Source organism: Artibeus jamaicensis, unplaced genomic scaffold, assembly GCF_021234435.1.
Source record: "Artibeus jamaicensis isolate MK-2021 breed Jamaican fruit bat unplaced genomic scaffold, CSHL_Jam_final contig_519, whole genome shotgun sequence".
Classification (NCBI taxonomy): Eukaryota; Metazoa; Chordata; class Mammalia; order Chiroptera; family Phyllostomidae; genus Artibeus; species Artibeus jamaicensis.
The window spans coordinates 45,737,416-46,025,773 of record NW_026521871.1 but is presented as its reverse complement, the minus strand read 5'-3'; positions in this window follow the sequence as shown (position 1 = coordinate 46,025,773).

The window sequence follows — 288,358 nt, the reverse complement described above, 5'->3', positions numbered from 1 at the left end:
TAGTTTCCATTTTGTCATGGGTCCATGACTTAAGTTTTGAATTACTCTGTTGAAGTCCTAGCCAGCTGGAAGCCTCTCTCTCCGATTTTGAGTAAATGCATTGCAAGTCTTCAACACATCAACAATTACAAAAACAATTTAGTGCTGAATTTCCCCCGGCTGCAGCTCAGAGGACACCTCAGGTGGCATGAAAGAAATTAGACTGTCAAATTGCTTTGTGCCTGGGTCAGGGCAACCTTTAAATGGTCAAATTGCTAAAGTCAGAATGCCAAAAGTTAAGCAAACCACACAGGGCACCGGAAACTATAGTAAACAGCTTGAGAGCTAATAAAAAACCTGAAGTTGAGACTTAATATGAAATCTGTACGTGGTTGCCCCCACAGCCACTTTATTATCAGGGGCATCTTCACCAGCAGCTCCACCCACCTGTCAAGCATGTTTGAGGTCTGGTTCTGAGATATTATTTAGTGAATCAAGGAAACCTCTACACTGGCCAACAGATGTAAGTGAAATGGAAACAAAAAATAAGTGCTGGGTTTTGAGGTCGAAGATACTCTGGGAAAGGAACAGAGTGATTAAATTCATAAATTATATTGTGTGGACCAAAATTCAAGATAATATCTCTTGTGGATGGTGTGATCCAACTTCAAACACTCCTTGGAACAAATCTATTGGAATTAATCAGAGGGTTGGGTCATAAAGCAGGGTAATAGTTTCTATATCTACCCTTAGGCAGCTTGGTCTGTGAGCAAGGAGCATACTCATATTAAATAGTTTGTATGGACTGAATGTCTGTGTCTCCCCAAATTCATATGTTGAAACCCTAAACACTATGTGGTGCTATTTAGAAATGGAGCCTTTGGGAGCTAAGTGGGTTGAGGATAAAGCAGGAAAGCAGGCACCTGCAGTCCAGGAAAAGAGCCCATAAAAGAAACAGAATCAGCTAGCACCCTGATCTTGGACTTACCAGCCTGCAGAACTAAAATACATTTTCATTGTGTGAGTCACCCAGTATATTGTATGTTGTTATGGCATCCTGAGCACAGTAAAACAGCTTTTGGTACTAAGAGGCGAGTACTGCTCTAACAAATACCTAAAAGTATGGAAGTGACTTAGAGTGCCGGTAAGGGAAGTGCTTTAAGGTTCCTGCTAGAAATATGAAAGCTAAAGGAGATTAGGGTAAAATCTTGGCTGGAAAAGAGGAGCATGTTATTGAAAACTGAAAGAAAGGAGATCCTTATAAAGTCATAAAGGACTTGGTTGAAATGTGTTCTAGTGTTTTATGGAAGATCAAAACTGTGAGCAATGAAATTGGATATTTAACAGAGGAGACTTCTGAGCAAAGTATTGAAGGTGTGGCATGGGCCCTCCTTACCACTTACAGACAAATGCAAAAGGAAAGAGATCAACTGAAGACAAAATAGTTAAGCAAAAAGGAATCAGAACTTGAAGATTTAAAAAAATTATTAGCTTATCTGTATTGCTAGGTTTTGGACTTTCTTGGGACCTGTCACACTTTACCTATTTCCTATTTCTCCCTGGTGAAGGGGGGAAGTCCACTCTGTGCCTACTCCATCACTGTGTTTTGGAAGCATATAAACTTGTCTTGTTTGAGATTCCCAGCAGGAGAGAAATTTTGCCTCAGAGTGAATTATACGTTCAGTCTCACTCATATCTTGAGATGTAGATGAGATTTTAGACTTTCGATTTTGGAGGTGATTGGAGGCTGTTGGGATGGAATTAATGCATTTTGGATGCAGGAAAGATAAATTTTTAGAGTCCAGGAACATAATATTGTGAACTGAATATTTGTCCCATTCCACCCACCTCCAAGCCAAATCATATATTGAAGCCTTAATCTCAAATGTAATAGTAACTAGATATGGGTCTTTGAGTGGTGATTAGGGTTGGATTAGGTCCTGAAGGTGGGATCCTCATTATGTCATTGGTGGCCTGATAAGAAGAGGAAGATGGACAGCTAGCTCCTCTTCCATGCACGTGTACTATGTGACAACACAGTGAAAAAGTGACCATATGCAAGCCAGGAAGAGAGATTTCACCAGAAATCAATCAATTGATACACTGACCTTGAACTTCCCAGGCACCAGAACTGTTAAGAAATTAAAATGTGGTGTTTATGGCACCCAGTCTGTGGTATTTTGTTACAGCAGCCTGAGCAGAACAAGACAGCAGGCATGACTTTGTGTAACCAGTTTTGAAGTAAGATAGACACCTATGGTAATTCTTGATATCATGCCCAAACCATAAGCTAAAATAAAAGCAAGGGGGTTTCTGGAAGAAAGAGTCACAGTTGATAGAAAGGATCTATTGAAGCTGAAGAGAGTGAGGAGGTCTGGATTCCTCACTCTCCATTAGCAGTGGAGAGCTAGCTCACAGCTCACTGGAATATTTCTGCCAAGAATCTAGTGTTGGAGACACAGAAAAATGTCCATTAGCTGGTAAGATTAGGAGCCGGAAGTTAGGTAGGAAGGATAAAATCCTGAGGATAAACATTTCTTTCTCTAGGTCCATCAAGCATAGAAAAACTATCAACTAGACTGCCTCCAGAATTAATTTCTACAGGGAATGAAAACAAAGAAAATTGCTTTTTTCCCCCCATTTTATTTATTTTGCCCTGATAGGGCCTGGATTGAGAGAATCCTGTACCATTGTAGGCCACAGAGACAAAATGGCTTTTTAGGAAATTCAATGCATGGATCATACTCAAGAGTGAAATAACTCAGAATGAAATTTCATAAAATGAGACCTGAAAATGGAGATGTTAAAGCTAATTAGAAGGAGCATGAAAGAATAAACTCATCACATGCTTGCTTTGGCAGGAATGATGCATAATAAATTCATCATCGCAGCTAGGATCCCATCTGACCCTCACGGTCATGTTACGCTGCACCAAATTTGTATTCCACTTACCTCTTCTCAGGTGTAGACTTGGAGCATGAGCTTCTGCAGATCAGAGATGGATTTACCAGTCTGACTGTGCTGGGCAAGCTCTTTCTATATACTTATTGGTTGGTTGGGGTCCAGTCTTCACATCAGTCTTCTCAGTCTTCTCTCAAGCCCATGAACCTTGTGTCCAGCTGGGCTTGCCTTGTTATGATCTGTGTCCTCATTACACTAAGAGGGTAGCCCTTCAGCATCTGTGCAAAAGCTCTTCAGCTGGTCAGCTGTCCATCCTCAGCTTATACATACAGCTGGATGTCCCTGATTCTCAACACTTCACTTAAAAATGAACTTTAATTACAGTAACCTGGGCATCTCTACCTCGTTTCCCCTAAATCTCATATGAGAGCTCCTTCTTGAATCTAATTTCAATTTCTGCCTGTGTGACAAACAGCCAGACTGGACAATGTACAGGAACACTCTCCCAGAGGCACTCCAATAGGCTGTATCTGCATGTACATTTGTTATTCTTCAGAATGTGTTAGAAACCCTGTTTGAATCTATGGGACATGAAGCCTGATTTTTCTTATTTTGACTGCATTGAATAATTGTTTGGAAGATCTAACTTAATTCAGCCAGGGACTGAGATTGCCAGACAAAAATCACTGGGCTTGTGTATTAGACAATACAAATGATTCTGTGGGTAAACATTTCTGTAAGTCCGGCTAAACACATGGAGAAAAGCAATGATGGTCTGAATTGTGTCTGAAGTGTTGTTTCCCAGCATCCCTCTATTAAAAAGTACATATTTCTGATAAGTTTATTTTCTGCTCTAATTCCAAACCCATAAAGCACAGAGAAATTGATTTTATTTAAAAATAAAAAACACAAACGTAGCCCAAAATAATAGACGCAGACAAGTATTAACTCCTCGTGTGTCTGTTGAGTACCCCTTACTCATTGCCCCGCTTCACAGAGACAAAAGCTTTAACCTTTACTCCTCACGGATGACTTTGTTTGTTTATGCTTAGATTGTTCTTTAATGTGCCCATTTTGGGGATATTATCTATAACCCCTCTGCTCGATATAAATTTAGCATTATTATACTTATTCCATCTTGTCTTTCTTGTCCTGCCCCCAACCTCCTAATTTTTATGGTCCTATAAATATTTTAACTTCAATTTCAGCTGTCTTCATAAATATTTTAAAATACACCCCAATGTCATCTTTTCATCAATTGGAGCATTATATCTGGAATACCCACATATCACAAGACGATGATGTGAGTGCATCCCTCCTCCTCTCCCACTACAGGCTCTGACACCTCCTGCTCTGCTTTGTCATGGCCCAGGCGGCTGCCCTCCTGCCCTAACCTTACTTATGTTCTGTGCTTCATCTCTTGATTTACTGCAGCATTTGAAAACCAGTAAATATCCCTGCAACTGAGCTCAAGTCCTGAGCAATCAGGTGAGTTCTTCCCCTTAGAAGCTGTGTCACACTGGGCACATCACAAGAACTTTCCAGACCTCCACTCTCCTCTATGCATATGTGACTATTTGAATTTAAATTAAAGTTAAATAAAATTTAGAGTTAAGTTCCTCTGTCACACTAACTGCATTTCATATGCACATTTACTACACGTGGTTTGTGGCTACCATGTCAGACAGTACGGATAGGGAAAATGTCCATTACCACAGACATTTCCATCTCTGCATTGCAGGACTGTGGGTTGTCAGTAGGTGAGATGAACTGGATGATCTCTAAGCTGCCTCCTGCCTCTAAACTTCTAAGGCTTTGTAACTGAATGAAACCTTTCCCAGAGATGCTGAGAACACCCTACCGAAAGCCAACGTTGGTTATAGGTGCAGAAAACAAGTATAAGAAAGAAGAAGAACAAAGAACGAAGAAGGAAGAATAAGGAGGAGGAAGAGAAAGAGGAGGAGGAGGATGTGTTTGCAAGGAAAGAAGGCTCAGGCTAGGAAAAAAAAAAAGAATAGCATCCTATCAGAGATCTGCTTCAGAATAATGGAAGGGGCAAAGATACCAAGTGTTCAGGCACAGTTTGCGTGCTGCCCGGGTATCACCGTTCACGGTGTTCATGAAACTCACTCAAGGCTGGTCTAGCACTTATCATGTCATGTCTCATTTTACCTCTTCAAGAGCTTTCTCCCTACTTAACCATTTTTACTTAATACCAGACTCATACTTTGGTACTTTAAAATAAATGAGAACTGTGTGGACCAGAGCAGACTGTGACTAGTGCCATCAAAGTTGAAAATCAGGATGACTCAATTTTTGCTAGTTTCATTGTATTGGTCATTTTGGTAGCAGTGGCAAGTATAAGCAAAGAAAAAAATGATGTGTGCAAATAAATCCCACAAATAAGAACAAGTTAAAGGAAATTGGTTATGTATGTAATGTGCTTGTTCCCATGTCAGATATGTGGAGATGCTTGGTAGAACCAGCTATCTCAAGTTATACCCAGAGGACCGATTCATCACAGAGCGAAAGGGTGCATTAATCCCTGTGTCAGGAGCAACCTTCACCTGTGCCATCATCCTCCAGTGGGGCAGTGCTGACCCTCCAGCTCTTGGCTCTCACATACGTGGGAAGGCAGACGGGTGGGGACAGGAAGGAAGACATGGAGAAAGAGAAGGAATTAAAAGGATATTGTAGAAGAATTAATATATAGAAGGAAGAGGACTACTGATGAAATGAATAACCTCTAGTTTTTCCACTATGGCAAAAATAGGCAAAATGCCATTGTTGGCATGGCAGCAGTATGCCTGTGGTAGGCACTTCAAGCAGGTCTCTAGAAAGATTGATATTTCTATTTCATGATGCATTATTTGACATTGTATCCCTCCTAAGCATCCAGCACAGCACATGTTAGGTGGCCAGTATACGTGGAATGTAATCAGTCCCACGGCATTCACTGAGTTTAATGTAAGCACAGAGGTGCGTTGATGGTCAGGAAGTTCCATAACCTCAGCATCAGACCTCGCTGTGCTCCCACTCCAGCCACACGGACTGGTCTCAGCCTCTGCAGGCTCTTGGAGCTTCCCTTTCAACAAAATGCAGATCCTATCACATTTCAGTACACACAGATTTGGTTTTGGGTTTTTGTTTTTGCTTTCTCTTTTAGCAATGCAAACAATGAATCTCTAAGATCTACACTGAGAAATTATTAAAATGCTATGAATATATTTATGAAATGTTTTACCTCTACTGCCTCAGCTTTGATAAGTAGGAGATAGTTAAAGGCAATGAGGGTAATTTATTTGAAAAACAAAATTCAGAAGTAACAGACCAAACAATTTTCTGTGGTCTTGATCATGTCAGACATCTTTGCATTATTCTTCACTTGTGCTCATTCACAGTCATCCCTACCTTCTCCGCCAGGCTCTCGGCCCCCCAAGGTCTAACTCAGGGTTCCCTTACCCTCGGAGTTCTCACTGGGTCCACCAAGGGGAAATCCCAGCAGGAGCTTGGGACAGAGACAGGTCAAGGCATTTATCTCCTGGTTCTCTCCCCTTCCCATTGTCTTAGTTGTAGTGGAAACCCTACACCTTCACAACCACATTTCTGCCAGCTGGTCTCAGTTTCTCAGCCCCAGTTCCCACTAACCTTCTTTTCATTTCCTTGCCCCTTTGGGCCTACGAGTGGTAATGATTTTCCACTTCCGCTAATCCCTGTGAGTTTCGGCATCACCTCTGCCCCCCAACTTCATCTCTAGAGTCAATTAAATTCTCTTTAAAACCCCAGCTTTCTGTTTTATTTCCAGGCTCTGTTAGATATACACGCAGTTCTCGGGTTGGAAATAGGATCAGAGATCAGGTCTTAGTTTGGTCTCAATACTAGGAGTTAATGTGCTAGATGGTCTCTACCAGAGATGGACATGGGCCAATGAGAAGTCCCGTGTGTGCAGAGCTATTTCTGCCCAATGAATGCGTGCGGTAGGGTTGGATGCGTGCAACTCAGCATCAAAACAGAATGACAGGGTGATGACATGGGTAATCCAGTTTTAACCTTCCATCCCTGGTCTGGTGCATGTGTTTTGGCCTGGTTTTGGAGCCAGGTCCCAATCTTGTCCCCCAGTATATGTCCACCCTTTCACTGTATATCTCTGTGAATCTGCAGATGCCCCATTCCTACTTCCCATTACAACCCCCTACCCCTAGTAATTGAGGCACAGGGATACCTCCTGAATTACTTTCCTAAGGTCCTAGATGGGTGGGGTGGCTCAGTCGCTCTGTGAGCCATACCCTCTGCTCTCTGCTACTGGCCTTCCTCCAGCACATCCAGAGTCACACACTGAAAGTATATGTGAACCTACTCCCACACCTAAACTTTAGGAGAACAACTCCAGGTTTAACCAGGTCGCAAGATGCTCTAGCTAGTCTCACGAAAGATGCATGAAACTTCTGAGTCTTTCTGACCATCTTTTGAACATTTACAATGACAGAAGCTGTCACTGATGGATTCCAGAAGGGTTTGTGACATTTTCACTGGGGTTAGACACAGAGATCCAGAGAATGACTGTCCTCCAAAAGCAACAGAAGAGGCTGTTCTGAGCCGGAAGCTAGTAAAGGCAGTCTTGTGTCCAAGAAAAGACTCCATCCTACAGTTATACATCCAAACATCGAAAGGAGATGGGGACAGACGGCAGCATCCAGAAGAAGCTGTCACCTAGTATTTGCCGACCAAGATCTGATTCCTCCACTGATGAAATATTGCCATTGAAAGGCAGGTTAAATTAACACTTATACTCAAAACTCTCCAAAGATTTGAACATTTTAATTCTGAGCAGAATGTAATGAGTCCTTACATGTTAATACAGTCATTTGTTGCTTTTTTTCTGTGCATGAAATTTTTCTGGGAAATGGACTTTAGAAGTAGGACCAATAAGAACCTTGGATTCTCAAATTAGGCAAACCACATTTGTACCTCCTGGAAAATAATTGCTGTATAGCCTTGTTATAGAGTGGCATACAAGGGCCTAAAATGAAATACAACCGTACAGAACCTTATAACTGAGTCTCCCAGTCTCAGGAAGAAGCCCCTTGAATATCAGAGGAGAAGATTTCAGAAATGGACACTCTGAAGGGGACGAATGGGTGAGTGAGCGGGTGGGGCCGTGTAGGAAGAAGGCTGAAGCAATGTGGAGCCCTGGGCTGGCTACTTTTCATCTGCATATTGGGGACTTTCACATGCTTTTCCTCTTTCAATTCGCATGACACCATGTGGTAGGAAAAATGCAATTTAACAAGAGAGGAAATTAAGACTCAGATTATAAAGAAATGACCAGTTTCACACCACTAGTGGGAGGTGTGGAATTTTAAATGTGGCTCTTCATCCTCTCTGCTGTCACCCCTCTGGCCACTAGCAGTGCAGTGTTCTCCCATTGTGGAGGACAGGGAACACCTATTGGGGGTTCTCCGGGAGAACCCACTTGGCGAGTAGAACTCAGTGGGGTTGGGGGTGTGAGAGTCCCAACCCTGCCCTCAACAGGCTTGTGTGTTGCTACATGTGACTGGCAGCCCAGCCACTGTGATGAACGTGGCCAGGGTGGTCCACTAGACCCAGGAGGAGGGCGAGGAGAGAAACAGGAGCAGACAGACAGTGTCCCCAGCCAAGTTCAGCCTAGAACTCAGACAGCGTCAGACACATAAGTCTACCCAAGACCACTCAAGCCTACATCAGTTAAACTACACAGTCACAGATATCGTTGTATGTCACTGAAGTTTTATGGTGGCCCATTTTGCACTAAAAGCTGGCTTATGCATTGTCTCGGAGCTAGATGACTGGTCTACAATAGTTTATAAACAGAATCCATTCATCAGATCAGTGTTTACTAAGAAGCCTGAAATGAGAAGCATATAAAAGTAAGACAGTTGCTGTTCTAGTTGTGACCCATGGAGGCGTTATTCCTTTCACCCAGTGAAATGTGCTCCACCACCGCCCCCTTCCTTTGGGTTGGTACAATGGACAGCATCGGGAACCCTCAACACAGCAGATGGTTAAAGACATTCATTTCTCTCATACCCTAGGAGAGAACTCTGGGGATTAGAGGATGCTGAGGAAGTCAGTCTCTGATAGACCTTCCTGCCGTCGGCAATTCTACTGAAAAATTGTTTCACACTATATTGATCATGATTTTTTTGTGTGAGCCACATTGGTGAGACCCACCGAGGCTTGGGAATTTAGTTACAGGCATGTTCATAGCCTCTACAGTCTCTCATCTGAAATAGAACCAACACATTTTCCCAGGAGAGAAAGAATGCAGATTAGCGAGTAAGGTCACGGGCATCTGAGCTGAGATTGAGTCCTCCAGCTTCCCTAAGCCACGTGCCTCTGGACAAAGCATTTACAATCTCTACACCTTGATTTTCTCACCTGTAAAATGGAGGCGATAATCGTACCCTACCTCAACTCACATGAGGGAACATGAGGAGAGTAATTCCCATGGTTCCTGACACACAGTAAAAGCTCAGGAGTGCAGCAAAAACGGGAGATGACGGTGTGCCAGCTTAGGGCCTGGGGTGGCAAGGGGGACCCACAGTCCCGACCCCTCCCCAGCTGGGCCTCCTGCTGCCATCAGCTCGTGAGGTCTGGCTCTGAGGACTCTTTATCCAGGCTGAATCTCAGCAGACTTTTGTCACTTTTGTCTGTCCATGCCACCTCCCCAGTTACCAAAGAGACAACCATGCTTAAAATATGCATGCTTAGTTAACTGTGGACTCAGTGTATTTAGGAGTGGTGAACATGCTGCTTTAACTTGAAAATGGAGAGCATGTATGGCAGGGCAAAAGTAGGTTCACAGTTGTGCGTCTGGAAAATACAGCAATTAATAAATGATAATACAAGAATAAACTGTTTCACATACTCACAACTATAAACCTACTTTTGCCCATCCCTGTATTTGTACTTCACAAATCAATTAAAATTATATTTTGATTATATTCAGGTTCTAGATTTTTTTTGGTAATGCTTGTATTCATTGGCTGGGATTAAGGAAACATCTGCATAAATGATCTTATTTGTGTGTTCCCTACTTATCTCTCTCCTTTTATGTCTTCTCCACCCCCCCACCCCAATCTCTCTCTCTCTTTCTCTCTCTCACACAACTGTAGAGCTAAGTGTGACCAGGAACCTGAAATTAAATGAAATTGACATAAAATTCCACTACAGGCTACAAGGAAAAAACATCCCTATGCATGTCATGCTTTCCATTTAAAGCTAGAAGCTGAAATATAGTCTAATAACCAAGAAACCAAAAGAAAATGCTCAGCACTTTCTCACATCACATGCCTCCCTCCATTATTTCTGGCCTTACACATCGGGGAAGCAGTTAGAGTTACAAGGAAGACACACAAGAGTTAAGTAAAGAACAAGGTAACAGAGCTAATAAATTCATTCCATTTAGTAGATTTCCAGCTGGCAGGTCCTTTTTAATGGAAAGAGGGAAGTAGGAGAAAAGTCAGACTGAGTGACTCATCAGATCCCGCAATGTGGGAGAATTAGATTTAAGTGAAAAAGGATGTTTCCTAGGAAACTACATGATCTGCTTGTGGAACACCAAACAAGGGCAATTTCCTAACAACACCCATGACTAAATTGATCTACCTCAGACAGCTTTATCAGGAGGGGGGAGATTAGCCGCCTTTTGTGTTTTCTTAGTTACTATCATCAAATTGTCCATCACGTGACAGCTTCAGCTGCTGCATTCCTGACCTTCTGTAAAGACGGCTGTGGTATTGGCTGTTACGTAATTGGAAAACAATTTTCCCTATTTCCCATCTCTCCCCCATGTCCCCCCAAACCCTTGCGACATATACTTCTGCATCACCCCTATTCTAACTTTAATAGAAGCTTCTAATACTGTCTTTGCAGAAAAGCACAAGATTCAGTCATTAGAGCCACTAAAAATATCCTTCCAGTGTGAGTCATCCAGGGATCTAAATTGACTTACTCCCCTTTAACCACGACAGTGAAGAATCTGTAATTCACACTAATAGGACAGAGGGGGTTGATCTGGATTAGAAATGGTCTGAAAATAGGTGGAAAAACATTTTTTAAAATAGAGTTTATTACCCCAATTTGAGTATTTAACTCAAATATGTTAACTATACAGAGTCTATTCAAAATCTTTAATTTAAAAAGGTTTATAATTAGCATGCTAAGTGGTCAAAAAGCAGAGCTACATCATTCAACGAGGTGAACTGTTTAATTCTAAATATTTTCTGGGGTCACAGATTTGAATCCTGTGGCTTGGAGAAGGGACTGCACCCTCCTCACCTCACCTCCCCACAGCTGTAAACCGCACCAAGACAGAGTCCTGACAATCCCTGCCCCTTGTAGGATAAGGATTGTTACTGTTACAACAACAGCTGCTGAAATGTAACCCAGGTATTTATTCAACTAAAATGTATTTAGCCTCTAGTATATGTTGGACCCTGATCTAATTGTTGATACTAAGAGAGGTAAGAGTTCCCCTCCAAAAGATTACCTTCTAGCAGAAGGAGACAATATAGACAATAAAAATTCAACAAAGATGTCAATTCCAGATAGTGGTAATTTCTACACACAGAACAAAGTGGGGCAATCTGATGGAATGATTGGAGGACAGACTTCCTTTGCTTCTCCAGCCCTGTGCGGCCAATCAATGATAAGGAACCACTACTCTCTCCCCACCTCCAATCCACTATGGACAAAAACTTCTGTAGAATACATACAAATAATTTACAAGAAAAATAAGATTAAAATGCAAGTCTAACTTTTGTCATTATTACATTCAATAGACAAAATCACTCCCTCAAATTGTCGTAAAACTTTCTGAATGTTAACTCTCAATTACTGTTCTTATCTACTCACCAACCAGAGACAACAGACTGTAGAGACCCCCGTCCCCATGTCACACCTGGAGAGTAACTTACACAGGGGCAGGTCTGGGGGCCCTACTCTGGAGCTCCAAACTGTCTCATATGGAAAATTAGAGGCACCTGCTATAGAGCATAGCAGGTCCTTAACAAAATGCTAGTCGATTGGCAATGGTTAACTTAGGGAATCTAATTTTATACTTCCGATGATTTACAGGTCTAAATTGTCTTTTGTATCTAGCCTAGTTATCTAGCCATTCCATTTTTAATATTGTTTCTTAGGCAGAAATTTTGTTTAGAATTCTAACTAACCATCTTCAGAATAAATTTTTGCAGCCAATTTATTTAATGTAGCTACTATATATTGAGTATTTCACCCTACACCAGGTGTTGCAGTGAGCATCTTACATACATAAACTCATTATGATTTCATATGATTATATACATATGGATATGTATACATATAACCACAACTTCTTTACCCATCCATCCATTAGTGAACAATTAGGTTGTTTCTACATCTTGACTATCATAAATAATACTGCCATAAACAAGAAGGTGCATATATTTTTTTGAGTTAGTATTTTCATTACCTTTGGATATAATCCCAGAAGTAGAAATGCTGGACCATATGGTCGCTCTATTTTTAATTTCTCAAGGATCTGTCATACTGCTCTCTATAGTGGCTGCACCAATTTACAACCTCGCCAACATGTACAAGGGTATTTTTATTTTTTAGGTTTCCTCCTGCCTTCTGCATTATCTCTATATCCTCTTTCTTATTTTCATTGTTTGTTTTGGTCTCTAACTGTGATATTTTCCTCAACTGTGTGGCAGTTCTTGCCGTAGTGTTTACATATTTTAAGAAATTGTTTGACCACCCATGTATGAAGACAGATTCCCAGGGGTTGCTTCACTGGATGGTAGTTTGGCTCCTCCACTTTGGGGGGAAATCCACAAGTTTCTGTAACTCTTTACTTGTTTTCGTGCACTTGGTTCCTCCAGAGAGAACTCTTAGGTCTAAAGGCACTCAAACAGTTAGTTGGGAATAGAAGAGAACAAGCCCAAACAGAACTGTTGCCAATGACGCAACTAGACAAAAGCCAGAAAGACGTCCAGGGGCTGATGTGCACAAGGTGAAAGGCAAGTGTGCTGCTGCACATCACGTGGGAACATGGAACGTAAGACACGCGGGACATTGAAGCACTGCAGTGCTTGGTGCTGAGGAACCAAGATGCACTGGAACTGAACATTTCAGTTGGGCAACTATAAAATGTGCCACTCTAGAGATGACAAAGGAAATGATGTGGCTTTACTACTGCAGCAAGATGTAGCACAGGCAGTTGGGGACTGCAATGCAAGGCCTAATTCAATATCAAAACACTTCTAGGAAGACCTCAACATAACCATCATTCAGGTCTGTGTTCCAACTACAGAGGCTGAAGGAGATGAAATTGAAAGCAAGTATCCAAGAAGAAACCAATCACACACCCAAACAAGGCATGCTGATAATCACAAGTGACTGGAACACGAAAGTAGGAAATAAAGCAGACTCAAATGCCGATGAAAAATTTGAACTTGGGGTCAGAAATGAAGCAACAATAGGCCTGTGGACTTCTGCAAAATCAACAACTTGTCCATCACAAGCATAAGCTTCAAACAATCAGATGACTGTATGTATGGATATCACCAGATGGCCACCATAGAAATCAAATACACTGTGTAACTGGAAGCAGGAGATAGAGAAACTTTATTCTCTCCACCGAAACAAGACCAGGAGCAGATCACAGTACTGACCGTGCATTGTTAATATGAAACATGGGCATAAAAGCTGAGAAGTATACTAAAAAAACCTTACTGCTAAAATATAATGTCACATTCCTGATGGATTTGAACCCCACATAAAAAAACAGATTTGCACTGTGAAACTAAATTGACTGAGAACCAGAAGAATGGTAGATGTAAACTAGAAATCTTATTAGAGAAGAATGCAAAAAGAGAATGCCAGCAGTAAAAAGAAAAGAAAAACCAAAATGCGTGATGAGAGGTAAAAGTAAATGGTGACTAAAGCAGCAATAGAGTCCTGAATGCGGTTTCCAATGCTGTCACGGGCAGATAAAGAGAACTACTGCAATAATCAATAAAGGGGGATCGAAGAGAACAAGGATGGGGAAAAACAAAATATGTCTATCCAAAGATCCAAGAAATAAAGGGAAAACCAAACCTAGACTCATATCTGGACATATGTGACCAGGAGAAAACAAAGGGAAGGTGGAAACTATACTGAAAATGAATACAGGAGACAAAAGAATAACAGGTAACTTTGAAGATGATGCCTATGAGAAAAGCCTGAACCTCTAGAAAGTAAAGTAAAAGCTACCCTGAAAATACTGGAGAGGGAAAAAATCACCAGGAATAGGTAGGATATCGATAGAATTATTTCAAGCCACCAAGACTAAATCTTTCAAAATCATAACAAGAGTGTGTCAACAAATCTGAAAGCCCAAACAATGGCCTATAGACTGGAAACATTCAATAGATACACCAGTTTCCAAGAAAAAAAGATGCCAAGGAGTTCAGTAACAACAGCACCATTGATCTCATTTCTCACTCAAGTAAACTGATACCCAGGTGGTGTGGCTAAGGCCTCATGTAGAGCAAGAAATGCTGGATGCTGCAGCTGAATCCAAAAAAAAAAAGGAAGAGGCACTTGAAAGTTCATTGTGAACATCTGTTGGATACTGGCGTGCTCTGAAGAATTTCAGGAGATTTAGGGGATCAGTCTGTATTTCATGGACTACGGTAACTCTGCTGTGTAGATCATGAAAAACTACGAGAAAATCTGAAAGAAATGGGTATGCCTTTGTACTTGACTATGTTGATAAGTAACCTGTGTACTAGACAGGAAGCCATTGTCAGAATAGAATATGGAGAGACAGAATGGTTTCGGCAGGCAAAGGTGTCAGACAAGGGTGCATTTTATCTCCCTATTTAGTCATTCAGTATGCAGAATATAGCATACAAAAAAATTGGACTAGGCCCAGAGGAAGAAGTGAAAATTGGTGGAAGAAATATCAGTAACCTAAGATATGCACATGACACCATCTTACTGGCAGAAAATAGCAACGATTTGAAACACCACCTGATGAAAGTGAGAGAAGAAAGTGCCAAAGCAGGATGGCAATTGAACGTCAAGGAGACAAAATTCATGACCACAGAAGAAATCTATAACTTTAACATAGATAATGAAAACAACAAAACCAGAACTGGTGCCCTTAAATAAAAGCCACAGGGAGAATGCCATGGGAAGGGAGGCAGAGACTGGAATGATGCACCTACAAGCAAAAGAACACCAAGAACTGGGAGGCACCATCGATAGAGAGAAGAAAGGCACAGAACAGGTTCTTCCTGCAACCCCTCCGAAGGAATCAGCCCTACTGACACTGATTTTGGACTTCTAGCTTCCAAAATTGTGAGCCGATACATTTCTGTTGTTCAAAGGCACATTAAACAAATAGTCTGTGGTACTCTTTTAGGGCAGCCCTAGGAAATGCCCCTGCTCAACCCATTTATTCTGTTTAGCAAGAAAAGACAAAACTGTTGTTCTTACTTTTTCTATTGATTTTAGAACATAACCTTAGATATAGTTGAAAGTCAGTGTGCATGCACTTTCTTCTCCATACACTGTTTTTGTACGTTGAAAAAATATGTAGTGATAAAAAATACATCTTACTCTTCTTCAAAACAGTACTCATGAGGGATAGAATGTTTTTTCTCATAATCCATACTAAAATTAAAATGGCTATTAGTATTAGACACATGTCATAGAATTTAATATATAGGTCTAAAGAAAAAGGAAAAATAAGACTGATGGGAATAAAATAGAAAGGAGAAATTTTCTACACCTCTTTGTGGGTTCTTTCGTATATATTTATTCAGGTTTACTGAGGAATAATTAAGATATAACACTGTGTAAGCCCAAGAGATACAATGTATTGATTTGATACACTTACATGTTGCAGAATGATTACCACCATAGCACTGGCTAACTCCTGCATAATACCACATAATTGCTATTTCTCTTACATGGTGAGAATATTTAAGATTTACTCTCTTAGCAACTCTCAAGTATATAATGCGGTATTATTAACTATAATCACTGCACCATATATTAGATTCTCACGTCCTCTCCACATATTTGTGACTTGTCCAGTTATCTTCTAATTGATTTCTAATTCAGTACCATTATGTTTGGAAAAGATGCTTGATATGACTTGAATATCCTTAATCTTATTTTGTGGCCTAACTATTTATCCTAGAGAATTTTTTCACTTGTACTTGGGAAGAATAGTATCCTGCTGCTGTTGGATAGAACATTCTGTAAATGTCTGTGAAGCCCATCTGATCCAACATGGAGTTCAAGTCCAATATTTCCATATTGATTTTCTATCTGGATGATCTATCCATTGTTGAAAGCGGAACATTGAAGTCCCCAACTATTATTTATTGCTGCTTATTTCTATTTTCAGTCTTTCCTAGTGTTTATAGCACATTTATAAAACTTTTCATATATTAGGCAAGAGAAAATTTTCTTCCATATGCAGCAAAGCATACTGTTACCTGAAATCATTTTATCTGAACATGTATCAGTGACCTATTTCCACAATGATACAGCATAACGACCAACCATAACATTTCAGTGCTGTGCAACCATAAAAATTTGCTTAGGTCATGTGGTTCTTGTTCTGCTGGGATTGGCTGATATAGGCTGGACTCCTTAATGCTTCTCCTAATGCAGCCAGATAACAGATGTATTTGCAGATTGGGGGGCAGATGATTGACTTTGGAGGGTCCAAAGAGGGAGACTCATCTGATCCAGCTTTGTTTTGTGTCTAACTCTTTTTCCTGCTTGTACGCATACGGGCCCGAGCATGCGCTTTGCGTAGCAGTAACAGAAATACGAGAAGGCATGGAGAAATATACAAGGCCTCTTTAGGCCTGGGCACAAACTTCCAGTTATAAAATAAATAACAAGGCTATAATGTCCAGCAAGGTGACTACAGTTGATAATACTGCATTGCAGAGTTGAAAGTTGCTGAGTTTCATTAAAAGATGCCTTAAAGAGATGTCATCCCAAGAAAAAAGCTATAATTCTGCATGTAACCTAGAAGGCTTTGCAGCGCATATGAACATTCGATCATTTTGTTGTACACCTGAAACAACATGATATGCCAACTTTACCCCAATATAATATTAGTGACAGATAATAAGCCGACCCTAACAAACCCAGCCACACCGTTCACTGTGTCAGTTCACAGGGCCGGCCAGCCACCCACCACACCCCCCACCAAATGACAGAGACTTCATCTAAACTCAGCTAAAAATTGCTTAGTAAACAAAAAGCAAAGCAGCACTTTTAATAAACTACAAGGAAAAGGATTTTCCCACATCCCAATATAGAATAGCTAAGCCAAATTAATAACCAACATTATACCAATGAAACACTAGAAGCAGCTGATGAAAATATTGATACATCTTGATATTTCCAAGATTTCCTAAATGATCAAATAGTATTTTAAAATCCAAAAAAATCCCAAAACACTAAATAAGATAACAGAGTTGCCCCTTCTCGATAATACCCAGAATTTATTTATAAAAATTGTGTATTTATTGTTACATGTGTACACTTTAGTCACCTTCAAAACACTCTCCATTTGACACAATGCATCTATCAAACCATGTTTCCCTCTGCTCAAAACAGTTTTTGAACTCATCGATTTTGATGCCTTTCCGTGCTTCTGCCATTTTTTTGTTTCACCGCTTTCACATCCACAAAATGTTTCCTTCCCTTTGAGGCCTTTTTTTCATTGGAGAAACAAAAAAAAAGTTGCTTGGGGCAAGATCAGGTGAGTAGGGAGGTGAGGTACAAAGTCAAAAACTGCTGAGCGCTCAGCACAGTGTGGGCAGGTGAGGTGCGCTTGTAAATCACCCATCTTGAAATGGGCAAAAGTGTTGAAAGAGTCTCAAAAAAGTTCACTGAAGCCAAATGCAGCCTCTCACAGGAACACCAACACTGATGCAGACGGGTTCCTAGAATGCTCACCTAGCAAGGGAAGCCTGCACAACAGGGGCCTGCCCTCCAAAAGATAATTCCATGGCCAGGGGGTGGGGCCGGGGGTCCTGTCTTGTATTTAAAATACCTAAAAAATGTTTTTAAATGTGCACATGCCTGCTTTCACTTAAACAGAAAAAAAAAGTGTAGCGAAGATTTTCTTTGTTTTGCACTGAATATATTTTCATTTTTATAATGTTTTCCTTGATTTAAATTGATGGGTAATAACACTTATGAGGGGTTCAGGTGTATGCATAATATGATAAAAAATGCTTTGAAGAAAGATTTTTCAGAACATGCTTTCATAATGTTTTGCTAGTAGTTATAAAAATCATTTTTCAATTGTTATGATAATATCTAGGGTATTCTTCCCCTCAGTTTTTTTCCCCAGCTGTCTCTCTTACCGCTTAGGAATAATTTTCACAAGGTTACCCATTCTAAGTGTGCCAATAAATGTAATTATATTTACTTCAGAAGGCATGGTTAAATTGATGGCAGCAAAAACACTATTTTTATTTATGACCACGGTAAATTTTAATAGAGAGTTTACTGGAGCAGGGCATAACGCGATGGCTGATGGATTTCACACAATTATGAATCAGTGTAAACCCCAGGGAATTCCTCAGGACCCCTCTCCCCTCCAGTGTTTCTGACTGTACTTTAGGGAGCACTGAGTTAGAAATCAAAGGACTTAGGCAAATTCTTAGCCAGGAGGCGATGCCTCCCCTGGGCATCTCTTGTCCCTGTGATTGACCTTTGTCACAGCACTTCCCAGGCTATTTCACATCCTCCACACTATTTTTCAGGCTTCCCACTGAACAGTTAGCACCTTAAACGGAGAGCTCAGCTTATTTATCTTCATAACAATGGCACCTAGCAATGTGCACAATAGCTTTTTGTTAAATGAGTGAGTGAGAAAACAATGTGTGAGATGCTGAACAATGCTATAGGTTTGTTTTCTCAGTGGGAAGAGGTACCTTGGAACTACCGATTCAGTTACATTGTCTTATATATTTATCTATGTTTTCTACACCATGGGACAAAAGGGGCTGCTCCATTCACCTGGTTTGGCTCACTTACCATCACAATCTGCTCTTTCTATCACTTTCATGACAATAGAGAAGGCACAGAATAACTGTCATTAGTCTCGGTATCTCTAACCCCTGAAACAGTGTTCGCTTCAATAAATGAATAACAGAATAAATGAATGCCTAGAAGTAACAGATGCTGGCATCACACTACTCAGGTCTTCCTGTATCTGGTGGGTGCACCAACCCCTAGTGCTGTTAGTGCCAGTTTCTAATTGCTCACAGCCAACCTGTCTCCAGGTAATTGTCCTTGGTATCGGCAGGCCACCTGGCCAAAGAGGCGGTCCTTGCTCAAGGACAACTGAATGTAATGAATGACTGGCCTGTCTCAGGAAGGGGCCAGATCCGTGGAGAAAACCATGTTCTGGGGCTCTCATGGGGTCAAACAGAAGCTGGCTCCCAGCTGAGACCGAGGCTTTGTTTAGCGCCTTCACCCGCCCCTTCTCCTCTCTTCCCTCCTCTTCTCCTTACAACCCCCTCCAAGGAATAGCTTGCAAAGAATGAATATAAGATACCATTTTGATGCATGCGTTCCTTTTTATTAAACTTAAAAAAACTGAGTAACTGTAGTTGTAAGAAATGATACAGAGAAGAGTCCCACTTTGGGCAGGATGACATAAGAAGCTGTGCTGAGCCTCTACCCACTGAAACTGATAGCAAATGTATTTTCTTAAATTAAGTGTCTTATAATGGCCCTACAGGATAATGAAGAAAACATTTATTTAAGCAAATATACTGAAACTCAAAACTGTGACAGTCTGTGAAATCAGAAGCCAGATCTGTTCACCCTCCCTGCTCCCAGACCAGTGGGACAGAAACTCCACTCAGCCTGCCACGGCCCAGAGCCCAGGGACCCCTCTGTCCATCCTGGTCCGAATGCTACCTGCCTGCAGAGGGTGGAAGGTGAGCGTTTCTTATGCTGCTCCAGCTACCTGTTGCTGGGGTTAAGTTCTAGGTAAGTGCTACAGCTTAGGGACAGGCTACAGCTCCCTCCTGCCCACCTGCTGGCATGGGCAGGAGAGAGAACCACACTTTTTCCTGTGTTGTTTGTCTGCAATGGAAAGATTACCATCAATATTTAGCTAATTAGTAGTAAAGGAAAAGCAAGTAAAGGGGATTAGATGTTGAGTTTAATAAACTGGGAGCATAAGCTTGTTTGCCTCGCCAGGAGGCTGCAGCTTCACACTCCAGGGGATTTTAGCGCAGCTCCACCAAGGGGATTAATGCTCCTCCCTTGTGCCCTCTGGTGCAGGGCTGGTGGCATCCATTGAGGCCTGTCAGTCTAATTAGAGGGTGTGAACCTATCAAAACCCCACCAAGGCTGTTCCCATATCTGTGAAATGGGAATAATAACTGTCTCATAAATTTATTAGGAAGATTAAATCAATTTACACAATGTGAAAGAGTTTTAGAATCGACGGTATACGTGCAACTGTAGGAGATGGTTACCAACAGAGTGAGGGCATTTCCCACAGCCCATCAGCAGGCCCTGCAGTTGGAGGTACTTGTCCGGCCATGGCACCCGGTATGCAGTAGAGCCCTGGAGTTTAAAACATGCATGTGAACTGCAGCAGATCGCCTGGACTCTGACTCTGGCTGCAATTTACTGGATGTTTGCCCTTGGACAAACCATGTACATTCTTAGAGACTCGGTGTCCTTATCCGTAAAATAAAGGTAATATATTATCCACGTCATCTGGGTGTTATAAAGATTAAATTGGTTAATACATCTAGTACAGTACTGCTTCATGACCGGTGCTTACTAAATTAGCTACTTGTGTTAATTAATCATCTAACCAGTTTGTTTTGCTCATCAACCCCTTTAGGAATAATGACTCCAGTTTTTAAGTCATCCTACAAGGGTCAGAGGGCAGCCAGGGTCTGAGGACAGAGTATGAACAAGCTCCTAGAGCCATCATCCATCTGGAAGGAAATAACTAGAAAGAGTTCCAAACTCAGTTAAAATCCAGTAAAGGGCGAGGAAGTATTAAGCCTTTGCATAATCCTTTAGCGCTGCTTACTTTGGAGCGGCTGATTTAAATACTGTGGAGAAGATATCTTTGGAACGGTTTTCACAGCATTCCATTCGATTCACCACTTCTGCCACATGGAGCTACAATGCAATTGGCTTCCAAAGAAGCATATCTGCCTTCTATGTCTTATGCCCATCATGTTCTTTTATTAAGATGCTCTTGCAGGGTTAATAAAGTGTTTGTATTTAAATTGTTATATGTCAATCAAATGTACACTCCAATCAATCACGTTTCTAGCTTCAGATGGAAGAGGGGCAAGAAAACAGCTAAAATGACTTGGCTGACACAAATGCATGAAATCTACGCAGGGAACAGGTTAAAAATATATTTGTTCTACTCGATTAAGTTTGGAACAGAAAGTCTGTCCCCTTAAACCACCTCCAGCTAACTCTGATAACTTCGCCATTTTTCCTCTTCCCTTTAGGACTTATATAAACACATATATTATGACACCTCTCCCCCTCAGGTCAGTGTAGTAGGAGAGTGCAAATATAAAGTGTCCATACTATAAAACAACAGTATTCTATTATCACCTTCAGTATCATCAAAGGCACTTATGATGTGAGTTTACAACAGGCAATTTGAGAAATTATCAGGTGGATACAACCGTGTTAAAGATGTATTAGGATGCAGGGTTGTTTACGCCATGTTTGCCTTTTAATACCTGACTTGAGTAAATGACATCAGTCCTCTGAGTCTCACTTTCTTCATCTGGAATGTGGTTTCTCTGACCTCATGCTTCTCTTCTTCCAGCCCGCATTCATCGCACGACCACCGGTGTGATTTTTGCAAATATGCATCCGGTCATCCCACCCACGTGACTTAAAATCCTTCAGGAACTCCTCATCACCACTAAAATGAAGTTGCAATTCCCTAGATTAATCTCACAGTAATACTTTGTGATCTGTAATCTGCCATTTCATGGCCCATATTCTCCACACCGTAGTCCAGTTGTAATAAACGGAGGTTTCTAACTGTGCCATTCTTTTTCTTTATGGGAGCATTTGCAAATGAACCATATTTCTCAACATGTCACTTAAAAATCTTTCTCATCCTTCCTTTCCAAACCCTACCTACCCTGTGTTTTGATACTTTCCTGAACATACTTGTATACACTTCCATTGTGACACATCATTGTACACAGTCCATATGCTACACTTTCCCATTAAATTCTGAGCCTTTTTAGGACAAAAAGTGTTCCATCCATTTGAATTGCACCTGATGTCAGCAATAATAGATTATTCACTATGTTCTGTGAGTCATTCATGATTAAGAAATGGCTATTATAAGTTGAATCCCAACCACTGAGTTAAACATTAAAAAAATAATAAAAGTTAGCCCAAAGGAAGACAGGAATGAAGCAGGAAAAAAAAATGGTGATGAGATTGGTTATTCCTCACCTGAAGTTGACCTCTTTGGAAATATTTATGCTGCACGCTGAACTAAGAACACACCATTTGGAAAAAAGGATAAATCAGCAAGACACAGAAGAGTTTGAGGTTTGCTTTTAAGAGGAAAGTTGCAAGAAATCTCAAACTTTACCTCTAATTATTCTCAGTAATTGACAGGCATAACATGCGAAAATTTGGACTACAAGTGGAAAAAAATTAGATCCCAGAAACTTAAAAAACACCAGAGTTCTTTATAAAAGTCCATGAAATTAACTCTCATTCCATGTACTCTGCAACTCTGGAAGCAGTGAAACATTTTCATCATGCTACATAATAAGGAACTGAGAAAAACCATAAGAAGTCCTTTAGCCAAACCATCTTCTATGTGCCCATGTTCTTCTCATCATCCACATGAAACTACGTGTTCATTCTGACACCGCCATGCCTTTCATTGCTTGTTATACACTTTCTTATTACCCAGCTGTGTAGTAAGGTAACTGTTACTGGTTGGGATATTTTTTTCTTGACAACTATGTTATCGTTCCTAATGGCCTTGTTAGATGCTTTCTCTCTCCCCTTTCTCCCTCCCTACCTCTCCTTTTATTGATAAAAGGCTGTTTCAATATTCAAAGATTAATGTAATCCCCATATTAACAGACTGAAGAAAAAAATAATCACATGATCCTGTGACTGATAAAGAAAAGCACTTGACAAAAAGACAATACTAATTCATAAAAACAAAAAAACTCAGAGAAAATTAGGAATACAAAAATGTCCTCAACGTGATAAAAGACATGTACAAACAATACAACATGTTTAGTGGTGAAAGACTGAATGTTATTTCCCTAAGATTAGGAACAAGGCAAGGATGTATAGCCTCACCACCTTTATTCAACATAGTTCTAGATGTTTTAGCCAGTGCAATAAAGCAAGAAAAGGACATAAAAGATAAAGGAGAAAGGAAGAAATAAAACTGTCTGTCTATATTTGCAGATAACATGATTATCTAAACAGGAAACCTCAAGGAATCTACAGGGAAAAAAAGCCTCCTAGGGTGAGTAAGTTGGTTGAGTGAGTTCAGTAAGGTCATATTGCAGCATATAAATGTTCAGGAATCAACTGTATTTCTGTTTATAGTCAAACCTCAGTCTGTGAATGTCTTGGTTCTCTACCGATTCAGTTCTCAACCTATTGTTCATGAAAAAAATGTTTCAGTTGTCTATGAAAACTTCTGGTACTGATTCTCTGTGCAACAACCCTTTCATGCTGATTAGTCATGCATCTCTCATGACGACAAACAAAAGAGATTCAGTTTACAAACAAATTGCTTCTCGAACAGTTTTCTAGAATGAATTAAATTCAAGAACTGTGGTTTCACTGTACTAGGAACAAACACTTAGACAATGAAATTACAAACACAACACCATTTTAATTGCTCATAAAATGAATTATCGCAGTGTAAATCTAATAAAACACGTTCTGAGCATGTATACATAAAATGATGAAATGTCGATGAGAAAATCAAAGAAGATCTGGACAAATAAATAATCATATGGTGTTTATAGATTAGAAGATTTAACAAAGTAAAAATATTAATTCTTCCCAAATTGTTATATAGTTTTAACACAATTACTATAAAAACCCCAGCAAGAATTCCTGTAGAATAATAGCTATTCTAAAATATATATAATTGTATACAGAGAAGCAAAGAAAATATAAAAGTTAAAACAATTCTGAAAAAGTATAATGAAGTTAGAAGAATGAGTTTCCCAGACTGTAAGGGCCACTTTGTAACTACAGTAATAGAGACCGTGTGGTATCGGCGGTGGGACAGACATCTATCCATGAAGTAAAATAGAGAACCCAGAAATGACCCAACACGGGTATGGCCAACAGCTTTTCACAAAGAAAGGGCACAAAGTCAATTCAATATGGGAAGAATTATCTCATCAACAAATGGTGCTTGAGCAACTGGATGTTCATAGACCAAAACAAAACAAAACAAATAAATAAGAGCATGAACCTTGACCTAAATTTCACAAGGAGCACAGAAATTACTCAAAAATGGATCATACATTTTAACATAAAACTATAGTCCTTTTTTTTTTTAGTAGAAGACAAACTAGAAAAAAAACACAAGAAAATCTTCAGGAGCTAGCACATGGTGATGAATTTCTAGATATGACATCGAAAGCATGATATGATGATTCATTTAAAAATGACCAACTGGACTTCCTCAACATTAAACATGTTCACTGTGAAAGACCTTGTGGAGAGGAGGGAAGATGAGCCGAGGACTGAGAGGGTCTGCTCATCCTGCAGCTGACGAAGACCGGGATGCAGACTGCATCAAGAACTCTCAAAACTAAACAGGTAAAAAACATCCAATTCCAACAGAATATTTGAAAAAGACAATGTGACATTTTGCCAAAGAAGATGTACAAATGGAAGACAAGCAATGAAAAGATGTCTGAAATAATTAGTCATTAGGGAAATGCAAATAATGTATCACTCCACACCGAGCAGACAACACTAAATGCTGATGAGGAGGTGAAGAACCTGAATCACTTATGTACATTGTTGGGTGAACTATAAAATAGTACGTTCACTCCAGAAAACATTTTGAAACGTTCTTTATACCACCAACTATACTCCTCAGCATATACTCCAGAGAAATGAAGACAATGTCCATTGAAACCTGTTCACAAATCAACCCAGAGTTCTTTCAATGGGTAAATGATTAAACAAACTACAATTTCATTAATACTACTCAGCATTAAAAAGGAAATATCTACTGACACTTGCAACAGCCTGAATAAATCTCCAGTAAAGACTATATATTCTCTGATTACACTTATGTAACATTCTTCAAATGACAAAATTACAGAAATGGAAAACAGACCAGTAATTGCCATGAGCTTACGAAAGGCTGGAGCAGGAGACAAGTGGGTGTGGATATAAAAAGGCAATTAAAGTGCTGTGTCTTGATTGTATCAATGTTGATATCTTGGTTGTGATATTATACTGTTGTTTGGCAAGATGTCATCATTGGAGGGAACCTTGTCCATTGCGACTTGCCCTCTCCTGCTGCTCCTGGTACCCTACCACTCTCATCTGGAGAAGTATCCTACCAAAAAAGGAAGAACACAAGGCGCTATCACCTCGTCATCCTGGATGAGAGCTGGCCAGTTGCCACACATGTGAATAAAGCTATCCTGAATTATTCAGCAGCTAGCTCGCTTGCCAAGTGATGGCAAATGCTTGAGGATTTCCAGTAAAAAATAAATAAATAAATAAGTTCATTCAACCTCATCCTGAAAAACCATCCAACGAACTGATCCACAGAATTTTGAGCTAAATAAAGGCTGGTCGTTTAAACTCTTAAGTTTTGTGATCATTTCTAATGCAGCATAACTGTCTAACATAGAGGTTGAGCAAGTTCCCTGGTCACCCACACTCCCTGAGCACCAGCACCCCTCTGGGCTTCAAGCCCAGGACACAGGGATGGTCTGTGTGTCTGGAGAATGGGGAGACCTCTTGCTGTCTGGGGACACCAGGTCTGATACCACACCATCCTCCTAGAACTCTGGTCACACAGATCTCCAGCCTCTGTCACTCTTAGCTCCATGCCAGGGAGAGCCTCTGATATCTCCTTTGATGGGAATTAATTTTAGGACACTCATTTCTTCTCCTGAATGGATCCTGAGTCTGAGGAAAACAGAAACACTCCATTCCTTCTCATTGGACTCAAAGTTGCCTGTTAATTTCCAGGAAGTAGAACAAAAATTCGTGCTGGGGCATTTCTCCCCTTCCCCCTCTGCTTTTGAGCAGGACAATGTTGTTATAAAATCATGGCTTTCAGATCAGATATTGAGAGGCTTCTATTTAGATATTGGCAGACTGCATTTAGATATTTGGGCAAGTCACATAATGGACCTCTCTGTGCTCCATTATGGTCATCACTAAATTTAAGGGCAAATATATAATATAATGTATGAGGTCAGTCTGGAAAAAGTCCAGCCATTGTTAATATAACAAGAATGGCTTGCATGACATTGATGTAACCCGGCAGCCAAGAACAGTGGATTGGAATGTGCATGTGTGAACAGCAATGACTTTACTGTACTAGTCAGTACAGTAGACACTGTTGAGTGAGCATGTGTTACTATCTGGTCATTGCATTCAAAATGATTGAGCAAGAAGAGCAATAAATCTACATCAAATTTTGTGTTAAGCTTGAACATTCCTCCCCAGACACTCTTCAAATGATTCAGAAAGCCAGCAGCTATGGGCAGCTGGTGATTGGCAGCTTCATCACAAGAATGCGCCTGCTCACGCATCACGTCTCATGCAGAGTTTTTTGCTGAAATATCAAATCATCCAGGTGACTCAGCTCCCCTACAGCCCAGATTTGGCGCCCTGCTAAAAACTAAAGTCACCTCTGAAAGAGAAGAGATTTCAGACCATCATTGAGATTTAGGAAAATAGGACAGGGCAGTTGATGGAGACTGGGAGAACCATGTGAGGTCCCAGGGTACCTACATCAAAGGGGACTGAAGTATCACTGTCCTATGTACAATGTTTCTTCTATCTTGTATCTTCTTCAGTAAATGTCTATATGTTTCACAGTACATGGCAGGATACCTTCTGGACAGACCCGAATATGAAAGAATCTGAAGCTTTGCATGATGTAAGATAGGTGCTTAAGAAACATTAATTCTGCCCTGAATGGCGTAGCTCAGTGGATTGAGCATGGGCCTGCGAACCACACGATCGCGGTTCAATTCCCAGCAGTGCACATGCCTGGGTTGCAGGCCAGTTCCCAGCAGGGGACTCACGAGAGGCAACCACACATTGATATTTCTATCTCCCTCTCCTTCCCTTTCCCTCTAAAGATAAATAAATAAAATCTTTAAAATAAAAGAAACATTAATTCTCTTACTCAGAACTTCATTTTTGTCATGTGCCTGTGCTTAACTCTAATCATTGACAATGAAACTATTGTTCCCAAAATCTCTTTAAGTAATTAATATCTTGGAGACCCACTCATTCCCTTCTCTCATAGAGTACTTTTCTCATATCGTGGTGTTCTATACTGATCTCAGGATCCACTGATGAGAAATAAGATTACCAGTGATGACCATGGAGGCTCGTTACCCAGAGAAAAAGGGAACACAGAACATCAGGGGCCCTCTGGCCCAGCCCACCATTATTAGATCACAGAGAGTGGCTACCAGAGCTTGGCCAAAGATGCAAACGCTCTGTGATTTAAGTTAAAACTGGAAAGAGTTGCCTTGCTTAGTCTATTGTGCTTGCTAATGAATAAGAGGTGGGTGAAATTGCATTGCTTGCTTGCCTTGCTAGCAACGGCTGTGCCCCCATCAGCCCAATGACCTGAGCCCTTGCTACTGAAATGAGATGACAAAGAGACATAAATCTGTGACTTTTTCCTCACGGTGTGTGAAAAAGGCAAGACCTGAATTCATCTTCTGGCTGACAGAAAATGCAAATTAAAAATCAGAGTTGGCATATCCCCTACCACTATTCAAGTCAATGCCGCAATAAGCAGCAAAAACCAGAACTATTATTTATATAAAAGGGCACTAGAGATGGTCTAATCTCCATTTAAGTAGTATCTGCTGTCTTCGTTTAAGTTCTTCCAGAAACAACTACTGAGATCATAGTGGGCGCATCATTCAATCAGTTACCACAGTGGGCAACAGCAGCTTAATCACATGGTCAGGGGGCAAGGGAGCTATGGTGTTTATACCCCACACTTAGCAGTCACTGCCTAAGACCTTGCCCTGGAAGATATTACCCTCAGGCCTCTCTAACCTGCCAAGCACATGGGGAAAGTAGGTTCTACAAACCCAGGGCAGCCCTTCAACAAAAAATTCAGGGATGACTATTAGAATGTGGACCGGTTGGTATACATGGATCAGAGGGGATGTGGGCAAAACACAGGCTATTTCTGCTGTGCCCTCTAAACATTTCTCAGGTGATTTTCCTTGGATTACCTTTGTTCATTAGGGTTTTGGGTCTAAAGCTGCAAACTGAAATGCAATATCCGTTAAACTTTATGACTTACATTAAAATATTTTACAATAAAATAAACATTAAAATTACATAAAATACAAAATTAAAACTAGACCCAAGTCACTACATCCAGGCCAATTTTAAGTTAGTTGCTGCCTAATCATTAAGTTCTAGCTAGTAAGTATGTGAGTTTAAATGACAGAAGACGTGAGTTCTATTCCTGCTGATGACCCTGCGGTTAACTGTGAGACCTTAGACAATTGATTTAAACATCAAGTCTCAGTTTCTGTACTCTTACAATTTCCAAAAATGTTTCATGTTCAAAACGTTTATCACTCACTATGTGGTTGTGAAATTGTCATGAGCCCTTTAGAAAACAGGGAAATATGTACTCAAGATTTTACCATTAACAACCACAAATGACTTCCCATTGCCCATAAAATAAAGTCCGAACTCATCAAGATCTATTAGCCCTCTGCAGTATAGCCCTAACCTTCTTTTTGAACGTCACTTGCTTTTGTAAAGAAATAATAATAAAATTATCCACTCTAGTCAAACTAGTCTAGATATTGTTTATCAGCCTGCTCAAGTCTTTTCTTAACCTCATGCCTTTACCTATGAAAAGTGGAGCAGGATGAAGCCATTAAGAAGATGTATTCTGGAGTCATATTGCCCAATATATAAAATTTGTGTCATCTCAAGCAAAAATCCCACCATAGTCTGTTTCCTTACCTGTAACAAGGAACAATTAATATTATCTGTAGCATAGATTTTTAAGAAGATTATATTTATAAATATTTAATACATATATATTCTTTAAAAAATGGTGCCTGGCACTTGAAAGTATTTTTCAGCATTTGCTAACAATGAGTATTTCTCCTGTTAAACTCTTTCCTCTTCCCCAATTATGGCCCCCTCCTAAATCAGATTCTCTCCATAAAACTTCCTCCACTTCTTTCTAACCCTAACAATCACTCTTTCTTATGAACTCCTGTGGAACACATGATGAATGCCAGTTGTTGACTTGTATGATGGGTGCATATACACAACCCTTGGTCTTCCTCTTTCCATGTGAAACACTTTCTTTATTTGAATGCCATGACACTACCCTCTCTCCTAACTTTGTCCCATGTCCATCTTCTTTCAAGTCTTCTTTACTAATTCAGTCTCATGTTCCCAATCCCTTAATATCACTGAGTCCCAGAATTCACCAATGACCCATTTTCCACTCTACTAATGCACTCATTGGACAATCTCATCTTTTGGTGGCCAAAAAACTTTTTAAAAAAAACACCTTTATTTCAGTATCTCCCAAGTGTACATATAAACCATGGATCTCTCTGCTGGCCTAGATTAATATATGGCATCTGAAACTTATCATGTCAATAACCAAGCTCATAATGCCACCCCACACCTGCTCCACTCCCAGTTTTCACAGGCTCAGTAAATGTCAACTCTATACTTGTTCAGGCCCCAACCCTTTGAGTCACTCTTAAATTCTCTTTTCCCTTCAAAGCCTACCATGAATGATTCCATCAACAAATCCTATTGTCTCTATCTTTAAAGTGCATCTAAAATATGGCCTCTTCCCTTATTATCATCCTAGTCCTATCCACCAGCATCTCTTGCCTGGATTATTCCGATTTCTTATCTGGTCTCTCTGCTTATCTACCACCACCCCACCATTTAGTCTTCAAAAAGATCTAGTGTAAACGTCCTCACATTTAAGCCAGATGAGGTCACAGCTCTGCTGAATCCCTCCAATACTTTTCGAAGCATTCAGAGTACCATCGAAGGACCCAATGGTACCCGATGGTACTCCCGATGCTTCCAAACCCTGCTTGATCTGGCCTCTCTGCCCCAGTACACTCTTCTCTTTGCTCTCATTGTTCACTGCCCTCTAGCCACACCCAGTCCTTACTGAACCTTAACCCGTAGAACACTCTTCCTTCATTTCTTGTTCATTTGCTTTCTCTGCCTAAAACACCTTTTACCTCAGAGCCAAGTGGCTTCCTCCTTACTTCCCTTCGGAGTCTCAAATGTCTTTAACCGAGAGGTCTTTCTTGACCATTCAACTTAATATAAAATAATGCTCTCAACCTCATACTCCACGATTTGTATATTTCTCTTTCCATTTTATTTTTCTTTATACTATCACATACTGGCTTCTATCACACTACAGATTTTATGTGTTTATTGGTCTACAGTCAAATATCTTCATTAGAAATTGAACAGCGACTGCTCTTTTACATTCAGTAGTGATCCTACCTTAAAGAATTTAGCTAATCAATAAATATTGGTTGAGTGAATAAATAAATACAAAACACTCTCTATATCACAGAAATTTCTCATTAGGCTGCAAGACCCCCCAAAAGAGTATCGCTTTCCTGACATTTATAGTTCTTGGCCCAGAGTAGATTATTAAATGTGGGCATTAGGGGTTAGAGTTCAACAATTGATAAAGTTGCTTGAAGCTGAGCTACACAATTTCTGGAAATGGCCTGATTCAGTGGCAGGATCTTGCAGGGAGGCAAATGAATTATGCTTCCTACTGTGTATTTGCTTTGACATTATGTGGCAACATGGAGCAGTGTTTATTTTTCTTAATAACCGTAAGCAAAAGATACCCTGTGAATGACAACAGACTGTCAGGCAGCCTTTCATTTGGCTAAATCATTTTTATCAGTTCAAACTATTCTTATTCTCCCTTTAATCAGAATGCCAGCCCCTTTCCTATTCCTGAGTAACTCTCTCAGGAGGGAGTGGAGACTTAAAGGATGTCTTGCTTGGGTTAAACAATACTGACCAGTCAACCTGGCAACTCTCCAAGGGAAGTGAGCCACAACTATGATTTGCTTCGAATCTGTGACCTTTCTGCCTCCAAGGAGATATTTGTGGCAAAAGATGACACACTACAGCCCATTTCCAGTGGGCAGCCCCCAGCCTCCAAAGGAGAGCCTGGGTATTTATTCCACTCTTCAGCTTCTTCAACTGCCTGAGATGAGAGCTGGTTTACCCAGCTCAAATCAGAGAGCTGGTTTTTCAAATGCAAATCAGAGAGCTGGTTTACCCAAATCAGAGAGCTGGTTTTTCAAATGCAACATTACTGTTTTCTCTCTTGAGAGAAGGATCCAGATTGTGGACTTATCTATGCATCAGAAGACTTTGCTCCTAGATCACCAAGGAAAATAATGTGTTAGAAATCTGTGCTTTGACATTAGGGTACAATAAAATCCAAACTCTAATTAGGATTATAAAAAATCTCTTATGATGCTTTGGGAAAAAAGTATTTGGTCCATTAGTAGATTCTCAAAGGGTCAACCCCAGTGCTTTCATTTAGACTCAGAAACCAAAATTACTAGCTGTACTGTTGATGAAAAAACAAAAGAAAACAAAAACTGTGCTAAGTGGAAATAGCTCTGTGCTGACAGTCAAGAAATGAAACTCTAAGTTCAGCTTCAGCTTACAAAACAATAGTCTGAAGGAGAGGAAGGAGTAGCTTTGGACTTACTTTGGATCTGAGTTTACTCTCAACTTCATGAACTTGAGAAGTAGAGTCAGGCCTCTGTACTCAAGGCCTATGTGGGATTCCTCTCCCAGGGCCTCAGTGAGCATGCAGTGAGCACCCTAATCTGTCTGTGATTGACCACCGCAGCCGCCGTTCAGCCCTCTTTCCTAAACAGGGTTGTGAGAGACCTGAGGGAAGAGCTGTTGTCGTGTTCATCTTGGCTCAGTGGAGAACTTAACAGATAATACATGAGCAGTAAACAGTTGCAATTTTTTAAGTCTGTAGTTGGCAGAATACTAACTATATTTCTGTGAGTGATCTCATTTACTTTTCGCAATAACCCTGAAAAATGGGCATTGTTGTATCCTTCCTGCAGAAGAGGAAAGAGGATGTTAATATTTGCTTAAAATCTGACAACTAATAAATGGTCTCATTAATAAGATTCATATTTGTTCTTCTACCTCCAAATCCAATATTCTTCCGGTAGTGGCAGAGGCCTGCAGGCAGACTGAGGCTAAGGCTTGGAGAAGGACCGAACCAACCAAGAAATGATCTCACCCCTGCATTCAGGTCCCTTCACGGTGTCTGACCCTGCCACGTTCTGCGGCATCTACCAACCCTGGAGGCCTGAGGGCCCTAACCCCCACATTTCTGGTTCTGCCTGCAAAACTGCACTGTGTTGTATGGGTCTCAGGCTAAGAAGCGTGGGTCTGAAACATACAGCACTGTGCCTGTGTTGACCAGAACAAACTTTTAAAAATTGTTTACAGAGCATATGAGAAATTTTATCTGTGAGCTCCTTTGCACACACATATCAAACTCTTCCTTTCCTTCTCCCAGGTGTTGGGCTAAGTGGCTGCATCCGAAGCACCAGCTGACCGAGGCAGAGTAAGGCCTCTTCATCAGGCTTGTACTGACCTGTCTCTGGGCATGTAGGGTTCTCGCAGGTTTGTCTGCACTTACCCACTAATAAGCTCTAGACTCCATCTAAAGAGCTGTTCCTGGGGTGATGCTGGGCCTCCCATCGGTTTTGGTCCATCCAGCAGGCCCCTGATAGGTACCTAAAACTTGTCAGCCAGCTTGGTCAAGAGCTTCTTAGTCTGAGGCTCTAGGCCTAGGTGTGAGAAGTACCTACAGGTTCAGGGACTCAGCACTGCAGGTTAAGGGAAGCTCTTTCATCCCAGGTTTACGTATCCCCTCCGGTAGGGACTTCCACCACTACTCCATACAGCAGATTAGGAATTCAGGTCTCTGTTCAGGCCTGCAAACAAGGTTCCCTGCTCTTGACTGTGCACACCCTCTGCATGTGCCTCTGCACAGCCACCTGGCATGTGCAGACTCTCTCAGAGCACGGTGGGACTCGGGAACATGCTAGCTGTTGCCCACTGGTCTGAGGGCCCCGGCTCTGGAACCTGTGGGCCTGACTTTCCCTCAGCAGTCTGCTCACGGAGCCCAGCTGCAGCAGATCTCGTGTCTCAGAACTTCAGAGGCCTGGAGGATTCTCCATGGGGTGTTAGCAAGACACCCTGGCACCTTAGCAATTTTACAGCCAGCTCTGCAGTGGATAACATCCTTATTTGTTTATATGGTTTGTTGATGTGACTGTGCAGAGAATTCGGCAAAGATGCTTGATGTTCATGAGGATGGCCTGAAGCTATCCCCCATCTTCAGCCTTGTTTGGGGACATGCTGGGTTCCCATGATCATCTCAGTTTCCTTCTAACACTATACCCCTTTATGAGACAGAGTCTTGGAGACACTACGTCTAGACAGACCTAGTGTAATGGCTGTTACACTAGGAGTTCCTGCCACCCTCAGGCAGTGCGAAGTAGGCAGTGGGTGGAGAGTGTAGTGCCCTCGCAGACAGGAAGCAGTGCAAAGAAAACGCCACAGTTGGGTACAGAACATTTCCTTGACTCATCTTCTCTAGCTGTGGCAAGCTAGGGCATTTAGAGGGCACTCAATAAAAGTTAGAGCCAACTTCATGATGCACTGTGATATGTCAATGAGAGCGCCCAACGCAAACACCAGGCAAGCCGGCGTGAAGGAGGCTGGGTCAGCACAGGACTCAGGGAGAGGAGGGCCTAGCAGGAAGCACTTGCTGAGACAGGAACATGAGGACTGAGCCCTAAAGCATGAATAGAGTGCTCAGGAAGAGAACGGCTTCTTGAGCATGGAGAATGGCCCAGTTTACTAAGCTCTGGCTGTATTCTGGCTGATCCAATCACTGAGTGCCTTTTGTAGGGTGTAGTACAAGAGATGCTACTTCCCACATTAGAGATTCTGTTTCCCCATTAGGCTGGCAGAGCAAGTGTCCAACTTACTGTCCCGACTCAGTTGGGTTTCTAAAAGGTCCTGAGATGGAGAGTCTCATTAAATGATTTATTGAGGGGGGATGCTGAGGCAAAACATGTCAAGCAGTAATAATAGCACAATGGGCCAGGGAAAGGAGCTGAGCACAGGTGTGGTTTCAGCTGAACGTGAACTTCAGCCTGATCCCATAGGGAGCTCTGGAGCAGGAGTCACACCACAGGGTCAGTCTCACATTGAGGCAAAGGGGCTGTCATTCCGTACCCCATGTTAGTTAACCATGGATCAAGTCCTGATTCAAGGAGTAGGTAACCTGTCAGGCAAGGCAGCTTCTTCTAGGCCAAGGGCAATTCTTTGCAGAAAAGGAGTGCCTGTGGGATGCTAACAGCCAGCACTCTCTCAGTAGCTGGCTGTACATTCTGGTAACGTGGATACGAACGGGGCCCTGAGAGCATCCATATACTTTTTCTGCCTCAGCAAGACACGGAAGAGAGTTAGAGGTGCCCAGTTATCCCATTAAACCTGCCAGACTCATCTACATACCTGTATGCCCCCAAGAATAATATTCAAAAATATGAACTGATTTGAAACAATGCTCACAACTTGCTCTTTGGCGAGCCTTTTTTTTTTCCTATTTTTTCCTAATCTTTTCTCCTGCACTTGCCATGCTTTGCCTCTTTCAACCCAAGCTTGGTCCTCATTTCTAAATGGGCTCTAAGCTGACCCCTCTGGGCTGTGACTGGGCTCGTTCCTTAAGCTCCCAGTGCCCACGGTAAAGACTGGCAACCTCAGCTGCAGGCCCTCAAGACCTCTCTCAAGAAACGGTGACAGATCAGATTACTCATCTGAAGTTTACAAGAAGAATTTCTTACAACATTCTTTGCTGTCACACCTGTGAATTAGTACTTTACAATCTTTTATTTTGTGGACACTGAACAGAATGTATTGTTTTTACATGAAAAAGGAAAACTATTTTTAGCTTGCAGAGGGAACAAGATGATATACACTGCCGCAGTTGTCAACTGTCTTTAAAATGTATGTAGCACGCTGGAACTCATAAATATTTAAAAGGCCTAAATAATTGTCTAAAGCTGCCCTAGTCTGCTTTTTAAAATCATCATTTCCACAGGGAGCGAGGGAGCATTTGTCCTTTGCCAACTGTCCAGACAGCATTATCGTATTTGACAACTTGTCCCTCCTGCTTGTTGCTGTTTCTGTCATTTTTGACTCACTATCCAGCCCTCCCTTCTTCGTCTCCCCACTGGCTTCAATGCCACAAATTTGGCATGTGTGCCAAATGACCTCCTTCACAGGCTCCTCCAGAGAGAGGATCGAACCATCCTGAGAACCTGCTAGAAAGAGGTCATAAACCAGGGACAAAGGATAGACACTAAATGCCTGCTGTCTCTTGCAGAACTGTCTGGGACGTGCCTGCCAAGGAGGCGTGACGATGCTTCAGAAATGCAGGGCATTCTTGGAGCGTGTCTATAGGGTGAGAGTTTTTTCAGGATGGAGAAGAATGGCATTGTGGTGAGATACAAATAACAGAGAAATGTTAATTCTGTCCTGGCCACTTAATAATAATGTAACTCAAATGTACTTATTATAAGGCAAAGCTCATAATAGTTATCCTGCAATTTTGTTCTTGGAATTAAGTTAATGTTTTAAGAATTAGGTAAAATGCAGGGCCCAATAGCAGATACCTATTTGGAACTCAATAATTGGTAATAATTATAATTTTTATCTTATTGTTATCTACTCTAAAAGAGTAACATAACATTTAAAATCATTTCAGGAAAAAATATTTTACAATATATTTTATATAGTGCTCCCATCTTCAACATGGTGAATATCTTTCAAATATTGCATTTCCTCGATGTCAACATCATTAACATTAATTATAATTTAGGTCTAGGACATGGGTGCCCCTCAGGTTTATTGAAATATGTAGAGATGATTGTCCCCACGGTATTACTGGACTGCAATGCATACTATTTTGATCTATATCTATTTTTTTCTGCATTTTCTTATTCCTTGTTATTTCCCCGGAAAGGCATGCATTTGCCAGCAGTAAACTCTTCTCCTGAATTGCTGCTTTCAAGTTGATGTGCTTTTAGAAACCAGATCACCGAGCCTGGCAAAACTGCAAACATCCAGCACCTCTGTTTCTGGGAATATGGCAGATAATACAACATAAAAGTTCTAGCACTAAAAACGTCTAGGAAATTTGGATGAGAAAGAATAAACATACTTTTAATGCAGAGTAGAGCTCTAAAGAATATAAGAGAAATATCGAAGGACCAAAAGTGAAGAAGAATCTGAAATCAGACAGGACTAGGCCCTGAGGTTTCAGCCACTTTGAGGGAAATTGAGCTCAATAACAGAGTTAAAATTTTAGCAGCCATACATGGTCAGGAGAAAAGTAGTTGGGCAAATTCTAAGATCCCATAGAAATCTGTGATGCTGAAAATGTTTCATCTTCAGTGATAAGATAGACAGGTTTTTTGTTATTGTTGTTGTTTACTGACACTTCCGAGATAAAAGAAAGGGGAAAAAACTTTTTCTACTTTGCTGTGAATTCTGAATAAGGGAAAAGAAACAAAATATCCCCTAAGAATTAATCAGCATGATGCTCTGCTCCTATGAACTTAAGTTTGAAATTTGCAATGCCTGGTGGTCCAGGAAACCCCCAGGTTTCTAGACAAAAGGTGGTCTCAGGCTGTTAATATTATGGGAGCATCAGGCAGAAACAGTTAAATTAGTCTGGATTCCTTAGTAGGAAGAGCCTGTGGTAAAGCACTTATGGGTTAAACATAGTAATTATTTTAAGATGAGCGAGAGACAAAAGAAGCCCAGCTGGGAATAAAGGAGTGAATACGAGGAATTCTCCAATACAAGGAGTCCATAGAGACTGTCCTTCAAGTAATCACTAACTACATCTCAGCAGTCTTTCCAGATAGAGTGAGGAGTGAATTTTATATCTGGGCTCTAATATTTCACTTGTCAAACATTTGCCCCATGAGGCATTAATTTCCCCAATGTTCCAGTGTTTACTGATCCAGGTCTTTGAGGTTCCAAAGTTTGGCATCAAAGGTAAGCCATGGGCAAGAGGCAAAAGGTAAGTGGTGAGAGCATGAGGCTAGGTGATGTGGGCTTGTGCCCACGTGTAGTCAGAGGAACCCAGGAAGAGCTGGTAATTACAACGGCAATGGGAACAAGAAGCAATTTAGGCCGAGAGGCTCTGAAGTGGAGCATAAGTGGTGTCCTTTATGCCAGGCTATATATAATTATCAGCGATAAAATTCCATTCTCAGTGCACTTGTAATATAAAGTTACAAAAACACACAAAGAAGCAAAACACCATGAGTGAAGCAAATCAATCAACACAAAACCCAAGAATATTTATAAAATTACTACATAGAGTGAGAAGAAGGGAAACAATCCTAAAAGTAGACTTTCAAATAATTTATGTATGTAGTACTCTCTCTAGATCAATGCACTTCTTCCATCCTTAACTGTGAACTGGGATTAGTGATCTGTCTTTCAGACAGCCTGAGGAGGAAAGGGGTGGAGAAGCAACTTCACAGTAGAGAACCCTGGCACACAGCACCATGGTCAGTAGATCAAGACTAACGCCATCAGTGATGGATCATGTCAGGAGGATGTGCCTTGACATGATGTGATGAGAATGGCTCTTTACCTCTGTCATGTCCTTCCCAAGGCCTGTAATCCCAGTCCAACCTTGAGAAAGCCATCAGACAAACCCAAAATAAGGGAGATTCTAAAAATACACCTTTCCAGTGTTCTTCAAAATTGTCACAGTCATCAAAAACTGTCACAGTCTAGAGAATACCAATGAAACATAACAACTACATGTAATGTGGTCTCCTGAATGGTACCCTAGAACAGCAGAAGGACATTAGATGAAAGATAAAAACAAAAAACAACTGTGGAACCCAAAAGAAGTGTGGCATTCACTTAATAATAATTTACCAGCATTGGTTCCATTGTTGTGGCAAATACACTATGAGTGGAAAAACATTGTAATATGTGACACTGGTTAGTGCCTTCAGAAGATTATTGCTTAGGTAGTGGAATTGAGTTAGCCCTAGGATGAAGAAGGGACTCATAACATCAGCTTCAAAGCCAGCCTGGAAATAAATACACCCTAAGTAATGACCTGACAGAACAAAGGCCAACAGAATTTCAAAAAATACAAAAATTTTCAGCACCCCAAAAATATAAAATTCAAAATGTCCAGAACTCAATAAAAAATTATCAGACATATATCAGTAAATAAGTGAGTCAAAAAACTGTGGTACATTTACACAATGGAATTCTATGCAGCAGAAAGAAAGAAGGAGCTCCTACCCTTTGCCACAGCTTGAATGGAACTGGAAAGCATTATGCTAAGTGAAATAAGCCAGGTGGTGAAAGACAAATACCGTATGATATTACTTTTAATAGGAACCTAAACAAAAAATAAACAAGCAAGCAAAATATAACCAAAGACACTGAAATACAGAACAGGCTGACAGTGCCCAGAGGGGAGAGGGGAGGGAATTTCAGGGGAAAAGGGGAAGGATTTACAGGAACAAGTATAAAGGACACATGGACAAACACTAGTGGGGGTGGAAACGGGAGGGGCATGGGGAGGGCAGGAGGGTTGGCTGCGATGGGGGTAAAAGACAGAAAACTGTACTTGAACAACAATTAAATTAAAAAAAGATAAAATTATCAGGCATATAAATTACCAATATATGTCTATATCTGGGGGGAAATTAATCAAAGAAATGTGCCTAGAATTGACAGAGATTATAGAATTAGAATGTATATATTAATAAAACAGTTATTATAAATGGGCATGATATGTTCAGGAAGATCAAGAAAAGCATTAAGATACTGAGTATTGATTAGATGAAATTAACTGATTCCTGGAAAATGCAACTTATTAAAGTTAACACAAAAAATCATGAAATATACAATAGTTCTATGACTAGTAAAGAAAATCAATTCTGAGATTAAAAAAATAGTTTCCCACAAAATATACCTGGTGCAGATTGTTTTATAGTAAATTCCACCAACTATATCAAAAACAAACAAAAACCAATCATATGGATGCACATCCAAGTAGAGAGACAAATAAGAACTATTTCCCAGGCATTTGTATGAGGACTGTGTGAATTTGACATGACAGCCTTACAAAGGCATTAAGAGAAAGGACAATTCTCTTTTTACAAATGTGGCTACAAAGAACATTAAAACATAATTTAATGAGGGCAAAAAAAGCCCTTATCAATTTATCTCTGTCTCTATATTTATATCTCCATCTATGGATATATCATGACCAAATTTAAAATATTCTAGGAATAAAAGTTTGCCTTAACACACAAAAATATGTCACTGTAATTTTTCATGTTAACAAATAAGTTCGAAGTATTATATAAGTAATCAAAAGATGCAGAAAAAGTACTATAAAAGCCATCTTAGCAAGGTGAAAATAGAAGGAAACTTGTAACGCATACATATTATGAAATAATAACTTGGAAAAAAACTTTAGGTGTAAAGGTCACTTGTATAGAACATTTTTTTAATATCACAGAAAATAAGGCATCTACGTCCACCCACCCACATCGCCTTTATTCAACATTCTATTGGGCCAGAAGAACCGAGATATTGTATGGAAGAAGTACAAGTGGAACAAAGATGAAAGTGAAAGGACTTGACCTTCTAATTTCCAAGAGGTATTATATAATAACTCTTGTCAGAAAAATAGTTATTATAAAATAAATATTTGACAGAAAAATAGACCCCATAGAAAGAAAGAGAGTACAGAAACAGACACGCAAGCACGACCACTTGATTTCCCAATGGCAGCACTCAACCATGAGGGGAAGGGCGGCCTTCGACAGGGGTGCTCGGAGAATTGAATACCCACGTGGAGACAAAGAAGTCTTGTTCCCTATTCCTCCATAATATCAAGTGGATCTTAGCTCTAAATGCAAAATATAAAAAGGAAACTGGAAATATAACTGTGAAAACAGAGACCAACCATAGGAAAAAATTTGATATTTGAACTGTCAACTTTCATTCCTCATGAGATTCCAGTCAAACAAATAAAAAAATAATCCACAAAGTAGGAAAAGGTGTTTGAAATATACATAAAGAAGGGCTCCTGTAAAGGTACACAAAGAATGATTTCAAATCAATAAGAAATTTAAGTTTTAATCAATTACAAACAGTGAGATGATTGAATAAAAATATAAAAAAACTGAAATGATACTTCACAAAGTAATAATTATATGAACTTATATTCATATCAGTAAAATGAAAAAATAATTAGAAGATACCACTTCACATTCACCAAAATGCCTAAAAATAAAAATTTTGATAGGTTTGGTAAGAATGTAATCAATGGCATCCTTTTTAATCCTGAGCATTTGCTTCAAATTTTATAAAATAAAATTTTATATATGTATTTATATATGTATTTTATAAAATACATTGGCATTACCACTTAAATTTGAACATATTATCTGGTGATATCTAACAGAAATTCATTAGTGTATATGAGGATATGTACAAGGATGTTATAGCATTATTAATCACAATAGCCACATACTAGTAACCAAACATCAATCAACTCCAAACAATTAGTTGATGTAACACTGTACAACAATAAGAATGTTAAACTACAACTACTTGTTAAAAAAACAAATGAGCCCAACAATCTGGATCAAATAACATACACATGCAACTATTTACAGGGTTATTCCATTTGTGTAAGGTTTAAACTAGAAGAACTAATATGAAATGTTAGAAATCATAATACTTATAAACTTCAGAGAAAAGAAAGAAATGCTTGGGAGGGAATATGAGGGAAAACTTCCAAGATTCTCAATATTCTGTTCCTTGAACTATTTACCTAGTTAATAACTTATTGAATTCCATATATATTAATGTACTTTTGTGTATATGATCCCTTATTGACACAATGAAATATTTAAAAGGATGTTTGATGCAGTTTAGAATAAAAACTCAGACACATGTAAATGACCTTCAGTATGTTGGCAATGGTTAAATTTATGGTGCTAATTTAACCATAAATTTAATAGCTAATTCCTAGCTAATATGGTATAATATCCGGTCATTTAGAACACTGTGATGACTGAGTCAGGGCACTGAACTCCAACAAAGAAAAAGGAATAAACTGTTTATTATGTACTTCCTCCTCCCACCCCACCCCCCACTAAAAGTGTAAAATTATTGCTCCTTCTCAAATTACTTTGGGATAAATAAAGGTAACTTCTTTCCCTACCTCAAGTAGCTTCTGTTGGTTTGCAAACTTGAAAATACCCAGAAGGGACCCTGAAACTGTCCCGGTACCACGGGGGAGGGTACCAAGGGAGACCAGGGTCACCCCAGATTGGTAGGTGACAGGTTTAAAAGGCAGGGGATTTACGAGATTTTTGTCTCCTGGGCGCCCAGCAGGAACAAGTCTTTGCACCACCCACCAGAATCTTCAGAGTCCATACAGAGGCCTTGATGTGGTTCAGTCACCTATTCGGTCCAGATGGTCTCAGCAACACCCTCCCAAGGTTCCAACATTAAAAATGGTTCCCACCGTGAGAATGGTGGGTGCAATCTCCATTCCAAGGAAGGGGGAGAAAATGTAGAGGCCTCTGATTGAGGGGGTCCAGCTCCAAGTAGACCAGTGGTCACATCTTCTAAGTGACCTCCTCCAATAGCCTCCTCAGAAAGGAGTCAGCTGTGCCAGCCAGCTCAGAATTACCTCTCACCTTGTTTTCCGTAAGTTGCTTCTGTGAAAAAAACTAATGACCTTTTCAGCCAGAAAAGTTGCCCTTTATTTAATCTGGGCAACTGGTCTAAGTAGCAGAATAACTATAACATTCTGTAGCATCCCTGTGATTTAAGATACTTTTAAAATCTTCTTTTATTTATCTGATTTTATAACACAGATGAAACATAGACCAAAGAATCTGATCTCAGATGTACCCTGGTGGTTGATTCTTATAATACTTTTCAAAATATTTTATTTATTTATTTTTAAAGAGAGGGGAAAAGAAGGAGAAAGAGGGAGAGAAACATCAGTGTGTGGTTGCCTCTCATGTGTCCCCCACTGGGGACCTGGCCCACAACCCAGGCATGTGCCCTGACTGGAAATCGAACCAGTGACCCTTTGCTTCACAGGCCCATGCTCAATCCACTGAGCTACACCAGCCAGGGCTGATTCTTATAATATTATACAAATAAAACCTTTGTTCAGACTGATTATCAGTATTTCCTGGTCAGATTCTGTTTTATTTTAGTGGAGATCATGGAGGTTTCTCTTAAGTATTATTAAGAGGAGAAAGAAACTTGCAAAAATATTAAAAGATTATACAGTATATAATAATCTTTTCATAAAATAAAATTATATAGCTAAATACATGCATGCACTTTCATGTATGTGAGTACAAATATGCAGTGAAATCGCTCTAAACTCTGGTACAGGCCAATGCACGTCACTGCTTGGAAATCAGATGGAAGAGGAGGGGGAGTCTGGATTATATAGTCACCTGGCTCCCTTCCTGTAGCTCTGGAGTTTGGTATCAGCAGTGTTCCTACACCATCAAAGTCTACGGCTACAGCTCTCCCTTCTGGTAACCACTTTCTCCCCAGCCTTTGTTTACCCTTACCCAATGACAGAGAACCTGCTAAGATGAAAAAGGCAAGCCTGAGCCCCAGAGTGATTTTGAAAGACTCCAAGTTTGTAGAGCAGTAGACAAGCAACTCCCCACATCAATTTCCCTTTCTTGTGTGATCACAGCCACTTCACAACTACGATGATCCTACTGAAGGACAAATAATAGTGGATTACGTGTGTGTTCTCTATGAAGTGTACAATATAGAGAAATAGAGTTTAACTAAAGGCTGAAGGTGATTTCCATGTTGACCTAAGTCAATACAAATGAATAAAGTTTTAAGAATACTCTGTGGGTTACTTTTGAGAGAATATGAGAAAAAGAGGAAAAGAGAGGATTAGTATGTATTGTTTGTAGATAGCAATTAACCTGTAGTTCACAAGAGCCAGACTAACGGCTTGAGTTCCTCCAGAGAGAAGGAAGGCAGAAGAACATAGATCAGTAAAGGAAGGCATTCCATGTATCTTTGAACCCTTATGTTTCCATTTCCCAGGTCACAGAGCCACAGAATCAGAGCTCATTGACAAGCAAAGGGATGAAAGAAAAGACAGGGATCAATGGGATATAGAAGCAAGTTCTGCTTTTTTTCTTCTCCCATGAACACCCCATCTCATCAAAAAATGTCTCATCATAAAACAATTCCTATTATACTTCTGATTTTATGTCTTGTTTTTTATTTAATAATTTGTTTATTTAAATTTTCTGCATTTTTTATCAGCATCCATCCCTGTTGGCCTGGGCTATTTGGTGCCTGGTCCTTCGAGTCTTGGAGAGTGAGTTGGGCCAAGAACTCCCAAAGTTTGAATTTGGACAGAGCACCTCTCTCTGTCCTGGTCTCCCAGAGGCTGTTCTATATCACTAACAGTTTTTCTTAGTATTCCAAATCGGTTTCAACGCTGTGTTACTCTAAATAGTGCCTCCTAGCCCCAGGCTTCCCAGTGAGAATGGACCAAATTGCCTGTGAGGCTGCAACATTCAGGGGGCTCCAGCCTGCCAATCAATTCGGCAGTGAGGGATCTAAACTGTTCTCGATGGGACTGCCAAGAAATACCTTGGGAAGCAGAGACAGCAGAACCAAAAACCTGGTTGTTCTAATCTGTTCTCTAAAAAATTCCATTATGCACTTACTTGCCTTCCACTTTTCGAAAACAAGTTGAAAAGAAAACAGTTAAATAATTTTTCCTGCTGTTAAAATATAACATGTTGATCATAGAAAACTGAGTAAATAAAGGTTTATATAAGAAAATAAACATTGCCTATAAACCTAACACCCAGATAGATCTACTGTTTATGCATTAACATATTTATTTTGGTCTTTCATCTATTTCATCTATTTCTCTCTACATATATTTTAAAGTTGCTGCTATCTGTCTGATATAAGCTATGACTATTTAAAGAAATCAGCCTTCCTGTCTTCTCTATTTCCATTGCATATGTTCATATGCGTGTCTGTGTGTGCTTGTGAGTTATTCATGACTCTGTTATTTTATCCTTGTGAATTTTTAAATACCGCTGCTATAGTTACCTCTTTTTGAAATTTATTTATTTTTAGACAGAGGGTAAGGGAGAAAGAAAGAGAGGGAGAGAAACATTAATATGTGGTTGCCTCTTGCATGCCCCACAGAGGGGACCTAGCCCACAACCCAAGCATGTGCCCTGACTGGGAATCAAACCTGCAACCCTTTGCTTTGCAGGGCCACACTCAGTCCACTGAGCTACACCAGCCAGGGCTACAGTTCCCTCTTTGTAGCTCTTTTATAGGTGCCCCACACCTTGCTATTATTTATTTACTTAAGTTTTGAAATCTTTCTCAAAAGACTACATGACTTAAAAATAAAATCAGCCCCATTTTCAAATATCCTTCTCCTGGGCCTTCCTTTTCTGGTCTTAGTTCTGGGAGAATAATTCTCCATTTAAGGTCACATTAAAGGTAGCAGTCCTACCAGATACCATGGATCTCTGGTCCTTGTGCAGGAATGGGGGCTTCCCATGACACTACCCCCTCACGGTACTACACACATCTTGACTAACCCAGTTTTACAATCCAAATAATACCGTCATTCACCTTACTACCCGAAATAGAGATCTGTGAGTCACCGAAGACTGCGCCCTCGCTTTCATCCTCAACATAGAACCAGCTCCATCTCCTGAATCACTCTGAATTCATCTCTCCCTACCCTCCCACTTTCGACATCACCCTCCTTCAAACCCTGCTCCTGGCTCCCTTGAATTACAACAAAAGCCTGCTCTTTGGATGGCTTCCCTCTGGCCCAACTCCTCGCTTACAGCCTCTAGTCTCTTTCAAAACACAATTTGGCTTCATCCTCACTGCCTCTGGGACCTATAATTCTATCCTTTAGAAATCCCCAATAACTATCTCTTCCTCTTTCAGGTTTTCTTTCAACCTGCATCCTTTAGGTGCCCGAGAACATATGAAAGCTGTTATTTCTCAAAGTGTGGTCATCAGACCTATAGACCAAAAGCATCCCCTAAGAACAGGTAAGAGATGAAAACGTCCAGACCTCAGCCAAGACCTCTAGGGGTGAAACCTAGAACTTTATATTTCTACACATCTTCCTGGTGACTCTGAAGCCCACTAAAGTTCCCTGTTCAAATATATATTTCACTGGTTCTTAAGATAATGGAATTTTAAATCTATTAAGAACACTTGAGTGTTCTCGCTTTCTCAAATGAGGACGCTAAAGCTCACAAAAGATACATGGAATGGCCAAGATGATGAACTGATTAAAGGAAATCCTGGACCCAGTAGCCCGAACAGTGAGAGTTTTCACCATTGCATGCTGCTTAATGTGCAATCCTTCTGCCGAGTCCAGGGGAACACCTCTGACTCCATGGGGGTCACGCAGATCCCCAGGAGACAACTCGTTTCCGCAGACCTGAGGGCCAGAGGACAGAGGCCCCAACGAAGGTCAGAGAGTCACCAAAATCTTTATGACCCTTACCCTCTTTTTTGTTGTTCTTCTGGAAAGTTTATCAATGTCTTTACTTCTTAACTACCTCTTTATATTCCTGTCAATGACTGAGATGTTGGTTGAAAGCTCCTGTAGAACAAGAGTCATGTCTTCTATGCATCAGTAATAATAGAAATGATAATACAATTACTAGGTAAGAAAATCACAGACTCAAAACAAAGCATTATACAATCAGGTATTTGTGAAGTGCGTCAGGCACTTGTGTATGTTGCTTATCAGTGTCAAGATCGGTTCAACCATGTTTGAGGTAAGTTTTAAGACATATAATTATTTTAGTTTTAAATATGATCTAGTAAGTTTATTTCTTAGAATTGTTCTGAGAAAAAACTACAAACATACACTCAGAGGCATAGATCAAGGCTACTCCATGCTGGCATTTTTATAATAGCAGCAAATAAGTAGGATAAGAGTTAAGTAAACTAAAGCACATTTATCTTAAGGAATGCTGTCCAGCTAATACAATTGAATGACATTTGTTTATTTAAGAGGAAAAACTCCCCAATACATACTATTGCATGAAAAAAGAAAGCTATAGACTTCTTAAAATTGATCAATTTTGAGTTGACATAACTACCAAAATAGTTATGTCTATATGACATGTTATATACAATATCTGTAGATAGATCCACATATATGTGAATGCACAGCACATAGTAGGGATACATATCAAAAATAAAAATAATGGTCACCTCACTGGAGAGCTCTTGGATTTGCCAGGGGACTTTGTTTTATTAGTAATATTTTTCTGGCTTGATGTTTTTATGCTATATTTAGAGAAATAGAATAAGTTTTAAAAATAATGCCCCTCAAGAAAACTATGTTATATCAACCTTAGAGAGAAAGAGAGCAAAGGAAATGTCCAAACTTGTTATCGCAGACGTCAGGTTGTTTCTCTATATCTAACAGGAAAGTCCCCGTGTTCCAGCTGAGCATCTCTTATATGCAAATACCTCTGTATATTCCTTGCACACTTGTACCGATTCTTCAGGTGAGCAGACAACTTTCTACATAATCTTAAATGGGGAGGACGTAGTCCGCCTTTGTCAAAGTGGGATGGAATGTTCATGCAGTGCTGGAAGTGGCCCTGTGCTCAAGGAACTTGGATCTTCACATTAAATGAATTACAGAAAACATAGGTAGACACATGCATTGCCAATCCCTCCAATCTTCCTTTTGAATATTAACTACCGACAACTTTTCCTCTCTTCCACTTTCAGGCCTCCACAGGCGGGCTTGTCCCACCTCACTTTAGGACCTCAGGGGACAAATGCAGCACACTGCAAAACATCTGGACTTTGGAACCCAAAAAGCAAAGCTCCAATCATGATCAGCTTATGACCCAGGGCAAGTCAGCTTCTCTGAGCTTCCGTCCAATCATCTAGCAAATGATGAAAATGCCAGCCGGGCACACAGTGAGGCCCTTAACGTTTTCATTTCCTTCAGTCTACCTTCTTCCAGCCCAGACCTCATAACCACTAACACATCTCCCTCCTGAGACATCACTTATTCACCCCTGTCAAGACCTCACCCAAACCCGGAAGTCTTTCAGACCACAGAGTACCCCACTGCTACATTCCTCCTTTTAATTCCCACTGCCAGTAACAACAATGGCGTCTGTTTAGAACTATTGCAACCCTGAGTCACATGCTGTGTTTAGCTCTGTGTTTCCTGAGACGGAGCTGCCCAAACCAGATGGAAAGCTAGAACAAAGGTTTTTCTTATGTCTCCCTACATACACTATCACTTTGAGTATTGCATAACTGGTATTTGTTAAATATATTAATTTCAACTTCACATAAGCTTCATAATTGCTCAATAACATCATTATGTTCGCACATTTCATCAACAACAACTCATGTACTGTGAGTCAGATGCTCACACCTGAATTCCATTGCCAGCTCTACCTCTAAATATTTAGGTTTATTGGACATGTTACGTGGTTACTCAAAGTCTCAGTTGCAGCATCTGTAAAATGAGAACATTCGTTCTCATTTATATGCAGTTTATTTAAGGCATACTGTTTTGCATACTGCCAGGAAACCAGAACATGCTTAAAAAATATCAGTCATTATTATTTCATTTACTGCTCATTAATTTCACTAAATTTCACTTAATTCCACAGGTTTGGCAGCATCTCCAACCTCATCCTCTGTCCTGTTCATTATACCACTATTAGCACATGGCAGCCAACTTGCTTGTTTTCTGCCTTTTCACACTAATACGCAAACTCCATGGGGGCAAGGACTATGCCTCTGTTGTGAACTATTCTATTCCCATCCCTAGAAGAAATGCCTCGCATACAGTGGATTCCCAATAAGTATTTATTGAATATGTAAATGTGTAAATATTGTACCCACCATTTCAGGGGTGAGGAACTGAATCTTATGAGATTAGCAAGTCTCACAACTCTGAAGTAGACCCTCCTTTCACCTCCCCATAAGCCACCTCTCTGTCTGAATTTGACTGGCGGTGGAGATCCCACTACTCCATCACACAGTCTATCTGATGACTGGTAGTTCCGATTTGGGGAAAGCTCTTTTTCATCTTGAGCTGATAGCCCTCTCCCTGTGCAAAATCTGGTGTCTCTGAGTTGAACAGGACCTCAGGTAAAGATCCTAATGCCTGAGCACCCGGCAGTTCCTGTTTGCCTGAGACGTCATGCTAGAGGCAGCATCTAATTCAAATGAGAAGTGACACCCACGTCCCGATGCCTCAGCTGCCTGCAAAGGGCTGGTGACAACTTCCATTACACAGAAGGGTGAGCCAGGTGTCCTAGAAAAACTCCAGCTCCTCAAATCTCATCTACCTAATTAGATTCTCTCTGCAGAGTTAGCTGGATCCTGTCCTGTGTCAAGTCCTAAATTCTGTTTTAAAATGTGTGCTACTTCATTGCCGCAGTCCTATAAAGAAAGGGGCACAGCTGGAGACTGGAGGGTGGGGGGAGGGAACAGGAGCTGAGTGACAAGAAGGACAAAAGGAAGGGAGTTGGGGAAAGGAAAAAATATTGAATTATACCCATTTTCACTTTTAGTGCAAGATATTTGTTTTATGGTATTGATCTGTGGGAATTGTTCAGCCTCATTAAGTTCACAGTTTTGGGGTTGGGGATAAAAATTCTCTTCATCCTATCTTGGGTTCTATAAGATGCTCAGATACTTGACTTCAGAAAACCTTTAAATGAAACTGTTATTATTAATTGTAGTCACTTTCGCCTTCTTTCTTTTTCTGGTTCTCAGAAGTATATGCCAGGCATTGGAAAGGTTTGTTCCCTACGTACGTGAGACATGCGTTAGAGAAAGAACTACAGCCCTCTGGATGAGAAGTAATGACAACAAAGGAGCTTTGAGATGGTCAAGGGAGAAGCTGGGTTTATTTCAAAGTCTTTTTCACAGAAGATACAACACTGACATCAACGTTGTGTTTTTACACATTTGTGTGTTTCCATACATGTGAGTTGTAGTGACTACAAATCAGGAACGATCCAGGAGATGGATCACATTGTATTGAGTAGAAATCATAACCTCATGTTGGCATTCACATTTCACATCAAGAGAAATGGAACACACTAATGTCACTATATTTTTAATCCAGAAATCAAGACATGTGATGTGACAATGAGACATCATTTTTGAAATTGAGAAAAGTCTCCAAAAATGCGGCTTATATGAATGTCTTCTGTATGCAGAAGTCCATGATATGGCCCTCAGTAAACACAAGGAGCTTCTGTATTTCCTATCAGTCACTTCCAAGGAACAAATATTTTCTTTAGCCATGCACAAGGCCCTGGTAGAAGGGGAGTAGAATTTGCACATGAACCAGATAGGAACTTGCAGTGTGTTAGAAGAGAAATGATACTTGGCAGTGACCGTGGGACATGGTCTATAGTGACAGACGCATAGTGAACCACCAGGGAGAAACTGGACTGCAGCATCCCAAAGGGAGAGGTTCAATATTATCATCAAGTGGTAGCTGAAGATTCATGTAGATTTATAGAGTCAATTTAATGTAACTAATTTAGGAGGAAGAAAATAGAAGGAGCCCTGAGGGATGAGTGAATTACCTGATACAGGAGGCATTTCTATGCACTTGGGTGTTAGAGGGTTCAGCATGATGTGTGAGGATGAGACAGCATGTTAGAGGGACCTGGTGCTAAAGGGCCAAGGAAGGCCTAACTGGAGAGGGCCTCTATTGTCAAGTTGAGGAATCTAGCCTAGACCTAGGAGGTGTTGTAGAAGGCACTGCAGGCTTTTGAGCAAGAGGGAATAGGAAAAGCCCTGTGTCTGGAAGGTCACTGGAATAGTAATCTACAGAGAACAGCTCCCAATCCCTCTTCCTGATTCTGCCAAGTGAGGCAGGGGCCTCTTGGAAGAGGTGGCATTAGATGATACTGTAGTAGACAGAAGAGAAGATAAAGATGAGACTGAGGGGCACAGAGACAAGTAGGGCAAGAAATATCTAGTCTGTCTGATGATTCATGACATTGAGCATCTTTACATATGTCTATTGGCCACCTGTATGTGGTCTTTTTTTTTTAGATTTTATTTATTTATTTTTAGAGAGGGGAAGGGAGAGAGAAAGAGAAGAAAAGAAACATCAATGTGTGCTTGCCTCTTGTGCACCCCCTACTGGGGACCTGGCCTGCATCCCAGGCATGTGCTCTAGTCTGGGACTCGAACCAGCTACCCTTTGATTCGCAGGCCTGCATTCAACCACTGAGCCACACCAGCCAGGGCTATGTGTGCTCTTTGTTAAACTGTCTGTTTAGGTCCTTTGCCCATTTTATAATTGGATTGTTTGCTTTCTTGGGGTTGAGTTGTATGAGTTCTTCATAAACTTTGACTATTTACCTCTTATCAGATGTATCATTGGTGAATATCATCTTCCATTCAGTAGGTTGCCTTTTCATTTGGTTGATGGTTTCCTTTGCTGTGAAAAAATGTTTTAGTTTGATGTAGTCCCACGTTTATTTTTTCCTTTTCTTTGTTTCTTCACCCAAAGAGATGTATCAGAAAAAACACTGCAAAGAGAACTGTCCAAGATTTTACTGCCTAGATTTTCTTCTAGGAGTTTTTTGGTTTCAAGTCTGGCAGTGAAGTCTATAATTCATTTTGAGTTTATTCCTGAATACAAAATAATATTGAATGCAAACTGCAATTTAAGTTTTTTTAAATTATTTTTAAAAAGAACTATCTGGTCTCCACCCTCTTTCATAGTCTTTCAGTCAAGCCTGGTTTTATACCCCAATATCTATACTGGGGCTACAATAAGATAGAAGTGAAAACAATTGCTCATTAGACAGAAGCAACCTGTAGAGCCTCATGGCCTCAGCTCACACGGGGGCCTTGGCTCCAGGTCCAAGTAAGGACTCCTCATCCTCACCCTTTTCCTCACCCTTTTGATGGGGGAGAAGAGAGTGTTCTAAAATACAAATAAACCCTTCCACAAAATTCTAATGTAGGCTTAAGTGAAATCATCACTCTAATCCTACACACAGGAGTTGCTAATCACTCTGGTCCTACCTTGACCACTGCCCCTTGCAAAGACTGGGCAAGTAGAGACATTATTGAAAAAGAAACAGAGAGATAGGGAAGGGTCCTTGGAAAGGGAAGAAGAAAAGCAGATGATAAAGTCAGAGGGATGTTAACTTTTCCTTCAGACCAGGATCAATCCTCTATTTCTATTTTTGGAAAATAAAGCTCTTCAAACCTTCAGGAAGCTGTAATAGGCGACAATGCAAGGTCTTCTCTTTTCTGTTTTCTCTGTATAAAGTGCCAAGTTCATCTTCCTGAACTTATGCATAGCGAGTTGTTGACCAGGAGACATCACACACCTCCTCATGCTGTACCAGTGGAGAATTGTTCTTTCTGGTTGATGCGTTGTCCTTTTAGGCATGTTACCTGTCATTCTTATTCATGGACAAAAATTAACCATTCATCCTTTCTTGGAATTGAAATACCTCTTAACATTAGGAATGTATTGTTTATTGTTTAAAGTAAATGTATTTTTATAGATAATAGGAAGTGAAAGTGGAAGGACTACAACATGAGAATAGAATGTGTGTGTTGAAACCTTTCCTCCTTCTCGGACTTTGTGGGTCACATTAACAAAGCACCGCTGGCCTTTCTGTTTGGGAGTCTTCACATATACAGTGGCGGCATCAGTCTTACATGAGTCACATTGCTGTGGCACAGGTTAAAGACAGAGGTCTCGGAAAACTGTTTGATGATTGCCTGCAAAGGTTGGATGCTTCTGGCCCTCTGCGCACATTAACAAGACTCTTTAAGCTATGTGTAAAATAAAAAAGAGGGCAAAAATGCCTGTAAATCTCACATTTCATATAATCATTGTGGATAAATTTTCTAAAGAAAACTTGTCATGGTCAAGATTGAAAAATTCAGATAATATAGAAAAATAAAAGTAGTGAAACAGTGTCCTTCCCATATTTCAAGTCCTCTAGTCCAAAGTCACCAAGATAACAGGCTCATGTAATTCCTTCAAGAGAATTTTTTGTGTGTATCAGTTTATACTTGTTTATGAATATATAATTACTCATATTTATGTAAGAGATAATAGTGTTTAATGACCTTTGTTTATTGCACTTTATAACATGTTAGAGATCTTTCCCTAACAACATATATATGTACACAAATCTCCCCTTTGTAGATTTTAATAGTAATAAAAAGGCTATTATAATATTTACTGACATTCTAAAATATATTGCTTGTTCTCTGTTATTATATCATAAACAAAACTGTGGTGAGCATTCTAGTTCCAATAACTTGGCCAACTTTTCCAGGTATAAATCAAAAGATTGGAATTGCTGACTCACAGCCTGAGCTTTTTTATTTTCCTCTGAAGAGAAGTAATATATTATGCATCTTTTTAGTATGGGTATCACCAAATACAAGATTTTTGCCATTTGAGTAGGTGAAAAGTTTATCTCATTTTTACTTTAATTTAAATGTCTTTAATTAGGAGTATGTTTTTAGCATATTTTCATTTACTTTTTCTTTTTTATTTATTTAGTTGTAAAGCAGTTAAGATGCTTTTGGGTTTATTAATTATACTAGATTTTTTAGTAGTATTGTATAATCTAAATAAAATGTTATCAATATTTACCCTCCAGTTTCTCATTTACATTTTAATCTTGTGATGTTTTTAGCATGAGCGCAAAGTTTTTACAATATATGCTCACTTTTACTATTATTTTAATTTACATCTTACCAACTTTGCCTCCTATAATAGGCTATATTGTCTATTTCAAAATAATATGTAAATTCAAGATAATATATAAATTATAATTTTAACACTTTGGTGGTTTATTTTTTGGAGGGTTAAAATGTGACCATACTGGAAGTTATTTAGTATAAAAAACAAAACAGAAACCCAACTTTAACATATAATCAGAAAACTCAGGAGAACTTTTAGGGAAACATTAATGAATAATGATCATTCTTATGCAGGTGCAATCATTTTCTATTTATGTAAAACTGTGGGCATAAGTGTGTGCACCAGTATGTCTGCGTATTTACTTCAGCAGCATTTTAAACTTTTCTTCATATAAATACTTTTTGTTCATTGTATACAAAAGCATTGTTTATATACTTGACTGCTAAATCCATAATTTGTGTTTATTTTCTCTGCCTGATTATTGCTCACACATAGAAATTTTTAAACAAAATGCTCTTTTAGCATTTTGTAGACAATATGTTCTTTTCTCTTATGATACATAAATATGGTGAATTATATCTATTTGTGTCTTCACCAGAATAGAGCTGCAGATAACAGAAACCAATGTCATGATTTTAAGAGGAAAGTCATCAAAACCAGGAGTCCAGTTCCAGGTTGGACCTCCATATCCTTCCAGAACAATTGTGAGGAACTGACCCTCTGAAGGAGCTTTTACCTTAGGCGTCCTAGGAAGCAGGGCAACAGGGGAAATTCTGAGTCTGTCAGTGGCTTCCCAATTACACTCAGGAAGCTCCTGAGCAGGCTGTGGAAATGACTGCACTCCTGAAGACCTGAGGAAATTACCATTTAAACTGAAGTCTGAATACAAGGCCAGCACCTTCATAATTGTTCATCTGACCAGCTAACATCCAGTGTTAGTCATGCTCTCTCTCTGCAATGGGGAATGTGTACGTGTATTACACGTTAGCTGTTCAGCCCCTTCAGTGCAGACAAGCTCACTCTGAGGAAGCCAGCATACATCTTGAATGAACCAACCTGCCATATTTGTTATTATTCTAACAGCAAACTACAGGTGCACCCTTACCATTTGGATCATGGTGTGTTGTATTTATAAAATACACTATACTGTCTTAAATGTAATAGTTGTAACTTAATATTCATAAGTAAGGTTGGTCTATGCCTTCCCATAATTGTTGCACTCTTTCTAAACTTTTAAGTATAGTTAAAACAATTGTAGAAGTATCATCTAATATGAATGACTTAAAGACTCCCCCTATCCTTAGGTTGATGTCAGTTTCTCTTATCATCCTCTTACTTTTGCTATGTCATTATAGGTTCTTGTGTATGTTTTTATATTTAACCTTCTGAGTCACACTGTTTTAGTTATGTTTCTTGTATGTAATACATATTGGACATTAAAAATGCAATTTGAACCTTCGGTGTTTTCAGTAGATTAAAATTTACACCATTTTTTCTATTGAACTAACAGAATTGGTCTCTCTGGTGTCTTCTCATATAACTTTCTCAATGTTTTCTGTCTTTTTGCTCTGTGGATATGCAACTTTTAGGACGTTTGGGGTATGTGTGTGATTTTATATCCTTTTTATATGGTAGTAGATCTATAGTCTCCTGATGATTTCTCAGTGTTTAAATTTACTTTTCACTGTACAATAAACTAAGTCATCTTTGTGCAACTTACAAGTGCAGGTAAAAAAATAAGAACTTTACATCTCCTATTATGTCCCTATTTCTTATTGCTTTTTGTATTTATTATTGTTGCCATTATCACCATATTCTTCTTATTACTTTCCTACTGATACACTCTGTACCTTGGCTTTTCCCTTTTTAGGTGTATCTAAATGAAGCAGAAGCTATTAGCTGACTATTTAAAAATATATAAGGATATTTGCATAGTCTTTCCCATATTCCCTTTATCATCCACATCCAGGTTTTGTTTTTATCACATTTCTTTTTATGTTGTCAGAGTTCCTGATATTTACTTTCTTTGAGCATATCCCCAAAAGGTATTCAGACTTTGTTCTACTTTTGAATACATTCGGTGCTCACCATCAGTCCTGGTTCTGTGCATTCATCTTTCATAACCATTTTTGTTGTCAAGTTCTCTTCACAAGAGTATTTCATGTTCCTTTCCAATAAAATAAATGGCCAAGAGACATGTTTGAGCAATCCACAAAAGAAATTCAGATGTTCACCAAATGGGGGGTGGGGAGGGAAGCTTCACATCACTAATAATCCAGTGACTATCAGATAACACACTGCAATAACATTATTTTATCTCCTCTCTTGACAGAATCAGCTAGTTGTCTAACCTGAGTCTATTCTCCTCCTCATCTAGTCCAGCAAAGTCTTGCTTTTTACTTGAGCATATTGCCATTGAGAAAAAAATTGCAATTCCCAATCTCACTTGCAACTAACTATATTTGTGTGGTGCTCTTGCCAATGAGATGTGCGTGTTTAACATGGAATTTCTGGATGGGGATGGGGGGAGTAGTGGGAGGAAAATGGAGACAACTATACTTGAACAATAAAAAATAATGTAAAAACAATAAAAAATAAAAATTTAAAAAATAAAATCAAATAAAAGAAGGTGAAATTATCTAGAAAGGGCTCTTTTTCTGCCTCTCTGTTTTCCCTTTTTCCATTTCTCATTGCCAAGGTGATGGCTGGCGAAGACTGTTTTGTACGACACTTTCCCTTGGAGGAGAAAAGCCACGTACTAGAATTGTGAAGATGAACACTAGGAGTTGTGGACCACTAAACAGTCTACACATAGTGGACCATTTCCAAATTTCTTTGCTAGAGAGATAAATACAACTTTATACTGTTTTAACCATATTAGTTGGCTATTTCTGTTATGTGCAACTGAATGTAATTGACAGGCTTATTATGTTAAAAAAAAAGATCTTTTAAATGTGTAGGCAAGAGTGTTGGGAAATAGGTAACTCCTACGTGGTGAGTAATAGTGAGAAATACTGTGCTACACATAAAAATCTCACAGATGCAATGGTTTTTTACTCCTGGGAAAATGATGTGGTAAATTATGATATTTCCATACAATTAAATAATCTGAGGACATGTTTAGTGTATACCAGTTTTTAAAAATACCCTGGAATGAACATTCCAAACAGTATTTTATATGGTAGATAATGACTCTGCTTTAAAAAATAATGAATTAAGAATGAGAGAGAAAGATCATAAAGTAAAATATAAGAAAAAAGTCTAAGGGGAAAATGACAAAAGCTATGAATGACAGAACACAGGAAATAGTGAGGAACGCTGAGAACCAACTAATATAGTCATCAGGAACAAGATCCCAGTTACCTGGCTTCAGATGCCAAGTTTCTTAACACCAGGGAATGCCTCCCTTCCAACAGGAAGTGGTCCACAGCATCCACATCACTCATTCTTTCCTTTCCTCACTCTGAACACTGACATCTACCCTGAGTACAAAAGCAGGTGCTGGCTGGACACTGGCAAGTCATCAGTGTTGTGAAAATCCATGAAGGTTGTTCTCTGACATTTTCACACCGGTGGCAACACTAAAAAAAGGCCACAGTGTATATCCTAAGACAGAGTCATGGCTGAAAGAAATGTAACCTGAATTCAGACACAGAAAAGCAGCATAAAACAGAGGTGGTTTCTGACAGGAGGCTTCAAGAAGCTGTGTTCCACATTTGTTCTGCTTTTCAGCATGGCTGTTGTATGGGTGAAGGAAATGTTAAGGAGCCTAGGACCTAGTGTCTGGGCCATGGCCAAGGCCATAATTTCTAAAGAATGTGCATTAGATGAAGGAGAACATTAAACTGTAGAGAAGATGGAATCTAATTCCATGACTTCCCGGTTTCTAGTTATCTTTGTGAGAGAACAGAGGAGCACAGGCTCATGATTAACTCCATGAGAAAAGAGTTATTCATACTCAAAGGGTTAAAGTTCAAATACAGGCCAGGTGCCCACATAGTAAATCACAAATCCCAAGGATCCTCACACCACTATCTCTGGCAGTGACTCAAGAATCAATGCACCCCTTCCCACTACCCCACTACACCCTTTTCCTTCTCTCTTCTATAATATGTGATTTTAACTTACTTGACCTCTTTCTTCATGGCTAGCACCTATTTGTAGACACAAGGCTATTTCCTGCCAGCTTCAATGGAACAAACACCAAATAAACATCATCTTCCTGATGTTAAGCACAAACTTCAAACATATAACTTTAATGTCTTCCTAGGAGTATGAAGGACATAAAAAATGACATTTGATATATATTCCAAAATTACTACCTAGGAATAATATATACATTGAAAACTCTCTCTCCATATGTTTATATTTAATAGATTAAATATAGTATTTATTACATATATGTAATATAGTATAGGTACTATATGTATGTGACACATTGTATATAATACACTATTATATGTATTATATATACTATACTTACATTCCCACTGAATCTACATAAATGTGTAAGTTTACTTTCAGCAATAGAAGTTAGGCTTATTTTAAAAATTTTACCAGTGTGACAAGACAAGAGCCTATGATATACATTTATTTAGTTAGAAATGAAGTTTAAATTTTTATCATCAATCATTTATAGTTTTTCTCTTGTGATTTATTTCATGTCTTTAAAACGTTTTTTACTTTTGCATTTATTTCTTCTTAATTTATCTGCAATTGCACTTTGAATAGAAAACATATTAACTCTGGATCATAGTTGATAATAGAACATAATTTATCAGGTCTTATTTTAAAGTTCTTCTTAAGCCAGTTGTAATAAAGCTTTAGGATCTCTCCCATATCAATTACAGGCAGTCTCTGATTGGATGTGGGAGTGTGGTCTTTTATGGGAAGATTCCCTACAATATTCTAGGCACCCTGTAGCAATACCAGCAGTTTGGAGGAGGTAGAATGTAATTCAAGGGGTTAAAGTTAATGATTCTGGTTGTGCCAAAAATGAAAGTCAGAGATGACATTGTCCAAATTTGTGTATATGTGGATGCATACTCTTTCTCATTTACGCAAAATTCTCACTCATTTCTTGACTTTGCTTTAAGATTATGTATGTTTAAATAAAATATTTAAATGCATGAAGAAATAAAATAAGTCAATAAGTAGGTATTAAATCTTTCTCTCTGATAACTTCTAAGGAAGTATGATCATTTCCTTCCTAAGTATTTTTGCCTACTCTGATAGAAAAATTGAATGCTGCATTAAAAAAAATTGTCCTCACAGTTTTGGTAAAATAATTTGGATCCTAGAAAGATGAAATCCTTACTTTTGTGAGAAAAGTATTTGCATTATTAAAAGCATTGTCATTTTATTGTTCACTTACCATACGTTTGTAGGACATATAAATACACAGTAATCTGACTCCATTGCCTGACTCTAAAATGCAAGCAAAAATAATAATTCCCTCAGAAAAAATACGATTATCTTACTGAGTATAAACTTTACCAAAGGGTAATTTTCAGTGTCAATGTTAATGCATGTAGCATGTATGGTACCAATGGGGGGAAAGACATTTGTAGGTTTTCAGGATGGCGCCAGTGGGACACATGAATAACATTGTGATAGAATCAGAATGGGGCAGGCAGAAGAACCATGCTGGGCTGAGATGAGCTGGGATAGGATGTGAGGAACCCCAGATATTTAGTAGTGCACCTCATGAACCAAAGAGTTACAAATACAAGCAGGGAGCTGATGGCAAGAAGGGTCAGCGGGAGAGAGCACATCACTGCATCCGAGGCAAAGTTTATTGAACTAAGGGACAATCTGTGTGATGACACTGAAAACGCAGTCTCTGCATCTGACATATGCAGATTACATTCCTAACTGTCATACCCTGGGTGACCGTAAGTGGCTTACTTATCTTCTAGGATCCTCAACTTTCTTATTTCTGAAATTATAATAATGAAGCAAATCTCATAAAATTGTTTAAAAGCTCAACAAGACACCTTTGTGAGGTACAGTGACCGATTCCAGGGCAAGTATGATTTATTCACCTCCACAGGCCAACATTCAGGCAGGTGTCCGGAAAGTGATAGCCATCAAAATGCCATGTTGACTTGACATCAGGTGTTTCATAGATGCTCTCTTGAAGTTCTTCCACTTAAGTGTGCATCCTTCCACTTACCTTCTTAATGGTTCACATCACATATAAAATGATCTTTCAAAAATGTACATCTACTTATAATTATCTTCCTGCTTAAAATTCTTCAATGGTCCCCAGGATAAAATTTAAATCCTTTAACATGGTTTATGGTATTTATTCTAATATAGCCGTTGAATGCCTTAACATCTTCAACTCCTGCTGTTTCTCCCCAAACCCTCTCTCTGTGTCAAACACAGAACTACCTCATAAAAGTACTATCAGAGTAGCTATTGTTATCTTTTCTGAAACAGGAGTGGGTGTGGTCACTTACATAAGATAATAATAGAACAGAATACAGGAAGGGAAGATTATACTGGTCAGGCCCTTTGAAGGAAATTCTGATGTTAAGCCAACAGGCAGAGAAAGCCACAATAGGCTCTAGAAAAAAAGAACAAGATCTAAAGTTCTCAGCAACAATGGCCCTGGAAAAGGTGGTGGCCCGGAGCTCTATGTTTAGATCCAATGGGCACTGTGGAAGGATTGAGAGAATGTGGAGACAGTTTGCGTTGGGAACAACTGGTTGGTCAGTGAATGACAATTTACCATAGTTCCAGGTAGTTTCGAAGATAGGAGTAATACTACTTCACAACATCAGCGAGTGTTTGTGTGTGCCTACCCAGTGTCAGGGCAATTCTAAAAACTTGGGAAATGAATAATAAGATAGAGCCCTTATTAGTGAGAAGAGCTTTGGATTTCTCTGAGCCACAATTCTCTCCTTATGCACTAGATGTTTTCTGTGTGTTGATTCCCTTCAGTTTACTAAACATGCTGTTAATTGAACAGTATTTGTTTTGTCCTAATTTGTGAGCTCCCTTTTAAGGAGTTTAGTTTTAAATGTCAGAGCAAGCAGTCGACGTGAGCAACGTAATCACAGGAGCAGATACCTGGGAACCATTCCGAATGGATGGCTTTGCCCACCCACTGTCCTTCACCTCAAATGTCCTATACAACCTAGGTTGTCTTTCAGGCCTTATCCCAGTCCCTCCTGATTATACCAAAGCAACCGAGGGTCTCCTTTGGAAGTCCATTGCTCAGTTATCTGTCTCATGTGTTATAATGTTTTTTTCAATTTTGGTTACTTGTAAGTTTGAGTACCTATCTGAGAGTTAATAAGTTCCTTGGAAGAGCTCTGTATTCCTCAGCATAACCTGACTTTGCATCTTGCATTAAGTTTTCAGGGAGGTGGGGATGGCTGGAGTGGGCAGAAAATAGAGACAATTATACTTGAACAACAATAAAAAATATGAAAAGTAAAACATTTTTTAAAAAGAAGGTTTTCAGATAATAAGTGATAAACTGAATGGAATGGAACTTTTCCACACCAGACTACTGAAGGTGTGGCAACATCTATTTACTTTTATTCATTTTATTAAAGTTTGATAATAAAGATAATAGCATCTTTCCAAGAAGTACATTTTTCAGTGGCAGAAGTATACTGCATGAAACTTAACAATTAGCAGCTCAGCTTCAGTTTACAATGCTAACTGCACTGTTGATGGTGACAGCAGATGAAACAGCATCAAACCCTGTATATTTAGTTGCATCATGCTCGCTATTTCCAGTGTGAATGCAAACCAAATATCAGTGACACATTTGTTAGAGGTGCAATGATTTTTTTTTTCACCCAATAGCACATCACAGATTTTAGAATCTGGCTGGTATTATGTTCCTTTTATTCAGAGGTGTGTTCAGCATATATCTCGTAGAATCGGACAGAATGGGAAAATGTTCAAAAGATTAACATATCTTTAGCAGTTGTGACCCAATCCATTTCACCACTTTTCCTTTATTTAAGGGACCAAACAATTTTTGAGATAGAAAGAAAAAATGTTGTTCTGTTCAAAGCCTTATAATGACCTACAGTGCAACATGTTGTTTGAATGATTTGGGGACTGTTTTAGTAAGCCCACCAATCCAGCAGAAAGCATCCCCTGGTTCATTTCATAGCACAGTATAAAGCACTTTCCTTCTTTTGAGTGTTTCAGTGTAAACTACTACAAAGAATCTACACAGCAAGAATTAAGGAAGCCTCCCCCAGACCCCGGGGCAGTCAGTAGGGATGCCTGCTGCCAATCTTTCTACCCAATATGGTGGGGACACAACAAATGCCCATCTGCCACAATAGAATGGTCTCACGCCTGGGACACAAGTACAGCTAATTTTTTTTGTTACCTTTCCATGTGTTTTTACCCTTCTTCCTTTCTCAAATTCTTTTTTTCTTCTTTTTTCTCTATCTTTCAATTTTCAACCTAACTTTTCTCTTTTCTATTTCCTACCTCCTACTCTAAGTCTGTTCCCAATTATAAATTTCATTATTAATCTTCCCATTTCTTTCTTTTCCTTGATGCTTTCTTCTAGCCAATGAGATGTTCCTGGTCTAACAGAAATGACTTGAACGAGCTCACACAAGAGGAGCCATCTTTATGGCCTGTAGACTGGCAGCTGCCTGAGAGCATAGACTAAGCAGTATTGTCTCATTGTTTCTATATTTTGAAAGTAGACTGGCAAGAAGCATATTAGGAAAGTCTCATAAATGCTAGGAAAGCCAGTGAATTTGGTTTAAACAGTCTGGTGGCATGATCAAATGCATATTTAGAAGTTCCATTACATTAGCAATGTCCAAAAAATTAGAGGTGTTACAGTGACAAACAGGGAGATATATGAGCACTTAAATTATTTTTTTGACTTGTCACTTTATTTATTTTTTTTAGATTTTTATTTTATTGATTATGCCATTACAGTTGTCCTATCCCCTCTTCATTCCCCTCCACCCAGCACACCCCATCCCCACCATTCCCCCCCTTTAGTTTATGACCATGTGTCTCAAGTTCTTAGATTCTATATTTCCCATACTATTCTTGCCCTCCCCCTATCTATTTTCTACCTACCATCTATGCTACTTATTTTCTGTACCTTCTCCCCCCTTCTCCTCCTCCCACTCCCCTGTTGCTAACCCTCCTTGAGATCTTCATTTCTATGTTTCTACTCCTAATCTAGCTGTCCTTTTAGTTTGCTTTTGTTTTAGGTGTGGTTGTTAATAACTGTGAGTTTGCTGTCCTTTCACTGTTCATGTTTTTATCTTCTTTTTCTTAGATAAGTCCCTTTAACATTTCATATAATAAGGGCTTGGTGATGATGAACTCCTTTAACTTGACCTTATCTGAGAAGCACTTTCTCTGCACTCCCATTCTAAATGAAAGCTTTGCTGGCTAGAGCAATCTTGGATGTAGGTCTTTGGATTTCATGACTTGGAATACTTCTTTCCAGCCCCTTCTTGCCTGTAAGGTCTCTTTTGAGAAATCCACTGACAGTCTGATGGGAACTCCTTTGTAGGTGACTGTCCGTCCCCTTATCTCTTGCTGCTTCTAGGAGTCTCTCCATTTTAATCTTGGCTAATGTAATGATGATGTGCCTTGTTGTGTTTCTTCTTGGGTCCAACTTTTTGGGGACTCTCTGAGCTTCCTGGATTTCCTGGAAGTCTATTTCCTTTGCCAGATTGGGGAAATTCTCCTTAATTATTTGTTCGAATAAGTTTTCCACTGGTGGCTGTTCCTTTCCCCCTTCTGGTACCCCTATAATTCGGATGTTGGAGCATTTAAAGATGTTCTGGAGGTTCCTAAGTCTCTCCTTATTTTTCTGAATTCTTGTTTCTTCATATTTTCCTGTTTGGTCATTTTCTCCTTCCTTCTGGTTCACTCCTTTGATTTGAGTCCCAGTTTCCTTTCCATTACTATTGGTTTCCTGTGCATTTCCCTTCATTTCAATTAGTTTAGCCTTCACTAGTTCCTCTAATTTGTGACTATAATCAACCAGTTCTGTGAGCATCCTGATCACCAGTGTTTTGAACTGTGCATCTGAAAGTTTTGCTATTTATTCATCGCTTAGAGTTTTGGGCTCTGGGATTTTGAGATCTTCTTGAGCCATTTTTGGTCTGTTCATGACAGTTAAGTATGAGGAGCGGAGCCTTAGGGGCAGGGCGGGCCACCACGGCGGGGTCGCTGGGTTGTGACCCTCTATGTGGGGGCAGGGTCAGAGCCAGGAAATGGCGGCCCTCTCTGCTGTCTCTTGTTGCTGGGGCCCGCTTGGGGCCCGCTCGGTCCCATCTCACTGCCCACTCCCTCGCCAGTCTATCTGCGCAGGAATGTGCCACCACAGTCAACCCACTGCCCTGCGCCATCACCAGATCCACTGGTCACTCACTGGGTTGCTCACAAGGTCACTCATTGAGTCCGCCCTTTGCAACCCCACGCCTGGGATCCGAGGGCCTGAGTCTGAGTTTTTCTGACCGAGTTTTCCTGTGCAACCATGCTCCGCCAGCTGCTGGTTTCGCCCCTCTTACCGGTCAGGCTGAAGCATTCGTTGTTATCAGACTTCCGAAAAGTTCAATTTTCTATGTTCTGGCTATGTTTTCTGTTGCTAACATTTTGTTGTCTCTAAACTTGGTTGTGTGAGAAAGCACAGCGTCTTCACCTATGCCTCCATCTTGGTGGAAGTCTGGGGAAATTATTTTTATATTAAAGAAGTAGGAAAAGTCAACTTTCTAAACTGAGGCAATAGTGGTTAGGAGGTGGAGGCAGGAGGCTCAGTTTGCCATTTGTTGGTTTGGATGGGTGGGAATGAAAGAGAGAGCTGGAGACTCGAAAGTAGAGGTTTTACTTTGCCATGGAATCAATGATGAAACAAACACCTAAGCCATAATTCCCCAACCAAGCATATACTATGCTCACACCATATAAACAATCATTAGACAAAACCACTCTGGGACCATGTCTAAGACAAGGTAAAGTCAAGGTTATTCTACCACCATAAAAACACTAAACACCCCCTGTTGGGGGCTGGGATAAGCCTGAAACAGGCTGATACAATCCGACCTGAAGGTTGCGCCTGAATAACAGGACGCTGCGGTTAGGAGCCATAGAACTCCCCCTCCTGGACATGCGGGTGGCACACCAATCAGTGCCTTGATCACGTGCCCGCCATGCACCCCCCCGGCCAATCGCAGGCTAGAGCACGCCTTGAAGCCACCTATCCACTGCACTTCCTCCACTGCCCTCCTCTATATAACTCCCTCCATTTTGAAATAAAATTTGCAGCTTGATCAGAATCCTTTGTCTTGCTGCCATTCTTCGCGCCTCCTGTCCCATCCCCCTTCATCCGTTACAGGTATATCGGCGGACCCCGTTGACTGCCTCGCAGGCCGAGGCAACCCCCCACTCCCAAGTAATGGGAAGGCCTGCTCTTTACCAATGGTGACTTGAACTTCTCTTTAATTATCCTGCTTCCCAGGTAAAAATTTCCAGGATACATCATCTCTGACTCACTTTCTGACAGCATCAAATCCAGATATGTCTCTCTCAAAGACTATGTTTAGCCTCACATCTAGATTAAGTTCTGATTCCCGAGGCTAAAGCTCTGAGTACCCAAAGAGCCAGGGTTCCCAGAGACCCTGTGCTTTCTGTCCCTTGCAGAGACATTATAACTTCCCACAGGAGACCAATCATAATGTAATTGAATGGTAATGTCAGATAGTAAAACTTGGAATCTGCCTGCGGCAGCTAAGAGAAGTCCCTATCTCAGGATATTTACAGTCTAGTAGCAAAGGCAGTTGTGCAAATAAAGGACAGACCGATAGTAATTATAAACATAACATCATAGTAATAATAACAGTTAATATGTGCAAAATATTTATAGTGTCCTAGGTACTCTTAAAATTGCTATGCATGTTTTATCTTATTTAGTATTTGTACCCTAACCTCATGAGGCTGGGGCTGTATCACCTCTACCTTATTAATAAATAAACCAAAACACAGAGTGATGAATGAGTTTGTCCAAGATTGCACAGCCTGTAAGTAGGAGAGCTGACATCCACTCTTGGGCAATGGGACTCCATAGGCTGCCCATTCTGCCACCTCTCTGAGGTGCCTCCCACGGTGAGGAGAGCAACAAGACAGACAGCCTGCAGATGTTTGCAGAACACATGGGAGAGACACCTAATCCAGACTGGCACCAACCTGCATGAAAGGCAGATAGGCAGGGGAAGCACTGGGCTGCCCTCCTATTATCCTTTTACACATTAAAAAGACCACGATTTCTTATGACACTAAAAGTCTTCCCTGTAATGAAGAACTTGGCTTGGTCAACTTTTCTTATTTAAATGACAGGTCAAAACCTTTCCATGCCAGCTAATGGAGGCAGATTCAGCAGACCCAAGGGTTTCTGGAGGATAATGATGAGGCACTGGGCTCCATTCACCAGAGTCCCCGCCTGGAGATTTTAACTGCCAAGCCATCATTTAATAACTGGGACAGCAGGAGCATTTCAGTTATTTTTAACTTGCCATCTTGACTCACTTGAAACCATTTTAATCAGGAGAAGTTTCCCTAAGTGTTCTGGCCCTCTAAAAGTGCGAGGAGGGAGGCTGGGGTGGGGGTGGGCTAGGGCATCAGTGGACAGACTTTCTAGCAGAGAAATAAACAGACCCAAGTGAGGGCAACGAGCAGTTAGAACTTGCAGACTTGAAAGAGGCAAAAGTACCAGCGAGGAGCCGCTTTGCTTCCCCATGATCTCTGCAGGTTTTATGAGAGGGAAAAAGAGAAGGACCTTGCAGATGTTTGCAGGTGGATGTTGAAACGGACAGTGTGAGCTGGCATCCCTGAGTCTTTCCAGAGAAATCCTTTTACATCTACTTCTTTTGGATGGGAAGACAGATGACTATATGTTTCTAGCTTTCTGGGCTTTTACCTCCAATCAGTCTCAATAACAGGCAAAGCATTTTCCCACACACAAAACACAAAGAAGATTCTCTAGAAAGGGACGTGTATAAAACAATGCAGGCAAAGACCTCCATCAGTGACTCATTCATTTGTTCACTCACGAATTCATTTGCATATTTAGTGAATCTATACTGTACAGAGCACTGGAACGTAGGGATCTGTGAACCGTCCAACCCTGTCTCTTTACTAAGGAAGTAAACAGTCAGATGAGGAAGAATAATATACAAACAGGTTATTACAAGCCGAGGGCGGTAGAAAGTGCAGGTAGAAGGTGCAGGGAATAGGAGAACACAAAGCAGGGGTCACGAAAGCAGCCCTGCTATGTTAGCTCTCCCCAGAGAAAGGAGGTTTTCCATTACAGTTCAGATTGGAAACAGTTGGCTGAAGAAAGGGAGAAACTATCCCAGAAAGAGAAATGTACAGAAAGACACTTTCAGGGAAATTCCAGTAGTTTGGTAGAATGCAAGGATGGAAGATGGGAGATTTTTTTTCCTTACCAAGAGTCATACTAGTGAGTAATTACCCTAAATGAATTGCCTCAGTATCATTCACTTCACCTTTGGTGGCCTTTGTGCATCTAGTCTGCTGCTCCTTCCCTTGGAAATTATCTTTTACCCACTTTCCCTAAAGCAAGCGTTTCTCAAGGATATTGTTTAGGCTTTTCTACAACATTGTATGTGTGTGTTTAACTAAAACACTGACTTTAAGAAAAAAGAAACTTGAAAAACAGAGACTAACATTTATTGTGCACTCAATGTGGACTATGACCCTGAAGATTTATACAATTATCAAATACCCATGGCTCTATTAATTAATTTGCTCATGTGCCACACTTACCACTATCTAGATGCAGAGTGCAAAATGGGTATATATAAAACCAATCGGATTTATCATAATAAACATAACAATAGAAATATGTTTGCACTATAAAGATTATTCAAAGGAATGAGGGGTGGTTAAGAAGAGGAGATATTTAAATTGGATTTCATAGAGGAATATAAAGTAATGAAAATTTAAAAATGCCAACTTGAAGAATAAGGAAATGCCACATAGAATTTTTAGGCCTAGGGATATGCATGTACAAAACAATTAGTTCAATTTGACAAGGTTAGAATTAAATGAACATAAATAGATAAAAAATCAGAGTTGCAAGCAATAGCCAGATTGTGCAAAAGTTTGCATATCATAACAAGCCACCTAGACTTTATTGTAAGTTTTATAGTTACAGTGAGGGGGTAGGAAACACATCAGACATGCAGGTGGGAAGAATACAGTCTTGAATAGGTGTGAAACAAATTGGAAAGAAGTGTGAGACCAGCTGAAAGGAAACCAACCAGAAGGTCATTCCAATTTTTCAAGTGAAATATAGTGAGAGTCTGGTCTAAGGTAATGGTATAAAAAAATGAGCAAATCACAGCCTCCAAAGAAATTCAGTGGATAGAACTGCAAAAGTCTTACTGACCAATTAGATGTGAGGGATGGAAAACAGGATGGTGTCAAGGATGACTTCTGAGTTTTGGGCTTCGGAGACAAAGTGGAACTGAGTAGAACAACCACTTCTCACCCCCTCTCCTTTTTATCACAAAAACAGGGAGATTCGGAGAAGGTCAATTAGTTCACCTAATGCAGGAGCATCAAACTCATTTTCACCCCAGGCCACATCAGCCCCGCAGTTGCCTTCAAAGGGCCAAAATAATCTCAGGACTGTATAAATGTAACTACTCTTAACTGTTAGGGAGTTGAAATTACATTCGGCCCTTTGAAGGCAACCTGGAGGCTAATGTGTCCCCCGGTGAAAATGAGTTTGACCCGGTGTCCCGTAACTATTTAGTGACCAATTTGGGATTCGAACTAGATCTCGCTGACTAAAATCACACTTCCCCCAAAGTGTTCAATGACATAGATGTTCTAGAGTGAGGGAGTAGGCACAGAGTGAGGGAAGAAATGCTAAACCACCAACCACATCAGACCATCTGAAGAATAAAGGGCAGAACAAAAAAAATAAGTGTCACGGGAAGAGAAGAGTACCTGAAGCTGGCCCACTACTTTCATTGCCTGTAGTTACAGTCTAGATTCCTCTGAATTACCCACTAGCAGTCTAACAAAGCCCCTCTAATAAAGAGAGTTTTGACCCTCCTTATTCTTAGTCTCTCAACACAGCATTAATCCACTCTACCTGGAATTTAAAATATAATTAGAAGTAACACACTAATTACAACTGCCTCAAATATGTTGACTAATGCAAGCGGTACCATCTTTTCCCTGCTATGCTAACCATCTGTTCTCTCCTATTCTCCCCCCACCTTCTCCTGTCCAGAAATTTTCAGCCCATCACAGAAGCCTTGTTGCTTAGCTAAAAGTCATTTGAGAATTCTTTCTATCAAAATAAGAAAATGAGATAAGAGGAAAGTGTAAGTTATAAATGAAGACCCTTTAAAGCTCACACATATTTCTAGGTAACAAAATGAAGTCATTAATCCACGAGGACTTCATCCATTTATCTCTCTCTTCCACTCTCATTTCATAAACACAAATTTTCTGTTACACTCCCAATACATTTGTTGGAAGGAGGAGGTGAGAGATGAATTAAAAGAACACTCACTCGATAGTTCCTGACCTTTCCTTTAGCATGACAGTTTTATCAGTCAAGCAGAGAGGTAATATGATGAGGATAAAAAGCTAATATTCTCTCCCAGTGAAAAAGAATCAATGACACTTTCACCCACAGCTTTATTGAAAAATAGATGATAATGGCGTGAGCACATCTACCAGAGTGAGCTGCTTGAAGCTACATTTAGCAAACTTCTTAGAAGATGAAATATAACTGAAACTGTTGGGAAGCCCACAAAAGTGGTATGGGGATATTTCTTTAAATGAATGCAATAAACCCATTTCCCCCCAGCCCAAAGAGGAGCAATGAAGTGCCGTTTATGGAAAGGGAGAATGAAAGCTGTAAATTGCTTCAGCTCACTGCATTTCACAGCAAACGCTCTGGTTTGGTGATCTGCACACTTTTAGCCCCTGGGGAGACTAGCTCCAACTCCTGGACTACACCTATTAAACCAGGGAGAGAAGAGAAATGCAGTCACCTATGAAAATTTTATTATTGATAACAACTGGAGCTTTTAAAGATGATGGATATTAGAATAGAATATTCTGGTCTCCATGGGAGAGATTCGAAAACATTCTTCCCTTGAGGTGCCTAATTAATTTACCTCATTCTCATTGGTCAGAATGCAAAATAGTGTTCGGGCTACATTCTTGAATAAGTTTTAAATAAAACTGCTTTGGCATATTTCTTTTGATACTGACAAGTCTGTAAGTACTCCAAAGCGAAACATTCAGGTGAGTCTGGGTTTCAAGGAGGGAAATTGTTAATCAGAACTTGTGCTATTCCAGATTGATAGATATCTGCATTGCAGTCTGGTCTAAAGATTCGGTAATATTAGACATTTAGACTAATCTCACTGTTTTCTTATGCATTCTCAGAGACATGATGGACCAAAGAGGATTCAAGAGTCTTACCTTAGGATTTCTGAAGTGTTCTCATTTTATTTTTTTAATTTTTAAAAAGATTTTATTGTGTTTGTTTGTTTGTTTGGAGAGAGAAGGGAAGGGAAGGAGAAAAAGAAGGAGAGAAACATTGATATGTGGTTGCCTCTCACACACCCCCTGCTGGGGATCTGGTTCACAACCCAGGCATGTGCTCTGGCTGGGAATCAAACCTGTGACCCTTTGGTTCACAGGCCAGCACTCAATCCACTGAGCCATGCCAGCCAGGACAGGTTCTCATTTTCTGATCAGTTGTAAGCCTGGTCTGTCCTGTCTCTCTTCCTGGGTTTGTCTTCCCTTCCTATTGGATTTCTCTATCTTGAAGAAGGGCCCCTGGCCTCTTTCATCATCCCAAGTTCATGAGAATAGGAAAAACCCAAAAGCCTGATCTTCAATAAAGAATATATAAAAAGAAGGGTCAAAAAAGGCTCAAGAATTTTTCATTCCCCTAAGCACATAAAGGAAGTGCACTGGTAACATCACAGTTAGTACCAGGCACATAATTTTCAGGGTCCAGTGCAAAATGGACACGCAATTTACCTTGTTCAAAAATGATTAATTAAGAGTTTCAAGATAGTGATAGCAGAGCATTAAACCAAGTTCTCATATGTCACATACCCATGAAGCATGGCTTAATAACACCTGACCTTCACCAACCAGTCCCTGCGGAGTGTGGGCTAAGGGATGGAAGAACTTTGCACACATCATCAAATTTGGAACAGGTCACTTAACAACCCACTGCCCTGGGTTCTCTTTTCTGATGAACGAGAGCTCTACCAGTGACCATCCAGGATGGAGGCTATTTGGGAAACGAGGAGTATCAGCAGGTTATCATAATAAGTGAGAATCTTCATTAAATGGATTCTCACATCCTTCACCCTGTTCCTATGTATCTGTCTGCCACTGATGATCCCCACAGCGCAAATCCTCAACAACTTCATGAATATCACTTTGATGCTGACTCCTGATACTTGTGAAATGAATTGCCATGTTTCTATCAGATTTGGTACATAGTCACACTATAAGTCAAAAATCACCTTTTATTCCATTTTTGTCTCAGATTTGATTTATGTTGTGAAGTCATATTCTTTATGCTATTATTTACATACTCAAAGCACACGGGCTACCACTAAAATAAAATGCCATGCTTTTTTTGTTATATTATAATATTTACTACAGTAAGGGCCAGCGTGGTATCATTTCAATCAATTATTTAATAGAAAAAAATAGCACTGTACTCTATGTTCAGACCACCCCATTCTGTTCACTTTATCCAAGCCAGTCCTGCAGCCACCCACGTTCTTGCTCAGATCACATGCCTCGTCTTCGGAAAGTACCATTGAAGGCTCCTCCCTCTGAAACTAATGCTGCTCCTCCAGCCTCACCCAGAGTGCTCTGCTGCCCTGTTTCCATATTCCTCGTGCTTCCAAAGATCCAGTGAGTTATAACGCCAATCTTCATTCACCCATCCATACCTTACCACTGGTGTCCAACCTTTCAGCATCTCTGGACCACACTGGAAGAAGAAGAGCTTTCTTGGGCCACCCATTAAATACACAAACACTAAGGAAAACTGATGAGCAAAAAAGCTTTTAAGAAAATTTATGATTTTGTGTTAGGCTACATTCATGGCCATCCTGGGCCTCATGGGGCCCGCAGGTCGCAGGTTGGACACCCCTGTACCTAAACCAAAGCCCCAAACAAATGAGATTATTGCAGGACCCAACAATCTAAATACAGATTTTTAAGTATAATTGACACTTCCTGAGCCCTAATAGTGTTTCCAGAACATAAATTATAATCTAGACCAGTACTTCCTTAAATGTCCACCGGAGTTCTAACATTCCTTAATTTCCTCCATGAAAAAATTAGCTGCTGCAAAGTCATCCTGAAATACATGTCTCTTCACTGCAGACATGTTGTCAGGGACACGTGTAATGGACACACGGACAAGGTCAAAGGGGGGTAAGACCAAGGTGGGAAGTAGGGATGGCTGGGGTAGGAGGGTTGGTAGGGGGGAAATGAAGACAACTGTACTTGAACAACAATAAAAAAAAGTGGGGGAAAAAAGAATTGTCAACATGTTCATGTTCATTTTGAACCTCAAGGAAAGGACTCCTGTAGATCATATTTCCAAGGCATTTTTTAACCAGCTCCCCCAATCTTCCCCCTTATACACAACAACATACCTGATTACATTCCTCAAAACCTACCTTGGAAATGCTGACTGGGACGTACATTAGTGTCCTTAGCTACCAATCAGATCCCGAGGGAAAAAAGGATGTAAAAAACAAAACAAAACACATATTTCTTTTTTTTTTTTACATCATTCCATGTTTCTAGTTGCACAGCAGTCTGTTACCTAGAAACTTAAAATCCATTTGGGAGACATCCCCTGGCAAGAGTTTGTGACACCCTGAAGCAGACTGTCTTATATTTTGAAATGGGGTGTCTGAACAATGCTTGTCTTTCTACCATAGACATCTGCAATGCAATGATGGCGTACCCATGCTTCCTGAAAACTCCAGTCTATCCTTCGGGTCCATTTTAAGCCCTCTACATTTTCACCAGCTATCATTTTTTACCCCCCATTCCTAGCATCATCATTCAGCAGCAAGCCTCCGACCTTGCTACTTTATGGTCATAACAGGCTCCTGAGCAGCTGTCATAGACTTGTTCTTGCTCCAGCCTCACATTCGCTCATCTGTTTCTCTTCAACCAGAGGGTAACTTCAAAGAACATTTGGCCTTTTGTTGATTTAAAAAAAATATTTCCACAGCCATCCCCTCAGAAACCCAAAGAGAATAAAACATCCTTTGTCATGTGTCTCTTCTAACTTTGCTTTCTTTAGCTTTTTATTCCCCTGGGTTGAAGAGAATTGTTATACCTCCATTAGTAGGAGCCATTTCTATCACTTATTTTCTGTTGATTCTGTTTAGGAAACTTCCACACATGGCACAGGAAAATTAATCTTTTGTGAATTTCTGCTGCTTTGAACACATAACATTTATGAATTTTCTTCTATGTTTTGCTCATAAGCAATGTACCTGTTTTAAGTAAATTATTTGCTTTTCACAATAAATTTTAGAAGTTCTTTTAATATCGAGGATACTAAATAATACTTTTGGTTATATGTGCTACAAAGACCCTGTATACTTTGTGAATTCCTACTTAACCTTATTTTATGATGTCTTTTTGAGACAAATTTAAGGCAATAGTAATAGGATACACCATCCTTTTCCTTTGTGGTGGCAGTGTAAGAGAGAGAGAGAGAGAGAGAGAGAGTGTGTGTGTGTGTGTGTGTGGTGTGTGTGTGTCCTGTTGAAGAAATGTTTTCCACCTCAGGACCATCCCAATATCCTCCTGTTGGGAACTGCTCTGCCTGGTTTCAGGAGTTGTAACTGTCCCCCATGGCTAAGGCTGAGTGAGCAACCTCTGGACTGCGAGCCACTAAGGAGACAAAGCTTGTCTCTGGCAGCAGCACTGCTTCTGCTTCATCCCCTGCCCCCAACACTTGGTCAGTTAGTCAGAGATGAGTATGACCCCCTCAGAGGGGGGGGCAACCTAAACCAGACACATCACTTGGAAGGCCCTCAAGGAAGGACTTTGGGGGCTGCAACAAAGAAGGTGTGATGGACCCTTGCCCCCCGTCTATTCTGACATAGCCTGAGTCCCCATTTCCATCTGGGAGAAGCACTTCCTGGCTCTAACCCACTTAAGCCTGAAAACCTCTGACTGGGAAGGCAGTGCAGCCCTTTGCCAGTTAGAGCAGATTCTGGGGTGATTGGGCATAAGAAAGAGTTCCTAAAGTCCTGTGAAGCCTGCTTTGCTAAGAGTGATTTCATTCATATGATAAGGGTCCGAGCAGGAAATGAGTATGTCTCCCAAAGTTTCTACAACCCCCTTACTTGACAGACACTGACTCAGACTAAGCCCTCAGATTTCTTTGAAATGTCATCTACTGTTTGATCCTTGCTACCTGACATTGATTGATGAGCTTTTCCTGTATTCGTATGTGTTCTGAACCTAATAAAATCTGTTGCAGAAGAGGTTCTAGGTCTTTCTCCTCTGAGAGATTGACCACCCCTCCTCCCCAAGCAGATCATATCTTGGTAGTTTCACTTTCATCCGTGGTGGACGGGGGGACTTGCTGGCAAAGTTGCCCTCACATTCTCCTATAGTTTCTGCAAACAATTGAACCTATATTTTGCTGGAATTTATTTGGGCATAGAACATAAAGCAAGGATGCATATGTGAACTACAGAGATAGCCAGCATTGCAGACAATGTTTGGAGCAGTATATTCTGCATAAGGTACCATCTGTCACACACCAAACTTTCATGTCTGAGTCTGTTTCTGGGTGCTCTGTGCTATTGCCCTTTAAGCAATACCCACTGCATTAATTAATATGCAATGAAATCTATTCTTAATATCTAGCAGAAGTAAGTCCTATCTTTTTATGGTGTTTTTTTTTTTAGTTCAAAATGTGAAAGCTACTGATCTGTCTTTGTTTTTCATATTATTCTTTTTTTATCTTTAGAAGGAAGGGAAGGAGAGAGGGAGAGAAATATCAGTGTATGGTTGCCTCTCATGGGTCCCCTGCTGGGAACTGGCCTGCAACCCAGGCATGTGCCCTGACTGGGAATTGAACCTCGATCCTTTAGTTGACGGGCCCAAGCTCAATCCACTGAGCCACACCAGCCAGGGCTGTTTTTCATATTATTCTTAATATGATTTTTCCAAGGGCCAGATAACAGAAACCCTTCAGGTTTTATAGATGACTCTTCAGAAGAACCTATGAACTAAAAGTTCCAGCACACATTTTAAAAGAGAGAGTCAAACATGTCAACAATCTAAACATAAATTAAGTTAGAATAAACCTAGTTTTGTTGAAATATCTGGTAAAGTTTAATATAAGTGTATCCTGGTGCTTGCAGAAAAGTGAATAAATGTTTTTATTAGAAAATAAAAAAGGATAACAAGTCCAGATAAATATGAAAAAGGTTTAATAAAAAAGCTAGATGTATAAAATATTACCACAGAAAAAGTTAAAAGTTAAAATTCCCAACATATAAAAATTTTAGCCAGGAATCAATAATAATTTATTATAGTGAAAAAAATGTAACTGAGAAGTACATACAAAATGTACTATAGGAAAACAGATTTAGAAAATACGAAAGTGAAGAGTTGAAATAGATAAGCCAGGCATCTCCAGTCTATAAGTAATTGGAATTCTAGAAGAATTAAAAAAAAAAGAAGTAAAAAAATGTTTCAAATGTCCTATAATTGAATAAGGTATATGTTCTTAAATAAAAAGTGCCCTATTAGTATACATGGGGATGGGCGGGGTCGGGGAGAGTGGTGGAGAGAAACAAAGACAACTGTTCTTGAACAACAATAAAAAAAAAACAGTCCATACGCAAAACATCTTAGTGAAACTGTATAATATCATCTCACAGAGAAAATCTTAAGCATTCAAATTGAGGAGGACATGTTAAAAGCACATAAATGATTTAGCTGGAGTAAAAGCAGATCACTCATCAGCAACAACAGATGTCAGGAGCAACTGTCCTAAGGAAAAATAACTCTTACAGGAGAATCTTACATTCAGTTAAACTGTTGTTCAAGTGCAAAATAAAGAAATAAAACTAACACAGAGATTTTCCACCCATAATGGGAAAACATATTGAAAGCTATAGTCCTTTGACAAAAAGACGGGATCCAGAAGGAGGTGTGGGGGGTTTGTGGCACGCACCCCAGTCCTGGGTTCTGAGCTCCTCTGGCCTTGACTCCCCCGTGTTTAGTTGCCAGGAGACAAACAATACCACAGTTACACAGAACTAGCAATTAACCATAAAATCCCCAGACTTTTATTACTTTTTCCCCTGCCTCTCTCTAGAGTTTTAGACATTTGATCATTTTCTCCTAATATAAACTCCCTCCTATCTTGGAATAGCCTTATCCAAAGTGACAATGTAGCATAACAGAGAAAGCATACATTTTGAACTCAAACAGACCTACCTTCAAATGCTAAATACCAGTTACTGGTCACTTCATAACAACGTTAATTAAACGTCTTTAGACTCAGCCCTATATAAGGTTCTAGTTCAACGCTCGGTTCATAGTAATTATTTAATAAACTTCACATATTGTGCTCCTTCCCAGTCCTCTTTCAACTATGAATTTTCCCAATGTTCAGTACAACTTTTGGAGACGCTCTCTCTGTATATTCTACCTGAAAGGTCTTAACTCTCATTTCTATACTAAGTGACTCTGTCTTGTATCCAAGTTTTAGACCACATTTATATTTACCTACTACAAATATCCACATAGATGATTACTTAATACATGGAATTCAAATTCCTGAAATACAAATCTCTCTCTCGGAGAAGTATATTACGTAAACTATCTATGCAGTGCCTGAAAAAATAGGAACCTGAATTATGTTCATTCCATTCATTGGTATTACTTTATTTTTTATCATCTGCACCAAAAGTCACACTTAGTTTCCATATCTGTCATCAGCACCACTGTCATTGAGGTATAACTTGGAGTCATAAGTGAGGTCCTTTCCCTTTCTCCATGAGCATCAGTCACCAGGATCTACTACTTCCTCTGTTGACACCAGACTCCCCTGAATTCATAATCTTCTCTATGATTTGAACTGGCAGCTTCATGTGAGACTTAATGAATTTACCCCTTGACTTGCTCTTCTTTCAGCTTATTTCCCTCCCTCTCCATCCTGCATACTGCAATCACTTTAATTTTTCCAAACATCTACTTTTTACCATGTGAATCCCTTGCTCAAACTCATTCATATTTCATCAACCAGTCAAGTCCATTTCCAACTCCTTAGCCTGCCTGATACTCATGCCCTTCTGTGAATTGTCCACATCTGAACTTCCCAGTATTATATTGCAACCACTCCCTAAACAAGAACTCTAATTGTCATTAATATTTTTCTATTCCTCACTCTTTAAGTATCCTACTATGACCTCTACCCTGCAGGACTGACTCTGTCTCCTTATGTGTGCAAATTGCCAGGAATGTAATGATGAATAAGCCACTTGATAAATTCACATACTTTGGTAGAGGACACAAAACATAAAAATAATCAGATAAATCATTATAAAGTTGAAAATATGTTAAAACAATGTATAATCCAAGTGTTATAAAACTCTATAACCAATGGAAAAGACAAATTCTAATATATATATATATATATATATATATATATATATATATGCTATGTATTGCTTATTTCTACCAATTACACAGGACAAAACAGACACATCCAAGTAAAATTATCAAGGTGGGACCTCACTAACAGGTCAGTATTAATTAATAAAAAGTCCTAGTGATAGAATACAGGGTAGTGCAAAAGGAGGTTTACCCTTCTGAGTTTGCAAAACACACTTTATTCTTGTATTATTATTCATTAACTATTGTACTATTTTCCATACACAGAGCTGTAAACGTATTTTCGCCCCACTCTGTATTCTTAAAGACAAGGTAACTTAAAATTCTTCAGTTTTCATTGTGTCAAAAGTAACATAATATAGATGCAGAATTATTCAGCGGGCAATGTATTCCACAGCACAACTGCAGCTGTAGAAATACTTTTGTTTAGCTCTTTCCTATACTGTCTGTACAAAAGCCGACAGCAAAGCACTAGCACCTTTTACTGAACACTCAATCCACATCACTTTTCATATAAAATCGTGTCAGTTGAGAACCACTGCTCCAGGTGAAAAAACTATTCATCAGAATTTTATCTGAGCAAAGTCACAGAACCAGTGGATGTTTGAGATACGATGTGCATCAGAGTACATGCCCAAGTTTTTATTGTGTTCAGCACCCTTTCAAAAGTTATGGAACACTGCTAAAAAAGCATGTAAAGAAAAATGTTTAGCTTTAAGTAGGTTTAGCTAAAGCCAAAAAACATGAAAGACAAATAAGCTAAGCCTTCAACTCAAGAAGTTGTAAAGTTAATAAAACCAAATTAAAAAGACAGTTGGAAGGATAAGATAAAATTAAAGGAGAGAAATCTGTGAAATATAGATCAAACAAACAAAACAGTAGAGGAAGTTAAGCAAATCAAAGATAGTTTTGCAAGAACAGAACATAGATATAGATATAGATGATATAGATAGATATAGATATAGATATAGATATAGATATAGATATAGATATAGATATAGATATAGATATAGATATAGATAGATGCATATATAGTCTTTCCAGAAGGTATACAGCCATGTACTATGAAAAATAGAGACATTTATTGAAGAAGAGACAAGATACAAGAAACATTGTGCATAAGACAGTGATGCCTCAGTCCCCTTCAAAGTAGGCACCTTGGGTCCTCACACAGTTCTCCCAATTGCCATCAGCTGCCCTGTTGTATTTTCCTGAATCTCACCAATGGTCTGAAATCTTCCCCCTTTCAAAGGTGATTTTCATTCCGGGAAAAGTCGAGCTGCAAAGTGCCAAATCTGGGCTATAGGGGGCTGTGTCACTTGGTCAATTTGATGTTTTGCTAAAAAAAAAACTCTTCAGGAGAAGTGATGCGTGAGCAGGTACATTGCTGTTGCCCGTAGCTGTGGCCTCCTAAATTATCCAAATAGTTTCCATGGAGGAATGTTCAAGTTTAATGCAAAATGTGATGGAGATTCATTGCTCTACTTGCTCAGTCATTTTGAGTGTGATGGCCACAGAGTACACATGCTCACTCATTGGCATCTACCACCCCCACTAACTAGTACAGTTAAGTCATCATTGATCATTCATGTGCATTCCAGTCCACTTTCCTTGGCGACCAGACTACATTAATGTGATGCAAACCATTCTTGTTATATTAACAATGGCTGAACTATTTCCAGACAGACATATGTGTGTGTACGTGTGTGTATGCATAATGATATGTGTATATATAGAAATATATATTTATATACATATCTATGTATATATATATATATCTATACAAATCCTAAATAGAATATTAGTTAACTGAATCTAGTAGTGGATTAAACATATAATACATTTTGATCAAGTAGTCTTATTTCAGAATTACAAAGATAGTTCCATCTTAAAAGGCAAGTTAAAAAATCTAATACCTGTTTATGGTATATAAACAAACTATCGGAGAACTAATCATATAAATGAAAATATTTAACTTAATAGTGATTAAAAACCCCACCCTACATCAAGCAAAATAACTAGCAAATAAATTTCAGATGCATTCCACTTAAAATGACAAAACAAGAATGAACCCACACACTGCTGTGGTTTAACATAATATCAGATGTCTAAGTCAATGCTAAAAAACTGAAAATGTGACAAGAAAGTCAAATTTGAAAGAAAGAAGTAAAATCCCCCATCAGTGGATGATTTCATCTTCTACATGGAAAACTCAATAGAAAAAAACACAGTCTCAAAGTAACAGAAGAGTTAATTACTGTTGCCAGATGTAAGATCAACTTAGAATAAATATTGTCCAACACCAACAAAACTCAACCAGAAAATATGATATTATTTAACATAGAAGCTATAATCATCAAGAGATATTATAATAATGTGAAAAGATATAGAAACCCATTAAAATCATGAAAATTCAAATAAAAACATAAGAAAGGGAATCAAGAGGAATATTTGCAATGATGGAAATGCTACATATCTTGATTTGGTTGGTAGAACACAGGTTTATCCCTTTGTCAAACTCTGAGCTGCACATTTGAAATCTGTGCTTTATGTTGAAGGCAAATATACCTCAATTTTTTTTAAATGAGGAAAAAACAACAGATACAATATTAAATCTGTGAGTTTATGAAAGATTAAAAAGGTTGATAATATTCAGACCTAGCAAATGTGTGAACAAGAACTCTCATGTACTACTAGAAGTAATGTGAACTAATCTAGCTATCCTAAAAATAATTCTGAAAGAATCAAGTGAATTTAAGTGTGCATATATCCTACCAGAAATCCCTCACCCGAATGTACGAGTATATTCTAAATAAACAGTTTCAGAGATCTATAAAGATGCACACAGATGAATATTTATTCTAATATTGTTTTTTTATAGCAAAACACTGAAGACACCAAGTTACCATCACTTATGAAAAAATAAAATGTGATAGATTTATATTATAGAAAACCACTATTTAGAAGTAAAGACTAGATATACAAACAGTAAGATAAATAGATCTAAACTTTTGTTTTAATCCTCACTCAAGGACATGTTTACTGATTTTAGAGAGGGAAGAAGGGAGTAAAGAGTGAGAGAGAAACATCAGTGTGAGAAACATTATTTAGCTGCCTCTGTACGCGCCCCTGCTCATGATCAAACCTGCAACCTAGGCACATGCCCTGAACAGGAATCAAACCCACACCATTTTGGTGTATGAGATGATACTCCAACCAACCAAGCAACCCAGCGGGGCCTGAGTATTTTTTAAAAAAAGAAGAGGAATGTGAATCATAGCACAATGTCAATACATACTTTTAAAACAAATGCAAAACAATACTCATCTTACTTAAGAAGTGTGCATATTTACAGACCCATCAAACACATCCGTTAATGCTCAGAGTGGGCTTACAGATCAGGAAAGAAGAGGAAAGAAGGGAAATAAAATAGAAGAGGAACCTTGACTAGACAAATATAATAATGTGCTAAAAACTAAGGAGAATGAGAAACACCCCCTTTGTATCTGAATGCCAAAAACAGAAATATAACAGAAAAGAATGTGGCCAAGAGAAGGGACATGTGCCCAGTTTGTACAGGATTTCAAGCCCACAATCTTTTCCATCTTGACAAGCCAATTTGCTCAAATATTTACAATTGTACCATGGTTTCTACAACTATGTCCAAATGACATTTCTTTGGCTTGGGAATTAGTATCCTATTTATCTACAACATTTGTGTGTAGCCACATTTTATAACACAGTAGCAACAGAGTCAGACTACCACAGAAAATATGCTGTAACCATCTTTTTTAGCTTTGAGCAAGTAATGGAAGTTCTGGAAAGTGACTGGCTTGACAGAGGTGCTCTATCACTTTTTCTCTTCTAAAATATCTCTATATCCACAGACAGAACTCTGGGAAAATCCAGGAAAACCACTCTTAGCATTCATACACACACTAATGAAGGAACATGCAGCTTGACCAACAGTCGAGAAGCTCTTTTATGACAAGAAAATGCATGTGATTTCATCCTAACAAGCTAAGAAATCCAGTATAAGAGAATGCTAGAAGGGCATTTTTTACATATAAATAAGATTAATCTTGAAATCTTGTCAAAGTAACTGCTGCTATATATCAATAAAATAATTCTAAGATCACAAAACTTCTTGCTGGTATTAACTTCTTTAGCCAAATATTCGTTAATTCTCTCATTTAATAATCAGAACCTCCCAATTCCAGGTGCCGGTGTGGGTACTGGGGAATCCAGCATCACACAGACTTTGCCTTTGTGGGTTTTACAGTCCACCAGAGAAGAAGTACCAACCCAATTATTGTACAAGTAACAAACATAGTTAGTTACACTGTGATGCATGCTGTGGACAGAGCATTAAAAAATATGAAACAGCAGGTTCTTACCTAGCTTGAGTGACATCAGAGAAAATTTCCCCTATGGTTGAAGCCAGAAGGGTAAGTATTAAGTGGCTGGCTGAAAAGATTGTACGCAATGGAGGGAAATGTTTCAAAGACAGACAGTTACTGAAGGCTGTGCAGGTAAGGATGTTACAAAACAACATAAAGACAATGGACAACAATTAAGGACCTTTCAAAAGGAATGTGATACGATTAAATTTGCATTGTTTATTGAATTTCCCTTGCTGCTGTATGGAGAATAAATGTTATCTAGAGAGTGTTTTGTAGAAGAAAAGAATAAATATGAGAGAGTTACATAAATCCAGTTAAGAAATAACAGGATATACCAGAGTGGTAGCAATGGAGGAGGCAAGGGGTTCCTGGATTTAAATACTTACAGGAAATGGGATTTACCAGATTTGGTTTTGACTGGTTATCCAAGAGAAAGCAACAGAGAAATTAGGAATGATATCTTGGTTTCTATCTTGGACTTGGGTGGATTCATTCAAGGAGATGGACAAGACTGGAAGAAGACAAGTTGAATGCAAAGAGTAAACTAGCTCCAGAACAGAAACATCCAATCTACAATCTATCTTAAATGCAGATTATAGAAACAAATAATTAGTAAGGTAGCCACCCACCTACCTACAATGAAACCTAATATTAAAACAGTGCTCCATTCTCGTGTGAAAAATGGTGCTTCACTACCATATTCTGGGACCCCCCGTCTAGGTTTTCTGAGTGGGTCAGCCTGGTTTCTCTTTGCTTTCTTTCTCTAGACTCTCACTGCGTACTAGTCATCATCTCAGCCTAGTCAGGTTTGCCTCCCCAGTTTGTTAACTTCTGCATTCCTGCCCACTCCTGCACTTTTTCTTCCTATCCGGTACTATTCAATCATGTTAGTTTTGCTAAGGATGCTCCTCCTTTCTTCACATTTTACTCATCTCTATGAGAAGATGTCTACTCTCCTACAGATCTAAATTCCCAGAGACCTGAAGGAAAAAAAGAAGTCAGCAAAGACCAATAAAAGTAGTGCTTGACTATTGAAGTAGGTGAGTCAGACACTTCTTAAACCAAAATACTTTTAAAAACGGCAGTCTCATACTGAAAAGGAGACAAGATCATTTATATATGATGTTGCTACTTTGGGAAAATCACAATTATTACTGACATTCTCTGAAAAATGGCTTCTCTTGGGCAAGATATTAACTCTAGTGGAACAGATCTTCAACAGCAGTAAGTTCTTTTTTATAATGAGATCCCAACTTCAACTTTTGGCTAAGTCTCCTGGCTGGCAATTATACCTGAACCACTGAGCTAGTTCCAGCTTTGCCCATAAGCCAGCCACCAATTCACGCAGCAGCACTTTCACAAACTTTCAAAAGGTAATTTCTTTTGAAATCTTTTCATTTTTTTGCACAGTGGAAGAATTTCTTTCATTAAAAAATGCTTCTTATTGCAATAAAGTTCTCTGCTAAACAAAATATCCTATAGATGGTGCATGATTCAATGACATTGCAGGTTGCATCTTCTCATTCTCCTGGGTAGATAGAAATCCTCATTGTGGTTCATCTGACTGTATCTTACCAGTTTCAGTTCTGACCTCTTCCTCAAATGTAGTACAGTTAACACTGATTATTCAGCAACATACTGTAGATTAGTGATTCTTTGCTCCTATACTATGAACTGTGTAGACTTAGAGACTTCTAAGGGCATAAATATATACACAGAGACTAAATAGTGATTATGTTCCCCAAGAGAGTAGAAAAACGTGTATTTATTAATAAACAGCCCTTTATTTATACCTCAGGTATTAAATAAAACATGTTAACAGTATAGCCCATGATTTGATTATAGAGATTAGGATGTAAAAATAATGACAAAGCATCTGAACACACGTTGAAGCTGAGGAAGTCACAAACACTTGCAGGCCCACAGAGATGTTGCCTTTGCTAAAATACAGACCTGTATTTCAGGAGATGCCACTCATAATGCAGGTACACCACCTGCAATATCTGTGACCCTGGGTGGTAAAGTGAGAGCCAGTGACTAACACAGCAGATGGACAACTGCCATTTACCCCATCTTGCCTCAGTTAGAACCTAACTGTTAGAAACTCTCTTCATTACGGAAAAAGTCTAACATTTCTCCCTATCTACAGTTTTCTTTCCCCTCAGCACCAAAGATGCTCAGGTTCTTCCTAACTTGAAAAGAAAATCAACAAACAACAAAATTTCCTCCATTGATTCCTCAGCTAACTACTTTGACCCTTTCTATTCACAGTTAGCTTATTAAAAGCGACTCTCCTTCCTCACTTTCTCACCCTTGAACTCCTCAGCCTACAGCAAACTCACTTCACTACCACAAAAACTATTCTTAGCAAAGATTCTTATGGCTAATGCGACCATATAGCTTATTATCCAAACCAGGGTGCTTTTGAGAGTGAAAAAAACACCATTGATAAACAAACGAGCAAAATATAAACTGAGATAGTGAAATTAAGAACAAACTGATAGTAACCAGAGGGGAGATGGGAGGGGATAATGGGGAGAAAAGGGAGAAGGGTTTTTAGGAACATCTATAAAGGACACATGGACAAAACCAAAGGGGGGTAGGATCAAGGGTGGGAAGTAGTGATGGCTGGGGTGGGGGGAGTGGTAGGAGGAAAATGGAGACAATTGTACTTGAACAACAATTTAATTTTTTTAAATTTAAAACACTTAAATTAAAAAAAATGAAGCATCAGGAGACTTCTGCCAAGATGGAGGCATAGGTGAATAAGCTGTGCCTTCTCACACAACCAAGTTTAGAGACAACTAAATATTAGCAACAGAAAACACAGCCAGAACAAAGAAAATTGAACTTTTCGGAAGTCTGTTAACAACAAACTCTTCAGCCTGACCGGTAAGGGGTGAAACCAGCAGCTGGTGGAGCGGGGTTGCACAGGAGGTCTCGGTCAGACAGACTCAGGTGCGCCTGGAATCCAGGCGCAGGGTTGGACCTAGTGAGCGACTGAGCGAGCGAACAAGCGAGCAACCAACCGTGGGGAAACAGCGAGGGAGCAGGGCTGCGGGTTGACTGTGGTCGTGCATTGGTGCGTGGATAGACAAGCGAGGGAGTGGGCGATTGGACTGGGACCCAGCCTTTCCCCGCGGCTAGGCTAGCGGCAGGGAGGGCGCCGCCATTTCCCTGCTCTGACCCCACCTCCACATACAGCGTCACAACCCAGCGACCTGGGAGTCCAAGTCTCCGCTCCTCACACTTAAAGGGCGCGAACAGACCAAAAATGGCTCAAGAAGATCTCAAAGCCCCAGAGCCTATAAATCTAAGCAATGAAGAAATGGCAAAACTCTCAGACGCACAGTTTAAAACACTGGTGATCAGGATCCTCACAGAACTGGTTGATTATAGCCACAAATTAGACAAATATATGAAGGCAAAACTAATTGAAATGAATGGAATTGCACAGGACACCAATAGCAATGAAAAGGAAACTGGGACTCAAATCAATGGAGTGGACCAGAAGAAAGCAAATAATGGCCAAACAGAAAAGAGTCAAGAAGCAAGAATTCAAAGAAATGAGGAGAGGCTTAGGAACCTCCAGGACATCTTTAAATGCTCCAACATCCGAATTATACGGGTACCAGAAGCGGGAAAGGCACAGCCACCAGTGGAAACCTTATTTGAACAAATAATAAAGGAGAATTTCCCCAATCTGGCAAAGGAAATAGACTTCCAGGAAATCCTGGAAGCTCAGAGAGTCCCAAAGAAGTTGGACCCAAGAAGGAACACACCAAGGCACATCATCATTACATTAGCCAAGATTAAAATAAAGGAGAGAATTCTAGAAGCAGCAAGAGATAAGGGGACAGTCACCTACAAAGGAGTCCCCATCAGACTGTCAGTGGATTTCTCAAAAGAGACCTTACAGGCAAGAAGGGGCTGGAAAGAAGTATTCCAAGTCATGAAATCCAAAGACCTACATCCAAGATGGCTCTATCCAGCAAAACTTTCATTTAGAATGGAAGGACAGATAAAGTGCTTCTCAGATAAGATCAAATTCAAGGAGTTCATCATCACCAAGCCCTTATTATATGAAATGTTAAAGGGACTTATCTAAGAAAAAGAAGTTAAAAAAACTTGAACAGTGAAAGGACAGCAAACTCACAGTTATTAACAACCACACCTAAAACAAAGCAAACTAAAAGGACAGCTAGATCAGGAGTGGAAACATAGAAATGAAGATCTCAAGGAGGGTTAGCAACAGGGGAGTGGGAGGAGGAGAAGGGGGGAGAAGGTACAGAAAATAAGTAGCATAGACAGTAGATAGAAAATAGATGGGGGGGGGCAAGAATAGCATGGGAAATATAGAATCTAAAGAACTTGAGACACATGGACATAAACTAAAGGGGGGGTAATGGTGGGGACGGGGGTAGGGTGGAGGGGAATGAAGGGGGAATAGAACAACTGTAACAGCATAATCAATAAAAAAATTAAAAATAATAATAAAATTAAATTTAAAAAAAATGAAGCATCAACTTGGACTACCCTGAACAAACAGGGTACACAGCCAAGACACGAGACCTCCTAGCAGTAAAATCTGATGGACTGATTAGTCCTGGGTCTTTCTGCAAACACTGATTCTGTTGTCTGTTAACTCTTGTGTGCAGCTCTTCCCTTATATAATATTCATTTTCCTGGATTTCCTCCTAACCACTCTGTTGTTCTGTTGTCCCCTCTATTAACTTTTTGCAGGGTCTTCTTGTTGCTGTTATTTCTTCACTGTTCGTGTTTCTAAGGTATCGGCCCTGGACAGTACTTCTCTTCTCATAACATGCCAACTCTTAGATATCATTATTCACTCTCTCACAGCTGCAGCTTTAATCTATGCCAATAACTCCTACAATTGTGCTTCCAGCTTTATCTTTTCCTCTGAGCTCCAGCATCATATCCAAACTTCGCATTAGCATATACTTTTTGATTAACCACAGTCATCTCAAAATTAGTTGATTAAATCTAAAGTCCTCTCCTACCCTAAAAACTCATCTGTCTGTGTTCTATAGTTTGGTGAAAATATTATTCATCTGCCCATATCCTCGAGCCATAAAAGTGAATGACAATTGTATTAACCAGGGTAATTCTAGCTGCTATAAAAAATACAACTCAGAACCTCAATGACTACACACACACACCTATGCTATTTCTCATTTGGACTAGGCTCAGTATAGATTAGTAGGGTCTGTGTTTCATTCAGTCATTTGAAGATTTGAGGTACTTTCATCTATGGATCTGCCATCTTCTAAATATGGCTCTAAGGTCGTCCTGACCTCATTCAGTCCTCTTCACTTCTCTGCCCACAGTCACTTCTGTTTACATTCCATTGGAAAGAACTTTTCATGTGGCTCCACCCAACTGCAAAATGAAACATTGATGAACTCTGTACAAAGGAAGAAGAACTGGTTTGACGGACATCTAGCCAGCGTCCGGTTCATCCTCTCACTCTCCCTTTCTTCTTCACTTCATATCTAATCATTCACCTAGTCTTATGCATTCTTCCTTTTTAACACCTTAGACATAGGGCTATTTTCTTATTCTATATTGCCAATTGTTTATTTAGCATTCTTGAAATTATTACCATGATTCTGCAGCTGCCCACTCTTTGCTCTTTACTGGTACAATGCTGAAGTTTCAAAGTTTGAATTAACCATATCATTATGTAGCTGGAATCCTGAGACCTCAAAATACAATTTAAATTCTCCAGTCTGGACTAAAAGACTCTTCATATTATAGGTACTGACCACATATCTCATCAAACTTCTCATAACACGTTGCACAAAAGTACTCAAGCTGATTGTAGACATCAATGATGTTAAATCCTTATATTTTGCTTACAGCTTTATCTGGAGACTCTTGTTGGTTTGCAGTTCTAGACTTAAAAGATGGGGCTTTTATTGCATACCCCTAAGTCCTGAGTCCAAGGAACTGTTTGCTTGTGAATGGAATGACCCAGAGACTAATATCTTCCCTGTTTATATAAGTATCTTTAAGTTTTATATGCTACCATGTTTATAAAAGTTCTCATTGTGTATTTTCTGGTTTTATCTTGTTTACTGCTCTCCCTGCCTTCTTTTGCCTCAGGTGGTCTAATGCCTGTATTGTAACCTACTAGAACTCTCCAAGACATCACTTGACTGTTGTCATTGTCACCCCCACCCCAACCAGAAATCATTATTGTTTATCTGAAGGACATAATAGTATGAGGAATAAAACTCCTGTCTTCTACATTAGGTATTTAAGAACTTTCAAAATTTGACCTTGTCCATCTCTTATAGCTATATATACTAATAGCTCCCCAAATGGAGGTGACTCTTGAGCACGTGAAGAACATTCTTGCTTTCTGTGCCAATGTAGAGTGTTTTCTTTCCCCGCTACTCAACTCCATCACTTGCATAATCCATGAAATATACCATGCATTGCCTTCTAACTTACTTCATTAAAGTCTGTTGCATTTAAGAAGGTTAGAGTAGAAAATTCTTATTCTTTTTTATGCAACACATTCACAGAGCAAACATGGTGTCACTACAAAAACAAGCAAAAAGTCAAAACAAAATGCTTTATTATTTTTAAAGCCTGGCACTGATTATTTTACCGAGTCATAAAAACATGGATGGCACTGAATACACATTAGCTTTATTCAGTTTAATGAGAACAATTCACATAAGAGTTGCTAAATTAAAAACAAAAAGCTAGCTGAATTACAATGCACACGCTGTAATTAGCTATCTGAGAACATCAAGAGCCCAAAAAACAGGATCAGACTTTTCGTCAGCTTTCTACTGACCCACCAATTCCATGCTTCTGCTCACCTCAAACTGAAGGAATGTTTTAGTTTGTCATTGATATGATATTCTCATTTTGATTCAAAATATGCACATTTATTTCAGAAATATTTATCAAGCACCTACTATATGCCAAATATACATCACAGAAAAATGATTTCTTGAGGAACTAGTGTTTGTGGTAATGAACAATGGCTGGAAATAACACAAGTGTAGAAATAATAAACTTGTGCTGTATGCTTCCTTGTTCCATACATCATTCTAAGGATGTTTGCTCAACAAAGTTTTATCCATCTAGCAAGACTCAGTGTATATTGTGTATATCTCTACACAAACTCGAATTACCTCTGCTGAAAACACTCCCTGAAATACTGAGCCTTATGGATATGGTCCCTCCAATGTACCTATGTATCTCGTGTCTACCCCTACATAATGCAGGCTTCATGAGATAATGGCTATAATCAGAAGCATAAGGAAGTTCCTAGTTCATAATAGTCCCTCACAGTGCTTATGTAATCAGTGCGTGCATCCTTTCGGGAGGGTGTATTGTGGTATTCCATTTACATCCTTCTTCAGGGTGATGCACCCTTCCTCCACTTTCTGTGACTTTCAGCTGTTCATCACAGCCACGTCCCTCGCCCTAATCACATATTACTCTGAATATCCACCCAGAGCTTCCTGCACTATCATTTGAGACTTCACTGTAATTCAGATTAATACTCTCTTTACTTTAGTAGTATTCAAAAATGTTGCTCCAAGAAATCAATAAACTTTTACAGTTTGTGTGTGAATTCTTACACACATTTTTCTTTAAAAATATACCAAGGTACATAACACGTGTTTTATTAAAACTGTCTCAGTAGTTTTGTTAAAAACCATCCACAAGTTAAAGGCAGTTATGTCACCTGGGCAAAGCATTCAGTTTAGACAGTGGAGCAGAGTAGATGAAGGAATTCCCCTTAATCTTTATATCCCATTAGTACCAGGCCCCTGACAACATATCTTTGGGTCAGTGCTCTTTCAGTCACATGGCATAATGACTTTCTTTGTGGTATTTTAGCTCAAAAATACATTTTTACAGAGATGTATCAGGAATGACCTCAAAATTCTACTGATCCAAATATACAAGAGATTCAAATATGAGCCTCTAACTCCCTATCACTCTTTTTATTCAAATAAACATTAGCTTATTCACTATGTGTAGAAAAGACCCTACCCCCCAGGGAAATGAGGATTTTCAAATTTTCTTTCAGTCCATATGAGAATTGAAGTACAAAAGTAAAAAAAACAACAACAAAAAAGACAATAAAATGTCAGGCTCAGAACTTGAGCTACCTTCACTTTTTATATCTCTTCCTCAGGTTGAACAAGTGAACTTATTGCCTACTTTATCTCAAAATCCTCAATCCCTTACCATGTATTCACATGTGTTATTACTGCACTGATCTAACTACAAAATATATAGTATTGGAATGGAAAAAATCCTAGAAATAGAGAAAAGTCTCCTTCCTGCAGACACCAGAGGTTATTAGAATAAATGAAAAGAGTCATTTGATTGCAGAAAGCACATCTTTCATTGCAGAGGACTCTTTAAATGAGGGCTGTTCGTATACTAGAGATAGCACTCGGGTCTGGGCACCTGATGATAGGATGAACTCCAAAAATATCAGCTCTTGTCCTGTTACGTGGCTTAACCAACACACCCAGGGGCAAACCTTTGTGTTTTCTCTATAATTTGTGAACCTCATGTCAACTGCATCACTTCATGGCCAGTTCCTGTTGTACCAGCTTCCAGCTGAGCCCTCTACAGAATATCACTGATGAAAATCAGTTAGTATCCCTGGTTTCATTTCTCAAATATTGAAAGAGAGTCCATTTTGTATCAGTCAGCTTAAGTCAAGTTAGTATGTGAAAATAAATGCTACTAAAAACAGTGAGTTAAAACAATAAAAGGTTACTTTTCCTTTACATTAAATATTGATTATGAATATGCTCAGTGCTACTCCATGTCACCTTCACTTAAGGAGCCAGGAACAGCTTCATTTTCAAACACAGTTGACATCACTACTGAGGGAAAAATCTCATGGCAAAGCACACATGGGCTATTAAAGTTTCCTCTTAGAAGGTACACACTTTGCTTATGTCTATCATTTGATGAGCAAAGCAAGTCATAGGGTCAAACTTCGTGGCAGTGGGTCAAAGGTATATGTAATTTTGTTGCTAGGAACAGCACTCTATGTAGGGAACCCCAGGAATAAACATGCAATTGAAGGACCATGAAAATTAATATAATCTACCACAACGTTTATTCAGGGAAATCTTCCCTAGGAAATCAAGGCTTTAAGGAGGTGCTACCCAAAGAACTTTCGCTGATGATGGGAATATTCTACATCTGCAGTGTTTAATATTATAGGCACTAGCCACATTCATTGTAGCAAGTGAACTGAGAAAATGAATTTTTAATTTTATATAGCTTTGTAAAGTTAAATGTAAGTGGCCCTATGTGGATAGCCATTAATCTATTGGGCAGCCCTACTTCAAAACTTAGATTTAGAACAAAGGAATGAGTCTGATTATCAAGGCTCTGAGTGAAATAAGCATGGTGATGATGTGCGAGGGAGGACTGAATGGGGAGGTTGGTGGGAAATCCTCTGAAAAAGTCCCCACGTGGATGATGAGAGCTCAGTGACCAAGCAGAGTTTGTTCTTGACAAGTACCTCTACAAAGAGGCTGTTTCCTGAACATGGCAAAAATGTTAAAGTGGCATTGCAAAATGTTAACATAACCCTGGTAAACAAACAAGTTTTTTAAAAAATGAAACATGACTCTGTGTTCCTGGAATGAAGACCAAGAACAATCTCCCCAAAAGCATGCATGAGGACAAAGGATATTTTGGAATTTCTGGTGACTACCTACTATCGCGAAATGGATTTCTTAGCTTCCAAGAGAGAAGCAACGTGGCCCTATGGCTTTAGCAATGTCAAGGCTGAATGCGTGCCCTTGTTGAAACGGCTTTCCCAGTCCACGCTGATGATGGGATACACACTGCTTTCAGTTCCATAGTGTGAAGCCCTTGCCATTTTGCATATTTGGTAGAAACACGGCCCTGTCACAGCGCTCCCCCCAACTTAGTCCTACCTTAGCTCCCTTTACTGGCCTACGCTCACTCATAACACCCGAAAAAACTAGTCTTGGAATCTGAGTTTGTGTTACAGATGATCAAGGATGTGGCTCTGGAATCAGAGACCTGGTTCAAGTTCAGCTTTACCAACTTTAGAGTTATGTGACCTAGAGTAAGTTTCTAATCTTCTCTGGGTCCCATTCATAGATAATAGCACCTACATCATTTCTTCTGAGGAATTTATCAATTAAAACAGGTAAAGAGCTTACCTTATTTTTCAAGCCCACAAAAAAGAACAACTATAAAGGACACATGGACAAAAACAAGGGGAGGTGGAAACAGAGAAGGGAGGCGGGGAGGGCTGGGTGGTGGGAAGGGGGAGGGGAAGGGCAGAAAACTGTACTCGAACAACAATAAAATTCAAAATTATTTAATAAAAAATAATAAATAGCAAATTTATGGTCATAAGTTATTCTTACTCCTCTATTTTTTATGGGAATTAGCAAAAGGGAGAATATTTATTTTAAATTCATTACATCTAAACATTACCACAATTAATATATCAAAAATGCCTCATTGTACTTCAAACATTTCTTGTAGGTTTTTGGATTGAAAAGGATGCCAGGAAAACCTGGACATAAATCCCAACTCCAGCATTCTCTGTCCGGATGCATACATGCACACTACCCTCCAGGTTAGTCCCTGATTTTTGGAATGGAGATCATTATATCTAACTGGCCCTGTTGGTATGAGGATTAAAGGATTAACCATGTGTAAAGAGCCTGCTGGGTGTTGCTCTGCAAGACGGATGAATTTCTTTGGGTTCTCACTCCATTGCTATATTTAGAGAGAGAAATTTCAGATAGATGAAAGACATTCAATATTCTCTAGTCAACTTCTCCCTTGTCAAGTATTAATGACCATATCTCTCATTTAAAACAAAATTTAAATGAGTGTAACTTAATAGTATGGAAAGAAGCCCTACACAAGCCTAAGCATTTATTCTACTGGAGCACAAAAAAAAATGCAAAGTTTAATTGTACATTACAGTCTCATAATGAAAGAAGGGGAGCTTGATTTATGTTGATGTCTCAGGCCTAATATAATTTGCAACTAGCATGGCAATACTATTCTGGATGCATGAAACCTAATTGTTTCCCTTGACAGCATCTTGAAAGCTTTCTGTTTAACATAAAGAGAGACACAGAGAGACAAAGACAAATGACAGAAAGTCAGTGAGAGAAGCCCCCTGGAACTGTTATTTATTTCAGGTATGATAAACATCCTTTAAATCTTTTAGGGGAATATGAGGTCTAGAACTAATAGGAACTTTGCCTGGTTGACTGAATCGTTTGACATGAGGTCAGTACTAAACAAATAACAAAATTTATTATTTGAACATGGACAAAATATATAAATTACCCAGCCTTTGACAAGTTAATTTGCAGGGTTTTTATAATCAAGGCTGTTTCAGCATAAACATTGGGGGTAGTAGGATCCATAGTAAGCACTAGGTCACAGTGACTTAACCCAATTATTGAAACTGAACACACCAGACTTCTTGCTGTATCTGTTTCACAGAGGTAACATACTTTGAAGTGTCACTATGATATTTAATTGAGGAACGAGTCATTCATTTATTCACTTGGTTACTCAGATACGTATCAGAAATCTCCTGTATGCTAGGTACCAAAATAGGTCTGTGGATACTAAAATAAAAGGAACATATTTCGGGCTCTAAAAGGGTTTTAAGTGTATTCAACTATGTTTTTTTTCCCCATAGGGGTGGTAGTGGATACATAAATAAGTTAAAAATAATTAGTCCAAAGTAAAATTTATTTAAATGTATTAGTGAATCCTAGGAGGATTCAGTCTGACTATACTACACACACTATGACTATAAATCACAGTTAATTTCTCATACGTGGTCAGGCAGGAGGATGAGGGACTTCCCAGCACAAGAGAAAAGCCTGTAGTCTGGCCAGGTTTGCAACCACCACGGATTGCACGGGTCTCCTCATTCCTGCTTGATGTATGTGATTACAAACCAAGGCTGAAGAACAAGCCAATCCACACATCCAGATGGTCATTTTTTTTTCATTTCCATTTGCTTTCTAAACCAAATTTTCACAATAGTTTCTACTGAGAGGAAGAATTGGTCCAAAATTACTAAAATGTGTGTATTTATCTGCTAAGGCCACTATAACAAAACTCAGATTGAGTGATTAGACAACAGGTGAGAAGTACAAGACTTAGGTTGCCTTCTCACACTGTTCTGACATGGCCTTGCCTCTGGTTGTGCTTGAAGAAAGAGAAAAAGATCTGGTCCCTCTTCATCTCCTTAAAGGCCATTGGTACAATAGGTTAGGGCTCCACCCTTATGACATTTAACCTTAATTATCCCCCTAAAAACCCCACCTCCAAATATATTCACACTGGGGGTTAGGGCTTCAATATATGGATTTTGGAGGGTGAACACAATTCCATCCCTAACAGTGGCACTGTTGAAAGATAAAACTTTGCAATTGCATTATTCATAGACACACAAGGAGCAGAATATTAACTGGATGCCCACTTCAGACCCTTTATACAATAAAGACTTTGTAATTACTTAACTGAAACACAAGTTACTTTTTAAGTAAGTTATAAGTAATACACTCCTCACTGGGGTACAGGAAGTAACATTTGCTTTCCATACCCGCAGCTCATATTTGATTATACTGGCAGGAAGTCAAGACTCACAGAGCCACCTCCTGTCTAATCAAAATTAATATACAGCAATAATTGGAGAGACACTGGCACATAACATTGAATGGTGCCAGTTAGAAGCAACTATCACATTGAGCTCAATGTGTATAATTTTAAAAAAAGAAAAAGGCTAAAGGAAGCAACTTTAATCTCTATGTGAAAATGAAGGAATTCTACTTTCTGAAAGTAGAGAAATAAGAATTACTGAAAATCATCCCTCATTAGTGTATTTTTATAGAGATTTCCAAGGCCAAGCTATCTCAGGGTCCCCAAGGTATCCCCAAAATGCAAACATTTGTGTAACATGTATTATTAAGGGTGTAAAAGCCAACAGTCTTGAAACTGTGCATATTTTTTGGAAAGGGCTTCAAGAGAAGAACCTGATTAGAGATCCATGCATGGGTTTGGGAAAATGCCATCAGAAGCATTTCTCCCAGTCCCATGAGAGAAACCAGGAAGTAGTCAACAAAAACCTACATAAGCTGAGTCAGCCATCTTGCGGCTTCTTTGTGGATTATTTAAAAATTTAAATCACTTTTCTTCAACTTATACTCAAAAGCTGGACTCACATATAGGAATGGTGATTTCACTGACACATACCCTGTGCCCTGTGCCCAGAAGGGCCCCATGTAAAGTTAAACGATCTGTTATAACTGTCACATAATTCTTAATTTTAAACAAGGAGGTCCATGTTTTCATTTTTGCATTGGTCCTTGCAATACTGCATCACTGACTTATCCATAAAAGAAGAATGGACTCGCCAGCAGAATTTCTGTGAGACGACAGGGGTCAGAGACTTGCGTGTGAGATGAATCCACTATCAGCAACTCCAGCGCCACCCAGAGGTTGGGTTCAGCTGGACTTCTAACCCTAGACCAGCAGGACTTCACAGTCATAAAGAAAGGCCCCTATCTAGGCAATGGTGCTCATATATTCAGTACCTACGCAATCCATTTATGTTCATGAAATGAGTCCGAAAAGGCTATTTGGGACAATTGCTAAATCCTTTCATTAGTTACTTTTTAACTGGTCCTTAACCGTGATTACATCTTCCAACTCAGGTACCAACAGGCTGGTGGCATACGTCTCTTGAGGTCTCTCGGCTCCAATTCTGATTAGCAGTAGTGATCTGACTAGGGAAAAATAATATATTCTATTCAGCCACTACCACCTGGGGTCTCCTAATCACAATCCATCCTTGCTTATGTTGAAACCAAGGTTACTGGATGGAATCGGGTATTTTATTTTTGAAAATAGCTGTTTCTAGCCCGAATTACTTAACAGTCACATAAATATTTTCTCTGAGAAGGCAAATTGGTAGCAAAATTAATTCTGTTTCATGTAAAAAACAAAAAATAAAAACAATAATTATTACTGAATTAAAAGAGCAGACAGTTATTATTTCCATTTTGTTCTTCAATAAAGATTTTGAAAACACGAATCTGGAAAGAGTTGATGATGCATACTAATAATTCTATTAATTTCAAAAAATATTCTTACTTAAATGCAATGAGCTCTATATTTCTTTGCTTAATAACATATTAACACAGTGAGTTCGGGGTCAAATTTTAATGATAATGACAAAAATGTCAGGAAAAGCTTATACAGTAACAACCTTAACTACAATATGAAAGCAGGAAGCTCAGTGTTAAAGAAATAGTAGTACTGTTTATTTCTACTAGAGTATCTAACCTTTTTTATTTTCCAAGTACCATTTAGAGTATTGGCATTCTCTAAATTCATCATAAAATAGGTGTTTCCACCAAAAAAAAATAACAACCTTTTGTTTTTAAATAAGAAAAAAGCAGAATTAGATGTCAGACTTTTCATTAAGTGCAACCCAATGTTATTGGAAATAAACAGAAAGTGATCTCTGGTTTCACTGAATCAGACTGGCAACATGGAGTGATACAGGAGAAAGGGCCAGAATATGTTATCAAACCTACTCAGGTTGACAAAATAGCGTCATGTGGGTCAGAAAAGACAGAATCTATCAATTATGGTTCAAACAAATGCAAAGTAGGTGCAAGTAAATGGGGAGACAGGGAAGTGCCAAGAAGTAAATGGGGTGCCAAGGAGGTGCCAAGAAGTGAATTCATGAATGCAAACCATGCGTCAGAAACAGACCCAATGCACAGAAGGGAGGAGAACACGAAGGCCCAGATGTCCCAGCCTCTCACAGCACATAGGCAGCCTCATGATGACCTGGGCATGTGGGAGAGATACAGAGCCATAGGCCTGACCCAAGAGCTACTGAACCAGAATCCACATTTACAACGCCCCCAGTGATGCATACCTACTCCTTTAAGAAGCACCTGAAAAGTTTAAGAAGCTCTGCTCTAAATTTTTGGTCCTGCCCATCCTCACTTGCCAGGCTGCCTTGGTCCTCTGCCACTACAATATTCTTGATCTTGGATAATCTTGTCTCTAATCTACTCTCCTCCAACTTTTCCTTTTCTTCACCTTTACGCTAATGATATACATTCCTTATTCTCTTCGTCAGTATAGTAAAATTCGTATTGAAAAATTAAAACACACACTCATGTATATTTATGATTTGGGCATCTTTTATAGTCAAATGATAAATTAAGGAAATTCTTATTTAATCATTACTATGGGATTAAATAATTCCCTATTTGGAAAAAAAATAACGAGTTTGTCTTTCCATCTTATGTGGTATGAGAAACAATTTCCAGGTAGATTAAAAGTTCAGTGTAAACAAAAAAGCTATTACAACCAGGAAATGATGTTGTCTCATTTAGAACAAAATAACAATTTTGCAAACATAAAAATGCATTCCTCATATAAGAGACAAAAACAAAAAGCATATTAATTTTATGATATAAAAGTTGAAGACCACCTTATGTTGAAATATAATAAACAGAAATAAAAAGGAACCTCAAACTGTGCACATAATTTATAATATAGTAACCAAAAGAATAACATTTATTCAATCATAAGTTTTTACAGTCTAGTCATAAATATAAACACTATAATAGAAAACTAGAAAATGAAATAAATAAGTGACTCATTGAGAGTCAATTGCCCATTTTGAAAAACTCTTTAACACTGTTAGTTTAAAAATACATAAATTTCAAAAATAATGAAGCACACTATCAAGACCCATCGAGTATATAGAGTAATTATGTACATGGGGGTGGTGTAAGGATACAGAAATGGGCTCTTCCAACCACACTTTGGTGGGCAAATGATTTATGACAAAAGGGATGCTGTAGCACAGGGGGGCAAGTGTGGTCTTTTCCAGTAAATGATATTGGGTAAATTGGATATTTTTGTTGAAAAAAATGCATCTCGATCCCTCCTTCATACCATAAGCAAAAGCTATTTCAGACACATTGCAGATCTAAATGTGAGAGGTTTAGAAATAAAAATTTGAAGAGAAAGCATAGAAGAGCATCTTTGTATCTTTGGAAGAGGCAAAGGTTTTTAAATATAACAAATTATAAAAATTGATATATTGGATTTTATTAAGATTAATATAGTTCAATAATCATTAAGAAAGAGGTAATCTTCAGATGGAAAGAAAATATTTGAGTACATCTCTCTGAAAAAATACTCTTATTCATATATAGAAAGAATTTTATAATTCAGTTCAAACAGAAGTTAACCAGAAAAAAATGACCAAAACTTTTAAATACAAACCTTATAAAGATATTCAAATGCCCAATAAACATATAAAAATATGCTGAAATCTCTTATTAAAACTACAGTGAAATATTATTAATCCTCCAACCAAAAGGCTACAAAAGTTGTGAAGTTCTTTTATATTAAGTTCTTTTATATTAAGATATTTTTATTAAATATATTCTTGCATGAGTCATACATGTATATGTGTGTATATATAAAATATTTTTTTCTGTAATAGGATCACATGGAGTTCAACAATGACACCCTTCCAGAATCTCAGGCCCTTGGATCCTCTGTAACAGACCAGCTGCCCACATAACATGGCAATGGATAAAACCCCAACTCCAATCTTACTTCACAGGTGTTTCAGCCTTTCGAGTTCTGTGTTCTTATCTTTCAGATCAAATTAATGACATACAGATCTCAGAGTGTTATATAGAGGGAAAAATAACCAATGTAGAGACTTCAGCACAATATATATGAGCACTCAGACATTAACATTGTTTTTAATGCTCTTCTAGAGATTGTAGATCAACTTGTGATGAAAATTCCAAACATTCTGATGACTCTAAGAACTTAGAATATTACATTTGGCACTGAAATCACTGACAATCAGAAGATAATATAACTTTTTTACTCTTGCTGACTTCCATTCTAATTTGCTTGTACAAATTGTGTGTGTGTGTTTGTATATTCTGCAAGGAACCACAGTGATGAGATACGTGTGTGTGTGTGTGTGTGTGTAACACACATCTGTATTTTCAGACCATATTCAGAAGTTTTCTCATTTACATATAGAGTATATTTCTATCTGCAGGGCCAGATGGACCTGTCTGAATTTGGAAAACCATTTCTGGAAACTCTAAGTCAGCTTAAATGTCAAAAATTTCTTTCTGTGTTGATGTGATTACAGACTCTTTTTTAAAAAGTTCTTTTTTGTACTTTTTTTTTGTATTCTCTTCTTTAATGAACATGTAACATGTCTAAAATATAAAAAGTTACTTATTTTAAAATTTAAAAAAAGCTCAAAATGATAGCATTTGCTAGTGTTTAGTTGTTCCCAATATACATTAATATAATTAAAGAAAATTTTATTAGTACTTGAAGTATTACTGGGACATGTTTGGCTTTGAAAATCTGACCAAAGGGTCCTGAGATGCAGACCGAGGTTCTCCTTGAGTAGAAAGGGATGCAAACTCCATCCAGCACATCTACGTGGAATCGTACAGAAGTGAATCTGCATTTTTCATTGAAAGTGCAACTTACCTGGGCTACTCTTCAGAGCAAGTGTTTTAACTAACCTTGCTCAAAAGATGATACTTTAAATCCTGTATCATTTAGCTGTTTCTGTGTAATAAACCACTCCCAACTCAGCAATTTAAAACAACAGGGATGTGCTTAGCTTGTAAAAATGTGGGTTAGCTGGTGGTTCTTTTGGTCTGGGCCAAACCAAGTAGGTCGGTTGGTCTAGAATGGCCTCATTCCCATATCCAGTGATTGGCTGGCTATGAGAGGTTCCCTGTCGGTCCTCCTCCAGGAGGCTAACCTAGAAATGCTCATATGGTGAGTACAAGAGTCCCGAGCAAGGGGCCCGGGCTTAGAATTGGCACTCATCACTTCTAGTCCATTCTTTTTTGTTCAAAGTTGTGCTGCAAGACCAGATTTAAGATATGAAGACAAGAACTCTGCCTCTTGATGGCTGGAGACCCAAGTCATAACACAAATGGCACAGATACAAGAAGTAAACATGGATACAAGAAGGTAATTATTAAAATTGATCAACTATATACCTTGCTCAGGTTCATAAGTATGGAACACCAGTGAGCTCGTGAAAAGCTTCCAATTTATTCACATAAAAGACAAAGTTTTATTCTAGTATAACCCTTTTTGAGGTTTATACTAGAAGAAGCAAGGTAAACTGGTTAAAAATTACAGATTTACAAATGAGAGCTGTGTGAATTTAAGCAAATAACTTAAGTCTTCAACACCTGAATTTCCTTATCTGTGTGTGGAGATGTTACCTACTTCAAAGGTTATTGAGACAATCATTGTATTAATATATTTATAATGCTCAGAAATACCAGAAACAAAGCCCAATAGAATTGTTATTACCCCAAAATATTATTGTTATTACCCAAGATATATAAAGAATTCCTACATATCAATAGGAAAAATAGAAATAATCTCCACATGGCCAAAGGATATGAAAATGCAATTCATAGAAGACAAAAACCAAGTGGTCAATATACCTAAAAATATACTCAAACCTTCATAATCAGATAAATACAAGTTGAAAGAACATTGAATTTCCAGTTCACAGCACTCAGATTGAATTAAAAAATTAGGTCTGAAAATACCGAGTGCTGGCCCTGTATATATTGACAGAGGAGGTGTAAATTAACTCAATGTCTTTGGAGATCACTTTGAAAATATATAATAAAGTTAAAAGTGTACCTTACTTACAGCCCAGAAATTCCACGTCTAGGTCCATAACTTAGAAAACCTCACGATGTACCTGAAGAAGATATATACAAAAACACAAACTCAGTCTGGAGACGACATCACGAGAATAATAGATAAATAAATTTTATAATATTCAATATTATAAAATAGAATAATAGCATGCTAAATCATGATGAAAATAAATGAAATATGGTGCAGCCACTTTGGAAAACACACTGGAAGTTCCTTAAGACACAAAACATATTCTTTTTTTTTTTAGATTTTATTTACTTATCTTTAGAGGGGAAGGGAAGGAGAGAGGGAGAGAAATATCAATGTATGGTTGCCTCTCATGGGTCCCCTGCTGGGAACTGGCCTGCAACCCACACATGTGCCCTGACTGGAAATTGAACCACAATCCTCTGGTTCGCAGGCCCACACTCAATCCACTGAGCTAGATGAGCCAGGGCTACAAAACATATTCTTACCATGCAATCTAGGAATTACACTCCTGGTATTTACCCAAATATGTTGAAAACCTTTTCTAGACAAAATCTGCATGCCAAACCTTGGAAAGCCAAGATGTTCTTCAGTAAGCAAATAGATAAATAACAAATAGTACATCCAGACAATGGAGCATTAATCAGTACTAAAAAGACACGAGGAAGGAAAAGACATGGAGGAACCCAAGTGAAAGAACCAATATTGCCTTGTCATACTGTTCTATATCATACTGCGTAATTCCAACTCTATGACTTTCTGGAAAAGGCAAACATTATAGAGAGAGTAAAACAAAAAATAAGTAGTTGCCATGAGTTTGGGGCAGGGGGAAGGAGGAATGAACAGATCCAGCAAAGAATATTTTTATGGCACTGATGCCATAGTGCCGAATACATGACATTACATGTCTGTCAAAAGACTAAATCTAATATAAACCATGGACTTGAGTTAAAACTAATACACCAATACCAGTTCATCAACGAGTTACGACAAAGGCCCCGCTCTGTTACAGGATGATGGTCAGGCAGTGTACAGGAACCCTCTGGACTTTCTGCTCGTTTTTCTGTGAAGCTCAATTGCTCTAAGAAGTAAAGGTCTACTTAAAAAGAGCAAAAATAAATAAAATCTAATTCATGCATGGATTTGGATGAATGTCAAAAACAGTTTTGAGAGAGGAAAAATGTTATTGCAGAAGTCTACATTGAGAGTAGGATTATTATAAAATTTTGAAAATTGAAAGATGATATTATTTGATGTTTTAAAGTATAGTTATAAAATATAATAATGTAAAATCATTCAGGGGCTAAAGAAATATCAAGTTCAAAATGGCAGTTATTTTTCTGGAAAAGGAAGTTATGTGGAATTGAAGATGGGTATCCAAGAGTTCTCAATTAATATGTCACATTTTTATTCTTGGGAAAAAAACAGAAGGTATAGAATCATAAAGCCTTGTATAAGTGGTTGTTATGAAGACAAAATAAGACAATGAAAGTAGAAATTCTGGAATTGTGCCTGACACAATGCAGGAATTGTGCCTCTTACTACACGCTCTGCCCTAGTGTCCCGCGCCCAGTCCTGTTTCCTCAAGGTCCTGCTCCCTCTCTCTGAGGTCTGGAGTCTGCCTGAAGCAAAGTGGAAAGTTGATTTAATGGAAGCAGGAGAGGACTAGGAGGCAGCCAATCCAGACTCAAGCCTCAGGTCTGCCACCCACTCTCTGTGTACCTTTAAGCAAGCCACTTAACCCCACAAACGACTTTGAAATGAGAAAGCTGAATCAGGTCACGGCTAACACTGCTTCCATCTTTAACAGTCTGCAGCTCTGAGGTTAAAGAGTGCCACAGGTGCACACAGGGGTCCGCATTTTAGTAGGTTACAGTCATGCTGAGAATATGTGATTATGTTTCGAAATAGTTTCTGTTAGCTCATGCCACACCTAGGCGCGTTCCCTACAGTAAAGTAAAAACTCTAGTTCAAGTTGGGGCTGCAATCAGGACGCGGCATCTGCACTGTGGTGAGAACCAACAGCTTAGAAGTGCGTATTATGGTCACCTGACATGATGGGATCTGCAGGATCTACGCAGGGATGCGCCAGCATCACCCACCCCCGATCCCCTGTCTCGCTTCCCAGCTTGGTCCATTTTTCTCTTTAGCACTTCGCGTCATCTAATATATTTTGTTAATCTTATTTATTGTCTGTTTTTTCTACTGTAATAATAGTTGCATGGAAACGGGCTTTCTTTGTCTACGATATTCTCCCACAATCACTAGAAAAGTATCTGGCATTGTAGATGCTCAGTAAATATTTGTTGCAGTAATGATTAGTGAACATATTTGTGGCCAACTTCAACTTGACAGAGGTCTCTGTTCTAAACAACTGATCTATACTGCCAAAGTCACCGTAAATTCTACACATGATCTCCTGCCCCTCTCTTATCACTCATAATGCTACCCCATAGACTAAACATTAATCCTTGCTCAATTGTGTTCCCAAAACATCAGGTATGTACCTCTTATGACACTTATCACATCCCGAATAATATTGTAGTTACAAAATCTCTCCCCTAGTAGGCAGTAAGTTAGACTCAGTTAGTCATCTTGTTTTCCCGCCAGCTTACAGTTCACAATAAATCTTTTTAACTATGGTATTACCGTGGGCATCCCATTCTCCCTATTTTCTTTCTCTTGTCTTTGAGCTCTCATTCTTTCTTTTCTTACATATACTCAAATGCATCTCATCTTAAATTAACTCAATCACCCTCTCTTTTAAATTTTAGGTATACTAAATAAAATATTATGAGCATCTAGAGAGTGCCCATTAAACAGGTCTACTCACCAATAAAGTGACAATTTCTTTACAAGCCCTTGATCATAGCTTGACCCATCCTAAAATTGCTTTTTAAATTTTTACACCTTTTATCAAGGTTAAATTGGTAAAGGATAAGAGTTTAAATGTAGATATTGTTGGCGAAGAAAATGGTAACAGATTCTCACAATTGTTTTGAATAAAATTAAGAACTAATATTTATCCAATGCTTTTTATGTCATTAAACAGGGTCCAAAGTGCCTTACTGTATGAATTCCTTTTGTCCTCATAATAGATCCCTTTGGTTATCAATGCCACTTTACCAATGAGAAAAATGAAGCATAGAAAAGTTAACTAACTTTTCCATCATCACATAGGATGAGAGGAAGCCAGGATTCATAATCAATCCAGTTGCAGAACCCATGTTCTTTGTGTGTTTGTTTGTGTGTATGTGTATCACACACACATTCTTATACATCTAGAACATTCTCAGAGCCGTCCATAATAACTTGTTATTACCGGTTGGGGAAAAGTAGGTTCACAGTTGTCAGTACATGAAACAGAGTTTACTCTTATTATTTAAGAGTTATTATTATGTATTATTAATAACTGTTATGCTAACAAGAGTTATTAATTTATTTATTTAACTCATAACAATGAGAGTTATTAATTTATTATTTATTATCTATGTTATTATTTATTAACTGTTGCATTCTTTCCCATATGAACAGCTGTAAACCTAGTTTTGCCTCATTCTGTATTTGTGACCTCTACAAATTGAGACTGGGGGCGTTGAGAATGGAGAAAAGGACTATTACTGTTTACTATTAATGAACAAGTGTGACTTTAAAAATTAAGTTATTTTGTCTTATTCAATTAAAATCATGATACATACAACTGTATTTTACATGCTGGCACATATCCTGAAATACTGAACAAAATTTAAACTCCAATATCTCATTATGTTTATAGGTACATATTTATATCTATGCATATCTACTCAACAGATGATAAGAGATATTACTATAACAACGACAAACACCAAAATGGCCCTTTAACCTGATTAGTCCCCCGCAGTTCTTTCCTCCCACAGTTGCTACCAAAGCATCATTACTTAAGCACATATTAGATCATTCCCTCTTAGAGCTCAGTAGTCCTCATCATCTATAGGATGCGACACAAGGTCCTCCCTTGTCTAACTCCCAAGAAACCATCTCCTCTCTGTTTGTACTTCATGCACTCAGCAGCTCCCAGATCCACCATGTTCTTTCCCCTCCAAACCTCTAATGTTACTGATTCCTTCACAAGAATTCATGACCTTCCTCATGTCCTGTGTGGACACCAATTCTTCTCTTTCCTCTCACTGTAATGGGGCTACAGCTCAGGTTCCAAGCAGCACCCACAAATCTCCTTATAAATGCCCAATTCTCCCTCCTACTCGCTCTTGTTTTTACCTTTCTATTCTGTTCCGATCATTCAATTTAGTCTTATTTTATGATTATCTATAATATTAATTTTAAAATTCTTCAATTGATATACAGATTATAGGAAACAAATGTTGTATATATAAAAATGAAGACATTTTAAATCTCCAAATCAGGGAAATATGAAAAGGAAATAGAATAGATATGCAAGTCAAAGTTACAACATAGTTTGCAGTAAGTTACCTTTAACTTTGTCACTAAGCTTCCTGTGGACTAAAGACAAATTAAAGACTTCATAATGTTTTAGTTTTCTTTCTCCATGAGGTAAAAAGTCACTGGGATTCCTTGTGAAAGTAAAGCCTGAAATTTGTCAAGTCTTTTCTGGAGACTTGTCTGCCTTTATCCTCTCTTCTTCTTTCAGGCCCCCTTGTTTGACCTCTGCTCCAGCTCCATGTTGTGGGGTATTTTAGTTTTAAGTCGTGCATGTGATTCAGCTGGTCTGTGCGCATGTGCTTCTCTGGCTTGGAGAACGTGTTCACCCATGGCCCCTATTCACGCCCTGCCTCAAGGAAATCTTCATTGTCCCTCAACACCACAGTGTCTGGGGCCATCGGGAGTTAATCAGTCACTGAGTCTCCATGTTGCAATCCCTTCTTTCACCAGATATTTCTTTGTTCTGTATGTTAAGTGCATGAAAAGGTAACTTTACTGGTGTTTTTATTCCAAGAAAGAAGGTGGAATTATCCATTTTAGGGTTAAGTACTTAAAAGTTGAGGTGGTGAAACCTATAGAGGAAATTTGGAAAGAGAGGAAGCTAGGCTTAGTTTCACATCTACAAAGGGACAATGCCTGAGTCTATCACCACACTCTCTAGGCCAGGTGGAACCACACAATCCCCGAGATACCTGATGTCCAAATGGACAAAGAGAAAATTCTGTGTGTTCTGAAACTGCAAAGCACTACTTATACATTCTCACATCCATATCCTTTCCCCTCAAAATTGCAATGAAGAATTTCTTAGTAGTATTGACTTTTCCATGGGTCTGGAGTTGGGCTAGAAGTGAAATATCATTGAAATTATTTCAGCTATTTTAATCTCACTTTTCAAATTCTGATTGATTTTTTACAGTGTCAGGAGGCCCCTGGTAATCAGAAAATATGAGTTTCTCCAAAAACAGAGACTTTACCACATTTCCTTGGACATCAATTTTCTTTTCTCCAGGTGACTGAAAACCCAATCATAAATTAAAATGTATGCTATTGATACTGGCTGAGCAGAATAGGCATATAGGTGACAGAGAGACACCTGGATCATCTTTGAGAAGAATCACTGTGAGACAAAAAAAAGAATAAATACCAGGAAGAGGAGACTTGTATGGCTTTCATTTAAATAACAGGCTATTAGATAGAACATTTGAAATGACTTTGAACCTGGACCAAAAACACCTGCCTGAAAACATCTGAACATTTTCACATGATAGTACAGAATTACACAATTTAGATTGTGGTACCTAAGTTTCTTCTGGGGGCATTTGCCAATTCTGAAAAAGGCAATTTAGATGACAAAATTGTGATTATAAAGGGCACTAAGAGGGCTTCTGGGGTATGGACAAGTTTCTGTGTCTTAACTTGCATCGTGATGCATGGGTGTGGAAATATAGTAATTCATTCATCTGTGTGTTTATGCTTTGTGCATTATTCCCTATGTGTGCTGTTTCTTAACCTCACTAGCTATAGGGAAATAGAAATCAAAACCACAATGAGATACCACTTCAAGCCTGTTCAAATAGTTATTATAAATATGGGAGAAAATAGCAAGTGTGGGAGAGGATGTGGAGAAAAGGGAACCCTGGTAAACTGCTGATGGGAATGTAAATTGGTGCAGCCTCCATGGAAAACAGTATGGAGTTTCCTCAAAAAAATTAAAAACAGACCTACCATATGACCCAGAAATCCCTCTTCTGGGTGTCTCCCTAAAATGTTTTAAAATATTTACTTTTAAAGATATATGTACCCCTATGCTCAGTGCAACATTATTCACAATAGCCAGGACATGAAAACAACTTTAAGCGTCCTTCAGTCGCTGAATGGATAAAGAAAACGTGGTGCATAAATACAGAGGAATACTACTCAGCCATAAAAATGATGAAGTAATGCCCTTTGAGACAACATGAATGGATCTTGAGAATATCACGCCAAGTGAAATAAATATGATGGAAAAGAACAAGCATATGATTTCACTCATATGTGGGATATCAAACAGAAAGCAACAAGCAAACAAAATAAACTAAACAAATTCACAGAGCACAGTATAGTGCTTATCCGGGGAGAAGGGAGTAGGGAGAAGATGAGGAGGATAAAGGGGGTCAAATATATGATGATGGAAGAAGACTAGACTTTGGGTGATGAACACACAATGTAATATACAGATGATGTGTTATAGAATGGTACATATGAAACTTATATAATGTTATTAACCAAGGTTACTACAATTGATTTAAATAAATTTAAAAATTTTAAATAGTCTTTGACTTTTAAGTAGTCAAAAAAAAACTTTTTAAAGCAACTGAACTCCATGGAGGAGGGAATGGGGAATAATTCGGTTTTCGAGTTACACATGAGAAAATAAGATACCAAGTAAGCTCCCAATCAATCTTTCTCCTTCAGACTTTTTATGTGATGAATATTAAGTCTTTTAAAGGGTAAATTTGTTTTTTTTTCTTTCCTGAGAAGGAAGACAATATTGTTTATTATAAGGTTAAGGACTTAAAAGTAGAGGTGATTGAACCTTAAAGGGGGAACTTGAAAGAGCAGAAGCTAGGCTTGATTTTCCATCTGTAAAACAATAGTGCCTAAACCCATCACACCCTGTCTCTAGGTTAGATGGAGCCAACCTGTCTGTTGCCAAATGGACATGGAGCTCTATTGCAGCTCCTAAAGCAGAAGAACCAGCCAGCACTAATCTAGGCAAAGCCTGCCTTGGTCATTGCCAATATTATCAGTGTTCTACCATCCCTCCTACTAGTCATCTGGGCCACCTTTTCAATTTCAGAACTGCCTTTTGCTTGTTGTCCCTGCTTTTCTGAATGGGGACTTTAGTTCTGAACTCAGGGATGTTCAATACCCCCCGATGGACCCCAAGTTTGGGGTTGGGTGGGTGGGAGCTCAAAGAGAACTGACCATTTCTAATATGTGCACAGTGGTCCCCACTTATCTGCGGTTTCACTTTCCACTGCTTCAGTTACCAGAAGTCAATCATGCCTCAAAAATATGTGTAAAATCCCAGAAATAAACAATCCGTATATTTTTAATTGAATATCATTCTGAATAGCATGATGAAATCTTATGGCACCCCAGGCCATCAAACTGAGGACATGAATCATCCCTTTGTCTGTCATATCCACATTTCTGTGCTACCTGCCCACTGGTCACCTAGTAGCCACCTGGGTTTTCAGATCTCCATGATATCACAGTGGTTGTGTCCATCTAACCCTTATTTCACTTAAATAAAATAAACAGCCCAAAGCCATTCACATAGCTTTTATTATAGTATATTGTTATAATTGTTCTATTTCATTATGAGTTGTTGTTGTTAATCTCTTAGTGTGCCCAACTTATAAATTATTTATCATAACTGTTTATATATAGGGAAGAATATAGTATATATGGGGTTCAGTAGTCTCTGGGGTTCCAGGCATCCACTGTGGATCTTGGCACATATTCCTTCACTATGAGAGAACTACTATATAATGTAGGGATGAACTAGACGTTCTCTAAATTCTCTTCTTGTTTTCAACTGTGTGACCTTCACAGTCCTGGCTCCTTCCACCACTGTTTCTTCCCTGTCATCACTTTCCTTTTTCATTTTAACTTCCTATACCTCCTATAAGGTTAAGGTTGGAGATCCTCATTTAGAATTAATGGTGTTGATTTATTAACATATATTTAGTATTTCATCTCCACTTCAGTTTCTATTACTCTACATTTAAGAAACTACTCACAAGACATATTCAGGGACTGATTTAGTCCCTGAGAAATGTCAAATAATCCATTTTCATGTGGTAACCTTTCCAAATAATAAAGCTCATTGAACTGTAATCATCACAGGTAGATTATTTGTGGATAAATCTTTATTAATTTAAAGTTAGCCCTTGAAAAATAGCAATATTTTAGGGGGATGAGAGCACATGCCTACTGTTTACCATTGAAAGTAATTCTAATGTTATTCCGTTTTCCTGCCTTGATCCGGCTTGTATTCAGAAGATACATACACTGGGCTCTGATGATTAATGGTAATGCTATGAGCCGATCTGAGTTTAATCAGCACTGTTGTGTGGGTGTGGAGAGTAAATAACAAGGATCCATCCAGTACCTGCTATGGCACTATTCCAGGCACTGCCACAAAGATAAATGAAGCAGAGAAATATACATATAATTAACAATAAAATGAAGTGATAAGCATTTGCTATATAAGCTATCTATGAAGAAAATGTTAAAAGACCCAGAAGAAGGAGAAAATTGAGCCTTGCTCAGAACATATGTTGCAGAAGGCATGCATTAGCCTCAAAGCTGGTTGTGAATATATAGATCATTGGAAGACAAACTAAGTTTTGGTTAAATAAATATTAAATATAAGATAACTATATGACAATAAAAAGAGCACTGAATTAAGGGTCAAAGCACATTGGCTTCCATAATATAATTAACATATTATATATATATTAATATTTTGGCTTTCTAATGTTGAAGGAAATCGTAGCTTTTATTGTCATATGGTAAGAAAATTGCATTATAAGTTCCATTATCAGTCAAAACAGCTCACATTTTTAAAAAGAGAGAGAGGAGAGAGAAAAGAGAAAGGAAAAAAGAAGTTCTACAGCTGACAAGAAAATGAATGGATTACTTTTTGTTGAAAATTAAAGACAAAAATGTCCACAGGTGATTATTCTATTGGGGGCGGGGGTGCTTAAACATGAAATTTATTTTTCACAGCAGGGAACTGGAAGTCTGAGATCAGGGTAACAGCTTGTCACGTTCTGGTGAGATCTGTCCTCCTGGCTGGTGATAGCCAGGCCACCTTCACCCTGTGTCCTTACATGGTTGGGAGTGTGGGTGGGGGCTGGGGTGAGAAAGAGAGAGAGAAAACTGTCTTGTGTCTCTTTTTTATAAGGGCTATACTCTAATGACCTTGTCCAAACCTAATTACCTCCCAAAGGTGCTATCTCTCCTTGGAAATTAAGACTTCAACATAAATTTGGGGAGGAGCCCATAATATCTGAATGTACAAATAGAAGTACAAGATCTCCTTATAGTGGGCCATGGTGTAGACCCACACTCCCTGTGTTTCTTGAGAAGGCCTTTGAAAAGCTGGAATAAGATCCTCTTCACTGACTATGTGACTACGGACTATGTCCAAATAATTCTGAAACTGCCTCACTGATTTAAGTATGGCTTCCTTAATGTCCCAGTACTTCCTGAGATGAGTATTGGCCATGGTGGTGGCTGCCATGGAAGGGCATCCTTGGAGAATGACTCTGAGCATAGCACTGGGCATCGCTGGTGCACCCTGGGGGCTACAAAGCCATGAAACCCTGTGGCATTAATTCCAGGGGTAAGACAAATCCAGAAATCTAGCCTAGGATGTTGCTAGCCTTTCAAGAACAGCAAAGTAATCCATGAAGAAGAATGGTAAAGCTTGCTGACTTTTGATCTTTAGGGGCTATTTTTCTCCTAGCAGAGTAAAGTAATCCCAGGGAGGTATGAATTCCTTTGTGCCTTCAGACCAGCAATCCCTTTAGCTTAAGAAACTAGGCAGCAAGTGACCTTGGCCTTATCAGTACAGCTGATTATTGATACAATGTAGATACAGTTAACTATAAATTGCAACTTTGGATAATTTTAGAACAAATTATTTTGTATGTATTTACAGGATAAAATATTATTTCAATTTAAAAATACTAAAAAAAGTCATAAAAATATTGGCTGAGTTCTTATTTGCCAACTAATTACTTAATTTTTATGAACCTCAGTTTCCTCTTGTGAAAACAAGAATGATAATAATAATAATAATGTTATGATTCAGAATTACTGATAAAATAAAGTCAAATAATATGTCCTATAACAGTCTAGTAAGTAATGATAAACATTAAAAATAAGTTTCAATATTAAATTTAATTAAAACCTAATTATCTAATATTAATATTGACTTACCATTTGCTCATTACTAAAATCCAGAATCAGAATTTTAAAGTTTCTAATTGAGATTCCAGGGTGATAAAATCTGGCTTATCAAATTTTCATGTGAAAAATCAGAGCTATTTACTTCTAATTTCCCTATAATGCTTCTGTGAATCTGCTCGAAACTGGACTTTCCTTTTCCAGCAGCTACATCCTAGTATCCATTGAAATACTCAGACACGAAGTGATAGTGTATTTTTTCCACCTTCTCCCTCTAAATTTATGCATAGAAGCTTCCATCATCCATTGATTATCATAGTGACTCTAATTTCTTGAGCCTTCCATGTCCATGCCTTTTAGAAGAGTGCCTTCCCCACCCCACCATTTACTCTGGGCATGACATGTGGCTTTATATGGCCCATACAATGACACTTGAACAGCCCTTGTTTATTGTGGTTCACTCTCTTCCTTCCAATTGGAACTCTGTGACCACTCTGTGAGTAAGAGTGGACCAGACTGCTGAAAGATGATAGACCCCATGGAGACAGGACCCAGTCATCCGACCATCTCAGCCAAGGCCATCATACAATGGTGGATCCATGCACTGATCATGCATGTACAAGGAAGCCCAGCCAAGGTCAAACATGTCCTGTCAATACCAGAAGAACCACTCAGCTGAGCTCAGCCCAACTGCCAACCTATGGGCTCATAAACTAAATAAACAGCTGTTCTTTCAAGTCACTAAATTTTGTTACCCAGCCATAAATAATATACAACTGCTATTGGGCAGCAAGGGGAGTATATTTTCAGTTATGTCTCTACCTCCTAAACATCAGAATGCATCTTAGAGGTGAAAGAGAGAAGGAAAAAATTAATGTAAATAATCCCTAAATTGTATAACCAATGCTTAGATTAAGAGTCTTTCTTTTCTCTGTCTTAACATTAAGATCCAGGCCACCTTCCCAAATCATGCTTTGCTCAGCTGGTCTGTAGTTAGATAAGGAAACGAACACTCGAATAAGCAAAGGATGCCAGCAGAGAACACTGTGAAGTCTACCTCTGAAGTACAACTTTTCTGTGTCTACATATTACTTTAGTTTGATCACCATCTAAATGAAAGCTAGTATCGCATATCCATAGTTATTATGTTAATCACCAAGATAACTACCTGGGAACCAAATATCAAAGGAAGCTGGCAATTTGACTGAAGTACCTTACTTCTGTGTTCGTTCCAGCTCTCATTAGGGAATCTATGAAGAGTACTCATATTAATACACAAATACATTAATACGCAAAAGTTAAATAGCCCCCCAACATAAGACCATAACCCTCATTTATGCTTCTCAAAAATTACCAACATTTGCTAGTATATTGATAAAAGACATATAGCATAAACACAAATATATATATAAATGTTAAAAATCAGATAAAAATCAATACCAATAGAAATTTAATATTTTCTCAGTGTGTCCTACCAGAGAATCTCACAAGCCCTCCAGGGAGCAGGATCTTCCCCTGGTATCTGCTACTAGAAAAAATTTACATGAAATGACCCTCCAACTATAGTGTAAGTTTCTTGAGGTGCTGAGTGTCTTATTCTGGGTTTCTCTACATCTCTTGAAATAATCTGACACAGGTTCTTCTGCCTCACGGGCACTCAGTTTCATTGAGAAGAGATTTCAAGTGCATATTTACTTTGCAGTGATGGACAACAGGATGAATGGTGGAGAAAAGGTCTTAAAGCCTGTACAGTTCATTTGGGCTTGGCCTTTTACACAGACACATGGAGTTAGATGTTAGATGCCAAGGGAGTGAATGGTTTTACTTTCAGAAATCTGCAGGTATGCGCTGCAATTTGCTTAACCCAGAAAAGTCCTAACCATAATTTCTTTTTAATTTGCTTTAACTTCAAAAAGCAAATTTGCTTTAATTTGCTTTAACTTCAAGAAAACTTCACGGTCAGTCTAGGAGATAAAGAATGCCATTAAATCCACCATATTTTTTTTTACTCTCTTGCTCTCTAAAAAACACAGAAGAGTAATACAGTAAAGATACTTCAAACCGACAATAACTCATAAGGTCTTTCTTCACCAGGAAATAATTTTGTAACTTCTAGATTATGTTTAGTCATATAAATAATTTCTCTTTTTAGTAAGGCAGACATTTATTTTAGTCATCTGTGACAAACCGTGAGATGTCTGCCTCATCAGCCCATAAAAACAGGCTTCTTTGCTCCATCCTGGAGGTAACAAAGGTAGGTATATATCTTCAAAAAATAAAACTTTAAAAAAGAGGTCCAAACCTAATGTTTGCATTACTCCTACATTAGGCTAGTCAATGACATGGATTCATAATTTTGAGGGCCAACTGCCAATTACGTGTCAAACCATGGGCTACTTTCCAATTCGCCACTAGCCCTCAGCATGAGAATATGTACAATGTAGCTTTAATAGAAACAATTTACATAAGGAAAATGCACACAGTGACTTTAACCTTCTCTCTGTTTGTGCCAGGTGTGTGTGTGTGCGCGTATATGTCCTCTGCTCATGTCTCCTTGGCCAAGAATGTATGAGAAAGCTGGAGTAACCAATTAGAACAGCTGAGTTGGAAAGGTTGTCAGGTGGAAGCTTCGTTTCCCCATATTTGATAAAACCTGGTCCTTCCACCTGTAAAATGGAGCTCATGGGGGGGGGACTTCCGCTCCAGGATCATTTGGCAAAAGATGGACTCTCCCTCAATAGCTTTCATTCTACATATCTCAGCAAGTCCTTCTTATCTCCCTGAGGGTCATTTTCCCAAAAATTTCTTACAAAACTGGGAGCAAACAGTCAATTTGAACTTTAAGTAATTCATAATCACATGTTAGGTGCATACCAAGTGTCCTTCCACGACCTGTGCTAGAATCTGACTATATACCACCATCAACATATACATACTTACGCAAAGGAGACACACATAATAACTCAGGAAAGAAAAGTGATGTCTATTATTATTTAGTTTAAAATATACACATTCGATTTTTAAATTTTTTGTGTCAGAAAACATTCAAAACAACAAGAAAAACCACTTCTGGCAGTAATAAGCAAATAGAGTAAGGTTTCAGGATACAAGATATATTAGTTTTCTGGGGGCTGCTGTAACAAAACACCCAGACTGTGTGGCTTACACAACAGAAGTGTATATTTTTTTGAGTTCTGGAGGCTAGACATCCAACATCAAAGTGAAGGCAGGATTGGCTTCTAAAGCCTGTCTCTCTGCCTTACGTATGGCCACATTCTTGCTGCTTCCTTTCATGATCTTTCTCCTCAATGTGTCCAGACCTCCTTCTAAAGAACTTCAAAAAGGTAATTGAGTAAAATAAAGTCTTTAGAGTTCATCCTAATCTAATCTGATTGGCACCTTACGAAAGGAGGTTAGGGCATCACGGGGATGAAAAGCACAGATGGACAAAGACCATGTGAAGAGACAGGAAAAGGGTATGTCAAGGAGAGAGGTCTCAGAGGAATCCACCCTACCACTGGCACCTTGATCTTGAACTTCCAGTGTGGACCTGTAAGACAATAAATTTCTATTTTCAAAACCACCCAGTCTGTGGATTTTTGTTATAACCATAGCCCTTATAAAGTAATACAATAGTCAACACAATATTGAAGGAGCAAAGCAGAGCCAGAGGACTGACACTGCCCAACTTCAAGATACACTCTCAAAGCTACTGCAGTACGAACAGTGTGGTATTGGTGAGAGGACAGAAAAATAGATCCGTGGAACAAAATAGAAAGCTCCACAAAAGACACTTTTTTAACAAAAGGGCAAAAGGCAATTAAATGGAGAAAAAGAGAGTCTCTTCAACAAAGGGTACTGGAAACCAGACACCCACATGTAAAAATTTAAAAAAAGAAAGGAGAAGAAAATAAAAAAGTATCTACTCAAAGATGTTACACTCTTCACAAAAATTAACAGAGAATGGATTATAGATTTAATTACAAAGTGCAAAACTATGAACACTTCTAAAACTCCTAGAATATAATATAGTAGAAAATCTAGATGACCTTGGGCTTAAGGATGCCAGGAAAGAACGTTAAGGATGCCACTTAAACGTTATTAAAATTGAAAACTTCTATGAAAGATATTGTCAAAACAATTAGAAGACAAACTACACTCTAGGAGAAATGCTTGCAGAAGACCTGCTGATAAAGGACTGTTACCCAAAATACTCAAAAAGTCTCTTAAAACTCGAACATAATAAAATGAGCTACCTGATTTTAAAAGGATCAAAAGATTGGAAATGAAAGACACCAATGTCAAGAGAATGCACACTGTATAATTCCAACTATGAGACATTCTATAAAAGATAAAACTATGAAGACAGTAAAAAGATCTGGTATTGCCAGAAGTTTGAGGAGAGCAAGTGATAAATAAATGGAGCACAAAAGGGACAAATACATGGGAACTCTTCTTTATGATACTATAATTGTGGATACATGTCATTTGATTTGTATAAAACCAATAGAACCTCCCCCACCTATGTTGTGTCCAGCCAGGGCCACTGTGCCTGTGCTATAAAGCAATCTGAGATGGCTGCTACTTGTGATAGGCTTGCAGATTCCCAGGTGAAGCCATGCTATGAATCTAGGCTGTCTGCTCCTAGTACCAGGCCTGGGGTCACTTAGCAGGAGGTATGGGGACTAAGGGGCTCACTGAGGCTGGCTGTTGCTTGTTTGATAGGATTTAAGAAGTTGTGAAGCATGAGCCAAGACCAGGCATTCATATGGAAAAGTAGTTTCGGAGGGCCCATAAGTTGGGTGGGATAGAGTCTCTGGAGATCTCCAGGGCAGGGTGAAAAGTGTTAGCCAGGTTGATGGAGTCTCAGATATGGCACCATCTGTGGGCTCTGCTGGGGGAGGGTTTAGAAAAGAGACTATGGCCTCTGCTTCCTTGATGCCAGACACATCAGTTTCTCCCTGTTTGCCACTGGTGCCTTTCAAGCTGCCACCCTGGTGCTGGAGATCAGAGGGAGTGAATCTGCATAGGTGAGTCCATGTGTGGGGTCTTCAAGAAACTGCTTGGGGCTCCATAAGTTTCTTCTACTAACTCAATCTCTGCTGGGTTTGCAGCCAGAAGTTGTGTGGACTTATCTTCCTGGCGCTGGACCCTTGGACTGGGGGGCCTGACGTGGGACTGTAACTCCTCACTCCCGAGATAACCCTCCTGAATTTTTATCCTCCACCTGTGTGTGAGGGACCAGCCTGTTCTGCATCTGGTCCCCTTTGTCAGCCTGGGTAGATGTGGTTTCTTCTTTAATTCTGTAGTTGTCAGACTTCCATTCAGCTTGATTTCTAATGGTTCTGAGTGATGGTTGTTCTATTTTAGTTGTCATTTTCATGCAGCTGCGTGAAGAGGCAAGCCATGCCTGCCTGTGCCACCATCTTGATGGGAAGTCTCCCAGTTAGTCTTATTTTCTGTAAAATAATTACTAAATTTACCAATAGAATACTCCTTAAACATTTTTACAAGACTACTTTACCTATTGCAAATATTTTGTGCAGCTTCTTTTACTTTTCCATAATATGATGTTTTTGTCATTATCTAGCTTGTAATATATAAGTGGCCACTGTTATCAATACATCATTTATAAATTCTGTGGTATTTTTGCCATCTATGCTTTCTTGTCATAATTTTTAACATTTTTTTACATTTATACAATTAATAGACCTCAAATTCACATTGGAACTAAAGTAGCCATTCAGATTTTTCCCCCACAAAGTCAATTCAATTTTAATAACATCATTTTAAAAAATTAACCCACCTTTTCCCACAGAATAAAATGTCATCTCTATCACTTAAAACATATTTATATATATCTGGATGGATATTTTCTGGATTCTATATAATTTATTCCACTAAATCTATTTGTCCTTCTGATTCAAAATTATCATAGAATTTTGTACTTGCATTCCTCAAAAAATGTTTTGTAAAGTTTTCTCTAAACCATCTCATTGGTATTCTAATTTGTAGAGCGTAGGCTCCATAGATTAATTTTAGAAGATAACATTTTCATGGTATTGAGATATTCTGCCTAATAATAAGTTATGGCTATTTTTATGTCCTCTTTTATAACCCTCCAAAGAGTTCTAAAGTTTCTGAACATAAACCTAGACTTTTTCTTAGTCCTAGTTTTTGTTTTTTTAAACCCGTTTTTCTTGGTGGTGTAAATGGCCTATTTCCTTCACTAAAGTTTCTGTTTATAGTTGGTATATAACAAAAGTAATGATTTTGATATAATTTTTGCAACCAGGGAATTTTCTGAATTCTCTTTTTTATTTTGAATGGTTTTTCAGACAACTGTCATGAGTTCTAATAGTGTACGATTATATCATCTGCAAATAACAATAATGCAGTATCCTCCGTTCCCACCTTGATAGTTCATCTCCTATACAGCTGCCCTCACCTCCACTTTCAAGGCTGTGAAGATGATGATATTTGGCCTCCTTGTCAATGCCCTGAGTTTAATCTACTTCAGGATGGAAAACACTAGAAACCTTGCCAAGCCTTGGGTAGTTTTTCACTTTTCCTTCTTTCTCTCTGTTGTACACTTCTCAAACATTGTTGTGTGAGGCCATGCTATTTCATACATTTCCTTACGGCGGATGCAGCAAGAGGACATCTATGTTTGTTACACATTTTGGGCTATGTGGAGGGAGGATGTGACCCAACCTCTGTCTTTCTCACTCTGCGGCTGAAACACCACGTTGTTGAATATGTGCCTATCAGGTGCCAGACAATTCACTGGGACGTTCGTGTTCAGTGACATATTTAATTCTCCCAACAAACCAAAGAGATGGTTCTTAGTGCCCCTAGTCTCCTGATGAAGCCTAGACAACAGCTTAAGTTACACAGTTAATTAGTAGCAGAGAAAGGACTTACAGCCCTATTCCTGGGTCTCCAAGACCCACACACTATTTCTTCTGCATTTCCTTGCATTACAAAAAGGCCAAAACAAGGAATGTACACATTCTGTAGGGAACAGGGAAGAGGAAGAGATCAATTTTGCCTCAGGAGGGTCAAGGAGCACTAAGGAAGGGCACTAAAAGGGATGAGTGAAAACTCAATCTCCCACATGATTCAGGCAATACCCTCCACACCCCATAGGAGAAGTGAGCACATCACGACTTCACAGCTGCCCTTGACTGCTATCCCTCTGGGTACCAGGCAGTTCCTCATGTTACAGTGTGGCCAGTTATTTCCAAGTCCAAGCTTACCTGTGTTAAGAGGGGGCACATGTTAAGAATAGTCATGGGAATGTAAAGTGAAGCATAGGGGATATACTCAATAATATTCTAATATCTATGTATGGTGTCAGATGGGTACAAGACTTATTGGGATGATCACTTAGTAAGTGATACGTCTGATCACTGGGTGCACACCTGAGACTAATGTAATATTCTATGCCAACTGTAACGGAAGAATAACAAATAATCTTACAAAAGAGCGGGCACATGTTCAACAAGGTTCTTTAGGGAGGAAAATAAGTCATTTTTACCCGAGGAAACTTAATTCAAGTTTTGAACCCATTTCTCCTTTCAGGCAGTTTCTATTGTAAACCCGGTTCTGTGGTAGGATTTATTGAAGCAAAGAATAGAAAAGGCATTTGCTCAGAAGTAACTCGGGCTTATGATGTGGATTAGACCCTGGAAAAATAATAAGTCATAAAGCTACCTAGTCCAGAAAACACTGAGACGTACTTGAAAGCAGACTGAGATTTGAACAATAAGCCATTTTTATTGAATGTATTGGGGTGACATTGCTGAATAAAATTATATTAGTTTCAGGTGTATAATTCTATAATACATCATCTTTATACTATACTGTGTGTTCACCACCCCAAGTCAAGTATCTTTCTCTCACCACTTATTTCCTCTTTATCCTCTTCTACCTCACCCCAATCCCCTTTCCCTCTGGTAATCACCATACTGTTATCTGTGCCTATGAGGGTTTTTTTCTTAATTCTTTCACCTTTTTCTCCCAGCATCCTAATTCTCCTCCGCTCTGACAGCTGTCAGTCTGTTTTCTATATACATGAGTCTATTTCTATTTTATTTGTTAGCTTATTTTGTTCATTAGACTCCACATGTGAGTGAAATCAAATGGTACTTGTCTTTCTCTGACTGGCATATTTCACTGAGTATAATAATCTCTAGGTCTATCCATGCAGTCACAAGTGGTAAGATTTCCTTCTTTTTTATGACTGAGTAGTATTCCATCATGTAAATGTGCCACAGCTTTTTTTTAGCCACTCATCTACTGATGGGCACTTGGGCCACTTCCAAACCTTGGCTATTGTAGATAGTACTGCAACAAACATAGGGGTGCATATATTTTTTCAGATCACTATTTCAGGTTTCTTTGGATATATTCCCAGAAGTGGAATTGCTGGGTCATACATAAGACAGTTCTATTTTTTGTTTTTTGAGGTTAATTCCATATCGTCTTCCACAGTGGCTGCACCAATCTGCAGTACCACCAACTCTGGATGGGGGTTCCCTTTTCTCCACAGTCTCACCAGCACTTGTTTGATGATTTACTGATGATAGCCATTCTGACTGGTGTGAGGTAATATCTCATTGTGGTTTTAATTTGCATTTCTCTGATGATTAGTGACACTGAATGTCTTTTTATAAGTCTATTGGCCATCTGTATGTCCTCTTAAGAGAAGTGTCTATTCAGGTCCTTTGCCTATTTTTAAATTAGATTCTTTGTTTGCTTGGTTTTGGTTTTGAGTTGTATAAGTTCTTTACAAAATTTTAGATATTAACCCCTTATCAGATATATCATTGTCGAATATGTTCTCTCATTTAGTGGGTTGTCTTTTTATTTTGCTGATGGTTTCTTTTGTGGTGCAAAACCTTTTTAACTGGATGTAGTTTCATTTGTTTGTTTTTTCTTTTGTTTCCCTTGCTCGAGGAAATACATCAGAAAAAATATTGCTATGAGAAATGTCTGAGATTTTACTGCTTATGTTTTCTTCTTGGATTTTTATGGCTTGTGGTCTAACATTTATGTCTTTAATCCATTTTGAGTATTCTTGTGTGTGGTGTAAAAAAGGTGGCCTACCTTCAATTTTTTGCATGTATCTGTCCACTTTTCCCAGCACCATTTATTAACTAGACTTTCCACATAAACATTATCAACAGATGCAGAAAAAAAACATTTGATGAAATCCAGCACCCATTTATGATTTAAAAAACACTCAGCAAAGTGAAAATAGAGGGAACATACATCAACATAATGAGGACTGCATATCACAAACCCACAGTCAACAACATACTCATTGGGCAAAAACTGAAAGTGTTTCCCTTAAGATTAGGAACAAGACAGGGACATCCATTGTCAACACCCTTATTCACCATAGTACTGGAAGTCCTAGTGACGACAATCAGACAAGAAGAAGAAATACGAGGTATCCAAATTGGAAAAGAAAAACTAAAACTGTCATTATGTGCAGATGACATAATACTATATATTAAAAAACCCTTAATATTTCACCAAAAACCTACTAAAACTGATAAATGAATTCACTAAAGTAGCAGGATACAAAATAAATGTCCAGAAATCAGTTGCACTTTATATGCCAATAATGAGCTATCAGAAAGAAAAACTAAGAAAACAATCCCATTTACAATTGCATTTAAAAATAAAATAATTAGGAATAAATTTAACCAATGATATAAAATACCTGTACTCAGAAAACTATAAGACACTAAAGAAAGAAACTGAAGAAGATACAAATAGGAAGAATTAACATCATTAAAATGTCTTCACTACCCAAAGCAATCTATAGATTCAGCACAATTCTCATCAAGATACCAATGGCATATTTCACAGAACTGGAATATTCCAAAAATTTATATGAAACCACAAAAGACCTCAAATAGCCACAGCAATCTTGAAGTGAAAAAAGAACAGAGTTAAATAAATCATATTACCTGATATCAAACTATATTATAAGGCCATAGTAATCAAAACAGAATGGTACTGGCATAAAAACAGAAACATAGATCAACAAAATAGAATAAGGAGCCCAGAAATCAACGCTTATTATCAAATTATACTTGACAAAGGAAGCAAAACAAATGGGAAGCATCTCAAACAATTAGAAAATGGGTTGAGATGAATAAAAATAAGCTATTGAATGAAGAGTGAGCTAATGTTAAATGAACATGACTATGTCAAGAATTATATCTGAATTTTCCTACCGCAGAAGTTTTATTTAGCCTTTATTTTTTCTCCCCATTTAAAACTTATTAAAGGAAATATTAGTTCTTCTTTTACTCTGTCTTATAGATGAATACATTTTAAAAGTTAAAGGATGACTAAAGGCTTATAATTAAAGTGAATAATTCCTGATCACAGGGTTTTTTAATTACTAGGTTGAGAGTTAATTTTATCATGCCCCCTTAAGAGGACACTATGAATCCCAGTTTAATCATGGACACTTTTCTTGTTCTCTCTATATCACCTAGTCTTCTGGAACTTTTGCTCATCCAAATTTAGCTGTTTTCGTAAGAGGTCAAGTTAAAAGCCACAGGGCACAAATGTAAGCAGCTAAAGAACTTCCCCATAGTACACACAAAAGGTGACATAATCAATGGTTCATTCACTGGCAAGAAAACCTGGTGGCTATCTATTGATCATTTTATCAGTACTGACACAGGTACAGTCATATCCGGAATACTTGAAGTCTGGCATGTGTCCTCCCCTCACAGAACATACAGTCTAATGTGGAGACTAATGTTACCCAAATAGTACAGTTAGAGAACAATCAACGTGGAGTAATAAGGGCATATATATGTCATAAGTGCAAAAGTATAATTCAAGGGTAAAAGTAGAGGACATAAGGTGTCTGCTGTAGAAGTTCCAAAGAATATCTGCGAAGTTGAGATTTGTCTCTGTGACACCAAGTGGACCGATTGATTGATTGATTTTAAGAAAAGTCAGACTCTGAATTACCAGTTAATTTATCTCTTACATTTTTATCACATGATTGGGTTTTTTTTGAATAATGGAGAAAAAAGACCCATATTTGCATTTCCTCTATTGGAAAGAGGAGAGTGTTTTATGTCAAATGGTTTAGGTGTTCTCATTACAGTACAGTTAGAAAAACAACAGGTATCTGCAGATACAGTTACGGCTGTGCATTTTATTGGCCAGCAAAGGGTGTGAAAACAGCAATGTGGGGAACTTGTTGTATGCTCCCAGATGGAGGTAAAGCTGTCCAGCATTCTGAGACACCCAGGGGCTAGTGATTCCATCCGTGTGGAATGAAGTTCTGACCACACTGAGAACTCCCACTTTCCAGTCCTCCAGGAATACTTACAGCTTCTGGAAATTGGCTAATGAAATCACCTTTCTCCTCACCAGGTCCTAGTGTCTGTAAAAAAATAACACTTATTTCAGTTAAATCAAAGTTCATTTCCCCAAGAGACCCTGCCCAAGGTGCAAATTTCTACCAAACTAAATTCTTGCTTTTTTTCTATTTTTATTCATTCCTCTCTTCCTATTTCTTGATGTAATTTAATTATTTTTTGTTAAATACAATCTTCCGAATAGCCTCAAGTCATATTACAAAAATATGTGATAAGAAGAAAAATATACATAGGAAATCAGATCTGAGAACACACGCTTATATCTTTTACATCCCTAGAGAAGACATAAAAAATTGTACTAGAGAGAACAAAATTTTAACATTAGCAATAAGCAATGGTCTCCTGGGTGAAACGAACTTGCTGAAAAACCCATGAAGGTAAAACGCAGAAAGTGTGAGCCTGACAGAGGAGACCGCAGATCAAGGAGCAGAAAGGAAGGGACAGCTGTGAAAAGACGGGGTTATTTCTAGGGGTTCTCCACATCGGAGGCAAAGATGTAAGAAGCAGGAAGGGATGCTGAGAACTACTGTCAAGGTGATTTCCGGTGGAACTAAACTCATACCAATTGACCTTTGCCAATTTGGTGACAGAACAATTTGGGCAGAGATGTGGATACTTGTGTGGGAGGGGCCAAGTGTCAAGGTGGGCGGTGCCAATTCTGAAAGAACGGAAAATGTGCTCCCTCCTCACACGGGCCATTGGTGACCCACACCAACAAACTTAACCCATAGTATCCAACGATCTCTTCTTCAAAGAGACAGGAGGACAATTATAAACATACATGCACCAAACAACTGAGCCCCCAAATATATGAAGTGAGCATTAACCGAATTAAAATAAATTTAGAAATAAACATTTCTAAAATGATATTTGGAAAATTAAATTAACCACACTTTCAATAGTGAATAAATGTTCTGGACAGAAAATCAATAAGAAAATATAGGACTTGACACTATACTATAAACCACTCGACCTGAGAGACATATGTAGAACACTCCCCTCAACAACAGTCTCAAGTGCGCACAGAGAATTGCCAGGATAGACCATATGCTTGGTCACAAAACAAGTATTCATAAATTTTAAAACATGGAAATCATACAAAGTATCTTTCCTAACTATAATAAATCAAGCTAAAAACCATTAACAGAAGGAAAACTGGGAAATTCACAAATATGTGGAAATTATAAAACACACTCTTTAACAACCAATGGGTCAAAGAAGAAATTCAGGGGGAATTAGAAAATAGTTTGAGATGAATAAAAATGAAACAAAGCATAACAATACTTATGGTATTCAGCAAAGGCAATGTTCAAAAGGAAAATTATAGCCGTAAATACCTGCCTACCTTAAAAAAGATTTAAAACTGATCATCTTAATTTAAAACTTGAGGAACTAGAAAACGAAGATCAAACTAAACTCAAAGCTAGCAGAAGGCAGGAAATAGTTAAAATTAAAGTGGAGATAAATTAAATAAAAAAGAGACAATATCGATAACTAACAAAACCAAAATTTGATTCTTTGGTGAAAAAATCAACAATTTGACAAAGGCAAATCAACCGTAATGAGATACCACTTCACACCTATTAGGATGGCTACAATTTTAAAAAATAAAAATTAAACTTTGGCAAGGATGTGGAGAAATTGGGACACTATGCTTCCCTTTGCTGGTGGAAAAGTAAAAGTATGTGGCCACTGTGAAAACAGTTTTTTCCTCATAAATTTGAACAGAATTATCATATGACACTCCTAACTACATACCCAAGGAAATGAAAACAGAGATTCAAACAGCATGTGAATATTGATTGTAACACTGAATTCACGATAGCCAAGAGGTAAAACAGCCCGTGCCCATCACCAGATGAATAGATTTAGAAATGCAATAGTTTTCAGCCATAAAAATGACTGATGGTTACAGCAAGTTACAAGTTAGAACATCTGCTACAAGTTACAACATCAAGGAATCCTGAACATATTAAACTAAGTAAAATAAGCCAGATACAGAAAGAAATATTGTATGATTCACTTATATGAAATACCTAAAGAGGTCAAAGTTATATAGAGAGAAAGTAGATTAGAGGTTACCAGGGGTTGGAGTGAGAGGGGAATGGGAAGCTAACAGAGTTTCTGTTTGGGGCAATGAAAAAAATGAGAAATAATAATGGTGATAATTGTACCACATTTTAACTGTAAGTAATGCTACTAAAGAATGCATTTTAAATGGTTGATATGACGAATTTATGTTACATTTTAGCACAGTAAAAATTGAGAGGGAAAACAGTACTTTTGAAAAGGTAAAGAAATGAATACTCCTACATAAGAATATAAATTGATACTTCTTAAAGAACAATTTGGCAATGTCAAAGTTTAAAATATTTGTGAATGGACACAATTTTTTTTTAATTCACTTGTAGAACCTGAAACATACCAAGTCACCTCCACACCAGAGCAGCCCAGCTTTGTGTGGAAGTTCAGTGGTTCACCACAACCTCTTCCTACTTATTGTCGGGGCTGGCGGAGACCAGAAAGAGAGAATAGTATTAAATGAAGACCACTCGCCTCTAATGACTCTCAATTTTATACTCAGGGTAGAATGTGACAAGTAGGAATTTTGTTTATCTCTTCTCTCCTCACCCTCCTGGAATATGACATATTCTACAAACTCCTCCAAGAGCCAACTATATAAATCAAGCTAAAAACCAGTTGCAATGCAACTGAAAGTCAAGATTTGGGAAGTTTGTTATTGTTTTGCTTTGGTTTTCTGTTCTGTTTTTGGCCATGGAAAGCAGTCTTACATTTATTAAGCCCAGTTTAGGCAGTTCCATTTATCCCTGTCCCCTACTCTAATAAATTGGAAACCCTCAGTGACAATGTACACACACACAACTTGAAACACAGTAGAGAACCCAAGTGAAAAGCTAAGGAGAAATGGTGGGGGTTGAAGAGTGAAGAAGCAGAGGAATTTAAGAGACCAAATATCCGCTGGGAAAGAAAACAAAGAGGGAGCGATTTAGAAAGCTCTGCATCAGAATGACACTTCATCAGCCCCAAACAAGAAAAATTGAAAAGAAAATGGGCCTTCGGGGCCCATCTGGTGTGAGGCCAGACCAACATTTGTACATTTCACTATTTGTACCAGTTAATTTTTTCCTGAGTACAAAGTATCTGAAAACATAGTGACTTAAAACAACAATCATTTATTTAGTCTACATGGTCTCTCAACATCCACCAGGCTAGCTCAAGATAGTTCAGACAATAGCTGAGTTACTTCCCAAGAGAACGGGCATAAGAATTGGAGGCCTCTGAGGCCTTGGCTTCAGACAGGCATGACTTCCACTGTATTTTACTGGTGAAACAAATTCCAAGTTCACCCAAGGGTCAAAGGCTGGGGAAATAGGTTTCACCTTTTGTTGAGAGGAGATGAGAGTTCACATTACAAAGGGATGTTGTTACAGACCGGGAATAATGATAGCCATTCTGCAATCAATATACCACCTCATTCCATCAAGGAGCCAAAACTAAGTTTCTACCCTGTATGTAAAACTGTCTCAGGAACTATGATAAAAAGAATGTTTTCCCCTCAATGGTGAGTATCTACATATTCTCTGGGCAAATTTGTCTCTACATACCTATAGAAAAATATGATGTTCTGGAATTTACAGAAGGTGCCATTGCTACTCTTCTCAGTTTATTCCAAAAAAGCTAAGACTTTGGAGCATAAGACACAGAAATAAGGGCTCAGTTTTTGCCTTTAAGTGACTCAGAGTCTCTTGGCAACCCCAGATCTAAAATGTGCCTGGGAAACCAAGATGAAACAAGGATTCATTTTGCTTTGGTAAGCAGATGATTTGATTAGGACTTTCAAGATGAGCAAGAATTTGCCAGACTGGGAAAGTCAGGAAAGGTAGTCCAGAGACAGAGGACAAGATGGCAAGAGATAAGGAGTGGCACCACACTGGGATTGGGTGTGGAAGGCAGGCTCCCCTGGAAAAGCACAAGGAGTTGTGGGGATTGGCTGCAGATTCTCTGCTGGACAGAGCTCAGGAATCCTCCCACCATGCTCAGCTGAACAGGCTCCCACACCTCACTCTAATTGCCTGTTTTGTTAATGGCACAGTTCATGTCTAAGACTCGACTTAAAACTTCCAGTTCTAGCAGAATACCCGTCATGTTCGTAGGAAGTCGGAAAAACCTTATTATCACATTGTCCTGATTACCATTTATTCACTACCTTCTGCAACAAAATGGGACAATTGTTTGCTTTGCCTTTGCCTCTCCATATTAGACACCTGTGAACTGAATTATCAATTTTGAATTGAGATGATTGGCTTTTAAAGCACTTCCACACTGTCACTTCATACCACAGAAGTGATTTTTCTCCAAAGACTTGTTTTGGGTATAACATTGGATTCTAGCATAGTCTCTATTCTTACTGACGAGTTTCTTTGTTTATTATTGTTCATCCTTAAGATGTTGCCTCGTTAAAGACAGAGAGGTTAACAACTGGACCCTGCTTGCCTCGAGTAAATCGCACTCAATTTTCTGGAGCTCATTGTAAATAATCTGCTCCAAAATAGCTAATTAGGGCCAAGAACACAAAATGTGAGTCTTCAAATTCAAGCTTTCTCCTTCACATCAACAAAGCCATTCCGTGTAAGTCAATCTCTTTTTTTCTCCGAAGGAAAATGTATGTTGAAGATGGCGATCCAAGCACTGTGGCAGAATGTGGGCCATAAAATGTATGAGAAAACACTCGCCCGCTTCCTAGAGCTGTGCTAATGGTTACTGGCAGGCTCATAAAGGTGCTGGAACTGCCATTCATTTGATTAGGAACCACAGAGTGGGGTTTCTAAGTGCAGCAGAGTTCAAACATTCTCCGTTTTTCCCTCTACCTCAGTGTGTGTGTGTGTGTGTGTGTGTGTGTGTGTGTGTGTGTGTGTGTGTGTGGAAATGAAGGAGAGGTGTCAATAAATAAAAGCAGTTCTTGTCTCATGTGTCAGATTTTGCAGTGTAACAGACCACCCAAAATGTACTGGGTTCACATAATAGCACTTTATTAATGCTCTTATGTCAATGGGGTGACAGCGTAATTCTGCTGACCTGAGCTTGGTTTAGCTGATCTAAACCAGGCCCATTCATGAGCTCAAAGCCAGCTACTGGGTCAGACGAAGAGCAGGCTCAGCTTGGATGGCTCATTGCTAGCCCATATGGCATTTCATCCTTTTACAGGCTAACGTGAGTTTATTAGCATGGCATCTCAGTGGGGTTCCCAGGGAAGGAACAGAAGCAGGAAGCACGCAAATCCTCTTGACATAGACTCGGAACTGGCAGGGTATCTTATCTTATCCACTACATTCCATGGGCCAAAGCGAACCCCAGAATGAGCCCAGAATTAAACAGTGAGAAAATACACTTTATTTCTTGAGGAGTTACAAAGTCACTGGAAATGGGCATAGATACAAAGAGAGATGGAATATTTGCATCATTTTTTGTAATCTACCTCGAGTCATTGTGAATTAATAGTTTTGTTGTGACTGAAAGCTCAAGATAAACCAAATCGCATGTTTTTTATAAGAAGATGGGGCAGAGATGTGTTAGAGTATGAAGTGGGGCAGGTTGGTTTTTCCATCCTCTTCTCTAACTTGTTCTTGTTTTCTGGTTTGGGAAGCTGTTTGATAAAATATTTAGCATACCAAATTGTGACAGATACCTTTACTGTGTGTGCATAAAGAGCTTCTCTATCTTACAGCACTTCATAAGAAACCTTTGTTTGTATTCCATCAGACACAGAAACAGATCAGGGAAGCAGCTAAGGACAGTTACGTAAGGCATGTGAGTGAGCAACCACCCAGACAGGACAGGTTCTCTGCCTGTACCTGGCAGTATTGGACAAGAAGTGACGGGGGTCGTGAAGAGTTCTGGTTCCAAGAATTCCAAAAGAATGTGTAAGAACAGCTAAAAGCTGGTGGCATGGTCTAATTTTGATGAATTCTAGGAAATTGAGCATTCAACATTCAGAAAACCCAGAGGATGTATTAGATTTATCTAGTGGGTTTCACTTACAAATAAGGAAGGAGATCTTCATTCATGGTAAGCTTTGGAAAAAGCACCATGGAACAATGGGGGAAAAAGAAACAAAACAAGACGCCAGCTTTGGAGTCTAAAAAGATGAGTCTGATAGTTTCAATTCCAGGGACAATGGAACGATCACACTACACCTGGAGAGAAGGCATGAGACAGCTACTTAAGGACTCTAGAGAGTAAATAATAGAAGCCACATTGAAGAAGAAGGCCGTATTTCAAAGTACTTCTGGATCTGTAGTGAGTATACCATCTTTCCCCCAACTCTGGTATTCTTTGACCTGGATTCAAAGCAGTCTCAAATGCAGAACAGGTCATGAACATGGACAGACAGAGCTCCAAAAGTAGAACTCTGGTTCTTGCTAAAAGTGAAGGAAGAGGAATTTTAATGTTCTAAGTGGAGAAAATACTCATTACGCATTTTTCAAAAATATGTATTTTTCCACTCTCTCCTGCTCCACTGTCCAGTTACTCATGGATGGCAGCTGTGATGGTAAGGGCTGCGGTAGCAGTGGAAGATGGAAGGCACCCAAAATTCTGAGGCAGAAGAATCTGTTTCATCAATATGAGGGTCTGGGGTTCCAAGAGACTGAGGTGAACCACTGCTGCATTTCCCTCTTTGTCCTCTCACCACATGGCCATGGCCAGATGTAGCCTCTGGAAATTCACAACATGCAAGGCATATAATAACCCTGGACTTCCAGCTGGAGAACTGAAGAAGAGAGCCTCCAGATCCAGAAACATCAGGAGGATCACAGAAGGTAGACGCTTAGGAAAGCAAAACATGACACTGTTTAAGAACTCCTGAACTCCCCTAAAGTGGTGCATACATGGATCTAATTCCAAATGGCAAACCAAACACTTTGAGAACTGAATTAAGATAGAAGCCACTAGCCAGGTTTCAGACATAAAATAGATCCAAAGAGCTCTACAAGGGAACTGACATAGACCGCACAAGGATGGTCCAAACCTATGGCTTCAATGGAATAACATGTATTTTCAGCTTTAAAAAATAAAAAGAATTTCACTTCGCATAATGCTCTCCAGATCCATCACTCTGTCCCAAAGGGTAGGAGCTCCTTCTTTCTTTCTGCTGTGTAGTATTCCATTGTGTAAATGTACCATAGTTTTTTGATCATTCATTTACTGATGGGCACTTAGATTGCTTCCAGTACTTGGCTATGGTAAAAAATGCTGCCATGGACTTTAGAGTACTTAAGTTCTTCTGAATTGGTGCTTCAGGATTCTTAGAGTATAACCTCAGTAGTGGAATTGCCAGGTCAAAAGGCAGTTCCATTTTTAGTTTTCTGAGGAAATTCCATATTGTTTTCCACAGTGGCTGCATCAGTCTTCATAAGTCAGGTGGTGAAACACAAATACCATCTGATCTCACCTACAAGCATAACATAATCAACAAAACAAACAAGCAAGCAAAATATAACCAGAGACATTGAAATAAAGACAAAACTGACAGTAACCAGAAGGGGGCAAGGAGAGAGGTAATGGAGGGAAAGGGGGGAAGGGTTATCAGGAATTTATATAAAGGACACATGGACAAAGACAAAGTGGGTAGGATTAAGGGTGAGAGGTGGGGATGGGTGGGGTGGGGAGATACTTGTGGGGGGAAAATGAAGACAACTGTACTTGAACAGCAATGATGAATAAATAAATAATATTGCTGGATTGTATGGTATGTTCATTTTCAATTTCAATAGCTGATGCCAATAAAATTTCCATAGAAATTACACTAATGTATATTACCACAATGTATGGATTACATACATGTTTCCTCTGTATCTTTATCAACAGTTATTGAACTTCCAAAAAATCTTTTCCAACCTAATGGGTAAAAAGTGGCATCTTCTTATAGTTTTCACTTACATTTCTCATATTATGGCAGAAACTGAGCATCTTCTTATGGTTTGAGTCATTTCTATCTCATTTTTGTAACATGGCATGTTTGTTCAGACCCTATTCTTATTTTCAATCAGATAGCTGCTCTTTTACTTTCTGATTTCTAAAAATCTCTTTATATACTAGGCTACTGGCCCTTCGTTGGGGTGCAAATTACAAATACATGAGATCTTTTCAGAGGTATTGAACCATGTAATATAAAAAGTAGGAACATTTATTGAAGAAGATATAAGATACAAGAAACATTGTACATAGAACAGCGATGTCTCAGTCCCCTTCAAAGTAGGCACCTTGGGACCTCACACAGTTCTCCCATCATATTTTCTGAATCTCATTGACAGTCTGAAATCTCTTCTCTTTCAAAGGTGATTTTAGTTCTGGGAAAAGCCAGAAGTCACAGAGCACCAAATCTGGGCTGTAAGGGGGTTGAGTCACCCAGATGATTTGATGTTTCATGAAAACAACTGTACGAAACTCTGCTCTGATACATGAGCAGGCACATTGTCATGCTAAAGCTGCCAATAGGTGTAGCCTTCTGAATTATACAAATAGTTTCTGTGGAGAAATGTTCAAGCTTAACACAAAATGTGATGCAGGTTCGTTGCTTTACTCGCTCAGTCGTTTTGAATACAATGGCCACACAGTGCACATGCTCACTCAGTGGTGTCTGCTGACCCCACAGACTAGTACAGCAAAGTCGTCATTGCTGTACTAGTCAATGTTCACACATGAACATTCCAGTCCACACTCCTTGGCTACCTGGTTATATTGATGCTGTGCAAACATTCTCATTATATTAACAATGGCTGTACGATTTCCAGACAGACCTCATACTTTCTAATTTAACATTTATCTTTTGTCTTTATGTAGAGTATTTTCTTTTGTCAGTCAATTTAATCAGTGATCTCTGCCTTCACTTCTGATTTATGAGTCATAATTAAAAAGGACTTCATTCGAAATTATAAAAGAATTTGTCTATGCTTATATCTACTAATTTTATGTTTTAATTTTTGTGTTTATTTATGGACATTTCATTGAAGAATAACATACATACATAAATGTATGTAAATCATAAGTAAATAGCTTACTGAGTTTTCACTAATGGAGCGTATATATGTAATCAGCCACCAGATCAAGACAATAACATCAGCAACACAGCACAAGTTTCCCGAAGCCTCTTTCAGTCACTGAGTGCCCTCCCCAAGGTTAAACTCTCCTGATTTCTGAGACAACACCAGTGGGTCCCTGGGAGAACCCCTTCCACATCACAGTCTGAGTGCCTAGAAAAGTATTCAACGCTGAATAGTTGTTTATTGAACAAACCACTTAGAATAATCAGAATAATTTTCCATATTGCCACTAGACTTGACTTTGTACACACAGAGGAGAATGTATAGTAGGCATTTATAGGTGAGTCAGACATTGATATAAAGTGTATGGGACATGGTAATGAAAGAAACTATATCCACTCAAAAATTAAAATAAAATTCTGAAAAGACTGCCTTCCCCATCCCTGCTAGAAATTTTTATTAGCATTGTGTCATTTCTGGACACTTTCCTTTAATGAAAAGCAAGATTCTCCTTATCTTCATTGATGCCCAAAATGAGCCAAACCATTAACAATAGATTTTTCTTTTTAATATCGCCCTTACATGCACAGCAAACTCTAGAATTTAGAGAAGCTTACTGATAATACTTGTAAGAGGATAATTCATGTGTTCAAAGAAAGGCAAGAAAACCAATTTTGATGAGGAAGGAAGTGAGTCATTGTCCATTATGCAAAGTTAGAGAAACCAAACAATTAGGGGATCACAATTAAATGAAAAGTGTAGGAAAGGAATATAAGATAAGGTCAGAGAAGTGGGCTGGGGCACCTCCACAGTAAGTGGTATGTTTGTCACCATGAAAAGATATAAGTGCAAAACAAATGTGCAGAGACAAAAGGAAGAGGGTTAACTATGTTCAATTATTGCAATATTGCACAGATTATTTCTCTGGGCAGAAGGACATGTTAAAATGTATACCCTGGAAATTCAAGAAAATGAGAAAGAAAAAGAGAAATGAAGGTTTTGACCACATTTCAACAACAGGAGAAAAATTTACTTTCTTTGTTGCATTGACAGTTCTCTTCAAGATTGCCTACAGCTTTCCAACTGCTAAATCTGATTCTTTTCAATTTTCATTTCAATTGACCTTTCTATAGTTTCTGATGCTATTGAGCACTGTCTCTCTTGAAATCCACCCAACCTTTGGCTTCAGTAAAGCCAGTTTCTCCTATTTCTATTTCACTTCTCTTACCATTTCTTCTCAGTCCTGATCTGAGTTTGGGTTCCCCACATTGGCCGAGCCTGCACGGTAGGCTCAGAGTTGACTCAGAAGGAATTCAGAGAAGAGTGAGGATGGGGGTAGGGGATGTGAAAAAAAAGGAGAAGAAGACAGTAAAAATTGAGCTGGGCTTGATTTTATTATGAGCCTCTGATTTCTAGTATATCACCTAATACAGGTTATCTCAACTCAGGTTCCCTGCAAAAAGTAGAGCAGAGACAGGGATTTGTGGGAGGGTGTTTCAATCTGGGGTCATTCTGGGATATAGGTATGAAGGACCCAAGAGTCAGAGGGAAGGGGAAAACCTTGGTAGAAAGGTGCTCTTCTGAGGTCAGCACTCAGGATACCTGTACCTAGATCCTCTTGGGAGCCCTCTAAGGAACATGTAGAACACCTCTCAGAATTGTCCACCTGCAGTTTGACAAGAAATATTTAACTCTCAGCTCCCATTTTGTCTCCTATTTGTTGAAAGCTGTTCCTGGGATCATTAACTTCTTGCATTTCCAGACTATACACATAGGCTGGACTAATGGGCTCCTGCCTGTGTCTGAAGTGCTAGGAAAACCAGAAACACAAAGTGGAGGAGAAGTGGCATATGCTGGAAGTGAAATGCTGTCCACATGTGGTGCATCAAAGACCACAAGCAACTGTCTGCAAGAGGCGAACCAGACTCAGAGGGGAGGATGTGATCTGAGGCCCCAGATTTCTCTGATATGTCTCAGACATATTCTCCTTCCTTTACTCACCAATCAAAGTGATTGTGCCAGGGATTCCATTCAATCCATGGTCCTGATTCAACTCCAGTCCAGAGTCACTCTTTCATTAAGTACCTTTATGCTTCTGTAATGGGAGCATGTGATTAATAACACTAGTACAATGGTGTTGCTAGAATATCTGTTCAATTTCTGTTGATCTGCAAACTGCTGACCTAATTTTTCTGGCAAGTGGAAAAGAAAATATGTCTTTCAAAATTTCACTGTGAAGACCTGACAAGCATAAAAATATATCTATAAACCAACAATCTTCTGGCCTTTGAAGGATGGATGCTAACTGGTCCAGACAGCACAAAAAGTAGTTAGAAGAATGGAATGCAAAACAATGTATTTAATTCTTGACTATCAGTCACTGGAGTAATGACCAACTAAGTTTCCCTGCTTCTTACTTGCTAACCCGCCAGGCTCCGAACACCTGCCCCCTTTCCCATCCCCACACATCTATCCTCCGGGGAAGACTTAACTCATTCCACATAAGGCCTTTTGGTATCTTCTCCTAATATATTTTACTTTGAGTTTTCTTCTCATTATCCCCTATTTTCTAATTTACAGTGGTATAAAGATTAGTATGTAAATTCTGATCTACCTGATGTCTCTTACATATATGTATGATCCATGAATTAGGTTCCTCAATGACCTATCAAGTTACAGTTAGCAGACTGGCTTTTCAATAATGTCAGTACAACATATCCAGAAAAGTCCATAGATGTCCAATGTAAAAACTATAGGACACAAATAATGTTAGACAGGGCTTAAACTGGAACAAGCAAGATTCAAATCATGAGAAAGAGCATTCTTCTGTTTGTTTGTTTTTTAACAGAGAGAAAGTAAGGAAAGAGATCAATAAAAATTGAATAGGGAAGGAATGTCCAGCTTAAAGGATGAGTAGTTATTTGAGGAGATTTGAAGAAATGCATGATAAACAATAACCTAAGACAATATCACCCTGCCGTGCCTTATGTAAGTGAATTCTGACATTGTTCTCTCTATAGGGGCCATGTATCTGCCTTGCCTCCAAGGAACCTTCTCTATTTGTCACTTCGGGATTGTACTCTCTTAAATGTGACACGTTCCAGAACAGTTCCTAGATGTACTGATTGATTGTTCTCTGGGTTGACCAACAAAAATGTGTTTTATCTCTTCTCTTTTTCTCGTTCTTGATAAAGAAGAATGTCTCTTTTACCTCTTCCCCAGACTTTTCCAAGGTGTCTCTGAACATTACTTTGTATATGAGTTTGGATTAGTCTGAGTCTAATATCTCCCAAGGGGTCTACGTCCGACTCAGACAAAAGACCACCAACAGATTGCAACTGCCAGACCACCTCCCGGAGTAAGGTGGTATTCATAGTTATGCTGGAAGAAGAGAGGTGAATATCAAAGCCACGGAAGATAGATGTCAACTCCAAGGAACTGATGGATCAGGTGGGCTCCTTGGAAGGCAGAGCCTGATATAAGAATTGGGGTTCACAGGATTTATTTACAGAGTGTCCTACAGGCTTACCCCTTAAGAGACTGAACAGGGAAGAGCTTCATGGACAACGAGCCAAACACGCTTGTGATCTTAAAGTTTTACTCACAAGCACCCTGGAGCTTCAATCACAGAACAGGATCATCCCCACTTGAGGCAGCTGGGCTTGGATTGTGTTCCCCTATTATCACTTAGTCATTGCCCACTGGCTGTCCTTGTGTTTGAGGAGCAGCACATAACTTCCAGCATTAACGTAGGACATTAGCAGTCAACATTCACACTGGTGGAGGATGGACACACCAGCCAGCTTTGGGGTCTGATCCATTCCCAGGTATAGTCCCACATGAGAAGTTGAAATTTCCACCACTGAGGGCCTTGGAAGTCCCTGACTATGCCCTCCTCCTTGTACCCCTCTAGTGAATGAAATGACAGATGGAACTGTGCTGAGTTCAGTAACAGGACTCCACGTTCTTCCTCTATGTACCTTCAAAACAATATTTACACAGATTGTCCAAGTTGCCCCCAAACAGCATGCTGCCTAGCAGAACCCTCTACTCAGTTCCATGTGAGCTCATTGTATTGGAGCCCAGATATTCCTAAAAAATTCAAATTGTATCTGAGACAGGATAGGAAAAGGTCTTGCTTGATAAAATTGGAAAATGATTCTGAAATCAGGTTGCCAAGGATTGCTAATAGGGTACATAGAGTACGTAGAGCAGGGTACATAGTGGGGCAGAATCACCAAATGCATGATAATCAGAAGCCAATGAAAGAGAAGGACAACCATCTAAAACACTCTATAAGGGAAGAGTACATCTCAGGTCCTGTCCAACTTCATATCAGGAGTGGCCCTGCTGATGTGGAACAGGGCCAGCATACTGAAGATGTCATCCGCTGGACCAGTCTGAGCTTATCTGGCCCCCTTTAGTGCTAGGACTGCTCACAGAAGAAAGAAAAGGGCACAGGCCATGGGCCTGTGGAAGTAAATCCCGCACTGTCCCCCAAAGGGAAGGCTTAGCACCCCTGTTTCTAGTCCCCATTTTTCTGCGGATGGGAGTCATAGCTTACTTTGACAACTTAAGCAACCTGGCTTCCCAACAACTTCCCCTTCTAAATGATTCTAATTAATCTGAATAATCATCTTGGCCTCCCTGGTTACCATTAGGGAGGCCAAATATTACTCCATGGCAATAGAACTTGATACTTGATGAACAACTTTTAATGAATATCAATGCCTCTGATGAGAAAGGGCTAGAAATCCAGCAAAGCAATAATGCATGTATTAGCTTTGGACTGAATATACTGAAGCTTCAGGAAAAAAAAAAAGGCACCAATCTCCAGTAATGAAGCTAATAGGCTCCATTGGGGCTGAAAAGCTATATTTAATAATATCCCTGACACTCTCTTACTGGCAGCTCCAAAATACCCAGCGACTCCCACTACTCCTAGGACGTTCGCTGAGTATGACATACTGGTGGCCCAGGGAAGGTTTCTGCTATTGAAGCATAATTGGCTTCTCAATACAAACTATCATCCTTTGTGCTCAGTGGTGCTTAGAGCTCAGAATGGAGGCTTAGGGGAAGGGAGACATCTTCTTGGACAAAGGTACACCTGTGTTTTCCAATAACCACATTTGTGGGTCTTGTCTACATTTGTAGGAAACTGGAATGGCTGGAGGCCCCCAATACTCTGGAAGCAATGCACAGCCCACTTTGGGGTAACTGTTCTAACATCTCACGAATGAAGGGTTTGGTCTTTTTATAAAGTGACATGCTTTTAAAATTTTTTTAAATATTTCAAAAAATTATACACAATTTTCTTGTTGTGCTGCAGTGGGGTGAATTTTGATCAATACATACAGTCATGTAACCACCACCACAATCAAGACACAGAATCGTTCCCTCACAGCACAAATTTCCTCTTGATGTCCATTGGAAGGCACATCCTCCTTCCACCTCGGGCTCTGGCCACTGGTTGTTTTCTCTCCCCCAAATGATAGCTTTGCCTTTTCTAGAAGTCCTGTAAATGGAATAATACGGCATGTAAAATTCTGAGTGCGGCTTCTTTCTGTTAGCATAATGTATTTGAGGTCCCCTTATGTCACGGTGTTTGTTAATACTTCAATCGTTTCTGTTGCTAAATAGTATTGCCTTGTCTGGATGGACCACAGTTGGTTTAGCCATTCACTCATTGAAGGAAATTTGGGTTATTTCTAGTTTGGACGGCCATGAAATGCGCTGTTATAAACATTCATGTATAAAACATGAATTCATGTATAGGTTTTTATGCAAATGCAAGTTTTTATTTCCCTAACTACCTAAAAGTGTTTCTACTGGACATATGTTAAATATGTGTTTTACTTTATAAGAAACTATCAAACAGTTTTTCACTGTGGCTTCCTCATTTTTCATCACCACCAGAAATCGTGTAGTTCCTGTTGCTCTGTATCCCCAGCAGTTGGGGGTTTTTTTCAGGTTTTTAAGTTTGTTTCTTTCTTTTCTTTTTGGCCTTTGAATAGATACACAGTGGTATCTTGCTGCAGTTTTAGCCTCACTGCAGTTTTAGTTTGCAATTCTTAATGACTAAGAACAGAGAGTATCTTATCATATGTTTATTTGCCATCTTTCTATTTTCTTTGTTGTGGTGTCTGTTGAAATGTTTTCCTGTAATTTTTATTGGGTTCTGTGTTTTCTTCTAATGGAGTGTTAAGCATGTAGCCAGTCCTATTTCAGGAAACTGAGCTGCAAGTATTCTTTCTCTACCTGTAATTTGGCTTTTGACTTCCCTAGCAATGTCTTTTACAGAGCAAACATTTAAAATTTTGATGAGATTCATTTTATCTTCCTTAATCATGAGTTTTTCATGTCAGATCTAGAAAAATTTTTTCCCTACCAAAGATCAAGATTTTTCTAGAAGTTCTACATTTTTAGGATTTGCATTTAGTTTATGGTCCATTTTGAGTTAATTTTTGTATGTCAGGTAGAGGTCAAGATTCATTATTTCACATAGGGACATGTAAATGTTTCAGCAATGTTTGTTGAAAAGATTATCTTTTCTCCATTAAATTGCATTTGTATCTTAGTTAAAAATCAATGGACCATGTTTGTGTTTGTCGATATCTGAACTTGATATCCTATTCCATTGATCTATGTTTCTAAACTTTGCCAATAACACACTGACTTGATTATAGTAACATTAAAGTAAGGTCATAACACCAGATAATATGGGAGCTTGGCATTGTTCTTTACAACATGGTTTTGGCTGTCGTAGTTTCTTTTACTTCCCATATACATGTTAGACTCTGTCAATACTAGGGAAAAAAACCTGATGTTATTTTCATTGGAATAGTGTTAAGTCTATAGATCATTTTGGGGAGAATTGACATTTTAATTCATTTAGGAAAGGAATACCATGAGACATAAGGAGACTTTTGGGAGTGATGTATATATTCACTGTCTTAATTGTGGTGATGATGTCATGGATGGATACATATAGTACATCCTATTAAATCATTCAGTTCAAATGTAGGCAATTTATTACATGTTAATTATATCTTAACAAAGCTGTTTTTAGAAAGACCATGGTTACTTAGTTAATAGAGCAAAATTCATCAGGTGGCACAAATAACTCATAGGAAAGATGCAGTCTAAGCTTATTCAGAGTGGAAGGAGAAAGAATGGAGAAATGCACATTGTCACAGATGACAGGTGGCAGAGAAATGAGCATGGTGCTATGCCTGGTGCGATGCCTGGTACACGGGCCATGAAGTTAATGTCCTGACAAAATTGAGGGGAATTGTGGACAATAGGAAGAAAACCTTTAGGAGAGAAGTGCAGTTCGGAAGAAATGACTATGAAAAATGAGAGGGCAAGGAAAATAGCAGGAGCTCTAGATAGTGATGCCTGGCAGCCCCGGCTGAGGATTTGCGGTTCGTATCTGGTTTGTGCTCCCTGAAAGCAGAGTAAGTGGTTAAGAGCTTGAGCTTCAGCTTGGGATTCAGACAGACATAAATTTCAAATCCAGCTCCACCATTCCCTGTGTGTGTGACTGAAGTGCCTTTGTGAATATCAGTTACATCATCTGTTCATCAGGCAGAAAAGCAAAGCTCAAACCACTGGGTAAATGTGAGGATTAACTGAGAGAATGGATGTAAAGACTGGTATGCAGTACAAACTGGCTACACACACTCAGAATTCATTACATCCAGCAGTGAAAGTAACACCAGCAGCTTTTGAACAGCTGGCCTTCTTCCTTGATGTGTAGTTCTACCTTGATGCTAAAACACCTGGCCATGGGTTGTTGGCACAATCTCCTTCTGAGCCAAGCCTCATCCTCCTCTGGAAAGGGGAAGTGATTCTATCATGAGACTTCACACTTACTCTCAATTCTCACTTTTTCTGAAAATTGTGGCAAAATAACATAACATAGATTTACCACCTTAAGCATTTTAAGAGTATGGTTCATAGTGTTAAGTGCATTCTTGCTTTTAAACAACCCATCCCAGAATCCTTCATCTTACAAAACTGAAACTCCAAACCTCTATATGAAGTAACAGTTTTCTATTCCACCTTCTCCCTAGGCCCTGGCAACCACTGTTCCACATTCTGTCTCTCTGAATCTCACTGCTCTAGGCACCTAAGGGAAGTCATATAGCATTTGTGTTTCTGTGACTGCCTTGTTTCACTTAGCATGACACCTTCAAGTTTTGTCCATGCTGTAGCATGTGTCTGAAATTTCTTCATTATAAATGCCCTTATATATGATATACATTTATATAGATATATAGATATAGATATAGATGTCATCCTGTTTATTTATTCATCCATCAATGGGACACTCGGGCTACTTCCACCTTTTATCTATTATAAATAATACTGCAATGGACATGTGAGTACAGATATAACTTTGAATCTCTGCTTTCAGTTAGTTTGAGTATGTAATAGAAGTAGAATGGCTGGATGATATGGTAATTCTATTTTTAAGTTTTTGAGGTACTGTCATGCTGTTGTTCACAGTGATGGCAAGTTTTACATTTCCACCAATAGTATACAAGATCCCAATTTTTCCACATTATCCTCAACACATTAATTTCTCTTTTTGTACTGCTGGCCATTCTAACAAGTACAAGATGTACTTATTAGTACATCCACAAGTATCTCATTGTGGTTTTTATTTGTACTAACTCCAGCTTTTGACATGGGATCTTCCTTAAATAAATGAAGCTAATTTTTAAAGCAGTGGAAATAATTTTATCACTTCTGGAAATATGTTAGAATTGAATATATTCAAATGAATTGGTGTAGCATTTTGCATGAATTTGCTTATTTTGGTGTATGAAGGTGATGATGAGGCTAAAACCTAAAGAAATAATGCTCTTAGTTTTATAACCCCTCTTCTTATAAGTCCTTAACACAAGCTTCAGTGACATCTGAGATGGTAAAGAGATTATGATTGACTCGAAATCTTTCTAATTTCTTTTCTCCTCATTCTTCTCTCCACCCACATGTCTCATACCTGTGTGATCTCCTTCTCCCTCTCTCTCATTTTTCATATTTTGACTTTGAATAAATAAACCAGTTAATGAGAAAAAAGTAGTTTGGGGAGACATTTTCTCAGAGTTGGATTCATTGATTCCAGATCCTTTTGATCAGCCTCTCCTCATTGGCTCCCAGGGACTCTCCATACTCAAGAATAAGCGAGGACAAGCCATGGAGAGAACCATGTTGGTGAGGGCCTTGGAAGACTCTCCCATCAGCCACCTTGTGGTCCTTCACATACCAGTGAGAAACACAGAAATATTAGTTGTTAGAAGGAGAGAACTTGGTTTTAGTTCCTATTGTGCTATTTATTCCTTTACAAGTCTTTAATTGTATGAACATATTTTCTGATTTCTTAATTAAAGGAGTTGAACTAGATGATGTCTTGCTTCCTTGAAAATTTAAGAATTCTATGTCACCTGATAATTTATATCCCAGAAAAAGATTATCATGCTGAATTTGTCCAACATTGGGCCTATTTTATAAAACTATTTTTTAAAGATTTTATTTATTTATTTTTAGAGAGATGGGAAGGGAGGGAGACAGAGGAAGAGAAAAATCAATATGTGGTTGCCTCTTGCACACCCCCTACTGGGGACCTGGCCTACAACCCAGACCTGTGCCATGACCCGGAATCAAACTGGCGACCCTTTAGTTACAGGCCGGCACTCAATCCACTGAGCCACACCAGCCAGGGCCAATATCGGGCCTATTTTAAATGGTGACATTACATACATCTTTAAAAATGATGTATTATGTCATCTTTAAGACAATAATACTACAATAAAAATGTAATAATTAGAGATGCTATAGGAAATACCTTTAATGTTGAACAAACACACTAACACACCCCTGTGCACATGACTTAATCTGCCCAAAGTACCTCTTCCAAGTACAACTCTGGCAGCAATACTGCTGCCACCTTGGATGACTCTCTGTCATGCTACTGGGGCCCATGTCAGAAGACAGACTATAATCTAACACCATCTAGATCAACATATGTGACCTTTTACAGGACAAGTTAAAATACAGCAGGACTTTGTTACAGTGCACAGAGGTTTAGGAAGGATCTATGCCATGCCCAGTTCACTTTGTCGACCTGTCCTTTCCTCTTTGAGTTGATTTAACCCTTCCTGCTGCACACCCCAGGTAGAAATGCATTGCCCATTGTCAAAATGAGAAGATATTTAACTAATTCAGCTTCGGTTGCAAATTAAAATTCAATTCCACTAAGTTAAACAAACATTCATTAGGCTTCTGTTATTTCCCAGGTTCTATGCTAGGCTATGTGGGGAATAAAGGTGAGCAAAACTCTAGCATTGCCTTGACAGAGGCAGTGAACTGGTGGAAGATACAGATACTTATGGCCAAGACAGGTTTCATCTCCACCACACTCGTTTTCTCTTCTTCCTGGGTATGGAACCAGATTCCATTTTTTAATCTCATTTTCAACTAGACATAGCTCTCCATATACCTGAATGTGGCTGGTGGGAATGGGTGGAAACCAAGTATAGACTCTTAGACCTTGCCCATGAAAATTTCCTGTACAAACTTCCAGCATCTCTCCCTATTCCAGCTGCCAACCGAAAACAAAGGTCCAGAATGATCTTGGAATCCAGGTGATAAAGGTGAAAAAAGCTTGATTGGCCCAGCACCCAGAATGATGGTGGGGCCAAGCCCCTCTGCCTGGCACTCCCCTCCCGCCAAGTGAAGTTCACACAACAAGAGACAAACTTCTACTGTGTTAAATGATTAAGATCTTAGCATTTGCCTCTGAGAGAAACTAATGTTCCCCTTGAATGTTATAAACTTATATAAAACAACTTTAATATTGATCAATAGATTAGCTGTAAGGAAAGTTTAAGATGCAATTTGGAGAGTAGGTATTTTAAGAATTTAGCACGGTGGCAGCTTTAGTTTTCAATTTCCAGTTTTTATCCGAATTACTTTAGTGGAGAAGTTAATGGTGAGAGAGATTCTGCAAATTCCAAATTATGTGTCAGGGGGTACAAGATCCCCTGCATAAAGGAGAACCAGCACAGGAAGCCATGGGTGATGTGAGGTGTGGAAAGAAAGAACAGGTAAGGCAGCGGGGCCATTGGTGGGGCAGGTTCCACGTATCACCAAGAAATACTCACCTCCTGAAGAAGAGGAGCAAACCCTGCCTCAGAAGTGCTGGGAACTGGGCTGGGAGAAAACACAGCAGTTATGGAGACAGAAGACAAGGGACGTTTCCAGGAAGGCTCAAGGCGAAGGTTGTCAGCAATAACCACCTTACCTTCTAAAAGAGAGAAGAAACTCTGGGGGGCAGAAGATAACCCTTGACAGTAGCAGCCAGGAAAAGGTATTTTGAAAGTCAGCATTGCTGACAGAAGCCCTCCCAGACCAGGTTAGAATGGAAACCACAGGATTATTAAAAATGCATTAAAAAAAGTTACTTAACACAAAAAGGAAAAAGAATACCTTTTTGGTTAAGACACCAAAAAAGATACTTTAGTCTCTCCCACTTAGGTAAGCTATATTAGCTAGGCAAGGAAAATCCAATGCATTCAATAATTCAATGTAAGGTTTCTTCAAGGTATAAGTAAAACATCTACCTAGAGACTCCACAAGATAAAGCATCTGAAAGAGAGCAGTAACACTTCCCTGCACCCCTTGATTCCACCCCTGAAAAGAGCGTGCTTGACATGGAGTTGAGCCAGTGAAGTAATTTATTAATTTACATAAAAGGAAATAGGGGGTCGGAGAGGCTGATGTGAGTTTGAATCCATATTCCATCATTAATTGACTAGCCATGGACAAAGCATTTAATTTAATTAAGCCTCAGTTCCCTCACATTAAAAATGAAAATAATAACTTTAGTATTATTTTTGGTTCTGACTAATGTGAGCAAAAAAAAAAACTAGATACTTGTCAGAAGGTTATTTATAATTTACAGAACTAACAAAGGAGCACAGAAAACAAAAGAACATTGTAGGCAAGTTAGCATGAACACTGTAGCTTATCCAGAACTTCCACAAAGCAAATAAATCCCACCAGTTTTCAGTAAAGCTCAGCCTAAGATTTCTCTCCCCAGGATTAACTGTGAAAGGCCTGTTTTGGTTCACTTTCTTACCGAGGCTGGGGCATCTTAATTTATTGTCTAACTGGATAGTGTAAAATGGTTACAGGTAATTTCCTAAAAGGAAGTCAAGCTGCTATGGCTGAAAAAGAAAAGATAAGAATGAATGTTTAGTGGGGCAAAATGACAAATGTCTAACACACATCCGCGTAAAGCTGTTATGTGACTTAAGTAAGAGGCTGTTCACAGAACACTGAATTGATGAAAGTTAAAATCAGACAGGGGAGAAGCAGGGTCTGATGGGCCCTGTGAGTCGGAAGGCTTGGCCACCCTTTCTCAACGAAACATGAAAATGACCTGTGAGGTTTTGTTTCTAATTAAGCAATTTCGGAGGGACAAGAATCAGGGTAGCCATTTTTCCTTAAACTGTTCTAAAAAGAAATGACTTCAAAATGCTTCATCCTCTTATTTAGCAAGAAACCTGTATTTAGCAAGAAAACTTTCCTTCTGGCTCTTTCTCTGCCATTGTTTTATTTTAATGTCCCCTGAAAATAATCTTTTTAATTTTATTGATTGGTGGATGACAACTCCAATCGTGACTGTATCCTTGGAAACCAGAGAAAATTGGCTATTTTAGGCTAGTCTGTTATTGTGATTCTCATGACAACAGCCAAGGGTACATTTCAACTACCATTTTTACTCTAATTCAATTAGAAAATAAAAAACGTTTAAAGTCAAACAACCCTTAGACTCTCTAAGGTTATTTCTGTTCCTTTCTGTGCTGCAATGGTGAGTATAATAGGTGCCAGGAGACAAAGCTATCATATATGTGACCTGCCTTCCTGGGCCTAACTGTGAGAAGGTTGTCGATCCACATTATTTGGTGAGAGTGAGGTGATTTATGGCCAATAATGTATTCAAATCCTCTGCAGGCAGTTCATGGCCATGAACCCAGACCTGCCTTGGCCAGTCAGCTTCTTTGGCAGGTATGATAACTAAAGGACAACCATTTCCTCTCTAGGTGTACATATAGAATCCACAGTGTCAAGTTCTTTCAGGCAGGAAATAATGTTAACTGTTGCCAAGTACCAGCTCAAGCCCATCCTCTGAAATCTAAAATTGTACCATGACCTGGGTTGCAGGTAAAGACCCCACAGCCCCTCAGCACAACAAAGAGGGGTGAATAACCATCACACTTCATTAGTCTTTCTTCACATTCCCACCTGTCAAAGAGGGAACTGGGTAAAAAGGAAAGGAATGTAGTTATTTTCTTTCTGTGAACATAATTATTGCTTCCCATCCAGTACCTCAAAATAAACTGAAAACAGGGTCCTCCCATCCCTGTTTTAAAAGTTCCAGAAAATACAGACATTGCCTTCACTATTCCCTAGCACGCAAAGTGTGGACACATACCCTGAACCTAATTTGTGTGGTGTTCTCATGTGTGGATCGGAATCTCTAGGGTACGATATAAAAGCACTGGATCTGTTGGAGATTAGTTACCTAGTCTGCTATATATGGTTGAAAATCAAATGGCAAGGCAGAAATTATCCTGCCAGCCTAGCTTAGCAAGCTCCTGTGACACCTCTCCAGGGACAAACGCCCCAGCATGGCTTGCTGAACACAATATTTTTGTAGGGGGATGGGAGTCAGGCTTTGCCTCCATTACTTCTTTCTTAATCCTGCCTCACCAACCTGTAAACACTATTTGATCATAAAAAGAGAAGGAATAAAGAGGGGGGGGTGAGGCCAAGAAGAGCTCATTTTTTCCATAAACTTTTTTGTACTTTGGGATATTAAAATTTTATATGTATGGCTTTAATGAAATTAAAATTTAATTATCCAAAAGATTTGGGGAGATAGGAATTTTAGAGTAAGTTTATTTTAGACAAACTGTCTACTCAATCCTAAATGCCTCCTTACAGAATCTACAAAAGGCGCAAGAAGAACTCCCTTCACCGAGCACTCAAGAAACTGGAGGGAAAAACAGGCATGGAGACTGAATATTCTTGGAGTTCTTGGTGAGAGATGGTAAATCTGAGTTCGACTGTTTGACTTTCAGTAGGTCTTGGAGATGCTAGAATAGCATAACCATTTAGTAAAAGGCATAAGTGCCTAAGGAAAAAAATGGTACGTGGCTAAAAGAACCAGCAGTAAAGTGATGATCACAATGGTCTGACCCACAGAAGTACACAGTTATTGCTCATTGACAATGGTGTTCTGTACGACAGAAAAGGATTGGCAGCCCACACAGGTTCTGCTTGACATTTATAACATCCAAACTTCTATGCCTAACAGGCTCACCATAATGAGACCCCTTTACAGGTGAGTGCCTTCCTAGACTCAGACCTCTCTGAACCAAGAGAAAACTGGATGTCCTTGAGGAGGGATGCTGCAATAACATAACAGCTACTTAGTACAAATCTTCCTCCTAGCCTTCCACAAAAGGCCTGTGGCCATTAACCAGGCTAAGTGGGCATTGAATAGAGATTTACAAAGATGCTGGGACATTAAGGGAAGTTTGATTTAAATCAAAAGCTAATTCCTAGGGACCTAGAATGTCGTCCTGATCTATAGGAAATAATGAGGGCTTTACAGAGGTCAAACATTCAATAAATTATGACTTGGGTGTATCTTATAGTAGTTCCAACTGGTACATAATTAATCTATATATATATATATATATATATATATATATATATAATATATATATATATTAGCTAATATATATATAGCCAATATATATTTGACAACATATATATGACTATATATATATATATATATATATATATATATATATATATATAGTTCCCAAGTATATTTTAGACTATATATCCTCAGCAACTAGCAAAATCACAATTCTACTCTGACCCGTGGAGTAAGGCTTATTTTGGTATAAAGATGAGTGAAGGAAAAGTTCTATAAGTCCCTTTCTGTACCAAAACACTGGACCAAAAATATAATGCATCCCTGGGGAAATCTGAGCCTTGAGAGATTTAGTGTTGAATCCTCCCATCTTGCCATTTAACTCGCCAGTTTGGCTAGTACAGAAGATGGATGGGTCCTTGTGGATTAATGGTCATATATTCAATTAGGTAATGACTCCCTTACAACTTGTTTGCTAGATATGGTCTGTTACTGGAGGAAATTAACAGTCTACAGCAGTCAGTATGCTGCCATTAATCTAACCAGTAATTATCCTTATCCCAAAAAGAGATAGCAGAATCCATTGCTTTTACCTAGCAGAAGAGCTCTATGACTTTACTGTTCTGACTTAGCATTCTCAGTGTTCTGCATCTGTTCCACACTTCAGTTTGCAGGGACCTTGATCTTCTCACCATCTCAGAATATATCATGCTGGTTTATCATGTTAGTGAGACTAGGTAACTACTACAGGAAATGCCATGGAAACACTTGCACCATAGCAGTGAGGAGATGAATGAATCCCTTACAAATACAGAGTGCTTTTAGTTTCGGGGTATATACTTTCCTAGAAGACAGAAAGATTCCCACATTCCTGTTACTTAGGTGGAAGAAAGAGGCACAGATGTCTTTGGGCGTTTTTATAGGTAACATATACCACATTTGTTGGTGCTTTTCCAATCTATTTACCAGGTGATGAAAAGCATTTTCTGCTTTGAGTAAGTTCGAGAGCAAAAGAAAATGATCCAGCTGGTCCAGGTTGCAATATAAGCAACTCCGCCAACTTGCCTCTTGCAACTCAGCAGAGTCCATGATGCTGAAGTCTGTGGTGGATGGGTATGCTATCTGGAGACTGAGACGATCTGATGGGATAATCACATTTCTAAGGATTTTATGGATTAAAAAGCCTGTGTATTCTTTGCATAACTATTATTTTGGAAAATACCCTTTGCCTCATCATACTCTGGTTGATGCTTATCCATGCGCCCCTTCAAAGTGAGGTAGACACCATGGACTGTGTGTTAGCTAGAAACTCCAAGCCATGAAGTCAGATGCACGCAGCAGCATACCTTGGTCAAATGGAAAAGGTGTGTGGGGGACTGGAGTTTCTGAAGCCTCAGAAAGTGGAATGAGCAGATGGCTTACACACACAGCATGTCTTCTCTTGGCATACGACTGCACCTCCATCAACCCGCAGGTTCCATCTCATGGGGAGTCCCTTATGACTAGAGCAATTATAATTTATCAACTAAACAGGGACAATTCTGAGCTAAAAAGTAGGCCAGGGAAAGAGATCTAAAATGAGCCTAGCATGGCCCGTTAATTATGCATAGTCATCCTATTTCAGTGGTTTTCACGTGGGAGTTATCTTGCCCCCCAAGAACATTTGGCAATGTCTGGAGACATTTTTGGTTGTCACAACCTGGGGAAAGGTATGCTGTCGGCATCCAGAGCAGAGAGGTCTGGGATGTTGTTACACATCCTAAAATGCATAGAAATGGCTTTCCCACCACAGAATTATCCAATCTGAACTGTCAATGGTGATGAGTTTGAGAAACCTTTTTATAACTATGTCACATAAGAAGGAAAAAAATGAAATAAATAAATTGAATATCCCATAAATTTATAGGGACTTCTACATGATAGGCTAGCACCAGGTGAAAGTGAGCAGCTATAGCATTGTAACCACACTCAAAGGTAGACCAGATATGAAAGGATTTAGGAAAGAAACAGTCCTAGTTAGCAGAAGTTTAAGGGTTACAGTGAATTTTCCTCTTGGATTTGAAAGAGAAATACACTGAAGTAATGATCTGCATAGATTACGAACATAGGGCCATGTCCTTAGAAGGAAGACTATTGATGATAAGGAGATTAGGGGAAAACATATTATTACTATACCAATTGAAAATGAACCTCAGAATCCAATTGCAGAAGAGGCTTTTAATTAACAACATAGCTTACTCTGAGTCTGTCAGTTAAGTAAATTCTATCAATTGATCTAAGTTTCCCAATGAGGTTCTAAAACTATGGCCATAGTAGCAAAATTCATCTGGATGCCCCCTTGGTTGAATTTGTTGAGTGTCTTCCCTGGGTGGTTTGGCTCAGTGGATTGAGCACTGGCCTGTGAACCAAAGGGTCGCTGGTTTGGTTCCCAATCAGGGCAAATGCCTAGGTTGTGAGTCAGGTCCCTAGTAGTGGGCACACAAGAGGCAACTACACATTGATGTTTCTCCCCCTCTCTTTTTCCCTCCCTTCCCCTCTCTCTAAAAAAAGAAAAAGAAAAACAGAAAAAAGAGAATTTGTTGAATGTCTTAATCACTTTTTTCATTAACAGCTGTGACCAACCAAGAGCCCCCAAATATGATACCACACTCAGGTCAGCCAGTCTCCTAATGGCAAGGTGATTATACTGTATCCTTTCAATCACAGAAGAGCCAGTAACTTGTCCTCATTCTAAATAACACTTTTATTGGACTCAACTTTTTTTTACCTGGTAAACATCCTTCTGCCAGTAGCATTCAGAAGCCTTATAATATTAATATTGATAACATGTATAATAATGCTTCCAATCAAAAAACATAATGAAATGAACAAAAAATAACTCATGTTCATGGGATTTAAATTTATTTCATGTACCTCATTATCCAAAAATCACTTGCCTCATAAAATGTGGCCTACTGAAAAGTCACTTGCAATACCAGATGGGAAATGATAGCTTGCAAGTCCAGGGCACAGCTCTGCAGGAAATGGTCTGTATCTGAACTAAAAATAAAGATACAGTGATGTTTTTCATGAAGCCGGAATAAACAGGTCCATGAATCAAGGAGTTAAAGAAGAAGTGGCAATTCAAATGATCTAATATTACATTCATTCAGCTTTGTATCTCTGTTTACTACAAGCCAAACTAATGTCTTGCTCATATATTTGTTTTTTTTTCTTACTGTGCTTACATTATATAATAAAGTATCCTGTATCTTTCTATAAGTGACTTTCTATTAGGTACTGTATCTTTTCTCTCTTAGTTTCCCCAATACTTAGTAGGGAGTCAAGGCACTCAGTAAATATGTACTTAATAAATGCATGAATAAATTAACAGCTAAGTCAATAAATAAGACATAAAGTCAAATTGGATATTCCATTTTTTCCAAATGACCTCATAGGAAATTCATCTTCATTTATACATGTTCTTACCCAAACCAGGAATGACAATGGTAAAGGATTGTTAAGTAAATGATATAGTCACTTGCTTTCATTGATTTCACTGTCCACTTTTAGGGAAACTAATGAAAAAATAGAAATGCACTGCTAAGGCATTTATCACATCACCTTTTCACCGTGATTTGCCATTGGCAAAACATCCAAATTGCTTTAATACAATCAGAATGCCAATGATTCTACAATTACTATCATGCTCACTCAATTAGAATATAAGCTCTCATACCTAGAATTATCCTGTTTATCTCTCATCCATCTATTTATTGGCTATCTACCTGTTTGTCATTCCTCCTCCTCTCTCTCTCTTTCTCTCTCTCTTTCTCTCTCTCTGTCTCTCCCTTTTCCCCACCCTTTCTTACTTAGGTAACATCTAGTAATTGGTGAGTAGGCATTACTCACATAATATCACTTTCAAACCCCTTTTCCTGTGACATTTGATGCACGCTCCTTACGCCATAGCCTGTCTGCTTTCAGTGAATCCCTTTGCTACTGTAACTTGACATGGTTGGTAAATCAAAATAGGGGAAGTAGATTCCACCTAACTTTTGGCCTCACAGAATTTCAAAAAAAAAAAAAAAAGAGAGAGAGAGAGAATCAAAACTTGGACAATCCCCTGCTTCAAAATTGTTTTTAGTGCAATACTTCTAGTGTATTTAAAGATGAATTTAATTTTAGTGAATACCTCTGAAAGAATACAAATCCTTCCGTAATCACAGTGAAGGACGGAAGAGGAATCAGACATAGCAGTGCCCGGGAAGCCAAGAGACATTATGCAGCACCCTGGGGAGTCACTCAACCTTTGAAGCATAGTACGCCATCCCCAACTTTAGTGGCTTAAAAATATACCCATTTATTCAGCTCACACTTCTGCAGTTTGGCTTTCGGAGCTGGGTTTATCTGTATGGTTCTTCTGTTTTTGGTCAGGCTCAGTCTCACATCTGCAATCCGCTGCAAGACTGACTGATTACTAGCTACCCTATGGTACCTTCAGCAGTATGCCTTCAGAGTTCTTTGGAAGACTCTTCAAGACTTGTTCACATGGCAGCAGGAAAGAGTTCCAAGAGAGCTATCCCAAGCTTGCAAAGACTCTTGAGGCCCAGGTTGGCAACTGTCACAACATCATTTTTACTGTATTCTATTGGTCAAAGAATTGGTCACATGGTCAATTCAGAGTTAGGGGGAGGAAAAATAGATTTTACACCTCAATGCAGGAGCTAGAAAGTTAGGTTGCAAAGGAATTTCTACCAGTAAGGGTGGAGGGCTATGGTCATTTTCACAGGTTACTGCCCCAGTGTTCAGAGAGAAAGAGGACTCATTTAGAGAGCATGGCTGGCAAGAAGTGACTAGCAATATAAAGAGTCTCATCTTAATGAACAGAATTTGGAATTTAGAACAGAAAGACTCCCATGCGACCAGATATTTGACCTTGAACAAGTTATTCAACCTCCTATGTTTTCATATTTAAATAGGGACAATGACAACATTTAACTCACATGAATATTATGAAGGCAAATGAGTTAATTTATGAGAAGGTACTTTAAAGTTTGTTAAGCATGAAGTCAAATATTACCATAAGTAGTAAAGTGAAGGAGTTAAGGACATTGGCCTTGGAGTCAGACTGTCTAGGTTAGAATTCTGTGCCTACCACTGATTAGCTTCTTACTCATAGGCAAGTTCTAATACTCCCTATGACCCATTTCCCTCCCCTGTGAATGACAGGTGTTATTATGCATTTCCTGTTAGTGGGATCCATGAGACTCTCTGCCACAGTTTGGAGACGGAGAATGCTAAAGTCTGATATAACACTTGACTTGTCATTATTATAGACCAAGGACATTATGCAGACTTAAGCAAGTCACAAACTTTCTGTTTCCTGAGATATTCGATAGGAATGCTTTAACTTGACTGTTCACAGAAGTATAATGAGGATTAAGATACAGTAGTTACAGTTCCTTTAGATAGGTTTGTCACAAAATTAAGACGTTCACAAGTACTGAAAGGTCTTGGTGATAAGGGTAGAGCTTTCATCTGGATGGCCCCTCACCATGTTAGTAAAAGTAGCAAATTAAAATGGGAGGGGCTCACCTTTTCGGTCTGATAGGTCTGGATCTGAACCCTAAATCAGCCATTTACCTCACTTCATGTGACTTCATAAAGTTGCTAGACACTCCCAGATCTTTAGTTTCCTCATTTGAAAAATGAGTTCTGATGACTCTGTTGATGCAGGCTCTCCATCCCCTCCCCCTTCCCTAAAAGTCCTAGCTTCCTCAGCAGGTCCTGTGCCTGACAACTTGATTAGCTTTCAACTGGCGGTTTGAGCTCCTCAGTAAAGAATATGCTTCAAAAGTCTACTAATATCAGCCTCTGAGCCAAATGACATAGCTCTTAGGATAAGGACCCTTCTAATACATCTTTTTGTGCTTCATAGGAGAGAAGACAGATGCTAGTGCTGATGTGACAGTAGCCCCGTTGAAATATTAATTACAGAAATTCATTAGAACTCGATGCAACCTGAACAACTTTCTAGTAAGCTAGTCTCCAGGGCCATTTTTCTGCTAAGTTATGACTTAATCAAATGCTCTGTTCTCCTTCAGTCTTTAACAACTCCAATGCCACTCAAAACCTACTTCTCATGGCTCCTACAATACAAGGGCCTATGACTCAACTTCCCTGACAACTTTGGAAGTCATGAAACTCGTCAGATGGATCCAAGAGTCCTGCAGTAGCCCATAATAGGCCTTATCATGTTCCCTTACGTGGCTGTTGACTCAGACGAGCCAGACTGAAAGAAGAACTGGACTGATTATGAATATCCCTCTAAAACTGCCACCCCTCCAAGTATCTCTTCTACAGAATAAAATCTTGCTTCAGAGTTCTGGTTTGGTATTTTTCCTGCCTGTAACGTGGGACTTAGAAATAGAGATTCAGAATCATTTAGCCATTCATAATTGGGAGGGCTGGGTAACTATAATGACAGCAAATGATTATTTGCCTTTACTCATAGGGTTTTGATCCTAATAAAGTTTTATAAATAATAAAGATACAATTAAAGTCCCAGTGGGGTTGAGATGAGGCAAATTCTATATGTGCAGTGTTAAAAGGCAGCCATAAATCATCATATCTAATTGTCACAATCTCTTTAGAAGAAATTTCATGTCCAATCTCTTATGCACAGCCTCTTGATTCCTTGCTCCTAACTGTCCACAGTTTGCTTTTCTCAATAATTATATTAAATTAAGTAAATTAGAGTCTAACCAAAACTAATTTTGCATAATATTCTAGTCCATTTGTGCAGAGTCCCAAAAAAACCTCTAAGCTATTTCTCTAGGCAGTAGGGTAGCTAATTATTTACCCTCCCAGCAGTCTCCAAGGCATTTCCTCTCCTATGTTTAGAACCGAGAATGATTTCATTGGATTAGGAGAAAAAAGTGCCCACAGCTTTTCCTGAGCTAACATGGAAATTCCATCCATCCAAGGGGACTAAGTAATTTACTCTCTGCAGATTCCTTTGGATCCTGAAATAATGTGCAGTGATGCATAGGCACATGGTCATTATGCCCCAGATTTTCTCATTTAGGAAATCAATTCTTAAACATCAGGGATATGCAAATTCAATTACTCCTGAACTGGAGAATGATAATCATGCACTGAAATCTGTATTAGCATATCTACACAGAGAGGCTTCACCTCCCCCAGGGTTCTTTGCCACCTGTTGAATTAATTTGGTCTCATCCCCTGACATCCATCAGATTTCGAAGATGACAGAGGCAGACAAACTTAATCTGTTGTCAGAGGAAACTGCAAAGTTACAAGAGAGAGTCACATCTCAGCAGAATACTACAGAGAAGAGGGGAAAACCAGAACAAATGCCTAGCCAATCAGTTACCAAATATCCCTGAATGATGCACCTTGGCAAACAAGGGCCATTGAAACCTAATTAAGAAGTTTCTCTTCTGGCCCAATGGGGATTCACACAAAGACACACGAACAGTGCTTAACTGGCATGTTGCTTGCTAAGCAAGCACTTGGGAATTCAATTCTTTCCTATTGTTCTTTTTAAATATTTCTGAACCACAGGGAAATTCTGTTGTCATCATTCTAGAGAATCAGAAATAAATTTCATTCTCAATCTGATTTTAATGCATACAGCAAGCACTGAGGAAAAACATCTTGCATTGTATTCATCACTTTCCTCACTGACTCAAAATCTCCCAAAGGTGTAGGGCACTTGTCATCTATGAGGCCACATATATTATATGTGATATATATATATAATTATGTGGCTTCATATATGGCACATATGTCTGGTAATCACCATACTATTGTCTGTTTCTATGAGTTTTGTTTTTCTTTTCTTTTTCTGCCTTAATCCCTTATTTAATACTGAACTCAGTCATGCCCTCCTCCAGAAATCTGCTCTAACAGCCTGTGAAAATATCTATCACAGCTCTTTGCAGAGTACTTTTTACGATGTCCAGCTCTGTGAGAGGGCTGCTCAATGAACTATGAATTTCTTAAAGTAAGAAACAGTTTCTTACTAATCTTTATATCCCATAAGTCTAGCACATAAAAATGGACAATACTTCTAGAATGAATTAACCAAGAAGCTGAATTTTTCACTTGGTAGGAATAATAAACTATAATGTCCAAAAACTTACTCATTTTGGCCTTTTTATATACATAGCATGATATGCTAGTATAGCACTAGAAGGTCCTCTGGATATACATTTAATATTATCAACATGGAATATAACAAAAAAGAATATGAAAACTCTATTAGGATCAATTTTGGAAACATACGGTTTTCAGCCTCTTCTAATGTATCCTTGGGTTTTCGTATCTTACAATCACACTAGTCGCCCCATTCTGGTATTAAACTGTTATTTTGCCTTTCCGTCCCTCAGCACTGATTTTCTTTTCTCCTTCCTTCCCATGGAGTCCTAGTTCCCCCAGCTGTGACCTCCACCTCCACCATGGGGATCCTATTCACTGTGCTATTTTTATTTCCCACCACACCTTTTGGTCTGTGCAGCCAGATTTCGTACATTTCTTCATATCTTCATTTCTGAAAAATCCATTCACTATAGAATTGCTGTGAATGTCTGTGCAATGGAGATTGTGCTTTTTCAAATATATGAATGAACTTTTTCTCCTTCAAATTGTTGTGTCCATTGTCTTCTCCTTGGGTGTTAAGCGGCCTGTGCAAGAGGTACAGATAAACAGATAGAATCTTAAAATTTTTTTTTGTTGTATAAAATAGGCATAAGAGTTTGCAGCAACAGAATAGATGTGAGAGCTATGTTTTATTGCAAGAAAGAATGAATTTCTAAATGGCTTCATCTCTCTTGTAAACATATCCAGAGAGCATCTTGGTGCATAAGACCATAGTGAGTTTTACTCTCTGCCCTGGGTAGGCAAGAGGAGGAGGATATATTAAAAGGAAGCAGGAAGCCCTAAACCGGCCCTCTCTGGCTTGAAGAATTATTTACAGGGACGTAGAGTGGGATAGAAAATGAATCACAGGCTTAAATATAAATGCTGAAAATGTGAAAGTTCTACAAAGAAGCAGAAGAATACCTTCTCAATCCAGGGGAAGGCAAAGATTTCCGAGATAGAATTCAAACAGTACCAACGAGGAAAGAAATGGTAAAGCAGTCACACAGAAAGAGTCCCTGTTAGGTCTCCAGGTCTCCCTCGGCTCCCCTGTGGTCTGGAGGTCCAAGAAGTTCCTGTATGACTCTTGACAGAGTAAAGAGTGGCCCGGCCAGGAGTCAGTGTGCTCACCCCATGGCAAGGGTGAGCTTGCCAGACAACAGAGGAGAGAGCAAGGTGGAGGACAAGGCCAAGATCAGAGGCTGCTGTAACACCTATGGGGATGAGGAATTACCAATCCCTGATTGAATTGAGAAGGGAAATATCAGGTTGTGACAAAGGCTTCAGCAGCAAATACGGGTAGAAGACCCAGGAAGGGGACCAGCCAGGCTTAAAAGCCACAAGGCCAGTGAGCAGCCTGATAGGGTCTTCAAGGCAAAGACCGGAAAGCCTCAGGTAAGAGCATACAGGTCTGCAGTCTCATGGGCCATGCAATCTACATATATGCAAATAATACGGTAGAGAGGTTCATAGAGCTGGTGTGAAACTCATAAAATACAAAAGAAAGTCCTGAGACATCTAACCAGAGCCTAAGACAACTGCAGAGAAAAATTTAAATTGTGAGATTTGGACTGAGATTACTGAGTGAGACACATATAATTTCGCCCCTTTGCTCTTCAAATAGTTTGATGTGTAAGAGCAAGAACTCTGGGGTCAGATTCTTGGGTTGAAACCACTGATACACAGCTCACCAGGAGCACTACCCAAGTAAGTTACAGCACTTTCTAGTTTCTTATCTAATCAACCAGCATTACGTTAGTGCCTATACCATAGAGCACAGGTGGCAAACACAAGGCTGAATCTGGCCCTTCACCTTGTTTCATTCGGCCCAACACCTTGTTTCTACCAGGTGGCAGTGCTGAGCTCTCACTTAACTGTTTAAGGAGTAGTTACATGTATACAGTCCTAAAATTACACATTCGGCCCTTTGAAGGCAACTGCAAGGCTGATGTGGCCCCCGTGAAAATGAACTTGACACCCCCGCCATAGAGTTATCCACTAACATAGTCCCTGGCATATACTGTGTGTTCAATAAATGGTCATCATTGAATGCTCCGCTACAGTACAACAGTATGCTCACCAGGGAGAGGAATCAAAATCAGATTGGGCAGTTTGGCACATGTCCCAAAGAAGGGAGCATGAACAAAGTACAGAAGGGCAAGTGGAAATTAATGAGAGGATGGGCTTCTGTGGGAGCTATGTCAGGAGGTGCAGACAGGCTGACAGAAGCACTGTACCTGAGGGCTGCTGGCAGGATGTTTGTGTGCCAGAAGATTCTGCCTTTGCAGTGTGTGCTATGATTTGGAAAGATAAGAGGAGAACTGGGAGTCTTAACTCAAAGCTGATGTTTGACATTTGCAAAAAGATAACTGGCCAGCACATTGAGCAATGTTCTCTAAATGGTAGAGCTGAATACACCAGATCGGTATGGTAGATGCTGACCAGCATATTCGTTAAGTGAAATACAATGAGTAGAGTAGAATGGACTGTAACAAACTAGATCATATATCATAAGCTTAACTATTATTTTGTGAAATTTTTAGTATATAAATTAAAAGCATGTGTATGTACACTTTAATGGCCCATTAAGATGTAAAATATATTGCTTCATGTAGATCATAGTGACTGGAAGAAAATGGATTATAGAGACAAGTACAGTGATAGGGAGACTGGGAAGAAAGGGCTTACCATATTGGATTCTGCAAGGTGGCTTTATCTTGTTTTGATTTTAATTGAATGAAAAGAAACATTTTTATTTCTTTTGCAGACCAGCACCAAAGCTTTCAAAGTGCTAGAATTTGTGGTTATATTCTGTATCAATCAATACTCCCCGACAAATGAAACTTCAGTTTATGTATAAATGTGTGTTTTCCCTTTGATGTTTACAAAGTCATTGTTCCCAGGTACCTATAATATGTGGCATTGGAAGGCCAAGCCTCATTTTCTAGTTCCTGCTCCCTTCCTATCAGCTGTGTGACCTTGGGAACCATATTCAGCCTCTCTGGACTTCAAGGAGGAGGCTGAACAAAGTGATGCTCCCTAACCATTAATAGTACCTAATTTAACTAGGCCTGTTTGTTCATGAGTACAACATTTATTTTTGTGAGATCTAGGATTAGAACACAGCATATTCATGTCAACCCACGGCATCCATCGGGCTAGGCAGCCGTTACTGTCCAGCATGCAAAAACAGTGTAAATGTAATAATAATGTGCCCGAACAAGGGTTCCCAGGATGGTGACTGAATCCTCTAGTCTCTTCTTGCAACAGTATTTGCACATACTTTATTATGTCTCTGAAACCTTGGTGCATAACTTTCTTGACAATGGGAATAATTTGTTACTCTGAATTTTCACAGGATGTGGCATAATGGTGGATTTATAGTAGAAGCCTACACAATTATCCATTAAATAAAACAGTGGAATTTACTTCTAGCCCCAAACCTCCAGACAATTACAGAAGCTGTTATTTTTAAAAAGTCTACTGGAGAGATTGGAGAGTAACCAAGTGTCTAAGTTTTGAAGGAGTTGAAATGCTGGAGGAGGGAACCCCATTGATATGAACCTAAAATTCTCCTCAGTGTTTTCCTTAGAAATGCTCCTTTAGTGATTAGTTGATGATAGAACAGGAATCTAAGGAGTCCAGAAGGGAATTGTAGCCAAGTTACTGAGACACTATGTTTACTGTGTAATGTTTTGGATAGTCTCAAATATTGTGGGTGTAACAGACAGAGGCCTGGTAGGGAGGATGAGTCCTTCTACACATCCCCGACTTTTGACCAGAGTATTTAAGATTCTGAGCCACAAGGGTAAAAGTGAACTAAAAAGAGACCTGCCTTTACCAAGAATAGAATATGATTTAAATTAGTTCTCATTGAAATCTTTTAGTAGACTAGCAATGCAAGAGACTTCCTTAATATGATCAAAGGTTCTACAAAATATCTATTAAAAAGAAGAAAAAAATCTATGGCAAACATGTTTGCTGGTAAAAATATCTAAAGATTTCCTTCTGATCCAGAATGAGACAAAAATGCCTTTCTCACTACTATTCAATATTGTACTAGAGGTTTTAGCCAATGCTATCAGGCAAAACATATATTTGCATGTTTATATTTTATATATTCACATATTATATTTATATATACATATACAAGGGGGTACACAAAAAACTGATATTTACTTATTAAAAATTTGTACTTATTCTTACATGTTTAAACTTCAGTCACCTTCAAAGTACTCTCCATTTGATGCAACACACCTATCAAGACATTTTTCCCACTGTTCAAAACGGTGTTTGAACTCATAGATTTTTATGCCTTTTAGTGCTTCTGCCATTTTTTTTCCACCTCTTCCACATCAGTAAAATGTGTCCCTTTACGGACTTTTTTCATCTGGGGAAACAAAAACAAAAGTCACTCAGGGTGAGACCGGGTGAATAAGGAGTGGGAGAAGGGGGTCATGCTGTTTTGGGTCAGAAACTGCTGTACATTCAGCACAATGTGGGCAAGTAGGCTGGTAAATAACCCATCACAAAATGGGCCAACGTGTTGAAAGTGTCTTTAAAAAAAGGTTCACTGAAGCTGAAGACAGCTTCTCACAACAACCCAGCTGGCACAGAGATCCAGATGGGTTCCTAGAGCACTCGCCTAGCAGGGGAAGCCTGTACCACAAGGGGCTCACCCTCCAGAAGATAATTCCTCTCTCCTACACATATGTGTGTGAATACATTAAAAATAGATAAAACTCCCCCTTTCTCACAATATGGTGGCACAGATAAAACATGTTTAAATATGTGTAGGTATATATGAAAATATGGAAGCATATCCAGCAAAATCATTGTTTTCAAAATCAACAGAAAATGGGTATTTATATATAGTACTGGCAAATACTATTTTCTATGATATTGAAAACATCAAATACCTAAAAGTCCATCTACAAAATGCATGAAATATCCCCATATAAAAAATTTAAATGCTTCTACAATAAATTAAGAATCTTTTTTAAAAGAACAGAGAGTTATGCCACATTCATGGATAGGAAGGTAAAGTATTTAAAGATGCAAAAACTCATCAAATTGACCTATGGATTCAATGCAGTTCCAATAAAAATACCAGCATATGTGTGTGTTGGCATAAATTTACAGATTGATCCTAAAATCTGTAGGGAAACAGAAATGGCCAGGAGCAGCCCAGGCAAAACTGGAGGAACAAATTTAGAACACACTCAGACAACATGTCTTATACTAAAGTTCCAATAATTAAGATTGAAAGTCTTCAGCATACGGTTACACAATCAGCTGAAAGAACAAAGAAGACTGCAGAACCATACCATATACGATACGTCTAGTCTCTTGATTTATGCAAAAGCTGATCCCCTACAATGCAATGAGGGAAATAACAGCTATCAAAAATGCAAATTAATAACCCCTGTATATCATAACATAAAGAGAAAAACTACAATAGAAAAATGAGAAGAACTCTTCAACATTTCACAAATAAAAGAGGAACTAAGTGTTTGGTGAGCACATGCAAAAGTGTCCGACCTCTGCAGTCATGTCAAAGAGAAGTTGCGCCAAGAGAGTGAAACAGGCAAGGAAGGCTTTACTTGGTCGGGCTTTTGTCCTGATGCTTACTGTAACCACATCAGGATAATCGCCAAAGGGGAGAGACACCGAACCCAGCTTGACTAAGGGGAAATGCAGATGAGTGTTTCCATATTGGAGTGAGCAGTGAGCTCTAGGAGGTAGGCTGGGCAGGGTGATCAGGCCATCTTTGTTTGCTAACTGGTGTTTGTCAAGAAACGGGGAGATTTCTACCACCAAGGAGCAGAAATGCTCTAAGGAAGGTAAAGAGCATATGTCAAGAAGAAACCTTTTAGGGGTGGGGGGAAAGGCAGAAAACTGTAACAATAGGAGGAGGAGGAAGAGGAGGAGGAGAAGGAGGAGAAGGAGGAGAAGGAGAAGAAGAAGAAGAAGAAGAAGAAGAAGAAGAAGAAGAAGAAGAAGAAGAAGAAGAAGAAGGAGGAGGAGGAGGAGGAGGAGGAGGAGGAGAGGAAATGTATGTAAAGTTTAACAAAACTGAGGGGAAATTGAAGACCATCTTGAGTATTCTTAAACTGATCACTAATCTTTGGCTTATTACTGAGGTATTTTTTAAAAAACTTTAAAACTGCTGATGAAGTTCTGGAGTGGGTGGTAGAAATCTAAGTGAAATAATACGTGCCACAGGGGACAAACACAGTACCTGGTCTGTGTAGGCATTTGGGTTGAATAAAATAAAAAAAGATTGGATAATTGGTAAGCAATTGCACAAAGCTATTAGCAGAATGACTGGTAAACTTATGCACCTAAGTCATCATCAGAATTTGAACTTGAATGAGTCGAGTACCATTAATAACTGTGTTGGTTATCCTTCTAAATATTTACTAAATGTGAAATGATGCCCTTCCCACACAAAATTTAATCAAGAAATGGAAAACTGAAGGAAGGTAGTGATTTAGTAGTGACTGACACATCAGGCCTGGAGAATGCATCTTTATTTATATTATAAACACTAATTGGGGTGATGAAAAGGCACAAACAGAAAAGACATCTAGAAATTAAGTTTGCTTCTAAAAGATTTTTTTAAATAATAATCCTCTGACCTTGTTTTACCAAACTACGCTGTCACTCCTAAGGTACAGACGGGTTGGTAAAAAAGAGACCACAGCCCAACAATGCAGTCACTGGTACTAAACTCTATGTTAGCAAAGCAAAACTTCATTGAATTTTCAGCATCTTTCAGGAATGTAATTTTAAACAAGTCAGTCTGGAATTCCCTGGTCATCACTAGGAAGGTAATCCACCTGAGAGACCCCACAAAGATGAGACCATCCAATCTTTCCTTGTTTTTGCCCCCTTATGCCCATAAAAGCATACAATTTTTTACAGCTCCTCTCAGCTCCTTTCTGCTTGCTACATGGGGTGCTGCCAGATTTATGCATTGCTGAATAAAGCCAATAAGATCTTTAAACTAACTCAGTAGAATTTTGCTTTTCAATAGGCTGGCTCTGGCCAAGAATGTTCAAATACAGTACTATTTAAAAACATTAAGTAATATCATTTAAAACATTAATTTTGAAAAGAGATAGGTTTATTCACATATTAGTAAAGAAACTATTAGCCAAAATGTTATCACTTACTGAAGGTCACGTGACAAAATTAAAGATGTGGAATTTGAACCCATAATTGTCTAACTCCAGACCAACGTTCTTGCTTTGCAGATAGTGAAACATGTTTCCAGGGCTGTTTTGCTGGGAGCATTTGCAAGGAAAATTAGGAAGTGCTCAATACCCACTGTAATGCTTAGCTTAAAATAAACAAACTGCAAAAATTCAATAAGCCCCTAGTCCAGCAAGTTATTTGCGTCTAATTTTAGAATGCCTGCAATAAAACAACAGTAACAACAAAAGTGGCTGCTGTCATCACCTTCCCTGTTGGAGTGATGGCTCCGCATTTGTAAAACAAGTGATGATTATTCGAGAACTGTACTTTTTTATGCACAAATGGCCTGCCTGCCTGTGATAAAAATGAGCTGACAGCCTTTGGCTGTTTTCACATAAAATTTGGGTCCAGAATGTCCCTAGTTAAAACAGGCCTTCCTACTTATAGCCTGCATGCATTTTTTCCCCAATGTTGGAATAAGAATTCTTTAAGACTCAGCAACTTCTACCAGTTTTGATGGAGCTCTCTTAGACTTCCCCAGCTTCATTTTTTGTGGTATCACATGCATACAGAAAAGTACACAAATCATAAGGGTACATTTTCACCATGTGTAAACATTTCCACAAATTATAAACAGCAGTCAGAGGAATAAAATATTAGAAGCAATCCAAGGTCCTCTCTTAGGCTCCCTCCAAACATGACCCCTCATCCTCCTTAAAACAAAGCACTGTCCTGAGTTCTGTCTTCATGAAGTAGTTCTGACTGTTCTTGGAAAACAAAATCTAACCTAGTAAATATGAACATCTAATTGGCTTTATCAAGTAATTCATTAACCCCTGTTCATGATCCCATCTAGGATCTAGAGGGGCACTCCAAGGGGTTGTATGAAATGGAAAGCTTTTATTGGAACAAGGGTGGGACAGGTAGCTTTTAATGAAAGAAAAGAAAGGGTTGTTTTAGACCAGGACATTTCCTTTTTTTTGGGGGGGGGGGGGGGGGTTGGGAGGCTGTTGGGGGGTAGGAGTAGGGGACCAGCAAGGGTTTTTATTATGCAGATTGCCTTTCTTTCTGTGGGGATGGACAGGGCCCCTGGGACAGATTATCTCAGTGGCGTTAACCAGAGAGTTCTGAACTGATTAAGATTATATTTCTGGGAGAGGCTGAAACAGCAATCAGGTCAGGTATTAAATCCAGGTTTGGTATCATGGGTTTCAGCATAAGCAATGCCATTTCAGGCCTGTGGTATTCTCTTCAACACAGTAAACTTCATTCGAATTCAATCATACAGTATGCATGCTTATGTTTTGCTTTATTCCATTCAATATTATGTTTGCACAATTCATTTATTTACATTACAATAGTAGAATAATATAACAGCCTTGATTTTTCTAGTCTATGGCTGTTGAATACAGGTTTCAGATATTTAGCTACTATGAAGAAACCTAATATGAAGAAAGTTTGGTATAAATATGTACATGTGTTTCTTGAATATGCACCCAAATGTGGAATTGCTGGGTTATATACAAGTGCCCATTCTGCTTTAGTAGTTACTTTCAGGTATTTTCCCAAGTATGTTTGTTCTTTGACTCTGCTGACAGTTTAGGGGCATTCTAGGTGCTTCACACTCCGACCAAAACTTGACATTTACAGTCCTTCTTCTTATTTATAAAAATAAAATTTAACCTTGCTAGTGAAAGAGGAGTGAGATCTCACTGTGGTTTCAGTGTCTCTTTTCTCTGATGATGGCCAAGATGGCTTTAACTTCCTGTCATGTTAACTAACTTTAGATATGTTTTGTCCTGACTGTGAAAAGGCCCTGTAACTTCCTTTGCTTAGAGTATTTCTGTTCCTTTGAGATACAAATCTTCTCCCAGGCTCTTCAGTTTTACAACCCAGTAATGTTTTTCTCAAGGACCTGGAACCATCTCTTTGAAGTATCTGTTTAAGCCTTTTTCCCATTTTTCTACTGTACTTTTTATCTTTTTCATTATGGTTTGTAGGTATTCTTATTATTACTTGGATTAGAGTTCTTTGCCTGATAAGTGTATTTCCTCCACTGCATTGTGAAGTGAAGGCTTTTCTATAATCAAGTATAGACACTTGATGTGGTATTTAGACATCTCTGATAGCATGAATGAGGCAGCTGGCAAACATCAAGAGACTCAGCGGCTCTGGCCTCAGTCTACAAGGGATCTGGGTTGAGTCTTTGATGTTCCTTACAGCTAATTTCTATCTTCCCATTTACCCCATGTCCTGAGATCACTCTCATTTTCTCATTCTGGATGATCATAAAGTCTCCACTCAGCAGCCATGCATGCAGTTCACGATCACTGTCAAGTGCGTTACCCTTGATTTTCATGTCTCAAACTGAGAAGAGTGGCTCAAGGCCACAGCCTTATCTGCTGGAGGAATCGTTTGTTGATTGTAGGAAAAGTATTTTTTCTTCATCTGAGCCACAGTGCCCGAGAAAAATTAAAACATAGAGTGATTTTAGTTCATGTAGCCAGATTCAATTAAGATTCCTCATATAAATGTCATTAATGAAGAAGTAAAGTCTTTTATCTAACATCTGGTTATTAAAAAAAAGTAAGCCAAAAACCAGAAAGTTATCACATGAAAAAAAGATACACACTTCTCTTTAGCATATGAAAAGTTGTTCAACTTATAATGAAAAGTAATGCAAATAAAAACTAAACTGAGATACATCATTTCTCCCCTGTCCAACTGGCAAACACTTAAAAGACTGACAAACACAACTCACAGCATTGATCAGACTGTTGGAAGACTGCGGATGAAATAAGAAATGGGGGGAAAAACATGGAGGAGAAATCGACAATGTTTGCCAAAAGTGCATATTCATTATCTACTCTTTAGTAGTTATCCCACTTCTAGAAATTTTATCTTGATGTTACATGTCCACAATAAGAAATGATACATTCAGTATTATTTATAGTAATAATAAAATATGAGAAATGCAAAATAATCCCTAGAAGAATGGCTGAATGAACAAAGGTACATCTACATTGTGGAGTACTTTGTAGCCATATTTAAAAAATGAGAAAGAGATTTATAAGTTGGTAAGGACTTGTGTATGCACTGTACATTTTTAAGTGAAAAAAGAGGCACATAGAAGTACATATATTATGCTGCATTTTGAGTAAGAAAGATGACATAAAAAAAGAAATACATATGTTCAAAATATATACGTGATTATATATGGATTAATTTGATCAAAAATACAAAATGTACATATGATCATCTATATTTGTGTTGTATATGTGTGTATATAGTGTGGGTATGTATTGTCATTTTTGCAAAAGTGAACACAAGAAGGATAGACCAAAACCTAATGAAAGCAATTACCTATGGAATATATGGGACTGGGTAGATAAAAATGGGTCAGACAGTCAGGCAATTGAGGCTTATGCATCATCCTGAGCTAAGGGAAGGGACTAGGGGGGTGGGGCTTCAATGGGGAGGAAGACAATACACAGGAAGATGGAGAAGAACAAATGTCTGTGTGGCAAATAGGCTTTGCCGCACAGAAAAGTCATTCTGATGCAAAATGTTATTTAAAAAAAACCTCTTCCTGAGTCAGTGGCATATTTTGGGTTACATGTATTCTGATCTTCCTCAGTCTCTGTGGTATATTCTTCATTGCTTTTTAATATTTCTTTGTGTGTTTGTTTTGTTTTTATAATGCTATAAAAACTTTACAATCATTCTTATCTCAAAGGCTGTACAAAAATAGGCCCACAGGCTGTAGTTTGTTAACTCCTAGGCCTAGAAATGAAGATACTACAGTAGCAATAAGCATCACTAGCGCTGAAATTTTGTTTTCTAAAAACAAGTCCCATGTAAAGTGATCCAGGGCTCTTTGAAAGGGCAGCTGGCTTCAGGTCTGGGATCAGGAAAGTACAGAGTAATCCTCAGATATCTAAAACTAGCAAGCAAGAAAAAATACAAGGCATAGGAGACCAAAAACAATGCTTGCACTACAAATTTAGTACAGTTCAAGCACAGTGATGAATTACAACATATTTTTCCTGGGGAGGGGGAATTGAAATGATCTCTGAATTGTACCAAAGAAGGAATAATAGATTTACAAATTCACCATCTTGCTGCTAGAATGGAACGTGATTATTAATTTAGGCAATGATCAATTGAAAACAAAACAAGTGATAAAGATTATTAAGGAATAGAATAGTCACACAGTTTCAAAGTAATCGTGTAGATTACTTATCAATTACATAAGAACTACTGTGGAGAGAGTTGGAGTGAAAAAACAATCTTAACTAAGTGGTCACTGAGCATCTCCAGTAATTCAACAACTGAAATCTCATTGCCTGCTGATGGGTTGCAATGAGAAGTACCCAATATCGTATATGCAATATTCTTGCAACAAAGTTTTAATCTGAATCTAATCATCAGGGAGCAAAAGAAAAGTCCAGACTGTGGGATATTCTATAAAATGATATGACCCAAATATTTCAAACAAGCTAATGGCACAACAACAGTATGAAATATTAAGACAATTATACTAGATTAAAAAAGACTAGCCCTGGCTAGTGTGGCTCAGTGGATTGAGTGCTGGCCTGAGAACCTGAGGGTCACCAGTTTGATTCCCAGTCAGGGCATATGCCTGGGTTGCAGGCAAGGTCCCCAGTGGGGCATGTACAAGAAGCAACCACACATGGATGTTCCTCTCCCTCTCTTTCTCTTTCCCTTCCCCTCTCTCTAAAAATAAATAAATAAAATGTTTAAAAAAAGAAGACTAGATTAAAAAACATGCCAATCAAATGCCATGGTGACATTTCTTTGAATCTGATATATACACAATAAAAATATTGATGAAGAACATAATTGAAAAAAATTGAGAAAAATTTAAATAAGTGCTATATACTTATTATAATATTGGTAATTTTATTTTAAATTTCTTGGGTATTTCAATGGCATTACACCTGCATAGGAGAGTGGCCTAGTGCTTAGGAGATACATGCTAAAGTCCTTAGAAATGACATGTCACCACATGTTCAACTTACATTCAAATAATTCTGCAATATATATAAATTTCACTATATACTTACAGAGAGAATTCAAAAATGGTTCAGTATGTACCATTAGTGATGCAAGATAAAAGAAAACTAGGGATTCTTTATGCTTACCTTTCAACATTACTGTAGGTTTAAAAACTTCTAAATAAAAAAATGGCAACCATAAAAAGTATAGCTTTGATTTATCTTACAAAATAATGTAAATTATATACTCAATGGTATTTATAGCACTGTTTTTAGTAGCAAATAAAATATAAAACTTTAACAGACTTAATGTATCTCAATAGGGAAGTACCTCAACAGGTGAATTAAGAAATGAAGTAGATCTATTCGTACATATAATCAGAATCACACACACAGGATCTATATTTAACAGGAAAAGGGTAGAAGAGTATGAATGATTGCTCATTCCTGTTATAATAGACAATTTCTGGAGGATACACAAAAACCCATTAACAGCGATTTCCCCTGGAGAATGAAATGGGGGTTGGGGAAAGAATTTTAATTTTCACATTACTCATTTCATTACTATTATAATTTGTTTACCATGAGCACATTATCACTTTTATAATAAAAATAAGTATCCCTTTGCCCTCCCCAAAAGCACAATCTTATTACACTGTATAAAATTCTTAAAATAGAATATCAAAGACAATAGTTTTGCTCTGTAATTGAATTAGGCAGTCTCTGGTGTTTGGCCAAACTGTGAGGTCAGGGCCACAGCTAAAGCGATACTTGCCATGTACCGATAGAAGTGGACACATGTGATTTAGGGCCCACACCCACTGTCTGGCTCGTGAAAGGCCTTGAACGCATCCCACGTCTAGATTCTGGACTGTCCTGAAAATCAGCAGGGGAGTTAGCAGTTTCAGCCTCATCAGTGATCGAACGGCCTTTGTAAACTGGAAATCAGAGTGCGCATGTGCGCCCTTGTCCCTTCCTCAGAGCTTTAGCCCGGCTCTGTAGTCAAAGCTATTGTTATAGGTCTCTGTCATTTTCAAATTGGAAGCTTGAGTTCAGAATGATTACGGGCTTCTAAGATTGAGTTCATGAAGATGTCTCAACCTCCTCCACAATGTTCTTGGCTCCCACCGGTAGCTGGCAAGTGTCAGCAAATAAGAATATCAGGGACATTTTCATCATGGAGACTTGAGCCCAGGAGATGGGGAGTGGTGTGCCCCATCTTGAATTAAAAAAGAGGATTATGTGCCCTTTTCAAGGTGTTTGTTTCGACAGTCACAATCATATCTTCAGATGAAGCCACCAACTTCCCACATTTCCAGGAGCCTACAAGATAATAAATCTCTCAGGAGCTTATAGGCCAACTAACTTTTATAGCGATATTTTAAAGAGTTTATTTCTATGTAATTAACATGAGAAGCTAAACAGCATAATAATTTGATGATAATATTAAACATGACAGATCGGAGAATACCCTTTGTTCATTCATCTGGGTCAAGTCCAGCAGGCTGGGAAGAGTTAAGCAAAGGTGGAGTGAGGTAGTCCCGAGCTCTGGAGCTTCAGCTAAGCCACAGGCAGCTCAGTGTCCCTGAGTAGGAACTGCTAGGGCTGTAATCAATATGTTACCTCTGACATTTATGAACACCCTTTAGAAGCAAAACACCACTTTAAAACCTCTTAATGTCATATGTAGTTGGTTTCCCTTTAAATGTCTTTTCATTCCTCCCGAGAATAAATCAGTTTCAGGGAGGGTCCCTTTCTGATGATTTGAACAGCTGTTGGAGGTAAGAAACAAAAATAGAAGGCTCTTAACCAGCTTGCAAGAGCCTCCTGTCGTGGGGACTGCCAACCTTCTGACTCTTCTGCTCGCCCTCTCTTACTGATTCAGGGAAGGCAGCACCAGCTCCTTTCTCTGATGGAAGTCCCTGCCTGAGAACAAGATGGGACTGAAGACAGCTGTGGATGAGGCTTTTCTGAGTATGGCTTTGAGAGAGCCGTCACAGGAGATGCACATTAACTGAGTACATAGAGGCACATGCCCTTAAAGTAATGTGCAAATGTGAGGTTCTCCCTGGTGAACATGTGCAGGTTCAAGGCCCTGCATGGGAGTCGGTGGGATTTGGCAGAAGCCATAAATAAATGGGACAAAGGCTGGGCTTGCCAGCCATGTGGTCTGTGACTGAGATGAACATGGGCAGAAATGGAATTAGAGGTGTCTCAATAAGTTGAGCTAGGCTCCAGGTCAGTGCACATAGGATGTGCGGTTCTGTTCTAGTCCTGGAAACCTCTTGGTCTTAGAAGAGAGATAGTACTTATCCAGTCCCCTGAGAACGAAGCTTCCCAGGGCAAGACAAAGCAATTGAACTGCTTTAACAAAACGGAACACATTCAAAACAAGACCCACACCTCTCTCTTTTAAACACCCAGCTCACCCTAGGCCCTTCAGAAGAGATATTCTGGAAGTTATAAGAATAAGCAGGAACCCCATGCAAGAAAATCAAGATGGAAGCCAGATCTAAGCCAACCATCAGGATGGGATTTAATAACATGAAGTTTCCCCCAGAACATCAGGCTCGACCCTTAGGATCTTAGTTTGGGGTCTTCAACAAGCAGTAAAGGCTATATCCTTGGGGCCCAGGTTATGCTACTTGGGTATAGTACAGTGACAACTTCCCTTTTGAAGGCACTGTGTAGAAGTATAGAGAATGAGCATGAGAAGTGAATCGGCTACCACTGGAATAAACAGATCTCTGCTCAGTAACAAGGTCTGGTGCCCTTAATTAGAAGCATGTGCCTAGGAATCATTGAGACTCCCTCCTTAGAACCATCTGTGTGTGCATCTGCCTCTCCCAGGTTAACAATAATGAAAACCAAAGCTCACCTGGAATCTAGCCTGAGACTCAGCATAACTCATAACAATTACTGTAGCTGATCCATTTAGACGCATATCTAAATGTCATAACCTATAAGGATCACTCCTGTATAGCTCTCTATCAGTAACCTTGTCAATTGATTAAGTTGCCATTTGCCTACCTCTCTTTGGTTAGATTTAACCAGAGAATGTTAAAAGTCATTAATTTTATCCTCACGTTATATGTAAAAATATTAAAGCTGACTCAGAGACAGGATGATTTGCCCAAATTTTCCCAGTCAGTTAGGCTACAAGAGAATAAAACATTTCTGATTTCATAATTCTCTTCCAGCACAACAATATTATCTTGGTCAATTTATCACAACTCAAGATTCTGGAATGTCAACTGCCAGCAAGGTCAGATACAGTCAGCATATCTCCTGCAGATAAAGGTTTCCATTTTAAGAAGTGGCAAAAATAGGGAATAATCTATCCATTACTTTGAAACAACTGATATTAGAGTTCTTATTTTGTAATTCCTATGATTTTCCTTCTATGAGTTCCCTTTGTTTCCATGTTTTTATTCAAAATATGGCTACCTTTCCACCTGAAGTTTGCCTCAACCACACTCAGAGCTCTGAATACAATCTTAAAATTGAAGGGCCTGAGATTTAGAATGAAATGAAGTGATTTTAAGTCTAGAGTCTAAGGTTCTGTGTGACCAGACAAGTCACATTAGTCAGTTTCAATTTCATCATCTAACGTAAGAGAAGTTGCTCCAGATAATGCACCCAGCAGATCCACAGGCACCACCACATGGTCTATTTCAGTGGGGAAAAGTATATACAACAATGCTGGTAAACCAGAAAACATGCCATCGATGCACCAGGAAACTTAAAGAAGTTCCAGGGAATAGAAAACAAATAAGAGGTATTGATGGGACAAATAGAAGAGAGAAAACCACAACTTAAAGTATAACGAGAGACATCTTTCAAAATGGAGCCTCAAAGCACGTTAAAGCACAATCAACTTATGCCAAAACAGGCCTGTGGCCTGGGCTAATAATCGTGATAATCAATAGCCTCGTGGCCAGGTAAACCTGATAATAACTCTGTCCCCCTCCCCCTCTATGTTTAAAGAGCACATGCAGAAGCAGGAGTTCAATATGCCAGGGGGAACTTTTCTCTGGAGAAGGTGGGCTGTCAGCATGGCTCCAAGAGCCTGAGAGAGAAGCCCAGAAAGGCAGAGACAACCCTGGACACAATGCTTCAGACAATCAGGAGAAAGACAGCGGTAGCTCCTTCCGGAGTGAAAAGCAGACGTGTGACCCACCTCCAGGGTAAAGAGCTCTTTACCCAGTGAAGGGCTCTTTATTTGGCAACTGTGGCACCCTGGCTGAATTGTCCGTTCTCTACCTAGGTGCCGTATACGATAGGGCCTATTGGGAAGCTGCTTATTAAAAGACCCCACAGCAGACACAGAACCCAACGCCCGTCCTTTCATCTGAGGAAGAGGATAACAAGCAATGGATTTTTACGTTGTTCCAGAGAAAAGCCCAGCCATTTACGCAGGAGAATCATTGTCATTGTTTAGGTGCCCACAAAGTCAAACCTGAGACAACAAGATGGCTGCGGGTAGTTTATATGGGAGGTAATTCCAGGAAGCAGATGCAAAGAACAGCAAGAGTGAGACAACAGTGAGGAAATTCAATAACAAGGGTATAATTTGAGGTTGCCATTGGAAGCATCTAGGAATCCATCTGTTGGGACCCTCCTAGGAATGATGTACCATGTGACACGGAATTATCTCCATGAAGAACAGGAGTTTGGAGCATTTATCCATTGACTCGCCCCCCCCCAAGTTCTATGGTGGGTGGAGGTTGCCCCTGGAGGCATTACCGCACCCACATCACCACACACTTTCAGGCAGAGAAGTGGCAGGCATTCCAGATAGGCCACTGGCAACGTTGGGGACCTGTTCATCAGAGCAGCAGCTGAAGTCCAGAGAGGACCAAGGGACATGGAATGGAGCACAGAAAGGGATTTACTGAATTCCTGCATAAAACTGAACCAATTGCTGAGGATCCTGAGATATTTAGGAAAAATGTAGAGTACCAAAAAAAAAACCCCCAAAATGGTTAAAAATGGATCAAGAGTATTTGGCCCAGAGAAATTAAAGTTGGTTGGGGAAGAGATCTGTGAAATTCTTATAGTGAGTCTCTTCAGACAGAGCAAGAGCTGTTTCTTCCAAAAACAAAAATAGGCATCTGGGAAGAGACAACAAACAGAAAAAAAAAGCTTCAGAAAAGTAAACATGTAATTGAAAAATAAAGTTCAGTCATTGGACTGAATATAGAATAGACAGGGCTAAATACCAAGACCAAACTAGAAGAAAGTTTCCTTGAACTGAAAAAAAGAATAATAATGCCATTTCAAATTGATTCCAATAACTACCAAAGTCAGTGGGGGAAAGCTCTGCATACTGAATAACTCAGGGAATTTTATAAGTCCTAGAACAAAGAGAAATTATAAAAGCTTCCAGAGTTAGAGAAAAAAATCATCAAATTAATAGGACATTTCTAATAAGCAACAGTGGATGCTAAAAGACAATGTAAAAATTTTTTCAAATTTCTGACTTTTAAGACCGACAATGGCCCTGGCTGGTATAGCTCAGTGGATTGATTGCTGGCCTGCAAACCAAACGGTGGCTGGTTTGATTCCCAGTCAGAGCACATGCCTGGCTTGTGGGCCAGGTCCCCAGTGAGGGATGCGCAAGAGGCAGTCACACATCAGTGTTTCTCTCCCTCTCTTTCTCCCTCCCTTCCACTCTGTCTCAAAATAAATAAATAAATAATCTTGAAAACAATTTTTTTAAAGACTTAAAATATATATACCCAACCAAACCATTAAACAGATGTTAGAAAAAATGCTTTTCAGACATGCCAGATCCTATAAAACATAAGAATCAGATAATCCACCTTTAAGAAAAATTCCTTTAAGAGATATGTGAAAGAAAATGTAAAAAGAAGAGGCTAATGTGATACATACAACACAGCAGTACTGAGCAGTACCTAGAAAAAAAAGAAGAAAACCGCAAAAAGCAGAATCTACTTGGTCTTTACACTGAGTATTGTGGGGGTAGAGGCAGTAGGATTTAATCATATAGAAATACAAGTCCTCCTTTACGGAACTTTATTTGTTTCAAAATGAGTAATAGCCATATAATTATGATTCTAAAACACATTATTTAGGAGAATTTTGATTTTGAAATCAACCTATAGCAAAAATTCAGAAAGTAATGTCATGGGTATTGGGGACAAATATCAGTGCTATAAGCCTTGACAATATAAAAGTTAAAATTAAAAAAAAATAACAAATTAGTAGGTGAAGGAAAGAGAAGAAATAGAAGCCATTATGAACATACTAATTTATTCTCCCTTCAAGAGTGTTCTCTAAAGTGTTCTTGATAAATCAGGGAACATGAATGTGAACACCATTTATAGTTGCACAGGTAATTACTTGAAGAACTAAAATAATAATATAATTGACAAAATTGAAGTTTGAAGGCAAGAAGATCAAATACAAAATAATAACAATGTTCCTAAACTCTTGATTTTTTATTGCACAGAGTAGACTGCTGCTATCTAAAGCCGCTATCTCAAGAAATAGAAGCAGGAATTTAAAAAACATTTAAAATTCAAATGGAAACCGCCCAATGCATAAAAAAAGAAAATGCTTAAAAATACTTACCTCTAGAGTGTGGCCTCAGGGTTGAGGGGGGGTGGAGGAAGGAGATAGACATTTTTATGCAGCATTTTAGACAATCTTCCAAACCTAGATATGTTTCCAAGTTTAGACATTGCTTTTAAAAAAGGATACTGTGATAGAGACTCAGAACCCAAAAGTTTGCCATCTGCAAATGAATTTTCTGGCCTCAGCCATGTAATCACTGTGATTAATAAAAACCTAACTAGTGCCCAGGATTTGGGTGAATCAATAACCTTGTCATTTCCAAGCCCCAAGCTGTGGCTTCATTTCCTACAGCCCTGTTAATTCCACTTGTAATCCCCATGAAGTGCGGGGACTTCTGCTATTTCTTATCTTTAAGCCTCTTTTATCTCAGCTAAACTCAAAAGGATAGCTTTTTCTAAAAGCTGATGGGGCAAGGAGAGAAAAACAATAAGTGACTAAGGTACTGGGAAATGAAAAGGAATGACAATGATTAGGCTAAAATAATTAGATATTTATTCTTCCCTGCATAACTCAAAGGGATCAACAGTTCTCTTGTCATAATAAGAATTTCATATATTTCTAAATTACTTTAAGAAAGCTTTGTTTTCACTGAAAGTATGTCAGATTCTAAAATATTCAATAATGAATCAAATCAAAAATATATGGATTCAGCTGCTTCCTTCAGGGACGAGATCCTCTTTTTAACTTTTTACATTCCAGGGGAGAAAGGGAGGACACAGAATTGAAAGAATGTTTGTTGGGAACCTTACACCTGGCTTCTAGCTAAAAACATTGCGTTGATTACAGGAACCTGTGCGCTCCACAAAGCCAATCGGCTACAGGTAAATGAGGTGTGCATGCGCTCCCCAAGCCAATCGGCTACAGGCACATGAGGTGTCCACGTGTACCAGTTGCACCCAAGTAATCAATAAGCGGGCCCTTCTTTGTCTCAAGCTAGCCAATAGCAAGCAACCTAATCTCCTTCCTCTCCCTCCCCCCTATATATATACCCAGTTCGGAAAAATAAAGTTTGCAGCTTGATCAGAATCCTTTGTCTTGCTGCCATTCTTCGCGCCTCTTGTCCCCCCAACTCATTTGTTCTAGGTAGGTGGTCGAGCCCCAGTTGATTGCTCCGCGGGCCGGAGCAAGTGGCGCCCAACGTGGGGCCCAATAGCCGCCGGAACAAAGTGCCGTCCCCGCCAGTGACTTCCCTGCACAGATTGGATCGCCGCGACTACTCACCGCGAGACAGATCCAGGAGCCCCTCCCCTCGACGGCGAACTCGGCCAGGTAAGGCCCCCAATCATGGGACAAGCATGTTCACAAAGTGATATTTTTATAAGTCGATTAAAGCAAACTCTCAAGGTGCGAGGAACTCGAGTTAAGAAAAAGGATTTAGTTTTATTTTTTGACTTTATATTCAAAATGTGCCCCTGGTTCCCCCAAGAAGGGGCGATTGACCCGCGGTGTTGGAACCGGGTTGGAGATTGCCTTAATGACTATTATCGAGTCTTTGGCCCCCAGGCCTTCAGTTATTTTAATCTTATTAAAGAAATCTTAGTCACTCATGGGCATTCTCTGGATGTCCAGAGCCTCTGTAAAGAGGGAAAAGAAGTTCTAAAAAATCAATTCCGGTCCCCCTCGAGGGCCCCTTCAGCCCAAAATCTCTGTAAAGAGGGACAAGAAATTTCAAAAAATCAATCTCGGCCCCCTTCGAGGGCCCCCCTCAATTTGCCCTTCAATTTCTATTAACATAGAGGAAGAGATTAAAAAAACCCCTAACCCTTCCCGTAATTCCTCAAATAACCATGTCGACCAATTAAACCCAGCAGAAGAGGCCGAACTCGAAAAAGAGGCAGCTTCTTACAATAACCTTGACTGGCCTCCTCTCTCTTCTGCCCCCTTACTTAAAGATCTCCCAGCTTTTCGGCCGCCCCCCTATGCACCCTCAAACCTACCACCCGCAGCCACCCGTATTCTAGCCCCCATTCTAAACAACCCCGAGCCACCAACAATCCACCAAAAACACTTTCTCCAAAAAACCTCCATTCAAGAAGCCTTAATTCTCATTCGGGAAATCAAGGCCGTGGCTAAAGAATTCACTGATTTGACCGTATCCACCCCCCACTGAATTACTCGCTTTCCCCAAACCACGGGGAGTAGACCTAGATACCCAGACTGCTGACATTTTAATAGCCACACTTCAAGCTCTTAACATATCTAACCCTCACCTAGCCAAGGATTGCTGGTTATGTATGAGCCTAGGCACCCCTATGCCTTTAGCTATTCCTGTCAATATATCCACCCTTAATAAATCACAGCTACAATGTAACCCTAGTTTACCTTTTAGAGTCCAACCTACAATATTCCCACCCTCCCAGTGCTTACAAGGCATAGCTCAAAATAATAGCTTTGACATTCCCGTCGGCTTTATAAAATTTACTAGTTGTAGCAGCATAACCAATTATAGTAACCCCCTTTGCCCAGGTCATGGACAAATATTCGTTTGTGGAAACAACCTAGCCTTTTCAGCCTTGCCCGCTAACTGGACCGGGCTATGTGTCTTGGCTACCTTACTACCAGATATAGATGTTCTCCCCGGAGACGAGCCTGTCCCCATTCCCAGCTTAGACCATATTGCGGGGCAACAAAAAAGAGCATTAACATTCATACCCTTATTAGTTGGATTAGGCCTCTCTGGAGCAGTTGCCACAGGGACTGCAGGATTGGGAGTCGCAGTCCATTCATACACAAAGCTCTCTAAACAACTAATTGATGATGTCCAGGCTCTGTCCAGTACCATTAGTGACATCCAAGACCAAGTAGACTCCCTAGCAGAAGTTGTCCTTCAAAACAGACGAGGTCTAGATTTACTTACTGCAGAACAGGGGAGGTATCTGTTTGGCTTTACAGGAACACTGCTGCTTCTATGCCAACAAACCAGGCATCGTCCGAGACAAGATAAAACAGTTACAAGAAGACTTAGAAAAAAGAAGAAAAGAACTTTCCGAACACCCCCTTTGGGGTGGACTCAACGGAATTCTCCCCTACCTCTTTCACCTCTTAGGACCTTTAGTTTCTATCACCCTCATCCTCTCCTTTGCCCCCTGGATTCTTAGACGTATAACCAACTTAGTCAAAGACCAACTTAACAGTGTACTAGGAAGACCTATTCAGGTGCACTATCAACAATTAGAAATGCTGAAACATGGAGCGGACTCTGAGCCGTACAGCCGCTGGGGTGCTAGCCCACGATTCCTGCCAGGTTCCCCTCCTGCGGGAGCAGCATAACCCTCGAAGGTATGCTTCACAGCCAAGTAGCTGTGATAGACACCGCTGGGTGCAAGGCAAAGCACTGCAAGGAGAGGCCTGTACATGCAGCTACTTCGAGTCTCCTGAGAGGTAAGCTGACTTGCAAAGAGGTTGGTACCCAACTCCTCTCCTCCCAAAAGGTACCCTAAAGCTCAGAATGAGCCCAGGAGGAGTCAGGCCTCTGCCTCCCCCAGCCGGTTAAAGTCTACCCTACCTACATTCTCCTCGCCCTCAAAGTAATAAAAAGGGGAGCAGATGTTGGGAACCTTACACCTGGCTTCTAGCTAAAAACATTGCATTGATTACAGGAACCTGTGCGCTCCACAAAGCCAATCGGCTACAGGCACATGAGGTGTCCACGTGTACCAGTTGCACCCAAGTAATCAATAAGCGGGCCCTTCTTTGTCTCAAGCTAGCCAATAGCAAGCAACCTAATCTCCTTCCTCTCCCTCCCCCCTATATATATACCCAGTTCGGAAAAATAAAGTTTGCAGCTTGATCAGAATCCTTTGTCTTGCTGCCATTCTTCGCGCCTCTTGTCCCCCCAACTCATTTGTTCTAGGTAGGTGGTCGAGCCCCAGTTGATTGCTCCGCGGGCCGGAGCAAATGTTGAACTGGGAAATCTCTGGTTAAAGTAGAACCTGATTGGCTCTACTCGTTAGTGTTGTATGTTCAGATCTTTCTGAAATCTAGCCCCCCACTAGCACTAAAGTAGAAGGGAATTCGATGAATGGAGGAATCAAATGCCAATTTCTTACATTAATAAAAATCATCTGGCTTCTGAATAATCTGGGCTCCTCGAGGCTACCAGAATTTAGAAATAAATGTACCTTTTTGGGAGGGAGGGGAGGAAGGAAGGAGGGGAAAGTAGTGGTGCTGAGGATGTAGCTGGCAATTAAGCCTACTTTGTTCTTGGGAAAATGGAAACCAGATGCATAAAGGATCTTGACTTTCACCCTGTTCTAATATTGTATTATACTTCCCATACCTGTCCCCTCCCCACACACCACCTCACCCATCCTCCATCCCAACTTGCAAGTGAACAAGAAGCCTAAAAGTTCAGTGACCTCAGAAGTAATGTCAGCAAAATAGTGACCAGGAAGCTTCATGCTCTGGTACCTATGATACAGGGTGCAGCCGGGGGGGCCCCCCAAACAGATTTGGAATGGTGTCCAGAATTCAAAGTGTATAGGAATATTGGAGAGACATATAAGATGTCCTCACCGCCTCCCCCCAGGGGGAAGAAACTAATGGAGCCAGGCCATTGAGAGCTATTTTGCATAGCAACAGTTTTGCAGCTAACCTCTGGAATGATTATTTAACATATCTATAACCTTTAACTGGTTTCATAGATATGTTAAATAGCTGTGGCCAAGTTTGGAGCCAGGGAGAAGGTAGTGGACTGGGACTCAGGAGGGTGTAACTAAGGTCTGCGCTCCTGAGTGAGATGGCCTGGGTGGGAGCTTGGAAAAGACTGGTTCCGAGAGATGAAGGGTCCCCGCTTGGCCAGATGGAGGGGAGAGCCACACGGTTTTGGCAGGGTGCGGACCCCCTCTTTCCCAGGTGAAAGGGAAAAACCACGCAGCTTTGCCAGAATGGAGATCCCTGCAGCCAGGTGAAGAAGAAAGCCACATGCTTTTGGTGGAGTGCGGACCCCTGCAGCTTTGGTAGAAGAGGCCCACGCGGCTTTGGGGTGCCCCCTTTGGCTGCGGGGCCTGGAAGGCAAGAGAGACTTTGACTGGAACTGGGTACAAAGGACTCTTGCCAGTGGACCATGAGAGGGTACCATAGTACTTTGGATTAACTAGAGAGAGATCCTGCCTGCATGGTGACACAGCTGACGGTGCCAGCGGCCTGCAACACAGACATGTGCTCTTTTCCTGATTTACGGTACCCAGAGTTGGGACAGTGGGAGAAGGGAGTGCTGTGTGGGTGTAGGTGTACAACCTAAAGGACTTTGATATTTTAGTAGAGGCATTAGGCCTGAATAGCATTAAATAAACATTTTGTTTCCTTTTCACAAATCTCTGGCATTGAGAGATGTCTTTCCAATTGGCGGCGGACAGAAGAGCCCAGTAGATATTAGTATTTTGTTTTTGGGAGGGGCCCCTGTTGTGTAACAATATTTGGCATCCCTAGGTGGGCCAAATATTGTATTGCCCTCCCTCGGACCTCTTGTTCGGTAACACCTAGAATGGCCACCTCCATGGAGACAGAAAGCAGAACACCGTAGTACTCACCAGGGTGTGCGGGGAAGGGACAGCTAGGGAGTTGTTCAATGTGCACAGAATTATAGTTTGAGATGATGAAAATGTCTTGCAGATGGATAGGGATGATGGTTGTATAATATAACAATACAAATATACTTTAAATATCTTAAAATTTAGGTCAATCATATGCAATAAAACTGAGAAAAAAACACAAAACAGCGGCAATGTACAAATGCCACTGAACTATAAATACAGAAAACAAGAGCAAATATGGCAAAAATTACTTAATTGTTGCATCCAGATGTTAAATATTTTTCTACTTTTCTCCATGTTTGAAAATATTCTGTATAAAAGTTTGAGTTGTGGAAAAATAAAAATGAATTTCAGAAGAGCCACGGTCTATGAAAATGTACAAAGAGGACCAAAAATCCAGAGAGATGGACTTGGTAGAGTACTAAATGCCACAGCCTATGCCCAGAAATAAGCCAAAAGGGATTACATTATTCTATTAAATATTTGTTTAGTGTGTAGTTTGGTAACTAGACCCTTCGTGTATATTAGTTAATGTAATCTTCACAGTGTCCCTAAAACTAGAATCATTATCCCTGTTTTGTTGATAAAAAAAAAAAATCTAAGGCTGGTAGAATTGAATAACTTTGTCAAAGTTATATAGCTATTAAATAGCCGAGCTAGGATGCAACCCAAAATCTATCCAGTTCCAAATCCTCGCCTAATTGCTACTTGTTCATTTCGCATCAGTAATTCTTCTTCATTAGATTCAGTAGTGAGAGAGAATAGTTCACAAGAAATCGGGACAGACAACAATAAAGAGAAAAACAGAGAGAGTGAAGGCAAGGCAAGAACTGATTCTGGCTACCAGAGCTTCAGCAAATATTTTAAATGTTGGCCCTCAGGATTATATTGGGAAAGTTATAGGGTCTCAGATCATATTGGAACTCTAGTATCCCTTGTCAAGCACCAGAGTGTCCCATGGGCCAAGCCTCTCTGTCCATGGTATCTTGGAGGTCTTCAATGAGTTGCCAAAATCAGCTATTAGCACTGCAGAAATAAGTCAAATCATTGCGTCTAAGCCAGGCCCAAGTTCCACTTTAATAATAGCTACTAATTCTCATGGGACCATTTTCTCTTACTCTGACAAACCAGCAACTCTTAAAATATATCACTTAATTCTATTTTTCATTTGTTCATAAAATAAACTTTTTAATGAGATTATTTGGCCAAGAATCTCCTAAATTCTCAACACTGTCACTGAAGTTCCACCATGAATACATTTTACATATTTTCTATGTTCCTTAACTATAATAAGGTAGAACCTTATAATCTTCTATTCAGCACTTTTGTCAATTGTAGTGCAAGCACAGGGAGTGAAGGAGATAATGGCTGAAGTCATTTACATGCCAACAGTGAATATTCTTGAAAGGTAGACTTCTGATGTGCTCTTATCAGTGGAAAGGGCCACCTTCAGTTATCCTTGGATTTCCATTAGTAAATGCCTTCCATGTGACATACTCTTGTACTAGGATGTGATTAACACTGAGATGATACACCTTGTGTAAAGTATGATTTCTTGGTGGCAAACCCTTCTTCATGTAGCTGGTTAATTTTGCATGACTGAACTGAACCCTGTAGGTCTGCACACCCCCAATTGGAGTGAACAGAGACTTTTTGCTTTCTATACCAGCTCGTCTAGTAAAGTGTCAAGCACACTTTTCCATTTGGCTGAATGAATAAATGGGGGTTCATGCAGGTAAGTTTCGTTGGAGAAGTTGAAATATATTATGACATGTAAGAAACAGATCATCTAGAACAAATTGTGAAACCCTAGTTTTCCAGGGTTGGTACTTTTGCCTGGCCATGTCACCAGGCCAGTCACCAGCATTTCTGCCTGGATTTCTGCAACAGCCTGGAATAGTGCAGGTGCTCCTACTCTGGCCATTTGATGCATTCTCCACGGCATAGCCGTGAGTCTTTCATTTAATGCATGTCATATAGTAGGGCATACGCTAAGTTTAAAAACATTGAATGTCTTTTTATCTGGGGACTTCCGCCAAGATGGAGGTGTAGGTGGAAACACTTTGCCTTCTCACACAACCAAATCTAAAAACAACAAAGTTTTAGCAATAATAAACACAGCCAAAACACAGAAAATTGAACAATACGGAGTCCGATAACAATAAACCACTCAGCTAGACCACTAAGAGGGGTAGAGCCAGCAGCGAAGCAGGTTGGGCAAAAAAGATCCCCCAACCCAGGTGGCCAAGGGCGAATCCCAGGTGTGTGGAAGTGATGGGCAGGCCTAGTGAAGGTGCAAGGCAGCTGGCTGAATGCAGTCACACATTTGCGCACAGATAAACCAGCAAAGGAGTGAGCAGTGAGACAGACCGGGCAGGCCCTAGCGGTGGGAAGGAGCAGAGAGTACCGCTATTGCCCCGCTCTGACCCTGCTCCCACATACAGCGTCACAACCCAGCAACCTGGGCAACCCCGCCCTGGTGAACACCTAAGGCTCCCCTCCTCAAATGTAACAGGCATAAACAGATCAAAACATGGCTCAAGAAGAACTCAAGCCCCAGAGCCCATAACTCTAAGCGACCAAGAGATAGCTAACCTTTCAGATGCATAGTTCAAAACACTGGTGATCAGGATGCTCACAGAACTGGTTGATTTTGGTCACAAATTAGAGGAACATATGAAAGCTAAACTAGTTGAAATGAAGGGAAATGCACAGAAAAGCAATAGTGATGGAAAGGAAACTGGGACTAAAAACGTTGAATGTCTCCACTTTGGACCTGAGTAAGTTCCTAGCTCCTTGCTGTGTCCTACAAAGCCTTGTCATTATCCCAACTAAACACCAACCCGCATGTGTTACCACTTCCTTCCAGATTTGCTCTCCTCTAGCCAGGCTGGCCTCCTTCCCACTGTGAGAAATACTCCCCTCTCCACAGCTTCACATGGCTTGTTCCTCATCTGTCAACACTAAATGTCACCATCCTGAGATGGCCATACATCACCACCCTAAGTAACAGCACTCGTAACACTTATTTTCTATTGTTGTACTCTGTTCCTTGTCTTCACAGCACCAATAAAACTTTGTTTTATTCTTCCTAAGCTAGTTTATTTTCTGTCTCCATCACCACATGGCTGGCTTTATAAGAACAGGCGCTATGCCTATTCTTGGTACATGGCACATACTTCATAGCACACAGGTCACATTCAATGAGTATTTATGGCCACTGAAGAGGTTTAACAGGCAGACTGTGCCATATTTGCATATATCGGGGACTTAACAAAGGCAGATGAGAAGGAAAGAGGTCTTGACCAAGCAGGATGAGGTTGGAGATATTTACTCATCTGCAGAAGCTGGAGCCCCACCTTCTCCTCCAAGACATATTCTTCTTCCCAGACCCAGATGACTGCTGTTTTCATGCCCTAAATAAGGAAAGGGGTCAAAGCAAGGAGGCAGTAGATCTCCTCTCTAGTACCTTCTCTTCTCTGTCTCCTAGGGACTTCATGATCCTAGACCCTGTTAGTTTAGCTGTTTTGCTAAACTTTGAGGTTTATGATGCCAGGGATGGCTCTCTATCTGTATTATCAAGAGTAGATGCTAAGAATATGTCTATTGGACTGAACAAAATATAAAGTCACTATTTCCAAAGATTTCTGCTCCAGAGGATGTCACAGAGCTCAAGAGAAATCAAGGAATCAACAATATCAAGACCATTAGAGGGTAAGGATGAAATTATAACATATACCAAGTCTTACGCTTCAGATTAAGAAATAGAAATGTAGATTTCTTTTAGTAATTTATTGCCTGAAAATTTTTAACCTAACTAGAATATTTCCATACATAAAGAGGTAAATAATGATTGAAACAATCTAATTTTCTGACTCCAAGGGGGCCTTATTAAGCTCTACAAATAACGCTATTCTAGGATGTGCTCGAAAAAAATTAGTCCCACTGTGGCAGGATAATGGGGCCTTATACATCTCAGTAATGTCAGGAACCAAACAGTGCATTGAATAGGAACCTGATTGGAAGGCCTGAAAAAGAAAATTTGGTTGATTGCAATCCTTGTATATGACAGAAGTTGGATTTTTCTCAGCCCAATTGTGCTCTATAGGTATCTGACAAGTCTAAACTGCCAGCTTAAAGGCGTTCAATAAATTTCAAGTTGTCTTTTATGTCAAAGGGTTGAATTTAGACAAGCTGTGTTGAATTGAAATTGGACAGCTGGAATTTGTATTTTCAGTTGTTTGAAATTTCCGTGCAGATTTGACAAGTATTGATGATTCTTTATTGTCATGAATCATTTGTACAAATCATGGGATTCTACAAAGTACCTTTTTTTTTTCATTTTATAAGAAGCAAATACTTTCTGCTATTGAAGAAGCCCATTTTTCCAATAATTTTAAATAATCTTCAAAGTAGAGGGTATAATAAATTGGTAAGAACATCAAGATTTCATGTAGCTTAGAATAAACTACACTTGGAACAAGGCTGATATTAATGTTAACTTCCACTGCAGTTGTTTTCTGGGTGCCTCACAAATTGCATCATCTGTCTCATGTTTCTCCATCCGATGCACAGGTGCCGCAGGGTCAGTCAAGTGGTAGAGCTGTGATTACAAACAACGGTGATCTATTCGGACTATAGCACAGGTCAGCGCTTCCTCCCGAAGGCCGGAGAGAGTGAACATAGAAGTCTCCCTTCCATAATATCTACACATTAAGCAAGGCTTATTTGCTCCTGTCGAATAGGCTCCTAAACATAAAGGCTTTCTTCAGGGAGTTCTTTTGCACTTCTTTCTGAAGCATGACTCTCAGAGGAAGGCTGAGATTAATAGTGCATCAGGTTATGCTTAATCTCCTCGCAATATTTCATTTTGCTTTAATCCTAGAACATTTGCATTTCTGAAATTAGGGGATCTGATGCATTGGGGTGGGACCCAGAGGCCTCATTTGGGTTAGATTTATTATCTACTGAATGACTTTCTTAGCAGATCTCTTTATCTCTCTGTCTGCTGGCTAATCTCAGTGCTCTATCTTGAGCAGATTCTATTATACAAAAATTGATTATTACGGTTTTTTGGATCTTCTACCCAACTTTCAGACACAGTATATAAACCCTAACTAGTACCCTACAACAGAGTTAGCACACATGCGTGAAGTGCCCACTTTTAAATGAATGTATGGAAGGCGTTCTAGACCCTCCAGGTATCCCCAAACTCCTGGCGTTGAAAAGCAAGTTCGGTGTCATCTTTAGACTTTTTCTCAGGCCCAATGAGTCAAATTCCTGGAACAAGGAACACTGATAAGAAGTCTATTTCTCATGTGACTTTGTGCTTGGGCAAAGAATAATAGGAACACTATGAAAGAGGCTTAGGTTTCGGGTGAAGGAAAAACATAGAAAGTTATATTTAAAACGTGAACAGATAGAGTTAATAAAGAGTCAGAGTGATAGAAACTAGAGGGAATGGGAAAGGGCCCAGGGTGTGAACAGAGAAGTGCTGCTGAGCAAGGTGGAGCAGCACCTGCTCTCTCTCTGAGTGTCTGTTAGTCACCTTGCTGGAATGTTACCTTGTGTCTATGAGTTGGCTGATTCCACAGATCATACACAACTGAACGCTAAACAGTTTGGTTTAGAATTTCAGGATCGGTTAGCACATCAAGCTGCCCAATGACTGAGGGGTCTCGCAACTTTAGCTCATATTGATAAAGGGAGTTGAGGATGGTAGTGTAGATGGAGAGGAAGATGGGTATGGATTGAAGATAAGAAATGGGGATGGAGATATGGATGGCATGATGGATCTGGTCAATAATGGAAAGACAGGACTAGTCTGATCTTTGACTGAAAGGTAGAACAGATTGAAGTTCTAATATAGACAGTTCTAGAATGAGCTAGTCAGAATATCGGCAGAAAACAAATTGTTGCTCAGAGCAGGGCTCCCGACATAGTAAGAAAATTGCAGTGCTGTGGAGTAAGGTGGTGCTGAAAGTGAGCCTTTCTTACTGAACAAAGAGCTAAGCAGCGTTGCTGCTGGCTGGGCATCAGATGCTAACCTCATATCTGCAAGGCACCAGACCTATACCTGTATGGCGAATTCAGGCCTGACAAGTAGATGACTGCGAAGCCCCCTCTGCTAGGTCAGGAGAAGCCCAAGACATAGACAGGCTGAGGCTAGAAAACTGTAAAGGAGAAGCAGCTATGTCAGGAGTGAGTGAGTGAGTGAGTGAGTGAGTGTGTGATGTGTTCATATGTCCATCTTCAGGCAGTTCCCTTGTTGCAAAAGCAGCAAAGTCACAAAATCTGTTTTTCTTTAAGCAACAGCTTTATCCAGTAGGAACACCCTAAAATATGTTCATCTCCTGTACATATATATTTTTTCTAAGATTAGAAATAATTTTTAATAACTATAACCAGAGACCACTGGCAACTGCATTTTGCCTCTGATAAAGCAGATAATAACAGATAAGAGTTAAATTCATTTTAAAAATGCAAGCAAAAACATGAACACATTTGGGGGAAAAGGCCTTTCAAATATTTAAAATGGAAATATTCACTGTTTTTTTTTTCTGGGAACAATTGAAGATTCTCACTGGGGGAATAGGAACCTGACTTGAAGTTAAATTCTGTTGAGTGTCTAGATGAAAACAAAATATGGCTTGGGTCCCAAATGGAATATTCATTTTCAAGGGCTGTCAGTGTTGGAGGGAAGAGATCTGTCATAAATATAAAATAATTGTTCTTTTTGTATACGTGCCTCACAATATGGAAGTCAGCATCTGTTTGTCCTTCGTTCAGGCAAATACACTTGTGGAAGATGAATAGAAGATGAGCACTTCGAGACTGAGAAAAGCTGTGTGCTGCCTGCGAGAGAAAGGGAACCACGCACAAAGCAAGAAACAGACACTGAGAGAGAATCCGGGAAGAACAAGGACTCACAACCCCAAACTGTCAAAAAAAAACTCCAATTCACAGTATCACCTATGACAGACTGGCAGCTGCTGATTGCTGTGCCATTCAAATGCCACTGGTCAATGAATGTGACAGTCATTGACCTTCAGGTCATTGCTGTGACAGTGACCTGAGGGACCTCTGGTCAGCACACATGAACAGTTCAGCTCTTACAGACACTCACTCTTCCTGCACGCCAAGGCCTGTGATGCAGTGACGGAGTCAGATCCTCTGCGGTCCTTTGTGGCTATACTTCTTTTAAGACACTAATCATTAGAGAGTGACTGGTGAAAATGCAAAGAACAAACTATGTTAGCTTTGCTCTGTCCCCTGCTGCTTCAAAGAGGTGTTTTTCTCTCGTTGACAGACATTAATATGCAGCTTAGACTTCAGGGTCACTTTAGCTTACAGTCCAGTTTTTGTAAAGTATTCACATCCTCCTGGGAAGCACAGGAACAAGGTAGCAGCCAGGCAGCTGCTAGGAACAGCCACCCTGTGCGACAAAGTTGGACATACCACCCATCCATTCACCACCTCCCATGCCATCGCCAAAGTTAACTCCATGCCAAGGACACAGCTAATATATACTGAAGAACTGAGTGGCTTAAGGAAAGGAAAATAGCTTCTGGTCCACACATAAATTTTGCTTCAGAAAGCCAAGATTGCTATTTCTAAAATCAGAGATTTTCATACCCAGGGGAGCATCTTAAAGGAAACAGATATGGCCTAACAAAATAAAGAGTTGGGATTTAGAAGTCCTGGCTTCTATGAAATGGGACAAACTCACATCACCTCTCTGCCCCTCAGTTGCTTTATTTGTGAAGAAGAAATCATCTTTACACGTTAGGACCATCCTCAATGTGAAATGAGATTACTTACAATTTGTGAGCTATGCTTTGCCAGTGTTAAAGATGGGAGCTTCTATTTTCTTCCACCGCATGTCATTTTTGTAATATACATTTCTTTAAAAAAAATCAAAGAATTCATTCTTTGCATTATTAAAAGCAGTTAGTGCCAAATTCTGAAAATACAATATGCCTGCCTCCAATAACCTTTCTGTCTGTGGCCCTACTATGACTTTGTGACCCTCTCCCATATGAGGGCAGGAAATATCTAACATTATTCTTATTGATACATGAATCCTGAATTTGCCAATGACAGACAACTCACCAAAGTACCAAATCCATGTCTACTAAGAAGTGTCAATAGGAGTCTGGGCAATTATTTGGTCATTGTTATTTCCTTCTTTAGCTCATAATTCTCAGGCCAGGGCATGCTCTGAGAGCAGAATAAGTGAAGCTTTTTATCGTGAAAATAACTCTGGAAACAGAAGATAAATTCAAAGATGGTTTCATCCCAGTAAGGTCATATTAGAATGCCCGTGTGAGTCCACCATGTCCCTAACTCTGTCCTAGACACCAGGAGGGATACAATAGGAAGAGAGACACTGAGGGCCATGTTTTCTGAACACATCTTACAGCTCTGGTCTCCTGGCTCTCGGATTATAAAATGTAAGCCTACTGCTCTTCATCTTTCACTGAAAGACTGAAAATAAAAGGAGCCATTCTAAGCACAAAACTCTGCATTATTTGGAAAACATGTTCCAAGGCAATGTTTCTCACCATTATTCAATGACTCTTTATGCAAAGACCCATGAGAGAGTGACCTTTCCGCATACAAACCTGGGAAAGCATGCATCTTCCCATGAAGTGGACACAGTTGTTCTTTGTTAGAAAGAAGTAACTCATCAAGTGGTGTCTTCTCTCTCTGTGCCCCAAGAACACGCAAAGGGAAGCCACATTGATTTACTCACAGGTCTTCTAATGTACTGGGTTGCTCATACCGATGTGCCTTCGCTGTCATCCCAAGAAAGCCTCGTGGAAGAGAAGAGTATGGAATGACGGGGGAGGAGCATGGGGAGTAGTGAAGGTTCTTTATACCAGTGGAAAGGGAGTGCCATCAGCACGCATGAAAGCCTTGTCAACTTGTAAAAAAAGGTACAAGGAGGCCAGAGCTTCTACATGTTGACTCATGCAATCTTCCTCTCCACTTAAAAAAAAAAGTGTTTCTATTATCATCATCGTCATTGTTTTCAAGTTGTGCTAAAGCCCCCTGAATCTTGAAAAGTATGCAATTTCAACATGGAACAAAGCCATCCACTAGACCGTCATTTATAATATTTTTACTCCCAGAAAACTTCATGCATCTGGGAGATACAGAAAAGATTATTTAATGAATGCTTACAGACACAGCTAAAATCTCATATTACTTTATTTAGAAGCTTCAGGTAGGTTTAGTGCCAGATGGGGAATATCTGCAAAAACCATATTTGAAAAAGCCATAGAAAAACACAGAGGTTGCTCGCTGAGAAGGTTTATCAGGGTGTGAGAAAGCTAATGAATGGACAAGACCACGGCCTTGTGGAAGGACAGAGTCTTTGCTCAGACTCCCTTGGCCACATTCATCTGCTCTGTGGCCACCTCCACATTCACTGAGCACCGCTTAGGGACCAGACACTGAATACTGAGAGAACGAAGGTCCCTGCCCATATGCAACTAACTCCTGCTCGCCCTTGAACCATTTGGTGCAATATTTAACCTGGAGTACTTGCCTTCTGAGTTGACTCAGAATTTCTAGAAGACTCATTTAACCTGATTCATTTATTCATCAATGAACGATAAACAGATAATGAACAGTAAACATAATGAATAAGAAAAGTTTGTAATAGGCTAAACAGTGACAAGTGTTACGAGAAAAGAAAGTTGTAGGATCGGAAGGCAGAGAATTAGAGGGTGGTACTTTGATAGCATTAATAAGTAGGGTATTCAAGATCCAAGGTCATTCTCATGGAAAAGCAGCTGAGCCAGGGGAACAGGTACGCAGAAGCCCCATGGCAGAGCATGCCTGGTGCAGTGGAGAAATGGCAAGGAAGCTGGAGTGGCTGAGACAGACTAACAGGAGAGGAAGGCAGAGAAGTGCCAGGAGGCAGCAGAGGACAAGAACACTGCAGGCCTTTGTGGCGACTCTGACTTCAATGCTAAGTAAAACTGGGAGCCACTGGAAAGTTTTGAGTAGAGCAGTGACATGATTTGACTTGTACCAAGAAAGTCCTCCCTCACTGCTGTGTTGGGATTGGGATGCACACAGGGGTGAGAGGAGAACACAGGCATGACGTCACTGTGATCCTCCAGGGAAGAAACACCAGTGCCTCAGACCAGGAGAGCATTTGTGGAGGAGGTGAAGTGGGGTCCAATTCCAGGCCTTCTGGATATTTTCAAGCTAGCACCAGCAAAACTGGATGCAGAGTGTGAGCGAAAGCAGCTTCCCTCATACATCAGTTGGTTGCCTCTTGGATATGCTCCAACAGGGGACTGGGCCCACAACCCAGGGATGTGCCCTGACCACGAATGGAACCAGTGAACTTTTGCTTTGTGGGATAATGCTCAACCAAGGGAACCACGCTGGTCAGGGCTGTAGACAGTGAATTTAACAACTATCTTGAGAAGTTCTATTGAAAAAGAGCAAAGAATTGAAGCAGCAGATGGTGGGGCATATTACTGGGGCCTCCGGAAAACAGATGCAAAGAGAGAATTAGAGTGAGATGGATTTCTTGGGAGTAACAACTATGATATATCAGGGGGAGAGGAAGCAGCACTAGAGAAACTTTCAGGCCGTGATGCAGGTCTGAGACCTATGAACAGTGAAGGGGAAGAAAGGAGGACTGGGTAGGAAAAGCCTCAGACTACAATACAGCTCTCAGAAAGTCAGAGCCAGCCCATGAGAAGGTGCTGGAGAAATGACTGCCTACCCAGGGCCCCTGCACGGTGCAGGAATGGCCAGGCCTCAGTGGCCCCCCGAGTCACTGCATGGGTCTGCATGGGAAAAGCAGAGCTTTGGCCCAGAAGCTGAGAAAGACCCCAAAAGTGCTGCAACTGAAGGTTATAAAATTAATGCTCTTCTCAGCAAGTTCTTTTTTGAATGAAGATCCAAGATGTGCACCTTAATAGATGCTATTTTAGATAAACAGAGTCAAGGGGACTTTTGAGAAGAAAAAGTGAAAAAAAAAATCTCCCTGAGATTTCACCCTCCGAGTTCCCATAGTTTTTAAAGCCCCCGAGCTCCAACACATGTGTCTTCAACCCAGCATGTCTGTCTTTTCCTTCCTGGGGTCTATTTCTCCACATAAACATTTGGAACGTACCCAGTAAAAAAGTTGTTGTGAGTGAGGATCTTGTTGCTGCTCCCATTTTCTCCATGTTTATAGCCCCTCAAGTCCTGCCTGTGCTGCTTATGGGCAAATCCATTCAATCCTTTCCGTTCATTCTGTTCACCCTTCAGAATTGTTTTAAAAGGGAACCTTAGCTTAAGGAAAGGCACAGTCACAGCCAGAGTAAAAAAGGAGGTCAATCAGCATGGCTGTGAACTGGAAGTTCTTCTCTGTCACCTTCTGTTGCTTGAATGCAATAATGGTGGAGTAAGCAGAGAGCTGCACTTGACCAAAGTTGTGCCTTTACCAATTGAGTTAAGTATAGCGAAGTCAGAGAGAGGCAAGTGAGATAATGACCATCTACGCAAGACAGAGAATAGAGTGATTGAACATGGCATTAACCTGCTTTTATGTGGGACAGATACTTTGCATTCCTTTTCCTCGGGGCTTCTGCAGCTTTTGCAGTTTGGGAATGGCCAGAGCAGTAGTGCTCAAAGTGTGGTTGAGGTTCCTTCTGTACGGGACTCAGCTGGGACATGTATTTAAAATGCAGATTCCTTGACCACTCTGTCTCAATCAGACTTTTCCGAATGAGACTTTTCTGAGTGGTCAAGCTTAGGCAAAACATTTCTACCAAGCTCCCCAAGGGACTCTTTTGCATACTAAAACTAGAGAGCCAGGGGTAAGGGTACAAGTGCGATCCTTCACCATCCTCTACTTGTGCATGAGGTTTTGTGTTTCTTTGGGGATTTGATACTAGATATCAGTGGGGGCACATATGGGCAGTAACTTTTTTTAGAAAAATCCAAACTCCAGATCCATTTGAAGACTATATACTACAAAGTATTGATGGAGATGGGCTTCATCTCGCAGAAACTTCCTCCCTCCTATCTCCCTCCCTTGCTGCAAATTATTCTAGAACCTTAAAAGAGAGATCACTGAAGCTTCTCACATCTTATCTCCTATTAAAATGTTTAACTTTTCTTTTTGATTACTGTGGGTTGTTGTAGCGAAATGTTTGACCTAAATTTGGACAGCAACATATACATTAATAAAGAAAAGTGGCCCAGTTTATTCCCTAGAGCTAGATTAGATATGATATACTATCTACCCATTTGGCATTCATACCATTCAAAAAGAAGAAAAATCCCATAAATTCTGCAATTCAGACTGTATATTTTAACTAAGATCACAGAGTTATGGAAGGTAGGCTTAAATATAAAAGCAAGCGTGGCCTGAAATTCTCAGAAACTCTGTTTTGCTAACTTCACTTGGACCATTTTGTATATTTTTGTTTGCAGTATTTGCTTTCAGAATCTGGGCAGGTTTTCTAGAAGAGTTATGCATTCTTGTTCATTCATCCATCAAACAATTCTGGGTGCCAGAAGGAATGTAATGAATACATAGGATATCCTGGAGCAGAAATGGCATTAATATGGTCAACAGACACTCCGCAAAGAAGTGAGGATGAATGTGAATCATCAAAGATGAGTAGAGGCTTACCAGTCATAAATCATGAAGTAGGACACACTAAGTCCAGAAAATTCATGTGCGCAGGCCCACCGGGGCCAAACTCCTGGCCTGCTCAGCAAACAGCATGTAGTTTGGACCTAACAAGAAACTGAAGAAGGAGCAAGGCTGGCAAAGGCAGTGGGACAGGGTCATAAGATGCCTTTTATGACATGCTGGGTAGTTTGAATTTCACTTGTATTCAAATGGGAGGGCACATTTTATTAAAGTAGTATCATTATAAGAATGACTTTTCACAGAATCCAAGAGACCAACATTTGGAGAATGGATTAGAGGATGAAGATGGAGACAGGATGCTAGTCAGAAGGGTGATGGAGAATTTGAAAGTCTGAGTGCTCCCAAAGACCAGAACTAACACTCTTTGTTTCACAGGGGTTGCTGAGGCCTCCGTGGAGACACAGTGACAGGCCATAGCTCTTTTGAAATATTAGATACTACAAAGTGTATCTAACCCATCTTTAGCTCTCGTGCAGAGGAACATACCTTGGTTCATCGGTTGTACTACAAAAGCACTGGGCTTTCTTAGGGTGCACATGTAACCCCTGTTTGCTGAGTCTCACTGCATTGGATTGTTAGTAAAGATAGACTCATACAAAACATTAGTAATCCCAATGTTACTTATTTCTTCTCTCACTTACATAGAAACTCCTCCCTTGCCATTCTCCACGTCTCAGCCAGTTATGTCTGAGAGCCTCCAGGATGTCTCACAGGGAAGACTGAGTAGTCTAAGAATTTCAAGCACCTCCACTGTTCAACCAACCATCCCTCCAAAGCCTGCTGAGCACTGCTGCCCCTTAGTGAGAAACCCCTTTATTACACTGGGAGCTACCCTAGAGCCAGAACTACAAGTTGATCCCTGATGGAGAAGAGGACAATGCTTTTCTCCTTTTGACATATTCATGTTACAAGGGTTTCTAGAAGCAGAGCCTGAGACAGGGGTCTAGTTACCTGTGATTTACTGATGGAGTATTCTCAGGAGAATGGGAATGATATAAGCAGGGAGGAGCAGGAGAACATATAGACACCAAGGATGTTGTTTCAGTACAGACTAAATTCAGGCTGATCCTATGGGAAGATGTCCAGCACAGGCTACACCAGAGTTGGCTCCCTCTTCAGGCAAGGGGGCAGCCTTTATATTTCCATCTCATTTAACCATTGCCGAAAGGGCTATTGGGGTGGAAAGTGGGAATATGTCCATAACTCCTGGAGCAAGGATGCTTTTGCTTGACTGAAGGCAATTTTCTGGAGAAGAGGGAAGCTATGAGCCATTAGCAGCCAGCACCCACAGCAGTGCCCATGTCCCAGTTCTGGGCCTACATCTCAAGAAGCTTTGTCTGTTGCTGCCTTTCCTCTTGAGCCTCTGACATCGCCACAAAACACACACAAAAAAAAAACATGGCCAGGCTGGCCCAGAGGAGAATGAAAGACCCATGGCAAAGAGCCAAACCATGCCAGATGTCCCAAACAAGGCCACTCTAGCCAACAGCCAGCCAACTAATCTGCAGACGCATGAGTGAGCCCAGCCAAGATCAACAACCAGTTAACTGTCTTCCAGCCAACTCCAGACACAATAACCTCTTATTCTTGTACACTACCATGATATGCAGTTGTCTCAGAGCATTATTGTGGCAAGAAATAACTGTTCCAGTAGGTGTGCAACAAATGCTTACTGCATATGAATCAGTATGTTATGTGACCAAAGGGGCAGACCATTACACCGTCATGAAATGACCGAGGCAGAGAAGATACATTTTATTCCCCTCATCTACTCCCAGAACTATGTCCAACCAAAGCTTCATCAGAAAGCTGGGAAATGTTGAGTGATAGTTCTACAGAGAATTTACTGATAGTTGTTTCCAAAACTATTCTAGCAGTCTACGATACCTGGGCTTGGCAGTGTAACCCCAGGGGGAGGGGGGAGGAATGCAGAGTAAAATGCAGGAAGGTAGCCATCGGCTTGCACAGAGCTCAGTCTTGAAAGATTCTCCATGGGTCTCCAGCCAGCCTGTGCCTTCTCTCTCCATCCCTCCATAGCTGGCAACCAAAGACAATTAAGCGGAAAGGCACTTAAAAGCTGGAGCCTTTGAAGCATACTTTATGTCTGTCTCGGTCTCACTGGTTTCATGGACCCATTTGTAATTTGGTCCGGCAGCCACTACAGGAATCAGGGAAGGTAAATCAAAGAGTTCCTTTTTATGAGGCCTTGGAGACTATACCAGTAAGTTATTCCTGCGGGTTTTTTATTTATTCTCATGCCACAGGCAATTCAGTTGTCTTGGATTCTTTCCTCCCGTTGCTTTTTTGCACTGCCTTCTCTCCTGCCCTCAGCTCCATTATCTCCAAGTACTGGTATTGGTTAAACTACAGACACCACATGCCCCACCTGCAATGGTCAGGCCTATTAAGGTTCACACTGAGGATGTTTGACAAGACATTTCTCCACAGTAAGAGATTATTTTCTACCTGACAACCCTCTCTACATGGTACCTCTGGTGAGCATCCAGCCAATATGCTTTTTTTTTAATCTTAAACTTATACTGGGGAAAATACAAGTTTTCCAGTTTATTAATTTTAATCCCAAATAATGAAAGCACTGAGTGAATAATCAGTGCCAGCAAGGCACAGGGTGGTACGAGAAGCTCTGCGATTTTAAATCTGTAGAAAGAAGAAATGCACACCAGTCCTTTATCCCAACTCTATCCCTGCATCTGTCTCCTGCCTTTGTTACTTGTTATTCATCTGCTTGAATTTGCTTTGGGTCTCAGGTCCAGGCTGGTAACTGCTAGAACACTTATATAATTTGGGGCCTTCACAAACGTCACACAGACACACACACACAGGCACACACAAACACAGAATACATGTGCGCATGTGTGTATGTGCACACACAAGCATAGGCATGAAGGCTTAAATACTCACAGGTAGGGATACTCCCCTTCCCCACTGTCACATCCATAGAATGAAAAGGAAAGAACAGGAATGCAAGACCCAGTATAAGGGCCCTGCTAGGGATGGAGAAGAGAAGAGAATAGAGTTTGACACACTCTTCCTGCAGGCTGGAGAGCTGTCCAGGCCACTTCCTGTGCTTCCTGGACCCACTCCCCTCTTCTAACACCTTACTCCCCTCTGCAGAGATGCATAATCTCTTGTGAATGCATAAACCTTCTGAGAGTCTTTTGAAAGTCATAGACATTATCTGCAGATACATCTATATGTACATGCTTCTGTAAGTGTGTCTATTATTTCAGTCATCCCCTGAATCACTGGCCCAAAAAAGCATTCTCTGAACTAAGATCCACACACAATTGTTACTCCACTAATGGCAAAAATGTCCTTGCCTCATTCCCTCTCTGCCTACTGACCTCAACTCATCCTCTTCAGGTTTTTACTCTCTTGGCTTTGGTTGACCTCTCTGCCCTTTACTGACCTGAATTTTCCATTACTCAGTTACAAGAAATGAAATTATTACATAGGAGCATAAATACCACCTCTAGATTTCATGAAAAGGTATTTTTCTCCAGCACTTGGGATCTGCAGAGATGAAGGTAATTTTACAAACTAAAATTCATTTGAAAAATTAGATGAGTTTCTAGAGTCACACTGCCTCAGTCCACCACTTTCCAGCTGTCAAATATACTTGCTGAGGCTCAGATTTCTTAAATTTAAGGGGAATAATGATAATAGGTCTCGTCTAGGTTTTTGGTAGTGAATAAAGGAGATGATTCTTTTTTTTTCTTTTTTTAAAATTTTATTTGATTTTATTGATTATGCCATGACAGTTGTTCTATTCCCCCCTTTATTCCCCACCCTGCACACCCCTCCCCCACCATTTCCCCCCTTTAGTTTATGACCACGTGTCTCAAGTTCTTTAGATTCTATATTTCCCATACTATTCTTGCCCTCCCCCCTATCTATTTTCTACCTACTGTCTATGCTTACTTATTTTCTGGGAGGAGGAGAAGAAGAGAGAAGGTACAGAAGGTAAGGAGATGATTCTTTAAAAAAAAAGACAGCCTGACATATAGCAGAGCCACAAATATTAAATGAACTTTACTTTTTTTATTGGGTTCAGTTACAGTTGTCCCAATTTTCCCCCCATTGCTCTCCCCTGCCCCACCCACCCCAGGTCTCTCAGTCAGTCCCCACCCTGTTGTCTATCACCATGGGTCCTTTGTACACATTCCTTGACTACACCCTTCCCCTTCTCTCCCCTGTTATTTTATTTGTTGCCATTGTTGTAATGGAAAGTCTTAAAATAAAAATTAAACTACATTGAGTCATAAACTAAATAATTAAAATAAATGTATCTATAAGCTGACTATAAGAAAACCATCTATACTATCTTTCAAGTGAATGTTGACTATATATGTCCAATCAATCCTTCCAGCCTTTATAGGAAATTGAACTAAAGTGACTCAGGGCCCCTCCATGATATTCAGAACTGAAACTTGTCCCGGGCTTTGTGTCCTGTGCTCTCATTCTAAGGTTTTGGAAGCAATGTTATGTTGGCTTTGGAAAAATAATTTGGAAGCTTTCCTTTTCACTCTCTGCTTGGGAACAATTTAAATAGTATAGAAGTTTCTGTTCCTTGAAGGTTGAAAGAATTCACCCAGGAAACCATCTGTGCCTGGCACTGCTTTAAGGGAAAAGTCTTTAAAACTTTCTCAGTATCTTGCACGTTTGCCCATGCAGAAAGAAGTCCTCTATATCTTCCAGGTTTAATTTTAGTCGTTTGTATTTTCCTAGAAAATTACCCACTTCATCTAGTTATTCAAATGTATTTGAGGTGACTTCTGTAAGATATTCTTTTAGCGTTCTTACGATCTCTGTATTCGCGGTGAGTTCTCATTTGTGATTCTGTGGATATATACTTCTTCCTCCGTCCATGCCCACTTTGTTTATTTGATTAGCCAAACTCAGGTTAAATATTCTGTTGCACTTAGTTTTCAAAATAAGCTCTTGCACTTAGTTCCTAAATCTCCTGTTTCCCTAGTTTGTAAGAGACCCATTTCTGTGTTAATTTGATTATTTCCTTATGCCTGTTGTTCTCAGTTACTTGATCTTTACTGTTGTTTTTACTAACTTCTTGATTTAGATGCCTACGCAGTTATTTTCATTTATTCCTGTTTGTTAATGTAAGCACTTAGCCATTTTGCCTGGCTTTTAATACATAGCATTATGTCTATTATAATTGTTGTTGTTATTTTTCATTATTATGGTTAAGTGTACTAAAATTTATTTTTATCACTTTGAAATAAAAATTCCTTAGAGGAATTTTTAACATTTTAAAGTTATGGTTTTATTTGGTTTTGTTTCAAGTTGTAGTCAAAGAGAAAAGTTTGAGCTATTCCCAATTGTGAAATTTATTAGATATAGGTTAAGTATTAACCTATTTTTAATACCTTACTAATTATATCACTCAGATCCATGATAGCTTTCCTATTTTTGATTACCTGCATTTCATTAGTCCTGGTTCGAGAGGTGAATTTCCCTACTACCTTGTGTTTGTCAGTTTATTCTTCATTCCCAGTAGGTTGCACACTTCAGGTTTTTGAAGCTCAGTACAAGTATTGCCTATATTTCTAAAATTCACATTCCACCACTTCACTTTTACAAAAGACCTACATTAGTATGAGCTTTTGCTAACAAAAAGAACTTTGAAGAGGATTTTCACTTTTATTAATAAAGGTGAAAACAGTGTTCAGCGTTTGTTTTACAGTCCATCGTTATAGGGGTAAGCACACCCCAAGCAGCTGGAGTGGCCCTGCTTTTGCTAAACGTTAGTTTATTGTAGGTTCTATGTATTATTTGGTATGGTTTGGTAGATTATTTGGGAGGTCTGGAAATACTCAAAATTTTTTTCATGCAAATTAATGGTAATTTCTTCTGCAGTTACTAAAGTTTTCATGGGAATTGCCTACTTTCAGATAGTGAAGGAATCCTGTAATTGGGTGCATAAAGATCCATGTTATATTCTGAAAAATCCTACCTTGACCTCACTTGATATAATTTTTCTTAAATCCTACATAAATAATTTTTTTAATTCTACATAAATAGGCCCCAGGATGAGAAGGACCTAAAGTGAACCTTTAATTATGTGTTAGGCCCTTTTTAGGAGAAGCTGAAAGGTAATAAATTACAAATTCAAGTTTAGATACAGAGCCTTGGAAGAGGCCTGTGAAGTGAGGGGACCTGGAATTCAGTTTCATCAACTTCTTAGTAAATCTGCCTCTGATTGCATGATTTCTACTCTGACCTCATTGTTTTATGTCTTTGAATTTCTTTCCCTTACTCTTCCTTCTCTATCCCTTCATTCCGCTTTGAGCAGAGCAGAGTACCATCCTAGGTGTTGAGGATACCAAGACCTTTTTGCAGAAGAACCTTCCTCTATTCAACCTTTAAACTTTGGTATTTTTTCAGGGTTCTGTCCCGTAACTGCTTCTATTCTCACTCTAGAGTTTTTAGGAAATCTCATCCAAAACCTCCTCTATAGCCCCTCTATACCAATGACTTTGAAATTTTTATCTCCAGTCTAAATCTAGATACTATGTCTCTGCTAATAATTCTCAAAATCATATACCCCACTATATTTTCCCAATTGAATTTGAGACTTCTATAATCTATTCTTTTCTGGACATCTCCACCGAGTAAGCATGAACAGGTCACAGACAACACATCCAAAGCCCACTGCAATCCACTTCTCCACTCAGTGGCCAAACCAGAAGCTCTGACATCATTTCCAACTACGCCTGTGCCGTGATCCCCTACATACATATGATCACCACACTGAGTGCAGAATGAGCTCTCCTATACAGCTGATCAGCAGGACTCCTCCAGTAACACATCCTCGCCTCCTACCTGGGGGACCTCTACTCTTCCATATTTCTCTGCACCCACTCTATTTTCTAGTCTATCATCAAGAAAAGCTTCATTTGATCCGAATCTAATCATTTCTCTCCCCTGTCTAAAGCATTCGGGGACCTCCATTCACCTATAAGAAATCTGAACAAGAAGTAACATAAAAGACCGTTTACCCTGGCTGCTTAACCAGTCTATCTCTCCCTGAAAGCTTCTCCTTTTTAACACAATGTTGACTTTGTTTCTCAAATATCCTGGGGTCTCTGCTTCCACAACCTTCTGGATGCTGTCTTCCTTTGCCTCAGAAAACTTGGCCCTCCCTCTCCTTCTCTACTCTTAATTCACATTATGTTAATATGAGTTGTTTTGCTACTATTATCCTGTTAGTCTCTGTTTTCCTGTGTCTTTACTTTTTCCATTAGTTTGTGCCTTCTGCCAGAGGGCTGTGCTTTCTTAATTATTTCTTTCTAGTGGTTACACCAAGGTTCACTTCTACTAATGCTAAACTTCAAGCAGTGGTGCGCTAACAACAGACTCTCTGAAATTAAAAAAAAAACAACAGCTTTAATTTGTATCATTTGCCAATTTGATGGTACAAACATTAACACTGTGGTCAATTGCAAGCTACCAACAAAATGTCACTGGATACAGAGATGCAAAGAGATACAAACGATTGGCCTTCAAAATCCAGCCCAAGTTGGTCAGCACCTCATTATCTTTAACATTTATAAAATGTAATTGAACCTACGATTTTCTAATAACTACAAAAAAATCAAGCAGACTCTACTGAATTCACGCATGTAAAAAGAAGAATTTAACACACAATTTCCTTCCCAACTGCTTCTCTAGCTTCCTGAGTTTTATTATTTAATTGAAGAACCCAGGTTAATATGTAATTACATTTACATTATGCCTGATCTCCTCCAACTACTATTATTTTTGACATTGGTATACAGACTTGATACTCTGTTTGAAACCATTATTTTTAGATGTTGTACTTGACTGATTTGAATTACTTTTGTCATAAAAGAGTGAGAAAAGCACTTTTATGCATACTCACTCCCACATTAATTTATCATCCAGCAACCCTGAGATGCTGGGAATGAGGACAAGTGTTATTTCTCTTTCTCTTGACTTCGTTCTGTGTTAATGAAGTTTGGACAATAGGTCACTTTCACATTACAATGTCAGTTTACAGCACATTCCTCCCATTGCAGATTTTAATTAAAACAAACACTAGCACACAATAGCAGCACAAAAACATTTCTGGTCCTGGACAGAAGGCTACTATCCTTGCTTTGTAAGGATCAACACATAACCTGCTCTGAGGTTGAGGTTTGGGTTCACACTCTTCGGTCTGTGCGACTGCTGAGTTATTATGTTCACTCAAATTTTCATGTTGGAAACATTTAAAATGTGGTCTGCACAGTTTTGCTTTCTTGGCAGTTATTGTCTGGCAACTTCAAGCTAAAAAAAATGCTTTTTATACCTGCACGTATTCAGAAAAATCAGTTAAAGCTACAATTACCTAGACACTTGAATCAAATTCCCCTTCAGCTTGTTGATATAAGCTTTGATTTAATCTCTCTTTCTGTTATCTGTGACATTGATACTGTATATTATAGAAAACTTACCATTTAAGATATAATTATTCTTGCCAGTATTACTACCTAAATATTTACGTTTTCCATCTGACTATTAGTAAGATATTGAAAAGACAATTTTGAAGTCAGACAGACCTGGGTAAATATATGCCTATCATGTTTTAGCTGTGTGGCTTTGGGCAAAATGATCTATCTCTCTGATTCACAGAGATTAAAAGAGGATTTTTAACATGATTCTCTGTGTTGTTTTAAGAATTATATGAGATAATATAGGGAAAACACCTATCCCAGTGCCTAGAATTCTTATCAATAAATGGGCCTATTTTTTGCTTTTTTTCCTTTGTATTCAATTCCCTGCAGCACATCTCATATGATTAATGACAGGACTGTTATGGAATCCATTTGATAAGGCTTTGGAATGTCCCCTTGGAGCTGCTCCAAGGGGCAGGATTTGACAAGCGTTCTCAAGTCCACATAAAATAACCAGAGTCGCCACTAGAAAAAGTTCCTCTTTACTCGTCTGCCCTGACCTAGTCCAATGAGGCAGGGCCGTGGGATGGGATCATTGATCAATCCTGCTGACTTGCATTCACAGATCGCGCAGCACAGTCAGCAAACTATGGGATATCACTAAGAATCGCACATCCCTTATGAAAAGTGAGAAATCTGAGGCCCAGAAGGCTAAGAAATTTACTTAAGATCACCCAATTAGGAAGGGTCAGAGTTTAGATGGAAACCAATCTCTTTTGGCTACAATCCTGAAATGGGCTCCCATAACCTGCAGTGTTCCTGCCTCAGTTACTGCATAGACATGCAGCGATTTCAAAGGTGTTACCTATTTAAGGAAAAATATCCTTAAACCTTCCTGGTGTTTACATCGCTAGTAATTGCAGTACAGGTGTGGTTATGCAACTAAAAGGGCCAAACAGAATGCAATCCCTAGAAACTTGGAGTTAGGAGCTTCAAGAAACGAAAAGCACTAACTTTCCAGTTGTCTCCCTGCCAGACCTCACCACGGGACAATGGCAGCAGATTGAATTATCAAAAACCGAAAACAGATCGCTGGTTAAATTACTCTGATTATTTTTTTTTTGCAAGGGAACAATGATACCTAATTGCAAGCAAGGCGGAGGTGTTGCTCTCCTAGCAAAACTAAAGGGGGAGGTGTGAGTTCAGGATCTCATTATTCAGCTTGGAACAAAGCTTCTAAATATAGTGCTAATATACTTCCTGCTGGTATTTTGCCACTGTATTGATTTGGAACCGGTAAGGTCTTCATGAGGGTTTGCTAAAATAGAACTCCACTCTGGGGCTTTCTTCTCATGTGTGACTTTTGGAATTCTGCTGAGACAGATAAAACAGAAATCAGCAGGAAGTAATTGAAGGACTGTCACTGAATCTGAGGCAAAGAAAAGGCTCTGTTTCTCTCTGTGAGTAATCTAGGTCTTACGAGATATTTTAAGTAATGATGCGGCCAAACTTCCCAGTCCAACTTTATTTCTGTAATTGAGTTTTCCCAACTAAATATTTGGTTAGGATTAAAAAAAATTTTTTTATTGCATAGTTACCTAGTGAAAAAAGACACATAGCTATTGGGGCATAAGATTAATGCACATTCAATAACATGCATAAAAATTGCAGATTACTTACAGGGTTCTGAGTATTACTTACTGAGTAGCATAAATGACTCACATTGCTGACTGGTTATGAGTATTATCTACAGAGTAATTCAAAGATTAAGCTCCTATTCATTTGGTAACAAGAGAGGGGCACAAAGGGAGCAGTTAGTCTTGGGTCCATGTAGCATTTTTAATATAAATTTTAGTCCAATTCTACTGAAACTCATTCTAATCCAATTAAACATATTTCAATCCAGTTATTGCTGAAATCAGATGTGAAAAGGGGATCATCAGGGGTTAAAGGAGAAAGGAGTCTGCAGATGTGAGAATAAACCTGGAGGAGAAAGGTTTCCAATAGACCCTGAAGGATGACAATGTTTTAGAAAGGTCTGGACAAATGAAATTTTGGAAGGCAGAGAATAGGAGCATGAGATGGAAAACATAAGAAAACGCAAAAACACAGGGACTTTCAAGGTTACAGAGGGACAGTGGAAACTGTTCCATAAAAAATAGAATTGTGGGAAATGAGACTGGACCTAATGTATCGGTACATGAGCAAGATGGAGCCAGACCACATTAAATGCTGAGAAACAAGTGCCGACCCTCAAACAGAGAATATTCGTGAAATAGACTACACAGCCTGGCCGTGGAGGCCAGATTCAGGATGGACCAAAGGGAAGAGTTGGAAGAAAGGGCACGTGGGGAAACCTCTTTCATGGTCTGTGGGAGCCACAGGGCAAATTGGGAGGGGTAGCCTGTGTAAGGCTAGGGCTTTGATGTGACTTGAGAAAAGGAGAGCTCTGGGGGAGACATGGAGAGATACAGTGCTTGACAGCAGGGGGAAAGGGTATCTGGAGGTGATGGTAAGACTCATGTCTGTAGAGGAAGAGAGATTATCCCTGCCCAGTGGTGGTGTCCAGATAGGCGAATGGAGAAGAGCACAAAAGACCCTCAAAACTGGTGAGATTCGGATGGGCTTTCAGTCACAGGGAAGCCCATTATGGAATTGCAGGTCTTCAACTTTTAAATAGGAGTGAAGACTTACTGAAGTGAGAGAAAGGGTGAGGAGCGAAGCCTGATTCTGAAAGGGAAGAAGGGCAGCGAGATAGCACAACCTACTTTGAGAAGCTGACACCCTCGAAAGGACTTAGGGAACAGCTGGTAAATCTGGGGGCTCAAATCCTAATGCCTCCCAAGGCCTTGAGGAGTTTGGTGATAAAAATTTGAGATGTTGAAGTGTGATGCTTACTTTTTGAAGACTTTGATAAGATTCCACAGCATAGTGAGTTAAAATGAAACTGCCCCAAATAAAAGAATAAGAGGCAGGTGGTAGGGGGAATGTCGGGTTTTTGAAGAGAAAGTCTTCAGGCTGAATGATTATATAGCAGGATGGTTATGATTCTAGTAAAAATGGAAAAGATGAATTATCTTCCTGAGCCTAAGAGTACTTACTGCAAAGACAAGGAGGTAAAAACAAAAGAGTAGCATTAAGACTCAGAGGGCCCAGACACCCAGAACCTTCCTATGTACATCCGGTTGTGCAGACACAGTCTGAGAAAAGGAACACATATTCCCACAGCACAGAATCAGTAAATGCTGCAGCCTGTAAGCCAGAGGAAGGTTAACAGTGCCTTCCCAAACCATTCTTTTGGTTTGAATTTTGCCAAAATAGCAGCTAGGGGAACAGCAACATAGCCCAAGTCCAGACACAAAAGTGGTATATAGCTCAATGGGATCTGTGCCTCTGGTTAACAGCTAATGGGATTAAATGGAAATTCAACCAAGTTTTTAAGAGTCTATTATTTCCAAATAAAAAAAACAAAACAAAAAAACTGTTGTTCATGGTATTCTGATTGATATTATTCCCAATGAGAAATACTCTACAGTAGGCAGAGATCTAAAGACCTCCCACACCTAAAATTCCCATTCGATGGTTACTCTACCAAACACTGATCTAGGTGTGGCTATAAAGGGGTTTTGCAGATGTAAGCAAAGTCCCAAGTGAGTGGATCTTAAAATATGGGAATTATCAAGTAGACTTTAACCTCATCAAGTGAGTCTGTTCAAAGCAGAGAGTTTTATCAAACTAGATGACAGGAAGGTCAGAGAGATGTGAAACATTAGAAAGAGTCCATTTGTCATTGCTGACTTAAAAATGAGAAAGACTTCATGATGAGAAAATGGGAATGTGATGAGAGCAGGAAGGCAGCCCTCCATTTGGATGGCTGAAGAAGAAATTTCAGAAAGAAACTGCATGGCCACAATGCAAATTGGTGAAAGAGTTTTCACTCAAAAGGAACAGGGAATGCAAAGATCTTGGGTCAGAAATTAGCTCAATGTGTTAGATGTTCAGAAGGAAAGCCGGTGCGGCTAAAAGATAGCATAAAAGGAAAAGATAGAAGGCCATTAGGTTCAAAGAGGAAGCCAGGAGCCAGATCAAGTAGGGCTTTGCTATTAAATCACTTTTAGTCTTTTCCTAAGGCTAATGGGAAGTAGAAGAGATCTCTTTAGCAGCCAGACAATGAATTTGAGAGCAGCAAGGATGAAAGCAGTTGAGCTTTAGCAAACTATCATAACTATGCTGGTAAAAGATGATGGTATTTTGAATTACGATCAGAGGTACTGGACACGGTGAGAAGGGTTAGACAAGGTAATTATTTTGATGGTAAAGATGACATAATATTCTAATAGACTGGTTGTGGGATGTGAGGGGAAAAAGAATCCTTGGATGACCCCTACATTTTTCACCTGAGCAAGTAAGTAACTGAAGATGTCTTTTACTAAAGTGAAGGCTACCAGGGAGAATTATACTGGAGGGAGCAGTGAGGGGAATCCAGAGTTCTGATCTGTGCATGTTAACTTCAGGGTACCCTCGAAGGCCAAGAAAAAATGCTGTGCACATACTTAGATATTCAAGTCTAGAGTTCAGGGTGTGGCAGAGGGTAGGACTAGACAACACACCTGTAAGCACTTAGTCATAGATTATGAATAAATGTAAGGAAATGTAAAGTAGAACTTGAGGGCTCGTGTCAGGCAGCTTTAGGCAGAACAAAACTCCAAAATCCATTATGGCAGAAATGAATAAAAAGATCCTCACGACCCTCCATCTAAACCTCATTCTCCACCCTTTCTCACAAGTTTAAAAACACATTCTGGGAAATAAATGTTGTCTCCTTGAATATTTTGAAATATTTTATTGATTTATTTTTAGAAAGGGGAAAGGAGGGAGAAATGGAAGCAGAAACACTGACGTGAGAAACATCGATAGGTTGCTTCTTGCACACAGCCTAAACGGGGACCAAACTCACAACCCAGGCATGTGCTCTGACTGGGAATCGAACCAGTGGCCTTTCGCTTTGCAGAACTGTGCCCAACCAACTGAGGCCACGCTGGTCAGAGCTTTTGTGAAATACTTCAAACTGATCATTTTCATTTTGAAAATAACACAACCATTGTTATTGTTAAGAGAATAAAAAATGAAAACTCAAGGTTGAAAACAAATCTGTGTGTTTAACCAGACAGACGAGTCGGGGAGAACACATTATGAATAAAGAAGCAGCCAAAGAGGTGTATTTCTAAAGCACCATGAGAGCAGAAGGTAAAGGTTCTTCTTGATGCATATTCAGTGTTTGCACAAGCAGAGACTAAGAGAAGAATGTCAATGTAGATCTTGAGAGTTAACCAGGAGGAGGGCTGCTATCTCCATCAAACACAGACCAGATCATCCTAGAGAGTAAATGTTACCTTGTTCCCAGTACCTATCACTCCAGGCCCTTGAGGCAAGCTGATTGGCAAGTGGAAACAATAGGTTATTTTGGAAGCGTAATAACTTATCTGAAGCCAGATAATCAATTGTTTTGCACGAGCCACACCTCCTTTCTACCTCACTATACCTCCCAGGAATGTTGCAGATAGCAAACATTTGCATCATGTATGTAGTCAGGGTCTCAAAGAGTTTGGGATTCAAATCAAGACACTCAAAGCTACTAGCCTACAGTAACTGAAATCAATAAGCCCTTTGCATAAGACTCCTCAGTGAAATCGACTATCAGACTGACTATTGCTTTTACTCGGTCGCTGGAGAATGGCTGCTGTGGGAAACCCATGAGTATAGAAGCTTTACAGCTTACAATCTCAGCTTTAAAGTTTACTGTGTGACCTTGAGCAACTTCCTCAAACTCCTGAGCCTTGATTAACTCACCAGTAAAATAAGGACTATTTTATATACCTTTTAGAATTGTTCATGACTGTGAAAGATACAAATAAAATGTCTCACATGGTTTAAGGCACAGAATAAAAGCTCAAAGGATGTCATTTATTTCTCCAAAACCCTTCTCTCTACTTCTGGAGCATGATGCGTGTGCCTGTACTTATTTCACTCTGCCTTGCAGTATAATTAGCCATTTACTGTCATTCTCCCCCAAAATACTGCAACCTCCTAGAGGGAGAAGACCCTGCCATATTCATCTCTTCATTTTCCCAGTGTTTCCAAAGTAGAAATCTCCTATCACTGTTGCCAAATAGATTCTTGTATAATAAATCAATAAATTAAAGAGTGTAAACAGTGAAGGGGTTTGTGTTCATTATTCTTCTGAATAGACCCAGGCATCTCATATTAAGTTTGCCTGGTTCACAAAAAGGGCTCCCACCAGACTTGCATTAAGTCACTCCAATAACAGCAAGCTCAGAGTCTGCCATGAATGCACCCACTACACCAGGCTCAAGCTACTCATGATAAGAGCCTGTGGAACCTCACCTTTATCCTCACTCACTGTGTCTTTATGTACCAGGACAAGTCTTGAAAATAGTATCTCCTCTAGACAGAAGGAACAGAATGATGGTTGGATGAGAACAGTTGGATGTGGGTGGGCGAGCAGGCCTAAGAGTTTTTCTGTCAGTTGTGTGTTATGTGTTATTCTTGAATTGACTAGAAACAGCTCTTTCTGCCCTGGGATTCTGACAATATTTCTCCTGATCCCTAGGGTCATCTTTCCTTTTAGATGCTGTAGTCAAGCTTCAATTTCTCCTCATTTTTAATTAAAGCCCCTATCACCTATTGACTCTGCACACTCCTTGGAAAGAGCCCGATGAGACAAAAGGTTCATTACTTTCTAATCAATTCCCAATCTGTTCCTGCTTCCTCCCAGGCAGTTGGGCCTGAGCCCTATGAGTCTGCTCCTGCAGCCATGCACAGAATGCACAGGCTGGATATTCAAACAATTCACATGGTCCAAGAGCAGCTGCCCCTCGCTGATTCCCAGAGCCAAGCCATATCCCCTGGACTCCAGTGAAGTCTTCTATCCAATAATTCTCATTGATTGCACTGCCCTCCCTTCTGCAGGCATCATATTAAAGTGATAAAATATAATAAGTAGTCAGAGAATGCATTTTATAAAATTACAATTTGTCCCTCATCTGCCAAGTAAGGATGTTGGACTTGATAACCTCTAAGATTTGGCACAATTCTTTACTTCTCTTAACTCACATAAAGCTAAAGCTTGAAGAAACCTTAGAAATTACCTAACACCTTCTTTTGAAAGATGTGAAAGGGAAAAAGATACTTATGATTAGTCATCCAGCCATGAAGCCTGCCATTTACCTAACAAAGAACTACTGAGCTTCTACTCTGCAGCAAGAATTTGTATCCTTGTTTATAGGTGAGGAAACTGAGGTTCACAAATATGTAGATAGGGGGATAAATGGTGAAGAAAAAATTGTAAATGACTTTTTATGCCAGGGTTAGAGACAAGTTCTTCTAGTCTATCTTTATTATATTCTCTTCTACTCTAATTAACTGATAATCATGGTTTTTTTTTCATAACAGGAAGGAGTACTATTATCTTCTTTTAATTTGGAAATCAGTAAATAAGGTCATACCTCAACACTTTTTTCTAGTGTGTAATTTATTTATTTCCCTCAGAGTGATGTTTATTTAAAGCTCCATTAAGTGGGAAACCTTTTGAGCCAAGACCAGATGGACCAAACCAATGAGTGAGCTCAGAGGGAATAAGGTATGATGTATTATCTCCATGACTGTTCACCTGCTCTTCTTTAATGTGGTTGGTGGTCTTGGCTCTGAGTGAATTTGAATAGGGGTAGGATTACTCATCCCTGGATGCTCTCAAGTACAAAAAAGAATAAAGCCAGGTCTGCAGCTTTGGGGAAGGTTTTGTGGATGAATGAAACCGAAAGCGTTTGGATGTAAGTGTATGTTCTGCATGACACCAACTTCAGTTCTTCCCAAATGTATGGTCTATTGCTATGAGTAGGGGCATTCCTTGAGCTGGTCATTGTGAGCCAGAATAAGAGATTGAAAACTGTCAGTGAGATGCTATACCTGAGCCCCAGAATTTAAGAAACATGGCAGATATTGTTTTTGAAGATTAACGTAGTTTTATACCTTTGATGTGTGCAAATATATCCATTACCCAAAATACTTTAATTTCTATGGCACTTTATGAAGAATTTTCAGTATAACATATGCATCAAATTGTTATGAATCTTTTTCACATCATTATGTTTTATTGTCTCCAAAAATAAGAACCCTTTTTGCCAAAGATGAAGAGAAGGTAACAGTTGATATCAGCTCAAACTGCAATTTTACTTCCTTCACAGATGGAGGCTTACTTGTGAAGGATTTCTCCCCCTCTATCATCAGAGAGCAAGGCAAGACAGTAGAGGTGTACAAGGTGGATAAAATAGAGTTTATGTTTTTATGTTTGCTTTAAGGGCTTTAAAATTCTGCAATAAATGTTTATACTCTAAGTAATTTCACCTTGGACATGAGACTACTTTCTTTCGAAGAGGCTATGTATTCTTTCACAAATACTTTTATTTTTGCTCTTACAGAATGGCACACCAACCATACTATTCAGCACAGAACAGAGGTCAGAGTGCTTAAGTGTGACCTTACTTGACAACCCCAAAGACTAGATGACCACCTAGATGTGAAATGTGCCCCCAAATATCTTTTTTTAACTTACCTTTTCTCCAGTAATATGACTGGCACACTTTAATATTTAACTAAACCAACAGGAAAAAGGCTTCAAGTTTTATAAAAGTTTTGATTAGCTAATGTTTTTACTCACTTGCTTGCATGTTCCTTGTTTTCATCACTTTCCTTCTGGTATCCCCATCTTCTCATCTTGGGATTCTAGAAAAAAAATTTTCATCAGTTTCATGAGAATAACACCATTATTCTCTCCCAAGTCTCTGGATTAAATTAAAAGGTTATCCATCAACAGTATCTTTTCCCCCTGAATGATGTTGAATACCACAGATATGTGAAAATGGAGGGAAGAGCTGGATATTCTTTAATAGGCAGAAAGGTACTCCCTATCAGATCCATCTCCCTATTGACATGAGCATCTGATAAACATACAAAATATTCCCGATACTGTGCTAGCGATTTTCATACACAAACCTCATTTGATACCCTTATGAACCAAATTTTGCAGATGGGCAAATAATAGTTCATAAAAGAACTAAATAATGTGCTAGTTACAGAGCTACTGAATAGTAGAACCAGAATTCAAGTTCACTGCACCAGCAGGTCCCTGGGATGACAACAATAGTCCATTGTAATTCCTGTGCACTAGCTCTCCTGGCTTCCCTGGCTGCTCTCGCATCTTCCATCATCAGTCAGGAGCATGATGGCTCCATGCTTTTCATGGTAGCTATTTCAGAACTATGACTGGGGACAGCTCCCATAACCTGCACAAAAGAAGGGTTCATTTAAGGATTTTTTAAGAACTGCTAGAATTGTACTTTTTCATTATGTTTTCATTCAGCGTGTTCTGATTTCCTCTGGATCTGAGGTGTGGAGATGCCACCACTGAATTAACAGCCCACAATTATTCAGAATTACCTGGGTGAAATTGACTCTATTTTTTCACCCCCGTGTAATCATTTCCATTTTCTGCAAGTAAATTAATAAAAGTAGAACTAAGTAAGTAAATAAAAACTGGTGAGGACAGTCAAACTAGTGAAATCAAAGCCCTTATATACCACATCCACAAATGCCTCTGAAATTCTGTCTTTCTAAACCTGAGACAAGACTTAGATTTGTGTTTCTTTTTACAGTTTAAGTAAGTATTCAAATTTTTAGCACCCACCAATATATAGTGCTTATTTTTCCTTCAGAGAGACTTGTTAAAGGACCCTATTTTTCTTCATAGGTCTACATTGTATTGAAGCTGAGCCCAGGAACCTACCACGGGACACCCAGTGTTTCAACAAATTTCAGAAGTGACAGTGTAAGACAATGAAAAAGCCTCCTCGAAACATAGCCTTTCCTTTCCTTTCAGGCACTGGAGGAATTTGGTTCCCAGTATCAATTTTATCCTGCAGCTTTAATTAAGACCCCTGTAACATATTGATCCATGTGGTATGAAGATTTACCTCGGGGGCAGAAGGAATCATAAGCTAAATAAACAATTGTAAGCAGGGTGTCAGGAGGATCAAAGAAAGACTCAAGCTTGATCCAATTGATGTGTTAAAGACAGAAGCAGGAGCTGTGGGAGGGGGAAAATGAGCTTGCCAGCTTCCCCATTGCCTTTATTTGTGTGTGAACATTCCGTCTGCTTGACCTTCTGTCTTCATGTGTCACTGGTGGAGATGAGACTCAGGCTGGTCCTGAGAGGGGCGTGGTAGACCAGTAGCTTAACGTTTCTCCTGGGAAGCTTATGGTGAAGCTTTTTAATTCCTGACAATCAGGGATGAGAACCCCTCGCTCGGGGTTTTCTGGGCCTGCCATGTCATGTGTGTTCACTGTACCACTAACACCACCACCAATATTGGCTAGGAGACAAGTCTCTTAAAGAATTCTGTTCTCAATACTGCTGAAATAGAGTAATCTAATGTGTGTGTGTTTGCATAATCTGACTAAATCTGGGTTATAATAGGCATGTTATAGATTTTTTTGAATTAATAATGATTCAGGTCTAGCAGAGGATCTCCAGAATGCCAGGTTCATAAGTAAAAGAAGCAATATTATTATTAAAGCAATACCAACATCCAAGGGAGCCTCTCTCTAGAGCACTATGTCCAGGCCCTAAAAGGTATAGCTTTAAGGAGCTCCTACCCTTGAAGAAACACTTAGCCATATGACACTATGTACATATGGGCCACAAGCTCTCACATCGGGGATGGTATTGGGGAGGGTACCAATCATCAAGATGGTAAATCTTCATCGGGTGAAGAATTATTGAGGTACAAATTAATGCCCTAAGGATGCAAAGGCCTCTGGTTTGGGATTTTAAAAAAAAACAAAGCTAAAACTTGTACCTGATGACGTATCTATATAATGAAGAACCAGAAGAAGAAGGAAAGGGGAGAAGGAAGGAGAAGGAGAAAGAGGAGGAGGAGGAGGCTGGGCCTATTTGTTGAGCATCTGCTAAGTGCCCAGCATGACTGTAAATAATTTTTATGTATTAACTTATGTAACCCTCATAGCAACCCTGTAAGTGAGCTCCTATTACAATTTTCATCTTTCAGATAAAACACTGAGACTTAGAGAGTGATTGACCCATTGATCCAATGTCACCCAACTAAAAAAGCTTTTAGTAAAGCTCTATTTAAAAAATGTTCTATTAAAAAATGTTCTATTAAAAGCTCTATTTAAAAAGCTCTATTAAAAAATGTTTTCCAACCACTGAAATAATACATATGAAAATGATATGCAAATGTGTAGGATCCTTAAAAAGAAAGGTAGTATTTCTTTGTTACAAAGCCCTCACCTAAATCCTTTCTTTTTTCCACTTCCCAAATGGTAAAAGTTCATAATTTCAGATCATTGAAATGTAGATATTGGGAGCATTGATGAAATTAAAAAAATCAAATCCCTCCTGTGCTCCCAGATAAAACTCTGGAAAAGCTTAAGTCACACTTTTGCTTGTGAAGCAGCAACTTGGAAAACTAATATTCACATTTCCCTTCATGCAGTGATCAGAAAAACTGTTTCTACCCATCAGTTCCTCTGTGGCTTCATGGGAAGTCCAAACAAATTTTAGGATCCAAACAACAGGGTTAATTTTCTAGCTCTGCTACTTCTTGGTTGAGCAAACTTCACTTCTTTGAGCCTATTTCTCCATCTACATGTAAATTTCACCCATCTCTGAGCCCAAATTTAAATCCTCCATAGCACATAAATTTGGCAGTTTCTGTATAGTCATAATTAATGAAGAACAAGTTTGAAACAGAAAATGCTGAGCATATGGGTATTCCAGAGACATATCAACATCATTATCAGGAAAAATGAGATGTCACTCAGTGTATGCATAGCAGCTTTCAGATCCAACCCAAATGAAAATTAATATCCCTCCCTTTAGTGCAATATGGACCAAATATACACAATCTGCCCTAGTAGCAACATTATAAGGGATTTTGAATACAATAAGTAATATAGGAATTAATTGCATATTCCTTCTATATTTCTGATATTGGGCAACTCCATGTGCCTGGCTGGTGCTAGAAGTCCTAAAGAATTTTATCAATTTGTCCAAGCTCTCCTTTTGTTCGGATAATGTTTGATATCCAGTAATAGATTTTAAGTAAACAAATTTACTTAGAGTTTATCACATGTTAAATAACCAGCCAGATGGGGATTTCAATGTATAGCTTCTGTATCCTTCACAGCATTGTGAAGGGGGGAGCTTGTTCTGCATCATGTAGGCTATCCCTGTCCCAAATACTCAGATCCTATTGGAAGGAGAATTACTTTTATTCATAGCTTCCTGTTTGCCAAGCATACCACCAATACTCTCATGTTTCTCCCACTATACCTAGGTTTTATAGATGCAGAGACTGAGATTTATCAAGATAAGTAATTGGCCCAAGGTCACAGAGAGAAGTTAAATCCTCCATCTTTGAGATTACAGGCCTTCAAGAATAGAATGAATCCCTCATAGGAAGTCTTAGGCACCCATGACATGCAGCGGTGATTAAGAATTTGTGACTAAAAATTCCTGCTTGGACACCCTAAAATGAGCACAAGGTTCTATCAGTGCTTCTCTTTGTATCACAGTATCTGTGTCTGTCCACTGTATCAGAATTTCAGATTCCCTTGGTGGCTGGAGGAGTGAGATGGGCTGGCCAAACAGAGATCACAAGCAGGGAAAAAGATTAAGTGCAAGCTTTCTGAACCTCACAGATAAAATCAGCAAGGAAAGTTGGAGGAGATCTTTGCATCATGTGGGCCCCCTGAAAACAGCCATCAAACCAAAGAGGAGAAAACAAATAGTATCATTTGCTTCTTACAAAAGTAACCAGACTAATAGGAATTTAGGAAGACTGATTCTCTGGACTTCAGTTTAGGCTTTTATCTACCTGTATGTCTGTCCCATCACACAGTAGACAGCAGCATATACTATAACAAAATATAAACACTGGATAATCAGATGAATGACAACTGAGTAAAAAAAAATGAATGGATGAATGAATGAATGAATGAATGGATGGATTCTCCCAAAGCAATAACCAGCAAATCAGATAATCCATAGACTTCTAGTCAAATCAAGAAGGGTTTCTAGTGACAATAATGAAACTTAAACTCTAGAAACTTCAGTTTCAGAGGGTTCTTCTAAGGTCCTGGGAAGAGCTATAGCAATGCGTTCATCTTAAGATCTTTCAAAATTTGAAAGAGTAAAAAGTTTAAACCACAAAAGCTCACAACTCCTGTATCTGTTCTCTTATGTGGAATGACATTAGAGAAGCCATCTGTATCTCTTGATCAGCTAAGGAAGGGCACATAATGTGTTTGGGTTCAGTGGGGCATGTGGCTCACAGTCCCTTTCATGCAAAGTCATTGCCATAGGAAGGTCATAATAACTTCCAGAAATATTCTTACTGTGCTGACTCACCTGGCATCATGGACTTGAGGGGGCAGCAGAGCACAACCATGTCCTAAGGGCCTTGGCACCAAAAGTGTGTAGGCAATGACAGAAAAACAGGTTTCAAATGTGTGGGTGCAGAAGCTCACCTGTGGAAGCTTCTTCCGATCAACAAGCATGTAAATCTGTAAGCAGAGGATTTCATTCTAATCAATCTCAAGTCAAAATGAAAAATTCCCTCTGTCAGGAATATACATGATGATGTGTCTTAAACAATTATAAATGCATTCTTTATTGATGTTAATCATGTAAAACATAATGCATCAAACCAGATCCTTATGTTAGTACGATACAAACCTGTAGCAGTACAACAGACAGCACTACACCAGGCTGCATGTTCTGTGTGTGCCAATGTATCAGATGGGACCCAAGCATATCAGGTATCTCTCTATATTCAATTAGGAATTACTAATAGCATGTGGCCACAATTTTGATGCATTATTTGTAATTGTACCTTAATTTCAGAATATTTTTGCACATGTTTACACAATGCTCCATGTAAACATTCAAATAGATCTGCATAGATGTTTATACATAAATATTTAATGCAGTTAAAATTATTAATTAATAGATATTTACAGGTAATCAATAAAATGTATATTTTCTAGGCTTTTCTTATTTGTGGTATTTTTCAGCACTTTTAATGTTATCATTTATAGGATTTATTTTCTTATTAAAAGTAAATATTCATTTTTATACCTAATTTTAAATGTATTTTAAATGATGTTTGTCTTAGATCTGCACACCTGGACATACACATACTCACAGACTAACTACTTCAGCGTCCAGCCCTGAAAAACCCCACTCCACCACTAAGCTCCAAGGGGTGCTTTTTACCACAGGTCAGCCTTTGAATTGTTTTCAATTTGTTTTTTTTCCCTTTCCACATTAAATAACACATGATTCAGAGCTTGGTTACAAAAAGCCAAGGAGTCTGCTGGGGACATTGGGGCTGGCCAGTGACAGAGCAGACGGTGGGAGCGGGATATTCTGACCTTCTGATCCTTGGTCCATTTTCTCCCCATGCACCTGGTCCAGAGAATCAGCACCTGAAAACTCTCCAGGTCTGTGGAACCAACATCTTGCCCCTACTGCTCCCCTGGTTGGTCTGCTGCTCTGCTCCATCCTCCCCAACACATTTATTGCACCTGTAGCTTTTCCACACATGCTGGCTCATGTCAGAGTAACAGATGAATCCTGGTAAAGGGCACTGGCTCAGGGCTGCATTGATCAGCAGCCGTTTTCTGTCAGAACTGGCAAAATTCGTCCTGGACCTGGGGGAAGGAAACAGCTGCCAAATGAGTCAGGGGGACTCTGGGTGCCTAGTTACGAAGCTTGGGTGCACAGGCAGCATGGCCATACTTGAGGCATGCCATTTCCACCCACCAGATTCTTTTAAAAATTCTCATAACATTTCTAAAAATAAAAATAAAAGAGAGCCTCCGTAAACACTTCTCTCAAATACATACACACCACGTCTCGTTTTTCCTACCAGCTTCCACATTCTCCAACAACTACCCATAGCTGAAGTTACTGGCAGAGCTTCAAGGGCAGAGTCAAACCTGCTGAATGAGGTCAGAGGTGGAAGTTGCTCAGTTTTGATGCTTAATGTGTGGAAATTGCTAGTTAAGTCAGCCAGCAATGCATCACACAGTGGTTGAGTTGGTAGAGGCATATGACAACAGCATTCTTCTCTAGAAGATAATTCAAGATGAGCAGAGAGCCTCTTGTTTGCTCTTTGCTACTGGGGTCACTTAAACCTGACCTCTCTGGAGATGTATAGCTCATTATTAATAAACATGTCACGGGAGGATGCAATGCTAAACAGAAATACCAAGGGACCAAGACGTGATGCCCGTCTTCAGAGTTCCCATTTCCACGTTAGAAAAAAGACAGTGATTCTGAGACAGCACGTGTTACCAAGTTGTGTGGCCTGGGAACTTACAGGGATCGTCAGTGGTGCATCTGTAATAAGGAAGCACAGAAGGCTTCTGAATGATGAGTGAAATTGATCAGACAGACAGGCAGGAGAGTATTCTGAGGAGAGACACAACAAGAGGAAAGGCACGGGGGAAAGGGTGCAGTGTATTCCAAGTCACAGAAGGAAATCGGCATGGCTAAGCTACAGAGTGATACCAGGAGATGCTGTTGAGGTTCTAAGCTGAGTCAGCCTCCTACAAAACCCAGCGAAGGCCTTACTGAAGGCATTTTCCACGCGTTCAACTCACGAGTTGGACAATCAACAGTTTTTACATTTCCTATATTTCCCACATTTTCCATTTTTAAAATATGAGAAAGTTACTGCCCACCACTGCCGGGATTTTACTCCGGAAGTTGTTTTATGTGGTTCAATTCATGATCCCTTTCAGCTCCACTTGGCAATGTTTTCTTACTGGAGCACCTCCAAGAATTGACTCCAGCTTCAATTAAAATGAGAAAATTGTAAGCACAGGCAAGGCAATTAAAGGCAGCCCAGGTGAAATAAGGTAGGTAGGATTGCTTCTCTAGACTACACTTCAAATTCAATGTTAGTTAATTAACTCCACAGAGCCTTAGTTTGTTTTCCTGCCTACATGTAATCTCCTCCCAACTAGTCAACAGAAATACAAGAAAATAAGATCCTTCAGGGCCATAAAGGACATACAGCATCATCACAGTCATGTGGGCAAACCCTGTGAGACCACAGTTACTATATTTGAAGCCTCAGCCACCACTGTCCTAAGCTGAACTCGGTAATTATTCCACTACTGGAGCCACTCTGTGCTTTCTTTAGCTGAGAATGACAACAAATCCAGGTGGGTATATGGAGTTGGTATATATATAAAGGAGAAATTCTTTTTGATAAATATATATATGAACACATATTTTATTTTAATTATTGTTCGAACACAGTTTTCTGCCTTTTGCCCCCATCCCCCTAGTTCTCCCCATCTCCCTCCCATTCCCCCCTCCTTGTTATTGTCCATGTGTCTTTTATACTTGTTCCTGCAAACCGTTCACCCTTTTCCCCTGAAATTCCCTCCCATCTCCCCTCTGGTCACTGTCAGCCTGTTCTGTATTTCAGTGTCTTTGGCCATATTCTGTTTGTTTGTTTTGTTGATTAGATTCCTGTGAAAGGTGAGATTATATGGTATTTGTCTTTCACTACCTAGCTTATTAAGCCTAGCATCATGCTTTCCAGCTCCATCCATGTTGTTGCAAAGGGTAGGAGCTCTTTCTTTCTTTCTGCTGCATAGAATTTGATTGTGTAAATGTACCACAGATTTTTGATCCATTCATTTACTAATGGGCACCTAGGTTGCTTCCAGCACTTGGCTATTGTAAATTGTGCTGCTATGAACATTGGGGTGCATAGGTTCTTTGGGATTGGTATTTCAGGGTTCCAAGCATATGATCCTAGCAATGGAATTGCTGGGTCAAAAAGCATATTCATTTTAAGTTTTCTGAGAAAATTTCATACTGTTTTCCATGGTGGTTGTAATAGTCTGCAATCCCACCAACAGTGAACTAAGGACCCCTTTTCCCCACAACCTCTCCAACACTTGTAGTTTGTTGCTTTGTTTCTGATGGCCATTCTGACCAGGGTAAAGTGGTATCTCATTGTGGTTTTAATTTGCATCTCTCTGATGATGGGTGATGTTGAGTAACTTTTCATGTGAACATGTGTATTTTAGTGAGTGTTATGTCCCAGAAAATGAGAGGTTACTAAAAATATACATATACTTATTCTAATTTTGTTTGCATAGTCAAATATGTTATTTGTCTTTCAATTTATTGTTGAAATTTGTTGCCTGTAGAGCAGCGATGTCAAACTCATTTTCACCAGGGGCCACATAAGCCTCACAGTTGCCTTCAAAGGACCAAATGTAATCTTAGTACTGCATAAATGTAACTACTCCTTAACTAGGGGCAAGGAGCTTGGCGCTGCCACTGGGTAAGAAACAAGGTGCCAGGCTGGATAAAACAAGGTGGAGGGCTGGATTCGGCCCACGGGCCTTGTGTTTGCCACCTGTATTCTAGCGCCTGAGAATCCTGTTGAATCCTATCAAAAATTTTTTTAAAAAATTCTCATCTTCACCCTGTCTGTCTTCAGTCTTAATTCTAAATGTTCTAAGTCCTTAACATTTTAACAGGGGGACAGTCTTATCCTCTAGAAGACATTTGCAATATCAGGAGACATGCCTGGCTATCACAACTAGAGGCAATGTGGCAGTTAGTGAGGCTAGGGATGCTGCTAAACATCCTAAACACATGGAATGATGTGGTCCCTGGCAAAGAATTGTCTGACCCAAAATATCGATAGAGCTGCTATAGAGAGCTGCTCTAAGTATACGTTGATTTTCTGGAAAGGTAAATAACTACCAGGGCCAAGCCTGCTCTCTTGATGTTCTAATAGCTTCAAATTCAGCAATTTAGGCCCACACTCCATGCCAGCAGCTCACCCCAAATCTATGTCATATGTCTGACCCCTAATCCCATGATCCCTGACTTCCAGCCCTATGTCACCCTAGTCCTCAGGACACTTGGCTCTTTCACTCCATTTACCCCTTTATCTTCTCACACCAGTCAACTCTTCCTTATACCCCTTAATTTCCTACTTAGATGGAAAATATTGCAGGTCCTTTTTTGATATTCCTTACCAGTAGTAGATAGAGAAGAGGAACTTTGTGTTGCCCAGTGCGGTATCTGCAGTACATAGAATTCCAGGCATGCAATAGTAATCAATAAATGTTTAATGACCAATGAATTCTAATAGCTAGAATTCATGTGTCAAGAAGCCCAATGGGCCTGGCTGGTGTGGCTCATTGGATTGAGCACCAGACTGTGAAGTAAAGGGTCACCAGTTTGATTCCCAGTCAGGGCACATGCCTGGGTTGCAGGCCAGGTCCCCAGTAGGAGCATTCGAGAGGCAACCACACATTGATGTTTCTCTCATTCTCCTTCTCCCTCCCTTCCCCTCTCTCTAAAAATAAAATAAATAAAATCTGTTTAAAAAAGAAGTGCTATGGGTTGAATTGTGTTCTCCAAAAACTCACGATTGCATTGGGAAATGAGGCCTATAAGGGAATAGCTAGAGTTGAGTGAGATCATGTGAGCCCTGATCCTATTGTCCTTGTAAGAAGAGACACTGAAAAAAAGTCTCTCTCTCTCTCTCTCTCCCTCACTCCGTCTCTGTCCCCCACTCTCTCTCTCCCTCTGCAAGAACACAGAGAAGGTGCCCATCTGACGACTGCATTTGGAAATGAGGCCTATAAAGGAATAGCTGGAGTTGAGTGAGATCATGTGGGCCCTGATCCTACTGGATTATTGTCCTTGTAAGAAGAGACAATGAAAAAAAAGTCTCTCTCTCTCCCCCCCCCACTCTCTCTCTGCGAGAACACAGAGAAGGTGCCCATCTGACATCTATGGAGCCCTTATCAGAAATTGAATCAGCCAGTAGCTTGATTTGATCTTGAACTTCTCAGCCTCCAGAACTGTGAGAAACGGATTTCTATTGCTTGAGCCATTCAGTCTCTGGTGCTTTGTTGTGGCATTCTGAGTGGACCAACACAGGCAGCATTGGAAATGATGATAAAGGGTCGGTGTGTCATTAGGGTTAAGACTGCAGGATCTGCAGCCCAACCACCAAATGTGAATCCTGGCCCCACCACTTACCAGCACTTGGTCTGACTAAAGCTCTCTGTACCTCTGTTAGCTCACCTGTTAAATGGGAATGAGCACTGTTCGTACCCTCATCAAAGGGATATTACGAGGACTAAATTGAACTAGTGCATATGAAGTACACAGAACAGGGCCTGGGCCATATTAAAGTGCATAAGTAATGTTACCAATTACCAGGGACTTAATTTAGTAAAATGGTAATAAGGCTTTCAGCGTACTACTTTTATTATCACTAAATGAACTTATTTGTACTTCATCACTTGCAAAGAAATTTTTGCATACATTATAATACTCCATTTTCACAACTGCACTATAAATCATGAGTAATCTGATATTAGAGGTCAGACCGAGGCCCAGAGAAAAGTACTGAAAAGAACACATGCATGAGCACACGCAGTCACGCACATACAGCCTGTTCTGTTTCGTGAACTATTTACCCTTCAAGCCCTGTGCCCATACTGCATCTAGAATATTGTGTGAATAGCCCTGCTCCAGCTGTGGGGACTGCCTTGACCTCCTTTCCACCCCTTGCCCTTGCTGCCAACCTTTACAAGTGGACTTCTCACAGTTATGTCTGTCACCAGGTTCTGAGCTCTTTTTCAGGCTGGTATCATGATTTGCCCGAGCTACGGACCAAGTTCCCACTACGGTGCTTTGTATATGGTAGCAGATCAATAATTTTTTCCCTGGCAGGACATATTCAACCCGAACCCATATTTCTCTTGCTTTAACACTAGTTGCACCATAGATACTAAAGGATGCCCCATCTTAACAATGGCTTTCCTGCAAATTGTCCCCTATGGAATTTCCCATGCATGCTGCCTTATTTCCACGTCACTCCTCTGAGTGCTCTCAGTGGTATCTGTGGATGGCTTAGGTGCACAAGGTCCCCAGGCCCTCCTCTGCTATTGGCATCGCCTATGAAAGCACTGGTCGCCCCTCCATCTCTCCCTGACCCCCACCCCTGAAATCCCTGTGTCACACTTTTTGATCTGCCCTGTCATCTGAAGCCCACTGCACATGGAAGCTGAAGTCTGCTCATCTCCCTTCTGTGCCCTCCCATTTAAGAGATTCCAGCAGTGTTATCAGAAACTCCAATGTCTCTCTAGTGAGGAAATCTCTAAAGATTTTACTCGGAGTCCTCTCTTTTTCTTGGAATTTACCTCTGCACCCATAGGTGAGGGTCAGAAGACAAGTCTAAGTACAGACCTTGAGTTTTCTACTCGTCAGTCCCAGGCCCTACAACAATATCGCCACCAGGGACTAAGCTTGTGGGCCCGAACCTCAGTTCTCAAGGAGAAGTTTTTCTTACAGAGATGCCTGAATTGCTTTGGCTCCACCATCTCCTCAGACATACCCTGAAGTGTGAGCCCACCTGGGACACAAAATGTTGTCAGCTTGCCTGGGACTACAAAGTACATCAGGAGTCTCCAACCTCGGGACCATGGACTGGTACCGATGCAGGCCTGTTAGGGACTGGGCCACACAGCAGGAGGTGAGTTTGAATATGATGTACTTGAATCATCCTGAAACCATCCACCCTACCCCAGTCTGTGGAAAAATTGTCTTCCATTCAACCGGTTCCTGGTACCGAAAAGGTATGGGACCGCTGAAATAAATAACTTGCAAGGAGTAGATGGAACCCAGTCTATTTAATCAATAATCCATGCCTTTTCCATTTCCACTTGATATGCTGCCTCTTCCCTTGGAGTGAGATGCCCACATCGCATGAAAGGAATAAAGCACATAATGAATTCTGTGCTCTTCATGTTAGGTCTAGCTACGTCAATGAACTGAAGACTGCTTATTATCAGTCCTTAACTCTGGCACCCAGATGGCATCATCCTATTAGAGAGATTATTAGCTTTGATGGTTTTCCATACTCTTCTAGCTCAATAAGAAAAAAGGTATCATCAAAAGAAAAGTAGTTTTGATATATCTCTATTAGTCAAAAGAAGAAACATCCATCTCTTTTGATCACATGACTAGAAGGTTCAGGGGCACTTGGAAAAATTAGCACACCACTGTCTGCCCTGCTGATTGTCCTGTAAACCTGCTTCCTAACTTCCCAAAACATTTAAGAGAGAAATTCACAGTGTGAGAGGAACTTGGTAAGAAAACGGGCTCACACACTAAGGTCTCTGGTAGTGCAACAATCCAGGTCAGTCTACTACGGCTGGTGTGGTCAATTGCAAAACAGATGAATTATCCACCTCTCACTGTGTCCACACCCTCTTAAAATGTAGAAGAAGTATGAGCACTGCAGTTTATTTCCTCTCCCCTTGAATCTGACCTGGTCTTGGGTCTTGCTTTGGCCAGCAGGAGGCAGCAGCAGTGATGGAGGGTGAAGGCCGAGTGCAGCCTCCAGACTCTATGTTCTTCCGATCATTCCTCAGCATCCCACTGAGCTGCCATGTAAACAAACACAGATTAGCTTACTAGAGTGTGAGATACCTACAGAGATAAGGGGATTTGGTTAAAATTTGCTACAGCCAGTAAGTAGTTGAATCAAAAGGAAACTCTCTAACTCTCTAGACTCTGATGGTAATGAGTTTTGTAATACACATTTTTGCCAGTCCCATCCTTCCCAAGTAATGTCAGGCAGAGTGAAAACAAAATCATGTCCACTGAAGAAGAGAGTGCCATTAACTTGTCATATAACTTACTTTACCAGCTAAGTTTCTTAAAGTAGCAGACAATCTTAGTGCCCTAGGTCTTAAGTTCTCAGCCCTTAGCAAAGCCTGGCTTCTAACTCTAAGGCTTCTAATTAGAAGCAATTGCAACTATTTGCTACCGAGCTTTTTTCTTCTTTTAGCTTTACTGAGATATAGTTGATATATAACAAGTTTAGGGTATCCACATATTGATTTGATACACTTATATATTGCAAATGATTATACCCATAGCATTAGTTAATGCCTCCAACATATTATATAATTATCATTTATTTGATGGTGAGGACTTTCCAAATCTAGTCTCTTAGCAACATTCAAATATATAATACAGTATTGTTAATCACTGTATATATAATATATATAATCACTATGCCATACATTATCCCCAGAATTTATTCACCTTATAACTGAAAATTTGTACCTTTTCACCAATATCTCCCCATTTCTGCCACTCTCTAGTCTTAGGCAGTTGTCATTCTAGTTTGTTTCTATGAGTTTGGATTTTTATATTCAACATGTAAGTGATATCATACAGTATTTGTCTTTCTCTGACTTATTTCACCTAGTATAATTCTTTGGGTTCCCTCCATGTTGTCACATTTGAGAGTATTTCCTTCTTTCTCATGGCTGAATAATAATCCAATTTTTATATATATTTACAAATATAAATCTATATCATAATAAAATATATATACATATATAAAAATTTAACCAGAGGTAAAATATCTATACACTGAAAACTATAAGACTCTGATGAAAGAAACTGAAGACACAAACAAATGGAAAGATATGCCTTGTTTATGAATTGGAAGATTAATATTGTTAAAATGTTCATACAACCAAAAGTGATCTGCAGATTCAATTTGATCCCTACCAAAATTTCAATGTTGCTTTTCACAGAAAAAAAAAATCTTAACATTTTTATTGAACCAAAAAAGATTTCAAATAGCCAAAGCAATTCAGAGAGAGAAGAACAAAGCTGGAGGCATCACATGTCTTGTTTTCAAACTATACTGCAAGGCTATAGTAATCAAAACAGTATGGTTCTGGCAGAAACATAGATAGATTAATAGAACAAAGTGGAGAGCCCAAAAATAAGCCCTTACAAATATGGTCAACTAATATGTGACAAGGGAACCAAAGTGCTCAATGGGGAAAGGATAGCCTCTTCAAAAATGGTGATGGGAAAGCAGGATAACCACATGCAATAAAAAGAAATTGGACCCCTAACTTACACTACTTGCAAAACTTAACTCAAATGGATTAAAGATTTAAACATAAGACCTAAAGCCATACAACTCCTAGAAGTAAACAAAGGGGAAAAACTCCTTGACTTCAGTGTTGGAAGCAATTTCTTAGGTGTGACACCCAATGCATATGCAATCAAAGCAAATATTAATAAGTAGGAATACATCAAACTAAAAACCTCCTGAATAACAAAAGAAACTTTCAACAAAATAAAAACACAACAAAAAGAGCATTTTTCCTTATGTGTTTGAGCCCATTCTGCTAGTTCCCAGGGAGACGAGAATTACATGAGAGTCAATAACCCTACAAGCAGGCTTCAAGAGTTCATATATAGACACCCTGACCCCTTCAACTGACAGGCAGGAAAACTTTGTGGCATGTTCTACAGTCTACAGTGCATACCAGTGGAATTGTGCTTTTTGCCCACAGCAAGAACCTGCTTGGCAATGTATCCTTTGTGTGTTCCTTTCCTTTCCTATCTCACTTCCCCACTTTTCCAAGAATCACCTCACAAAGAAACCACCCTGCAATCAAGTTGTTATCTCAGAGTCTGCTTCTGAAAGGAATCAGTCTAAAACATCTGATTAGCTTGGGGTTAGGAAACTTTTTCTTAACCAGACAGAAAATAATTTAGGCTATGGATTATATGATTTCTGTCACAACTACTCAACTCTGCTATTGTATCATAAAAGGCAACATTTAATTGAATGATCATCAATATGTTCTAATAAAATTTTATTTACAAAAAATAAGTGGTGGGCCATATTTGGCCAATGGGTCATAGCTTATTCTTCTGATAAGTTAATAAGATAATTCTAGCTAACTTACACAAAAGGAATTAATTGGAAAGACATTATATAACTGTTAGTCAAAGAAAAACTTAGAAAACTAGAATTAGGAAGACATAAGAACCAGATCTCCAGTTAGCAAAAAATAATGGACAATCTCTTCATAGCACACACCCAGAATTAATCTGTTCTGATTGATTTTTCTACCATTGAATCTTTCCACTCAGGACTCAAAGAGCCACGATGAAGAGACTAATCAACATGCCTGGGCCATGGATGTGATCATTGTGTACAAAAATGCAGTACAACAATTTTGATAATCCCCACCAGATCACATGCAATGAGAGAAAAGAGATTCCCTTGGAAATAATAGTGATACTACAAAAGAAGGTGAATTGGATAATGGATAGTACACACAAACACACACACACACAGACACACACACACAAATGCCCACCATATTTACTGGTCTGCATTTTGTTCATCTTTTATATTTCATTGGTTCCACCTTAAAAACTGTTTTCCTACTGTTCATGGGGTCATTACATTTTTTTCCTTCTCAACTTTGACCTTCTTCATGAGTTATTTTAACATTCTTCTGAATCCTAGTACTGTAAGGAGTTTATATATTAAGTAATATAACTAATTTAGTACCCACTAAAATTCATCTTTTTATTTTATAGTCATGCTAAACATTAAAAGGGTAAATGCACAAATAATTTGCTCCCCCGAATTCACCCTACTCTCTGTATCACTGTCATTCTCTGCTTTAAGACCTTAGAGGGTCATGCTGTACTCTGCTATCCTGTACCACATTCTATTAGACTACAGCATTTCCCCATTCTAGTAACAAATCAGCGTGGACATCTATAGGTTTTCCAGAAGGTTAGAGTATTGAACAAAACTGAGCTATCAAAATGATAATACCAACCTGCAACTCCTGTTCTGGCCAAAACAGTTTCCTCTAGTTATATTGTCAATAACAATATACAGTCACAGTCCTTTACAGACTAATCTTGGGATCTGAGCCCTCCATATGGCAATGCTACATGAATCCGTGACATTTTATAACATTTCTTAAGTGACTTAGGATAAATGTCACTGGGCTATTGGAAAAGTAAGTGGAAGACCTTTAAATATAATCATTAACTAGCTCTTTCCTTGTCTAAGCATGACTTCCTGCCCTCCTACACAAACTCCAGAGGTTAGACTTACCTGAACCTGACCACCCTAATTAGTATAGGGCAAATCTTACTTTGACCATCTCGTGTTCAGAGTTAGAAGTCCTCTATCAAACGTTGTTCTCTGTAATAAGGCTTGACTTTTACAATCCAGTCAGCGTGCAGTTTTCATTTTGTTCATGAAAAAGGTATATAATGTGTTTATAGATGTTCATAGATGTTCATAGATACATTGAGAAAAGCTGTTCTTTATGGGTTTAATGAAAATACATTATTAAAAAATTTTGCCTGTGTATTTGTACTTTTTTAATATAACTACCAAAAAATTTTTAATTACATGTGTGGTCCATGCTGTATTTCTATTGGATAGCACTTCTCTGGGCTATAGAGAGAATACTTATTTTAGATTCTCTGTGAACAGCAGGCATATTTACCATATATCTGAAGGCTTCTGTTTACATAGGACAGCTACTGGTTGCTTACCCCTCTGAGATCTGACTCAGAGCATTTAGTCATGTGGTGAATAAACTAACTTACAACAAAGCTTGTGAACTAAATTGGAAACATTTCAGGACGCTTTTAATGTTAATAAGGAAGGCCAAGATCATAGTTAGTTAGATTATTAATAATATTCATTATAGCAATTACACAAAATTACAATGCCATCTGGCAGGTAGTGACAATGTAGGGACACACTGCAGAAAAAAAAACATCAAAAAAAAATCTTTTCTACCAGCATAATCACAGGACTGATCTTTGTTTACTTGTTTTTCCCGAAGGCTCATGGGCTTGTTTTGGTGAAAAATATAAGTGGAGCTAATCTTTTCTTTGTTAAGCTACTGATTTAATGGTTCTGTCTTGCAAAAATAACAAACACCAAAACCCAAGAAGAGTTTCAGAGTGCGGATTGTGAGCTTACTGGGAGGAGCTAATAGATAAAGGGGAGGAAAGGCAGAAGGAAGGAAAGAAGAAAAGAAGGAACACAGGAAGAAGGAAAATCTTCAAACAAGTATCTTCAACTCTAAAGAAAGGTGACACTTGGCCTACACCTCTAAGACAGCTTTAATCTTCTAAAATGTTTGTTTTTAAGAATACTATTTAACTGCAGACAACACTTTCCAAAATGTTTCATTCAGATTTGTGAATGAAAAGATACACAATAGGGAAAAAAGTACAATAAGAGAAAATGCAATGACGAGACGAAAAGAGATGAGAAAAGAAAAGATGGAGAAGATGGAGAATACGGAGAACACGGGCATCTACATCTCTTCTCCACGTGAGACATACACGCTATTAGCAACATGAGGCTGTAATAACTGCTGGCTTACTGAGCACTTCTCCCAGGCCAGGCATGTCTCCATTCTCCACTGTCTATTTGAGGGAACTGAGATTCAAATAAATTGGGATTAAACGCACTACCCAAGATCAATAAGTTGCAGGATGAGAACTTAAATCCAGGTCTACCCAACTGTAAAGTCTATTATCTTCCCACTTCTCCTAAAATATATGTTCATATCTTCATGCTATATCCTCAGGTGTGGCCTGTACATGAAGTATAAAGAAAGGATTTATTGTTTGATTAGAATATGACAACAAAGTGGCCCCTTCTAGGCAAGCACTCTTCTAGACTAGGATCCCCAGTGCTGTCCAAGGTAGTAGCGACTGACTACATGGAAAATCACCCCAGATTTTTAAGATCTAGTACAAAAATAACAATGTAAATTCCATTAACGATTTTATATTAGTTACATGGCAACATGGCAATGTTTGGATATACTGGGGTAAAATGCTGTATACAATTGACCTTCGAACAAAGCTGAGATTCAGGAGGCCCACCTCCCACATAGTTGAGAATCCACATAATAACTACAGCCCTCCCTCTGCCTTCGTAGATTCCCAACCATGGAGTTGACCCTTAAACACCCCAAGTTTGAATGGCACAATTAATTGAACTACAGTCAGGCATATAAGTGGATACTTGAAGTTCAAACCCATTTTGTTCAAGGGTCAACTGAATATTATTAACCCTAATTTTACCTGTTTTGCTTTGCTTTTTTAACTGGGCTACTAGAAAATTTTAATGACATGTGTGGTCCATGTTATAATATATTTCTATTGGACAGTGCTACTCTGGGCTGTGAAGGGACTGCTTGCTATTGGCAGCCAAGCACCTGACATGGTATTGGCAGCACATGCTGTAAGACACTTGAAAGCTTCTTCAGAAAAACTGAATTTGCCCACCTCACATCCTGCCCACAGTCCCTTTAACAGGTCTGGGCATTCATTCCTCAGCTGCAGCGAGCATAGACTGCTAACAGCTCACAGCAGCCCCTTCTCTGGAAAATCCTTCCTGGTTGATACAAACCCCCTGGCCAGGGCAGCTACAACTCTCCAACACCTTTCCACCCCCATCAGAGCAGCCAATGACCCAAGCTTGATTTAGAGCTCAAAAGGCCAGTCTGTTTGCCTCAAAGACATACAAGTTCGTGGTGCTGTTTATAGCTTGGAGTGCCCCTTATAACAGGTCAAGGGTGGAGTTGACCTTGTTCAGGCCTTACCCTGCTTAGCTTCCTTTCTTATGACTTTGGGAGTTTTCCCTGTTTGGTTTGTTGGTTTGAGGGGTTTTCTGTTTTGGTGAAGATACCCTCAGTAAATCAGAGCACCCTAAGTCCTCGGGTCAGGTTTTGCTTCTAAAGAACCAGTGTGAGATATGAGGAGACCTTAAATAGGTTTTGATACCAAATTCAACGTGGGGGAGGGGTTTCCCACACCAACTAGCAATTCTCAGGACACCAACTGGGTATCTTGCAATTGAACTCAATTCTGGCACTAACTACTCAGAGATAGCATCAGATTCCACAGGTTACGGGTTCAGTCCTAAAAGGCTATCCTACACACAGACACCAGTCACAAGCTCAAGTTTGTTCCCTGTGCTTCTGACTGACGGGCTATAAATCAGAGGTTCCCAAGACCTTCTCCTGGGGTGCAATTAATTTGCTAGAGCAGCTCACAGAACTCAGAGAAACATTTTACTCACTAAGTCACTGGTATATAGAAGGCTATAACTCAGGAACAGCCAAATACAATGGATGCACAGGGCAAGACATGAGAAAAGGCTGCAGAACTTGCCTGCTCTCTACAGAGCAGCCACTCTTTCAGCACCTCCCTGTATTTAGCAAATAGGAAGCACTCTCCCTCCTGTCTTTTTGGGGTTTGGGCTTCTCATAAGCCTTTTTCTTTCTTTTTTTCCCCCTCTTATTCCCATTCCACTGGAATTAATCTTTGCTCATTTGTTCTTGATATTGCTGTGGTTGATCTTTTCCTCCAATTTGGTTTCTGTTTTTTTTCACTATTGTTTTTAAAATTTTTTATTGCTGTTCAATTACGATTGCCCCCATTTTAAACCTCATATTATTCTCTTCCTTTTTCTTACTCCATTTTGCCTTCTTCCCCCTCCCCTTTTAAAATTACAAAGTAAATTCTATTTTCCTTCTTGCTTCACTGTGTTTCTATTCCCTACTCTTATTATTTCTCCTCCTTCAACCCTCTCAAAATCATTTTTTCTTTCAGTAAGTCATCTTGTATTTCTTTTTCCTTTTTTATAATAGTCTTAATCTTTTTACACCTTTATTAATATTTGCTCATTTGCCATGGATAGTGTGGCTGGGAGTGGGGGTTATTACTGTAGATGTGGGTTTTGTTTCCTAAGTTGTTTTGTTTTGCTCTAGCAGCACCCATGCAATAGCATACAAGATGTTGTGGACCGTATGACTCTAAGAGAGCCAGCCAGAGGAAAGAACCCACCAAAGAGTGACTCCACAACAACCAAACCCATTACAACAGGAGAGCCCACGTAAATGGCATAAATGGCATCCCAAGAGCATCCAACTCAGATCAGGAAGACTGCCCCGCTAAGTTCCACAGACTTTGTGCCACAGAAGTTCACACCGCAAGGACAGTCAAAGCAGATCAATTCAATATGCATAAACAAACAAGAAGAGTCCCCTAAAATGGGGAGACAAAGAAACAACCCCCAATCAAAAGGATAGGACAAGTCCCCAGAAAAAGGGCTAAATGAAACTGAGGGAAGCAATATTTTAGACACTGAGTTCAAAATAATGGTTATAAGGATGCTTAATAAGCTCGATGAGAACTACAAGGAAATTTATGGAAGCCAGAAGGAACTGACTAGGAACTATATCAGCATAAAAAAGGACAGAGAAACTATCAACAACAGCCATGAGGAAATAAAAAATTCAATATCTGTAATGAAAAATACACTAGAAGGAATTAAAAGCAGACTAGATGAAGTAGAGGATTACATCAGTGAGCTGGAGGACAAGGTAAAGAAAAGCCCCAAGAGCAAAATGAAAAAAAGACTCAAAAAGAACAAAGAGGGTTTAAGGGAGCTGTGGGACAACACGAAGCATAATAATATCTGTATTGTAGGGATACCAGAAAAAGTAGAAGAGGAACAAGGGATAGGAAACCTATTTGAAAAAGTAATGACATAAAACTTCCCTAACTTGATGAAGGAAATAGTCATACATACAAGTCCAGGATGCACAGAGGATTCCAATCAAGGTGAGCAAAAAGAGGCTCTCTCCAAGACACGTCATAATTAAAACCGCAAAATTTACAAAGAGAGAATCATAAAGGCAGCAAGGGAATATCAGCTAGTACATATGAGGGAGCTCTGATGAGGCTATCAGCTGATTTCTCAACAGAAACACAACAAGCCAGAAGGCAAGAAGTCTTCCAAGTGAAGCGCAAAGGAAACACATGAAAACGCAAAGGCCTGCAACCAACACTATTCTACCCAGCAAAGCTCTCATTTAAAATAGAGGGTGAGCCCTGGCTGATGTGGCTCAGTGAATTGAGTGCCAACCTATAAACCAATGGGTTGTGGTTTAATTCCCAGTTAGGTCGCATGCTTGAGTTGTGGGCCAGGTCCCCCATAAGAAGTGTGTGAGAGGCAAACACACACTGATGTTTCTCTCTTTTTCTCCCTCCCTTCCTCTCTCTCTAAAAATAAATAAATGAAATCTTATTTAAATGAAAGGAAAAATAAGAAGTTTCACAGAACATCCCCCCCAAAAAATGGCTAAAAGAACACATTTCCACACACACAAAAAAAAACATTACAAGAGGTGCTAAAAGAACTGCTTTAAGAAGAAGAACAAAGAGACAGAGAGAGAAAGGAACACAGGTACAAAGGGAAAAATGGCAATGAATAAGTACCTATTAATAGTGACCTTAAATGCTCCAATCAAAAGACATAGTGTAGCTGAATGGATAAGAAAACATGACCCACATATATGCTGTCTACAAGAGACACGCCTCAGAACAAAAAATCTACACAAACTGAAAGAGAGGGGATGTAAATATATATATATTCCAAGCAAACAGACATGAAAAAGAAGCTGGGATAGCAAGACTTAACTCAGACAAAATAGATTTCAAAACAAAGTGCTTAAAAAGAGATAAAGTAGGGCACTATAAAATACTCAAGGGAGTAGTCATCAAGAAGATATAACCCTTGTAAACATATATGCCCCCAATATATAGAAGCACCTAAAATATAAAGAAAATTTTGGAGGACTTCAAGAAAGATATTGACAGCAACACACTCATTGCAGGGGATTTTAACACCCTATTGTAAAACAATACATAGATCTTTCAAATAAAGAATCAATAAGGATATTATGGCATTGAACAACACTCTAGATCAAATGGACTTAATTAATCCACTCATCCCCCCCTCAAAAATCAAAATATACATTTGATTCAAATGCACATGGGACATTTTCAAAGATAAACCATATGAGGAGCACACAAAAAAAACCTCAACAAATTCAAAAAAAATTTAAATCATATCAAGCATCTTCTTGGATTACAATGGCTGGAAACTAGAAATCAACCTCAAAAAAAATCAGAAACATTCAAATACATGGAGACTGAATGACATGCTATTAAATAATGAATGGGTTAACAATGAGATCAAAGAAAAAATTAAAAAGTATCTGGAAACAAATGTAAATAAACACACAACAGCCAAAAATCTATGGGACACAGCGAAGGCAGTTCTAGAAAGAGAAGTTCATAGCAATACAAGCCTACCTAAAAAAAAAAAAAAGAAAAATCTCAAATAAACAACTTAAATCTATACCTACAAGAACTAGAGGAATGGCAACAAACAAAGCTCTGAGCAACTAGAAGAAAGAAAATAATCAAGATCAGAGCAGAATTAAATAACATAGACTCTAAAGAAAATTTCAAAGGATCAATAAATCCAGAAGCTGGTTGTTCAAAAAGATAAACAAAATCAACAAGCCTTTAACCAGACTCATAAAGAAAAAGAGAGAGGACCTAAGTAAATAAAATCAGAAGTGAAAGAAGAGAAGTAGTTACAGTTGATACCACAAAGGATTGTAAGAAATTACTATGAACAACTATATGCCAAGAAATTTGACAACATGGGTGAAATTGACAAATTTCTAGAAATGTATGGTCTTCCAAAACAAAATAAAAAAGAAGCAGGAAGACTGAATAGGCTGATTACAACTAGTGAAATTGAAGCAGTAATCAAAAACCTCCAGGCACACAAAAACCCTGGACCAGATGGCTTCACAGGCAAATTTTTCCAAACATTTAAAGAACTAATGCCTAACCTTCTCAAACTATTCCAAAAAATTCTAGAGCCGGGAAGACTCCCAAACTTTTTTTTTACAAGGCCAGTATTATACTAATTCCAAAACCAGGTAAAGACACAACAAAGAAAGAAAACTACAGGCCAATATCTCTGATGAACATAAATGCTAAAATCCTCAACAATCCAGATCCAGCAATATATTAAAAACATCATACAACATGATGCAGTAGGGTTTCAGGGATGCAAGGATGTTTCAATATTCACAAACCAATAAACATAATATACTACATAAATAAAATGAAAGACAAAAATCTCATGATCATATTCATTGATGCTGAAAAGCAACTGGTAATGTTCACCACCCACTTATGATAAAAACACTCAGCAAAGTGGGAATAGAGGGAGCATACCTCAATATAATAAAGGCCATATAAAAGAAACCTAAAGCCAACAGGCAAAAACTAAAAGCTTTCACCTTGAGATCAGGAACAAGACATAGGTGTCCACTTTCACCACTTTTAATTCAACATAGTTTTGGAAGTTCTAGCCATAGTGATATGACAAGAAAAGGAAGAAGGCATCTACATTGGAAAGAAGGAAGTAAAACTGTCATTACTTACAGACAACAGGATAGTGTACATAGAAAACCCTATAGCCTCCACTAAAAAACTACTATACCTAATGAATGAATTTGGAAAAACAGTGGGATGCACAGTCAATATTCAAAAATTTAAGGCATTTTTGTATAGCAAAAATATCAAAAACAAACTAGAGAAAAAATTTCATTTACTATGACAACAAGAAAAACAAAGTATCTAGGAATAAACTTAACCAAGGCGGTATAAGACCTATACTCAGAAAACTAAGAACACTGAATAAAAAAATTAAGGAAGACACAAAAAAAGAAATCATATACCATGTTCATGGATTGGAAGATTAACATCATCAAAATGTTCATACTATCTAAAGCAATCTATAGATTGAACACAATCCCTATTAAAATGCCAATGGCATATTTCATAAATCTAGATCAAATATTTCAAAAATTTATATGCAACAAAAATGACCCCAAATAGCCTCAGCTTAGTAATCTTGAGAAAGGACAAAGTAGGAGGTACCACAATACCTGTTATCAAACTATATTACAAGGTCAGTGTAATCCAAACAGTCTGGTACTAGCATAAGAACAGACACATAGATCAATGGAAGAGAATAGAGAGCCCAGAAATAAACCCATGTCTCTATGTTCAATTAATATTTGACAAAGGAATTAGAAGCATAAAATGAAGTAAAAATAGCCTCTTCAATAAATGGTTTGGAAAATCTGGACAGGTAACATGCAAAAAATGAAACTGGACCCCCAACTTTCATCATACACCAGAATAAACTCAAGATGGATAAAAGATTTAATGATCTTTAATATAAGTCCACAAAACACTATAAAAGTCCTAGAGGAAAACATAAGCAGTAAAATTTCAGATATTCCATGCAGCAGTAGTTTTTCTTATATATCTCCCAGAGCAAAGGAAATAAAAAGAAAATAAACAAATCAGACTACATCAAATTAAAAAGCTACACAACTAAAGAAACTGTCATCAAAATGAAAAGGAAACTAACCATATGGGAAAACATATTTGCCAATGTTACCTCATAGAAGGGTTTGATCTCCAAAATACAGGGTCCAGAAGAAGTAACACCTGCTTGAGTATGGTTGGTACAGTAATAATATAGGTGTAATAATTTATAGTTTTTTTTTAAATATTTTATTTATTTTCAGAGAGAGAGGAAGGGAAGGAGAAAGAGAAGGAGAGAAACATCATGTAGGTTGCTCTCATGTGTCCCCTACTGGGAACGGGGGGGGGGTTGAGGGGGGGGTATGTTTAATTTGAACATTTCACCTAAAATGTCACATGGTGTGTTTCAGTGTGATATTGTTATGCTACAGAATTACATGATTATGATTTGGTAATAAAATATTTTATAATAAAAAGGGTATTATTTGTGCCAGGCCCTACATATAAAGAACTCATACCACTCAAGCCCAGGAAGAAAACAATCCAATTAAAAAATGGGCAAAAGACTGGAACAGACACTTCTCCAAGGGTGACATACAGTGGGCCTATAGACATATAAAAAGATGCTCAACATCACTAGTCATCAGAGAGATGCAAATTAAAACTAGAATGAGATACCACTTCACAGGGGTCAGAATGGCCATCATTATTAACAAATGAACAAACAACAAATGTTGGTGATGATGTGGAGAAAAGGGAACCCTAGTGTACTGTTGGTGAGAACTCAGACTGGTGCAGCCACTGTGGAAAACAGTATGGTGTTTCCTCACAAAACTAAAAATGGATCTGCCTTTTGACCCAGGAGTTCTACTGATAGGATTATACCCTAAGAATCCTAAAACACCAATTCAAAACAACCTATGCACCCCAATGTCATAGCAGCATTATTTACAATAGCCAAGTGCTAGAAATGGCCTAAATCCCCATTAGTAAATGAGTAGATCAAAAACTGTGGTACATTTACACAATGGAACACTATGCAGCAGAAAGGAAGAAGAAACTCCTACCTTTTGTGACAGCCTGGATAGAATTGGAGAACAGTATGTTAACTGAAATAAGCCAGGCAGTTAAAGACAAATACCATATGATCTCACCTATAGGAAGAATCTAGTGGGGGGAAAAAAACAAACAAAATAGAACCAGAGGCACAAACACTAGAGCAAAATATAAGCAGAGACATGGCAACAAGGAGCAGGCTGACAGCGACCAAAAGGGAGAAGGGAGGAAGATAATGGTGAAAAAAAGGGAGGGGTTTGTCAAAGAACATATATGAATGTCCATAGACATGGACAACAGGGTGCAGGGGGTGGCCTGGGTAGAGGGGAACACAGGGGGAAAAATTGGGACAACTGTAATAGAACAACAATAAAATATATAATTAAAAAAATGTGGCAAGCATGGCAATTCTACCAGCAATTACGAATGGCTTCAAGGACACAATTAACCTTTTTCTTTATGCCTAATATGTCGTGATGACTGTTAGCCTCCATTCTAATTTCAAATGAAATTTTAAAAATTAACAAAGAAAACTACAAATATTTTCCTGAGGTTTACTTTATGTTGCCTACATAGGATTTGAGAACAAGCATTTCATAAACTTCAAAATAGGACTGACTACAGAGGAAACCAAAGGGAGCTAATAATTCTTTTTGTACACTAATTATGCTAAGAACTAAGTTAGGTACTTTAAAAACTTTGTCTGTTCTAACCCCCATGCCTTCTGCCCCTATTTTACAGATGAGAAAACTGAACTGCACAGGAGTCTTTAACTTGTTCAGTCACCCATCTAGTAAAGAACCTGGTGCAAACCCACATCCAACTCCAGATTCAAGAATCTCTCTGTTCTATCAGTAATTTCCAAACTTTCCTGATTGTTTACACTTATAATAATTAATCTCTACACCCAATACATAAAGGTCCAATTATTTTAGGACATTTTAAAAATATGAATAGATTTTTGAAAAATATAATGTTGGTGAAGAAGTAGGAGCAGAAGCCATGTTATCTCATCATTTTGTTATTGCTCATTCTCTTTGCTACCAATTTTATGACAGAGACCTTGACTAAGACAGGACTAGAGACAGCCTGTAGGAGGAACTCTCACACTGTACATCAGTCCTGAAAGCCCTTCAGGATGAACTCTATGGTTATAACAGTCCCTCCCCTAAACTTGCTCTTTCCCTCTAAGAACTTCTCTCTTATCTGGGAGACCTGTGCATTGCATGACGTGACTGCACTTATCACATTGCAATCCTTTCTTTTTCCTGAATAAATCCTTTCTGCTGATGGAATACTTAGTCAACTTTTGTTTACAATCATCATTGTATTATTACAGTCCTTTTGAATCTACACTCTTCTTGGCAGAAATCTTGTAAAGTTGATTGTCTACTCTGTGAGTGTTTGGTTAAAACTAAATAGTAGCTAAGAATCCACTCATCGCTGGGCAAGCCTGAGAGCAAATGAATGCACAGGCATGCCCACTTCCATCCAAGGGACTTGGGTATCTGATGTATAACCTGAATGAGGGCTTCTTTCTCAAACTGTCCATTAAATATGAATTAGGGAAGCTTTTGTTATTTTTCAGGTATTCTAGATAACAAGGGATCTTAGACAGAACTTCTGTGATTTTCTGGGCAAGTTTTGCAGTTGGCCTTTGGTGCTCAAATCTTCTTACTTTACAGACGACTCTTCTACCCCATAATGCTTCCAGTATTCCAGTATTCAATCATTCATCTGTGGCCCCACCGCTCGATTTCAGCCTTTACTACTGGATCTTTTCCCTGGAATCAGTGTTTGGGTTTGTTTGCTGCATGATGAGAGCCGTGAGGCCCTCCTGATTAACTCAGCTGCACAAACCTCTGACTCCCCTCCTAACTAATACCATCAGACTGATGACTGAAAAGGAGAATTCATCTGACAGCCCACTCTGATGTTTTTGTTTTGCTCTGATTTTAAAGCAGAAGAGAATGTCAATTTACAGCTTTATGATTTTTTCATTTTGTCTAAAAATTAAACCGAGATGCTTGCAACTAAGGAATTTTTTCTGTTTCAGAGAACTGAGTAAGCAGTGGCGGTGTACCAGCCTCTTTCACTGGCCACCCTAGGGCCTCCCATCACTTAGCCCTTGGGGCATCTGCTGCCCTAAACAGAACTTCCTCTCAAGAACTCTATTAAACAAGTTCACCCAGTCCTGTAGATGACTGACAAAAGCCGAAGATGCTGCCCTTACCCAGTGAAATTTTCATTGGAGAGAAGTTTAAAGTTTAAGATTCAAAAGAGAAGGTATAGTGGCAGCAACCTCCTAGGAATTCTCAGGGTTGGTTTAGCAGAGCCCTATTCCTATCAAGAATCGTAATAAAAAAGTTTCTGTTTTCAAATATATTTGGGGAGCCCTCTACTACAGATTCTCCTGTTGGATAATCATTCACAGAGCACATTCAGATGTGTAGGTAAGCCACTTATAGAAATGCAGTTAGCTTAGTTTCTTTTTCTCCCAAGTTATTTAACTCCAGGATTACCCTCTCCCTACATCACCCCACCACAAAAAATGTGACATGGAATTACTTTAGTACAAAATGCACCATTGGAGATGTTAAAGGTCCAGTTCTAGATAGTGAGGAAAGCACTGTCCAAGGAACATCTCCCAGGCTCACGTGGAAGAATATATACTCTGTACTTAAAAGCAGAACTTGGTGAAACCTTGAAAGCACAGCTTCAAGGGCAACTTTCAGAGTAGGCACCATATTGGTCCACAGAGCAGCTATGACTGCTAAAGATGTTTCTAAGTCAACACACGGTAATATGCCATCTCATGTTTTATATTGCTATTATTGCTTTTTGTTTTTACAAGACAAGGGCATATAAGAAGTGTTTAGGGATCTGGTCAGTTTTCCAGAGTCTAGACTACACAAAGCCATATGTCTACAAAAATATGAATACCAATATAACTACTCAGAAGTTCGGAGAGGAGTTCAGCCTCCCGTAAAGACCTCAGTGACATGCACAGCCCATCTTCCCTCTCAACAGCCTCTCTTTCAGCTCCACACTCATCTTCTGCCAACTGACATTAGGTTTCCATTCCCCCAATAGACCCAGGTCACCTCCAACTTTCACATTCCTCTACCTTTAATTAGCACAGCTACCCCTGTCCCTGCTCATACGCTCTTGCTGATTCATATCATGAGGCAGAGCAAAGAGCCTGGGGCTGAGAGTCCAAGCACCCCACATCTCTTTTTTACTCTACCACTTTTCAGGGTCTGTTATATAAGTTATTCTAGCCTCAATTTTCTCTTTCCTAAAATATATAATGGCAGTAGAAAGCAGCTGGCAGATAGTTGTCCCTGAATAAATATTAGTCCAATCTAAAATCCTCTTCCTTCCACGATTGTGCACACATTTATTTTCCAAACTACCACTCCACCTCCTCTCTTTGTGACTATGCAAGTATTAAACTAGGTCCCAAAGTTTTATGTCATAGCCTGTGACTGGCTGAGACAAAGGAACAAAAGGCCAGCATCCTTGCTGCAAGGTGGGCCAGCTTTGTGCTATGGCTATTGACCTACTCCACTAGATGACATTCCGATCTGTAGTTCATCCCAAGATGGACCATCACCAAACTGTCATCTGAGGCTCAGCCTCTTGTCTCCTGTGCCACAGCATGAACTAAGTCCCAATGGACTTTTAGAAAACTTCTATGATCAAAAAAACTCTCTTCTCCAGGAAAAACTGCACAAAAATTGGCCCAGTTTGCTTTGCAGATGAACAACTTGAAATTGTCACTCTTCAAATGCCCGAGGAAGTAACGCACTTACTAGTGATCACACAGCCCCCTTGTATGCAGCTATGGCCCACCTTCCTTAATAGAGAATAAATGTAAAACCTATTTTCTCTCACCTTTGTTTAATTAATAAGCACATTTCCCAGAGGATTAACTCCTTTAAAATTTTAATGGAGTCACTGAGCTCTTGAGTTGTTTTGCCATGATATAGCTCTGTAATTTTTATGTTGCTTTAGTTTTTATAATTGTGTGGCTACGCTGTGCATATATGCTAGAAGGTTAAATAGACTGAAACACAACCAAAAAAGTAGTTAATGAGCAATAGGGTTTATGGGCCCAGCTGTTTCCTTTAACCTGCCTAGATGATAAGTGCAGGCTTCCATATCTCTGAGATTCATCACTTTTCCATAAAGGTCACAGTGAGATTGGACAAAGAACCCCATGCATGAAAGTACGAAAAAGGGCCAAAGTGAAAGTGTTACTTTCTATTTCCAGGAGTCACTCTTCATGGTTCTGAAAATCTGGGGCAACAGCCAATTCCCCCACTCGGTGCAATTAAAATGAGATCATATTTTGTCAAATCAGAAAGTAAAATCGACAAGACACTACAACCCATTGACAAGGGATGAGAATGACATTCCTGGATTTATTTGAAGACCTGTCTCTTCCCCCCTAGATGAAAAATTTAGCATCATAACTGTGTGATGGAGCTACTCTTACATTTTTCATGGGAATGGATGTAATTTGGGTTCCAGTGATAAGGGCCTAAATTTTGCTTTAAAAATTCAATATTTTAAATGCTTGGAAAAAAAAGTGAAATTTAGTTAGGTCAAAAATGAGATCCTGATGAGACTCTGGAGGAAGATGATGGCTATCACAAACACCTAGAAGACATGCATCTGGACAGTAGAAACAAACTAATGATTGAAATATACTGAGATATACTTTTGTTCATTGTTTCGAGCCCTACAAAAGTGAAATTAATGGGTTGGGTAATTTGTGAGTTCCTCATTACCAAAAGTAGTCAAGAACAGGGTAAATACCATCTTGCAAGAGACTTTTAATGTTGAGGAGGTCTGTCTTAAATCTACTCTAATGTGGAAATTCTATAATTCCAAACGTGGGCAACAAGCCGAAGACTAATGTTAAGAAAGCCAGATACAACTGCAGAATGACTGAAAATCCAAATAAATGATCTAATAACTATGATTAGGTTGTGTTCAAATATTGATGTTTCCCCTATAATGACTAAGGCAAATGAAGGTTCTTTTTGTAGAAGTCCACACAGAGAAGTTAGAAAAATTCACTCATTATCTTTTTGTAGAGACCTAAATTCTTAGATTACAACCCTGTTCACCAGAGGCTGCTATTTTCACCTGCCTTTGGCAGCTTGTCAATACTGTTGATAAATCCCTTGAGAAGTGTTCAGTATTGCAGTAAATACATGGTTGTTATACCTTTCCATCTTACCGAAATCAGTTATGGTATAAATTGTATAAGAAAACGTTTTTAAAAGACTATTTTGAAATTTTCTTTGTGTTTTTACAATGAGATAATGTAACAGTAATGTAACTCCAAGGGCCACTGTGAGTTGCAGCAAAATCACGTGTCCTGGAGTATGTGTGAAACCAGCCAAATATGAACCCAGCTCCCAGGGTATCATTCAACAAATCCCCAGCCCTTCCTTTATTCCCAGCATTGTCCACCAGTATAATCCACTATTCAATCTACTCTCTTTTTCATTATTTTTTTGGTTTACTTCATGAACTTCAAGTGAGATTCTTCTCTCCCAGTTATATGTCTATTAAACAATGAATTCCACCAACGTAGACTAATTTTAGAGAGCTAACATTGTATAAATAGCAGTAGAGTAGAAGCAGAAGAGTATCAGGATGCCCAAAATTCTCCAATGTAATTTGAGAAGCTATCAATGACATTGATGATACAATCTTTGACCACCAGAAGCTCATGGGAGAGTTCCTACTGAGCAGGAACAATGTTCTAAAGTAAGAAATAATCCTGAAAATAGATCCTGCAACTTTCAATATTAGAAACACGTATGCTGGTAAGATGCTCAAACTTTGAGAAGTACAGGGGGACTGGGAACACCTGCTAACATCTCAGACATTGATGTCTCCCATTTCAACACACAGTGGGAACACTCAGTGGAGCTGTAGGGGGAATCTCTATTCTTCATCTTTTTTTTAATTTTAGGAAAAATTTAGATGAATTCATGTTTGGTAATATATGCAAGCTATAACTTTATTGATAATATTTTAATGATTTAGTAAATTGAATCAAGTAGTATGTAAAAGAATTTCATATGGAAATTCAAGAGATTCAAAATAGCAAAAGACTCTTGATTATAAAAGAAAGACAAAGTTGTAAGACTCACACTTTTTTATTTCAAAACTTAACACAAAATAGCAGTCATCAAGACAGTGTGGTACTCATGTACAGATAGACCTATAGATCAACTGAACAGATTTGAGAGTCCAGAAATAAACCCTTACATTAATAGTCAATTGATTTTCAACAAGGGTGCTGAGATAATTCAAAAAGGAAAGAATAGTCTTTCTAACAAATGTTCCTACAACAATTGGATGTCCACAGGCATAAGATGAAAGTCAGTCCCCTACCTCATACCACTTGCAAAAATTACCTCAGAAAGAATTATAGGCTAAATGTAAGAACTAAGGTTATAAAATGCTTAGAAGAAAGCCGAGGAGCAATCATGACCATGGATTAGGCAATGGTTTCCTAAACATGACCAAAGGCCTAAGAAACATGCTTTCTAAAAGTGGAGACTCCAAGGGATAAAAAAAAGATAGTATGCATGAGCATGAAGGTGGCTTCTTTTCCCAGCCCACAAGTCTGCAAAGTAAGAGCAGATCCTCTTCCACCTCCATCCACCGGAGGAGGTCTCGGTTGAATATCCTTGGCCAATTCCTCTCTAGGCCATGGCAGGGAAACTCTCACTATCTTACCTGTCTTTCTCGTGTTCCTCTGCAGCCTGCTGGAATGCTCTGAGTCATCTCAAAGTTTGCATTTGAGCAGTGACCCACACTTAGGTGAGGATATTGAGAGGAGAGGGCAATACTTTGCCTAACTCCCAGAACCTCTGGAGTAGGGTTGAAACCATGTCTCCAGATAACAATGGAGTTGTGCTTTGCCTAAGTTTTGCAAAGACCTTTCTTTTAAGAAAGATATCTCACAGTGAAGAAGAGCAAATGGGGAGAATGAGGATTTAGGTTTTCCAGCCCAGATAATGGGCTGCTCCAGCCAGATAATGCTGCCCCAGTCAGATAATGCGGCCCCAGTCAGATAATGCTGAATGGGAGGTGTTAAACAGAATTCAGAGGATCTATTCTCTAGAATATAAGGAAATTTCAAAGTAAGGAGAAGCTGTTGATCCTGTTAGCATGGAAAAGAGAGTCAGACATTATAGGAGAAAAAGACAAGTATAGAAAATATGCACAAAGGGAAAGGTTTGCACTATTTTAAATCACAACACTGAAGGAAGCCAAAAATACAGAGCAGGACTAGCCAAATAGAGTAAAGGTCTTAGTCAAAATTCAATAGTGTTATACTAAGAATAGCTGCAAAAGGGCAAGACCATATATGTTCTATTTGGCTCAGTCTTAAGAGAAAGTCTTGGGAGGAATTTGGAAAAGGATTATCATTAAAAATGACATCAACAAGGGGAGAAGCATGCCATATATTAAGTAACACATTTGTGTCTGTGCTTCTTGCCTGTCTGTGTAGGTCAATGCAGATGATAAGTCTTGTAGCTGCCCTCCACATTGCCTTGCACACAGCTTCCTTAAGGGAGCATTGGATTGAGAAAATATAGACAGCAACTTCCTGATGCATGACACTTGACTACAGTAGCTCTTCCCCATGGATAATTTCCATGGCCTTCTCGACTAGTCAGTAATGGGAGTCAACACATTCCATAAAATACTATCTTATTAGCATCCCTTAATCTTACCTTATTGGCAGTAACCTTGTTAGTACTAATGGTCATTAAATTGCACAGAGTGGTCAAGAGGATATACAAAGCATGGGATAGAGATAAAGCTTACTACATACAAATGCAAACAACTCAATTCAAGAGGAAGAAAAGTTTCCTCCACACTGTGTTGGAAGCTTTGCTATATAGTCTCATTTTTTATGGGTTACAAACAGGATTATTTTTATTTTACAGATAAGAAAACCAAGGCTCAGAGATATTGATGTCAAAGTGCCACTGTTGATAAGGGACATTGCTAGAATCAAATCTCAGTTTCCTCTGGTGCAAAGACACTTTTTCTATGACTCTCTAACCCACAGGTGAGCCAAAAGTAAAATAATTTTTTACAAAGTGTTACTTATGTAGTGTTAGGATTCATTTAGTAATAAAGTCAACCAAACAACATATTTTTGTTTTGAATTATCTTTTGTGTATACAAAAACATGAAATATATATATGTATATATATCATGTATACAAAATGTGAAATATATATGTGTATACACACACACACATATAAAGAGGCAGCCCTTAAAGACTTAGATATGATACCAGAGGACATTGCAGTGTATAGGTTTATACACTGCAACAAAATCAGCCACCTCTATTCAAGCCTGATAATAACTTTCTTTATTACCAGGATGGCCCAAATCTTCATTTCATCCATCCTTTCTACTTTTTATTTGCCTTGTTTTTTAAAAACAAATCCCATATATGAGGGCATTTCCATGCTAAATATATAGGATACATCTCTTTATCATTTTTTGTTTACATGATGAAACAACAAAAATAACACTAATTCCTTGATAGCATCAAATAGGCAAGCCATGTTCAAATTTCCTTATTTGTCTCAAAGGCTCTTTTTACAAGTCAATTTGTTTGAACGTGAATCCAAGTCGTGTCTATGCATTGCATTAGGTTATTATGACTCTGCTTCAGCCATTTATCACTGCATAACAATTACTTCCAAATTTAGTGGCTGAAAACAGTGACAATTTATTAGTTCTACATTCCACAGATCAACAATTGGACCTCGGCTCACCTGAGTGCTTCTTCTGTGGGCCTTGCCTGGGATTCTTTATGTAACGGTGGGTGGCTTTAGTGACTACTGGACGTTCTGAGTTGGCCTCATCATGTCTGGTAATTATTGTTGGTTGTCAGCTGGGTCTCTCTTTCCACAGTGTATTTTTTCCTCAAGGAAATGAACCTGGGTTTTTTCATAAGTCAGTCTTGAGCCTCCAAGAGTGCAGAAACAGAATCTATAAGCCTTGTGAGGTGTAGATTCTAGATTTTGCATACCATCTATTCTGCTATATTGAATTTGTGGAGGCAAGTTGCAAAACTAACCCAAATTCAAAGGGTAGAACGGTACACTCCAAGTCTTAATAAAATGAGAAGCAAAATCACATCTTTAAAAAGTGACCATTATTGAAAACTATTACATTTTTTTAAATCTTCTTTATTCCCCAATAGTCATTTATTCTTCCTTTTTATAATATCAATATGTGTAGAAAGTCATTTATGCCAAAGAATTTTGTATTTTAGTGATTTCATTAGATTGTTCATCTATCCCCCATATTTCCTATAAAATGATGGTTAGATACAGAGGCCTGAGATAAATTTTAGGTTTGATTTTTTTAGTTAAAAAACACTTCATAGGTTATATTGGATATTTCATTTTTACATCATATTATGAGCTACAGAATGATATCTTTTCCAATTTTAGTGATGCTAAGATTGATCGGTAGGCATGTGTTTTCAGCCTGATTCCTCTTTAAAAAATCCCCCATCAACCTTTCCTCTAATGTCTTTCACTGAATTATGTAAATCTACTTATTTATTAAATTGCAAACACTGATTTCTCTGTTGCTATCATTACTTCTGCAAGCACTTCTATGGAGCAATTCTCCTGTCAACAATGTTGTTAATCTGCAACACATTTTGTATAGAAAAGCCTGAGTAAATGCTTAATAATAAAATTTAAGAGCTATGAGTTGATGCCCTAGTGAACTCATATGATGGTCAATGAGACATTTTTTAAAATTAGTTTTTGGATTTTTCCCCAATATTATTAGGAACTCATAGGTTTTTATATATTTTATGTACTTGTACCCATTGTTATCATTATTCATTCTGACGATCCAGTTGTACCACCTTGGACCAGTAAGAGCTCCCTTAAGTTGCCATCTGGTTTGTTTTACATGATTTCATTAGTCTTTGATAGTTTTTAGCTTTCTGTTACCAAAAAATGCTAAGGCACACCTTGTATATTTTCTGCACCAATCTGGAATCAATCTTTTCTGGGGATTTCTGATTCCATTTAGAAGCAAATAGTGTTTAGATACCACAGTGTGTATCCTAGGGTCATTAAGACAAAACAATCAGAAGATCATAACAGTTCTGCTTCGGAGTTCATATCATAGGGTGTTTCTTTCATTTATGTTTTACTGGTATCTCTTTTCTCTTATATCAAAATATCTTAATTTCTTAAAGCATTCACATAACTACTTATCACCAAGAGCAGAAAGATCAATGGGCTGGTCCCTTCGCCAAACCAATCAGACTGAGAAAGGATATAGTTATTCTGGCCCTATCAGGGAGCAGACACTGGAGCCTGTTCTGACCTAAATTTCTTGTGAATGTGCTTGTGAGTGTGATTTTAAAAAGCCGAAACCATCAAATCAAGGTGTAACATAAGTGTGACCAATCTCTACCAAAGGACCCTTTCACAGAAGTGAGAATCTACACTGGAAACTGACAACTGTGTGACCCTTGTACCTGAGGATGATCTATCCCACCCAGAACACATCCCTGGAACTCAGGAAAAGTGGTTAAAAGGGTTGAAGATCCTTGGGATTGTATGCAAGTCCTGGCCGTGGTTCTCCCTGTTCCAAGCCCAATGCTGAGACCTGGGTATTATTCCACATCCAAGAGGCCTGCTGACTTGGACTTCTCTGAACCAGTCTACAGTACTGTCACTGGCTGTGCAGTCTGTGCCTAAATGCCACACCAACAGGATGAGCCAGCATCGCCCCATCCCAAGGCACTAGTAAGAACATGGAGCTATGTAAAGATGAAGGGCCTTTGAAGGAGATAAGTAAAAATTTCTGCTAACCTATACATTTAGATATTTGAGCACTGGATTTGGGGACTTTGCTAAGCAAAAAAGGAACTCACATCCCAAACTCTAACCTTGAAAGAAAATGAGTTTCCTATTTTTTTATTTTCACATGGGCAACCTAATAACTGTCTTCCATCAGTTTGCATCACCCTCTCAAACAATGTGTTGAATTGACAGTAACATACACAATGATTATAAAAGAAAAGAGATTGAAAGTAAAAGACTCAAGTTATGATCATGCCTGCCATTGTCCCATCTAATTGTTCTATGACATTGTATATGGTCCACAAACATTTTCAAACACTATTGTCTCAACCTTCACATGGCATATCTCACCTCAAGGAACGGCCTGAAGGATTAATGAGGCACTGTGTGTGAACGGCCTGCACATACTGAGTAATCAATAAATTTTCATCGAATCAAAATCTCTTCTCTACACCAGTTTGTGACTTCTCAAAGAAAGAAATATTTTACTTGGCAATCTTTTTGGCCTGTATCTAAGACAGATTATTCCTGAGAACAAGTCAAACTTTATGATATTCCTCTTCATTCATTCTTTTCCCATGAAAAAAAAAGATATTTGTACATTCCCAGTGGCTAAGTTGAACTGATGCATGTGTTCTAGGGTCTTTCTCACTCCTCTGGCATAAATCCTTGCATTATAAACATTTTGCATAAATATAAGAATTAGGCAGTTTTAGTGTTTTTCATTTACAATTTAAATAGCTACATCAGATTCCTTAGGAAACTGAGTATGCCGCAATGTCTACCATATCTGCTATTTGAAACAAAGCCAAAGACTCAGTCAATGACTTTCAAATAAGCCCTGCTTATAATGTAAATGATGCACACTGTAAAAAGTAATAATTTAAAACTCCTACATCCTGTCATATATTTTGATGACAGCTACAAGGAAACTGCTAGGCCAATTCTCTTAATGCTTTTGTGTGAATATATCGAACCGATCCATTAAGCCTCGATAATAATCCAATTAATTGTTTAGAAACATTACCCAGACTCCTTTGTGCGGTTTTTCTTACAGAGAGATGAGGTGTCTGTTTATATCACAGGAGGGATGACCAAGTTAGATATCAATATTCTTGATGAGCAAGCTTTCTAAAATGGATTCGTTATTGATCAGTCTATTTGCTATTGTTAGCAATCTTGCTTTACATCATGAAGGCTCTGAATTTTTTATCCCTTCTTAGTAATGTGCATCATTCCTCCTCTAACTAAGCAAAAGTAAAATTAGGGTTTGCATATATATATAGTTTTTTTCAACAAGCACAATATTAATCTCTCCCCAGAAGTACATTTTTCTTATGCTTTAATTACATACAGATTTTTGAGGATTTAGATGCACTATTTAAACTGGTATCATTCCATAGTAAAGTTCAATATGATGGCAAAATGATGGGGAAAAATGCACAGCCTTCCTCTCATTTTCTAGGTTATAAGACTGAGACTGAGAGATCAGATGCTTTGGAGTTAGACCTGCGTGGCACTATGGCTCTGAAACTTGCTGCTGGAAATTCCTTCTTCTAAATCTCAGTTTGCTCACTTCAAAATGGGAATAACTGTATTGCCCATCTCCACTGGTTTCGTGCACACTAGGGGAAATGGTTCATAGAAAGCTACAGGAGGGTGGTAGGGACCTTGCACATGTTACTACTGTGAGTTGCAGAGCTGTAATTACTTCCCTACCTTGCCTGTTATGTCTAGCCTATTGAATCACATGAAGTATCTCTTTGTTTTTGGAAGTCAAAAATGGTCAAATGTAAGCAATGCTGTATGGCTTAACACAAGTTGTTTTCTCCCTACTGAGAAATAGACCGAGATTTTGAGGGCAGCAATTGTATGTTCATCACATTTACACACTCTGAGAGCCTGGTGCACAGTGAACAATAGTGATGACTGTAAATACAGTCATGTGTTGCTTAACAACGAGGATATGTACGTCTTGAGAAATGCATACTTAGGCCATTTGTCATTATGCAAACATGATGGAGTGCGCTTACACAAACTTGCATGGCATAGCCTCCTACTACACCTGGGCTATATGGTACAGCCTCTTACTCCTTGGCTCGAACCTGTACAGAATGTAACTGGACTGGATGCTATAGGCATCTATAACACAATGGTAAGTATCTGTGTGTCTAAACATAGAAAAGGTACATTAAGAACACAGTATAAAAGATAACAAGAGTACACCTGTATAAGGCACTTACTAGGAATGGAGCTTGTAGGATTGGAAGTTGCTTGGGGTGAGCTAGTGAGTGAATGCTGAATGAATGGGAAGGCCTAAGACATTACTATACAGCACTATAGACTTTATAAACACTGTACACTTAGGCTACACAAAATCAATTAAAATATTCTTCTTTCTTCAATAATTAACTAACCTTAGCTTACTAAAATTTTTTTACTTTATAACTTCTTAATTTTTTAAAACTTTGAACTCCTTTGTTATAACACTTAGCTAAAAACACAACCACATTGTACAAAATATTTTCTTTCTTTTTATATCCTTATTCTAAAAGCTTTTTTCTATTTTTTAATTTTTTTAATTTTTAAATACATTTTGTTAAAACTAAGACACAAGCAACACGCTTTATCCTCGGGTCGGGATCACCAGTAGCCCTGTCCCTGTCTTCCAGCTCCACATCTTGTCCCACTGGACGCTCCTCAGGGGCAATAACAGGCACTGAGCCATCATCCCCTATGACAACAAAGTTCTTCTGGAACATTTCCTGAAGGACCTGCCTGAGGCTCTGTTTGAGGAGGTGTCACTCTTTTCAGAGACATGTCCACGGTGGTTTGCTTGACTTGATTCTTTCTTTTGTCAGAGATTTGTTTACAAGATGACAATGTGCCATGAACATTCCTCTCTATTAATAAAAATATTTCACTGTGGGGGGTCCATGTTTTCAAACATTTTAAGGAGGTCATTGAGGTCTGCAAAAGCTCCTGCTAAACCCTTCACTGTGCATTTTTCTTGAGGGTTCTTTTTCTTCTCCTGCAGTTGCCTTTTCTCTTGCCTCTTCTTCAGCTGTGCCTTCCTGTTCCAGTTCCAACTACTTCTCATTAATCCATTCCTCAGGAACCACCTCTAGGGTCTCCTCAATGTCATCCCCATCCACACTCAGGTGAAGTTGTCACCTCAGCCACAACCTTGTTGATTCTTGCAACCTCCACATCCTTGGCAAATCCCTTGATGTCATGGACAAACTTCTTTAGTATCTTCTTCCAGATGCCCTTCATACACTCCCTGGTGACATCACCCCAAACCCAAGCAAGACTCTTGGTGTGATCATAGATGTAATAATCCTCCCAGAACTGCATCGGTGTCTTTATCAGTGGCAGCAATTGCCTGAACTAAGGTCCTCCTCAAATAGAAGGCCTTAAGAGCTATAACAACTCCTTGATCCCCTAGTTGGATCAAAGAGGTGGTGTTTGAAGGGATAAACACCACTTCAATACTGGGATGAAGATCACCAGTAAAAGGAGCATGTCCAAGACTATACCAATAATAAGCAAAATCTCAAATGGAATGTCATTTCTCTAAAGAGTACTTTTTCATTTCACTGGCAAAGCATTTCAGGACAACATCTTAAAGAAGAAGCCGGGTCACCCGTAACTTCTTATTGCTCCTGCAGTGCACTGGCGGTGTGTGCTTATCAACACACTTGATGGCCCTGGGGGTCTCACTGCCCAGATCACAAAGAGTTTTGATTCGAAGCTGCAACATTGCCCCCAAACAAGACTATTCTCCTGTTCTCAGGAGGCTTGAAACCTGGCACTGACTTGGAAAGTTCCTTAAGGCATCCATTTCCAGAGTAGAGAAGTTTTATTCATACTGAATATTTGCTCTGGCAAGTAATTTTCCTACACAACCAGCTTATCTAGTGTCCAAAATTTCTTGAGCTGCTTTCACATTACAACTCATGACTCACCAATCACTTTCACATTATGTAATGAATAAGGATTCTTGACTCATGTAAAGCACCCAGAGCCAGCAGTAAATTCAACATCGTAGATAGGGCCAGCCTTTTCTTTCAACATCTCAAACAAACTTTTTGCTTTGGCCGTGATCATCATGGTGCTGGAAAGGACACTTCTGTTCCCAATCTTCAATCCAGGTCTTTAGAAGCTTCTCCATGTCTGATATGGGACCTTGTTGAATTTTGGTTAGTCACATTGCCTTCAATGAAGCAGATGCTTTCACAGCTTCTATCACTTTGTTCTTCTTTTTTCAAGGTCACAGTTATGGTGGCATGAGGCATGCCTGACTGGTGAGCCTTAACCATCACTGATTTTCTACCTTCATGGTCCTTTAACACTTTTATTTCCACTTCCGGATCAATGACTCAATGTGGCCTCTCAATGACAGCATTAGCAGTGGATCTGGTAGTCAGGGGCCATGAAGAATGAAACAGTGTGAGATTAATTCAAGAACAAGAAAAAATGGTGCAATCAAGGGACACAGTAAAACACAGATGCCCAAGGCTGCTCGGCTGCCGGCATAACACAGCATACTGTTTTAGAGCAAATGTTTTTTTCACTTTTCCCTTGAATTTATTGAGATGACATTGGGCAATAAAGTTATATAATTATATGGGCTTCAGCTGTACAATCTTATACTACATTATCTATACATTGTGTGTTCACCACTTCAAGCCAAGTCCTCTTCTGTCACCATTTATTCCCCCTTTACCCCCTTCTACTTTCATTCACTCCCCTTTCCCTCTGATAATCACCATATTGTTGTCTGTATCTATGAGTTGTTTTTGTTTGGGGGTTTTGTGTGTTGTTGTTTTTTTTTTGCTTAATCCCATCATATTTTTCACCAGCCACACAACCTGCCTCCCCTCTGATAGCTACATAAAATTTACACTCTAAAATAATATTTAAAAAGTACAGTGGAGTAAGTGCATAAACCAGTAACATAGTCGTACATTTTCACTATTAACTATCATATACTATACATAATCGTATGTGCTATACTTTTATACAAAAGGCAGTGCGGTAAATTTGTTTACACCACCATCACCACAAACATGTGGGTAATGCATTGCACTCTGACAATATGACAGCTAGGACATCATTAAACGATAAGAATTTTTCAGGTCCATTATCACCTTATGGGTCCACCATCATATATGCAATCTGTCATTGATCAAAATGTCTTTATGCTGCACATGGCTATGATACAGTATTAATAATATAAAATGTGCATAGTGTATCTTTTTCATTGGACTCCATATTATGGACAACCCCACTACCTCATTTTTTTTGGTTGGTCCTATTGTGTGTGGGGGAGGAATAATTGCATATGTTTGCACTATAACCCATGGATATCAAAGGCTATTTTGTCTGCAGGATATGTCATGCTCAGTTGAAGAGTGAGGGATGCCAGAGCAGTGAGGCCTTTGCACAGTGTCCTGAGATCTTCACATGACAAGATCAAGAACACACAACTGCACACGTAGGCTCCAGAAGTCAGGACGCTGGGCCATGCTGTGCCAAGTAGAGATTGTGGAGCAGGAAAACCTTGTGAGTGATGACCTGTCACACACCATGATGTCTGGTCCCATCATGGTTGTCTCTGCTGCTCTTGCAAAGTGGAGGGAGTCTTGTCAAAGGACTCAGCGTGTAAATAAGAGGCCAGTGCTCTGATGAGAGAGGTGCTTTCACTGTACTATAGAGCAAGGGAGGGACAGAAACACAGTGACCTGTGATTTTTCAGAAGTCCCTGGACGCAGGGTTCCCTTCCCACAGCACTCCTCATACCCCATCACCAAATGCAATTCAACCACACATCTCATGTTTCTAAGAAGATTTGGCAAAATGGGCTTGACTCACTTGATCTTAAAAAGGAGCCATGGGAAAATGTTAACATTCACTGACTTTAAAGATGCCTTTGCCAAAGCTCCCAGTTTAGACAGTTTGTTTCCAGATCTCCTCCACACTCTGAGCAGTCCTCTGTTACAGAACATGTCCTTCCCAGGTTTCAATACGCGTCTTCCACTTACTTACATCCAACGTTGAGGCTACCTTCTTTGGATGTCACGTTTAATTTAAGTCCCACAACAATTCAGTTAGACATTCTTCCTTTCATTATGAAAGGAATTGAAGGTTTTGAGAGTACTTAGAGTTTGGAATAACTTCACCCAAGTTGATAAAGCTAATGAGCGACAGAACCAGAATGTGGAATGTCTATCTCAATAACTGTGTCTTTGACACCTTGACAGGCTGAAAAAAATAGTTTTAGTTACAGGTTGCTTTTCAAGAGGGCTGTGTCTTGTTCACTGTTTTAGCCTCAGTTAAAGTGCATGTTCAATGGCAAATGAATGAAGGAATAATCAACCACTGATTTCCCTAAGACTCCAGAGCCCTTTCAAGGCTCAGAGGCTGCCTTCAAGCTTCCCTCTCCAAGACTGCACCTAAGGGAGAGAACCATAGAGATACGTTCTAGTAGAGACGGGGTTGAACAAGTACCTCTGGGATCTCCTTTTGGTTTTGCAACGAAAGATGAATCCAGTTGTGAGGGATAAGTGCTGTTCAACTTCATGCTTTCCTAAACAAATTCAAGTCAACAGAATTCAGAGCAATAGAAAGAATTAGATTCTGTGCCCTTAGGCTTAGTTCGTGGCCTTGGATAAGTGATTTTGTCCATATGTGCTTCAGCTGAACAATGCTGTGAATAAAGACAAAGATCTCTGATCTCAGGAAGACATCTGGAAACAGGTACCTATCTTTTTCACCAAAAGGTTCAGTCACTTAGTGCTGTGGTGCGGTCAGGCACAGACCCAGGAGCCCACCTGTCTGGGTTTGGATCCCAGCTCCAGCTCTAACTAACCACATGACCTTGGCAGTTTCCTTCATCCTGCTCATCAGAATCAATATTCGTCTCATTTCTCAAAGCTTGCATTTTGACATATTCACAAGGAACACAATGTCATTAAACATTACTGAGAATGTTAGAAAGGATTAATGGAAAGGCACACAGGAACCAGTGGCAGAAAGAGATGTTTGGTTGTGTGTAGAAAAATAAAGGCAGGAGCCCTGGCTGGTGTAGCTCAGTGGATTGAGCACAGGCCTGTGAACCAAAGGATCGTGGTTTGATTCCCAGTCAGGGCACATGCCTGGGTTGCAGGCCAGTTCCCAGCAGGGGACACATGAGGGGCAACCATACACTGATAGTTCTCTCCTTCTCACTTTCCCTTCCCCTCTAAAGATAAATAAATTAATTAATTTTTAAAAAAAGAATAAAGGTAGGAGGGCATTTGGTGGTAGTAGGGTAGGGACCTTTGTATTTAAAGTCTGGGGGGGTATTTTCCATGTGGATTCAAGTTTTAGCAGTTTGAGCTTCTATTTTGCAAGGTATTTATTTATAGAAAGAGAGGAAAGGAAGGAGAGAGGGAGAGAAATATGAAAAAGAGAAACATCGGTCAGTTGCCTCTCATACACCCCCAACTGGAGACCTGGCCCACAACCCAGGCATGTGTCCTGACCAGGAATCAAACCAGCGACCTTTCAGTTTGCAGGATGACACCCAATTCACTGAGCCACACCAGTCAGGGCAGTTTGAGCTTCTTGACGCTGTATGGCATTTTAAAAAGGCATTCTCCATGTGCTGTGTTTTATCTGGCTAGTCATGAAATATAAGAATTTTAACAGAAAGTAACAAGTGACTGAGTAGTGAGCAGTTCGACAAAGAATATTAAAAATGAAGATTATAGCATGGGTGATTTTATAAAATCACCATGTGAAATGTTTTAACCAAAACAGAATGTTCAGAATTATTCAGTCCTAAAGTGTAAATTTTATGAATTAGTACACTTTGAAAATACCCCTTCTGCTTTAGATTGAAAAGAACTATACCAAAAAAAATGGGGCACAGTAGGTATTGATTGTCTGCTAATTGAGCAGGATTATCATAATGATAAGCTTGCTTTTCTGAAACATGAGAAACTTGAATACTACCCCTGGTGACAGAATATTTTTTCCTCTGTTAAATCTTATATCAGTATTCTGCTGCTGCTATAACAATTTACCATAAACTTAGTGGCTTAAAATGCAATGTGTGATTTTCCTGTTGGTCAGAAGCCTGACACTGGTCTCAAAGGGCTAAAATCAGGACTGCGTTTCTCCTGGAGGTTCAAGGGAGTATCTGCTTCCTTGCTATGCTCTTTGGCTCATGGTCCCCACCCTTCTACAAAGCCGGAAACAGCGGGTCGAGTCCTGCCCACATTGCACTACTCTGACCTTCTCTTCCAACCCCGTCTCCCACTTTTAAGGTCCTTTTTAAAGACCATGTGATTCCATCGAGACCATGCAAATAATCCAGAATCATGGCTCTATCTCAAGATCCTTATCTTAATCACATTTTACATTCTTTTTTGTCATATAAACTAACATATTTCCAGGTTCTGGGGATTCAGGCACAGACATCTTTGGGGAGCCATCATTCTGCCTGGTACATATCTCTTGAATCTTTGTGTTGTGGTTAAGAGCATGCACTCTGGAGACAGACCCTATAGGTTCAAATCCCAGCTTTGCTGGTTACCAGATATATTATCTTAATCTGTCTCAGCTTTCTCACTTTAAAGAAATAGCTTTAATAATTCATACATACCTAGTTTTTGAGAGTATTAAATGAATTAATGAAGATTAAATGATTGGGGCATGGTAAGTGCTATATCATTGTTAACTGTAAGGAAACAGAATATCAGTTAAGATAAGCTAAGTTCTATAAAATACCTGACCCCAAATTTTGGTGGCTTAATATAGCATGCTTATTTCTTGCTATGAAAAGTTCAGTCAGAGCCATAATACAGAGGCACAGGGCCTGTATCATTCAACTGTTCTGTCTCTATCCTCTCCTAGGGCTTCTGAGTCCTGGCCATAGGGATTCAAGGAAAATAAAATTTAATAAAAATCTCAAAGGAGGATTTTACAGGTCACATCTGCAAATTACCTGCACCACATTCCATTCAGTTACTGCAAAGTAGGTTGGTAAATGTGGTCTAATTTGGTCCCCAAAAAGAAAAAAAATGGATTTGGTAGAAAGCTGGGCACGCTCTACCATAAGAAGCCTCAGGAAGCCACAGGGTTGACATGGAGAGTGAAGTTTCAGGGACACTTGGCCCCTCTTGTAAGCAGATGAGCCATGCAAACCAAGGAACACCTTGGTCCCCTCGTGAAAGAACATTTCTGGAGGAGACAGAAGTCTGGGTTCACAATTTCTCCAGCACAGACTCCGTGCTGCTTTGGATAAATTGCAAGCTGGGACTGTGGCTATCAGAGGAATAGCTCCACTGTGAACACAACCATGTGATTGCTGCATGAAGCGAGGGCCACCGTGGAGATAATCAGCAAGCAATTAAGAGAATCTTGGATTAGAAGACAAATTCTGGCTGTAGATATGGATCCAATCATTACTGTCATAATGATTAAAGGCAGTAATTAAAGGCAAGGGATGTATAAAAGCTGGTCCAGGGAGAATGGGACCAATGAAGAACAGAAGAAGAGAAAACCATAGGAGAAGGAATGACTTGGGAGGCAGCTTGGAGAAAAGGAGAATGAGAACGCGGAGGGCAAAAGAAAAGGTGACTCGTCAGCAGTGTCGAATGCCAACAAGGAATAAAACGGTAATGCCCACTGCCTTAAGAAAGGGATCAGCACTGGAGCATGTACCGTGGCAGGAATGTTGCCGAATGCTGATTGTAGTGTGATAGGGAGCAAGGAAGAAAGAGAAGCGAAGGAGAGGAGATACATATGGACGACTCTTCCAAGAGGTTTTATTGTGGAAGGGAAGAGAAAGATAGGTCTTTGGCAGGAGATGGTGATGGAAGGGTTTCCTTTTTTTTTTCTTTACTATGAGACAAGCTTGAGCACATTTGCAAGCGAAGGGAAAGAGCCAGTGAGAGAAGGCTTGGAACACAGAGAAGACAGGGAAGATGCACGGGCAGGATGTGGGAGGCAGGTGAAGAACCCTCACATCTCAGCATTCACAGTCCCATTGTTAGGATATTGAGGGAACAGAGGAGCCCACTTCTGCAGTATTTGGAGGCCTGAAGAACAGCGCAAAATAATTGGGGAGGCGAAAGGCTCTTCGAAGGACATGTGCAGTTGGTTTTGTCACTTAGCATCACTACCTGTAATTACGGAAATAAGCAAGAAGCTCGATTCACACTCTGCCTAATAAAAAGCAACTTCTATTTTCATTCAATAACCTGAAACCTCTCACCGTACACCAGAGAACACAGCAGATCCCAGTCCTAATTAGGAGACTCTCTCACTTATTTATACCTCCTTCGACCCAAAAGGCTTTAAGGTGATTAATTAAAAAGAAGTAATCCAGATATTTCACTCCTTTCCTCAGATAAGGATTTAATGGTAGAACAATTACAGCAAGCAAGTTTGGAGCTTTTGCACCCCCTGAAACCCATCACCAGAAGACTATGCGAACACCACAACCAAGGGTTTTCAGTGCCTGAAGTAGGAAAGTGAAGAAACACGACTCATTTTTTGTAAGTGATAAGAAAAATCAGTGTTCAGTGAAGCTGATACAAGTGATTTGGTAGAATTGTTCATGTATATTGAAATCTAATTCCATGACATGGATGGCAATGTTTATAAGTCATAATTAGTAGTCATAATCAATGATTGTTTTTAAACAGGAAAAACTAACTGCCTATGATATTAGATATGGGATGGCTAACAAGGCCCAGAGAATCTTGCAAAGTTAGCAATGCAATCATGAACTCCAGGCATCAATCTTTACATGAAGGCCACAGCTCAAGTAATATCCTTGTCTAGGAAGAAATGTAACCTGAATTTGCAAGTTCAAATGCTAAACAAGTTCAAATGTAGGGCGTGCACCCACTAGGGTCCACTTTCATTCTTCTGTATACCTTCCCCCCCTCCCCCCGTCCTCCACACTGCCATCCAGCATTTACTTTCGCCACATAACTGACTACAATTGAACATACCATACATGATTTTAAATGCTTTGTACTGTCTGTTTCTCCCCATGAAAATGCATACTCCATGAGGTGCAGGCTTCTTGTTTATTTGGGTCAATGTTACATCTATAAGGCCTATAATAGTCCCTGGCATTTAGTATATACCTTTTAAGTGAAGGAATGAATTAGTAGAATTGACTCATATTTTAATCTACCACTGTCTGCCATTTCAGCTTCACTGTCCAGTGCTCCCCAAGCCCCAGCCACACCCAAGCTTCCTATCCTCAAGTGGCCACTGCTGTTCCAGTCTCCTGTGTCTTTCACATACTTTCTCCACTGATTTGGCATGGCCACTTTTCTCCTTACCCCCTTCTCAATGCACACACATGCATGCAAACACACACCCCCTTGTCTGCCCCAAAGATTCTAACTCGATCTTCAAGCACCAAATATCTTAGCTTAAACATTTTTGTTTCAGCACAGCCTTCCCTCACCACCCCAGCAAGTTTTCTCACTTTCATTCAGCAGTTACTCATCTGACGTTACTGAGGTTCTCCACACAACTGTGCCTGTGAAGGACACGAAGCACACGAACCTGTGAACCCAGTGCCTGTGGAGTGCACAACGCCACTGCCGTGCCTTTCCTGTCTTTATTACAGCATCTGTCAACCTCCAATGCAATCGTGTTTGCATCTCTCTCTTCAATTGAATACTAAAGTCCCAAAGCACAACGCCATCTTTTCCTTGTTTCCATTGCTCTAGCCCCCAGTGAAGTGTTTGCTACTTGATAAATGTTTGAATGAATGAAATGACTTAATGACCAAAGGATATGAAATGTACCATTTCTATCTTTCATACTGACAATCTGCTTCTTTTCAATCCTGGCACTGAAGATTTCTGTGCTGTTGCTGTCAAAGTTATTTTAGCTCATGGTCTTCTTCTCTTTCTTCCTACTCAGTTTCTACAATAGGTAGCTCTCAGTCACTACCTGCTTTGTGCTAGGCACCATATCGGACACTATATGATATCAAGTACCTCACTGAATGCTCACAACAACACTACTGAGCCAATACTATTCCCCCTATTTTAAAGACGACCTTCTTCTCTTCCCTAGTTTTGCTAGAAGCACTTCAACCCCACCTCCACCATTACAGGGAGTCTCTGAAGCCTCAATGTTTTACTGGGAAATACAGATCCTTTTATTGGTTCAGCCCCTTTCTACTCTGTTGCTAAACTTGCCTTTGACCATAAATCGTCCAATACAGATCTTGGCAAGGTAACAAGTCTAGCCTATATTGATTTCCTTGACAAGTAACAAATAGAACATCATGATGAGTTATTTCAGGAAAAACCAAAAAGAGTTACAACTTCAGACAGCTGTCACTGAACCCAGTGCTACCTAAAGATTGATACCAGGTCCTCTCTCAGAGAAAAAGCTAACATCAGTCGATCCTCCTCCTCATGCCCCTTGACTGCTAGTATTTACAAGCATTTGAGTTATTTGGCAGCATCTACAGTGGTCCTAGTATGTCACAGCTCACCAAGATGTTATCCTGTACACATGACAGGGGGTTTGTAATTAAGGTGTGAGAATGATGTCACTATACCTGAGCCTCACCTGTAACACAATATTCAAAAGGCAGCCTCAGCCTGACTATATGGAAATGTTTGAGAGTATCTTCAGATTTCAAATTCAGATAGATATTGTTAGAGTCCCAAGCCCTTTATCTGTCAGCTATGTGACCTTGAGAAAACCATTTAATGTTTCTTAGTATCTTCTACTTTACTAGTAAAATTAAACACTACTCCCAGATTCTATAAATGTCCTGAAACAATGAGATGAAATAGCATAAATAAAGGGCCTAGCATTTTATAACACATGTTACTTCCCTCTTTCTTTTGCCCTATTCTCTCCATTCCTTTTACTTTATATCATGGAAATCTAGAATCTTAGAACTATGAGAGAATGAGATAGCATCCATTTCAAACACCCAACTACTGCAGATAGTGTTCCATAAAAAAGGACATCTGACTTCCAGGCCCCAATAACCCATAAAATCGCCCCATGAAAGCTTACAATGGTACAAGGCAGTTGATGTTGAATGAAGGAATGAATGAGTGAAGAAATGAACAAGTGAATTAAAACATAACACAGTCCAACACTTCAATGCTTCTTTGGCTGTGACCCCATTACTTCTCACAACCCAAGTCTGTCTTTTATAACACCAGCCTTTCTCTATTATGTGTGTGTTTATCTCCCTCCTGGACTGAGGCCACTTTCATCACAGGGTCCATTTTCTCTAGCATCTAGAAGAATACCTGGTGCAGAGAACTGGATCAACACATATTTAGGTGAAAGATAAATTAATGGATGTTCGAAGAGTTCTAGAAAACCTTTGTTATGTTAAAAAGACTTTTACTATAAATGACCTACATTCCTGCGCTGTGCATGTATATTTTGCATAGTTATTGTCCTGGTGGTGATTATTGTAACACGCATGCGCATTCAGCACCATGGACAAAGTCCTGTCCCAATAAAGGGGGTTGGGGTCTCTACGGAACAAGGTAGACAATTTCTGTATGAACCGTAGGAGTTAAAGATAGTTGAGAAACTGAAATGTGGATACTGAAGTGGTACAATCCCTCATACAGAGTAGGCACCTGATAAATGTTAATTGATGACTGAAGGAAAATGAAATTCTATTGCCTCTGATCTAAATTATACATTAAGACTTCCCTGACTCTTTGGGACTGATAATAAATGGATAAAAGAAAAACACTTCGGAGCATAAATTCTCCAAGTGCAGGGAATTTCTTCCTCTAAATCTTTCTTTAATTCTTTTCTTAAAAGAAGTTTTCTTCCTTTTTAGTGACAATCTCAATTCCACATGGTCTGTTGGGGGATGACTATAAAATCTGCTCCGTACAATTTGTAAACCATGGATCATGTCTCCAAGCCCTGAGCTCGCCCTGGAGGTGGGCAGTTTGGGGAGAGTGGAGGAGCAGTCCCTGCCCTGGAGGAGCTCCCGGGTTCATGGGGTACACAGGTAGCAACACAACATTATAAAAACTGTATTTGTTTCCTAGGACTTCCATAACAGATTACCACAAAGTAGGTGGTTTAAAACAACAGAAATTAACTTCTCATAGTTGGGAAGGCCAGAAGCTGGAAATCAAACTGTCAGTGGGGCCACAGTCCCTGCAGAGGCCCTGGGGCAGAATTTGTTCCATGATTATTTTAGCTTCTAATGGTTGCTGGCTTCCTGGGCATAGGGCCACATCACTCCAGTTTCTGCCTCTGTCTTCACATTGCCTTCTCCTCAGTGTCTGCCTCTCTTCTGTGTGTTTTTTAATAAGAATACTTCATTGGCTGAAGGGCATACCTGAATATTCCAGAATGAACTCCTTATCTCAAAATCCTTAACTCAATTACATCTGCAAAGACCCCTTTTCCAAACCAGGTAACGTTCACGGGTTCTGGGGATGATGACCTATTTGCGGGGCCACAATTCAAGCCACTACAGTCATGCTCAGTGTGACTGTCTTCATATGAAGAGCAGAAACTGAGGTTCCAAAAGGTTAGATAATTGATCCAGCATCACCGAGGTGGGCAACGGAAGAACTGGGACTGACACCCAGGTCTGACTCAAAGGCATTTGGTCTCTTCTTCTCAACAGTGACTCAGTCATGAGATCATAATATAGTACCATGCAAGATCCCAAGTGATCATGAGATCTAAGTCAGATCAAGTAAGGAGGATTGTGGAAAGCCTTGTTGAAACTGGTCTGGAAAGATGAGTGAGTAGTAAAAATGTTACCTATAAGATAATGATGCATATATGACTATGAATCAAGTAATACACAATGTAAAATTTGTCATAATGAAGGTAAAGTGCTTTGAATAGTGTTCTGAGGTTGGTATACTTCAGAAAGGAAGGCCATTACTATGGGGGTGGCGAGCAGAGAAGAAGGAGCTAAAAGGCTTCATGGGTGGGTAGCAGTTGACACCCACCCATAAAGGAACTAAAAAGAAAAACAGGATTTGGATGAAGCAAGGAGAGGGAAGCACAGGCACCAAGAGTGTTAAAACAAAAGCATGGAAGAGAGTAGTCGTGGGGCCTGCTGGGTGTCTGGACAAACACAATTTGGCTACAGTGCAGGGTATTCAAAAGGGATTATTGAAAGAACCAGAGATAAGGCTGGGAGCCTTGGTAGGGGCATTTGATGAAGCAACTTAATGCTATACTTAGTTAGGAATTTAGACTTGACTCTAAAACAGTGGAATAAAGATTTTGTTCAAGATACATAGCGTAAGAAGCTGGTAAAAAAAACAAAAGTCAAGGGAAATGAGGTTTGCCTCTGGTTCTTCCAGCTTCTCTTTTTGTGCCTTCATTATAAAAAGGGACATTCAAAATGAATATTTTGAATATGATGAAAGGGATATTCAAAATGAATACGATCCAAATGAATCCTTCTTTAGCCTTTATTTTTGGGAAGAAGGTGGTGAAAGAAAGTCTAGCTCTGAGGTATGTTACAACTGTAGGATTTAAAATGGTACAATATCAGCCATTTGCTCCGTATTAGGAAAGTAACTCAATTGTTTCTGGTCCCAGGGCAGACACCTGATTATCAGCTCCTTTGAGCTCTGCAATGTGTGGTCTGATTCCATTGACCATCTTTCAGCCAGCTGAACTTTTATGTCTAGACACTGCCGAGGCCTAATAGGACTGGAATGTCTAATGAAATTGCAAATTGTGTTTGAACACAGCTTCTTTAAAATTGGGAGGATGTAACCTTCAAACTCACTGGAAAGAATCTGAGCAGAGTGACACAGGGTGAGCAGATCAGGAGGTCATTTACCTATACAGGAGGGGCAAGTCAATCCCTACCCTTACTCCCTCCCTGGCCTTAGATGAGACCATATGACAGAGCAAAAGTGACTATTCACTTCCCATTGCATCATTGACTGGTGCACCAGCAGCTCCTGAGGTCAAAGTCAAAGAGGAATCGAAAACAAGAATGCAAACAAAGACCCCTTCCAGAACACTTCTTCATTATCTCATGAATCAACCCATCTGCTTCTCCCATCATCTTTTTCCACTTACATGATATGAGTAAGGGAAAACTGACCCTCTGCTGCTTCAGCATAAATTAACATCTGGTAACAGAAAACCGGGGATTGCATCAAATAAATCTTAGGAGAATTTACAATAAAGGAAAATACTAATTGTGCCTCACATTTGTAGAGCATCTGAACCACGTTCACATGCATAATTCCATTTTATCTTTACAGAATTGGGAAGACGATACATTAAACGTGCTTAGAATTGTGCCTGGAATGTAGCAGGCATTCCCTGAACATCGTTCTCTTTTTCATTTACCACTAAAGTACCCCCGCTGTCTGTCCCCTTCTCAGCCTTCCTCTAGGCTGTCACTCGCAATACTCTCTGCGGTGGAAAAACTAGGGCAATATTGTGCTCTGCCTTTCCCGCTAACAAACAGAATCCGACCAAATCCCTTTCAAATGAACCTGCAGAAGTGCAGAGTGACAGTTTTTGTAAATCATTTTAATGGGAAAAAAAATTATTTCTCTGTTCAGCATGGACACAGCCTGGGCCTGTTAAACTAAAGCAGTTGAATGCCAGCAATCTATTTCAACTGCCTAACAGCCAAATTATAACAGGATATATTCGGTCCAGATAATTGCCGCATGATAAGTTATGCAGAGGATTAGAAATATGGCTTTGTCTATATCAAGCAGGTAGGATGCTGGCCCTTTAAGATTAATTCATGGGAACTGTGATAAATATAATAATTCATGTGTAGCTAGAGTTCTGCAAGGTGTGAGATATTTCTTTCCCTTGCATCATGGTGATTCCTTCCTCCACAAAGAGCACCTATGCACACGAGTGTACATATGTAGTTCTACCATAGGAAAACAGTTAAAGAACCATTGCCACCTCTTTTCTGTTGCCTGCAGTGATAAATAGATCTAGCCCCCTTCCTAGTCTATCAACATTGCATTCATCCTCCAATGTCACTGCCAAATCCCCTGGAGTTGGAATTAACCACTGGTCTTTCTGGGCTCCCACAGCTGGGTGCAGGAATGACCCATTAGCCTTTAATTCTTTCTGCCATGTGTAATACATGGTTGTTTATTTACTAGGCTTGTCTATGAAAATGAAGGCAAGACAACATCTTCTTTATCTCTGTAGCCTCTCCAGGGCCTAATGTGCTGCCAGGTACTTGGGTGGTGTTCAGTGAACACTTGTAGAATTTAAATGCACATTGGGAAGAAAGTACAGAGCAAACAATCATTTTTTTTGCAACAATCTGCAGACCCCTTGTTGTTTAGCACCCTGCTGTTTCATAGACAATGAAGCCACAGTGGAGACCATGTCCGTTGCCTACAGTGTTGCCTAGTCAGCAAGTCCAACAGTAAAGAAATCTCTCTCAATACCATGTTGGTAGTTATGGCATGTGTTATACTGATACTAAGATGCTCTGAAGCCTTTATAAATTACAAATAAGAGATCTGACTAAACTCAGCATGACAATCAAGGTGATCAGTCTCTGCAAGCAAGGAGCCCCAGGAACTCTCCACTGATATATGTCAGTCAGGCCTGCCAATCAGAGAGCATCACCAAGTGGGCAAAGTGCTCATGTGATCTGGAGATCACACAATAAATATGGCTTGGAAGAAGCAGAGCCCAACTCCAATCATTTATTGGATAGAGCTATTGACTCTTAATATTTTAGGACCCTTGGGAATAGGGGTGCTGCAGCTGCCACCATCTCTCCCCTTATTTCAGGTTTTACTCAGACAGGATCTGTGGCATCTGTCCTTGAGATCATGGCACAGAAAATGATCCTTTGTCTAATTCAAATCCCGTATCTACTGATTAACAAGTTGCGTGAGCTTGGGCAAATTCTAATAAAGTAACTAAGCTTTGGTTTCCTTATCACTAAAATTGGGATAGTAAGATTTTCCTCAGGTAAAAAGATGATCACTACTACCTCTCCCTGGCTTGGAATGCATTAATATTACCTGCTCTGGGCCCAAATATAAACACATGAATTTCATCTACCTACCCACTCTGCTAGATATCTGGTGTTTTTCTTAAGGCTCATGAAACTACTATAGTATAGTAAAGAGGCATTTTTGTAGAGTGACCAAATACTGTGACATATGAGGCCAAGAAGCATAGATAGGGCATCCATACCACATAGGGTATAACCGGATGATTGCTGCTATGGATGGAACAAGCAATCCCCTCAGATGGTATACAGGGCTAAGTCAGGCACTCTCAGTCACAGGAGAGTGGCATCAGGCAACCAGTCTCCTCTCCCTCCTCCTCCTTTTCCTCTTCCTATTCTTCCTCTTCTCTTCCTTCTCATTCTCTTTCCCAAGTGCATGAGTACAAAACACCAAGTCACACTGAATTCCCATTCTTGCTACACTAGCAAATCCGAATTGGCAAGTAGAATCATCCTGTAAGATGAAATAGACCTATTATTTCCTGTGCTTCTCCATGAGCTGAGAGAGTGACAAATGGGGGACTGAAACACCAGGGCACTTCACATTAATTAATACTAAATTTACTGAATTAAACAATGAATTTTAAAGAAATAATTCTAAGATGTCATTTCAATTAAGGCACTGTCACCACAATAATAGATGTGTGTGGTGCCCAGCAGAGTTGATTATGGCATGTTATGGGAAGAAACCATTAACTCCAAGGAAGCAAGAAAGAAAAGAAGGCCATGCTTCCCAAACTTTCTGGGAGAAGAATAAACCACAGAGTTGCTTGGCCATGAAACCCTTCTACCTTTTCAGTCAGAAAGATGTATCTCAATTAAGCTCAATAATCTAGGACAGGCCACCTTAGCAGTTCCCTCCCCTTGCTAAGGCAAAGCTTCTGGATGTGAGCAGAAAGCAGAGCAGATTACAGCAGGTCCTTGAATAAAGGCATTTTGTTCATCGTCACTTTGTTAGAAGGTTGATGAGATGCTGTAGGAACTTCACTTCTGTGTATAGAATTAACTTATAGTAAAAATGGTTTTGTTCTATGTCATTTCACAAGAAGTCACAGAACCTACCAATGACATTAATGGAGGACTTACTCTATTTAGGGCAAAAGGCTCTGACTGATGCAGCCTTGGCTTTTCCCCTGGAAATGATCTCTCTGTTGGGCCCTGAGAAATGAATCACAGCAGTTTCATAATGTCCATGAAAGTAGAACATGAAGGGGAAAGGAATCACAGCCACAGAGCATAGGTCAAGAAGAACCTTGTGAAAGGTCACCTAGCTCAACTAAACAATTGTGTAAGCGAGAATGAGGATCTAGAAATCAGAGCCGAATCCAAGACCACCCAGTCCACACCTCATACCTATAGCCCATCCCTTTGTCCCTGCACAGCTATGTGGGCTCCCTGGTGCTAAGGAAATATTCTGATAAGGCTCTTTAACTAAAAAATAAAAATTTTAATTAAGGGAATATATCCTTTAATATGTCACCAAGAACAGGCACGCAAAACACCTCTCAGTTTCCATTTGTTTATCTCTAACATGTATATAGTAAGTACTAACTAAAAATTAACCCCACAAAAGCACTCTGTTCTACCCATGCTCACATCATGTTCTGTTATATTTATTTAATACACATAGTTCCACTCTATTAAACTCTGAACAGGTAGAAGATCACTATGTCAGGAAAACAAAATGTGTATGAGCTATAGAGTTGGTCAGAAGCTGAGTGGTAATGTAGGATAGGGGAGTGAGTAGTTAAGACTTATCCTTAAAGGTCTTTCCTTCCCTGGGTGAACAGCAACTATGTCCTCTGAGAGAAGAGACACTATCAGTCTAACAGTGTTTAACCATCTAACCACCCATTGCATGCATATGTGTGTGTGTATATGTGTGTGTGTGTATATATATATACACACACACACATATGTATGTATATACGAATACATATGTATGTATTCGGTTTCTGCATCTTAGAATTTTTCATGAAACAAAGAGCTCTTCTGGCCTTCGACACCCCTGGGAATTTTGGGTCATTTTCACAATCCAAAAAAAAGGACAATTTCATTTTTAATTATAAATATTCATGTGCTTGAGATTGTGCATGTCATTATAATTCCCAAATTAGTTCAGAAAGAAACTGACATTTTATTCAAATTCCTTTATTCTTCACTGAAACAGAATAGAATGACATTTTGCTCTGAAAGAGAATAGAAATTTTTCCTTGCTTTGCCATGTGAGAATTTCCCATTCCCCATAAAATCCCATTTACAGACCTTCCTCTCGGTGTTGCTAGAAGAATCCAAGTGATCAACAGGGCAAGGACCCTGCAAAGTCTTTAAGGAACGAACTGACCTAGATGAGATTAAAGCAAAATGAGGGTGACAATTTGAATCATACACAATAGCTCATTTAGTCCTCACAGCCAGCCTATCATTATCCCTCCCTCTACAGATGAAAAAAACTGAGGGTCAGGAAAATTAAATAGTTTGCCTAAGGTCACATCACTCCAAAAATAGCAGAATAAGAATGAAAATGTTGCCATTTGGACTGCAAATCTGGTTCTCTTTCTGATCTACCATAGCTGCTTATAAATCAGATCAGCTCCATAGATTATAGTTCTATTTGTAAAAGCATCTCACCAGTCCGACTTCCTGCTGAGGGGCCTCCTAATGGGCCACCTGACCTGCCTACCAAGTGTTTTCTGTTTCACAATTGAATAAAAAGAGGTATAAAGAAATTAAGTAATTTAAAAAATATTGTACAAAAGCACCTGAAGTTATATATATTCTTGTCCTTGAATCTTATCACATAAAAATATACAGAGAGGTTTAATCAGAGGAACCAAAAAATGGGAGGACTTATGGTAGGGCAACTTGTTAATCATACAACGTGGGGCCTAGGCTCCTTTCATGAACACCGAAGATTTATTAGTTTTGGGGGGTATGGAACAAATGAAAAACTTAGCAGCTTCAAACTCATGTATGATCCCTTCTCAGAATCTCACAAGGCCAGAAGCAAGCTGTTGGCTGGGTCTCCTCCCAAGCTCAGGGCCTTCTTCCACACTCACATAACTGTTGGCAGAACACATTTCCTTGAAGCTGAACCACCCAAGGCTAACAAAAGAATCTCTAACTTCAGAAGAGGCTTAACCCCTCTTTGAAAGGGTTCATCTGATTAGGTCCAGTCTACCCAGATAATCTCCCTTGGATTAACTCAAAGTCAGACTAATTAGAGGCCTTAATTACATCCATAAATTCCCTTCGCCTTGGCCATATAATGCCACATAGCCATGGGAGAGACATCCATAATATTCACAGGTCTTGCCCACAATCAAAGGGAATAAGCTACATGGAACATACACTAAGAAGTCTGAATTTAGGGGCGTCTTAGAACTCTGCCTACCCCAGGAACAATACTACTTTCCAATGTACAGTTCTCAGGTTCATGTTTATTATACTACTGGTATTCCATACACTGATGTGACATTATCCCTGGATTCTTTGTGGGCCTTTTAAATGGATGCCATATAAGTACTCAATTAGTTAAGCCAGGATGAGTGCCTAACTGTCATGCCTGGCACAGAATAAAGAATTCTAGAAAGGCCAGAGCAAGTAAAAGACTCAATCCTTCCTAAACAGGTGATTCCAAAGCACTCTGAAGAGAGCCGTAGTACACTATAAAAACTGGTATCTACAATTTTATTTATAAACATTGGTAGGTCACTTCCACACTCAAAGGCTTAGTCACCAATGCAAAACAGGGAAATTCAAAAAGGAGGGTATCCAGAATAAACACAGGGGCTGCTTCACGGTCTATAAGAATAGACCCAAGAGTAATGCAGCCTTTGTAAAGTTTTGTTGGGAGAACTGGGGGAGAAAAAGGATTCAATTTTAGGAAGAACTGGGGGAGAAAACGGATCCTCGAATAAGCATCCAAGACCTAGAATGTGACCCTAATTTGCACTGTACCCTTATGTGACCCGAGTAGCTCTCTTCCCCTCCGTGAGTCTCAATGTCATTATCTGTAAAATGAGAGTGACCTCCCCGAGTGGAGATGATGTCTAAGGTTACTCCTTCTCAAAAACAAAAACAAAAAAAGCCACGATTTTGTGGTCAGCATGGAAGTGGTGGAGTGCAGTCCTTCTGCACCACTGAGATTCACTACAGGGACAGATCTCACTTCCCACACAGCATGATCCCCTTCTAGTGAGCAAGGAAGCAAGGGAAGATGTCGTCACAGGGGTGTCCAACCTTTTGGTGTCTCTGAATCACACTAAAAGAAGAAGAATTGCCTTGGGCCACATAGTAAACACACAGTGACATGTAGCCACACAAAAAAAATCTCATAACGTTTTAAGTAAATGTACAGTTTTGTGTTGGGCCACATTCATAGACATCCTGGGCTGTATGCAGCCTGTGGGGTGCAGGTTGGACACCCCTGTGGGAAAGCATCTTTTCCTTTGTAGTCAAGAAATGTTTCTGGAAGGCCACTGTCTTTCCCCTTCTTGGTGTTTTTTTTTTAAATCTCTTGCATGGTTCCCCTTCAAACAAAATAGTAATCATCCATGAGCTCTGGTATAGTTGATGGCACCTGTCATGATGTGTTCCTCTCTTCTTGTAAGTCTGTTTAACCACCTAAGCCCATTCCCTATTTAAATGGAGATAAAGATGCCCATTCAAAGAGGTGGTAAGATAATTCACTAATGGATGTACAATCAACTATCGAGCAGGGGTCCTGGCACATAGTAGGCACTTCTGGCCTACCTTGGCATCCTCCATCCCCTTAGGAGGCCGGTTTTGAGGGCATTATTTATGAAAGGTTAGAGGCTGTCTGCCTGCTAAGTGAGCTTACAGAAAATTCAAGTCTGATAATTAAAATTAATAATGGTATTCAATCTAATTTTCCAAGCCAGAGGAGTGGAAGGCTGAGCTGTAATCAATCTTTAGAGGTCAATTCACAAGGGATTAACTAGGTTAAGGCTTAGTGTCCCCCTGTGCAGAGAAAATGCTGCAGTCTTATCTGCCCAATATTCACTCACACATGTAGTTCTGGAAGATGCCCTGCAGTGCCCCTAGGCAGCCAACTCTTGGTTAATATCAATTCTTTCTTTGAAAAATAGTGAGTTGTTTGATTAGTTTCTAGATAGGGCATACTTGTCTTGCACATGGAGCAAAAATCAAAAGTGTTTTATCTTTAGTCTCCTTGACACTTTTAAGTCCAGACAACCAAATGCCAAATTCCTGTGAATCCTACAATAGATTGTGTGTGTATGCATATATATGAATATTTATAAATATGTACATATATTCTTCCACAAATACTAACATATTATGTGTGCTGCATCTTGCTGTTTACTACATCTTCCTTCTTCTTCAGCTTACTTTTTCACGATGTGTGTTACATTCCATACCATTCTATTTCAAGTTGCCTTATTTTTATTGACTGCATAGTATTCCATTGCATGAATGAACCATAATGTGTACATATATACACATATAGAAATATTTGTATGTATGTTCCCAATCTTTTGCTACTTCAAACAATAGGAATCTATTGCTATTTCTGTAGCTAATGATTTTCTACTTATATTGGTTTATATTATTATAACCAGGCATTTTGGATAAACTCCTAGGAACAAAATCATGTCAGCTCTCCTTCTAATTGTTTTACATGTATTCACTCAACAAATATTTATTTAAATATTTAAAGTAACAGACCTTATTTCAGGTGCTGAGAATACAGCAGTAGGCAAAATAGACAAACTTTTTCTTGTGGTGTTTTTACATTTTAATTATAATAATTCATTAAATCTTCATAATAACTCTTGCATAGGGACTATTTTTCTCCTCATTTTGTAGATGGGGAAACTAAAAGACAAAAAAATTAGGAACTTTCCCAAGATGATGCAGTTGTAAGTAGTGTAGCTGGTATTAAAGCTGGATAGTGTTCTAGAGGTCAAGTTCACATATTTTACTACACATTATATTTTCACAACCTCTCTTAAATGCTCCACACGCCATGACTTACCTCAATTTACAAGAAGGCCCTGCTATTCTTTGGAACAGATTTCTACCACAGAAGAATGTATCTTACCTCCACCAACTCATCCATGTGCACTTTCTAAAGGCCTGACTTAGGTCAGGTTGCCTAGAAGAGGTCTAATTCTAGGAAGCCTCTCTGAGGTCCTTGTACAGCTGATTTACTAAGGGAAAGAGGGATGGGCGCCACAAGCTAGGACAGGGGAAGAAGCTGCATGAAGCTGTGATCTCAGCTGAACTCTAGCTCAGCTGGGCCCCTGAGGAGCTTGAGAGCATACAAGGCATCACACAGTTGTCCCACCTGGTAGCAAAAGGAATGACCACATACATCCCCCTATCAGTCAGCCATTGGCTGTGGGCTGCCTCCAGGGGTGGGCCCAACTTCTCAGGAAATACTAGGTGAGAAAAATTTCCAGAAAATGATGCAAGTATGAGCTAATAGCAGCCAGGCATCCCTGAAGCTAAGCGGGCTGTGTACTGGCCCAGTCAAGGGAATCTGGGCAGAGCCCGACTGGAGTGCACTGCAACACATACAGGGCATCTCCATATGATTTTCCTGCAGGGACCTCAGAATCAACAAGTTCAAGACTGAACACATCAGCACTTCCTGCTTCTGTATTCTCCACCACATGAACTAGCACCACCTTCCACAGAGCCGCCCAATGCAGAGCCCCCATTGTTCTTTACTCCCCTCTCTCCACCTCCATCCTTTTCAGATAAGTACTTCATAACTTATAACTCACACTGTGCTGCCTTCTTTTAAGGAGGATGGATTCTGAAAACTAGAAGGTCTTCCTCTCCCAACTCAACAGTTTTTCTAACCCCATTATTGCCTTCTTGCATCTATCTTCCACAGTGCAACCTGAGAGACCTGTCAGATCAGCACCCAGCTGGTTGAGTCATCTCAGGAACCAGGCGTATAAATAAAGAAGCCTTCAGATGACCACATGACTGGTCTCAATCACCATCCGTGCACAGAAAGATGAGGACTCCAAGCTGAATCTGACAGCCCATAGAATCATGGGAGATAGTAAAGTTGTTTAAGATGCAAAGTTTTAGGTTGATTATTACACCATCACTGACCGCCAGAGCTGTATCAGAAGGCTATGTATCAGAAGGATAATTCATATAGGCTATGAATTATCATTGTTTCTCTGTCTGTTTTCCTACTGAGCAGTCCAGGACAAGGGCCATGCATTCTTCACCTCTAAATCTTATAATGTAGTGTATTGACAGGCATACAGAAATTTAAGAAATGTTTGATATATAAATTAATGAATAGAAAAAAGTACAGATTCTGAGAACAATAACTCCCTTGTGTCCAGTGCCCATGAAAGTCCAGTTTTATAAGTATTTACTAGGTGACTACCTCATCCAGGGGCAGGTCCCGGGTCTGTCATTGACAAGTTGTGTAACCTTAAACAACTGATTTAAACTCTGTGAGTTTCATGAGCTCATGTACACATTTTAGATAATGAATGCCTGACTTCTGATAGTGGGGTGAAGATTACATGATAGGATTTTATAATCCTCACAGTAAATGATTTATTCTGTGTTTTTTAATTAGTGTGTTTTGATTGAATTGATAGTATATATAAAATACTTAGTCCAGTCATTAGCAAAAGAACCAATACATAACCAGTGTACTTTGTAGAGTTTCAACAAATCTATCTTCCCTTCATTTTGTTCCCCTCCACTACAAGGTCATGGAGTCAGCCTAGACTGACTAAAGAGCCTGCAGTATGACTAAGGAATGATGGCCAGATTCAGTTTTGAGTAGTTAGTTATTACACATCCAGAACTGGCATCAGCAGCAATAGATCAATGTCCATGCCTGCCTTCAACACACCAAATTTCAGACTCTGAACCAAACTTTCTCAGAAATGAGCCTCGCTACAAGTAATAAAGTCTCCCTGCAGCATTCTCTTGCATGCCTCCTCCAGGGAAATGTTGGGAAGACCGTTTCAGCCACTGCTTTGGCAAGTTTTGTCATTTGTTCTTCTTCTGTAATGAAGCAAGTTATTAAAATTATGGGCTGTTGGCCATTTCTCCAAAAAGAGAAATCTTTTCAGCATGACATTTATGTGTTGTGAGATGTTTATCAGCAAAGAGCATTTCTTCCTAAAGCAGCAAATGACTCCAGGAGGTAAAATTATGGGGCGATCTCATACTCATGCCGAACAGGAAAGGGGAAGAATGTCAGCAGTCACATCCAGAGGATTGGGGGTCTCTATAATGTGTCCTTCCCACGGTGCACTTGGCAATGAAGGGCTGTTTCTACAAGCCATTTCCAGGGTATTTTACCCGGAGTAACACAAATACCTGATCACCATAAATAGGGAGATAATAACAGGCACTTTAACTCTGGAAAGAAATGTACTCATTACTATCCAAGAGAGGAACATTGGCCTGATGGAACATATATAAATTGACTGAAGACCTGTCTAGTGGCTAATATATCCTCTCTCCTCCATTAGTCTATGACTGCGTTTTTAAAAAATCCATTTCCACAGTGCTGCTTAATAATAAATATAAAATAAAGTGAAGGTGATCCTCCTTTCCCAGCAAACAGAGAAAAATACGTCTCGTCTCCCACCTTGGAATCTGTACTTTGTCCATATAAACCAGTTCTTTCCTGATCTTGGGGCCAGCACACACATTAAAACTTTTATGTAATGGTATCTATCACACAGCTGGCCTCATGAAGGCAAAGTGAGATATGGAAACAGCATGGGCACAAAAGTCAGAGAGCCTAGGGAAAGTGTCTCTTCTGCCCTCGGCAAGCTGTCCTCGCCCTTGAGAAAGATGCCTCCTTTCCGCGGGATGGCCCTGGGTGGGGTATTGTTCCCTGGCTGCCCATAGTCTCCTCCTCTCTTATCCCTCATCCTTTAAGAGTCACCTCAGCTCTCATCTCGGCAAGAGTTTCCCCTGACACACCCCAGGTTTGAGCACAGACCCCACTGTGTGTTCTCAGCCCTCTGGGCTCTAGTTCTTCATTTGCCTCTCTCCTGGCACAGTCAGAGTCTGCTGCATTGACCTTCATAACCTAGCAACTAGCTCTGGGCCTAGAATGCAGTCGGAAATCTTTAATGCTGAGTGGAGTTGCATGGAGGGGAATAATCAAACAGATCCAGAGCAGCCCTTGGAGAAGATTCCATACCCGCTCCTCATTTTATAGGTACAGTTATGAGATCCAAGGAGATGGAGGTGTTGTCCAGCATCATACAACACATTGGTTGCAGAGTGAGGATTGGAATTCAGCTCTGCTAAATCCTAGTCCAGGACTCTCTAGATTAAATGAAGTCAATGATATGTGTTGAGTACATGTGTGTGTGAGGTTCGGTGCCATAGAGTGCAGCTCAAGACCTCGAAGAATTTATATTTCAAACACAGAAGGAACTACGAGATGCATGGAGCATAGCTGACTATAACTCATAGAGACATACAAATCAAATAGTATGAAAGCACAGGGATAATGTGAGATTCACTCCAGGGGACGGGAGCAGGCACTTCTGGTGTTTTCCGTCACGTTGCCTTGGCCACCTCTAGGTTAAGGTTCAGCTGTGTTCAGCCATGCAGCCTTGCTCTCATGCTCATAGTGTCTCACCCTGAGCAAGCACTTTATGTTTTCTGCTCCAGTGCCAGCAGCCATGCAGCATTCATACAATACAAATCCTGTGGAAAGCAGGTAACAACCTCTGGTGGCAATGCTCAAAAAAGAAATACCCTGGCCTCTCATCCTTCAGGTGGAGAAGACATGTGTATCTTTAGGAATGGAGGTCCTGGAGAAACTAAACTTGTTGCCCACAACGATGACCTTGAGAACACAGGCTTGGATTGGCTTTTTCTCCCTCCATCTCCTTCTCTCCTCCCTCACATCATCTTGCTACAATCACTTCCCAAATAAACTGCATGTAGAGCCTCATCTCAGGCTCTGCCTCAGGGAGAACCAAAATTAAGGCAGGAATCAGAGTTCAAGGTCACTTTCTGACTTCCCTGGACTCTGGACCCTTTTGCTTTTATGGGCCCCTTCTCCATTAAAAAAATTATATAAAATATAAAATTATGTTTGATTGCTGCCTTCTTATAAAGACAGACATAAGATATAATCCAAGCTGTGGTCACTATTATATGTTCATTAGTATATTCTGATTTCCCTTATGACTTCAAAAGCATTTAAAATTAAAATACTGCCACGGCCCTGGGCACTATGCTCCCTGTGCCTAGCAGATGAATCCATCCTGCAGAGTTCAAGGAACAGCAGGAAGGCCTCGCAGACAGAGCATCGCTGAAGCACATCCGTAAAGAATTGGCTTCATTTGAACGGACACAGACACAGTCTTCCTATATCACGCCATATTATTGTTTTTTAATACTGATTTTTATTATATTGGTTAATCACGTTTATTGTAGGAAATGTGAATCACTCAGAAGTATTAAGATAAAAATAAGTGTCACTTTTAATTTTACCAACCAGAATAAACTCAACACTTAATCGTGTCTCCTGCAGGTGTTAGTTTTGTGCTTTTTAGTTTGGATTTTTCGTTGTCGTTTGCATCATTTACATATATACATGTAGTATTTTCTCTCAGTATTGGAGATAGTTTTCTCTTCTTTTTTTTTAATTCCGGGCATGTATTACTAATGAAGACAGTCTGCCTTTTGGCTGACAGTGACTTCTTTAAGTAAACTGTCTCTTCCACCTGGTGTCTTTCAGAACTTTGTCTCTATGCATGAATGTTGTGTTTTCATCACAGTGTGTCTAGGCTAAGATGTCACATTCGCGCCTCCATTCTCCAACTTCTCTTTCTGTTTCCAACTCTTTATCCCTCTCAGCTCTAGCCTTACTCACGGCTGGACTACTGTTCAAATAGTTCTTAAAGTTTCCTTCTCTCCCATGGCAATATTTTTTTTATTTCCACAACTAGCTACTTTTTTCAGATTTATCTGTCCTCTTTCATTATCGCCATTCTTAGGGATTTTTTAGGTACTTTTTGAGCTGACTTTATTATTTCTTCTTTCTCGGGTGTCAGTGCTTCCATTTCCTGCACCTGCTGACCGTGTCTCATGGTGGAGTTTCTTCAGTGTTTTGTGATGTTTTCTCCTTGGCTTATCTTCAGTTGGGATTTTCTTCAGTGGGAGCCGGGGCAGGTGCTGGATTATGGAGCCCTCCCTTCAAGGCTATTTCCTGGTGCCTCACCTGGGGTTCTAAGGGGTCACTGGTTCTCAAACTGTTCATTTAGTCCTCGGCTCAGGTTCCCAGTGCATGTAGGCAGTGCTAGCCCAGGCCATGGTCTGGCTGGTAAATCTGACTCCACCTTCGACTAACCAGAGTAGACAGGGAACTTTCTGCCATGGCTGTGCAGTCTGCCATTCTGACAAATAAATGTGCATTTATTTAAATTTTGTATCCTGCCTTTTATCCCTTGCTTTTTATAACATGAGTACTTAAGTAAACAAAGTTCCCTTTACATGGAAATTCAGAACTTTAGGCAGTTGGTAGGATAAGTTGAAATTGTGTGTGTGTGTGTGTGTGTGTGTGTGTGTGTGTGTGTGTGTGTTTTAGGAGAGAGGCCACAGTTTTCATCATATTCATGAAGGGATGTGAGACTCAGGAAAGCTTGGAAACCAGTAGCAGAGGTGAGTAAAAGCAGGTTTACAGTTGTTCATCTGGAAAATAATACAATAATTACTAAATAATAATAAAAGAATAAACCCTGTGTTTTGTGCATCATACTCACAGTTATAAACTGACTTTTGCCTCATCCCTGTATTTTAAACAATCTTAAATGTCTCCTAATTAAGGTTAGACCTCAGAAATGTATGAAGAGCTACAGCTATAAATTAAAATTTTTTTCTACCTCTCTCTAGTGTAGGTCAGAGCTGAGAGGAAATGTTCAGAGCCTGTGTGTAGAGCCGCAGCATGCAGGCAACCAGGGGCTTTCTTTCGGGTGGTGTGCATATCTGGGGCTTTGTGGAGCTTGGGCAGAAAGGGAATCTGGGGTCAGTCCCACCACTGTGAACGCCGGACCCAAACAACAGCCACCCTGAGGTGGCCCTTCCTCTGCTCCCTTCACTCTTCACCCCTCGTCCCTGGGAAACACGAGGGCACAGAAATATTCTTAAATAAGTGGAATATGGCCGATACAGATAGACACTTGTCTACCAACACATCAAGTAACATCACAAAATAATTTTTTAAGTTAAAAAAGCACAACCAGAAATAAAAAGGATGGCTTTCTAGCGCAAAAAGGCCCAAATAACCAAGAAGACATACTTATTTCAAACTGAATGCACCGAGAAAACACAGCCTCACAATATCGAAGTCAAAACTGACACAAGTACAAGAAGCATTTGGCAAGTCCATCGTCCTAAAATGCGACTTTTAACAACTGAAAGCTGATATGTGACATCTGTGACTCTCCAATCATGTCTGACCACGTGACTGTTCACAGACTGGGATTCGGTGTGGGAACTTCCATCCATCCTCACACAGCTGGTAGGCATCCCACTGAGATTCTGGCCCCCAAATCTGACATCCAACCCTGAAGTCAAAGCACTTCCTCGTAGAACTAGGAAACAAGAACTAGGGAGAAATCGCAAAATCGGAGTGTCTTTTTAATATGCAGGATTCATTTGGTTGAGTATTTTTCCCCTCCGCAGCAGTTAGTTGCTATTTCTCCCCACCTGTTAATTACTGGGGCTTGTGTGGGGGTGGGTTTGGCTTCCCGAGGCAGCCTACACAGGTTGTCACACTGTCAAGGATTCCTCCATTAACAAGCTGTCAATACGCTGCCAACAGCCGCCATTTGGTTCGTTCAGGGAGCGGGAGCTCGGGTGTGGAGACTTGGCTCCATCGTTTAGAGGAATTTTAAAAAATAAGGCAAGAGGCAGATGTCTTCCAGTCTGTTCTTCCACAACAGACTTGGGGATATGGCGTGGGTTTCACTAAAGGAAGAGAGAGAAGGGCTCTTGAAATGAATTTAAAGAAGAAAAAAGTGAGGCATGAAGGAATGAAGAATGAGAATGATGCGCTTACAAGTGCCATCTCCACTCTCCTCCAGAACTCCCGATGGACAAGTCTCTAAATGCCAAAATTGTCTGTGTCCTCACCGCCATGGACTTCCCAAGCTTGGATTTTTTAAGTGAAAGGTGCCATTTGCCTGCAACCTTTTCAAAGTCACCCTAATGAAATACAGGGAAAATCTGTCAGCCTGTTCCTGAGGCCTGTGTCCTTTCTGTTAATTAGTAAGATTAACCTCAAAGCTGACGGGCCCTCCCAGCTTACTGCCAAGAAAGAGGCTGTAGAAATATCAGTTTTTTAGGGTGCTTCCAATAAGGGGATGGGAAGCCCAGCTTTTGAACAACTGCATTTAGAGCTGGGACCCCAATAAAAGTCTTTGCACCTGTAGCCTCAGATGCTACACTGGCCCACCTGCAACTTCCAGCACCAGGGCCATGAGAATCTGCTTGAATTCTCTCCAACCCATAAGACCATACAACCAACTCAACACAAAGCATTATGTTTCCAAAAACTGTATTGAAACTGCCTTTGTTGTAAAAGTGATGTTTTAGTAGTCAGATTTTGGGGAATTATAAAATACACCTTTCTCTCCATTTCTACCTCCTTGCCAGTTCATATGACAAATAATGTCACCGTTTAAGCCAGTTTGTCCGTCAAAAGCATAGATTTCCTTCATGAGTGGGACCTAAGTTGGTTTAATAAAAAAGAAGAAGGAATTATACTGACCTGTCCCATCAGGGAAGATGCCCTATCAGCAGGGGAGAAATCTGCATGTCTGGAGGTTGTACAGACATTAAGGAACAATGGGGAGAACAGAAGAAACTTGGGCATTTCCAAGAATCTGTGATCCAGCAGGATTCATTACAAGTACCACGAAAGAGACCCCAGGTTCCAAAAAGAACGAGGGAGGCAAACAAACAATTCAAGGTTCCCAGCCTCCTAACCCTGGCTTGGGCCCAACGTCTGTGTTTCTCCCCATGAGCTGTCTTCTTGGGAGCCCCTGTAGGATTTTCTCCTATGAGACTTTAAGCTCCAAAGAGAAAGGAAAGAATCAATCAGGCAGCAACATTGGTTCCTTCTATTGCTATGACTGCCTGGAGTGTTAGAGGCAATATTTTTGGAAAGATCATTCTGGTGTCTTCTATTACCAACCATTATGGAAGAGGGTTGAAAACCTAAAGCCCATGGGTCATATGTAGTTTATCACCCACTTTTGTAAATAAAGTTTAATAGAAACCCCACCACTCCCGTTTGTTTATGAATTTTCTATGGCTGCTTTTGTGCTACAACAGCTGGGCTCATAGTGAGATCAGAGACTATGTGGCCCACAAAGCCTAAAATATCTACTATCTGGCCCATTATAGAAAAAAATCTCAAAGTTCAGAACGTCTATAAATGCTGGATAAAATATTCAAAATACATTTCTATAGAAAGGCTGAAATGGCAGGAAAGCTAGTAAAAAATGAACAGGAAAACCAATGAACTCACAAAAACAAGTAAGCTAGTGAATGATCCAGGGTCATTCTTTGCTTTCTGATAATACAGACTCATTATACAGTGGGACCTACAATCAGGAACATTCTGAGACCCTAAGGAGTGAAAACCTCACCAGGAAAATGAGCAAAGAAACTACCTTGCAAAGCATGACTTTAAGAAAGTTTGCCTGTCTTAGTCTTATCTCTGGGTGAAGGGGAAACAAGTCTCCCCTGAGAATTAGTAACCACAATCCAACCTGCAGGCAAATTTAGGGCTAAAACTCTCACTGTCTATGCGTCATGAAAACACCCAAGGCAAGAATTTAATTTAAAGTAGTCGGGATTGGTGGTGTCTGCATGGCTTGGCAAAAGCCAAAGCGTGCCCTCTCTGGAAAAAAGCACCTTCCATACACACAAGCCTTAGGAAAGTTTCACTGATAATGTTTCAAGAAACGTGAGCTTAAAATAAAAAATAACACATGAGAAAAACACCCGACTTACAAGAAGTCAGCAAAGAACAAACTCAGCTTTACAAACAGCAGCAGGAATAGCAACAATGGCTAACACTTACAGAAGTTACTCCATACTAGGTTCCTTTCTAAGAACTTTACATATATTTAATCATTTAATCCTCAATACAATCTATTGAATAGCAATTACTTTTATTCCTATTTTCTGGATGTGATGAAAATTAAGCACAATGCCTTCAAATTTTAGAATTTTTAAAATTAGAATCTAAAAATATAGAGCTGTAATGTACTTTAAGACACAAGTGACTAAGATTATAAGTCCCAAAAATGACCAGGCATTTTTGAAAGAAAGATTCAAAGAGAACGAGAACTTATAGAAATGAAAAATATAATCAATAACAATAAAAACTCAAAATGCGGGCTACATACCAGATTAGACACAGTTGAAGCAAAAATTATTGAACTGAAAATAGTACCAGAATGAAAAGGGAATTAGTCAACAGGAAGACAAATGCATAAAATAAAATTAATAACAATTTAAAAATATATAGCACAAAGATAAAACATATCCAAGGTTAACAGACATAGGAAATAGAGCAATGAGATCTAAGACATGCCTAATTGGAATTTTAAAAATAAATAGGTAATGGGCTGGTAAATACATAATATTTGAAGAGATAATGACTCAGATTCTTCCAGAATTGATGACAGGCATGAGTTCTCTCATTTCTAATCTGAGTAGGATAATTAAAAAGAACCCTGCACTGAGATACACTGTAATGAATCTGCCAAATACCAAGCAACAGGCAAAGCCTTTAAAGGTACCCCAGATAAAAAGCTCACCTCCCGTGACATAGCACTTAGCCTGATGGATGGTTCCCAGCAGCAACAACGGACCACATTTAAAATGCCGAACTAGAATAGCTGTCAGCTGGGCATTTTATAACCATCCCGGCAATATTTAAAGAATGAGGGTGAAACAAAGACAGTTTCAGACAAGTAAAACCTAGGTTAGTTTCCAACAGGACTTTTACTAAAAAAAAAACTTCTAAAGTATTTATTTGAGAAAGAAGAAAAAATGATTTCAAACAGATGACTGGAGATTTGATAAAGAACAGTGAGCAAAGAAAATGGTAGAAAACTTCAGGGTAGATCTAATATTGTTTACTATAAAACAATAAAACAATGCCCCATTTGTGTGGTAAAATATAAATAAGATCCAGAAAGTTATTAAATAACACTATCATAAATTCTTGGAGAATGTTTTAGAATTAAGTTTTTTCTGTTGTTTGGTTTTTCTTTTTACATTTGGAGGAAGAAGGCAAAGTTATTGACTGATTTTAGACTTTGGTAAATTAAATCTGTAGTGAAAATTTCTAGAGTAACCAAGTAAATGTTATAAATAGAATGAAAAACTTTTCAAATAAGAGCAGAAAAGTAACAGAATAACAGAGAAGAGAAGAGGACCTCGCTTAATTCAAAAGAAGAATGAATTCAAAGCCAGACGAGTGGAAAGTGACAAATGAGAGAATGGAAAAGAACAAATATATCACTAACTATTACGACTGAAAATGTACTAACCCCATCAGTTTAAAGATAAAGATAGTCAAACTAGATAAAAATATACCTAAAACATGAAGGCAAATAGAAGTTGCAAGATACATTTACAAAAATAATATATGGAACAAATACCACCATAGAAAATAGTATCACACAAAATGAAATTTAAAGTAGCAAGTATTATTAGTGATAAAAGAGGTCACTTCATAATGATAAAAAGACTTACTTCCATAGGAGAATATAACAATTTCAACCTTATAAGAACCTAAAAAGCATATGCACAGTCTATAAAACTCAAAACTTCACAGAAGCACTCAAAGAATCAGACAATTCAATCACATAACATTTTAATACACCTATTGTCTTAATTGACAAGTAGGGAGAACAAGGCAGATACAAAAGATCAAATGGACTCACATGAAAATGCTACAAATAAAAAATTTAAAATGGGTAATGCTACATTAAAATGGGTAGTAAAATACATTGTTTTTTAGAATGGGTTAGTTAGTAGCTACATAATAAGTCTATTTGTTTGACAATCCAGATGGGAAGAATAGACTACTTGAGATGCGGAAAGTAATTCAGGTAATAGACATGAAGACTAGTCGGGGTGAATAACTTCAAGAAAGATCAAGGAAGAATATTCACTGAACTTGGCAATGGGTTAAACATTGAGTATGAGAGATGGAAAGAGGCAAGAAAAACATTCACCCTCCAGACTGAGAATGGACAGGTTTTTCTTCTTCCCTCTGAGTTAGGGATAATAGGAGAAGCAGGTGAGGGGTAGCAGAGATGAATTCCATACAGGATGTGATAGTTTTCAGCTCCATGAGGTGCATTCAAGCTTCAATAGGCAGTTGGTTTTATGATCAAGGAATCAGAAGAAATATTTGGTTTGGAGATATTATTTCAGGAAACCTTAGAATATGGACATTAATGACAATATTTGGAGAAAGTTTAGAGAATGACACAGCAACATGTGTAGACTTTTTCAAACCACAGAAATCGAAGGACTACATGGAATAGAGAAGGCTATGTTAGTTATGTATTATTACATACAAATATTTCACAGCTTAGTGGCTTTTATTTGCACACAGTTTGCAGTCTGACAATTTGGGCTGAGTCCATTCAGGTGTTTTTCTGCCGGACTCACCTGCAATCATTTATATGGCTGCAGTGAATTGGTGACTGAAATGGGATGATTGATCTAGAATGGTCTCCCTCACTTGTCTGGTAACTGGCAGGCCAGTATCTTCATTTCCTTGTGTGTGACCTCTCCAGCAGGCTACCTGCAGCTCATTCACACTGTGGGCTCTGAGTCCCAATTACAATCAGAAAAAGACTAACACCATGTGCAAGCAATTTTTAAGACCCTGCTTGCTAATTTCTCTAAATCCTATTTGCTAGTTTCCTTAAAGCAAATCATGTGACCATATCCAGATTCAACAGATGCAGAAATAAACTCCAGGTCTTGATTACGGATCAACAAGGTCCCATTGCACAGAGGCATGCACAATGATGTAGGAGAGGTTACTGAAGCCATTCCTGCAATCTGCCACAGAGATCCAGCAAAGACCCAAACTGGAGAGCTATATACAGAAACCCTGCGAATGTTCTGATGCATAATCTGAGAAAACAGAGTTTGGAGAAAATAAAGGGATTCTCCACACCAAATGCTATAGAAGGGTCAAGTAAGATAAATCCAAAGAGAGGTCACAGGACTGCAACAAAGAGATTGCTGATGTCCTTAGCAGGAACAGGTTTATTTGTTTTTTTCATGTTTGCAACTCACTTTTATTAAAATAGGTAATGTGTTTTGTAACAAGTATGTTATTCCTTTCCCAGCTTTGTTAAGATATAATTGGTACACCAGAAAAACTGCACGTAACTGATGTATACAATTTGGTGAGTTTGGTATACACTTGGTAACCAACACCACAATCCTGGCAATAAACATATACATCATCTCCAAAAGTTTCCTCCAAATTGTTCCTTTGTTGTTAGGTCCTTCCTTCCTTCCTTCCTTCCTTCCTTCCTTCCTTCCTTCCTTCCTTCCTTCCTTCCTTCCTTCCTTCCTTCCTTCCTTCCTTGTTTTCTTTCTTTTCTTTCTTTCATTCTTTCTTTTGGTATGGTAAGAACATTTAACATGAGATCATACAAAGGAATATAATCCAGCCTTCAAAAAGAAAATCCTTCCATTTGTAACAATACAGATAAACCTGAAAGACATGCTAAGTAATGTAAGTCCTTCACAGGAGGACATATACTGCGTGATTCCTCCTATAGGAGTACCTCGAAGCATCTAAAGTCCTCAAAGGAATAGAAGTAGATGAATGAATGGTGGTTACCATGTAATGGGGGAGAAGAACATGAGGGGCAGGAGCAACTCTGAGATTGGTAAAGGCAGAACTACGAGGCTTAGGAGCATGGGGGTAGGGGGTAAATGCAGAGGACCCATTCCGGATGCCTGGTCTTAAAGAAGGAGGAGTAGGAGAATGGAGAAGCAGGGGAATGTACGACACAAGATGATTTGTTCTTTTGTATTATAGTACAAGACATACATAAAACCAAGGGCGTTTTAATTTAAGAGTTCGTAGGCAAGGCCAAGGGATGGAAGAGCAGATGCAGATGGAGCAGAAAAAGAAAAATGCTCAAGGACTGTCCACTCAACAGAAAAGAGGCACACCTCTCCTTCTGGGACAAGAGGGAAGGAGAAAACCATCTTTCAGAGTTGTAAAGGCCACACACCCACTCACCCACTATCATGAGCAGTGGCCCAGGATGTGACTTTGCCCCACAAACTGCAACACACACAGAATCTAATCAATGGAGCATGATTTTAGAATCAAAACAAACCCAGGTCCCAATCCTGCCTTTAACACCCAGTAACTGAGCAGTCCCAGGAGAGTAATTTAACATTTCCGATCACCTCTTTTTCAGCCCTTACATGGAATCATGATGCCAGACCCACATTGTTGAGCGGATCACATGGGATGACTTGTGAAGCCCGAGTTCGAACATCTCTATCTATGGAAGGACAGAGTGGACTAAGAGATTTTGCAGGCTCCCTCATGCTCTGGTGTTCGTTCTAAACATCCACACGTCTCAAAAATGGCTCCAGCCAATGACCTCTCAGCATTTGGAAGGAGGACACGTTGACAGGATGGCAGAGAGAAAACCCTGAGTGGACATTCTGGAACTCCTGGCAAACTTGAGCAACGCTGCTCATGCTTTGAATGAAGAGGCAGGAATCACACCGCCCAGTGAACAAAGGAGGCTAAGTGATAACTCCATGGTGATTTTTACGAAGGAAGTACTTCTCTGGAAGCTCAACAGTCCCTCTCTGGTGCTGGAAAGTGGGCAGGTGGCCAACACCCATATCATCACTCACTCAGAAAATTATGGAGGGCCTGTTATGTGCCAGCCACTCTGCTAGACACTGGGGATTCGACAGTGACCAAACAGACTAAGAGAATTGCTTTGAGCAACTAGCATTCTAGTAAAACATATATAAGGTAATGAGTACTATAAATAAGGAATAAAGCAGAGAAGAGGAGAGAGGAGACAGTGGATGGGTGCAGGTGTTACTTCGAACAGGATTATCAGAGAGGGCCTGACTGAGAAGGGAACGCTCAGGTAAAGGCCTAAGGATGATGAGGGCAATAGCCACGTGGACATCTGGGGCCAAGGAAACCTAGCAGAGGAAACTGTAGGTGCCACGGTAGAAATGTGCCAGGTACTTCCAAGCCCCGGATCAGAAACCGCACCTGTCATGGCCACACACATGGCACTGTGCCAGATCCGTCTCTAGATGTTTGCATGGAGCTCAGTTAATATCATAAGAAGATGCTACAAACCAAATGGATTCAGGGTCCCATGACCCTCACCCCTTGTTACACACAGCCATGGGTCACCTGCAGGACGCCATAATATTAACCCTGAATTATGAAATGCTCACGTAGCCTCTAAATATGGCTTCCTCAGCTGCCAAACTACTTATTATATTCTATTAGTCTCCTTTTCCTTTTCACAGGATAAAACTATTGGAAAATCTATTTTGTTCTGCTGGAAGGGAAGCCCCTTTCCTATCGATACTCTCCAAAACAGACTTTAAGATTAAAGCGTCTTTCTTCAGAGAATAAATTCTACAACTCGGCACTGCTATCCAGTCACCAGGATTATTTATTCCTACATAGCAATGATCCTATAATTTGCCACTTCCCTCTCATTCTTTCTTATGCCCCCAATTTTATTTTTGCTCCTAGGTGGCAAATTTCAGGCAATCTTCTGGAGCTGGTAAGAAGCTAATTTTGAGATAAGGATGGAGAAATTGTAAAAAAAAAAAAAAAAAAAAAAGCATTCATTATGAGTACAGGGGTGTCTGTTTAAAATGCTGATGTTCCGATATGCACATGATGCTGCTGAGAAGCTATAAATCTGGAGTGGAGAATTTCATGTCATTCCCACTGCACATTCTGAACTGATCAGCTGAACGTGGCTGATTCCTGCCTCCATCAGTAACTGACATTTCTTTTCCACAGTTCTTCACGGTTTTCAAAGCCTTTTCATATGCCTTAATTTACTGTCACATGGCTTCCTCCCTCACTGTTAACCACCTAATCGCTAAATTCCAGGGACAGATTGGGTTTTCCCTCGCGCTGGCCTCCCTGCAGCATTCCGAGCTCTCAGCCACTCCCCCGACACTCTTGTCTTCCTTGTGTCCTCAGCCACTCTTGTCTCCCTTGTGTTCCCAGCAATGACATTCTATCCAGTTTCTCCCCATCACTCTTTTTGCCTGGCATTTTTGGTCCATGTCTCTTTCTCAGCATATTCAGCATATTTTGGAATTCTGCAGGGTTCTGTTCCAGCTTTCTTCAGGTGAGATCTTCAAATCTTCTCATAGACGGCCCTGCCAAGGGTCCCCAAAGATGGCCTACAGCCTTGACCTTTCAGTCTCTGCCGATCTGGCTCTGGATGCCCAATTGTCAGGAAGAACTGGACTTCTCACAGATGCCTCTAATTCATCGAGTCGGTAACCAAATCACGTGCATCTTTTTGTAGCTTTTGCACACGAGGTTTGCTATTGATGTCTTTTTTTCTTTATCTTCACTGTGGCCCCAGCTGGTCCACTTCACATGCTACTTCTTTTGCAGACTTTGCTCATACATCATGTTCTCTGTGGTCCTTTCCAAAAGAGCAGCACTTTCTCTCTTGTGCTGCTGCCATAGAGATATCTATGTCTGCATATACACACTATGTTGTCATTCTTGTCTTACAGTAGGATCTTTGCAGTCACCCAAGAGCCTAGTTTTTGTTTGTCCAATACCAAATAATAGAAGGAAGGAAGAATGGAAGGGAGGGAGGAAGGAAGATAGAAAGAGAGAAAGGAAGAAAGCAGGGCAGGGAGAGAAGGAAGAAAATAAGAAAGGAAGGAGGAAACATTTTATCTTCAAAACCATCATGCTTTTACAGATGGGGCGGGCGGGGGGGTGGGGGGGAACACGTTCAGAGCAATGTAAACACTTGCCCAGATCCACAGCAAGAAACTGCAGTCTTTCAACTTCAAATGACCAGCAATTTTCCCCTGTGATACAGAAGCCTCAGCCACCACTTTTCTCGCAGTTGTCCTAGAAAATGGCATGGGTGTTTTCTTAAAGATAAAGCAAGCAGGATAATTCTCTGACCTACAATTGAGACAGGGCTTTTCACCTGGTCTATCCTGTGCTTCCACAGTTGGGAGGGAAAATGTGTGTTGATCTTGCCAGTCAGCAGGAAGTCATCAAAGCCTTTCTCAGAAAAATCCTGCAGGACTGCAAGTGCCAGATATATCCAATCTCGTAACCATTTCATAGCCCACAACCCTAAGTGAATAAGCCCTGATACAAAAGGTTGTGAGTATGCCTCCCCACTGCCACCACTGTCCTTGCTGACACCACTGTCCTTATTGACACCGCCGTCACTCTTTAGCACTTTCAGGACCTTCTGTGATCCCCTGTCCCAAGGACATGCTCCCTCCAGTGCCTGCCAAATGGCCAGATCCAATGCATAAGGAAGGGATTGCCAGTGTCTTCCCACTAGAGCTTCTCCTGGTAGTGGGAGAGCCCAAGAGGATGGGGATGGGGATGAGGATGGGGATGAGGATGAGGATGGGGAGGGGAGGAGGTCCTGGCTGCATCTCCACTCCTCTGGGTCCTGGTCTGCTGCAATGTGTGGAGTGTGTCAAGTAAAAGCTTGGCCAGGAGTCCCAACAAACTCAGCCCCTTGGTGCTTAGACTCCTGATTGGGGGCCTTTCCTCATTGGCAGGAAACATATCCCAGGGCAGTGGAGCGGCACAGCAGGGCGGGGCTACAGGGTAAAAAAAGTCTCAGAGCTCAGACCCGAGGGAGCTTCTCCCTCCCACCAGACTTCCCCAGGTGTGTACAGAGGCGGCCGCAGCAATGGACAGGCATGGCTCAGCTACTTTTTCAAGGCAGGGCTTGCTTTTCAGCTGCAAGGAGTGCGGTGATCTCCTGGCCTCCAGCCCCAGATCTCCTGAGGAATCAGAAATTTCCAGTCAAGGCCACACTCCTCCAGGGCAGCCCCCAGGCATGGTGAGTTCTAGGACTTGGGGCATTTCAGTCCAATGCAGGAGTCCTGTAGTGGGCATTCTTCACTTAGAGCCGCTTTCTGGGTTGGCCACGGCTTTATGAGATCTGCACTGCAGTCAGTGTCTCCCTCCCACTTGACTCCTTCACAGAATTGACTCTTGAACCCTAACACAGCTCTGGCACTCTGTCTCAGAACCTGCTTCCAGAACTATCCAACAGACACAGGGGCCTCTCCCAGGTTCCTGCCACTTACGTACCCTCACCAGTGATTTTTATTCTCCTTTTTTCTACTTGATGATACTTTCACTCTGTTGGGTGATACTGTCAATATGTTTATTGCCATATATTCATCAGTTGGAGGTAGAGTGCGGCATAACTGGGAGGGTGGTATGATTTTCAAAGGCAACCCTTGACTCTGTTTACTCAAAGAGAAATGATTTTATTAAGATAATCTTTTAGATGAATGTTCTAAGCTCAACACCCACTGTTCAGTGTGCCGTTGTACGTATACGTGGATCTAGGCCTGAATTCTGATGAGTTACCCTTGCTCCGATGCCACTTTAACATTTTCTAATTGTCAACTCTTCTAACTCTATCCTGGAAAATAAATGGTTTAGGGTATTTAAATACTGATTCTTACAGTGATATATTACTAGCACAAACAAATGACATCAAATAGAAGTGGAAGCATTTTTTTTTCTTTCTTTCAAAAATATAGTCTGTTTTTGCCTCCAACTTCATTACATCTGTCTAGATGAAGAATTTCAATTCACAGTTCGTTCTCATGGGAAAACTCCTTTGATGCTAAGAAGGGGGTTGAGAAAGTTTAAGGGAAGAAGAAGAAGGGAAGGTACCCCATGGGTTAATTCACAAGCCACATTTGTGATGGATGCTTGTGGGATTCTTCCCAGCATCCTTTACTGGGCTGTGCACCCACACCCAGCTCAGGTATGCATCAGCCTCGACAACTCGTTCACCACCACCGCCTCCTCCGAAAAACTGCCAGGGCTTACCAATGGGGCAGCATGAAAAACCAGCCCCTTCCCCAGGGTAAGTTCTTTCCTTCGGGCCAGTTCTTTGTCCCCTACAAAACCTCCCTACAAAATTATATCTTTGGTAATGACCATGTTATTTGTGCGACTGGTAAGAAAATAAGATTGAGCTTGTCTTAACTCAGTGTGGCAGAAAGATTTATTCATCTGTCTAGGTAACATGCAGTCACTAAGGGTGTACTCCACACTAGGCACTATAGGACTGTCTCCCGGTTGTTGACCTTACACTATTGAAAGAGTGTTCCAGTTATCTATTCCTGAGTGACAAACCACCCCAAATCCTTGTGCCTTAAAACAATGACATTGATTTTGCTCACGAGTCTGCCAGTTGGGCAGCTGTTGGTGAGGACAGCTCGTCTCTTCCCCACGTGGTGTAAGCCGGAGCAGCTCAAAGGATGGGGGCTTTTCATGGGAAGTCACCCTCATAGGCCGGTAGTTGATGCTGACTGTCAGCTGAGTCCTCCACTGGGGCTGTGATTGGTACTACCACACACAGCCTTTCCCTCAGTGGTTGCCTGGCTCCCTCACCACATGGTGGCTGGATGTCCAAAGAGGCCCAGACAGAAGCTGAATCATCTTTCATATCAGCCCCAAAGACTCCTTGCACCATTTCCTTTTCAGTCACCAGCCCACCCAGGCTCAAAGAAAAGAAACATAAATGCCACTCCTCAGTGGGAGGCACGTTTGTGTCACATCGTGAAATGTCATGTGGAATGATAGATACGTTGGCTCTACCAACCATGGAACATACAATCTTCAACCAGGAAATAAGAGGTGCATCCAAAGCCAATTGACCCTTGTAGTCACTGTCACAGGGCTGTGTGAGTATAAGCCAGAAAGCAAGAGTGGGACTGAGCCCAGGGGACTGCTCTGACGGTACACTCCACCGGCCTGAGCAGGGCCAGAGGGATGTCATTTCCGTAGTACCCCCGAGAATGCAGTGCCCACTGGCTGTGCCCGTGTGTATTACAAGCTGCTTTCTCTCTGCTTTCCTAATCAGAGCAGAGACTGCAGTAGCCATGTGAGTCCATTGATTTCTTTCTTTTTTATAGGATAAATATCAAGGAATATAAAATTTAATTAAGGATTCTTGAACACACAGAAACATGGACAAGGAGATCGAAAGCCCTTGTGACTTTTTCCATCGAGAAGCAGCTGAGCTTTTTCATTCCTCTAATATTCAGGATAACTACCCAAAAGGAGAGAATTTTTCATTAACCCTCTGGTTTCTTTACTGAGCATATTACTCTAAAGAAATCAGACTCACAGGGATCTGTCTGGCCAGTCCCATTAGTCCCAATATCTGGGCAGTAGGCAAGGGGCCAAGAAAACAAATTAGAAAGGTCATGGGCCTCGGTATCAACAAGACTTGTATCCTACTTGCACTGTTTGTAAGCTGGGTAACCCCGGGCTAGTTGCTTAATCTCTCTGAGCCACATTCAGCAAGTATTTACTGAGTACCTGTGTGAGCCAGGCAATGTTCTAGGCACTGAAGGCAAAGCAAACACCAATAAAACATAAAGTTTTTGCATGCCCAGAGCACACATTTTAGAGGGAGAATAGACAAAGGACAGACTATGTCAAGAGCTAAGTTTTTGGAGAAAAAAGTAATATGGCATAAAAAGAACAAAGCATGATGGAAGTGGGGTGATACTGGT